Genomic DNA, 286694 nt, shown 5'->3' on the forward strand with positions numbered 1-286694 from the left:
ATTTCCTTGTCTGTAGAATGGCAGTGATGATAGCACCTGTCTCGTAGGTTTACAGCCTTCAACGGTCTGAGGCACCTGGTAACATGTGCTGAATACCTCCTGAGTGGCAGGCATAGCCTGAGGATGTCACCTGTATTGGCTAATGCCATCTTCCCAATAACCCTTAGAAGTGAGTGCTAGTATTAGACCCTGTTTACAGATGAGAAAACTGAGGTCTGAGGTCATATAGCCAGTAAATGTCAGAGCTAGGATTCAAAGCTCAGAGCCCACATTTTTTTTTTCCTTGAGACAGAGTCTTGCTCTGTTGCCTGGGCTAGAGTGCCTTGGCATCAGCCTAGCTCACAGCAACCTCAAACTCCTGGGCTCAAGTGATCCTCCTGCCTCAGCCTCCCGAGTAGCTGGAAGGGACTACAGGCGTGAGCCACCACACCCAGCTAATTTTTTGTTTCTATTTTTAGTTGCCTGGCTAATTTTTTCTATTTTTAGTAGAGACGGGGGTCTTGCTCTTGCTCAGGCTGGTCTCAAACTCCCAAGCTCAAGTGACCCCACAGCCTCGGCCTCCCAGAGTGCTAGGTTTACAAGCGTGAGCCACCATGCCTGGCCCAGAGCCCACATTCTTAACAAATAAACGTTAGCTTGTATTATTATTGCTGTTGTTGTTATCAAGATTTAACGAGATGCCTAGAGCTCCATAAATGCCGAGCTACTGTTACTGGAAAAGACAAGAGTGGCTGCGGTATTAGTGTCCCCAGGTCTTTGCTTCCCCCAGTTGCTAAGGAGAACTCTGATGTGGCTCAGTCCCTCCTGTTTCCTACCGACACAAGAGGGTTCTACTATTGCCAGGACGGTTCCCTGGGCCAAACCTGGGATTTGCAGAAGGATTAGTGGAGCTGGGAGAGGAGTGCCAGAGAATACAGTGTGTGAAACAAAACTTGGGCAAAGAAAAAACTGCACATAAAAAGTATTGCTCAGAGAGCATATGGATTGGTTCCTCTCATGCATCTTTTAAGAAATGTGAGTTTAAAAAATCTACTAAATTAATTGCTAATGGTCGAACTGCACTATTTGAATCCAATGTCACTTCAAGACTGAGCCTTGTGGGTCCTGACATGGGCAGGGTTGCACCCAACGTTGGATGTGAATATGCTCCCAGTCCTCAGGGAGCTTGTCGTCCCTAGGGAAGTTAAGGGACAGGGCTGACTTTTGGTGCCTCAAAATCACACTTGAGTCTTGACACATTTCACGTGTACCTTCCCCTTTGCTGAGACTAAACATTCCACTCTCCCTTGTTCTCTGGCCTTCTGAGGTCAAGCGAGGACTCGGGCTCCTCCCAGGGATGGTGCACATGAAGGAGTCTCCGTTGCATCCGGTGTATTCTGAAGCAAAGCCCCTCTCTAGGCAACCCTGCTGGGCAGTGAGAGTTGGGGGCCAGGGCTGCTGGGAGAGGGGACAACCCATCAATGTCTGGGCTAGAGGCCCAAAGAGCCATTGGTCTTAGCAGTTTGGTGCAGCCAAGCGGGGATTATTAAAGCTGAGAGCCACTGGGCAAGTGCGGAGTACGTGAGTGGTCTAGGGAGCAGACCGCAGAGCTGACCCACTAGGGCCACCGTACCTGCATCCCCAACAGAGGGCCAGGTCCTTGTAGGGTGGATGTGATGAAATGGGCCGAGTGATGGGACAGTGCTTTTAAAACGAATCTACTATATATTTCCATCAATTGTGCAGGAAACCATCGTCCTTATCCTAGCTCTTTGGAGGGTAAAAAAACAACACTGCCTTTTAGATGTGTGTATCAATCAGAAGCCCCATCCAGATATCCAGACTATTAAAATGTGAACAAATTGTACGTCTTGGAATCAAAGGACTCTGGCTGCCCACAGACAGGGCATCCTTGTCACTTTGAATGGACAAGTCACCATCTGCACCCCTCGGTCCTCTCCTCCCTCTGTCCTTCCTGGTCATAAAGGTCTTCTCTCTTATTAAGCGATGCTGAATGTGAGATCAGAACTGCCTGCTCTCAACAATTATTTGGTGATGGAAGAACTAGACTAAAAGGACTGATATATGTGTGAGAAATATAAAACATCCTCTTATTCATTCATGCAACAAATATTTACTGAACATCTACTATGTGCAGGCATTACTCTGGGTGCTGGAGATACAGTGATGAATGAATGTCCCTGAAATAAAATGGGCATATGGTCCACGTTCATTCAGGTTTTCAGAGGAGACTTATTATATGGCTGGCAAAATTTGAATTGATGCTTCTTTTGTCTAAATGAATAATATGAGATAATATGAGAAGAAAAACCTCCCTTCTCTCCTGAACTCTCCCTGCTCAGTATTTTTGCCACGTTCATGTGCACCCACCGATAGTGTCCTGACGTCACCAAGCCCAGGTATTCAAAACTCTGAAATGGAATTGTACGCAGTATGGTGCTGGGAGCTGGGAGCAACTGATTTATTTTGTTATCCAAACTCAAAACCCTTTTCTGGGCCTCCTGAGAAATTGTGTGGTCTGGAAAATGGCAAAAGAAAATTGAAAAATGGAAGAGGGAACAACAAGTACAGACAACCGAGTAGGGTTTTGCTTACATGAGAGCCGGGATTGAGGAGTTTGCACTATATTTTAACAAGAATTTGTAAACATATCCGTGTAAGTTACCTCTAACCTCAGTCAGTGAGGGTGACTCAAGTTAAGCAGATCGCGTGACGGAAAAGCTGGGACATAAAAGTCCAAATAAGTTAAAATATTGTGTTGCATTCAGGGCCTGTAACCTGGGGCTCTTCCAATATTTCCACCCTTTGGAAAAGATCTTACCTAGAGCCAAAACCCAAGAGTCCCCTACAGCTCTCTTTCCTTGTCTCGATGTGATCTTACTCCTAAGTATCTCTCAGATCTGTCCACATCTCCCACCTCCCCTGCTACCTTCCTTACCTGGACATCCGCTCACTGGCGCTTCCTCCCTGATTACCACCTCCCAACCCCCAGCCAATGAGAGCAGGTCCCCCCAAGGCCGGCGCTGGCACTTCTTCACAGCACTTGTCACCGTCCTAACGACGGATTTATTAGCCAGCTTGTTTAAGTAATGGCTGCCTCCCCCACTTCATTACAAAGTCCTTGAGTACAGGGAGACTACATCTGTTTTTGCTCATCATTCTGTCGCCTGCACTTAGCACAAAGCGAGGAAGAGGGAGTTTGAAACGTATTTTGACCCACGCTTTGTAAACATATCCATATAAGTCAGCTCTAGCCTTACACTTACCCTTTCTCTCTCCCTATCTCGATCCATGGGAAGTGCTCAATAAATATTTGTTCAATTAATGGATAAATGAATAAAGGAGTTATAAACGTCGAAAAGAGATAAAGAATTTTTGCACATATGAAATCGGTTTTTCTCCTCCCCCACCAAACGAATGCTGGAGAAGTCTTTCAAGACAATTCATTTGAAAGAACGTATTGGCCTGTTTGGTGCTCACATATGGGCGGTGGGAACCCTGACAAACCCCACGTGTGTGTGCATGTGTGTGTGCATGCGTGCACGTGTGTGATTGAGGAGTTAAAAAAGCATTCTCTGGTGAGAGTCAAAAGAGGAAGACAGTGAGGACTCTATCCGATTGCTTATGAAAATATAAACACATCCCACCTAGACCCCTGGAGCTTTAGACTAAGTATTTGTGCAGTGAGTGTTTGTTCAAATACTGCTAAATATTTGTATACTGAGTGCAGATGTGAGGGAACCATTGCCCGTGTGCCGATGCTATGACAGGATGCGGGAGAAAAGAGAAGAGCCTTCCTTCCAACCTTTCCTCCGTCCATCCCGCCGAGGTCTGGTCCCGGATGATCCTGTGGGCTCCTTGGAGGCGGTGACAGTCTGGCAAGTCCCACTGTGCTCAGTGGGGCTAGTGTTTGGCCTTTGACACAGGCTCTTGGTTATACCCACTTTGTGCTCAGTGTATCACCTTGTGCTGGCTAGATGTGGAGAAACAGACTCTCTTACATACTGTTTTTGGGAGTTTGATCAACTTTTGCAGGGTAATTTAGCAATTTCTATTAAAAATTTAAAGACATTTACCCTGGATGGTGGCAAATTCTCTTCTAGGAATCCATCTCGTGGATGCATTTGAAGCTGTGTGCAGAGATGGACATATAAAGATGTTCGTTGCAGTGTTATTTATGCTAGCGAAAGTTAGAACAATTAAATGTCTAACAATAAGGAAATGGCCTGCACTGTCTGGGGAATGGACACGCTTGAAGCTCTGACTCGGGGGACTGACTGGCTCTAGGCTGCCGGAGGGTCACTTCCCCCAGAGCAGCGAGCTGAGAGTGAGGGGGTGGGGGAGACACCACAGTCTTTTATCACCCAATCTCGGAAGTGACATATCTCCACTTCTGCGATGTTCTATTGGTCTCACAGACCAACCCTGATGGTGTGGGAGGGGCCTACCCAAGGGTGGGCTGGAACTACCAGGATGAGGGATCACTTGGGGTCATCTTGGAGGCTGGTGACCCCAGGGCAACTCCTGGCAGGGCCTTACTCTGAAAGCCTGGACTCCACCCTTTGGATGGCCCCTGGGGTGGCAGGGTGGGAGGACCCACCTGGATGAGTCGTGCAGTACGGTGGAGGCACGACGGAGAGATCCCTGCCAGGGAGGAAAAGATGTGGGCCTGGCCTCCAAAGCGCTTCCCCAGCTTGGGCTCCTGCTCCAACTGCCAGAATGATGCCAAGTCATCATACCTCCTGGGCCTCAGCACCCAGCACCAATGGCAGCCCGACTGCCTTCCCCCTTCCCTGCTCTCAGGGATGTGGCTACACAGGCAGGGGAAGCCCGGGAGTCACAGGCACGAGCCAACTGCTCTGGGCAAATGATCTCACCAAGCTGGCTGTGCAGTAGGTGCTCCACAAACACTTGGTGACAGGCTAATGACTCCTTTTCTGAGCACATGTATTGAATGCTGACTACATACTAAATCCTTTGCTAGGCACAATTCGTGCATTATATCATTGTTTTCCCCCAAAATATACTATAAGCTTATAACACAATACACACTAAATACTCTAGTAACATTAGCTCCAGCTGAGGCTGGGAGTGTTAAGCACATTGCCCAAAGCCACGCAGGACTTACACCCAGATCAGCCTGACTCCAAAGCCTCTGCTTTTCCTCCAACATTGCATTGCCTTCTACCCACTTTCATACAGTGGGAGACGGGGCCGTCTAACAGGGAGGATGTGGGCCTGGCACCTGGAAGGCATCTTGGAGACCTCCAGGTCCTTCCTTCCTAAGCGAAAAGGTGGAGAAGGTGCAGTCCCAAGACAAGAAGCAGTTTTACTCTTTGAGTGGGGAGCAGAACCCGGACCCAAAGGCTCTAAGAGCCAGACCAGTGGTCTTTTGTGTCTACGTGGAAGCCCGTCCTCATACCAGCTCATGCAAAAAGACTTCTGCAACAGGAATGAGGCTGGATTCATTTTTAAGGTTGGAGCTAATTTCTAGCAGGATGGTATACTCGAAAGAGCTGAGCTTTGGCATCTGGCAGATCTGCATTCAAATCCCACTCCTCTGACCTTGGGTAAGTATTTCATCTCTCTAAGCCTCAGTTTCCATAGCATAAAGTGGGACAATCACGCCAATTTCTTAATTGTGGGGAAAAAGTGAAACATAAGAGTGAAAATGCCTAGCCTATAGTAAGTACCAGACCATATTTGTTTCTTTGTTTTCTTTAGTCCTTTTTGATCATATGGCAGAAGCTCCAACTCTCCTGCCAATAAAAATGTTCTTTGGATGAAAATGGGACCCTTACTCTAGCCTGCTAGGTTTTTTTCTCTGTGTGGCCTTAACATCCCCAAACACTTCTACCATCCAATGAAGACCTCCACAGCATTTGTGGGGGCTTTATTTTCCTTGCCTTGGTAAAGCCAGACCTGAAGCCCCCAGGAAAATGGGAGTTTGGTACAGCTGGCTTAATGTCAGCCAGCTGCTACTCCGGTGGGCCAGTCAGGGGCAGATCCTGCAGTATTTCTGGAGTGGAAAAACCCCAGGTTGCTGGGTGGTGGCTGCTGGCCAGCTTAGTCACTGTGGGCAGGCCTGGGAGGCGGTTGGATTCCAGCAAGCAAGGTCCCTTGGGGTATAGCTGCTTCTGCCCTAGCTGAGCTGGGGGAGGGTATGGAGGAGCAGATATTCTAGAGACACTCAGCGAGCCTACAACAGGATTGGAGAGGGTCCCAAATCCTCTCCGAGCTGCTCTGACCCAAGGTTTGAGGGGGAGGGAAATCAAGCCCCTATAGTTGGATCATTCAAAAATAGTTGGTTTAATAGAACCAGAGAAGGATAGCATCTGTTCTGGTGGGGAGGCCAGCTCGGCGCAAAGGGTGGGTGGTCCTCAGGGACTGAAGGGTGGTTGGACCAGGCCTTGAAGGGACTTTTCTAGAGATCAAGTAGACAAGTGTGGGGACCCCACAGGCAAACCTGCTGCAGCATTTCTGGGGAAGAAGCAGGCTGAGAGGCAAAGCCCAGGAAATGGAAAGAGCACTGGACAAGGAGTCGGCACTCCAACTGACCTTGGGACTCTGGGCAAATCACTTCCCTCTCTGGGCCTCAGTTTCCCTACTTATAAAACAGGGAGGGCATGCTCTTTTAGAGACCACCTCCACTCCTCTGAAAATCTCGGATTCATTTCTGGGGTTTTGGCTTCATCTCTCAGAATCTGGAGATCTGCCAATGAGCAAATATTAATAGAGCTCTTGGAGTCTTGTCAGGTAAGGTAGAAACAAGTAATTTCCACACCAGCCTCTGCCCTCCTGGAGCTCATCAAGGACACTCGGATATACACAGGCACACGTGGGAGCAGCCACCCAATACCCGATGGAAGGTACTTATCTATAGGGTCCAGAGTTAGAGAGATCAAGATGACCTGAGCTGGTCCAGGAAGGCTTCCTTGCAGGAGGTAGAATTTGAGCCAGGCCTTGCAAGACGGGCAGAATCCGCTAGGTTAAGAGAAGGGAGTGGGGTGTCCCATGCAAAGCCTGGTGGCAAGTCAGGGCTCACAGAGACAGCTATGTGGGGTGTGCACTGTACAACTCTAGGGCACAACATTCACATCAAGGTCTGTGTGACTCTACTCCCTGTGTGCAACCTGTATGGCCTTACAGTAAAGCCCTGGAAAAAGTGCTGCATAGATGAATGATGTCTTCCAGGCCTGCAGGAGCAGAGAAGGGTAGCCCCTGGGCTGCCCATTTGCCTGTCTCCCCTGTGAGGGGGTACTCTTGTCCCGGCTTTGGGGTGTCAGCTCTGCTCATTCCCTGAGCAAGGCTCCAAGTGTTCCTGAAAAGAGTGCATCCAAAGAGATGAGGTGCAGATGTTTCCTCCAGTGCTTTGTGCTTTCCTTCCGGGCAGTTGACATAACTTCTCCAGGCCTTGGTTTCCTCCTTGAAAGTGGGCATCACCAGAGTTCCCGCCCCATGGGATTGGGGAGAAGAAGAAAGCAGACCATGTATGCAAAGCATCTAGCCCTGGGCTTGATAAATGATCCCTGTTATGGTGACTGACCTTGGGGGAGAGAGAGACAGGCTGGGTGGAGTGGTTCTTGGAAGCTACTGGGCGCTGGGGACGGAAAGGGTGGAGGTGAGCGGCTTGTGGTTGGGCTGGGAGGAGCCACTGTCAAATAGTGATGATTTTGCCATAAATCATAACTTTGGATGGCACCCAGGACACCAGCAGGGTCTCCAGAGAGAACTGTTTTAGGAAAAATGTTTTGCGAAGTACACTGGAGCCAGGGACCCAGGGGACTGGAGTTCTTTTCCTCGCCTATCATGAACCTTGGGCCACTCCCTGCATCTGAGCCTCTGTGGGTCCCCCACCCACACTGGGGGAAGGAACGTCACAGTGGCCGGGCCCCTTGGCCACCTGGGAACTAGTTAAGGAGACCAAAGAGTCAGGTACTTGGGAGAGATTGAACTTCCCAGGGAGCATCATGACTCCAGACAGATAGCTCAGCCAGGTGGTGATGTGAATCCACAGCAGTGAGGTCTATGTCAGCCACTGTCACCCCCTGCCTGCTCACACCAGCTGTGCAGACACGGGGCTGGGCAGCAGGAGACCCCGACTCACTCCAGCCCCGCTCAGGCTTGTCCTCCTGACCCAGGCGTCTACTGGCGGTAGCTGGTGCTCAGTCAGGGGAGAAGCTCAGCCCAGGCTCAACTTCCTCTCCCCGTGGCTCGTGCAGGAGAGGTCGAGGGGCTCTTGTCTTGGGCCTGTGACACCAGCACCCTTGACCCTTCAGGCCCCATTCTAGAAGGATTTCTAGGCTTGAGGCCAGATGGTGATAATAATAATAATACTAGTAATAATAACTACTCATTTTAACAATAAAATAGCTTTATTGAGATACAATTCACACATGAAATTCACCCTTTAAAGGTACACAATTCTTTGATTTTAAGTATATTCACAAAGTTATTCAATGATCTAATTCCAGAACATTTTCATCACTGCAAAAAGAAACTTGCTACTTATTAATAGTCACTCTCCATTCCCTCTCTGTCCCCAGCCTCTGCCAACCACTAATCTATAATTATGTTTTGTCTCTCTGAATTTGACTAGGCATTTCATATAAATGAAATTGTATACAATGTGGTCTTTGGTGACTGTTTTTTTTTTCGCTTAGCCTATGTTTTCAAAGTTCTTCAATGTTGTAGCTTGTGTCAGTACTTCATTGCTTTTTATCGTTGAATAATATTCCATTGTATGGAGATACCACATTTTGTTCATTCATTCGTCAGTTGATGGACTGGGTTGTTTCCACTTTGGGGGTATTATGAATAATACTGTTATGAACATTTGTGTACGAGTTTTTGTCTGCATATGTTTTCAATTCTCCTGGATCTATATCTAGGAGTGGAATTGGTGGGTCAAATGGTAACTCTATGTTTAACTTTTTAGAAGAACTTTCAGACTGTTTTCCAAAGTAGCTGCATCATTTTCTAATCCAACCAGCAATGTGCTAAGGTTCCAATTTTTCACATCATTGTCAACACTTGTTATTGTCTGTCATTTTTAGTAAGTGTGAAGTAATACCTCATTGTGGTTTTGAGAGTATTTTTGTATGGGCTTATTGGCACATTTGTGTGTGTTCATTGGAGAAATGTCTATTTAGATGATCTGCTGATTTAAAAAATTGGGTTGTCTTTTTATTATTGAGTTGTAAGTTCTTTATATATTATAAGTACTAGACCATTATCAGATCTATGCTTTGCATTGTTCTCCCTTTCTGAGGGTTGTCTTTTTACTTTCTTGATAGTGCCCTTTGAAGCACAGAAGTTTTTAGTTTTAGGAAGTCCAATTTAAGTGTTTTTTTCTTTTGTTACTTGTACTTTTGGTGCTGTTTCTAAGAAACCATTAGCTAACTCAAGCTCATGAAGATTTACTCCTATTTTTTTTCTAGGAGTTTTATAGGTTTAGCACTTACATTTAGGTCTCTAATCCCTGTTGAGTCAATTTTTGCATATGGCCACATGATGGGGTCTAATTCCACCCTTTTGCATGTGGATATCCAGTTTTCTCAGCCTTATTTGTTAAAAAGACTATTCTTGCTCCTACTGAATTATCTTGGCAATCTTGTTGAAAATTACTTGACTGTAAACATAAAGGTGTATTGAAGGACTCTCAAGTCCGTTCCATTGATCTATATGTCTACCTTTATTCTAGAACCACCCTGTCTTGATTACTGTGGCTTTGTAATAAATTTTGAAATTGGGATGTGGGAGTCCTCCATCTTTGTTAGAGTATAGAAATATACTCTAGATTTTTGTATAGAATATAGAAATGTACAATAGATTTTTGTATATTGATCTTGTATCCTGCAACATTATTGCATTTATTAGCTCTAATAGTTTGTATGTGTGTATATTACTCAGAATTTTATATATATAAGATCATATTATCTGCAAATAGAGATAGCTTTACTTCTCCCTAGCCCCCTACCCCTGATCTGGATGCCTTTTATTTTTTGTTCTTACTTAATTGTCCTAAATAGAACACCCAGTACAACGTTTAATAGAAGTGTTAAGAACAGACATCCTTTTATTGTACTTTATATTACAAGGAAAGCTTTCAGTTCTTTCACCGTTAATAATGATAACTGGGGTTTTCATAGATGTCTTTTATCAGATTGAGAAAGTCTTCTCCTATTCCTAGTTTTTTGAGTGTTTTTTTTTTTTATCATGAAAGGGTGTTGAATTCTGTCAAATGCTTTTTCCACATCTATTAAGATGATCATGTGGTTCTTGTTCTTTATTCTATTAATAGGGTGTATTACACTGATTTGTTTTTAGATGTTAACACAATCTTGCATTCCTGGGATAAATCCCACTTGGTCATGGTGTATAATCTTTTTTGTATGTTGCTTGGTTAAGTTTGCTAGTATTTTATTGAGGATTTATTCCCAAATTTTCTGTTGTTATTAATTGTGATGACTAATTCTATCTGTTGACTTAACTGGAGCAAGGGGTGTTCAGAATATATATTATTTCTGGGAGTGTCTGTGAGGGTATTTCTGGATGAGATTAGCATTTGAATCAGTGGACTCAGTAAAGTAGACTGCTTTCACTGGTGTGGGTGGGCATCAACCAATCTATTGAGGGCCTGAATAGAAAAAAAGTAGAGGAAGGAGGAATTCACCAGGAATTCACCCTTTTGCCTTCTGCCTGTCTGCTTGAGCTGGGACATCAGTTTTATCCTGCTCTTGGACTGGGATTTACACCATTGGCTACCTAGTTCTCCAGTTTTTAGATTCAGTCTGGAATTATACCCCCAGCTTTCCTGAGTCTCCAGCTTGCAGATGGCAGGTCATGGAACTTCTCAGCCTCCATAACTGCATACACCAGTTCCTCATAATAAATTTCTTCTCTCTTAAATATCTGCATCTATATCTAATCTATCATCTATCTCCTATTGGTTCTATTTCTCTGGATAACCCTAATATGTTGATTTCTAATTTCAATCCAGTGTGGTCAGAAAACATACTTCATATAATTTCAATCCTTTTAAATTTATTGAGACTTGTTTTATGGCCTACCATATGGTCTATACTGCAGAATGTTCCATGGGCACTTGAGAAAAATGTGCATTTTTCTGTATTCTCTCTTGTTGGGCAAAGAGTTCTATAGATGCCCTTTAGATCTAGTTGTTTTATGTATTGTTCAAGTGTTCTATTCCATTGCTGATGATCTGCCTCGTTGTTATATCCATTACTGAAAATGGGATATTGAGGTATCCAACTATTGTTGTTAAATAGTTCATTTCTCCCTTCAGTTCTGTCATCTTGTGCTTCATGTATTTTGGGGCTCTGTTGTTAGGTGCATATATGGGTATAATTGTTATGTCTTCATGATATATTTATCTTTTCATTGTTATAAAATTCCCTTCTCTGTCTCCAATAACAATTTTGTCTTAATGTCCATCTTGTTTTATATTAGTATATAGCCATTCCAGCTCTTTTCTAGGAACTATTTGTTTAGTACATCTCCTTCTGTCCTTTTACTTTCAATCTATTTGTGTTTGATTCTAAAGTGTGTCTCTTATACACCACATATAATTAGGACATATTTTTTATTCTTTTTATTGGAGTGTTTAATTCATTTACATTATTGTAATTACTGGTAAGGTAGGGTTTGTGCCTGCCATTTTGCTATTTGTTTTCTATGTGTCTTATGTCTTTTTCTTTCTGTAGTACACCATTGCTGCCTTCTTTTGTATTAAATAGATATTTTCTAATACACAATTTTAATTCACTTGTTTCTTTCACTATTTTTTTTTTTTTTTAGTTATTTTCTTAGCAGTTGCCCTGGGAATTACAATTAATTCCTTAACTTAAACACTCTAGTTTGGATTAACACCAACTTAATTTCAATAATATACAAAAATTCGCTCTAGTATAGCTTCATTAGCACTCCCCTCATGTATACTATTATCAGCATACAACTTACATGCTTATGCATTATAAGACCATCAATAGTTTTTAAATTATTGATTTAGGCCATTGTCTTTTAAATCAGATAGTTAAAGAAAAGGGTTATAAACAAGAAAATACCTTTATACTGTCTTTTATATTTACCTATGTAATTACTGATACTCTATTGGGCTCTCTCAGTTTAAAAAAAAAGGAATGTCTTAATTTCTCCTTTATTTCTGAAAGATAATTTTGCTGGATCTAGAATTCATGTTCAAAGGTCTTTTTCTTTCAGCGCTTTGAATATGTCATCCCCTTGCCTTCTGACCTCTATGGTGACTGATAAAAGGTCAGCTGTTAATCTTATTGAGAATTCCTCATATAAGCCACTTTTGTGGCTTTCAAGACTCTTTGCCTTTGACCATTTGACTATGATGTGCCTAGGTGTGGAACTCTTTGAGTTTATCCTACTTGGAGTTTGTTGAGCTTCTTGGATGTGCAAATTAATATCTTCATCAAATTTGTGCAGTTTTCAGCCATTATTTCTTCGTATATATTTTTTGCCTCTTTGTCTCTCCTCTTGGACACTCATTATGCATATATTGGTATACTTAATGATGTGTCACAGGTCTCTGGGTCTCTGTTTAGTTTTCTTCATTCTATCTTCTTTCTGCTAAACAGACTGGATAATCTCAATTGACCTGTTTTCAAGTTTTCTGATTATTTTTTCTATTCAAATCTACTATTGAGCCCCTCTAATAATTTTTTTATTTCAATTACTCTGTTTTCAACTTCAGAATTCCCATTTGGTCTCTTTTTAAAAAAATAATTTCTATCTCTTTATTGATGTTCTCTATTTGGTGAGACATTGTTTTCATACTTTCTTTTAATTCTTTATACTTGGCTTCTTTTAGTTCTTTGACCATATTTATAATAGCTGATTTAAAGTCTTTGTCTAGTAAATCCAATGTCTGCACATCTTCAGGGATAGTTTTTATTGAATAGTTTTTGTTTTTATGTATAGGCCATACTTTCCTATTTCTTAATGTGTCCTGTAATTTTTTTGTTGAAATGCGGACACATTAAATAATATAATATGGCAACTGTGGAAGTCAGATTTCGTCCCCTTACAAGGGTTTATTATTGTTGCAATTTGTTTAGTGGTTCACCTAGACTAATTCTCTAAAGTCTATGTTCTTTATCACATGTGGCCCCTGAAGTCTCTGCTTGTTAGCTTACTTGTCAGCTAATGATTGCACAGAGATATCCTTAAATGCCTTGATCCAATAAGAATCTCAGCCTTTGTCAAGAGGAGTTTTGTGTGTTTATACCTTTAATGCTCTGGCAGACAGTTTACAATTCTGCCTTAGCCTTTACTTCCTCCTTGTGCAGAAGCTCAGAGTCATCAAGAGGAGAGAGATGTGGGCCACCTTTGATCTTTCATGTGTGTATGTGCACACCCCTGCACATGCATGTGAACTTCTAGATTTCCAGAAAATTTACATAGCCTCCTTTGGGACATTCCATTTATGTTTTCATTTTTTAAGTCTTTGGCCTTAAGTTGAGCTGGGGGAAGGGAAAGAAGGAAAATGGGAAAGGAACCAACACTTGATAAGCACTTACTATGTGCCAGGCAAAGTGCTAGCTTTCACTATAAAGCTCTATACCCGATTCTCATAAGAATTTAGTTGGTCCTTTACTGAAAAATTTACTTTACAGATAAGAAAACAGGTTCAGAGAGGTGAAGAAATGTTTCCAGGGGCATACAGCTGGTTAAATGATGAAGTCCTTTTCTGATTTCAAAGTCCATTTCTCTCTACCATACCAGTATTTCCCAATCATGAGATAATTTGAGGTAATATGTATACAATTATTCAACAACTTTAATTGCATGTCTGTGTGTGTATAATTTGTATACCAAACCCATGACTTTATGCTTAGGACAAAGCATATATAAGTATTTAAGCTTAAAAAGTAAGTCAATCTAAAAAAAATTATTCAATAAGGTGTTATGCTTTCAGGGCAAAAGTTGAGAATGATGGAAGTTGGCATGACACTACATTCTACCCATAAGCCCTCAACTCTGACACTGGGAGTTAGGGTAGGGGAGAGAAAGAAAGGATGTCTGTAGCAGTACATCCACTAGAATTTTCTGTGATCTACTGTCTATGCTGTCCAGTATGGTAGCCACTAGCCACATGGAACACTTGACATGTGGCCAATATAACTGAAGACTATTTAATTCTATTTAATTTCAATTAATTTAAATGTGAATTTAAACAGCTACATATGACTAGTGGCTAGTGTACTGGACAGCTCAGCCATAGACCAAATTCATTACAGCTGCCTCTAGGGTCTGCTGGCATTCTGTGGTCACCCTTGAGTCTACGTTCATTGAGTGCTGTGTGTGGCACAAAAAGCCCTTACCCAGGGGTCAGAACCCTTGCAGAACAAGGGTTCTCCACCCAAATCCTGGATGTGTGACTGAGCAGCCTTGCCTCAGGGACTTAGTCTTTCTTTGCCTCAGTTTCCTCATCTGTAAGAATAATGCCTTCTCCACTTATCTTGTGGGCTTGTGATGAGGATCACGTGGAGTAACACAGGAAAGAGTGTTTTATAAACCATAAAGTATTAAATAGAGAAATGAAAGAGTTTGTTTAAACACTATTTTTGGAATGGATGAGTCTCTTGAAACAGCTGTGTTCAGGCTGGGCTGGGATAGGGTGTAAGTGAATTTGGGGTAATGGACTCTGACCTGTAATACGGCCTTGGCCTAGCCTGCTCCTGGCAGCCACGCAGCCTCGGGCTAAATTCAGGTGTGGGCTGTTGCAGACTAAATGCACCAGGTGACCTGCTGCAGGCCTCCACAGCACTGCTTCTGGCCTGAGGGTGGTTCTATACACCCAGTCGTCACCTTCCCCCACATTTACTCCACTTGAGGTTTCCCCACCTCAATCAATGGCAACTCAATCTTTCCAGTTGCTCAGGCCAAGTCTCCGCAGCCATTCTCAATGCCCCTCTCCCCCTCCTACCCCGTGTCTAATCAAGCAGAAGGTCCTGTGGGCTTGACCTCCACCCAGAATCCAGCCACGTCTCACTGCCCTCACAGGGCCACCTGGAGCCACACTGTCACCACACCACCATGGGTTTATTACAGTGTCCTCCTATCTGGTCCCACCCTTGACCCTCCACAACAGCATCTTTTTCCACACTATAATCAGAGGGATATTTTTTAAATGCTAAGTCAGATGTAGTTTTGTTCAAAACCCCACAAAGCCTTCCTGCCTCATCCAGGAAAAAGCCAAGACCCTTCTAGGGGCCTATGAGTCCCTCCTGTTCTGTCTCCAACCTCATCTCTAAACACTCCAGCCATCCAGCTTTTTGCTATTCTTTGAACAGGCTAAGCCTCAGGGCCTTTGCACTTGCTGTTCGCCCTACCTAGAATGTTCTGCTGGATATCCTCATGGCTCACCCTTTATTGTCTTCAGGTTTCTGCTCACATGTCACCTTATCAGAGAGGCTTTCTCTGTACACCTGACACAAAATGGCTGCCTCCCACCCTCGCACACCCACATACCTACAACAGTGCCTAGCACAGAGCAGGTGCTCGACCATGACTGTAGAACAAATGGAATCCCGGTCTGACCGAATGGCTGGCAGCTCATACAACAGAGCAGCACTGGACTGGGAGTTAGGACACTTGCTGTGTGACTTGAACAAGCTGCTCGCCCTCTCTGGACTTCAGAAGCCCTCTCTGGACATTGAGGCCTAAACAAGAGACTGAACATTCTTCAAGATTCCCTTTTGTTTCAAAGAGTCCGTGACCAAGTCCAAGTTCTTTAGTGCCCCTAATTCTGCTTGTGTGCTTGCCTGCTGGCTTGGGGAGGTGGCCCTCCAGAGGGGCTAGCCAAGGGATCGCTTAGGAAGGAGAAGGATGGAGTCTGGGGCAGGGACTGAAAGGGCAAGGGGACAATTTCTGCGGAACACGGGCCTCTTGGAAGTAACTGAGTTCTTCCATTGGCCTGGGTTCTTTTCAAACTGTCAAATCAGGGTTCCCTGGGCCTTGTTTTTGTTTGTTTGTTTCTTCGGTTAGTTTTTTAAAAAATATACTAATAGGGCTCCTCCTGGTCTTTCTTGCTGGTAACAGTGGTGACCTGCCTCTCTCCTCCTGGCCTATCACGGTCTACCCCTGCCCAGGGTCTCTCCCCTCTCCACAGTAAATCTGAGAACACACGTAGTATTTCTTCAGGATTCCCTGGCTGGAGGAATATGGGGAGACCTGACCCACTTTTTCTTCCCCTCCACCAGCGTCTCCCCGCCTCGCCCTGACCCCAGATTGCAGAGCCCCTGCCTCCCTCCCTCCCTCCAGTTTCTCGGACATGGGCATCCAGGAGCCAAGGCCCCCTCCCCCACCCCCCTCTTCTCCAAGCCCCAGAAGGGGCCGCCTGCTGCTTGGCTATTTTTATCCCAGGAGCTTTCTCAAGAAGAAAGCAGCCCAGTCCCTGAGCCAAGGCACGGGGCTGTGTCCCTGTGGAAAACCTCCCCTCATGGGGAAAGAATCCAGGGGATTTTTTTGGGTCTTGGCTTGGAGCCTTCCATTTTGTGCATCCCTCGCTAATGTATTGGGGGTTTAGTTGTTGATATGTTGTTTTTTTTTTAATAGGAACGCAGGCAACACCAGACTATGAATCAGGCCTGGACATCAACTCTTGTGCAATTTGTGATCAGCTGGAGTTTGGGTTTTTTAAAAAACAAAAACCCTTCTCTTGTTCATGTCAATAGCGTGATGGAAACAACTCAGTGTAATTAATGGAAAACTGGCCGGCCTGGAGACAGGGGTGGGAGTTGGGGTCAGACCTAATGTGGCTAATCTAATAAGTACTGAACGCACACTCACTCATGACTCCATTCTCTATGCTTCCAATGCTGCTAGGAGGGAGAGACCATGAGAGCCCAGTTGTATACACGGGGAAACTGAGACTCAGAGAGGCTAAGCAACTCGCTCAAGGTCCTTCAGGAACACATGAAGGGCAGGGATTTACACCCAGGATTTGGAAAGCACCTGACTGCTCAGTTTCCCTCCATCAGCGTTTAAGTCTCAGCCCTGACACAGTAGCTGTGTGACCCAAGGCAAGCCACTTCACCTCTCTGAGACTGGTATCCTCACTTGTAACATGGGAATTGTAATACTCGGCTTATGGGCATTTGGGAGGATTCAATAATGCAGGTAAAGGGCTTGAGGCAGAGAAGAAAAGAAATGTTAGCACGTCATCCCGCCTCCTGCCATTGCTTTTGTGGGGGCTCCGGGACTGTACCAGTTCCTGAAGACCCAGCTGTCTGTCTGGCTCCCCCAGGCATGTCTGCGGAGGTTCCTGCACCTTGTTTCCCTTGTCCGTGGAGTTTTCCTTTCATGTGGCCTTAGAACTTCTGGATGGTGGTGATTTTGAAGATGCCTGTTTTTCCTGGGAGGAAAGTGTCTCGAGGAATACAAAGGAAGGTGTTGGGCAGAGGTTCCATGTGTTTGAATCTCAGGTTTCCCACCGTGTGGGGTCAGAAATGCAACATATTTATTGCAGGAAACACCTGTGATGGATAAAAGGGAGGGAGCAGGAGGAGGTGGGGAGAGCCTTCAGCCTGTGCAACCCAGAAAGAGAAGAAAGAAGGAGGGGGATTGGGATAGGAAGTGTCTTGCACGGCAGCAGAATTCCGAGAAAGGTCAGCCAGGCTGATGGAGGAATTGCACATTTTCCAGGAACGGGCTTGCACTAGGGTCCCGCTGTGCTAACTCACGGGCTGGGGGCAGCTTGGGGGGCATGGCTCAGTGAGAATGCAGTGCTGGATCAAGGCAGATGGAAGCTGGGGCTGTCAGTCAGTTAGGCTCCCCCCAGCAGGACGTCCAAGGTTCACGGTCACAGCCAGCACATTGGCTTACTCACTGGGCAGCCTTGGGAAACTCGCTCAAGTTCTCTGAACCTCAGATTCAACATCTCTAAAATGGGGATGATAATAATAGCATCTGGGTCTGGGGGGTTATTTCAGTTTTCCTATTGCTGTGTGACAAACCATCCCCAAATTTAGTGGCTTAAGACAACAATGATGTATTAATTCTCACAATTCTGTGTGAATAGGGTTCAATGTGTGTGGGGTTCTTCTGTGTCACATGGTGTTGCCAGGGTTATTCGTGTGGCTGCAACCAGACAGGTGCTGCGGGAGCTGGAATATGCAAGATGCCTCATCCTCCAGGGTCTCCCCACGTGGCCTCTCGTCACTCCTCACTCCGTAGTCTAGTCTGAGCTTTGCAGCAGGGCGGCTGGTTTCTAAGGCAAGCGTTCCAAGAGGACCACCCCGCTGCCCCTATCAAGCTCTGTCTGCGTCGTGCTTGCTAATGTCCCACTGACGGAAGCAAGTCACAAGGCCAAGGCCAGAGGTGATGTGCAAGGGCACGAATACCAGAAGGCATTATTCACTGTGGGTCGGCCGTGTTACAGGCTGCCACAGGGTGTGGGGGGATGGAAGGAGAATGTTGCTCGTGTTCGGCAGTGTCTCATGTGCCTCAGTAAATGTGCCCAATCAACAGCGGCGGGGGAATGATGAAATTCTCTCTGGAAGGCAGCAGGGGTCAAAGGAGCTCTCCCTGGCTCTGGGAGGACATGGCAGAGTGGGATGGGTGGTGGGCACAAGGGGGATACATTGGCCTTGTCCTTGCCCAAGAATTCCTAGGAAGAAGGAAACAGAGGAGATCAAATTCACAGAGTCTGGTTTTGGAGGAAGACCCAGGTCAACAGAAGCCCAAAAGGCCAAAGTGGGCCTCTCAGGGGACAAGCAGAAGTCCTCCTGCCAAGAAGTTTTCCAGTGGGAAGGAAATCGCAAATGTGGCATGACTGGGAGAAAAAGTGTCATGGAAACTCTCAACTCATCATCTCCTAGAGGCTCCCCCAAGGGAGACGTGGGTGGAGGCTCCTCTGTGAGCTCAGGCCTCCCAGGGGAGAGTGAGAGGAGACAGCAAGAACTCCCTCTGGAATATTCCGGTAAGGGCTTCAGTCTCAGGACGCTGGTGAGCGTGCAGTTGAGTAGGGCTCGACAAAAGAATATCATTGAGAGAATGAAAGTTTAGACGATCAGGTGGAAGAATGGTTTGATGGATGGCAGGGCAGAATTTGGAAGGGAGGGCTGGGCACGGTGGCTCCTGCCTGTAATCCTAGCACTTTGGAAGGCCCAGGAGGGAGTATCATTTGAGCCCAGGAGTTCAAGACCAGCCTGAACAACATAGTGAGACCCTGTCTCTACAAAAAATGGAAAAATTGGTCAGGTGGGATGGCGAGAGTGCCAGCTACTCGGGAGGCTGAGGCAGAGGCAGGAGGATCACTTGAGCCCAGGAGTTTGAGTCTGCAGTGAGCTATGATGACCAACAGAGCAAAACCCTGCCTCAAAAACAAACAAACAGAAAAAGAAAAGAAAAAAGAATTTGGAAGGGGGAGGCCCAGATTTATATTCATTGTTTCACAAAATCATCTCAATCCCTCCTCCCTCACCCTCCCTGGCAGATGGGAAACTGATGCCCAGAGATGCTTAGTAACTCACCCGTGGCCACATAGTTTTCAAGTGGCTGAGCTGGGACTTGAACTTGTGGCTTGAACCCCAGACCCTTGACCACCACTCCATATCAGACACAGCACACCTTACCATACCCCACACAGAGAAAGGAACTTCTCAGGGAATCCCGGCAAACAGGCCCAGACAACAGGAGAGATGAGTTCAGTGCCTGCCAAAGCCAGGCAGCGCCCCCGGTCCCCCTACTCCCGGGGAGCCAGGCCACAGCTCGAGTCCCCTACTGCAGCTGCTCCCTACCTCCTCACCACCCCCCGCCCCCCGCATGCCCAGGGCATGGGTCTCCCTCCCAGCACCAAGGCTCTCCAAGGGGGCCCCTCGGCTTTGAAGTGTGGATGAAAGAGTAGACAGTGGCAACAGAAAATGAAACAAAACCCTTTTCTTTGTGCCCCAAGCTGTAAACCGAGTTGTGGGTGGGGGGAGAAATGGCTGGAACCAGCTCCTCTTTGATAATCGGAGCAGGAAGACCTTGGGGGGAAGCGAACATAAAGAGCCCGGAAAAGACTGACTTAAGCGAGCTGCAGCTCTGGCAGGGAAAACGGCCTGTTCACACGTGAAGAGGTGTTGGATGCCGGCGGCATCCTAAGCGCTGGAAGGAGGAGAGACGCTGCCTTCAAAATAAATCTAAGCAAAGTAATGAGACAGGGGAGCCCCAGACTGAAGGCATTGGCAGGAGGGGCGGCGAACACCCTGGGGCCGTGGGCTGAGACTGTGCATCAGCAGCGTTTGGTGTGCGCCGCAGTCTGACTCTCCATCTTTGGGGGTGTCTGATGAAAGCTGCAGTCCTTATCGTCCTTCTAACACCAAACGTACGTGCAGGTGAAACTTAGAGTGGGCCCGTCCTCACGCCCTCTAGGACAGTGCGTCTTAGCGAGTGACGTTTATCCCATGGCCCACCCCAGAGACAGTCAGTGAGGCAGACGTGGGACTTGGCATTTGATGTTGGAAAAAGCTTCCCGGTTGAGAATGTTGCCCTGAGGCTCCAGGAACCCCAGATGAAGACCTCAGCTTTCGAGGAGCGAAGGTGTTAGGTGCTCTATTCTAGCAATGAGAACAAGCGAATCCAAGCCAGAGAATATACCTTACACGGCCGGAGGCATCCTGACTGATTTGGGGCCCCCAGGCAACTCCAGACAGCAGTTAGTCACACACGTAACAGGTCTAGGAGACCCGTACTGGCTTCCCATCATGCAGAGTAAAAGCCAAAGTCCTTATCAAGGTTCAGGAAAACCTACAGGATGCGTTCCTCAGATACAGCACGTACACACTACTACCTCAGGGCCTTTGCACTTGCTGCTCCCTCTGCCTGGAATATTACTGCCCCAGAGATCCACGTGGGTTGCACCTTCACTTTCTGTGGGTCTCTGCCCAACTGCCCTATCTAAACAGCACCCCCTCTTTCTCTCACCTCCCTACCCAACTTGAGCTTTCTTCATAGCACTTACCTGATTATATTTATACATGTTCTTCGTTTTCTGTCACCTGCCCTAGAAGATAATTTGCAAGAGGGCCGTGTCTGCTTTGTTGCCGTCTGTCTCACCAGCACCTACAGCAGTGTCTAGCACGTGGCCGTGGTTCAGTAAATATTTGCTGAATGAATGAATAATGCTAATTTGCTCCTCTCTGTTGTCCAACAGGACACAGATGTCACTTTCAAATTTGGTTAAAAATTCCCTGGGAACAGAGAGAGGTTTTTTGGATCTCTTTTCCCATGTAAACACTAAATAAGTAAATACAAAGCAGCTGCTTGGCACCTACTGTATGTTCAGCCCCCTGTAGGTAAAGGGAAGAACCAGCAAAGTAAAGGATCCGTCCCTCTCCTCAAGGTCTTCCCAAGCTGGCTGAGCGAGTGCTAAGGCCGGAGGACGTCTCGGGAAGCAGCTGCCCAGAACTGAGAAGAGCAATAGTGGAAGTTCCAAGAGGGCTGGGAGGTTTTCTGGAGAAGGGGACACCTTCAGTGCCCTTTGAACAACAGGCCCTGCAGGGTAAGCAGTCTGAGGAAGACGGGTCCTCAAAGGACAACCAGCTAGCAAGCAACTGGGTAACCGGCCCTTGGTCCCTGCTGGAGGAAGGTGGGCCAGAGCCACATGGGGTCCCCGTGGCATGCCTCTTCCTCTGGCTCCCCACTGCAGGTCACCTCATGCAACCTAGAGACCAGGCCAGACCTGATGGGATTGTTAGGGCACTGTCACTGTGGCCCAGGAATCTGGGAAGAGAACATGCCAGGCCTGCGTTCCGACGGCCTTGTAGTCAGGCCAAAGCAAGTAACATGAACTTGGACAAGGTTGAGGAAACTTGCTGGGCCTCAGTGTTATTATCTGTAAAATGGGGGCAAGGACACTTTCCTCACTGAACTGTTGGGAGGCCCATTATTTGGAACTCTGTGCCCAAGCCAACAAAAAGAGAGCCCGTTATTATCGACTCCCGTGTTCTGCCCACAGGCGTGCACAGGCCAGCGTGGGTCCTCTCAGGGGGGGTCCCTCTGTCTCTCTGGGCCTCGGCTTCACTGATGGGTCAGGGGACCATTTCTAGTCTCTTTCCACCGGGCCTCACCTCTGTGCCTGCCAGGCTCCCCTCTCAGAAGGGATTTGTACGTGGCCAGTGGCTCCCTAAGAGCCCAGGGAACTGAAGTCAATGGAGCAAAAGTCGTGCAGTCTGGGGGGCAGTGGGAGCTGAGGGCAGCTGCATCAGTTTTCTTGGAGGAAAATTCTCCTGCCTTCCCCACCGCCCACTGCCTCCCTCCACTTTCCCTACCTTAGAACCTACAGGCCTCCTAACTTAGGCCGAGCCGGACGCTGCACTTGGAATCCTGTTTGCTTTTGGAGCAGAGATGCCAAGGGGGCAGGGGGAGTGGGAACAACAGTGTGAGTCAATTCTGAGTTCTAATCCTGTCACTGATGATTTCCAGTTCTGACACTGACCAAGGTACCCAACCTCTCTGAGCCCTATCAGTAACACCGAGATCCTAACAGCCAGCCACCAGGGGTTGCAGTGAGTAGAATGGAGAAGCAGTTGCTGGCCCCTAGGGTGTCCCTGGCACATTGGCATCCTGCGGTCCGCTGGGCGTCTCTACTGACTTCCAGCCCTCCCGCGGTCACGCACCGTGTAGACGCGGCGCTGACCGCTCTGCCAGAAGAGTGACCCGGCCCTGCCTTTATTCCTCTCTCACCCTCTGCTTCTCTGTCTGCAGACGTGGCTGCCCTCAGTTTTCTGCGCCAGGCAAGAAAATAAGTGTTTAGCGACCCCTCTTGGCAAATCCGTGTTACAGCCGCTGTGGTTGGAGGGGGTGCCCACAGGAGAGAGGCTCCCAGCTGTGTCAAGTTGTAGAAAACGCAGGAGGTTGTAGAAAATGAGTTTTTCACCCGGAAAATATTTATTCTACTGTCAACATCCACTAAGTGCCTACAATGAACTGATTCCTTCATTCTCATCTTCAGTCACTGATAGATTAGTTAGGAATGAATATTCAGCAATCATTAGCCAAGAACCCCCTCTGTGCCTTGGTACTAAGGCAGAACCTGAGAAGCCTACAGACCAGAGGGGGACGCAGATAGTTGCATTATGGTATCATCCATCCATCCACCCATCCACTCACTCACTCGTTTGTCCATTCGCAAACACTGTTGAGCTCCTCCATGGGCCAAGCACCCTTCTCTGCATTTGAAAAACATCAGTCAACAAAAAAATTGAAGACTCTTGCACTCGCAGAGTCTACTTTCTAGCGAGAATGCACATAATAAATGAGTAAATTATATAGTATGTCTGAAAGAGAAATGCGCTATAAAAAAATGAAAGGTAGGATGGTTGTAGGAGTAAGTTGGAGAATTCAGTAGGTGGTCACAGAGGCCTCTGGGAGAAGGTGAGATTGGAGCAAAGACCTGAAGGCGGTGAGGGAGTGAGCCAAGCAGGTGTGGGGTCAGAGGAGAGTAGTCCAAGCACTGGATCCAAGCCAGAGCCGAGGCCCTGAAGCACTGCCTACCTAGTGTTTTACACTGTGTGCATGAACAGAGTGCACGGGAGTGTAGGGCATGGGTCCCTAAATCTGCCTGAGGAGTTAGGGAGGAAGGCTCCTTGGAGGAGGTGACAAGTGAGCTTAGAGTTGAAGGATAAGCAGCAGTCCACAGAGTGGGCAAGGCTCTGAAAAGGCTTTCCGGTGGAGGGGACAGCACATGCAAAGGCCTGGGGAACAAGAAATCATGGTGTGCTGGGAGGGTTATGGGAGGTTCCATGATCTGGGTTGTTGGAGGATAGGGTGAGAGGGGACAGGCATGCAAAGAATGAGACTGGGGCTAGGCTGTGGTTGTTCTAAAGCTCTTATTTGCCATATTAAAGGGTCTGGACCCAGTGGTTGTAAATGATGGCTATAGGGCTGGAATCAACCCGTGAAACCATTTTGCGTGGCACGACTTACTTTAAAAAATAATTGAATGCATATAGGCTGGAGTCTGCAGGCTGCTATTAGCCTATGTCCTCCCCAACTTTCCCCTTTTCCTTAGGCCAGATTGGCACATTCGTGACCATTGCGTCCCTGAAGGTATTTGAATTTGCAACCTCTGTAAGGTGAAAGGGAACCATGGAAGGGTTTTGAGCAAAGGAAATATGTGGTCAGACTTTTCCATTGGAAAGTTTACTCTGGGGCTCCTTGAAGTTCGGGAGCTTTTCCCTAATTTTGATAGTTGGAGGGCTAAGACAGTGCTTGGTACCTAATACGTGCTGAGTGGATTATGTTTAGTTTTTTTTTTTATTTTTTAAATTTTTTGCTACTCCCACCACCCCCTAGGTTTGTTTTTAAGGAATGGGGAATGAACAAACAAACGACAGAAGAGATGCGCTGCCAGGGCAGGAGGATGGGTGAGGTCCTGCCCTCAGGGGGTAAGGTGCCTGCTCGCAGCTAACTCTTTCCCAAGGGCAGCCCAGAACCACCTGCCCTGCGTGTTTGAAAATGCAGCTTCCCAGGCCCAGTTCTACACCTACTGAATCAGCCTCCATTAGTGGATCCCAGGTGTCTGTATCTGAAACAAGCCTCCATCAAAGTTTGAGAAAAGTCACAGGCAGGGTATTCTGGGACCACAGGTACTCTTGACCTTGCGGGAGCTGCCGAGGGCAACATTAATATGCCCACAGCACATGGGGATTGGCAGTTCCACCTGCCCTTCCATCTCAGCATGTCTCCTCCCACCGAGTCCTCACACCCCCCTCTGAGAGCTAGGTCTCCCTACCTCCCTCTTTCACAGGGAGAAACTGAAAATCTGAAGGGCTGGGTAGGTTTGTCAGGGCCGCACAGACAGGTGGGCCCGAGGGGATGGGGACCCGGCCCTCCCGGGTATCCTTCCTTCCTGAGTTTCCTTGTCAAGTTGTCCTTCCTGCCCTGGGTTAACCCACCTCAACCTGCTCTCAAATCATGGCCTCCCCAGAAGCACGGGGGGAATTTGTAACTCATCATGCTTGAATTGGGATTCCCTTGCTCCAGTAGTTCTCAGTCGTTGGTAAGTATTAGAATCACCTGGCGATCCTGATCAAGCACATAGGCCCAGGCCCTTGTTAGCACCTTATTGGTGCTCCAGGTGATGCCAATATGCTCCAAAGTTGGAGAACCATGGCTCCAATGTGTGGTTCTCCCTGGGTGGGCGTTGTTAAGTCTTTTCACCTTCATGGTGCAGAGGAAGGCCATTTTAGGTAACAAGGAGCTCCTGGGGAAGAACCCACTGGAAGGGCAAAGGCGGATCCTATTATTACCTTGCACCTAAAAGCAGAGCGCACAGGCCAAAGCAGCAAGCACATTCAGCAAGGAGGGTTGTGGAGCAGGTTGCTGAGCCCCGACAGTCAAGGGTGGTTTCCTGGGGCGTACGGTTTTAGGCTGGAGAAGAGATGAGTGACGACAAAGACAAGGGTAAGTACGAGGTGGCCGGGCAGGGCGAGTCGTGGGATATGGATTGAGAGGTGCCTTGGACCGAGCATTGCTTAGGGCTCCTGAGCCCCTTGTGTGATGGGACTGTCATGGACTTAGGAGGCTTGCGGATCCCCAAAAGTGAATGCCAAGCTTTGAGGGCATGTGCAGCTTTACAGGAAGAGGTCTTGATGAAGGATGGTTAAAAGGGCGGTGGGGCCAGGGGCTAGCCAACTTGGGTTTAAAGCTCCCCTTTCCACATCCTACTTCCGTCATCTTGTGCGATTCATTCTGTTCCTCTGAGGCTGTTTTCTCATCCATGAAGGGAGGCTAGTGGTGGTACCTTCCTAATAGAACAGTTTTGAGGATTAAGTCAGGTGAGACGTACAAAGAACTTAGACCAGAGCCTGACTCGCCACAGTGTCAACCAATGCTCGCTGTCCTTGATGGTATTGTGATTCAGCAGGGTCTGTGTCCCCCACAAAAGTTTACACTGTCATGCTCATTCAGCATATATATGGGGACCTTGTTAAAGTCAATGGACTGTAATGAATTATGTCCTTAATTGCCTCATTTGAATGTTGGGGATAATTCTTACCTCACAGCAGTTGTTGGGATTAAATGGAAACGAAGCTGTTTGGATGGAACTATTGGGCAGTCACTAGGCCGGCTCATTAGCTAAGTGACCCAGGTTGAAAATGCTGGTCTAGTGTCTACCAAAGTCTGGCTACATCTATGTGCAACAGTTTAAATAGCACTGGAGTAATGCACTCATTTAAATATATGGTAGGCTCTCCCCATGAGACCATCTGGGCCAGGTACTTGTTTAGGGAGTTAGCTCTTTGACAATGTCTATGGAAACTGATCTGTTTAGATTTTATTTCTCATCTGGGATTAGGAAAAATTAAGCTTTTTTATACTAAATTGTTCATTTCATCCAGACTTCGGTGTATCCATAGAATGGTCCAAAATAGTCTTTATTTCATCTTATATGTCTATATATACTTTCTCCTGTTTTTTCTTTGTTACATTAGCTTGTGGTCATGTTTTTTTTAGAACTGGATCTTCATTTTTTTTTCCTACTGTAAAATAATTAAGCAAATATCCGTGTGTAAACCTGGGCCCTGCCCCCATCCTGGTCTTGCCACTTGAAGGTCTAGCATTAAAAACAAACTTTATTTAGTTATTTATATCCTAACAGAGCCTTCATTTAGCTATAGCTGTATTTTTAAAAACCTATTTAAGGCCAGGCCTGGTGGCTCATGCCTGTAATCCTAGCACTTTGGGAGGCCGAGGCAGGAGGATTGCTTGAGCTCAGGAGCTCAAGACCAGCCTAAGTGAGAGTGATACCCCGTCTCTACTAAAAATAGAAAACTTAGCTGAGCATTGAGGCACGTGCCTGTAGGCCCAGCTATTCGGGAGGCTGAGGCAGAAGAATCACATGACCCCAGGAGTTTGAGGTTGCTGTGAGCTAAGGCTGACACCATGGCACTCTGGCCCAGGCAACGGAGCAAAAATAAGAAACAAAAAGATAAAACCAAACCCTATTTAAGTCTAATAAATTCATAAATGTACAGTTGGAGCTTTGACAAATAGCTATAGCCATGTAACCCACCACCCCATCGAAATATAGATCACACCCATCTCCCTGGAAAGTTCCTTGGGCCCCACTGCAGTCAGTTTCCCACCCTCTTCCCCAGGCAACGACTCTTCTCATTTTTATGACTGCTAATTTCTTCTGCTCAATACATAAGCAGAGCTGTACAGTATGTGCTATGTCCAGTTTCCTTCACTCGGTTTGCCTTTGCTTTTAAAGGCAAATCTACTTGTTCCAGTTAGTAGAGTATTTGCAGTAAATCTAGCTTGCTTGCAGGAATTGGTGCTGCCTATTGAAATATTGATCCTGCGATGGTCACAGGATTCTACGTTGGCGTTATCTTCTTTCAGTGCATTGGAAATGACGTTTGACTGTCTTCAGGTTTCTGCTTTTATTGCTAAAGTTAGCTTCTGTTTATTATTCCTTTAAAGGTAACTTTTTCCCTGGACTGCTTTGAGGTATTATTTTTGTCTTTTTAATAGCTTCACTGTAAGTGTAGATTTCTTTGTCCTAGTTTGTCTTTGAGCTTCTTGAATCCATGCTGTGGTTTTTGATTATCTAGCATGTTAATATGTCTTATTCAAATTGTTTCTGCCCCATTTTTCTCTGTTGGGACTCTCAATGAGAGAGTGTGTATGTATTTTAGATCTTCTCATATTGCCTTTTACTTTCTCTTCATGCCTCATTCTAGAAAGTTTCTTCAGTTTCTATCAGGTTACTAACTTTCTCTTTAGCTGTATCTAATCTCCTGCTAAAAGTCTTCCATTGGAGTTTTTCATTTTTGGTCCCTGTATGTTAACCTATAAAATCTCTTGTTTTCTTTCAAATCTGTCATCTTAATACCTTCTAATTTTCTGTCAATTTTCAAACTTCGATTTTTATCTCCTTCAATAGAGAAGCAATTATTTTACGATCTACTTCTAGTAGCTGGAGTACGGTTGGTCTTTCTCTCGTCTGTGCTGGTTTCAGCTCATACAGTTTACTCACGTGCTTGAATTTTCTGTGTGTTGGACACAACATTTGAAAAGCGATTCTTTGAGAAACTCAAAGTCTCCAGTAACAGCTTCCAGAGTATCTGCTTGCTTCTACCAGGGACTTTGAGTAACCAACAATACAGGATGATTTTTAATTTGCTTTCAGAAATTGAGATTTTCTGGGCATTATGTGACAGGAAGCCAGACTGCAGTCCATGCAAAGACTTGCTTTCTGCTAGTTCACTCTTCTTCCCAGAGCTAAAATGGGAGGTCTTGGGTTCAAATCCTGACTCTACTATGGGACCCTAGGAGTTACTTATCTTCATTGGTCTTTAGTTTTATCACATCTACTTGAGGTAAGTATCTTCTCATCTTACACATGGAGAAACTGATGCCCAGAGAGGGTTGCAATTCTTCCAACATCCTACAATTAATGAGTAGCAACTGTAGAACAGAACCCAGGCCTCTCCAGGGTACTTCTACTTGAGCTTTCAGTTCTGCTCCTTATATTTAGGTATCTATATCCCCAAACACCTGGCTTTCCCCCGCATGCACATAAATATTCTATAATCCCTACCATGTTCGCCATATCAAGAAGGAAGAATCTGAACTTGGTTAGAGGACTGAGACACTGGAGGAAGCTGCTGTATGGCAAGAGGAAGGAAGGCTGAAGGGCAGAGTAGAGCTATAAGGGGCTTGCAGGGGACCAGAAAAAGTATCCTGGTATAAATGGTGCACCCGTGTGCTGGCATCACAAGTGAATAGGAGGCCAGCTGATTCCCGCTTCCCTTCCATGTTCACTTCCCCTTTCCCAGCTTCTACCGCTCAAGGTCTGTCTTTCAGCTCTTGTTAGAAGGCTGCTGGCACCAGCTGGGCTGATCCCGAGGGACTGTTTCTAGCTGCTATAGGAAGCACCTGAGTGTGGATTGAAAGGTAAATGGTGGGCGGCTGAGGAATATTAACACCCAGGGCATAGCCAGGAAGACTTGGGTAGGGTTGGTATACCTCAAGACCAGACAGCTAAGGGCTGAGGCTCAGAGGCATCGTTGCCTTTGCAGAACAGTGTCATTTACAGTAGACGTTTCCTATAGAAAAGGCAAGTCTTAGAAGTTGTCCGGCTTCTAGGGTTCCTCCTGGCCCTTGCCATGTATTCACTTCCTTATCAGAAAATACCTTTCTTTCAGTTACCTGCCTTGGCCCCCATTTTCTGCTCCATAAACCCCCCTAGAGAGGTTCGCATTCTAACTGCTTTAAACAACTTTCCTCCTCCGTGGCCTATTGGGCCACGATGCCCTCTAGCTTCTCTGCCCCATCCTGATCCCTGTTTCCTGAGTACCTGGAGTCCCTTGCTGAGGGCTAGGTAGATGGGACAGACTAGTGGGACCTTGTTAACAGCAAGAGCTTGGAGGGGGTAAGAAGTCCCAGAGAGCCCCCAATCCAGCTGAAATGGAATAATCCAGCAGAAATAGAATAACTGCTTAAATTCTGGGCCCATGGGCTGGTCTCTGATGCTACAGAGCCATCAAAAGAGCTGTCACATTGTTATTAAGGTGACACAGGTCAAAGACTCAATATGTGAGCCCAGTCCTGGGAGAAGGCAGAAGCCCCCAGTGATGGTAGTTTCTTGCCCATGGAAGGGAGGTGACCACCACCATCTTGGCCCTTCCCACCAGCAATCCTCATGACCAACAGGGATGATGGGTACCATCTTTTGGTAGGCAAAACCAAAGGATTCTCACCTGGCCCTTGAACTACTTCTCTCTGATATCCAAGTATTTGGTAGGACAGTGTGACCTACCTACCTCCAGAGTTGATAGCCCCATTGAAATGAACCCCTTCTAGGGAGGGAATTTGGGTCAGAGCAAAACTTTTGCTAGTGGGACAGGGGATTGGTCCAGGCATAAACACTCCTATGTGTTCAATTTGTTTCTTAATAGTATATTCCTAACACTGGTGAATAAAGTTCTTTGCATCACCGATAGGTTGGCATCCTAAGTTAGGACTTGGTACAGCTTTGTCTTGTGGCTTCATCTGGCCATTGCTCCATCTTCCATGGGCAAAGTCCCCATTCCTGGCTCATATCTTCACTGACTTGGCAACATCCTTGTGGTTGTCTCTGTCCTTCTCACTACCTGGTAGTAGCCTGTGTGCCAGGCATTGTATTAAGGATGTAGTGAAGGCTAACTTGGACAGATACCGAATAAGTAATGATATGAAATGTCAAGAAGGAGAACTATAGGTTGCTATGGGAACATCACAAGCAGACTGAAAAGAATTTGGAGAGGTTGGGTGATAGTGTGTGATACTCTGAAGTGCTGGTAAACCTGTAAAAGAAGCAACCAGATTTGGTATATGTAGGAGGATGTTACTTAGTAGAAAAAGAACCTGGAATTGTAGCATTTGATGGAAGGGGTATAAGTCTAGATTTTTAGAAAAAGGGATCTTGGTGTCTGGGGGTATGAGGATTATCTTTAAGAAGTAGAGGCAGCTGCTGACCTTAAGTTTTCTTATTCTTGCTGTCTTGTTGTATTGATTCTTTGAGGCTTTAAGAAGGTATTTCTTGGTATCATCCAGTATTTTGGCTGGTTCTCATAAGAAAGGTTGATCTGAAAAGTCGAAAGCTTGCCTGCTCTGGATTAGGCTTTGGCTAAAAATACAAAAACAAAGTATAATAAATTTTAAAAAAGCTTGCCAAGTACAGCCTAGGAGCTTGCTGAAAATGAAGATTCTCAGGTCTCATCCCAGACGTACTAGATCAAAGTCCAACAATGAGGTCTTGCGCTCTATGTCCTGTTGAGCCCTCAAGATGATGCTATGGACTCTAAGGTTTGAGAACCATGGACCTGGCCCCCATGGGTACTAGTGAGAAGCCTAAGGCAGTGTCACAGCGAGTAGGTTGAAGGCATTTATAGGAAGCCATGCAAAGTAAGATGATGGAGGAACTGAGGGGTCTGAGTATCTGGTACAGCCAACCTGGGGAAGAATAGGCAAAAAGAAGGGCTGATGTTCTAGAACAGAGGTTGGCAAACCTTGCCTGTAAAGGGCTACACAGTAAATAGGCTTTGTGGGCCATATGGTCTCTGTCACATGGTCCCTGTCACAACTATTCAACTCTGCTGTTATAGTACAAAAGCAGCCATAATCAATACATAAATGAATGAACATGGCTGTGTTCCAATATGGTTTTATCCTCAAACAGGTGGCAGGACAGATCTGGCCACTGGACAGTAGCTGACTGACCCCTATTCTAGCAGAATGACTTACTCAGTGGGTCGTTGTGTCAGCAGCAGACCCCACTTTTTCTTATCTAGAACTTGATGTGGCAGGAACTGCTCTGAAGAAGCATAGGGTAGAAAATCAGAGCCTACCTGCATTTCCGCCTTTTCTCAAAGTGGGCCGTAAGGCTCTTCCTCCGACTACATTCTAATGCCGTTTAAGTAGAACGCTCTAGTGTCTGGGCTTGGGGCCCCTTAGACTTTGCTCTTGAATGAGTAGGTAACTCTTCCTGAACCAATCTGGGTCTATGACTGAGGCATGGAAGTGGGGGGAGCCAGTCTGAGATCAGGCCTGTCCCCAGCCATGCTGGACCTGAGGGCAAGGGAGAGTATCCTTTGCTCCAGGGCATGGTCTCTTTCTCTCTAGGTTCCAGCCAGCCTGCCAAGGCCGGTATAAATATCTGGAGTATGAGTCTCCGGTCAGATGCCTTCCCCGTGCCCTGTGGCCAGAAGCCAGGCCAGGTCTCCAAGGACCAGAGCTTCTGCACTCAGGTACTGGAGATGGTGCTGCACTTGCAACGGCGCATAGATGAGCACTTCCTCCTGCTGACCACAACGAGGCAGAGCCTACAACTGGAAGAACAGAAGCACGCTCAGTCTATCCGTGTGCAGGAAGTTCTCCTGGACCACTTAATACACCAGATGGTCAGCTTCCTAGAGTCTGGGGCCACGAGTGGCCTGGAGCACCAAGTTTCTCTCCTTTCCCTGGAGTCTAGCAGTGATGTCAGAAGTGCACAGAGGGCCCAGTCATCCAGACATCCTGGCCAGCTAATTCCCAAGTGGACTGACTTTGAACCTGCCTTTGTCAGCCACGACCTGTCCAACCGTGGGTCTGATATCTCTGTCTTATACCACTCCAGCTTCCAGGACTACAATGCCTACCAAGGAGACAAGTACCATGAGGACAAGAACACCTTGGTGAGAATAAGGGGGACATCCTCAAAGGCCACAGTCACTTTAATTTACTCAGTCCTGTGCCAAGTACTATGTTCTTTACAGCCCCGTGAAATGGCCATTGCTGTCTTCTTATGGATAAGGGTATAGTCATGGGAAAAGGTAGCATGCCCCAGAAAGTTGAAGAACTCCTCCACCCTCAAGCTCTCCTAAACCTTAGCTCTTAACCACTAGGAGTCAGTCACTGTTGGTCACAGTGCTGAGCCTGCCTTGGTGGAATTTAGTGTAGCCAGGAGTGTGGTCAGCCATTGGAACAGTCTTTCCAAGAGCATGAAAAGGATGCCCATTGCAGGTAGTCTGGGAAGGTGCTTAAATGCTGAATCCGCCAGGCATGTGGTGGTCCCCCAGGAAGGTGGAAAGGGCTTGGAGTGACTGGAGAAGGAGGTCCATGTGGCAAGAGTTACAGACAGAGGTGGATGAGAGGTGTTAGGATGTTACCCTAAGGGTGATAGGGAATTGACAAAAGGCTTTTAGCAAGGGGGGTTCATAGCCATTCTCCAGCCACAGGACAGTGGACAACATTGACTTTACCTTTCCCCTGTGCTCCTATCCAAAACCTGTGTGGTCAATGGCTGTCAACTTTTCTGGGGGCTGAGTTGGGCATCTCCATAGGCCTCTGAGGACTGCATATCTTCCAGTAACTTGGAAGGTCTTATGTACAAGGGGAAGTAGCAGAGATGGGTACCAGTTGGGGCCTGTGGTGACTAAGTGTCCAGGCTCTGGGGTGAGGTAGGTAGAGTTCTACCCATCACCCAAGGTCACATGCCTAGCAGATCATTTGACTTTTTAAAACTTCACTCCTTAAGTCAGGGATCATATGGGACCTTTTGTCAGGAGTTAAAGCAACTCACAAAACACTTAGGCTAGTATCTGGCGCATAATAACTCAATGACTGGTAGATTGAACATAATATAACTATTACATATCTATGTGGCTCTAAAGGGGTGAATTTGTAAGCTTTTGTGGAAAGTTCCCTAACACCTAAAAGTGTCAAATGTGGATTGAATCACCTCATGGGGCAGTGAGATCTCCATTTGAACTAATCCCAGATGAGTACTTACTGGCATGTTTAAAAAGGGGTCCATGAAGGGTGGGGTAAGAGGACTGATCTCAGATTCCTTCCATCTCCAGGGCTTCATTAACCTTGGCACCAGTGAGAACAAGCTTTGCATTGATCTGATCATTGAAAGGGTAAGCCATGTTCTGGGCTGTGTTGGGACCTACCCCATCCAGGCCTAGTCCCCCTAGAATGTTCCTCAGCATGTGGTAGATACAGGAGTGAGGTATAGGAGTTTGGGAAAGGGACTAGAAAGGTAGCTTCTAGAATAGCATGTCTAACCTCTTGGCCTTGCTGACTGTGTCCAGAGGTGTTCTCTGGTTGGGTATATGGTAGGTAGGCTGCCAAGGGAGCCTCCAGGTTGGGGAGATTGTTTAACATTTCCTTGTGTAGTCTGTGACAAGAAGGTGGCCTCCATTTGTTAAAAAGCATGCGGTATGTTTACCCATTTCCCTTCTGGAAGGCCACATATATGGAGGGCAAAACTCATGCACAGAATAGGAGTAGGATGAGGCCTCTCGGTCTTCCCTGGTCTTCCTGCCTTCACGTTCTGTCTGTCAACAGTTGTGTCGGAGTGACATGAACCACATTGATGAAGTCCTGCTGCAGTACTCTGATTGGAGAGGGCAGCCGTTGTAAGTGACCCTCCAGATCTAGGGTCTCCTGGTCCATAGGCATCTGCCCACATCCAGGGGGAGGACCAAAGGGACCAGATCGTTGGTTTGCTATCTCTCTGTTTCTTGGGATAATAACTTCTAGAAAATTCCTCCAGCAAAAGCTCAGGAGGCAGCCTGGTATAGTAGAAGTTGCACTGTCCTATAATTCAAAGGCCTGAGTCCTTGTCCCAACTCTCACTTATTGTCTGCGTGACCTAGGGAGTTATAGCCTTAGTCAATAGCTCTATAAAATGAAGTTGGACTGGGTAGCAAAAACCCCTTGTAGTTTGGACAACTCTGCCCTTTGAAAAAGACTTAAGTCCTAAAGGAGGTCTGGGAACCACAAGGTCTCTGGGTCTGTTCACAGCCTGCGGGAAGAAGTGGCCCGGTTCCTGACCTACTACTGCAAGGCACCTGCCCGACTTGATCCAGAAAATGTGAGTCAGTTTCCCAGCCTTGCTGTCACTCTGGAGGACTGTACTCCCTAAAAACTTGTCTAGGGGGAACAGGGAGACCAGTGGAGACCCTCAGGGCTAGGACAGAGCACAGACCAATGGGTCCCAGCTGGGTAGGCTCCAGGTGCCTGTCCCTCCCAGGGAAAGGGAGACAGAGTGGCTACACCTTCTTACGTGGGTGTTGGTTTGAACTCTGCCTCTTGCGTGTTGTCTTTAGGTGGTGGTTCTAAATGGCTGCTGCTCTGTCTTCTCCGCGCTGGCCATGGTTCTGTGTGATCCTGGTGGTAAGTCGAGGGGACTCTGCTTTCCCTCTCAGTGAAATACTGGCACATGGGCAGCAACACTCAGGCACAGGGCTTTGAGGAAGAAGAATATCCTGACTCAAGGCCTTTTCCCCAAGGTGCTGGGACTTCTCCTACACTGACTTCTCCCTCTACCTCACTGGCATCTGCCCCTACACCCTCCTCTTTCTCCTCCTACAGTCAGTGGCTCCTGCCCCTACACCTTCCTGTGACAGCAAGGGATTTGGACTCCCCATTTAATATGGAAGAGAAACATGTGATGGTCCTCAAGGAGTTATGCCCCAGGAGTGATGACCATGGGAGCCAATCTATCACATTAGTAGCTGGGCTTTGGGGCTCAACCATAACATAGAGTCCTGGCAGCTGGCATAGACGACCTACTAAAAAAAGACTGAAAGGTTACCAAAAAGGCTAACTAGTTCTGGACCAAACCAGGCTGAAGAGACTGTCCTCAGTCTCCCTCTTAACAGTTCCCAAGCAAGAGGCTTAGATCTTAAAGACCTCTGGCTGCATGGCCAAGATTGGCCCCTTTTACTCAAAGGAGTGGTTCCTTGGTTAGCTCATGGATGAGGCCCAATGGATGGGAAGACAAGAACATATGAGATCACCAGGTCCATGTACCTGGCGCTCTCCTTGTGCGTGGACCCTGACCTCTCATATTTGGCCTGGAGCAGATAAGACTTTCCTAATGACCAGTGCTCCATCTGCCAGTGAGCCTAGCTTGATTTTTGTCCTGGATTTTGAGCAATATTCCTTCTTCTTTAGCACACCCCTAAAGAAACTAAAGTTTTGTTCTGAAAACAATGTCTATAAGAATAGACAACTTTTATAGAGCCTGAGCCCAAGAACATTAATCTCCAGGTAGGCGGGATTGCCAAAACTGACCTTCTCTGCGGGTAGCTTTGCTGCGAGTCTGGGGGGCCTGGCAGGTTCTGTTGGAGACCCTGGACTGACAACGTTGTCTCCCTGTCCTTCCAGAGGCCTTTCTGGTCCCTACTCCCTTCTATGGTGGCTTTGCCTTTAGCTCCCGCCTGTATGCGAAAGTCGAGCTGGTTCCCGTTTACCTGGAGAGTGAGGTGAGAAGGGGGTCCCCATCCCTGCTCAGTTCACCTAGGTGATGGAATGTTCTAGGGGGCACTTAAAAGATATAAGGAGCCTTGCTTTCTACCCATACAAAGGATGGTGGGATAAAGGTAAAAATCAGAGTTAAAAGGCATATGGGACTGGTACCCTGGTGTGAAGGCAAAGAATTGTCTGGGGTTCAAGGGAATAAGAAATCAAGGCTTAAAAGTTTTCCAGATGGGCAGTTCTCAGATATCGTTTCTCTTGCAGATCACTGGGACAAACACCTGTCCTTTCCAGCTCACTGTGGACAAACTGGAGGACACCCTACTTCAAGCTAGACTTATGGTTAGGAGGGAACCCTATTTTCAGGGTAACCATTCCTGGCCCAAAAAGGGGTTGAATATTGAGATTCCAGCGCAACTTGCTCATCAAGGCCTAGCGGGCTCTCTTTAGCCAGAAGAGAGAGTGATCCAGGGGCATGTCTTTCCAGGAGTTCTAGGCCCTATGGGGACACCATGATAGCCCCAGACTCTCTTCCTGCCCCCCGCTTCCCCATGGGCAGTATGGTACTTGCTGCTTCAAGATCCCATCTAGGCCTTATTAGGTGCCAAATGTTGGGTGTCCTGACTTATAAAGTATCCTTGGATGATTCTGAGGTAGATGTGTTCACTCAGTACATTTGGGTTCTTCTTAGGAGAAAAAGGTCAGAGGCCTTGTGCTGACCAACCCTCAGAATCCTCTGGGTGACGTCTACTCCCAAGACTCACTGAAGGAATACCTGGAATTTGCCAAGAGGTATGAGTTCCACCCCTTGAGGCTAGATGATGTTTTTAAAAAGGGTTCCCATCACTTAGAGTCAAGAAGTCAGAACTAGAAATAATTTACCCTAAATATTCTTAGAGTTATATACAACTAACTGAAATTAAAAGAAAACGTATCCATTGTAGCCTTTGCCCATGAACAGACATTTATATAAGTCAAAATATAGTTTTGTTGCTTTTCTACTTAAGACATAAGCACTTTCTCCCAGCATCCATTTTCCAAACTACTTGGGCTGAAGATAGTCTGACTCCATGGGATAAAGATGTGTTCCTGTAGAACTTTCTTGTCCCATTCCTAAGAATGTTAATCAGTTACCTCTGGAATCCTGAAATGGCCTATTAGTTAAGGCAGATAAACTTCCATTTTCCAGAAGAAACAGACTTATTCAAATTTCATGACTAATTGATGGCAGAGCACGGGGATGAGAGGAAGCATGCTGGAGGTTGTGGGCTACAATTGGTTAGAACTAGGTTTGGACCCCAGCTCTAGCACCTGTTAACTGGGGGAATTGAGTTCTCATCTCAGAGCCTTCCTTAGTTTCTTCATCTGTGAAATGGAGATGACAGTACTGTCTCAGAGGGTTGTTGGGAAAAATGAGATGATGCATGTAAGCACTTGGCCCACTTGGTGGCTTGATTCAGACCCTGGGTGGGAGCTTCTGATTGTACCAGACAAGCCCTCTGGGACACCAGCCTCTTCCCATTGCTTTCTGCTGGATAGTTGAAACGTTAGATATATGCTCATTTGTGTCTCTTGGGTGCTATTCCTTTTCAATCCAGGTCTAGATGTACTGGTGTACTACCTCCTACCTTACTGTGCCCCTTAGACAGTAGCAGTATCTGATCTATGTCCAGATCAGACCATAAAAGAGTGAGTTAAAATTAGAGATGTGAGATGATTTCCTTCTTTCACCCAACCTACAGAAATGACCTACATGTGATCATAGATGAGATTTACATGCTGTCTGTGTTTGATGAATCTATCACATTCCACAGTGTTCTGAGCATGGAAAGGTGAGTTGGTCTCAGCTGGAGTAGGGAATGAGAACCACGAGCTTCTTGCTTTGCACGGTGAGTTCATGTGACATAAATATAACTGACTAGGTGCTAGGAACTGAGTTCAGTGCCAACAGGGGTTATAAATATGAGCGAAGCATCATCTTTCCTCCCAAGTGTCTCCTGGTCTAAATGCCATTCTATATACAAGATAACATGAGGACAAGGTAGAAAGCATATTGTCAAAGGTCAAGATAAAGCCCCACAGAAGGTCAGGGTGGGAACTTCCATGATGAATAGAACACAGGGAAAGAATAGAAACAAGGAAGCACTCCATTTGGCCATGGAGGTAGGATGCCAGCACTCAGAGCAAGGGAAAGAACAGCTTCACCAAATGTGGGACAGTAAGAAATAGGCAAGCATGTTCTAGAAATGGTGGGTAGCCCATATCTAAAGAGCCAACTGCCAAGAAGGTAGCTTTGGGCCAGCTTTAGGAGAGCCACACGTCAGGCTGAAGTTTCCAGACTTCAGTGGGCACTTAGAAACTGTTCCATCTAGCTCTTCAGGGACACCTCATGTTGACTTCCTGGCTTAACTAGGATAACTTTCTTGACCATTGGGCCCTGTAGGCCCTGCTGTCTAGGAAGAAACTCTACTTTTCCCTCATAGGTCCCAAGTCTTCATCCTTCAAATATTCCTCCGTAACCTTGGGTCTCCCTCCCCCATTTCTTCTCCAGTCTGCCTGATCCCAACAGGACCCATGTGATCTGGGGTACCAGTAAGGTGAGCCCCAACTTCCTGTCCTTGGGTGGAAAAGGAAGGGGAGCTAACAATAAAAGGCAGACCAACCAGATGTTCCCTAACCTACTTCTCTTCTTGTAGGATTTTGGCATCTCTGGCTTCCGCTTTGGTGCTCTCTACACCCACAACAAGGAGGTGGCCTCTGCTGTGGGCTCCTTTGGCTACCTCCATGGTATCTCTGGCATCACCCAGCACAAATTGTGTCAGCTGCTCCAGGACAGAGGTACTGAGCTTCATCCTAGGCTAGCATTTTGACCAGACCTCATGATCATAGGGAACTTCTGGATTTGCTGGGGCCTCTGGAATACCCTCAATACACTGAGACCCTATTCACTGTCTCAGGTTTAACCATGGCAGGATGTGAAATTTGAAGGAGGGCAGGATATGGCTTAAATAGTACAGCAGGGTGTAGATAGAAGATGGAGGTGCTATTTGAAAACACAAAATGGGCTTTAATTTCTGGATGTTGGGTAGCTTGTGCCCTGCCTGGAAAGGGGATAGTCAATCTTACTCCAAGACCTGGAGGTAAGAACCTCAGAAATCAGTCTTTATGTGAATGTGTATTTTCCCTCCCCAATGCCTCACTTGCTTCAGGCAAAGGTTACAAAGAAACACCATGATTATTCTAATATGCCTTAACATCATCCTCCAAGGTGTCCAAAGGAGAGCTGCCATATTGGTGAGTTGGTGTGGCTAGACCTGTGGCACCTCGGTTCATCTTCCCCCTTGGATCAAGTGAATGCTGGCCTCAGGGGACTTCCCCTTTAATGTTTTGGCCTATGCTTAGAAGAGGCCCCCTTTCTTTAACTTCCTGTGATAGAACAGATACCAGGCTGGCAGGTTTAGATTAATAACTACGATATAGCAAAACCAACTGTCATTAGATTAACTGGCTTAGAAAACAATTTGTGTTTAGCTCTGAGTAGGAAAGGAGGTTAAATAAGAGAAATCCAACAGAATGCTTCCCTACATGGTGCCAGGCCCTTTGATATTGAGCAGAAACCAAATTTCAGCCCCATCAACACTGGTTCTCAACCTTGGATGCACACAAGGATTCCCCGGGGAGCTTAAATACTGATTTGTGAGTTCCAGAACCAAAGATTCTGGTTTAGATAATCTAGGGGTTATCAGGGCTTTCAGAAGCTCCCCACGTAACTCTAAATTGTGCTGCCAATGCTGAGAACAATTGGGCTAAGTGCACCACCATGGATATATCTAGATTCCTCCAAGTCCACTGTGTGAGACTCAAAGGCAGATGTAAGAGGAGCTGTGGGTATCTGCTACTTGCCTAGTTGAGAACAGCAGCATCAATCCTTTTTGTGATATATCATGACTTCCTGCTTCAATTTTAGTATATGAACTCAAAGGAAGTGTTCTTACTGGACTGTTCAAAAAACCCTATGTCTCCACCAGAGACTTGGATAAGAGGGTATGTTGGGTGTGGATGACATCAGTTCAAATATAATACAGCATTAGACTTCGATAGAAATAGCTTACATGAATCCCAGATGGGGAACATTGGGGAAGGAACCCTCTGGCAGGTCTCTGCCACAAGATCTGTGACAGCTCTCTTCCTCTACCCATCCAGAATGGATTGACACAGTATACCTGCCCACAAACCACTTCCGGCTCCGGAAGGCTCACGCGTACATCACTAACAAGCTGCAGAGCTTAGAGATCCCCTTTCTCTGTCGTGGATCTGGCCTCTATGTCTGGATCAACTTGAAAAAGGTGTGCTCTGGGAAGAAGGAGAGGTATGCTTGGGCAGACCTGCCAAATGGGTCTTGGACTCAGCTCTGTTTCTTTGGCCTATTTAGTACCTGGAGCCATGTACGTTTGAGGAAGAATGGCTTCTCCATCGCCGCTTCCTGGACAACAAGCTGATGCTGTCCTGTGGCAAAAACTATATGTGTAAGGAGCCTGGCTGGTTCTGCCTCATCTTTGCAGAGAGGCCCCTCCGGCTAAAACTAGGTGAGTGGGGCTGACCTCCCAATCCTGGCGTCCTTTAAAAACACCCAGTCATCTTGTCTATAACTCAATACCAGAATCTTTGTTTGCCTTTAGCAGCGCCAGACCTTCTATACCACCTGTTTCCATTTTCATCTTTAAGCTCCTTTGTATACTGACACATATCTCAAGCACCCACCCATTCATTGAACCCTCTGAGTATCTGTTCTGTGACTGCCATTGAGTGAGGCATTGGGACCATGAGCTAATAAGAAATGGTACTCTGTCCTTGTGGAGCTGGCAGTCTGGTAGGTGAGATGGATGGGTAGATGACCATGGAAGTCCCTGTATGTCATGCTATAGAGTTTAGATTCTCCTCCTGAAAGTTATGGAAAACACAACATTCATTTTAACAACTATCTATCCATCTCACTACATGCCAGACACTGTTCTATCTGCTGGCAATATAGCAGTGAATCATTTCTCATGTTGCAGAAATATCTTTTGGGCTAGTGCGAAGAATAGACTGAGTGAAGAAGACATTCGAGGCAAATAGAAATCTTAGAGGCCAAGGCCATAAGCCAGGGTACAGGATTTGACATGAGACATTGAGGTATCTGGCAAGCTGATGACATGGCAATGAAATTCAAAAAAGAACCATCAGGGATGTAACAGACTTGGAAATCCATCCCAAAGATGGAAGGCTGAAGTTAAGGATCCCTGAACGAGAGGCTCTGGTGGTTGACCATACTCCTGGGTATGTCTGGTGCCTACCTGCAAACCCACTAAGTCTCTCTTTCTCTCTGTCCCTATCTGGTCCCTGTAGCCATGCTTCGTTTCTGTCGGGTGCTAGAGGAGCAGAAGCAGGAGTGGATAGAGAAGCAACTGGCAGATGCAATGAAGGAGTAGGCCATCTGCCATCCCAACCAGCGGCTCCAGCCTATTGCTTGCTCAGGAAGCCACTGATGTCTGGGTCTCTGGTCCAGAGGCTGGGTGTTGAACTGGTGCTGCAACTGGGCAAACTGTGGGCTCCTTCAGGGACGGTCTCATCTCATCTCGTCATCAACCTCCTTTAGCTGAGCATCTGCTATCTTTGCAAGCTTTTTACCTTTTCAGTCTTTGCTAGTCATTGTGTATGCAAAATGTTTTTATTGGGGTTGGGGTGGGAAGGCGGGCACCTGGAGGGATACAGGAAGCTCGCAGGCCCATATTTAAATGGGTTTATTTTAGATTCAATATCTAAATAAATTCTATATTCTCTTAAATTCCAGGTCTGTTTTATTTCTTCAGATTCTTCGTAATCACTTTTGGAAGCATCGATTTTCTGTCCTTACTTTTAAATTCTAAGGCAGGTTGTATGTGAAAAATAGTCTAGGGTAGGCCAGGAAAGGGAAGAAGTGACTCTCTAACTGATGGAGCACTTTCCAGGCATTGGATGCAGTGTTCCATGGTGTCCTTATGAAGTCACAGCCACCTTCGTGGTCAGCTAAGTGGCAGGGTAGGGATGTAATTGTGGGTATTCCTCCTTCCAAATACCAGAGTTCTTCCCACTTTTGCCTTTCCAAAAGGGATTGAAACTGAATCTGACAAGCTTTGGTATCTTAGTCTGGTCAAGCTGCTATTATAAAATCCCACGGACAGGGTGGCCTATAAACAACAAAATTATTTCTCACACTTCTGGAGGCTGGAAAGTCCACGATCAAGGCCTTGGCAGACTTGGTGCCTGAGGGGTTGTTGCCTTGCTGTAACCTCACATGGAAAAGGGATGAGAGGTCTTCCTCTGTCTTCATGACCTAATCGCCTCCCAAAAGCCCTACCTCCTACTACCATCACCTTGGGGGTTAGAATTTCAACATTTGGGGACACAAACATTCAGTTCATAGCATCTGGAGTATTCCATTTCCACCGCTAGTGTTTTCAGCCATTCAGATCACACCCACCCGCAAGTTTCCCTGCACAGCCCTTGTGTATCTGAGCACTGCTGCTATGACATGGGCAGAGCAGGGACCACCACCATTTTATAGATGATGGAAGAGCTTTGGGTACCAACTGACTTTGGCTAGTCACCTTGGCTAGTTACTTCCCCTCCTGGGACCGGGTTTGGTTCTTATTCTCCAATGACAATTCTTTTTTTTTTAAATTAACAAATTTTGATTAAAGGTAGTGTTTTTTTTTTTTTTTTTTTTTTTTGGCACCAGACAAGGTTCTTTAGGACCAGAAGAGAAGGTGAAGAAGAGAACCAGAGATGCTCTTGGGATCTCTGTAATGGGAGCTAACCCACAGTCTCGTTGGCATTGTTCCCAGGATGGAAGGAATCCTGCCTTCTGCAGAAGGGACAGGCTATTTCTGTTTTCTTCTCCACTCAAGATTTGGAAGGTAGAATGTCAAGCCTAGTGCAGGCCACAGACTGAGTAAACAAATCTGAAACACATGACCCCAGAGGGGAAGGAGGAGTTCACCTAAGATTTCAATGTTTGTATAGTATATGTGAGGTTTTTTTTTTTTAACCAGGAGAGAATAACAAATGTATGCATCTCAGGCTTATGGGTGGTATCTCGGGATTTATTTAAGAGGGTGAGATAATCCTGAAGTACTCTAATGTAGGGGTATTTGTGCATGCTTTGTAAGCTGGAGAAAGTATCAGAAGATCTGATATACATGTATGTGTTTAGCAGGGTCAAAAGCTTTGAGACACATTTTCAGATAGTGTGTCAGACATTCTGGCTCTGACTCAGACTGGCCAAGTTGGTATGATCCAAATGGTGGCAAAGCATCCTTGAAGGTGGCTATATGTGTGTGTGACACCAGCTCTTTTAAAAGGAAAATCGAGGTACAATTTATATGTAATAACATACACAGACCTTAAGTGTACCATTTAAGTTTTAAATTTATATTTTAGTAACCCACACCATAATAAAAGTACACAGCATTTCCATCACTCCAGAAAATTCTTTCATGCCCATTCCCAGCCGATCTCTGCCCTATGCTCCCCCATGGAGTTTTAGAACTCCATGTAAATGGAATCGTACAGAAAAGTCTTCTGTGTCCAGCTTCTTTCATTTAGCATAAACATTCATCATGTTGTCATATGTATTAGTTTAGCCTCTTTATTGCTGAGGAGTATTCCATTGCATGAATATGTCACAACTTGTCTATCCATTTACCTGTTGGGATATTTGTGTTTCCAGTTTTTGGCCATTAGGAATAAAAGTTATAAACATTTGTGCACAAGTATTTTTGATCACATTTCCATTTCCTTCAGGTATATATCTAGGAGTAGATTTTTTGGATCATAGGTAGATATGTACTTAATTTACAAATAGTTTTCTAAAGTGGTTATATCATTTCACTTTCCCACCAGCAACGTATGAAAGTTCAGGGCACCTCACATTCTTGTCAATGTGTAGCGATGTCAATCTCTTTTAAATTTAAGTCCTTCTGGTAAGTGTATAGATTTCATTCTACTTTTAATTTACAAATTAAGCCATATCTAATGACTCATGATAGACATCCTTTCATGTGTTTATTGGCCATTCATATCTCGTGTGTGTGATGTGTCTGATACTTTTTGCCCATTTAAAAACTTGAGTGTTTTTTTTTGCCTTATAAGTTTTTTATGTTCTTGATACAAGCCTTTTGTTAGATGTATTACAGATATTTTCTCCCAATCCATGACTTATTTCATTTTCTTAATAGCAGAAATTTTGGTTTGAGGAAAAGGAAAGAGAAGTTTATTCATTTGCTGGCAACTGAGGAGGGCAGTGGACTAGGTTCTCAAAGACTGCCACCCTGGCTTTAAGCAGAGATACAGAGCTTTTTAAAAGGGGGGTTTTCAGCAGTTGGGCTCAGGTCTGTGTGACCACTGTCAATGTCGTGGCTTCGGGCTATTGTTATTTAACTATAATTGATGGTTTTGGTTGACCTTATCTCCAGTGATAGCAGTTTTGTCACCCTTGTCCAGGCAATTCTGTTGAGCCATCTCCTGTGATTTAAGATGCTAGAAAACAAACAGCAAAGAACATTTTCCTGCCCCTTTGGGGGCAAGGAATGCAGGTTTTAATTCCCCAAAAGGGTGGGGGTTTTAGAGAGACAACTCGTAAAACATTTTCTTGCCCTTTTTCCCCACCTTTAACTCTGTTACACAATGGCTAGTTATATATATATATTGAATATTTCCCCTACCACAGTTCCCACCTTGTGGCTCTTTATTAATATTATTAATTTCAATAGCAGTAATCAGAGTATCAGCTTTTACACCAGTTCCCCAAGCTCTGTCCTATAGAGCAAAGTGGAGAGGACCAAGTGATGCCTGCACCTGCAGTGGAGGTGCAGAAGAGGAAACCCAAGCTTAAGGAACCTGATTCTTTTATGATGTGCAGTAAGCCTGCCTGAGCTTCCTAGCCCTGGAGGAGACATTATCTTTATGCCAAACAAACTTACCATTTGCTCTGAAGGGAGACACCATTGTTATCATCCAAGGCTGTTTACTCTATATATTAATATATATCCTTGGAAAGATAGCCTAGAACAAAGGCAGTCAATGCCTCTGCCTGCAGGACACACAGAAGTGTGAAAGACTTATAAAGAATCATCTCCCAACAATATCCAATCTCCCTACTAAATTCACTTTTTAACTCTAGTATCAATAGTTTTGGGGGGATTTCTTTGAATTGTCAACATACACAGTCACATTGTGAAAAAGGCTATTTTCCTTCTTTTCAATATCTTTGTCTTTTCTAATTGCATTGTCTACAACCTCTAGTATAACATTGAATAAAGGTGATGAGAAAGGACATTCTTGCCTTGCTACCAATCTTAACAGGATTGGGTTCAGTCTTTCACTCTTAAGTATAACGTTACTGTTATTTTTATACTACTCTTAGTCTGACAGAAGAGTTTCCTTCTATAACTAGTTTGCTGGGAGTTTTACTATGAATGGGGGTTGAATTTTGTCAGATGCTTTTATCTGCATCTATAGAGATGATACAGTTTTTAAATTATTCATATGGTAAATCACTTTGATTTTTATCAAAATGATTAAACCAACTTCACATTCCTGCAGTAAACCCCCTTTGGTCATGATGTATCCTCCTTTTATATATCATTGAATTTGGTTTGATATTTTAACAATTTTGTATTCATGAGGGACATTGTTGTGTAATTTTCTTTTTTTGGAATGGATTGTTGGTTGTGGTATCATGGTTAATCTTGGCTTCGTAAATGTTTGGGGAAGTGTTCCTTTCTCAATTTTCTGGAAGTTTGTGTCAAAAATATTTTTTTTAATCTTTAAATATTTGGTAGAATTCTGCCATAAAGCCATCTGGGACTGGAGGGTTTTTTGTGGAAAGGTTGTTACTTATAAATTCAATTTCCATAACAGATATAGAGCTATTCAAGTTTTCTATTTCTTGTGTCAGTTTTGGTAATTTGTGTCTTTCAATAAAATTTGTCTATTTCATCTAAGTTTAATTATTGACATAAATTTTTTTTATTCCCTTGTGCTTTTAATATCCTTTTTCTTCTATAACAGTGAAATGAAGTTTTTTTGACCAATCTAAATGTTTATCAATTATATTGACCTTTTCAAAGAATCAACTTTTGGTTTCCTATATTTTCTCTACTGTTTCTCTCTTCTCTATTTCCACTATTACCTTTATTTCCTTCTATTTAGTTCGAGTTTAATTTGTTCTTTTTTCTAGATTCTTATTATAGAAGCTTAAATCATTCATTTTAAGCTGTTCTTTTCAAATATAAGCATTTAAAGCTATTCATTTCTCTCTGAGCATCCCTTTAGCTATTAATACATTCCATAAATTTTGATGCTGGTTTTTTATGATCATTCAATTCAAAATACTTTCTGATTTCCCTTGTAAGTTCTTTTTAAAAATATCTATGGGTTATTTAGCATTTGTTACTTAGTTTCTAAAAATCTGGGGATTGTTCAACTTTCTTTTTTCATGTTTTCTACTTTAATTTCTTTGTGATTGGAAAACATACTCTAATTTCAATCCTTTTGAAATTTATTGAGACTTGTTTATGGCTAGATTTGTTTACAGCCTATGGTGTATCTTAGTCAATGTTTCATGTGCACTTGACAAAAAGTGTATTCTGCAGTATTGGGCATAGTGTTCTATAAACATCAATTATGTTAAATTGTTTTATAATGTTCAAATCTTCTGATCCTTAGCATCTTTTTGTTTTTGTTCTTTTTTTTTTTTTTGATCCTCAGTGTCTTTTGATCGTCTATTTTATCTACTACTGAGAGAGGGGTGTTAAATTTTCCAACTATAATTGTGGATTTGTCTATTTCTCTTTGTAGTTCTGCCAGTTTCTGCTTAATGTATTTTAAAGACTTGCTATCACCCGCATAAACTATTAAGATTGTCATCTTAATAATCCTTTTATCATTATAAAGGCCTGTTTTTATTTTTGGTAATTCTTTTTATCTTGAAGCCTATTATGTCAGATATTAACATGAATACTTCAGCTTATGATTATTTGCATGGTATATTTTTTCCCCATTTTTTACTTTTATCGTAACCATTTGTCTTTATGTTAATATTTAAAGTGTGTCTCTTATAAACACCATATACTTGATTCTTGCTGTTTTATCCAGTCTGGTGATCTTTTAACTGATCTTTAGTCAATTTACATTTAATGAAATTGTTAATACAGTTGGCTTTATATCAACGCTCTTATTATTTGTTTTCTATTTGTGCCATATGCTTTCTTCATTTTTTCCTTCTTTCAGATTCATCAAGTATTATCTAGTATTTCATATTATTGCCTTCTTTGGGTTTAGTTATACCTTTTGATTTTTGTAAAAAAATTGTTTGCCCTTGGGATTATAATATATATTCCAAAGGGCTAGGCCGAGCTGACCTGTCCACACCAAGTCCAACCCAGCTGAGGGGCCCTGAGTGTGTGTGAACATGCCAGCTTTGTGTTAAATAAAAAAAAGAAAGAGGTTAAAATTTTTTTCTTATATTATTGTTTACTCTTCTGTGATAAAAAGGGCTTCAGTCCTCAAAATAAATATCTCCTTTTGTCCTCAGTGAGAAGTCCACAGTCATGGTTTATTTTCAAAGATTTATGACTTATCTCCTGCTCCCATTGCCCCAGGAGCCCATTGCCAGAATATAGAGGGGCCATGGCAAAGGTCAATGAATGTCGTGTAGAACATGTGGGAGACCAGACTACGCCTCCCCCAAATATGAAGGATGGTTGAGCTGAAGACAATTAAGAAGAAGCAGATTCAGAAAAGCTCTCTGCCCTGGCCCTATTTGCCTAAAAGTAGGACATAGATCTACAAACACAAAGGTATCCTGCCCCCTCTCTACCAGGGAGAACAAAAGTTAACCACTGAAGGCAAGTTTAGACTCTCATGGCCTGGAGATGGTACCAAGGAAGGGACATGAATAAGCTTTACTAACTGGCCTTTGTCACCCATTTATCTGCCTTCCCACAAGTTGCCACCTGTAGAGAATCAAAGTCCTATTCTTTTGTCTTGTCATTTTAAAAATTTACCGTTCTTTGTTGAAGATGCTGTATAAGCTGGAATTCAAAGTCAACTCTTTGAGAACGACTCAATCCCTCACATCCCACGGTGTCTCCCATGTATATGTGAAATATACATGACAGTAAACTTGTTTTTCTCTCGTTAATTTGTCATTTGTAATAGGATTCCCTTCCAACAAAGAAACCTATGAGGGTTGAAGAAAATCCCCTACAAATCACAAGCTCTGGTGAAAGACCTACGGATGCTCTCACCCTAATTTGGAAAGTCTTTTCCGTAAACCGCAGCCAAGCACCATCTGCCAAGAAACGTCTGTGGCTCCAGTTGCCTCTGAAAATCTGGGGCCCTAAGGCCGGGAGGCGCAGGGAGGCCCCCCACGTGCCAGCTGGGGTGACCCGGCCCCGAGGCGGCCCCGCACTCTCAGGCCACCAGAGCCGAGGAGAGAGCGGGCGCTCCGCCCCGGCCTCGCGCGGGTCTCCGCCCCTCGGCCCCTTCCCGTTCTCCGGTTACCCTCCCCAGTCCCGCGGTGCAGCCGCGTGTGCGCCCCGGCAGGCGCAGGCCCCATCCAGGCGTTCTCCGGCTTGGGTGGCGAGGGGGCGAGCTGCGCCCGGAACAGCTCCAGAAGCCCGGCCCGGACGCGGACGGCCCTCGGTTCCCGAGCCCGGCGCGCTGGGCCGCGGCTGTCCTCACCCGCGCGTAAAGCGCCGGAGGGCGTTTCCGGGCACAGGAAACGACACTTAAAGCGCGTCTGCCGAGTGCCAGCGCCTGCCTCCCCCGGCTCTGCCAGGTAGGTGTGATCCCCCACTTTGCAGAGAGGGAAGCCGTCCGGGCCTCCCTCCGTGCGCTCTGCAAAAGCCTCGGCACTTCCGTGTCCAGGTCCTTGGCACCCTGCACGCTTCCTCCGCCTGGAACCCTGGAGCCGTCTCTCGCGAGGCGTCCTGCGCCCCGCAGAGGGCCCTTTCGGTTCATAACGCGCGACAGCCGCCCGGCTTGCGGGACTCTGAGGCCTGGTCGGGGCACGGGTGTCCGGCTATGGACTGCCACCGCCCCGCTGGACACCCGGAGCCTGGAACCCCACCACCCCCGGGTCCCAAGCTGTGTGGCCCATCCCGGCCTCCAGTCTATGGAGCTCCCCTTCCTTAGACCTGGGTTGTTGGGAGAGCCCAGCCAATTGGGGGAGGACCCCTGAGAAGACTTCAGGGAACAAAATTTAACCGCGCCCCTCCCCCCACCGGGTTTCTGGGCCACCCGCTGATCACCACCTGTCATTTGGTGTGTCAGCGCTTGTGCATCGGGATTGGGAAATTGGCGAGGAGTTATGACATGATGACTCCTGTTGAACGTTGGCCATGAGCCAGGATTTGTTCTAAGTACCTTATTTTCATTATCTCCTATGTTTACATCCTCGCTGCTACCCCGTGAGGTGGTTACAGTTATACCCACTGTACAGATGAGGTTATACACGGCTCAGAGAGGGGAAGGAGCTCACATTGGCAGGTTGAAACCGCTCTCTCCTGGCGCGCCCGCACCTCCCTCCATCCAGAGTGAAGACGGCCCCGCCCCGGGTAACCTGCACTTGTGGAAACCCTCACTCCTCCCTCCGCCCAGTTCTCACCCACCATCCGTTCCAGACCACTAAACAATCTCATCCTACCCTCTATGCCACAAGACCCCCAGGACGCCTTGGCAATGATCTGCTTTGACTCACAACATTTTAACTTGGCTTTTTGTAATTGAGGTCAGCAAGGATGGAAAAAAGAATGTTGGTCACCTCTTAGGCTGCAGAGTGAAAAACTTCTGCAGAAGTGTAACAAGCTAAAGTAGCAATATGAAAGTCAAATCAATGTAGCGAGTACAGTCCCTGGCACATACTAGGTCCTCATCAGATTTTACTTATTGAAGTAATTGCACACATGGTTACAACTAGGAAGGGACACAGGAAGTGATGGTTGCATGAACTTAAAGGGGCAGATAAGAGAAAGGGGCCCACATGACTCCAACTGATTTTTGATGCTTGGTGCTAGGGAGAGCCTTGAGGACTGTGTACTGAGTGCTTCTGTCTTTTTGCAGATGTTCACACTTCCTGGGAAAGAATCTGGTACACCTACCACCTGTGCGGGCCCAGCCTCCACACAGGACCTGGGCAGTAGCTATGGGGATTGTCTGGAAGGAGAATGCTCCAGAAAACCAGACCAGAAGCTGCCAGAACTCCATGGAGTGGGTGATCCCGTCATGTTCTCTGACAGCTCCTATCTGTCCTCGAGAGGACGAATGATTAAATGGTTCTGGGACTCAGCTGAGGAAGGCTACAGGACCTACCACATGGATGAGTATGATGAGGTCAAGAACCCCAGTGTGAGTGAGGCTCTCCTCCCTCTGGGACCCAAAAGGGGGTTGCAGGATGGGGTACCCTACCTTCCCCAATAGGACAGGACCCAGTTCACCCAGCTTGCTCTTGCCAAGTTGGAGTTATGGTCCTCTGACCTCCAAGAGGGCTTCTGATGTAGCTCAGAGAGTTCCCCATTTATTGCCTGGATCAGAAAATGGCCATTATAATAAAGGGGACCCCGATTTGTGAGGGAGGAATTCAAGAACCATAGAATGCTTTTTTTTTTTTTTTTCTGAGACAGGGTCTCCACTCTGTTGCCCGGGCTGGAGTATAGTGGTGTCATCATAGCTCACAGCAACCTCAAACTCCTGGGGTTAAGCAATCCTCCTGCCTCGGCCTCCTGAGTAGCTGGGACACAGCTATGTGCCCCCACGCCTGGCTAATTTTTAAAATTTTTTGTAGAGATTGGGTCTTGTTGTATTGCTCAGGCTGGTCTTAAACTCCTGGGCTCAAACAATCCTCCATCTTTGGCCTCCCAAAGTGCTAGGATTATAGGTGTGAGCCACCTCAACTGGCCCATAGAATGCTATTCTATGGATTCTGACCCACAACCTGTCAACTATCCAACTTTGGAGCTGGGGCAGAACTAGGGTTCCGGTCACAACTTTTTCACATATAGGTTCTGTATTGTTGAGCTAGTTACTTAGCCTCTTTGAATCTCAGTTCATCTCTAAAATGGGATGATAATACCTGCCCTGTAGAAGAGTAAAGATTAAACAGGAGCAGGTATATGAAGTTACTAGCATAATGCTTGCCACCTAGTACACTCAATAATGGTACCTGCTATTATTATTAATATGTCCCAATTATTAAAAGTTATTTCTGGTAATACCTTCAGAAGTCAGAGAGCTATCACAAATAACCCTTTAATAATCTTTATTTGATGAGTGTCTACCAGGTGCCAGGCACTGTTTTAGGTGCTAGAGTTACAGCAGTGAACAGAGACAAATTTCCTGTCCTCACAGAGTTTGTATTCTAGATGAGGAGACAGAGAGTGAACAGAGAAAAAAATAGATAGTATATGGTGATAAGTACTGCAGAGAGAAATAAATCAGGGTAAAGAGGACGGTGAATGAAGAGTAGGGGTATTGCTATTTAATAGGAGGTCACAAAAGGGTACTTTAATAGGGTGACATTTGAGCAGAGACTTGGAAAACATGAGGGATTGTATTAGTTTTCTATTACTGTGAGATAAGTTACCCCCAATCTCTGCTGCTTAAAACAGCAAACATTTCACAATTTCTGGGGCTCGGAAATCCTGGTGGGTGCTTCAGGCTCAAGATCTTCTGTGAAGCTGCCGTGAAGCTGGGGCTGCGGTCTCATCCGAAAGCTTGACTTTTCTATTTCCAAACTCACTCATGTGGTGCTTGGCAGGCTTCAGTTTCTCTCCACCATGGGCTGCTCCATGGGACTGCCTGATGACATGGCAGCTGGCTTCTCCAGGGCACGTGATCCAAGGGAGAATGAGAGATCATGATGGAAGCCACAGACTCTTTATAACCTCACCTTGGAAGGGACGTCACTTCTGCGTGTTCTGTTCATTAGCAGCAAGTCACTCAGTCCAGCTCACACTCAAGGGGTTTGGATATCAGGAGGGGGGATATTAGAGGCTGCCCGCCCCAGGAAGCAAGCCATGCAGATATCTGGGGGAAGAGCATTCCAGGTAGAGGGAATGGGCAGTGCAAAGACCCTGGGGTGGACCTGTGCTTGGTAAATTCAAGGGACAGCAAAGGGGCCACTGGGGCTGGAGTAAAGCTAGGCGGCCAGGCAATGAGATCAGAAAGGTAATGAGAAGGCCCTCACTAGTTGCCAGTGCCTTGATCTTGGATTTCTAGCCTCTAGAACCATGAGAAACAAATTTCTATCATCTATCAATTACTCAGTCTGTGGTATTTGTTATAGCAGCACAAAACAGACTAAAACAGTGGGGAATAGAGTATATGGGAAAGTATGTGTGGGGGCAAAGGGTATACGGGAACTCTGTCCTTTCTACTCAATTTTGCTGTGCACCTAAAGCTTCTCTGAGAAATAAATTCTATTAGAAAATAAAGCAAATATGAGATTTTCCAAAAAAAAGATAATGGGCGGCAGTGGTAATAGGTCCTGTAGGGTACCACAAGGCATGGCGAGCCGTCTGGTTTCAGACAAAGTGGGATAGTAGACAGTCAAAAGAGGAGGAATTTGATCTGAGTTCAGTTTTTAAAAGATGACTTGGACTGCTGTGTAGAGACAGGGCAGTATGCAGACAGGAAGTAGGGAGGCTATTGCAATGACATGGATAAGAAATTACGGTGGCCGGTACTGGGCTCAGCAACGGAGGGTGAAAGCGGTTGGACCGTGCATGCATTTTGAAGGGAGAGCCGCCAGGATGTGCGGATGGATTAGCTGTGGGTGGAGGAGCCTCCCATTTGCTTCCCAGAGGAGGAAGCAGCACTGCCTTTTATCTTGTCATACTCTGAACTCATTCAAATTCATCTTCCCTCATTGCTTCACTTCTCTGCATTAGCTCAGGGGTCAGGAGTTAGCTGTGGGGGGGTCTGCACCAGCCTCTCTGGGATCTCTGTGAGGGAGAGCTTGATCCGTGCTTTCCAGCCTCCCTCTCCTGCTGGCTGAGGATTGTGTGGTGTTGCACGGATCTCCTGGGGAGTGTTTACACCGACACAGAGGCTTCTTTATCTACACCTACCCTGTTCCTGTTCCTGCCAGGGTGCCAATTTACTGTGAACATTCTTTCATCCTGCAAACACGTATTGAGTTCTGCTAAGCCCCTTGAGAGATACAGTGGTGTCTTTGGCATGCCTCTGGCCTCCAGGGAGCTTACCCTCATAGGGAGATACAGCATATACGTCAGTCCCCGTGACCTGGGGCAGAATCTGACCCGTGCTCTGAAGAGGACAGATCAAGACCTGTAGGATCCAGAAGAAGAAAAGATCCTTCCCGGTGGGATTTTGGGGAGGCTCCCTGGAGGAGATGGCATTTGGACAGAGCTTTAGAAATGGGAGCCCAGTGGAGGGCACAGCTTGGGCAGAGGCAGGGACAGGGTTGGAAGGGCAGGATTGCAGAGAGCTCCCACGTTGCTTTGCAGCCTCTGTGGGCTCCTTGGGCCTTTTTTTTTGAGACTCATTCTGCTGCCGGAGCTAGAGTGCAGAAGCGTCATCATAGCTCACTGCAACCTCCAATTCCTGGGCTCAAGTGATCCTTCTGCCTCAGCCTCCCAAGTAGCTGAGAGTATAGGCAGGCACCATCACACCCAGCTAAATTTTTCTGTTTTTAGTAGAGATGGGATCTCGCTCTTGCTCAGGTTGGTCTCGAACTCCTGACCTCAAGCGATCCTCCCACCTTGGCGTCCCAGAGTGCTAGGATTACAGGTGTGAGCCACTCTTCCCAGGCCCCTTGGACCTTTCATTGGCACTCCACTGCCATGCTCACCCTGCCTCTGTACCTCTCTTCTCCAGGGCATCATTAACTTGGGCACCAGTGAGAATAAACTCTGTTTTGATCTGCTGTCCAGGAGGGTAAGTCCTGGGGTACTCTGGGTAGCATCACCAGCTTTGAGGGGCTGTCTTCCCTGGAATGCTTCCCCCACAAGAGCTTACTGCTTGCCTTAGTGGCCCTGGCCTGGGAGTCAGGAGACCCAGCTTCCAGACCTGCCTCGGGGACAACTTTCTGTGTGATCTTGAGTGAGTCACTTCCCCACTGTGGTCCTCTTCAGACTCTTTCCCTTACTCGGTGCTTCCTGCCGTGTTGGGTCCCTGATCTGGGGGGGGTGGAGATCAGGGGCAGAACAGTGCTATGTGGTCAGTATTTAGCAACTGGCTCTTCTGGGGAAAACAACAACAACAAAAGCCCTAATTTGTATCTTTGCCAATTTCCATAGTGTCAATTGGCACCGTGGCCGATTTCAAGCTACTGATGTGACATCACTGCATGCAGAGTTGGAAGAAGGGCGCAGTGGTGCACTTAATGTCATTTTCCCACCATACAGACACATGGAAATGACTGCAAGAGCATAGACAGCGATATGTAGTAACAAATCAGGAAGCGATGATGTTAAGAATGCTTATTTCCTTTGTTTTTAAGATAATTTACTTAATTTTAAGTTTATATTAATTTAATTTTTAAAAATGCTGTTTTTAACATAGCTTGCAAAATTCCTAAAAATTTCACAATCAGATTTCTTGAACTGGTGTGAACCATCTCTAGCAAACCACTGGAAATACCTAATAAATATGTCTCCCAAGGCTGCAGTGGCAGAGTTCGGGTATGTAGAGACAGCAAGGCTTAATCCAAAGGAATATATTTCCAAAGGTGAAAAATCCAAGCCCCAAGGGGCAGGGGCTGCAGGGAGTAGGTTTGAAAGACCTGTGTAACCTAAAGCTCACGCCTCCTCCTCTGGCAGCTCAGTGCCAAAAATAAATAAAAAGTGAGCCACAGATATAATTATAAATATTCTGTTAAAAATGTTAAAAAAAACCTGGTAAAATTAATCTTAATCATGTATTTTATCTAGCCCAATATATTTAAAATATGACCATTTCAACATGTAATCAGTAAAAAAATTATTAATGGTATGTTTTACATACTTTTTTATACCAAGTCTTCCAAAGCTAGTGTTTCTCAATTCAGACTAGCCGCGTTTCCAGTGCTCAGTAGCCACACGTGGTCAGTGGCTGCCATATTGGACAGTGCAGCTCTGCGGGAGGGAGAGAGAGAAAGAAAGGCTGGACCCAGTTACACAGAAGTGGCTGATTCCTTTTCTTGCTTCTGGTGCCACTGCCAAGGTCCCTGCATTGGTTCTTTTTTGACATTGTGCCTGTGATGCCCAAGGACTTACTAACCCAGCATCTGGTCACGGAGTGGGTGGTCTAGAAACTGCCGCATTTTCCCAAGTGTGAGGTTGAGCTCAGCCTGCAGGAAGACAGTGGCCTGAGTCCCTCCAGAAGTTGGAGGTGGGACTGAGGTGACAGGCCCCACGGCTGGGGCCTTTTCCATCACCCCATGGAGACGCTGAGCAGTGTGGTCTCCCATTGCTGCCTCTGCGCTGTGTCTTTGGTGAGCAGAACAAGTGGTTGGCTTTACAGGCCTCGGTGCTGTGGATGCAAGTGACAATGCCAGCTCTCAGCCCTGCTCTTCCCTCTCTGTCCCCAGCTGACTCAGTCCGACATGCAGTGGGTGGAGCCGTCCCTGCTGCAGTACGCTGACTGGAGGGGACACCTGTTGTAAGTAGTTGCCATAGGCCAGTGGGTCTCAACACTCAGCAAGTTTGCCCCCTGGGAATGTGTGGCAACATCTGGAGACATTTTTGGTCATCATAACTAGAAGGGGGTGCTACTGGCATTTGGTGGGTAGAGGCGAGGATGCTACAGCTCGTATGGTGCACAGTGTAGCCCCCACAGTAAAGAATTATCTGGCTCCAAATGTCAATAGTGGCAGGTTGAGCAAGCCTGCTATGGGCCGAGGGTCTAGTCCTGCAGACCGGGCGATTGCGGGGTCTCCTGCAGCATCTGCACGGAACTGGTGCCTCCTGCTGGTCCCCCCGCCCCCGCTCAGGAGCTCCCCAGCCTGGTGTCTGTGACCCTGGGTGTTAGGCGTGGAGAGGGCTGTCAGGTGAGGCGTCTTCGTTCTTGCTGTCTCAGTAGCTCAGAGGAGCCAGCACTGGTGTTGGGGGAGCTTGCTGGGGCCTTTTTCTAATGGTGAGAGGGCAGGTGGTAAATAGTACTATGAATGGTTTGTACTCATTGAGCGCTTACTAGGGGATACCGTTTTCAGAGCTTGGTGGCCAAATAGGGCTTGATCCCAAGACTGATTGCAGAGTACTGTGTTCTTTTAGCGTAGTAATTAGGAGGGTAGGCTCCGGCGTCAGACCACTGGGCTTCAGTGTGGACTCTGCCTCTTGCCAGCAGGTGACTTCCTTCCTTTAGTCCTCAGTTTCTTTGTCTATACAATGGGAATAATAATGATAATAATAGTAGTAGTCTCATCATAGGATTATTATGAAGATTAAATGAGTAAAATTTTCTAAACAACATTTGTATAAGGTAAATGCTTTAAAAATATTAGCAATAATGGCTATGATAATAATAATATTTATTATGACGATTAGTTAGATCTACATATGGAGTGTTAACTTTTGGTATCCCTGAGGTCTCCTGACTAGGTGGGGTTTGGGGTCCTAGAACTACTGCAATGCACGTGGTGGGGGGTGGTGGTGGGGGAGGTGGGTGCCAAGGAGTGGACAGGTGCGATGACCACACCTCCCCAGTGGGAAACTGGGGAAGAGTAATGGCAGCTGCCTGCAGAGTCGCCAGAGGAGCTCTGGGCTGCATCATGGGCTCAGGGCCCTCTGGCAAGCACTGCCCGCCTGTCTTATCTCCAGCCTCCGAGAGGAAGTGGCCAAGTTCCTGTCTTTCTACTGCAAGAGCCCGGCACCCCTCAAACCAGAGAACGTGAGTAGCCCCCTCCTCTGCTCCCTCCTGCTCTTCCACCTCCCCTCCCAACTTTTGGCTGGTCAGGGGCAAGGTGGGATTGGGATCTGCCTATCACTTGGTTTTGATTTGTTTCCAGGTAGAATTAGGAACGCCTCCTCCCTTCTTGCCCCCAATCCTGGATGTTTAGAGTTTTGGGTGTAATTTCTGCGCCACTTTGTTCTGTGGCCCCTCTGCTGCCACGCCTCCAGGCAAGACCCTCTGCGTGACCAGCCCCCTCTACCTTGCTCGGATGATCTGGAGCAGGGTCCACACGGATCAGTGTGGCTGTTGGCCCGGAGGGGCCTTTGGGGACCTCTGGGCTTTGTTGTGACAGAGCCCTGGAGGGCATGAGGAGGGCCCTGGCTTGCCCTCTGTGCTGTCCTGGGACAGAGGCTGTGGGTCCTGGCTCCCTCACGGAATGATTCATCTCCGTCCCATGGATGTGTCACCCTCAGGTGGTGGTTCTGAATGGCTGTGCCTCCCTCTTCTCTGCTCTGGCCACCGTGCTGTGTGAGGTTGGGGGTAAGTGAGCTCTGGGCCCCGCTCTGCACGGGGAGCCGTGTTGTGCCCACGGCATCCGCAGGTGCTGGCCCCAAGGGCCGCAGCAGTATGCTTAGGGCCATGATGGAACATACTAGACTGCAGGTGTAACAAGACACCCAGGGGCTGGCAGTTCTAGGGCAGGTGAGTGTGGTGTCAGGTTCCTGGGCTTTCTCTTTGTCTTTGCTTCATGGTTGCAAGGTGTTTGGTGCATCCTCGTGTGACAGTGTGTCTTAGCGCAGGAAGAAAGGGACGAAATTGTGCCTGTCTCTTGTTTATCAGGAGAGGGGCTGGGGATGCTCTTCCCCAGAGGAGTCCCAGCAGAGGCCCCTGGTATATTACTGACCAGAACCGACCTGTAAACCCGTTCCCAAAGTGGTCCCTGGGGAAGGGAACCAGGGTTGCCTTAAACCAGATGTGGCTCATCCCCTCAGGCTGCTGGTCATGTTGGGGGTCATATCTGGAAAAACCGGTGCTCTCTTAGCAAGGAAGGAAATCAGAATGTCTGTTGAGCAGGCGGCCAGCAGTGCCGGTACAAGAGCCATTGTTGTATTAACAACTGGTCACGGCCAGGCACCGAGGCCCATCATGATGGCTTAACTAATAGTGATAATATTAGTAACATTTACTGGCCAGGTACTGGCTTGAGGCTTTACACATGTGTACCATTTAGTTCTCGCAGCACCCTACAAAGTAGGTTCTAGGGTCATCCCCATTTTGCAGATAAGGAGACGAAGGCACAGGAGGTTAAGCAACTTGTCAAAGTGACACAAAGAGGTGGTAACCAGGACTGGAACCATAAAAGGAAGATTCATTGTGAGGACATAATAGGCAATTTCTTTCCCATTCTAGAACAATCAATAACAGAGACCCTGTAAGCTTCAGTTTCCTGTCTATAAAGTTAGGATGACAATAGTACCTACTTGGGAGACTGATTGTGAGGAGCAAATGAGATAAAATGCAAATAAATGTTCAGCACAGTTCCTAGCATATAGTAAGTGCTCAGTAAATGGTAGCTGTTAATTATTAGAAAAGGAACTGATCTCAGTGGATCATAGCTTTAAAAAGAATTTGGGGAGTTGAGAGTGCAAGCATGCCCCAAATGTTCCCTAAGGACATTGAAGGCTTGGAGAGGCGGTGGGGCCAATGGACGGGGGGGCATGGCGTGTTCCAGCCAGAGGATGACAAGCACTGGTCTCCTGTGACCCCCAGAGGCTTTCCTGATCCCTACCCCGTACTACGGAGCCATCACACAGCATGTCTATCTCTATGGCAACGTCCGGCTGGCCTATGTCTATCTGGACAGTGAGGTAAGAGCTCCTGGAAACCCAGGTGGGACCTGGGCCTGCCTGTAGTCCAGGAGTTTCCTGAGTCTGAATTTGAGGGTGGACATCGCAGGAAGTCTGTGGTGGGGGCCCTGGGGTTGTGGGGAATGGGGAATAGGGCCTTCTGTTGCCACATGGCTGTTGTGCTTGGCAGAGGCTCTGAGATCCTAGGGTCGATGTAGAAGCCAAGAGCCAGCCCCAGCAGCAGTGGGTGGGAAAAGGGCAGAGAAGACCTCAACATGGAAGTCCCTGGACCTCAATCAACGGGCTCCTGGGGCCTCTGCCAGCAACTTAAGAGTGATGAGGGTGTCCCTGATGTGGTGGGGTGGGGTGGATGGCAGTAAGAGGGACTGACACCCACCCCTTGTTTTTCTAGTGACTGTTCCAAAGAGGCTGGAAATTACAGGGGAGGAGAGGCCTGAGAGTTCAGGTTTGGGGGAGGGTGTCACTGAATTTGGTTGGTGGCTTTGGTGGGTCTTTTTCCAGGTCACTGGGACAGACACACGCCCCTTCCAGCTCACAGTGAAGAAGCTGGAGATGGCCCTGCAAGAAGCTAATTCTAAGGTCTGGGGATCGAATCCAACCCAAGGTTGGGAGTGGGTGGGTCCAAGCAGGGCATGGACCCCTCTTCCTGTGGCTGATCTCCATGTTGGAGTAGGGTTGGCATGGAACAGGCGGGTAGGGTGGTGGCATGGAACCTGTCTGGGAGTCAGGCACGACTTTCCCTTTGGAGAAAGATTTTCAAACCCCAGTGTACAGACCTTCACCAAAGTACCCCCTCTCCCCACCCCATCTGATTCCGATTCAGTGGGTCAAGTGTGGAGTGCAGGAGTCTGTGGTTTAACAAGTCTCCTCGGGGATTTGAGGGGTGACCCTCCCACTCTGGGGGTATCGGAGGCCTCCTGGGGAGAGGCAGAGACCAGGACTCCAGTGGTTCCTTCCAGTCCACTCTTCAAAAATCTGTCTACTTCGTGTTCTTTACCTTGGTCATTAAAGCTGTCCATGCCCACTGTAGGAATTTTGAAAGTGCAAAGGGCCCACCCATAATTCCACCAACAAAGGTGACCTCATGGCGTTTGGGCACATTTCCGTCTGGGCAGTGTTCTCTGTATTTGTTTTATTTTCATCGTTGGCACAATGCCGCAGGTGGAATTCCGTGTCCTACTCACTTGCTTCCAGTTGGGGCATGAACATGTTCCCCTCACATTCCCCTGCGGGCCGCACAGTGATTAGCCCCTTTGACGGTGCAGCTCTGACCTTGGGGAAGAGCTGAGGGTCTCTTGCCCCGTGGATGGTTTCAGGGTGTAAAGGTCAAAGGCCTCATCCTGATCAACCCCCAGAACCCTCTGGGTGACGTCTACTCCCTGGGAGAGCTGCAGGAGTACCTGGTGTTTGCCAAGAGGTGAGGTACCCCGCACTCCCCCTCCCAGGGTGTCTGGACAGACCCTCGCACCCTCTTCATCCCACTGAGGGCTTCTTTGCCTCCTTCCTGCAGTGGGGTGGGGAAGCAGGGATTTGTGGGATGCCATCTCTCTCTCTCTCTCTCTAACAACAGCTATCATTTATTGCACGCTCCAGGGGCCCGGCACCAAGTTAAGCACTTCATGTATCTCATACAGTCCTCACAACCACCCTGCCAAGTACTGACACTGTTATTCTGCCCAGTTCACCGGGCCTCAGAGTAATCACGTGGGGCGTGGAGCCACACTCGACTCCAGGTCTTTTTCATTCGAACCCTGGCACTTAAGTGCACCCCTCCATGGGGGTACCTGGGGGTCCGCCTCTCCCCTATAGCGCTTTGGAAGCTCCACTGTCATCTGCTTTGTATGTGTGGCTTCCTGATTGTTTGAAAAAATAGACAAAAGAAGAGTGTTCTTGGAGAAAACAAGTTGGGTAGCCCTGGGCTAGACCCAGGTCCCTCTGGGTTTCTGGGGCACTGTCACCCCTGCCAGGGAGCACATTTGTCCTGCAGACCAAGCTCTCTCCTCCCACCACCTGCCTCACTGCAGGCACCAGCTGCACGTGGTTGTGGACGAGGTCTACATGCTGTCCGTGTTTGAGGAGTCAGTTGGGTACCGCAGCATCCTGAGCCTGGAAAGGTGAGGCTCCCCCGACATGGCTAACTCCTCCAGCCCCCCATTCTCCCGAGGTGCTCTGGCCTCTTTCTGGCGCAGACCACAGGGCAGGGCTTGGCCAGGGCAAGGTGTCTTGCATCCAGCTTATCCCACTGGTCCTCAGATCCCCTAATGAGACAGTGGAAGGCTTGGGCTAGATCAGTGGTTTTCAAGTTATTCTGTGGTTTCTGAGCACTCCTAGGAGAGGCCTTAAGATTCCTTGAGGGAGGCCCATGTGGGTGGGAAACTGGCCTCCTTTGCTGATTCCTTCGTCCCCAGAGTAACTAGTTTTATTCATTCATTCACTCACTCACTCATTCTTTCAGCAAATACTTCTGGAGCCATTTGCATGTGCCAAACACTTCTGGATATTTAAATATGGGACTTTTAAAAAAATTAGATTTAATGTAAGGCAGAATTTGTGACCAAAACACCTCTGGAAACACTTGGACCAGATCATCTGTCAGGTCTGACCTTCAGGAACTCAAACGGTTCCTGCTGTTTGTTCAGAACCTTCAGTCCCGCAGGTCCTTGCCATTGGTCCTCTTGCCCTAGTCCTCACAAAGCTCTGCGGAGTAGACGGAGCGTGGATCGTTACTCCCATTCATTTTATGGACTAGGAAAGTGGGACACAGAGAAAGCAGTGACTTGTCCATGACCCTTGATTAGTCAGGGAAACAGTGTGTATTGAGCATCTCTCCTGTGCCAGGCACTGTGCTTCATGCTGGGGTTACGACATTGAACAAGAAAGACATAGGCCCTTCCCATATGGAACTGTAATTTGTAGCCAGAAAAAACATTTTAGCTGCTAAATACACAACTAGCTGTTGGGTTATGGCCATGATCAACGCTAAAACGGAGAAGTCCGGGGAGCTGTGAGAGGATTTGCTTGGGGTACCTGATTGGCCTGGTCCCTGGGGGCAGTTAGGGAAGGTCCCTTTGAGGAATTGATCAGGGGTTGGCAAAATCTTTCTGTAAAAGGCCAGATGGTAAATATTTTAAGCTTTACAGGCCATGTGGTCTCTCACTCAACCCTGCTGTAGAAACTATGTCAATGAGTGAGGGTAGCTGTGTCCCAATAAAACTTTATTTATAAAAACAGGCAGCAGGCTGGGTTTGCCCTGGGGACTGTTATTTGCTGAATCCTGCTCTAGAGGATGAATGGGAATTGGTGGTTCTAAGAGATGAAACCAGGGCTTGACCCAGAACCAGAACCTGATTCATCCGTCCATCTCCTCACTTGTTCAACCAAACGTGTGAACTCCCATGTGTCTGCACTGCCCCTGTTCCCACGCTGTGTCCTCTGCAGGCTGCCTGACCCCCAGAGGACCCATGTGATGTGGGCGACCAGCAAGGTGAGCTCCAGCCTGGCCTCAGGGTCAGGGAGGTGGGAGGGCAGGGAGGTGGATGGAACCAGCTTCCTCTGGGGAGGGCTGGCTGCTGCCTAGGGTGCTTCTTTCTGCAGGACTTTGGGATGTCTGGGCTCCGCTTTGGCACGCTGTACACAGAAAACCAGGATGTGGCCACTGCTGTGGCTTCCCTCTGCCGCTATCATGGCCTCAGTGGCTTGGTCCAGTATCAGATGGCACAGCTGCTCCGGGACCGTGGTGACTGTCTGGGCCTGGTGACCTGAAAATGGGGGGAGGTTTGGAGTCATCCTGGGACTGGCCAGGGATCATGGATGCTTCTACCATGAGAAGAATTTAGGGTGGCATTTGAGAGAGCCAGCTCTGGGCTCAGACCGGGTTCATACCCTGCTTGGTCACTTTCTGGCTGTGTAGCACATTAATTCACTTCCCTGAGCCTCAGTTTCCTCCTCTGTAAAACAGGATCATAGTGTTACCTGTCTTGTAAGGTTAGTGTGATTTGTAATTCAATTAGAATAATGCCTGGCATATAATAGGCACTTGATCAATGTGAACTCATTATTATTAGCTGTGAGCACTTAAACAATAGAGCAGAAGCGACTAAGATACAGTTGTTATAACAGAAGTGTCTCTCTCTCCCTGTGCCAATCTGTTCTGTTCCTAGGTTCAGACAGCGCATGTACATAGCAAAGGTCACCTGTAGTTGCCACTGTGTACTGAGCCCTGCAACTGCTTTTGCTGTAGCATCTTATTCGTGCCTGTCCAGAATCCTAGGAGCAAGAATTCTTGTATTTTCCACATTATTTTACAGTTGAGGAAAACAAAGACCAGATACTACACACCCACTATAATAGCTAAGAGTTTTAAAAAATAGTGACAACATCAGGTGTTGACAAGGATGGGGAGCAGCTGGAACTTTCAAGTTGGTGGGAATGGAAGATTTTTCAGCCACTTTGGAAAATAATTCTGCGGTTTCTCATAAAATTAAACACACACTTACCAAATGACCCAGCAATTCCACTCCTAGATATTGACCCTGCTGGTCACACAAAAACCTCTACATGAATGTTTATAGCTGCTTTATTCATAATCACCCATAACTGGAAACAACCCCAATATCCTTCCCCGGATGAGTGGGTACACAAACTGCGGCCCGTCCACATGATGGAGTACCTCTCTGCGGGAAAGTCTGTGACAGCCTGGATTAATCTCAGAGGCGTTCTGCTGTGTGGAAGAAGCTAGTCTCAAAAGATCACATACTGTATAATTCCACTTCTGTGACATTCTGGAAAAGGCAAAACTGTAACGATGGGTAACAGATCAGTGGTTGCCAGGAAGGGGCCGACATGCCTGTAAATAGCATGAGGGAGTCCTTTCGGGTGATGGAACTGCTCAGAATCCTGGCTAGGGTGGTGGTGACACAAATCTATACATGTGTTAACATTCATAGAACTGTACAGCAACAACCAAAAAGGATCAAAGAGGTGAAGTTGCCTGAGGCCCCACCCCTGGTCAGTGGCCTCGCTGGGATCTGAACCTGAATCCGTGTGACTCTTAGCATCACTTTACAACTGGGTAGACCTTTGGTTCAATTCTGTAACCTAAGGGACTTTGTACTCAGGGCTCCTGAACAGGGTGTGGGATCTGGAGCAGTCAGGGCTGCGTATCTGGATTCAAGCTGCTTTACACCAAACATGGAATTCCCACCCCCTTCCCACCTCCCTCTGTAACCCTCCCCTGCCCGCCCATCAAGCAGCTGGAGGAGGGACTCACACAGTCCTGGCAGCTTGTGGCCTTTTTCTTTTCAGCATTTAGACTAGTGGGTCCGAGTAGAGGGCTGATGGGAGGTTTATCTTTTGGCTTCCCTTTTGCCCGAACAGACTGGATCAACCAGGTGTACCTGCCGGAAAACCACGCCCGGCTCAAGGCTGCGCACGCCTATGTCTCCAAAGAGCTCAGGGCCCTGGGGATCCCCTTCCTGAGTGGTGGGGCCGGCTTCTTCATCTGGGTTGACCTGAGAAAGGTAATGCAGGTGGAGGTGAGGGTTGGGAGAGAGCCTCAGGCCTCCCCTCAGCATGGGAGGAGCGAGAGGGAGTCTCATTTATATCCCAAACCCCTTCCACCCTCCCAGTACCTGCCCGAGGCCACCTTTGAGGAGGAAATGCTGCTCTGGCGTCGCTTTTTGGACAAGAAGGTGCTGCTGTCCTTTGGCAAGGCCTTCGAGTGTAAGGAGCCTGGCTGGTTCCGCTTCGTCTTCTCAGACAAGGCCCACCGGCTTCGCCTGGGTGAGCAGCCTCCTTTCAGCCCAGTCCCCAGCTGCGTCCTTCACTCTGCCCTCCCTCCTTTGGCCCCAGCAGCCTCAGCTGGTTCGTCCCCAGCCACCAGCCATCAATGCTGACTGGCTCCTCACTGGCCCTTCCCAGGGATGCAGAGGGTCCGGCAGGTGCTCGAGGGCGAAGCCCAGGTGGCAGAAGACCCCGCTCCCTGTAAGACCCAGGAGCTGAGTGACCAGCGCAGGTGAGCTGGCCGTTGCCTCACGGACACAGGGCCTGGCAGCCACTGCCCACCTGGGGCGTTCCGGGGCTGCAGAAGACTATGGATGTGCCATTTGCCAGGAAGATACCGAACGTGGCTTTGCCCCTGAACAAGAACTGGTTCTTGCCTTTCTCTGTGGCAGCTGGAGACTCCTTAAGTTGTGGTTCAACTTGGGCCATCCCTGTCCTCTATTAAACAAAACTGGGAGAAGCCAGATGCCTCTGTTGTGAGTGATTTACAGAATGGAGGAGTCGTGACTGCTCCTAGCCGCCGCCCTCCGCCCCGCTGAGCACGTGAAGAGAAAACAAACAACCTGTACCTTCTTTTTGATGGTGCCTTCATACCTCTTTGTTGCCAGGGAAACAAGTCAAGGGAACAGCACAAATAAGAGAGTTTGCTGAAAACATTTTTTAAAAAATTAATAACTTCCAAACTACAAGGAGAATGGTACTGATTCTCTTTGTTCCTCTTGTTCTCCCCACACTTAGGACAGGTGGGCTCACAGCACACCAGGAACCTGGGACAGGCCTCTGCTCGGGACCAGGTGAACAGGATTCCATGGTGGAGCCAGGAGTGGCTTCTCTGTGGGAATTAAAGTAGCCTCTCAGTTTCCAGTAAGCTCCTTCTTCTGCCTGGGAAGGAGCCACCTTCACTGATGTCTTCAAAGCCAAGTGACCTAGCGATAGTTGTGGGGGGAAGATTTGGGGCTGGAACCTTGAACCGAGGCACAGCTGACCTAGGCTGGCTTTTCCACCCTAAGCGTACAGACAAAGGGCCGCCTACCGCATCTCCAGGGTGCTTTGGTTCACAGCCTAAATGAGCTTTCTGATCTGTCCATAAACTGTGTGCCAGGTGCTGGCTCTCCTGCTTAGAAAAGCTGACTCTTCCTTTTCTCCTCTTTTAAGACAATGTCAGTAAAATCAGTGTTTCCATTCTCCAAACCATGTCATTTGGTTTACAATTTTTTTCTCTTTCTTTCTGTCTGCCTGTCATTCATTCTTCCTGCCTGTCTTTTACTGAGTACCTTCTATGTGCCAGACACTGTGGGTCATTTACATGCATTATTTCTGACTCAAACATCCTGGCAAGCTGAGTCAGAAATAAGGAAACAGCCTGACAACGATTGAAAGATGTTCCTATTATCACGTAGCTAAAAAGTATCAGAGCCAGGATTCAAAGTCAGGTTAGTTTGGTTGTTGTCATCATACTCATTTTTAATTATTTTTTAATCCCATTGGCTAGGTACCACTCCTTTCTACTCCCACTTCCAAGAAACACTGGTTTTCTGGATTTATTCTACTGGGATGATTTCAGCTTTTACAGAGGGTCAGAATAAGAAATGGCCACATTTAAGAACCTCGTGCATCCTCTCCAGAAACCTCCATTGTCACTCTGCCACTGTTGTTCAGGGTCCCCCATGTGACAAATCCCTTTAGATTTTTCCAAAGAATGACTCCTGGTTCTTCTTTAGAGGGAATCCAAGTAGGTTCCCCAGCACAGGCTGACTAAACCAAGAATCTGGGTGGGAATTGAGCTCATCTCTGAGAGGACAGAAGGGAGGCCTGCAACCGCAGCTGACTTGTGCTCTGCTGAGTGGGTGAGCACCTTGCGTATCTTTCTGTGAAGTGTGGGTTGGACATATTTTGCATTCATCTTAAGTCCTCTCCACTTGCTTTTTTGCTTTGCCTGTTACCGCAGCCAGGCAGCTATGTGTGCTTGTAGCCTGACAGTATCTCAGCTACACCCTAGAGCTTTTATTTTCTGTCCTGGGCATCTCTTGCACAACCCCATGGGACCCCTGGGGCACATGCAAACCGGAGAGGAGGAGGAAGTCAACATGTCTGGGCCAATCTTGGAGCAGTGGAGGCCAGGGGCCAGTGGATAAGTATTTCTTTCCTCCACGCAGGTGGACAATTCTGCAATGCATGGGTCCTTAGACAGTCTCTAATGGGATTGAGCTCCAGGTGCCCACAGCAATAGCCGGCTCTATAGCGCACTCTTGGACTGGCTTTCTCTTTTCTCTTGGTGAACTCATTTCAGTCTTCTCATTCCTTTCCCTAAGATTGCTTCCCAGAATAACAGCCTGCACTTAAGCCTCTCTAGGGCTTAAGTGAGGCAGAGTATATGCTAGGTGAACAACAAAGTAGCTTGAGTTACCTTCCCCGATAGCCTTGAGATGCAGGTTCAGCGTAGTACCATTCTTGCCGGTCCCCTAGGTTTGTGCTCCAATGTGTCAATTCTATACACCTACCTAGTGGTTTCTGTGAATCCTTGCAAGAATCCTCTTATTGACAAAAAAGTTACAAGGAAAAAGGTTTCTCCTAGGGAAATAGTATATTTCTGTTTTCAGTCAATGAGAATTTTTAAAGCCATTATTTTACCTAAGACTCTTTTGTTTACAAAGGATCCCAAATGGTCAAATTTAAAAAGGGGAGGGGGATTTTATTGGATTAACATAACTGGAAGAGGAAGGACAGACAGATGTTTCAGGCATGGCTCTAGCCAGGAGTTCAAATGATGTCATCAGGTTTTGTGCTTTTTCTTATCTCCTCTATGTGACTTCATTTTCAGCCATGCTCTATTGAGGTGGTGGCAAGGCCGCTCCAAGCTACACAGTCCCTTTAGTAGACACCTATAGAGTATTAAAAGGATAGCTGCCCTTTCTTCCTCAGAACCCATTTGTCCCCTCTCACAGGAGGCCTATCAGCATTACTTCAATCATCTGTCCATCCAGGGGAATGTGGTACTTGGAATCCAGGTTCTGTTCATCCGTCCACTTTGCCATCCCTAGTGTGTTGGTTTTTCCCCTTCTGTCTGATTTCCTCATGGTCTCTAAATGGCTGCAGAATCTCCAGGCATCACCTCACCAACCACTTCTAGAGCCAGAAAAGAGAATATGGTGTTTTGATGCTTCCTTTTTGTTTTATTTCATTCACTTATGCACTTACTCATTCAACAAATACTTAAGTCCCTACTATGTGTCGGGGACTATTTTAGGTGCTGGGACTGTAGCAGTGGGCAAAATAAACAAAAACCCTGCCCTCACAGGGCATTCCGTGGAAGAGCCACATATAGCACTCAAAAGCAGAGACTCTGAGAGTCAAAGGGACTCTCCTGTCACCAACTTTGACTCTGTGTCTTTGTCCCTTTGGGCTGCTATAACAAAATATAGATCATTAAATATGAAATGTTTGATTTCAAATCAAAAGTGTAGTTTATAATATCTCAAACAAGAAGCAGTACAAGTAATCAAAGTATGCACCCAAACTATCAACACAGTTTTGCCATCTTAACAGTAGCTTGTTTACACCAGCAGCGTAGAAGCCTGCAGAGCAAGTGGCAATGAAATCGGAAAAGGCGTTTTCCACAGCTTGTTGAGAATTGAATGTTTTTCCTCGAAAGAAGTGGTCTAAAGTGTAGAAGAAGTGGTAGTCAGTTGGTGCAAGATCTGGTGAATATGGTGCATGACAGAGAGTTTCCAAGTCCAGCCTCTGTAGTTTGAACAGCATTGTTTGTGCGACATGTGGTCAAGCATCATCTTGCAAGAGGATTGGCCTGTATCTATGGACCAATCTTGGCTGCTTAATCCAAGCATCCTCATCATCTTGTCCGATTGGTTGCAGTAGACATCCACTGTAATGGATTGACCAGGTTTCATGAAGCTGTAGTGGATAATACCAGTGCTGGACCACCAAACAGACACCATTAGTTTTTTAAAATGAATATTCAGTTTTGGACTGTATTTTGACACTTTGCCTTTAGCCAACTATTGTGCCAAAAGCTTGCGATTGTGAAAAAGAATCCACTTTTCATCACACATAACAATACAGTGTAGAAATGGATCGCCTTATGTCATAGCAGCAAAGAAAGGCAAGCTTTGAGATGATTTCTCTTCTGACACTCTCAGATGGGCAGAACCATCTATCCAGCTTCTTTACCTTGCCGATTTGTTTCAAATGGCCCAATATTGTTAATTCACACATAAGTAGACATGGATTCGCTTCCACTACAGCTTTCAGCTCATCATCATCCTCCTTGGTCTCAGGTCTCCCATGTGGCTCATTTCAAGGTTAACATCACTAGGATGGAATTTCTCAAACCATCGACATACTGTGTGTTCATTACCCACATCCTTCCCAAACACTTTGTTGATATTTTGAGCTCTCCACACTGCATTGGTTCCACAATGGAACTCATATTCGAAAATAACACGAATTTTTGACTTATCCTTATGTATCCATTCTTCTGTTGATATGTCTTTACTTTCAATTTTTTTAAATGATTGTCATATTTTTAAATATACCACCTTAGGCCAATATGGGCATTTCTCAAAGATGTACATTTAGGACTGGTCACACTGGCTTATAGGGTATGTGCATCCTCATTGTCTTTGCTTTGAGTAGGCTGAGGAGGAAGAAGAGGAGGGGTTGATCTTGCTGTCTCAGGGTGGCAGAGGTGGAAGAGGTAGAGAAGGTGGAAAGGGAGGCAGGAGAGGCAGGCCACTCGGTGTAACTTTTATTGAAAAAAAAAAATCCCTGTATAAGTAGACCCATGTAGTTCAAACCTGCATCGTTCAAGAGTCATCTGTATTTAGAGTTGTAAACTCACTTTCCCCCAAGGAGGCCACTCTCCTTGAAACCATTCCCTTTCTGACTCCAACTTTCACATTTCCTGACTCACTGGGTATGGAGGTATCTGAGCAATCTTCACAATAGCTTCGAAGTGAGTAGTGTAACCACTTTCTACAGCCTCTTCTCTTTAAACCATCAACTATTAAGACACTTTTCTACTTCTCAGAAACTTCAGGTCCTTGCTCCTAATTACTTCTTTCCTACTCCTTTCTGAAATCATTCTTGGCTACTTTAGCATCAGTATCTTCCAATATCACAGCTTCTAATTCCAATTACTCATTTGGTTTCTACTCCTAGAAATGTAGCCACACCATTTTAACCACACTGGATTGAAAAATGCTTGCTACTTGCTTTTTTTTTTCTTTTAGATATAGGGTCTCACCCTGTGGCGTGGGCTGGAGTGCAGTGGCCCTATCATAGTTCACTGTAACCTCGAACTCCTGGGCTCAAGTGATCCTCTCTGAGTGGCTGGGACTATAGGCATGCACCGCCATGCCCTGCTATCTTTTTTTTTTTTTATTAGTAGGGACATGTCTATGTTGTCCAGGCTTGTCTTGAATGCTTGGCCTCAGGCAATCCTCCATCCTCCGCCTCCCAGAGTGCTGGGATTCTAAGCATGAGCCACCATGCCTGGCTGCTTTTCCTTCTTTAATACATGCTTTGCTCATGATTTTTTTTTCTTTGCCTGGAATGCCCTTTTCACCTCCCTACTTGCCCAAATCCTAAATGTCCTCCAGGACAAACAGAGATATCAACTCTTCATTGAAATCTTCCTAGATCTTCCCAACTGGATGTGACTTCTTCCTTTTTTGAACTCTATAGCATTTTGTTGATATTCTCCTACGCCCTGTTTCACCCTCTGCTTTGAGTAATCTTACTTATGTATTTGTGTTATTTCTAGTTAGCTCCTCTCAGTGTCTGGGCACCCTTTATTCACTTAACAGTAGTTACTGAGCACTTAATAAGTGCCAGGCATTGTGCAAGTTTAAGGTTATAAAAGGTGGCACTGCCCTCCACCCATCCAGTTGTTAAATGGGGCGTATGTGCTCTAAATTTTCTATCATTTTGCATGGGATTTGGATTTGGAGAGCACAGCAGTGCTCTCTTGGATATGGGAAAGTAAAATGTGGGTTTCCCAGACTCAGTGCTCTCATCCTAATCTCCTGAGATCTGTGACAAGCAAGCATTAACTCAAAAATATTCCTGGAGTCGCTGTTGCTGCTCGAAGTCTCAGCAAGTTCCTGGTCTCGGGGGCTTACTCCATGAGTATCTCCATGAATATTTAAGCTGTACCTGACAACTTCCACCAGATGGCGATAAAGTATATCTGGGACCACAAAGGATTTGGATCCTGCAGCCAGACCAGAACTCTACCAGCCACAGCACAGGACAGGTGGGGCCATTTCATTAACCTGTCAATAACGTCAGTCTGTTATTTTTATTTTTTATTTTTTATTTTATTTTATTTTTTACTTTTTGGTGCCGTGACTCGGATACTAATCGAGGTTGCTGTGGGCACTCGGCGTTTTAATTTAATTTTCTAGACTCCAACTTACTGCCTTATGACAGGGGTTTTACTGTGCATGTATAAGGCTGAATCATGTAATAACACAGAAAGAAACAAACGAAAATGCCTCCATTTCTGCCTCCGCAATTACACCACCCAAAACTGTTAATTGCTTCTTGCATTCCTGCCAGAAAAAATATATCTGCCTGAATATAAGCATATACTTATATATTTTCTCTCTCCTGTTTTTGCATATACTCATTTTACCTAAGAATGATCGTGCACGCCTGCCCACTGTTTCGGACTATGAGTTCCTATTTACGTGTCTTTGAGATATTCCTTTATCTGCATATATTGCATTCTCACATTATTCCCTTCTAATCATGTTCCATAATTAATTTTGGTTGTGTGCAGCGTTTTGCTATTATTAGAAACAATGCTGTCGTAAATATTTTTGAAAAACGTTGTTGAAAATACCCACAGGGTAAAACTCCATAGAGGGATTGTTGGAACGAAGGATATGGACATTTTACATTTGATGAATAGTACCCAATTACCCTCCTGGAATCTTGCACGCTCGCCAGCACTGATTATAATACAACGCTTACATTTTTGTCCGTTTTATAAGTGAAGCGTGGTGTGTCGTTTGGGTTGGCATCCTCTTTGACTATGAACTGGGCTGACACTTTGAGCGTTTCTCAGCAGAGCCGGAGCTTCGCGCACCTGCCAGGGAGAAACCCTGCAGCGGTGCCCTGACTCCTCCTGTCCAGCAGGGGGCGAGGGCCGGCCACTCACGCATGCGCAGTGCGCTCGGTGTCAGCCGGCCCGGAGCCCAGGAGCCGCGGATCCTCGGAGCCCTCTCGCCCGCGCCGCGCTCGCCGCCCACTCGCGCAGACCTGGCCCTGACGGTGGCGGCCGCCGACTCGGCGCTATCCGACCCGGGCGGCCGTGGCCGACTCCCCGCGGCATGAGCCGGTGAGCGAGCGCGGGGCCGAGCAGGAGGCAGCCGTGGCCGAGGTAAGCGCGGCGCGCAAGGGCGGCGGCGCCGAGGGGAGGGTTCTGGCTCCCCGGGCCGCGGCGGGGTCGGGCCCGGCCGCCGGGGAAGTGCGGGCCGCGCCAGGTCGCCGTGGGGGCCCGTGGGCTGCGAGAGGCCACCCCGACCCCGCCCGGGGCCGCTCACAGTGATTTCCTGCTTTCGGGGCGCTTTGATTTCCGCAGCCGCTTCTCCTTCACCTGGCCCGTGCCCACCCCTGCAGCACTCTGGTTCCCACCTGTCGCTCTCGCCACTCCTGGCCCCACTCCGCTCCTTTCTTTTCTCCCGGACCCAGCAGCTGCCTTTTCCCGCAGGACCCACCCTCCGCCGCGACCTCTCCCTTCCTGCTGCCACCTTCCCGAGCTACCGGGATCCGTTTCCTCCACAGGGATGTCTGGCGCCTCTGGGCTCCGCAGTGGCCTGTGGCATCCGATGCCGTGGGCAGGACTCGGCACTAGGTAGGGAAGGTGGCCAAGGGCATGTTGGCTTAGGACATCGACGTGAAGCTCAGAGGCTTTTGGAGCTTTGTTACTGGCCATGGGAACCAGATCTAGGGATATTGTTTTGAGAGTCAAAGAATTGCCTGTTGTAACTTACTGGGAAGTGCTCAACTAGAAGGCCCCATGATTTATTTGTCTGAAGATGTTGTTTTGAAATAGAAATAAGTACATTTTCATTCTTATTGTAAGTCAGTTAAGTGCTCTCAGTACTTTGACTGGACTTGGTTTGTAAAGTTCAGAGCTCAAAGATTATTCATGATACTAAAATGTATGATTCAGTTTCCATCATTCCTCACTTTCCCTGACTTAAGCCTCCTGGTTGCATGTGAAGGTATCAATGGATAGTGAACTCTGGAGCCATTCTGCCATGCTCTGAATCCTAGCTTTGACATTCTCCAGTTGTGTAATACTGGGCCAGGTACTTACTTTCTGTTGTATTTTCCACATCTGTAAAATGAGGGTAATAATAGCTTGTCACATAGCACTGTTATGAGGATTAAATAAGATAGCACTTGAAACAGACCGTGGCATGTAGTAAGTGCTCAGTGAAGTTTAGTTATTTAATGAGATTCATTGCATTAATTATAGTGTAATTCCCATAATTAAAAAGGCACCATTTTTTATTTAAAACCATTTTTGGGAGTGTTTAGCCACAATGTAACTTTAATTATAAAGAATCCTATCAAGTAAGGCAAAGAATTGTGGATTTTCCTGCTTTTGCTAATATTTAGTTCTTTTGTTTTCAGGCACAGTTAAGATCCAGTGTAGGAGTGGCCCCAGGAGTTCAGTTGTGGGGGCTCCTCTGAAAAGGTTAAGAAATTGTGACTTGAAACGTTGGACTAAGTGGATCTGATATAACCTGAAGGACCAAGGAAAGGTTATTTGGGCAAATTTTAGGAATAAATAATTCCGGGAACAGAAAATGCATCTCATCCTCATAATAGATTGGGATTAAAAGACTTTTCCAGTGACTCAGTGCTTGACAGCTAGCCAGATGATTCCAGTGTTTTGCAGGGACAGGTTTGATGTGTTTCAAGAGGATAAAGCTGAAATTCTTGTTTTGATCCAGGTTATGGTGTTATATGAAATAAACATTTATTCCTTTCAGTTTGGCCTCTTCCAGGGCTTTTAACTTTTTGCTGGCAGGGAGTGTCCTCTTTGGATGGAAAGATTATTACTTGTTTCCTTGGATGATGGTGTTGGGAGGTATCTATCTTTCTCTGCTTCACTGTGCGAAAACTGTTCAGGGAGGATTGGTTCTGTGTGGTACCGAGGTGAGGTTACAGTGTCCAGAGTGAGGAGCACTGTCAGTTCAGCCTAGGCTGGAATTTTTACAACAGGGGTACAGTTTTGTATAAAGGCAAGGGTGGGTAGAGTAAAGGTGCTCTTTGGATGTGTCATGTGTGATGGGTGGTGGGAAAGGAGGGTGTTCAGGGGTGGGTACAGAAAATTCAGAGTCTAAGGAAGTAGCTAGCCATTTTTCCTCCTTTGGAAACTCCTTCCAGTTCAGGAAAAACAATCAGATGTCATCGCCATATAATATTAATAATTCAAAACTTGGATGCTGAAAAATGTGTGCACTGATGTAACTGGGAAGGATGGTGATATTCATTTATTCAGTAAACATGTATGTTTATATTAAGTGTGTTCTAGACTTGGTATTAGATGCCTGGAATACTGCAAAGACGAAAAACTTGGATTACAAGAAAATCACAACCAGCTGAAGAGACAGACTTGCAAATATTAGATTAGTTAATGTAATGTGGCAAGGGCTGCAGTGAATTGTATAAAAGGTGATGTGGATGTTCACAGAGAAGATTCTCTATTTCTAAAACACTGCTTAGTAAGGAGCTTTTTTCCTTTCATTTCTCATCCTTTTCTTTGCCTCTCATTTCTTATATTAAGAGTGTTTATTCTACCTCAAGTGCTTGCCATGTTTCTTAGCTTTTATTTCTCAGAGTTTGACACAGACTAGTGGGAGCTTGCTTTAGGCTGTGTAGGCATACCTCAGAAATGTGGAGGAGTTTACATGTCTGGGGGTGTCCCTCAACCGGCGGGGGATGAGCATTGGTGGATGAATGCCATGGCTTCCTATCTTTCAAAGGGACAGTTTTGAGATGTGTTCTACGTGGTTCTTAAGAGGGATCCTAGCAGGACTGAACCCTGCTTGCCCAGCTCAGTCTGGTAACCAGCTCAGTTACGCCCCCTAATGGCTTTGCATTCTTCCCTGACTCCTCTCTGTACTCCCTCTGGTTTTCTGGATTCACCTTCTGCAAACTACCTTATCCCAAACTGTTTTTTCTTATTTGGCAGAGCACAGACTAAGACAGTTGTGCTAGAAGGTGCTCTGGAACAGGCCCCGAGAATGATATTGTGAAACTGACATCACTCACTCTCAGTTGGCCATAAGGACCCCTTTGCTAGTGTTAAGTGAGGTGTTGATACCTCCTGGTACTTTCTAGCATCACAATTGGTAGGTTGGGATGAGATTCAGGTAGAAGGAAAAGCACTGGTTAGTATAGAAGTTCTGGCAGTTGAGCAGTGTATGGATGATTGTGATGATAAAGACAGTGGAGTTGGCTGGCTCTTGTTATCTCCCTTAGAAGCCTTTAGGCAAGAGAATGCCAGGCTCAGATCAGGCAGCCCATCAATTCAGGGCACACTGTGAAAGACCGAATGCTTCATGGGAGCATCTCTTGCAGCTGAGGGCAGATTGTGTTGAAGATCAGGCCCAGAATTTAATCATAATTGTGGCAGAATTGCAAAGTAAGGTAAATGCACAGCCTTGACAGGTTGCCTAAAGTCAGTGCAATGATAGGGAGAGGTGAGACCCTGAGGCCTGGGGGGAACATATTTGGATGGAGGCACTGAGAACTTTGAGCTCTCAGGTTTCCTTAGATCCTCTGGGCTGCAGAGGTATCCACTTGTCTGTTGTAGAGGAGAGCAGCCTCTCTTTGCAGGACACTATGCAAAGCCCTCAGTTGAGGCAGATGCCTTGCAAGATGATGCTTATCCTCCTCAAGATATGCCTCCACCTCGCCTTAGGTCTCAGCATTGCCTGAGAGGGGAAGCGCAGTCCCTGGAAGAGTTGTAGGACCTGGCTAACGTGGACCAGCAGGAATGGGGGCAACTCATGAGGGAGTGAATCTTGAGGGTGTTACACCCAACGTGGGGGGAGTGGTGGAATATAAAGGTGAATAGGAGAGAATCTATTGCCATAGGAGCATTTGCTCATGGTTCAGGATTCAATGACGTGGCAAGGACAACTGGACCTGGTCCCGATATGCTGCTGAGTAGGCTCCTGAAGCTTGGATGTGACAATGGTTTATACCAGTGGTTTTCAGCCAGGGGTGGGGAGGGGTGATGTTGCCTCCTCATGGGATATTTGGCAATGTCTAGATTTATTTTTGTTTGTTACAACTGGGGGTTGCTTTTGGCTTCTACTGAGTAGAGGCTAGGGATGCTACTCAACTGCTTACGTTGTACTCAATAGCTTCCCACAAAAAAAAAATTATCTGGCCCTAAATGTCAGTGGTGCTGAGATCAGGAAACCCTGGCCTGCAATAAATTAGGTGGAGGTATCAGAGCTGTTTTGGCAGAGTACTGAGGAAGGAATCAAAAGATTCAGGGAGGTGGAGATTTTAAATAGATTTATTAGGGAGGTGGAGATTTTAAATAGCTTTATTACTAAAGCTAGAGATGCACCACTTGCCTGTGTTCCTGGGAGGGGCCGTTCCCTTCACTCTGGTGATACGGAATGCCCAGTGAGAGGACCAGTATCTTTGAGAAGCTCAGTGTTAGCTGTCCTTTGTAGGCCAGGATTGACTTTAGGAGATGTTACCATGGAACTGGGTTCCCATGTATCATTGAGGATGACAAGATTCTACACTACCAGAGGACAGGTGGCGGCAATTAATTATCAGAGACAAGGTAGACATAGTACCCATAATGGGCAGCAGGGCCGGGCTCACAAGTAGGAAATCGTGACCCACCATAGGGTGGGCCTGGAGGTATTAGGGGGTGGGAGCAGGAGAGAGCATTCTGCTGGCTGTTAGAATACAGACAGGGTAAAGTAACTTGCATGCCCACATTTCCGTCATAGATCAGTTAGCATATATTGAGTGACTGATGCGTGTACCCCAAAAGTGATAATCTTTAAGGTGAAAATGTATGAACTTTCATATGTGAGTCAGTGACAAGCAAATTCCTTGAGATGTTCCTGTTCATGGTCTCAGAGAGATACAACTTGAAATTATTGATGGCTGTTCAGCACATTTTACCCAAAAAGCTGACAATGATAGCAACATCCAAGGCTTGGTGGTACTTAGCTAGCTGGACGAGAAGCAGTTGTACCTGGTGGGGAGTGATGGGGAGAGCTCCATTTATCTGCAGTGAAGATAGCTGATAAACCATACAATGATCTATGAGCTTCAGTTATTTCCCTTTGTATTAATAGCTTTCCTGAAAGATCAGCAAGTAGAATGTGAGCATTTTTTAGACTGGGACTTTGACAGGTGGAATGCCAGAGAAACTGGTTGCAGTGACTTGGTAAGTCTGTGACAGATGAGAGTCTTGAGCAACCACACTCAAGGCGCTCTGCCCTCCCCACACAGTATCTAGGCATCAGATGGGGGAAATTTGTTTGAAAAGGATCTTAAATTGTGGTCTACAGGGGAACTCTACATTTTCAGAGGAGGACTAAAAATTTTTTTTAATTTCTCAGTTAGTGATGCTTATTGGCCTTTTCATTTATCTGTTGTTGTGTAACAAACCACCCCAAAACACAGTGGCTTAAAAAGTCGACAATGTATCATTTATTTGCTCATGATTCTGCAATCTGTTTGGAGCTTCTTGGGGATGGCTCATCTCTGCACCAGTGGTTTTGACTGGAGTCTCCCTGAGGTTCCCCTCCGCTGGGAGCACAGCGTCCTTACAGCATTGCAGCTGGGTTCCAGGAGGACCAAGGCAGAAGCTATAGGGTCTCTCAAGGCCTGGGTGCAAAAGTCCCAGAATGTCACTTCAACCACATTTTCCTGGTCAGAGCAAATCACAAAGCTAGGCCAGGTTCAGAGGGAAGAGATGTATATCCTTTTAATTGGAAAAGTATCATGCAGCTTCATGGATGGGGAGAATTGTTGCTGTTCATCTTTGGAAATGGATCTACCACGTTGGCCTTTTCCTCCTTCCCACCTTCCCTCCTCCTCTTCTCTTTTCCCTCTTTCCCTCTCTTTCCCGTCCTACCTCCCTTTGTCTCTCCTGCCCCATTCCTTTCTTCCTTCCATCTCAATTTGCTATCACCTTCATTATAAAACATCTATCTATATATATATATATATATTTTTTTTTTTGAGACAGATTCTCACTGTGTTGCCTGGGCTAGAGTGAGTGCTGTGGCATCAGCCTAGCTCACAGCAGCCTCAAACTCCTGGGCTTAAGCGATCCTACTGCCTCAGCCTCCCCAGTAGCTGGGACTACAGGCATGCGCCACCATGCCCAGCTAATTTTTTCCTATATATATATTTTAGTTGCCCAGATAATTTCTTTCTATTTTTAGTAGAGACGGGGTCTTGCTCTTGCTCAGGCTGGTCTTGAACTCCTGACCTCGAGCGATCCACCCGCCTCGGCCTCCCAGAGTGCTAGGATTACAGGCATGAGCCACCGCGCCAGGCCTAAAACATCAATATATATTTTATTTAAAGATTAAAGATATATCTTTTCTTATTGATACCTATTTGCACTTTATTATACTTTCCTAGTGGTGTTTTTTACATTCTGCATTTTGGTATGGTTTTGTCTGTCTTCTCTCCCTCATTAGAACGTAAGTTCTTCTGAGTAGGGTCTTTGCTTTCGTCTTTGTTTCCTTCACAGTGCATGGTAGGTGCTCAGTAATGGTTTGAATGAATAAATGAATGAAAACAGATTTTAGAATAACCAAGCATCAGTTTGTCCAGATAAATCATCATTCTGTTAGGTAAATGTTTCAAAATAAAAACAAAATAACTATCTTTAGCTTTTCCACTTTGATTTTTCTTCCTTGGTTGGTGCCCATCTTCCTAGACCCCCACATTTGCCAGCTCATGCTTTAAACGAATATATATTTATAGGGTACAGTTATATTTTATATAGTATATCAATATTTACATAACTATATTTAGTATTAAATACTAAATAAATTAATTATATACCATATATTCATGTGTACAAATACATTATTAATATATATTTGTATATATTTATAAGAAATGTCAAAAATTGCTTTTTGTTATTCCATCAAACCACTTAGGGGAAAGAAATAGGTAGGTTAAAAGTCGAACAGGCCTCTCTCGTGTCATTTGCCACCCTAAATACTTGATTTTTCTTGTTTCTCTCCCTCATGACCAGGAGTGTGAGGAAGAGGCTGTCTGTGTCATTATGTGCGCGTCGGTCAAGTATAATATCCGGGGTCCTGCCCTCATCCCAAGAATGAAGACCAAGCACCGAATCTACTACATCACCCTCTTTTCCATTGTCCTCCTGGGCCTCATTGCCACTGGCGTGTTTCAGTTCTGGCCCCATTCCATCGAGTCCTCGAGTGACTGGAATGCAGAGAAACGCAGTGTCCGCGATGTGCCCGTGGTCAGGCTGCCGGCTGATAGTCCCATCCCAGAGCGGGGGGATCTCAGTTGCAGAATGCACACGTGTTTTGATGTCTACCGCTGTGGCTTCAACCCAAAGAACAAAATAAAGGTGTATATCTATTCTCTGAAAAAGTATGTGGATGACTTTGGTGTCCCGGTCAGCAACACCATCTCCCGGGAGTATAATGAACTGCTCACGGCCATCTCAGACAGTGACTACTACACTGATGACATCAACCGGGCCTGTCTGTTTGTTCCCTCCATCGATGTGCTTAACCAGAACACACTGCGCATCAAGGAGACAGCGCAAGCATTGGCCCAGCTCTCTAGGTAACTCACACTTATACAGAGCCCCAGAGGTATTTGAATGGCCCTTCAGGGAACAAAAGGGAAGGAGAAAGATAGGAATGTTTCCGCTCTTGAGTTGGCTTCGCAATAGGAGCGGGTATGTGTGAGCGACTGACTTGTAGCACGAGGCCTGTGTGAGAGCATGTGGCCTCTGTACCCATGAAATCTGCTGTCTCTGGTGCTTCTGCTCTGGCTTCTCGACTTCATAGAGTTTACAGAATAAGGGTGGCCCCTCTTCCCATACTTTTCCTTTTAAATTTGAATATACTCCCCCTCTTCTTATTACTTACGTAATACATGTTCACTATAAAAAGTCTGAAAATACAGGTAGGCAAAAAGAAGAATGTAAGATTTATTCTGAAATCCTGCCTTATGAGAGATAAACATTATTGATATTTTATGTTGGTTTTCAGTCATTTTTGTATAAGAAAATATATATATATACTTGCATGTGTATGAACTTTTTTGGCAAGAACGGGATCACATGGTACATGCTCTGGCTGCTTTTTCCCCTTAATATAGCATGAATATATTTCTGAATAATTTCATGTTCTTTGGCTATATAATTTTAAGGATTGTATAGTATTCCATTTTGTGGATGTTTCATAATATATTTAGCCAGCCTTTTATATTTTATTTATTTTTTTGTTTCTTTAACCAAATGGTGAACATTTAGGTAGTTTTCAGTTTGTTATTATTAGGAACAGTTCTGTAGCGGACAAGCTTGAAGTATATATTCATTCACTTTTTTCTTTCAAGGAGCCAGACTAGTATTTAGTATCTGATGTACTGTTGGTATTTCCAGGAATTTACTTTGCATACCTGAGAAGTGGCCCTTTCTGGGGTTAGGGATACTTGCTACTTGTTGTCCAGTAACTGACTCTTGTTTTTTCTTAGCTGACACATGAATTCTCCTACATGTTTAATTTCTTGATAGGTGGGATCGAGGTACAAATCACCTGCTGTTCAACATGTTGCCTGGAGGTCCCCCAGATTATAACACGGCCCTGGATGTCCCCAGAGACAGGTAGGCATATTTGGGGCTGTCCCTGAGGCTTAAGTAAATGCAAGATCCTTTCGTTCATGTGAAATTATATTCCTAAGCCTACTGGGACATACTTTGTGATAGGAATTGCTTATTAAACTAGAAAATTGTCCTAGGTGTTTCCCTCCTTAAGACATAGAATTGTTCAGATCTGTTTAAATCTGTTTTGGAAAACCTGATAAAAGCTTATGTCCTAGCATAGCCTCTAAAAAACTGTTTTCTTAGTCTGGGCTCTGTGCTTCTGAGTATAACATTCCAAGTCCCCAAGGTGTGGTTCATGACTGGCTTGTGTCAGCTCTCTCTGAATTTAGGAGTGTTTGCTGAAAGTTGACCCACAGCTTACTGAGGGAAGAGGGAATGGATGTGTCAAAACGATACCTAAAGCCTGTAATGTAGGGGGAAATGAGGGCACACTGCTGATCATTTACTCTCTGTTGTTTCAGTCAGTAGGGTGCTTCCCTTCTGTCCCTCCCTCCCTCCTTCCTTCATAACTTTTTTCCTCCCTGCCCTCCAATCCCCTTCCTGCTGCCTTCTTTCCTTTTAGTAAAACCTACCAAATAGGCAGATGTGGTATGGGATGGCCATGATTGCATGATTGTGACTTTGAGTTCACTTACTATATTTATCTGCCCTTTCATACACTGACTGAACCACTTTGGCCAGAGGCTTCTTGGAAAGCTCTGGAATGAGGTACTATTTAAGGGACCTTGGTTCAAGGCTTTGAGGAAAGCAGAAAGTCTGGGCTCAAGATAAGGGTCCTGGGCAATACTCAAGGTATAGGATTGTTAAAAGAGTATGAACTCATTTATCGCTAGTCTTATTACAGCTGATGTTAAACTGAAATCATTGTCACTGAAAAAGGTAACAGCCTAAGGTATCAGCGGGAGAATAGCCTGAGAACAGCTGTGTTCTCAACTAGTTAGAGGCTGACATTGCCATTTATGAAAATCCACACTTAGTAGTTTTCCCCACAGAAGATTAAACCTAAACCCTCTTTGCTTTAAGTGATTATCTGGAGTCAGTTTTGAGTTTCTGTCTGGAAATACAATTATCACTAGAATAGACAACCACTCCAGGACCACCTCTCAATGTTGGTGTAGAAACCATTGTGGACAATAGAGGGCAGTCTAGCTGCACAAATGCTATAGGATAAACGCAGGGTGATCCTGGATTTGGTGGCTCTCAGGCCCAGCGAAGGTGTGTTTGTTTCTGAGGAGGCTACTTTTTATGAATTTGGTTGTTCTGGGGAAGTTAAATACTTCCGAGAACACAGAAGGGAAGGAAAAGAGCTGTTAGGAATGCAATATCTTCACCTCCTGTTCTGGGTTTCTTTTCAGAAGGGCTTCTTTCTGATTGGAGCATTTTTTGTTGACATTTTGGCATAAGTATCTGCATGGGAGATGGATTTCATTTTTATTGAGTGCACATGTTGAATGGGGTTTCATTTCTCTGTAGGAAGGTGTCAAGTAGATGGGAGAAGGTTTGATTCTTGCTAGTGTTTAGGTGTTAAGGATCAGGGAGGTTAAATTGTTTTTCCTATTGACGTATTTTTGGAAGTGATTATAGGCGATCCGATAGCACGTAATGAATCACAAAAAGTCCTCCTTTATCTTTGCATGTGGAAAATTTCATTTTGAAACCTAGGTGGCCTTCTGGTTGGGGTAAGGAATAGTAGATTTGTTTGTTAATTTTTCTTATCCTTTGTCCTTGCTCCTGGGTTCAGGAGGCAAGAACTATGAATGTAGAATGATTTTAGCAGGAACTGCAAGTGAGATTGTTTAGAAATCAGAAAACAGGTGGGCTAGATTAGACTGCTTTAAGATCTCCTAAGTCTAAACTCATAGTTGTGATTACTTAAAAATAATTTTACTCAAGGAAATGAAAGGACCCAGACTGAAGGAAAATGTCTGCTTAGTGAATCTGTTTTTCATGCTGCTTAAATCTGTTTTTATTTCTCTTTTAATTTTTAAAAATCATACACGTGACATGCATATCTATTCTTTGTACAAGAGTTGAATAGTAGGCAAGTGTATAAAGTGTAAAATGTAACAATATGCTCTCATATCCTCCTCTATCTTTACTCCCTTACCAAGAGATACTTACTGTTAAAATACTGTATATTTTTCTGGTCTTTTTTCTGTGGAGTTAGACACAAACACGCACATATACATACACATCTTAATTTTAATTTAAGTGGGAGCATGTTATACCTCTTTAATGCCTTAACTGATGTCATTTTCCTGTGTTCTGTGATATTGTCACTACCTTGAATTTTTATCCTTTCTTTGCACATATCTCTCACAAATTTCTACTTTTTTGGGTACAATGAACACTGTCCTGGTGGTGGACACACTGAAAGCTCCGACTTCAGCATTATAGAGCATATCCATGTAACAAAAACTTTTGTACCCCATTAATATTTTGAAATAAAAAAAAATTCTACTTTTGTGTAGGTGTATATTTATTTATTTAAACTTGCTACAGAAAATTTCAAACCTGTACAAAGAAGGGAGACTAGTACAGTGAACCCTGTGTACCCACGGTCCAGCTTCAGTAATCATCACTTGAAGCCAGTCTTGTTTCATCTGTATCATGATCGGCTCCCCACCCCAACTAAATTATCTAAAAACAAATCACAGACGTTATATCATTACATCTGTAAATATTACCACGTGACTCTCTGCATGATATGGTTTTTTAAAAAACATAACTAACTACAATACTATTATCATACCCAAGAAAATTAATCATAGTTCTTTAATGTCACCAAGTATTCACCAGATATCTAGCCATTGCTCAAATTTACCTGTCTCATAAATATCATTTTGCAGTTTGCCTCAGTGAACAAATGAGGATGGCCAATAGAATTGGCCAGCTCTTTTTTAGTTTTGTTTTTTGCAAAAGCTGAAGCTTTATATTTGAGGAATTTGCAGGCCTGATAACATGCATGGTAAAGGAAAGCAAAGGACAAAGTTGCAGCATTACTGTGTTTAGGCTCTGTGAATGCTCAGATAGCAGAAGGGGGAGAACTGTGAGAAAATATGAGAAGAATGGAGTAGGATGGTGGAGAGGCCACGGGGAGGAAGCTGAGTGACCGAGGTGTCCTGGAGTCAGAAAGTCCTGCAAAGTGCTAAAAATGCTGGCAATCACTTCCAGTGACATAATACTTGGCCTGGCATGATCTGATCATCATATTAATACTTTCTTAGCTGCAAGTTTTCTATTCAGTCTCTTGCAACTTTGGAACTGGTCTCTGATTTTGGGATACATAATGGGAAAACAGAATGTGCTGTTCAGAAATTCACTTTTCAGTCAATGCAAAACACGTGTTCTGTAAAGCAAGGGATGCTTACAATATTTTCTACATCATAATGTAATGGAAACCTCAGCAGAAGAACATGAAGTGACTTAAAGTTGAAGTCTTGTCAGTAGCAGGGCGAGTGTGAGGCCAGTTTGCAGTTCGACTAATTGCAGTCGTGGTTCTTTCTGAGATCGCCAATGGAGATCGCACGTGTATGATTTTCTGTACGCTTCAGATTGCTGCTTTCCTGCTGCCACTGCAGAACATCCACTTTACACCCCACCCCCTTCCAGAACAGAATAACAAGCTTGGGGCCCCAGGGACAGAATAACAGTAAAAGCTGGTGTGATATACACCTGCTTCCTTTCTCTTTACATACGCACACCTTTGTCCTCTGGGGCTGTGGGTGTAATAGCCTAATCACCTGTGACCCTGGCTTACCTGGCCTGCCTGGTGCCTGTATATGAGATCCGTGTCTGCCGCTCTGCACATAGGCCATGGGGCCCGTACGGAGTCTGCTTGCCATCATGGTCATGGAACCCACCCAAATCCATGTTGGATGGATTCCGTGCTGCATGCTAATCAGGGAAAATAAGACCGTATGGTGGTGCTAAGGATAATCATTACATTTTACAGAGTACACTGGCAGCTGGAGAGGTTTTTAGCCTGCATATTACCTCACTCACCAGTTCTCGGTTTCATAAAGCTTAAACAAACAGAGTGGGATTTCCAGCGGTGGTTTGAAAATCTTTGAACTTAAACTGGTCATGTTAGAAGGGAATGTAGGTTGTCATCAGGGCAGGGAGGGGATTGGTAGCAATCAATACTGCAAAAAATGTGGTTTCTCAGTTCAGACATTTTGGCTCAGACTGTACAGTGTGTGCAACTGGCAAAACTCTGCCCCAGAAAGTGATTTCGATGGGTTTGGGGCCCCAGGGACAGAATAACAGTAAAAGTCGGTATGATATACACCTGCTTCTTTTCTCTGATGAAGTGTTGTACTACTTGCTGGATCCAATTAAACCAGTGTGGTCACTGTTTTCTAATTAAGGAGAATAAAATCTAGCACAAACAAACTGCAAGGAAGCACAAAAGGTCCAATTCTGGATTCTGCTTCCTGTATAGGGAATTAGGTTAATAAGACTGTGTAGCTGGATTGGACAGTGAGAGCTGGTAGGGGCTGGGATTGACGTGTAGCTCTGGGAGGACAGTGGAAAGAACTGCTTGGGGCAGGGATTGGAGAGAGGCTGTGGTATGAGATGTGAGATGTGATACTTCCCAGCCCATCGTCTCCTGGGATTTCAGTCACTGGGCTGCTAAATGACTGCCTCAGGCTAGTCTTCCTATGCAAACCTATTATTATTATTCCTGTTACTGTAAATGTGTTTAAGGATGAGGTATGACTGGGGAGAGGTGATTGGGATCTGAATGAGGTAGCAGAGGGGCTGTCTGTAGGGTGTCTTCTGGGCTATGATGTGTTTTAAAAAATGGGAAGTAAGGAAAGACTATTTAGGACCTGGGGGAAGGCTGGTAATTCAGGGATAGAATGCAGCTAGGATGTCTGGGAGATGTGAATGTAAAACATTTAGCACCATGTCTTTATAGAAAAGTGACTCAGTAACATAAGCTGTTGTTGATATTATGATTAAGATTCAATCATTCACTTTGCACAGAACCTATCAGAATGAGGGCCTTGTTTCTTTCTCGTTGTTTGACAAAATCCTTTGCTTCCAGGGCCCTGTTGGCTGGTGGCGGCTTTTCTACATGGACTTACCGGCAAGGCTACGATGTCAGCATTCCTGTCTATAGTCCACTGTCAGCTGAGGTGGATCTTCCAGAGAAGGGACCAGGGTAAGGTGCATTCAGCACAGCCAGCTGTGCCTTTACAGAATCTGTTAGGTGCTGTGAGGTTTAGTGTGGTCGGTATCACAGCAATTGAAGCTTCAGTTTTAGGCCAGGGTGCTTGAGGCTCCCGTCTTTCCCACCCCCAATCCAGTCTCGTTTATCCTACAGCGTTCTCTGTCTCAGTAAGTTCACAGTGCTATCTGCCAAGTTTTCCAAACCAGAAATCTATGTGGCGTTCTTAACTCCTTCCTCTTCTTTACTTCCTATATCAAAATTATAAGTCCTATTGATTCTATATTCTAAATATTTCTTACATGTGTCTGCTGTCTCCTCTACCTCTGCCCTAGACCAGGTGACTGTCATCTCTCCGTTGGATTGTAGAAATGGCATACTATTTGGTTCTCTGCCTCTAGCTTTGCTACTTTCTGGTCTGCTCCTTGGTTTCACGTTGCCCTTAGGATAAAGCCCAAACTCCCTAAAATGTCTTTTTTTTTTTTTTGAGACAAAGTCTCACTCTGTTGCCCAGCCTAGAGTGCCGTGGTGTCAGCCTAGCTCACAGCAACCTCCAACTCCTGGGCTCAAGCGATCCTCCTGCCTCAGCCTCCCGAGTAGCTGGGACTACAGGCATGCGCCACCACTCCCAGCTGATTTTTCTATTTTTAGTAGAGATGGGGTCTCACTCATGCTCAGGCAGGTCTCGAACTCCTGAGCTCAAGCTATCCTCCTGCCTCGGCCTCCCAGAGTGCTAGGATTACAGGTGTGAGTCACCGTGCTCGGCCACCTAAGTTATCTTTCAAGCCTGTCATCAGACCACCGTCTCCAACTCTAGCCTTTTCTGTGAGAATTTTTTATTTCTTTCAGTTTTTAGAACAAGATTTGCTCTTTCAATTTTTCTAGGTTGCAAACACACCTTCCATTGCCTGCAGATCGTTTTCCTCATCTCTGTCAGTCTAACATCCTGCTTGTCCCTTAGGTCTTCACTTGAAACCACCTACTCAGGGCCGGGTGGGGTTACTGTCTTGACCCCTGGACCAGCTCTTCTGCTTTATGCTCCCAAGCAGGCTGCCCGTCTCCTTGGGCGACACCAATATGGCCTGTTGTAATGATTTGCTCAAATTGTGTCTTCTTTGGATTTTGGATTTTGTTAAGTGCAGTGATGCTGAGGCCAAGTGGTTTTGTTTGTTTGTTTGTTTGTTTGAGTGACGTGGTCTCACTATGTTGCCTAGGATGGCCTTGAACTCCTGGGCTCAAGCAATCTTCCTGCCTCACCGCCCGAGTACCTGGGACTACAGGCATGTGCCACTGTACCTGGCTGTTTTTTAACTGCCATACCCTTAGTGTCTGGCACATAGTTGGCTCATATTTTAGTATGTGAGGGAGTAAATAAACAGGGCTGATAGGATGGAAATGGAAGACCTTTCACCTAACCTTTTTTTGCTGTAGTCTGTTTTAAAATGGTGCTATTTTATGGTGAGAATCTCAGTGAGCTTTGAATGAACATAATGATAATAAAAGCCTTCTTTACTTGTCTGAGAAGTACTCAGATACAAAGGTGACTGATTTGTAAATTGCAAATCAAAATGTCATATCAGGTGAGATTTAAAAGCCCACACATACTGTTTGGTCTCAGAAATGAGTCTCATAGAAATAGTTGGCCTCGAGAACATGCAGACCATTCTCTAAGCATCCCAAACTTCCGCTTAGAAACCTTTATGGAAATTTTCCTAGGAGAAGACGTTTCTGTGTTATGTGTGTGTTCTACCATGTGGCCTGGAACCAAATTCTGAAACTTAGATTAGCCATTTGTTAGCAAATTTTGTTATTTAGACAATGTATAAAATCCAGGTGAATTTGAGACTTTTTTTCCTCTATCCTTAGGCAAGTGCAAAGAAAAACTGAATGATTCATGAACTTGTTACTTAGATCATCTTCTTGGATTTTTCTCATTTAGTAAACTCCCAGAGTTGACTTAATTTATTTTATTTTTTAATTGACATTAATTTATATATCATAAAATTCACTCTTGTAGTGTGTACAATTTAGTGGTTTTTAGTATATTCACAAAGTTGTGCAGCTGTCATCAGCACTACTGCCTAATTCCAGAACATTGTATTGGTCCACAAATAAACCTAGTACCCCATTAGCAGTCACTCTTTATCTCTGCCCCTAGCAACAATTATTAATCTACTTCCTGTCTGTACAGATTTACCTATTCTGGACATTACCTATAAATATAATCGTACAGTAAATGGCCTTTTATATCTGTCTTCTTTAAGTTAACATAACGTTTTCAAGGTTTATGTTGTAGCACGGAATCAGTACTTCAGTTCTTTCTTGGCTGAATAATATTTCATCATATGGATGTACCACATTGTGTTCATCTCTTCGTTGGTTGATGGAAATTTGGGTTGTTTCCACTTTTTAGCTATTATGCATAATGCTGCTATGAACATTCTTGTACAAGTTTTTGTGTAAACCTGTGTTTTCAGTTCTCCTAGTATATACCTAGGAGTAGAATTGCTGGGTCATATGATAATTCTATGTTTAACATTTTGAGGAACTGCTAGACTTTTCCAAAGTGGCAGCACCATTCCCACCGGCAATGTATGAGGGTTCGAATTTCTGTACTTCCTCGCCAACACTTGTTACTGTCTATGTCTTTGATTCTAGCCATCCTAGAACATGTGAAGTATCAATAGTATCTCATTTACCTAATGACTAATGTTGAGTATCTTTTTATGTGCTTATTGGCCATTAGTACAACTTCTTTGGAGAAATGTCTATTCGGATCATTTGACTATTTTTAAACTGGGTTGTCTTTTTATTGTAGAGCTATAAAAATTCTCTATATATCCCAGATGTTAGACCTTCATCAGATATATGACTTGCAAATATTTTTTCCTAGTCTATAAATTGCTTTTCATTTTCTTAATAGTGTTCTCTGGTGCACAAAAGTTCCCCAATTTTGACGAAGTCAAATTTATCTATTTTTTCTTTGGTTGCTTGCACTTTTGGTGTCATATTTAAGAAAACATTTCCTAATCCAAGGACATGAAGATTTATACTTATGTTTTCTTCTAAGAGTTTTATAGTTTTAGCTCTTACATTTAGATTTATGGTTCTTTTTGAGTTAATTTTTGTATACAGTATAAAGTAGGGTCCAAATTCACTCTTTTGCTTGTGACTGTCCAGTTGTCTCAGCACTACTTATTGAAAAGACTATTCTTCTTCTATTGTGTTGGCACCCTAGTTGAAAATCAACTGACCATAAATAAATGGGTTTACTTTGGGATTTTCAATCATAATTTATTGGTCTATATATCCATTCTGTGCCAGTACCACACTGTCTTGATTACTGTAGCTTTGTGTTACGTTTTGAAATAGGTAAATGTGAGTCCTCCAACTTTATTCTTCTTTTTCAAGGTTTTTCTGACTATTCAAGGCCCCTTGTGGTTTAATTATTTTTGTTATAATGTAACTTCAGTAAGTATAAATAAAAAAACTCAACTCCTTGTGCTTATACAATCACAAAACTGAAACAAATTTACAAATTAAATGCAAACATCTACAAAACTAGTAACATTCAGATTAGCGTAATTAAATTTGATAGCTGAGGCTGTTTCTTTGAAATGGAATTGCATCTTTAAGGTGAATATGGAGTTAATTACAGATTCATTAGGATTGGTGTGCTTATACTGTTGCATGCTGGGTGATAAGTACTTTTCCTTACCACGTTTTCAACTTGAACCACTAGGAAGCTTCCTTTTATATAGCATTTATGACATCATTTATCTTCATATGGTACAGATGCATCATTCATATTGTTTCCAACATTTTATTATGAAAATTTCTAAGCAGACAGCAAAGTTTAAAAAATTTTATAGTGAACATTATGTATACCCACCACCTAGATTTTATCTGCATTTTATTACACTTGCTTTATATGATTTACATTTTGTCTTCCTTTCATCTCGTTAGCCCACTAAATGCAAACTTGGACACTGAATTTTTTTAGCAGCATTCATTAAATGCAAGCAAAAATATGCCTATACTAATTTTTTTGATTACCATCAAATGAAAATATAAAAGTAATTCTTACAGAAAATTCATAGACTAGAGAAACTGATATAGTTCAATGCCCTGTTTTGAAGTTAGGTTTTTATAAATTGAGAAGGGGTGATCTATGTGAGCCCAGCTGGTATCTTTTGGGGCAGTACAAGTTTCTGTCATGTGCATAGGATCTTAATTTGGCTTATTTATGTATCATGAGATGTAAATAACTGTAGTAAGTGAGGAAAGAATTATTTCTCTGCTTGCTGCTTCTGTGAGTATTTACTAAGATTTAACACATTGACTGCCACACCAGAAAAAAATTTTTTCCTTGGGGCCATGGTGTTTTATTACAAAAATAGAATAAAAACTTCGAAAACAAAATAATCCTTTCTAATTTAATGAAACATTTGTTATTTTTTATTGTTTTCTGTGCATGGGTTATATGCAACTTGAAAAATAGTTCTCACAGCTCCCAAGGCAAAGAGATGTGAGTTACATATGCTTCACGAGGCCCCAGGCTTAAAACTAGTGTGAGTTAAATACAACTCACATGGCAGTTAATATGTTAAGACAGTTGTGTGATTAAAATTTTTCTTTACTCTTTTCTTTTTTTTTCTGAAGTTGTTCTGGAAGTTACTTAGTTCAGTTCACTTCAAGTTGAGCCTTTATTGAAGGCCTATTTGGACCAGGTATTGGGCTAGGTCGGTGATTCTCAATGGGAGAATGATTTTGTCCTCTAGGGGACATTTGGCAATATATAGACATTTTTGACTGTCATGATTGTAGGGGTGTGTGTCAGAGTCTCCCCAAGATTACCTCCAGTATTATGGTTTGCCAGGAGGACCCACAGGACTTGGCATATAATTGTACTCATGGCTGTGATTTATTGCAGAGGAAGGATGCAAAACACAGTCAGGAGAGGTCAAAGGTGCATGGGAGAAAGTCCAGGGAACCAGGGACAAGCTTCCAAGTGCCCTCTTCCAGTGGGGTCACACAGGACCTGCTTAATTCCCCCAGCAGCAAGTTGTGACACTTGTGAGATGTTGTCAGCCAGGGAAGCCTGTTGGAGACTCAGTGTCCAGCACTTTTCTTGGGAGCTGATTGTATAGGCTGTCTTTGTCTGGCACATGCCAAATTTCCATACTCCCAGAAGGAAAGCACGTGTTTAGCATAAACCACATTGTGCAAACAGTTTGGGCACAGTGAGCTACTCTTACCAGTTCTGGGGATGATGGAAGCCCTCCCCAAATCCAGGTTTCCAGACGCCAGCCAAGGGCCAAACTTTCAAGCAAGGCTTTCAAAGGACAGCAGTCAGGCCTGCCATGTTAACTGTTTTCTGCACAGTGCAGTCCCCTGCAACCACGAATTCCTGGGTGCAAATGTCAGCAGTGCTGTGGCCGAGAAACCCGGGGTGAGGCAGAGAGTGAGCATGTGAGGAGCAGCCAGTCTGTTGGGAAAGCTCGCTGCCTCCAGGCCCCCGTCCTTCTCAACGCATCTTTGTTGAGACCATCAGACTAAACTCTATTATCTATTCTCGCTGGTATAATCTAGCTCTGTTATGTTGGTTTATGAGTCTTAATTCCCTTCAGATTTAATCCAGGGAAGAAAACACTGAAAAGAACAGATTTAGTGAAAGTGAAACAAATGAGAACAAACTACTCTGAACAGTAAAAATCATTTTCAAATAATTTAGTTTCAAAGGTTTAAACTGTTATATTGGTGGTATTTTCTTGGCAATTTAATCTTTCTTATTTTTATATATAATTTGAAATTGAGATCTTTAACTAGATCCTTTAAGGTTTCTGTTAGTTTATAAAGTTCTGTGATTCAATAACCCCATAAATAGCCAGTTTATCTTCTGGGTAGCGCAGAAAGGTAAAGGCTGCATTGGGCGTGATCCTACCTCTGCTGGCCAGTGGATGCATCTCTACTACTTGGCTTGGGCCCACACCCTCCATTTTCCTGCCAGCTTGCAATCTGGCCCTGCACTTGTGTGACTTTTAGAGAGAATCCCCAACCCCATCCTCCCCTCTAAAACAACAACAAAAAAAAGATAAAGACAAGTTTCAGAATCGTTACCCTTCTAGGAACTTGGGAGAAGGCAGGGTGGGCCACCTCATGGCAGCATTTTGGGTTTGTTGCTCTTTGTGGGAGTTGCTGTTTAAGGGAATTCCCACATCTCTTGAGGGCTACACAGAATAGCGAGAGCTTTTTTTTAATTTTTATTTTAAATCTCTCTCAGTATTTTTTCAATGGGAAGCTGAGGATTGTTGCTATTGATAGCTTCTTCTCACAGCTGTGTTGGCCTCAGCTGGAATTCTTGTCATTTTCCTTCTAAAAGGAACTAAATTGGGAGTTTACAACTGTTACTATTGAGGGAGGCTTCAAGTTCTCAGCGTGGTTTTGCTTAAACTTAGTTAGATGTCAGCGCTGCTGGGAGGAAACATGAAAGTCAGAGCTAGTAATTTTAGTCTTTAGAAGAAAAACAAATCGACCTTAAAATTTTGTTTGCTTAAAACTAAAATGGCCATGCTCCATCACCCGTGTGTCAGGTCAGGGAGAGCCAGCGTGCAGCAGGGGGAACAGTTTTAGACTCATTTACATCTGCACACTTACGATGAAATGGAGCAGCGGAAGTGTGGGGATCCAGTGATCCTGGTAACTAAATGCCTGAAATAGAACTTTATTTAACAGTGAAATCTAACCCAGAGTCTTTCTTTACTCAAGAGTTTCTTTGAGCACCACACATTAACATCTGTATTTATTTCTACATCTATAAGATAGATATCTATCTATTTATGTATATTGAAAACCATGCCTTCATATCCGTATCTCTAATTCCATCCAACACTGCAGGAGCATCCTGGTTTTCTCTCTTCCCATATTTGTAACTGCCTTCTCTGACCGTGAGAAATCTGGCTCCCGTTATCCTCAGTATCTTATTTGATCAACCCTCTTCTTATATGTAACCAGACGTCTATTGCCGCTACTGCCCCGCCCCCACTGTACAGATGCCCTTCTTGTCCCCATTCAGACTCTGCCCCCTACACTGTGCCGCTGTCTCACCCCACCCCCAGCACAGACGCCCTCCTCACAGTTCTTGGGTGTTAGCACTGGGGTAATGCTGTCATTGCCGTCATCCTCCCCACAACTTGGGCACCCTGCTCAGCCTGCCCAGGCTCTAACCCTCTGTTCTGGGCTGCCCAGATGCCCTCCTAACCTCGCCTGATCTCCAGCATCCCATGCTGGGTTGCCACAGCTACCCCATACACTTGCCCCCGATGCAGAAGCATTCTCCCTTGTAGGGCTCTGAAACCGTGCACCAGTCCATCTCCTTGCTCTTCCCCCAAGCAGAAGCTCCCACCCCACCAGGGCTTTGACATTCCGTGTGTTCCGTCTTCTCCCCCATCCCCACCAGGCAGAAATGCCCTCTTCCATCCGGGGCTCCAACACTCAACGCCCTCCTGCACGGACACCCTCTTCACCCTTCTTGGAGTCTCACATGTCTGTTATTCTGGACAATGGAGAGCTCTAGCTTTGTGCTATCAGCTCTACTTAAATATTCACAGAAAGGCTCCAGAAACATCCATGAGCTCCATCATACAAGCCAGGGTCTTATGCATTGGAAAGACCTTTTGAGACCGTTTATCTCTAACTCGATGTATGACCTTTCACTGTAACTTTTTAATGAAGTTTTCTGATGTGTGTTGAAAAACTCACCACCTCACAAGACAGTCCATTTCATTTTCAAATAGCCTTAATTGTTAAGGTGGTTTCCCTGCTTGTACTGTGGGTTTGACTATAAATCTTCCTCTTGTTTAAACAGACAAGTTTGATTCAGAAATAATTTGAATGGTGATAGTGTTCATGTTGAGGTGAGTTGAGAGTGCTCCCTGTGTGTGATCTTCCCATCACTAAGTCATAACTTCTGAAAATTAATACTTTTACAAAAGAAAAATTATTGAGGTCCAGGGCTGGGAATAGAATCTAAAAGCCTGTTTCAATGTCTAGAAGGAGTACTTTTGGCTGTAAATACTCAACATATTGTGTAATAGATTGTAATTTAGGAGGAAATTAACCAGGAAGGAGAAACCAAGTCTGCACAGCTGATCCAAACTGTTTCCCTGATGGACTGGGGCTGCTGTTCTGTATCTTTCTTATCTGCACTTACCCGTACCCTGGCTCTGGATCTCAGCCACCTCCTGGGGCAGCTCCATCAAATAGAACTTTCTGGTGAGGACGTGGGCTCCATTTGTGCTGTCTGGTAGCCACTAGCACATGTGGCTATTGAGCATTGGAAATGGGGCTAGAGTGATGGAGGAACTGAACTTTTCATTTTATTTCATATTTAGTTTAAATCCAAATGGCCTCATGTGGCTAATTGCTATTAGACAGTGAAGTTCTAGGGAATCTGCTGGTCCCTTTTATTCTGAACTGTGATGTGGCAAATACCCTTAATTCAGTTGAATAAAGAAATCTCCAGAAGAAATGGTCCTGAGGGTTTCAAAGCAATCTGGCTGTGGCACCTGTTGCTCTGTTCTCTGGAGTTTATTTTGCTATCTGGCTGGCTGGGTGGGTGTTCACCTTCTTCACTCATTGCTTTATGTGTTTTAGACCTGAAGCTTAATGCTCTGGAGATGACCTTCTCAGTTAGCGAATAATTATTCTTTGGCCATGGGTATATGGCTGTCAAATGGCGAGATCAGGAAGGTGCTCCCCAGCTAGAACCTCCAGATAAGTCTAAGTAACTAAGGAAGAATAACAATTACCCTTCTTTTCTCTTCAAAGCCAAGAAAGAGAGAGATGGGTTCACAAACTCGAGGTTTTTGGTCCTTTCTTATGCACAGCCCGATACTGGCTTGCCTGGTGGCACTGCCTGTGAGATAAATTGCCAGTGTTTTCCCTGGCCCGCACCAGTCTGAGCTAGATTTAAGTGACTACAGCTGCTGGGTCTGACGAGCATTTCATTTCTTCCTGGAACCTGCTTTATATGATTCTTCTCTTTGACAGTGATTTCTAGTGGTCTCAAGTTGGGTCTCCCTTATCCAAAATGCTTGGGTCTAGAAATGTTTCAGAGTTTGGATTTTTTTGGAGTTTGGAGTATTTGCATTATACTCTTGGTTGGGCATCCCAAATCCGGGAATCAGAAATCTGAAATGCTCCAATGAGCATTTCCTTTGAGCATAAGTTGGTGCTCAAAAGTTTTGGATTTTTGAGCTTTTTGGATTTTAAGTTTTTGGATCTGGGATGCTCAACCTATGTAGCCTTTATGCTCTGTACCCTCTCTGCTTGTGGGAGCCTTGCCTTCAAGGAGGGACTTGGTTACCATCTGATCTCCCCAAAATCTTCTTCTTGACTTCAGGCTTATTAACTGTGTTGTTCATATTTTGTCTCCTGTGGAGATCCGCATGGCACTAGACCCTTGGAAATCCTTTCTTCCTCCCATTTTCCTTTATGCATCCTTACTGTCCAGATGTTAAGATGTTTCATGCTTTGGTGAAGACAGTTTTTTCTCCTTCTCAGCTACCAATTCAGTCTTCCTCCTGTTGATGTGGGTTCGATGATGGGGACTCTTTCCCTGGAGCCTCTCCCTAGCACAGGGATGCCATTTGACAGCCAGAAGCAGACTTGCACAAAACTCTTTGGATTGGACAGCCAGTGCTTCCCGTCAAACTTCCTTCTCTCCCTATTTGAGGAATGCAGCCAGCTCTCAGCTCCTTTTCAGATCAGAGACTGAGATACAACTAAAGACAACATTTTGATGTTCTTTGCAAATTACCAGTCAACTCGTCAGTTTCTCTCTTTCTCTATATACACACGTATTTATAGCATACTTTTAAATTTGGCATATTGTGAGCATTTCCTCACAATATTAGGAACTCTTCCTAAATACAATTTTTTTATGATTGCACAATATTTCAACATGAGTCAATCATACGTTACTTTCTTATAGTATATAATATGTTAAATATTTACTAGTGCTACAGAGTATAATTTCAAAAAAATAATCAGCGGATGTCAAGACTGGTAAGGAAACACTTAACTGCCCTAAGTTTAATATGAAAGTTTATCTTACCTTGACTAACATAGCAGCTGCAATTTTCCAGTCACCTGTTTCTTTCCCTTGTAGTCCTCGGCGACACTTCCTCCTGTCATCTCAGATGGGTCTCCATCCTGAGTACAGAGAGGACCTAGAAGCCCTCCAGGCCAAGCATGGAGAGTCAGTGTTGGTGCTCGATAAGTGCACCAACCTCTCAGAGGGCGTCCTGTCTGTGCGTAAGCGCTGCTGCAAGCACCAGGTCTTCGATTACCCCCAGGTGCTGCAGGTAAGTGTCATTCATTATCTCTCAAGGCTCAGTAGAGGTCGTTTCTACAGGGTAAAATTGACCCCAACAAACTGGAGTTGTTTTCTACATGCAACTAGAATTACCAAAGGGGGAAGGAAATGTAGTACTGCTCTTTGCTGGATATATAGACCTTCAGAGGCTTGGATATGTGGTGTATTGTGTTCTGCAAAGCTGCTTGGTCTATGAGAGTTCATACTCCATTCAAATATGCATCATACTTCAAAAATGCACTTCGGGTAGATTTACAAAGAACCCACACAGACAAATGCATTAATATCTTGCTTTTACCCCTGTATTCATAAGCTAGTGCAGAGAAATTCCCTTCTTTTAGGTGACAACTTTCGTCTCCTGGCCATGCTGGCCCACAAGGCCACAGTCAGCTTTCCTTGGGAGTGGAGGGGTGTTTTGGTCGTTTATATCATTTTGATTTTGGGTGTTCTTTACCGCCCTTAGTGTGTCCTACCAGTCCTTCACTTCCATCTTGGGAATGGCTGTACTTCCATAACCATAGGTAAAGCAGTCCCTTTGGGGATATTTTATAAGCAGGATATTTGACATTTCAAGGGTATGGGGGCTAGGAAAGGAGAAATTGAGCTTTGTTCATTTAAATACACAGGTTAGTTCGAGGAGAAATATCAAGGAGCTGGTGTGATTTTTTTTTTTTTTTTTTTGGATCTCCAGAGAGCTAGTCCATACTGAGATTGTTAAAATACTTTCTCTCAAAAAGTTCTGCATCTCCTGTGGAATGTCTGACTGATAACAGTGGTGATATGAGCAGGAGTATTTATAGTAACTTTTGTCTAGACAGGAAAAATGGTTATCAGAATGTGCATCCACATCTGGATGCCAACTCTTGAGGCCGGGCAGAGCTTTCCACCTGCGCCTCCCAGCACCGTGGCGGAGTCTCTTCTCCCACTCTTGCTGCTTTTCTCACTTATCCCCAGAGGAGTTTGGAAAATTCAGTTTCTTTATAGTTTTTTCTGAACTTGCCTTTTCTCTAGCTTTACAGATTACATAGTGATTTTTTTTAAAACCTTTTTAAAAATTCTTCTGAAGAGGCAAAAACTGGGAGAACCTGAGTGCTAGAGAATTAGAGTCTCTCCTCATTTTGGTTTACCTATTGCAACTATTTTGTCCTGGACACCTTTCCTTGTTGTAGGTATTCTCCACATTGAGGGGGTTTGAGGGAGTTAGTGAACAAAGAAGAAATTTTTTGAGATTTTGCTTTTGTTAGATTTGTTTCTAAATAGAATATTTCAGTTTTAATATCTTTTCAAATGCATTGCATTCATGAAATGAATATATTCTCTATACAAAGCACACCGCTAGCTGCTATGGGGAGTAGAAGGATGAAAAGAGATTTGATGCCTTCCCTTTAGCGGGTCCCCTAGAGAGCCCGAAATTCCCAGACAAAATCATTCCATTCCAAGGTAGGCTGAGGTGAGAACTGTAAGCGATGTTCAGACACTGCACCATGGTGTGTTTACTTCATACACTAGGGCTAAGAGAAACCCATCCCACGTCACATTGCTGAATGTCCTGGGGGAGACTTTGGCATTGGTATTGAACATTTTCAGAATGCCAATAGTGGTGGCATTGACGTAACACTGAAGAGTGGAAATACAAAACATTGCAACCAGTTGAGCTTTTCAAATTCTACAGGTGTGAGGTGTTGTTATCTTTGGCATTTCTGTGTCAAGATGCCCCAGTATTGCTTGGCTTCAACCCTTGAGGGAAGTTGAAGGTCTGCCAGATCAAAGCAAGTGGATCAATAACACTGTTTTGTAATCCCCTCCCTCTCTTCATATTCCTGCAGGAGGCTACTTTCTGTGTGGTCCTTCGTGGGGCTCGGCTGGGCCAGGTGGTACTGAGTGATGTGTTACAGGCTGGCTGTGTCCCAGTTGTCATTGCAGACTCCTATGTTTTGCCTTTCTCTGAAGTTCTTGACTGGAAGAGGTGGGTATTTCCTTCTAGTAAACTCTAGACTAGTGGTTCTATGTGTATTAGAAATAAAAAGCCCCTCAGGTAATTGTAATGTATACCAAGATTTGAGAGCTACTACTTTAGACTATTTTGCTTTATTTTCCATCAGGAGAGTTGGTATATTGGCCTAGAGCAGTTCACAAACTGAGACCTGTGGGCCAAATTTGCAGGCTGGCTGTTTTTGTAAGTAAAGTGTTATTGAAACACAGCCATGCCCCTTCATTTGCATATTGGCTGGCTGTTGTCCTGCCACATTAGTGGAGTTGAGTAATTATAGTACAACAGAGATTGTATGGCCTACAAAGCCTAAAGTATCACTGTCTGCCCCTTAACAGAAATGGATTACATCCCTAGCCTAAAACAGTGGTTTCCAACTATGACTGCAGAGTAGATGCACCTGGTGAGCTTTTAATAATAAAAAAAAAAAAAAAGCCTGGCCTTATCCCTGGGAATTCTGAATGTGAAAGCTCCCAGGTAATTCTGATCTTTAGCCACAGTTGAGAACCACTGTTCTAGAATCTCTGTCAAATTTGCATAATATACTAGCTGGAAGTGGAGAGCCTGTTTGTGGATGAAAGCTTAGAAATATTCCCAGTGTACAGGTAGACCAAAATAGATCCTGCTTGGTGTTGCCTGTTAACACCGTAATTAATGGGATAGCACTCTATTCTCGTGTTTCATTTTTCCAAGACTTTGGAGGTTGAAGATTACTGAAAATTAATTCCATTTGTATATCTCTCGGTCTTGTCCTTGCCTCAAATGCTCAATTGCTTTCTCCTCTCCCAACTTTTTTGATATTTTAAGTCCAATCACATTTGTACAATTTAAATAGTACTAATTAATTCATTAGTCTCACGTTGACTGGAAAGCCTGTTGTGAATAACATAGAGCGTATTTCTGAGGAGGCTAGAATGTACTGAGGGAAAACAGACCAACGATTCTAATATCTGTGGTAAATGCCATAGTAGATGCATGCAGGGGGCTGTGGCATCCCAGAAGAGAGGAGGAAGCCAAACTCCACTTGAAAGAGGAGAGTATGTGGTGCTTCCTTATACCTTAGAGGAGTGATGAGCCACGTTTAGCATTTACCCACCTTTGAAAGCATTTGTGATGAGGCACTTCCAGCATTTACCCACTTATGAAGGCATTTATTGAGTACCTTTTATTTGCTAGGCACTGTGTCCGGTATAGGGAGACAAAGATGATCGAGGCCAAACCGTTCTTCTAGAAGGCTGATGGTTTAGTGGTGGAAGACAGACAAGTAAACCAGCAATTACCAGATCCTGTGATGAGATGCAGCCATGACTGTCTGGGATGGTAGGAGGAGAGGCAGAGGGAGACACATGCTGTTGTTGGCATGGGATTGGTGAGGGCTTCTCAGAGGTGGTGACTCCCAGCTGAGTCTGAAAGGACATTTCTATGAGAACCTAGATCTGTTTGATTAGTGGCAGCTGTGGATGAGTGGTGGAAGGGCTTTGGGTTTGAAGTCAGAAGGCCTAGGTTTAGGTAACCAGCTCTGTAACTGGCCAGCTTTGTGTTCTTGGCTCATCATTTAACCTTATTTTGGGCCTCAGCCTTCCCATCTATATAGCAGAAATCATTTACTTATGTAACAAATGTTTGTCAAGTGCTAACAGTGTGCTAGACAGTAATACACCAGGTGCCGAGGAATCACTAGTAGTAGAGCCAGGCACGCTTTCTGTCCTAATGGATTAGCCCAGTTGGCAGACATGGGGTTTAGATTTTAATAAGTTAACTTATACAAATGTAATTACAAATTCTCCTAAATGTGATGAGGGAAAAGTGATTGTCGAGTCCTCTTTTTCTCTTGCCCACCGTACCTCATCTGTTAGCAAATCCTGTGGGCTCTGCCCTCTCATCCCTTTCATCAGTTTCTCTCTCATCAGCGTCTCTGGCCTGCATTTGCGATGGTCTCCATCTGTTCTCCCTGCTCCTGTTCTTGCTTTCTTGTCATTTGTTCTAACACTGCGGACAGAATGATCCTGTTGGAACATAATCAGATCATAGCATGCCTTTGATCAAAACTTTCTTAAGGGTTTCCATCTCAGAGTAAAGGCACATGTCCTTGTGCGGCCTACAAGATGACCCTCATGGGGCTCTGTGACCCTGCCCTGTTTCTTCTTACCTCTTGTTAATTTACTCTGTTCCAGCCACAGTAGCCTCCTTGCTGTTCCTGGAACATGCCTGCCATGCTGCTGCTTCAGGGCTATTCACTTGTTAATCCTTTTGCCTGGAATGCTCTTTCCTCAGGCATTCCCCCGGCTGGCTCACTCCCTCACCTTCCTTGTCTGATTTGTTCACTGTAGTGTTACCAGGGCCGAGCACATGTTTTAATAATAGGGATTCCATAAGTATATGCTGAATAAATGATTAGATCTGAGTAGATAGCTAAAGGAGAAAAGTATTTGTTAATTTAGAAAGGCAGTGAAGAAGAGTATGCCATGTCAATGGAATTTCACATACAAAGGCCCTGTGGTTGGGCAGAGCATATTATGTTCAGGCGACTGAAAGAAACCAGTGTGGTTAGGGTACACCAGTGGAGCAGAGGCAGGATGAAAGATAAATGGAGTAGTGAGTGGGTGGTGAAAAGATGGTGCTGGTAAGACAGCTCCTTTGAGAAGGTTGACTATGAGAAAAGGGGGGAGAGAGAATGCTCAGTGCAAGGGATGTGGGGCTGAAGGAGGTTCAGGGTATTGTTTCTGCTTATGAGAATGAAACAAGACTGCATGTAGAAGGACTTTCTGTAAAGGGCTGTATGTATGTAAATTGTTTTGCTATTGTCTGCAGAGCTTCTGTGGTTGTACCAGAAGAAAAGATGTCAGATGTGTACAGTATTTTGCAGAGCATCCCCCAGAGACAGATCGAGGAAATGCAGAGACAGGTAAGAGGCCAAGTCCAAGCAGCCCTGTTGGGGAGGTGAGGTGGGTGCTGCAATGGTAGCCTTGACTGTGTGGATACAGGGACAGCAGCTGATTGTCTTCCTCCACCAGATCAACTAATCAGACTGAAACGATAGGAAAGCAGTATTTGAGTGAGTTGCATCTTATTTGGTTTGCCATATTAACCATCAGAGATTTTAGAACTCTGCTGAGATAAGCCTGCTGCGATTTTAGGGGCTTACTGTGATGGTGTCCTCAGGATGCAAAGCTGAAACTCTTTGGAGGGTTTGTAGTCACAGCAGGTGATAGTCTTAGTGACTAAGACAGCCATGGAGGCTGGACCATTTTAGGGCAATGCTTCTGTGTGACTGTCGACCACGAGAATGTTGCTGGACAAGCTGGCCGAGGTTCCCAGTTCAGATGGCCTTTGTAATTAAGGGGTCTTCTTTTCTCCCCTTGAGCATTTGCCATTTTCTTGCCTCCCTTTCCAAATCTCTGTTCCATATTCTGATGCACCCTTTCCCTGGGCTGCTCCCCAACTCTCTGAAGTACTCCCCTGGATGTCCCATTTAATCCTTGTTCCTGTTCTTTCCCCTGAAATTTAATTGGGCTTAAATGTCAAGCAAGGTGAAAAAATTATCTGTGTAGGAGAGGAGCAGGGGAGGAGGCTTGGTGGATTCTCAGCATTAAGTGGGTGATCAAGTGGGTGCATCCGTGTTTGTACCCTGGCACCCCCACCCGCAGGCAGAGACGGGGAAGGAGCCAGGAGCCGTAGGCTTCTGCCTACATGAAAGCAGGGCTGTCGCCTGGCTACATGGAATGGGGAAGGGGTCAGGGGTTCCGGCTGCTTGTTAAACACATTTTCAGTCTTCCTCCTGCTTTAACCCCACCTTCCCCCAACTTGCGGTTCTACGGGTGTGACTCGGGTTTTTCTCAGCTGATTTAAGATGCAGCTTTCTTGGGCCTCTAGCGTCAGTTACCACTTCTCCCTCTGCTTTTCAGCTTCCACATTGTGTTGCTGTTATCTTTTCTCCCATTCTTTTATCTGAGGGTGTTTATACCTTATTTTTAGAAAGTCCCCTTAATTGCCATTTTAGGGTTATAGGAGAGGGTAAAAATTAGTGGATGCGTTCAGTCTACTCTTTTTTATTATAATACTGAACTTCTTACCGTGCAGTGATTAAGTCTATAGGTTCTTACCTCAGATTACCTGGGTTGAATGTCAGCCCTGCAGGTTACAAAGTCTGTGCCTTCTCTGGGCCTCAGTAACCTCAGCTCTGCAGCATGTTGGCATTCTGATTGGAACACAAAGCACAGGTTGAATGTAGCCTCCCTACAGTTTCTTCATGGCATCTTCACGATGATTGTAAGTTTCTGGATTTCCCAATTATTACTTCACTGCTGATCTCATCTTTTTAGTGAATCAGAAAATCAGTCTAGAGATCTCTAGATTTTCAATCTAAACCTATGTTTTTTTAAATCTTGTGTAGAAGAAAATGCTCCATGAAGAGTCATAGTGTTTGTGCTCTTTGTGTTGCTTTTTTACGGCATCTTGATATATTAATATAACTAAATGTAGAATCATATGCTAAATCAGATACTATTTTATACTAGATTCTAGTCAGAAAGGTTAAGAAAAAACTGGGGTGGTAAAAATGAGCAAATTCTCCTTCTCCACCCCTTCACCCTGAAGTTGGGCAAGGGAAAATTTGGTTTTCAGAGTAGGGCACCTACTGCCGGCTCACAGAATGCTGTTGTCCCACGGGAGCATCGTGTGGGAACCACAGCTCTGAGACAAGCGTGGCAGGTCATTTTCAGTGGTAGACTCAGAATCATAGAACAGCAGAGATGTAATGAATGTGGGTCATTTTAAAACAGCATACTTTTAGGTTGTTTGGGTGCAGAGAAACACATTTGGAGTCAGAAGACTTGGGTTTGAGCCCTGGCTCTGTCCTTATGAATTGTATGGCCATGAAAAGTCACCAAAGCTCCCCCAGCTTTCATTTTCTCATTTATGAAATGAAGGGGTTGGCTAAATCATCTCTCATGTTCCATGCAGCTGTTAAAAAACTCTATGAATCTTATTCCCAGCAAGAATATTATTCTTCTTGACAACATTAACTGGCTGTCTCTTCTTCCCTTGAACGGCTCTAGACACAAGGGCCACTTACCTCCTCTGGTGGTGAATGCTCTCCACTACGCCAGCTTGCAAGAGAGAGGCAGTCTTGGCACCTCCCTGCCCCCCTTTCTAACTCCCTCTTCTGCTGTCTGATGCCCTCTTTCCCTGGGCTGCTCTCTGTCTAAGGCTCTCTGCAGTGCCTCATTGTCCTGTTCCCCTTTCTCTGAGTATTCTGTGTTCCCAAAATGACTTCTTCTCTCAATCCCACATTTCTAGACTGGACTGATCTCAACTAGATGCGAGATTATCTGGTTGAAGTAATTCCCAGTTAGATATAAAGGATGACCACGTTCAACTAATAGGCACCAGTAGCACCTCCTCCCCCAATTGTGATGACCATGAATGTCTCTAGACATTGCCAAATATCTCCCTTGGGGGAGAGGTGGGGAGGGAAAAATTGTTTTGATTGAGAACCACTGTTCTTTTGATGTCTCATCTCTCTAAGATTAAAGAGTTCTTTTGTTTTATAACAAAATATGCTTTTCATTTTGCCTTCTGTTTACCTTCCATTGATTTAACCTGACCTTGGTAGGAGTAACTAAAAAAAATAGCATACACCTGATTCTGAAAAGTTCTTACACCGTAATGAATTCTCTTTAGGGAGGTCAGATGTGGGTCCTTTTGTAAGACAAGCATAAACTTTTAGGGGAAAGCCTGCTGCATCAGTAGTTGATACCTTAGAGCCTGTAGATAATATGTCAGAATGAAGAGAGGGTCTGATTTGTGTGCTGAGAAACTCTGAACTAGCTTAAGGGAGTTGCTTGGACAGTTGTAGCCAGCAGAGGTCTCCATACACTTTTAAGTGACTCATTTTCCTTCTGAGTATTTAAATCTTTCCAAGAAATCCTAAATGCTCTGAGCCACTCTTATGCTTCACACTGACATTGTCCTCATAGCTGCTCTCTAGAGACCAGTTCTTTCAGATGAAGAAGAAATCGTGCTTAGCACAGGATTGTGTTTTCCCTAGATGAGATAGAGGTAATGTTTCTGAATTGACCTCAGAAATATGGGGTAGGGTTTTGGTGAGGAAGGTATTGCAGCTTAGAGTTTAGGATCAGAAAGGCTAGAATCTGATGTCTGTGGTGGAGACAGTCCATGTCGTGACTTGGGAATGTGAATGTACTAAGGGAGAAAGACCTTCTGCCGAACAAGGAAAGGAAATAAAATTCTTCTCTTGACCTTAGTTGTGACAGTGGAGCAGCTGTAAAGTTCAATACAAAGCTAGAGCCTAAAGTAAGTAAGAGCTGTAGTTAAGCTAAGATTTTTGAAGAACAGTACAACCTGTGTCTCTGGTATCTACTCCGGAAGACTACCAGTGAGCAGTGCTGGCTCATGTGGCATTGGGCAGGTTAGTGGGGGCCTATAGGGTTTTTTGTGGGCAAGTTAAAAAACAGTGTAAAGCTAACTTATCAGTTGGCCTTTTATTGTCCTGTGAGCTAATTAACTAGTTAATTAATTTATTGAAGCCCTAATTGGTGCTTTTCAGGGAGAGATTATGAGAGATAATGAGACATCTGTGATCCTCACCCACAAAGGGCTAATAGTTGTCTTGGGGATATATAGGTAGAAGCATAATGAAAGTTGAGAAGATGATGCCAGTTTTCCAAAGGACATAAGGGGTCTGAAGCAGAAGGGAGAAAGTTTGGGGTAAATTTGTCAGGCTGGATTTATTGAAGAGGTAGCATTTGATGTAGGCCTTAAAGATGGGAACTCCATCAACCATCTTTCTTACATTGGAAGGCAGGCAGATATACGCAACTAAATACTTTTTTGTAGTCAAATGGAACAGTCATATCCCCAGTCTCCCTTGAATCACAAAGAAAAAGTACACAATCTAGGGTCTCGGACGACTGGATAGAAACTAGACTGTATCATTAGAAATGTTTGTGTGGATAGGGAGGAAGGTGTAAATGGATCCCCAGTTTATCTGTTGAGTAGAATTTCCAAACATTCTTTTATTGGTCAGTGGCTCCATCAGCAGTGACCTCTAACCTCAGCCACACTAGGAGGTGGAAGTCAGGAGCCTGCCTTGCCTTTGAACTCTTCTTTGTACTCAATTGACTAGGAGCCTTTGAGGTGGCAGAAACATTCAGCATCTTCTTTTCTCTCTAGCCTTAACCACGGGTACATGAAAATATCTTTTCAGTCTATTACACTGATCAATATGCCTTCGTATTTTCCTATTAAGCATACTAAATACTTGTGCTGCTGAGAAATACTTGAAGATATAGTGGGCTGATTAGAAAAAGCCAAAACATGTCTAAGAAAATAAAACCCCAGGCATGTGGTGTCCTTACCTACTAGGATCAAGAAGATAGCAGAAGAGGCCACAAAACAGCAAAATGTATGTGCATACGCTGAGGTTCGTGGGCTTTATAGTAGAGCCCCTACAAGGGGGCTCTTGTCTTATTTGTACACAACTTAAAACACATTGAATTATTGGGTTTTCATAGCCACAGTAGCTTAGAAGTCACAAATTTGAAGGGGAGAAAGACAAGTGAAGGTCTCTAAGATAGGTCATCTGCCAATCTGATATGAATAGAGAAGAAGGAAAAGTTATTTTTTAAAAAAATCTCTCAGTATATCAACTATAAGGACAGCTTTGCAAGGCTTTACTGTATCCTGGGTGTATCACTGTGAGATGACAGAATTCCTCAATTCAAAGAAGTACATGTTTGTTTGTTTTTCATATTTTGCATTTCTGGTGTCCAAATGAGTTGAACACTGAATGTAGTTTCTGTTCTTCCCACCAAATTGTTATTGATGGGGCATCTTAAAATTGTGGAAATACTGAAATTGCTATTCCTGGTGATGCTCCTGAATCTTTAAGCTAAGATTTAATTTTGCTTACCATATATATTTTTAAAGTATTGGATCTTGTGTAATATGGTTCATAAAGTTTTCTGTTTAAAATGTTTACATTTTTATTTTAAAAAAATGTTTTGTGATTTGCTTAAAGGAAACCCTCAGATGTCTAGAACGCTCAGCAGCTCACACTGATGTATTATCTGAGGGTTCCCGTCCGCTGGCTTGACTGTTACGTCCGTGACAGTTATATAGCAGTCTGTGTCCATTTCTCCCTCATTCCCCCACCCCCAACATACACCAGTTTACAAAGCAGACTCTTTCAACAGAGTAGTGAGATAGGCCATTAGAAGAGTGATCTGAATTTTTTTTATGTGAAGACACGAAGGATAAAGAGATGTGAAGTAATCCTCCCAAGACCACACAGCATGGGAGGGACAGGCAGGGAGCTCACTCTGTTCCGCTGCCTACAACTTTGTTCAAACCACAGAGCTGTGTGGCCTGGATTAAGGGTAAAAATCAGGACGAACTTCCCAACAGTTCAAGCTAACTGCTTATTGAATAGTCTTCTTAAAAGTGGTTGCCTGAGACATTTAGGACTGGACACATTTCTGGAAATATTAGGAATGTGGAAGAGGTTTCACTTTTAATTTTCAGGATTGGTATCGTAAGGTCTGTCATTCTTATCCACGTGCCACCCCCACCTGCCCCCCAAACCTGCAACTGTGAAATTGAGAATTTTTTATATGCATAAACCGGACTCTCAGGGTTTTTAAAAAAAAATACCAATATTCCCTGCCTCCCCTCTCCCCTACTCTCCAGTTGTGATGTGCCACTCCGGGTTGTGTTTCCGTCTCTGCTCTCCTACTTGCCCTTAAAAAGCTACTGGGTCACTTTCCCTTAAACAGAATACACTGGCCTGATCCCTGGAGTTCTTCCTGTGAAACAAACGAGCGTGTTTCTGATACAAAGTGAGGCTCTTTGGCCAATGGCAGAGCCTTGGTGAAGGGTATAATCATTTTGTGGAATATTTTAAATTTCATAATTTTGGGGGATAGCCCTGTATACTCTGTGTTTGATTTTTCCTGTGTGTATAAATCCATGTTGTGAAGGAGAGTGATCAATGTGTGTTGTTTAAAGCAGGATAAAATAAGAACTCATTTAATTGGAACCCTTAAGGAAGAGCACTTTTATGTGTTTAACTTTTTTTTTCAGCTTTGGTATTAAGAACCTTGTTGGAAAAAGACTTACCAAGTATCTGATGGGAAGCCAAGAAAAGCATTTTAATAGAACTGTCTCAAATTTATAGTGCACTAGGGCCTGTAAGTAAATTTTCCTGTCTTTAAGGTTTGGACTGATTTGCAGTTGTTTTGTATAGCTTCTGAGATTTAAATCCACACAGTCCAGATGGAGAGGCCATAAAGCTACTCTCCCTGGCAGACTTGGTCTGTCTTGTCCATGGGCAAATATGACTAAGTAGTTATTTAGTCTGATAGGGCACTTATCTTTTTGTGGTACCAGTTTTCATTAGTTTGTTGACTTTTTCTAGAGCAGCCCACCTAAAGCTTCCTCCAAATTTACGAAAATTAGGATCCTTAACTTCATAATGCAAACCAATTAAATAAATATGTGTTAAGCACCTGCTTTGTTCCTAGTATTATATAGGCATGTTGAGGGAGAGTTTTTAAAAGGGGGACACAGATCCTGTCTTTAAGAAAGGCCCTGAGGTTGCTGGGAAGAGTACTTCAGTAACATATAAATTACAAGGCCAGGAGTGCTGTGTACTCAGCTGTGCTAAGGGGAGTCGGGAATGACCCCAAGATCAGAGTGGATGAGGAGGTGAAAGGAATTTTCACAGCTGGGTGATCTCGGCTAGGGAGAGAGGGTGAGCTGTCAGGGCACTGACTTCCACCGGAAGGTTTGCACCTGTGGAAAAAGACCAGTAGGTAAGACGGGGCAGATGGAGCAGGCCCAGGGAGGACTTTGAAGACCAGCAGCAGAGAACTTGGTAGAGAACTGGATGGAAGCAGGGTAAGTCACAGGTGGAGCAGAATGAAAAGATGTGTGAGGCAAGGGGGAAAGCCTTGAAGAGATTTGGGGAAAAATATTAAACAGCTGGAAGGAAACTTAGAAATTATTCAACCCATTCCTGATATTTTACAAATGACAAGTGAGCCCTAGAGTTGGAGTGATCTTGAGAATGAATTGTTAGGGACAGAGTGGAGCTGGAATCTTGGTCTCCTGACTACCAGTCTGGTGATTTTTTTTTTCACAGTGTACTGCAGTATTTTCCAGACTGAGGGTAATGATTCATTAGTAGATCATGAAGTCAATTCATTGGGTCACAACTGGCATTTTATTTTCTTTAAAAAATGAAATATAATAGGAAATTATCAGAGCATAATACATAGTAAGGGTAAATATTTCCTGAAACCTTTGTTTCAGTAGTGAGTTGTCACATAAAATGTATTTATGTGTTTTTTACTGTGGGTCCCAGTCCAAAAAGTTTGGAAAATGTTAGTAGTGGAAAACCCATGCACCCTTGAGTTGGAGACACCCGAATTCGAATTCTGAGATCTGCCATCTGTCTACCAGCTTTGTGACTATGGGCAAGTTACTTAACGTCCCAAGCTTCCGTTTCTTATCTAAGACTTGGGGCTAATAATACTGTAGAGTAGTGGTATGGATTAAATGAGATCATTTACTCAGCATGTAGGTTCTGGTCCCCTTGCTCCAGGCTGGCAATCATTTAGGAGAGTGCCGGTTGGGTCTGCATTTGAATATTGGAAGGAGCCTCCTGATAGGGAGAACAGTCTTAAGGAACCACAGGAAGTTACCACCATGATGTATTATGCATTTGCTTCTGGGCTTCGAAACTTGAAGCAGAATTTATTCCTGTGGGTTTGGGTATACTTTTTACATCTTGGCATGGAACGAGGTTCACCTCTGTGTTTTTTTGTTCGGATCAGAATGGCTTATATGGAGATAAAAACCAGTGATTCTCCAGCTTTTTTTTTTTTTTTAATTCAATGGCACATCTACACAAAGTATTATTATTCTTTTTCCCCTTTCCAGTGGAGAAAAATTTTATACTGAACCTTTTTCCCCCCGCATTTAATCTGTTCTCTGCTAAATCATGATTTTATTCATTTTTTTGAACTAAAAACTTTAAAAAAATAAGTAAACTTAAAGAGGGAAGTTAGAATCAGAATAGACGTTTCGGTGGTGAACAGCTGAAGAACTAGAGTCTACTGGACATAACTAAAAATAAAGGAAATTTTTATGTGAATTTAAGAGGACTGGTCACATACCTTTTAGAAATAGCTGTTGTTCACATCCTACTTACAGGAGAGTGATTTCTAATATATAATTTTCATGGTGCTCTCTGCTTCTTCCCTTTTCCTCTTTCTGCTACCTCTGCCTCCCTTCCCCCATTCCTTTCTAGCCAGCTCCATCCCATATTTGAAATCCCCCTGGAGCTCAGAGACAAGCTTCATCCCCCACATGATTTGGGCCAGGGGCTAAAACACTCCCATAAATCTGCAGCTCATTTTAATGCCACGTTAAAACAGTGTGAGCGGCTGGTTTCCGTGGCCCCTGCCCTCTTTCTTTATGGGCTTCTTTGGCTCTTCTTTATAAAGAGGCCCTGTGGAGTCATTTTAAAGTTCTTATCAGTTTGCTGACAGCTATATGGGCCTTTCTGCTGAGTCCAGGAGCTCAGGCAGGCGTGTGAAACTTCTGATATTAAAATCGAAGAAAAATGCCAGGCAGAAGGGACCGGGTCGTGGAGCAGTGATGTGGAGGTGAAAGACTAGCAAGGTAATTAACCTCTGTAGGTCTGGAACCTCACCATTGGCCATTGGTAGGGGCAGGGCAGGGAAGATTAGGCAAGAGAGGGTTTCTAGAATTTTTTTTTTTTTGTTCCCATGATTAGAAATCCCATGCCACATCAGTTTGTGCTTTCATTCTTCAGCAAGTGAGTTGGCAACCCTGAAGGGTTAAGGTGGCCAGGTTTGCAATGTATCTTTTTCCTAAAGGCAGGCTGTCTGGCTAGATCCGGGCTCACACGTCTTTGCCAGCTCTAGACTGCTGTCTTTGGGTCCACAGAATCACTGTTATCAAATTTAAAGGGACTTTCATCAGTCTGCTTTGCTGCCCTTTTTAGACCAGATTGTTAACCCTCAATAATCCTCCCAAAGTGCTTCATGGGAACACCAGGCCCTCCATAAATGTCAGCCTGCAATCTTTGCCCCTTTTTACCCTCTGAGTTACAGAGAAATGGACTGAAAGCTGTTTCTCCCTCTCCCCTACCACTTTTCCTTTCTTTGCTGGAAAACTCCTGCAGCAGACATCTGAGGGGAAGGAAAAACCATTACCTGGATCAAGGCCAGTGGCTTGATGGGCGCTTCAAAATCTTTGGCATCTCCTGCCCAGAATGTTTTTCCAGGCATTTCATTATAAAAAGAGCATCCTTACTGTGCTTCTCCTTTCTGCTTTCCAGCCTTGGCTTCCAAAGGGGTAGGGGTAGGCAAAATATGTCCTCAGAATGTGCCTTATATCTTCCTGCTCTTCTAACTAAAGCTCGTAGGAAGAGGTGAGTAGTGATAAACCCAATCCAATGGATACATATATATTTTTTACTATTCTACATCTCTTTTTGGCACAAACATTATTTTTCCTTTTTCAAGTAGTTTTGGACATAAGCAATTTTGCAAGTGTGTTCAATTTACAATAGTCATTTAACTTGAGGTTGGGGCAAAAGCAAGGAATTTTTGTAGTGAGTTAGTCAAACATATATACTTGTTGATCCAGGATTGTCATTGAGCAAACAATAAAAATTACTGATTCAGTTTAAATATTACTTGTGTAGCTCCTGAGGAGAAAGTAGTCGTCCCTTGGTATCTGAGAGGGATTAGTTCCAGGACCTCCCAGGAATACCAAAATCCATGGGTGCTTAAGTACCTTATGTAAAATGGCGTGGTATTTGCACATAACCTACACATATCCTCCTGTATACTTCAGATCTGTGGCCCCCAACCTTTTTGGCACCATGGACTGGTTTCATGGAAGAAAATTTTTCTGGGGAGGTGGGGAATTGTGGGGGAGGGGAGAGAGGCGGAACTCAGGTCTTGATGGGAGCCACTGCGGCCTGCTTGGTAATAGGCCAGAGACTAATACCAGTCCGTGGCTGGACCAGGGGGTTGGGGACTGCAGCTTTAAATCATCTCTAGATTGCCCATAACACCTAATACAATGCAAATGCTGTATAAATAGTTGTTATATTGTTTAGAGAGTGACAAGAAAAAAAAGTCTATACATGTTCAGTACAGATGCAGTTTTTTTTCCTGAATATTTTCAATCCTCAATTGGTTGAATCCAACTATAATTAGGTAAAAAAACTAAACAAGCAACAAAACAAAACAAAATGCCCCAAACTCCAAAATGGTAAAATTATTTTTCCTACTCTTCTGATGACTAAATTGATATCCTCTAATTAATTAGTTAAGAAGTTTAATTTAGGACGATGAACTGGATATTAGTGTTTATTGTATAATTTTGACAAACTAAGTATATTGGAAGTTGTCAGTGGATATATGGTGTTGAACATTCTTCACACAGTCTTTTCAAGGGGGTCAGAGTGGGGGACATGGTCAGTTTCCTCGAGTATTGGTTGGAGAACTGTCTCTGAAGTTAATCATCAGTTAATCCCTTGTTATAAGTCCTCAATATGGGGCATTGCTTCAGGAAATGGCCTTCCTAATAAAAGTGTTAAATATTCATTTATAGCCTGTACAAGAATTGTCTGACTCTTTGGAGCTGATTTCCCACAGCAAGGGACTATTTGCCAAGCATTTCTGAGAAACAATTGCTCATTACAGGAAATGCAGCACAAGTTTTGAGAGTTTATTATATGCCCACTAAGAAAAATATCTAGGTTTACAAAACAATAACTTGTAAATTCTCAAGTGTTGATATGTTTGGTAGAGAACACACTGTTTACAAGTCTTGAATAAGAGTTGAACTGATTCATAAAATAAGCCATTTTGTTTATTTATACAACTTAGTATGGTGATGCCATAATGTGCTACAAACATTGGCAAAAATATATAGGATTTCTGTTTATATTTATAAATAGTAAGATAACTTATTATTTATATATTCTGTCTCAGCATTGCAGAGGCTGAGAGAATTTGGAGTTGCCTGATTATTTTTGGTGTGGCATAATTTGTAGTTGAACAATAGCACAATTAATCTTATAATTGTGTACTACTGTTCTTGGGAATGTAAGACAACAGTCACATATATTTATTTCATTTTCTTAAAGTTCGTTAATACTGAATCAGACTGGGAATAGTACAAAAGTAGCTCCATGTAAACCTTTTCTGGCAATATAGTTACCTCTCTCCTGGTAATTTAAAGGCTAAATTGTTATACTTAAATGTGTACATACCGCCCATTTTGATAAGGACTTTAATAGTACGAAAACAGTTCACTTGTTCTTTCTGATGCCAGTATATTTTTATTAAAAGGAACAAGTGGTTTCTTTTTAAGTGTTTGAAGTCCATGTATGTATTGAAATGTTTTTAAGTTTCAGATTAATTTGATCAGGACTTGATGATCTTGTATAGGTATTATTTATATTTTAGAAAGATCTTTCAGTTTTCCTTTTGGTTTTTAAGCTGCAGATCGAGGCTTGAGTGCAGCAGTGGGACCTTTTGGCATTTCATGGGAATTAGAAGACCTGGAAGCTGGTGACACGGGGAGGGGTCTGAGTAGCACACCGAAGGGCCACCATGGTGCACAGGGAGCAGCAGACCCGACCCGCTCCCCTTAGCTTAGAATAGCTAAAGATCGTTATTCCCTGAGTCTCTTTGCCTGGAAGCAATAGGTAACTTTACGGATGACATATCAGGAAGTATAATCTTTGGAATTCTTTTTAGGTTGGAAACTATAGAAGAGAAGGGTTTCAACTGTCTAATCGGCTATCGCAGTGATTTTTAACTATGAGATGAAGGAAGGATCAGAATTCCCTGGGGGGATTTTCAAACTTCACATACCACTCCCACTTCCCCTCTGATAGGCTTTCTGGGCTGGGATGTGGGGACATGGATCTCTCTTGACAGTCCCTGCCATAGTGAGCCACAGTTACTCTTACTCATAGGTGCATGTCATCCTTCAGGTAAGAAAGGGCAGGGGAAAAAAGTGAGAACCACTGACATAGCAAGTGTAGCTGTTTCAAACTTCTCCCTCCTTCCCGAGTCCTGATTTGGGGAGCACCCACTGGGGTTTCCCCTCAGGTTCGCAAGCAGAGCTTGTCTCAGTAATCCGAATCAGAAGGTGGGGCTTTCCGACAGCAAGCTGTTTATAGAGGACTCATGGCCTCTGGTCAGGTGGAACAGTGATACATGGCATTGCACCCACACGATTCTCAATTTCTTTTTTTTTCCGGGAATGTGTAGTAACAGTGGAACGAGCTGCCATGCCATCTGACTGCCGAGTTGGTATTCACAGCCAAAAAATAAAAAAAAAAAACAGGAGCCAAAGAGTAGCTCCTTGGTATTCTCTGGAATTGTTACTACATGGAAAAGAGAACAGAGAAGAGAATATCACCTGAACGTGGCTGTCACGATAGCCTTTTGGGATGAAGTAAGCTTTCGAGTTCTGCCCTCTTAGTCCCTTTACATGTTGTGTTTGTGTGTGTGTTTTAATTAAAAAGGGCAGGCCTTTCAAGTGTGCCTGGTTGGAGTGAGGCTTGTTTTGTATTTTCCTCATCTAATCAAATAAACTTATGCTTTCTTTCTCCTGGTTTTTAGCATAGCAAACATGGGAAATCTCACCCCAGGCAGATTCCTTTATAGCTAGTTGACCCAAGTTGTGCTCTTATTTATTTATTTTTCATGACACATCTTGATTAAGGGTTTCCAGTCCACCTTTCAGCTCTTCCATGGAACCAGCCAGGAGAGAGAGCTGGTCAGCTGCTAATCACTCAAGAAGCCCCCGATCCAGCCTAGGGAACAGTGGGATTCAGAGGGTGGGTGACTCAGAAACCTGGGCATAGCAGAAGTGAACTTTTGCTGAGAAGGCTTGGCCAAACACAGTTTTATTGGTCAGTGGCTCCTGCTTTAGTAACCTTTCACCCCTGTGGCTCTTGGAGGTGCAGGCCCCTGGCCGGCCTTGCCTTTGAACTCCTCATGGCTCCTGCCACCTCAAAGGCTCCCAGTCAGAGGCTTGTGTTTTGCTGGGGACCTCACCTCACAGCAGGATTTCAGCAGTTGGGAAAACCGATCTACCCTTAGAACATTGACATATTTGAAGGTGATACCCCTGAGACCTGAAACCTGTGGCTTTCTATTTCAAGAGCTGTCTGTCACATGTCAAGAAACATGACTTGGGCTTCCCCGTTTTCCTTCTCGACTCCTTCTTGTTTTCCCAGAGGACAGGAGGTCATAGCAGGTCGTAGCATGGGAGCGTTTCCTAAGAGTATTCACTGAGTCCTCTCTTACCTTTAAGCTCTTACCCCTCATTCTTCTAACTGTCCCTAAGTGCCATCTATTTTGAAAGATTTTTTTTTTTTTTTGAATAGGGCAAACACATATAAATCACAAGCCATCTTTGGTGTCTGGGAGCACAGTTAGTGGTGAAGATGGCTTAGTAAAAGTATCCCAGGCCTTATGTGTTTAGTCCTAATGCTTTCAGATCACACAAGCCCTGGGTGTGAGAGAGCCCAGCTGTGCTCTTCACTGCCTTGATTTCATTCCACTTTCAGGAAAAACTAGATCTTGCAGGAATACCTGGAAATAACATGGCTTGCCCTCCCACATCTTCTTGAGTTCTTGCCTGAGGAGCCAGAGTTGAAAGTTTTGGTATTTGGAGGAAAATCCAGGGACCCATGGATATTAGATGACTTCAATATAGCTTCTTTGGCAAGAAATCAAACTTCTCATTCTAAAAATATTCAGTAGAAAATGCCTCTTCCAATCGTTATGCCTTTAGTGCAGGAAAGGAACAAATGACCTCTTTTGAGGTCCTTTGCTTTTCTAGACTTTCAATAAAATATTATTGATGATAACATTATCTTTAGCAGAAAGAATAGTCTGACAAAGTCTCTTTCTGCCTTAGAGCAAAGGTTAAGTTTTTAGCAGGGACCCAGGTATCAGAAAGGTAGGCCTGACATAACCACTGTCTTGTTCCGTGGTCATGAGTATGGTCCTGAGCTCACATTTCCCGGTTTGCAAGGGGAAGGGGAGAATTAACATTTATGTTAACTATTTAATACTATGTCTGGTACTGTATTAGGAGCTTCCATGAAAACCTGATGAGGTAACTGTCATTTTCATTTTTGTAAAAGAGGAAAGCGAACCTTAGAGGCTGAGTAGATAGCCTGAGGTTACAAAGCTTAAGTGGCAGACTTGGGTTTGGGAAGAATTTGTGGCATGTGATTAAAAAGTATGAAGTTTATTTATAGAGCTCTAATTTTATTCAGAGCACCTTTTGTGAACTATTATAATCATCAAAAATATTTATAAAATGCCTACTCTGGGTAGGATACTGTACACGATTCGGAGTTGTGCAAGTTATAGTTCTTGTTCTCAAGCAGCCAACATTCTTGAAGGGAGAGGTATATAGTGTCCACTAATGTCTGTATTGGTTTGCTAGGGCCGCCATAACAAAATACCACAGACCGAGTGGCTTAAACAACAGAAATTCATTTCTCACAGTTCTGGAGGCTGGAAGTCCAAGAGCAAGGTGTTAGCAGGTTTGGATTCTCCGAGGCCTGTCTGTTTGGCGTGTAGATGGCCGCCCTCTGCAGCGTCTTCACGCATGGTCCCTCTGTGCTCACGCACCCTTGGTGTCTCTCTGTGTCCAGATTTCCTCCTCTTGTGACACCAGATTGGATCAGGGCCCACCCTAACAGCCTCATTTTAGCTCAATCACTTCTTTAAAGGCTCTTTCTCCAAGTAACAGTTACATTCAGAGGGAGTGAGGGTTAGTGGCTCAGTTGAGAAAGAATTTTTTGCTCCTCTCTGTGGAGTCCACCTCTGAGGTGTTTTCTCCTAACCCCATACTCAGCTCTTTACCAGGTAGAAGCTGTAGCAATAATGTAAGGCTGAAAAAGAGATAGGAGTGGATAAAGAGGAGCGCTGTAAGTACCACCTCATTCCAGTGCACATTTATACACGGAGAAGTGTTCAGTTGGGCTAAATTCAGAATTTGCAAGGAGTCTCTTTCCTGGATACCTCATCCAGGGAGGTAGGACTCATAGCATGGTGCCTGTTCACGACAGGATGACAAGTATATTATTAAAAGAGTTTATTAAGCCTAAGAAAAACTCATTTTTTATTTTGTTTTGTTGTATCAGTGGATAGAGTCTTAGAGGTGAGAGGTTTTTTTTTCATTGAAATATTAAATATCACAGTTCATGTTTTAATGCAAGAAAGATTGAGAGCTGCAGGCCTTTAACAAATGCTTGAGAATTTAAAAAAGAAGTAACACAGAAAACCTCTTGTGATCAAAGCAATTCTTCATTCTTAAGCTTATATCACTCAGTGGTTGATTTGGGAGATGGGTTGGACAGGGAGGGTAGTGGAGGAAATAGACACATGAAAATAATATATGCCTATCCCTAGAGAGAGAGAGAGAGAGAGAAAGAGAGAGAGAATTAATTTATCCTTGTAACCATGTGTGACTTCTGTTTGTTAGATGGATCAACTGGATCAACCCTCCCCAAAACATTCTTGTACATCGTAGCCTTCTGGATCAGTCAGGTTGGCTGTCTGTAATTTAGTAGTGAATTTTAATAAAGAAGAAATTTTTGAGCAGTTTTTAAAAAGCTTTTTTTTTAAATGACAGAAATCTGATCTCCTTTGCCAAGATAAGTTCATGGCCTTACCTTCTTCATTTGTATGTTTTTCAGAGCATTGGATTCTCCTTGGCTAATGGCAATAGCTCGAGCATAAGTTATTTAGAAAATTAAGGAGATGCAGAGTTTATCTTCTTTAAAACATGTAAATAATCTATTCTAAAGTTTTTTTTTCTATTGATCCATGGATCCATTAATGAAGCAGAGTTTACTAATACCACACTCTTTTAATAGCAAGCCATTATATATGCATTAATTATTAATGGACCAGGCCCGGGCAGGGGGATATCTGTGTTTTTATTGACTGTTTTTTTCCTGGTACTCTGCATTGGCTTTTTGTAGCAAATTTGTTGACATCATTGAGACATTAAATGTTGTATATTTTTGAACCTGAGAGATGAGGTTTATCTTAAGTAGTTTCTTTTATCTGCACAGCTAAGCTACTATTATCAGGTGATGTGGGATCTCTCCCCACCCCACAAGGAAATAATGGTCAAGGGAATTGTGAGCTGAGCATCAGGCTTGGAGCAGGGCATGTCTGAGTACTAACAGTGGCCTCAGAGGCAGTGGATGCCATGTCGTGTGTGTCTGTTTTCTTCTTGTCCTCTTCCAAATTCTTAGTGCATGACCTTGAACAAGTCATTTGCCTTCACGTGTCTGCATTTCATCATCAGTTTGTTTTTATATTCTCTAGTAAGGACTGGTTCCCAGCTGTGTTATAATAACCATAGAAGAAAGAGATCAAGGGTGAGGTGGGTATTACGTTCCTAGACAACTACTCCCTGAATGTTGAGGAAGCTTCTTGGTTATCGTTATTCTCAGAAGGGTGTTCCAATATCACTCAAGGTAGACGAATAACAGTCCTTGCCACTGTGTCGGGCCAGAGTTGTTAAATGCTTCTTTTAAATTAGCTGAGAGCACACAGGACTATGGCTGGGAAAGCAAAGCTTCTCAGAAAGTTGAACTTCCTAGAGCTAACGTTAGGAGACTTGAAGTTGTTAATTGATTTCTTTAGTAGGCTGTGTAGGACCACAGCTCAACACATGCTCCAGTGAGCCTGAGTAAAATTGGGAAGGCTAGAGAAAGGCAGGACCAGTAAACCTGTCAGTGGCTCAATTTTCTCATCATAAAATAGGGATAATTTCCTTGGGTTGGGAGGATTAAATCAGTACAGGTAAAGCACTTAAAACAGTGCCTGGTACATAGTAAGTGCTTAGTTTAATCAACAGGTGCTTACTGAACTCCTGCTCTGTGATGGGTTCAGGCCTGGGTGCTGGGGATGCACCAGGAACAAAACAGACAAAACTTGCTGCCTCTGTGGAGCTTACATTCCTCTGTAGGAATGTGTTAGGGGATGATGACGGTGGTGATGAGGAGCATCCTCATTGTCTGAGGTCACAGATGTTGGAAACAGAATTAACTGTGAATATTAAGTTCACTGTTTCACTCTCTCTCTGGGGTCATTTGCCTTTTACACTGAGGTAAATAATGTCTTTTGGGACATTCCTGTGTTGAAGGTGGTTTCTAGGTTGCTTGTCTTTGCCTTCATTTTGTTTTCCCCCTAATGGCAAATTTACTTCTCCCATTCCAAACTCTGTTGCATGGCTCAGAGAAAGAAAGGTGTTTGGAACCCCATTCTTCACTTGTCTCTCTTTGTCCCATGTTCTAGTTCTTTCTCTGTATCCTTTCTCTGATGATAGCTGTGTTTTCTGAACTCTTTATAGGAATCAACCATGTAATCCAATGCCATGTAAGCTTGTAAAGAGCTTGTAAATATGTATTGGTCTTTGAGAAAACACCTTGCCTAATTAAAAACTTGTGAACTTAAGTAAGTTCACTATTTTGCTATCAGAAAGTATTGCTCAGACTTCATCATTCAGACCTTTTCCCTATGTTTTTGTGATTATTAAGTAATAGATGCTATAGCCATTTTCTCTGGTGGAGCAAACTACATGTTAATTCTTTAATCACCCCCCATAAATATAAATACTGAGACTGGAGATGAAAGGAGGGAGTACTTTGCTGCAAGATGGATGACACGTGCTTATATATGGGCCTTTGGGAATTTTCCGGGCAGCTCTGTTTGAGAATAGGATTTGAGTACTGGTCCATGTATTTTCTTGTTTTCCTAACCTTTGAATGACTTATAGTTTTAGATGTAAGAATAAGATCTAGAACTAGAAATTAAGCTACACAAAGGGGAAATTGTTGTATATTCAACTTTTCATGTGTGAATGGGGCTGCTGCTGCTGCTGCTTGAGACTTCTTCAGAAATTCTTTGGAGCATGCTAGGGAAACACGGCCTGCAAGACTGTGTAAAGCCTTTTTCATCTCTGGACCAGGAAAATGGGATGCAACCCGGGGAGGTTAAGAGATGTTTTAACAAAAGTGCTAGGAGTAGAGAAAGTTAGAGTTAAAGGATCAAGTTTGCTGCAGCCAGCCAAGGAGTAAGGTTATGAGCAAGTTCTCAAAGTCCTCAGAAGGATGAAAGACAAAAAAAGGTGCTTTTAGGATGCCATGGAGTTTCACAGCTGTATTTTAAAATATTAAGGTGGTTTTTTTTTTTTCCATTGCCTATGTGCCAACTGGGTAGAGACTTTTTTTTTTTTTTTTTTGAGACAGGGTCTTGCTTTGTTGCCCAGGCTAGAGTGCAGTGGTGTCATCATAGCTCACTGCAACCTCAAACTCCTGCACTCAAGCGATCCTCCTGCCTTAACCTCCCCAGTAGCTTGAACTATAGGCATGTGCCACCACGCCTGGCTAATTTTCTATTTTTTGTAGAGACGGCATCTCACTCTTGCTCAAGCTGGTCTCCAACTCCTGGCCTCAAGCAATCTGTGCTTGGATTGTGCCTACGAATACCCACTGCACTCCAGCCTGGGCAACATGGCGAGACTATGTCTCTTAAAAAAAAATTGTAACATTCAGTGAATACAGTTTCATAGTTTTTAATCCTTTCAAATTATACTAAAAATAGTATGCTAAATTCTTCAATACTCCTTCCTCCAGAGGGTGGAGCTTAATTAGTATCTCCTGCAGTGTGGACTGAACATAGTCACTTACTTCTAAGGAATAGAAAATGGAATGGGAACAGTAGCAACTATAGAGTAGAGAAACCTGGCTGACCTCACCTTAACCATGTGAGCAAGGTTAACATTACCTGTGATGTCCATATTGATACCATGTGTCCCCGGACACAATGTAAAGAAAAGGGTATATTACCTCTGTAGTAGTCTCCAAAATCTATCACCTTAATCTAATAATTAGAAAACATCAAACAAACCCAAATTGAGGGACATTATATGAGTTTCCTTACCAGTACTATTCAAAAGTGTCAAAGTCATGAAAGATAAGGAAAGACTGAGAAACTGTCACCAATTGGAGGAGACTAACCAGACATGACAAGTAAATGCAATGTAGTGTCCTGGATTAGATCTTGGAATAGAAAAAGGACCTTACAAGAAAACTGGGGAAATCTGGAGAAGAGAAAAAAAAGTCTGTAGTTCAGATAATAGAACTGTACTGATGTTAATCTCTTAGTTTTGATAATTGTACCGTGGTGATATACGATATTAACATTAGGGGAAGCTCTGTGAGGAGTATTTGGAATACTCAGGAACTCCAATTGTAAAAGTATTTCAAAATAAAAAATTGAAAAGAAAGCAATTAGCACCGTGCATGGTGAAGAAATAAAAAAAATTTACACTACCAAAAAGTTATAAAACGAACTTTGCTACTGTTAGGTGAACCGATGGCTGCGGCTTTGTGTGAATGCCATTGAGGTGGGTTCCTGAAGTACCGTGTTCACACAGTTGAGAGGTGAAGATGGTGGGGCTGGGAAAACTGTACTGGATAATAGAACAGTGCTTCTAAGGGCATCAGAGACTTTTACAAAGGTACAAGTGGAGAAGGCGAATAAAATAGCTTCATGAATAAAAAGTGAAAAAAAGTACTCTCATATTTTATGTGGTAAGGTATTTTAAATGTAACTAAATTAACGAAATAAATATTTTATAAATAAAAATGATGGTTTGCTGATAAATCCTAGGTATATTAACATTTTTTGCTTCAGAAATCCCTTTTTATTTTAAAGAAAGTAAATTCTATTTATTGTTATTTATTGGATCCCTGAGTTAATGCTGTATCAGATGTTTGTGAACTTCCTCTACTTCTCTAGAAAAGCTGGTAATGTGGGCAAAGTACATGGTTACAAAACCTGCAGTCCACGAGAAGTGCTGCTGAGGGATATTTTGATATTTTTACCCTCTGTAATTTTAAGTAAGTTGTCATGTAACACTCATGTTAATAAAAATGGAGTAAGCAAAAGAATAAACAAAAAATCTTGTTTACAGTAATTCTCAACCAGAAATAAGGATACTTGGGTTATAATTTGACCTCATCCTTGAGGATTTTTGGCTGCTAGATAAAGATTATTAGAGCCTATCTCTGAGACCTCCGGACTGTCCTGAGTTTATCCAGGAAAGGGCAAACAAACGAAGAGGAGATAATGACTATGTGTGTTTGGAAAGACTTAGAATACCTTTGGAAGTTTTCAGGTTCATCTTCAAATACAACTTTGAAAAATAAATGCATGAAGTGTGGAAATATTTTCTAGCTCTTGACCTGAGAGGAATGGTCTATCAGTGTTAGAATCGTAAGAGAGTTTCCTGTAACTCGGATCTCTTGAATCTCCCAGTTTGCTCAGAGAGAAGGGACTTTTGCATTTTAGCAATGCAACTGTTTCTTAAACTTCTTGAGGAAGAAGGTGAATGCTTTATTTAATCTGTCTCAATTCTCTGAGGTTCTTGGAGCTGTGTTTTGTTATTTTTCATTAATTTTGGGAAATTCTTAGCTGTTATTCCTGTAAACATATCTGCTGCCTTAGTCTCTGTCCGCCTTCTTGCCTCTTCCGAGACTCTAATTACAGATATGTTATGGTGTTTAATATCGTCCTACAGTTCGTGAATGCTCTGTTCTGTTTGTTTTGTTTTTCTTCCACACTCTTTTTTCTCTTTGCATTGCAGTTTGGATAATTTCTACTGTTCTATCTTCAAGTTCACTCTTTCTTTCCTCAGCTGTGTCCAGTGCGCTGATAAGCCTGTCTAAAGAATTCTTCATCTGTGATACGGTGTTTTTCATTTCTAGCATTTTCACTTGACAATTTTTTATATTTTCCATCTCTCTACTAAAAATTCCCATATGTTCATGCAAGTTGTCCACCTTTTTCATTAGCTCCTGTAGTTAAAGTTCCTTCTAATAGTTCCAACATCTTGGTCATCTTTGGGTCTGGTTTTATTGACAGTTTTATTTTATGACAATGGATTGTTTTCTTTTGTTTTTTGTTTCTGGTAAACTTTGATTGAATGATGGACATTGTATATACAAAAACAGAAGAGACCAAGGTAAACATCTGTTCAGAAATGGGCAAACCTTTTCTTCTGTCAGGCCATTAGTGTGGGAGGCTGACTCAGTCCACTTAGTAATGGGGGTGGGTTTGGGTTGCTCTGTGGCTAGAGTTACCGTTGGTGGGCCACAGACCTCAAATGCTCCCAATGATTGGCTGTTGCTGCCTCATCCTTAGTGTGGGGCCCCGCCCACTAGAGTTCTCAGAGTTTCTGTCTGGACTTGAGCTTTCAGTAGTTCCTGCCTGCCACCCTTCTCCACACCCCTGACCATCCCTCAGTGGTAGACTGCTGGTGCTCATGCTTGGTGTTAGGCTCACAGTGGGGGCTGTGGGACTGTCCATTCCTCTGCTCTAGCCTCAGTCTCAGGTGCTTTTGCTGGGGGGTTGAGGGTAAGTCTTTCTCAGCATTCCTGCTCCTTCTTCCAGAATTAGCTTATTCTGCCCCTTGTCTGCAGAGAGTTTGGACTAGAGAGAGTTTCCTGCCTTTCCCTTAGTGGTAGTAGACCTCACCTCTGCTTTGTGTCAGTGTAGGACCCTGATCTGAGCCAGTGTTCCCACTTGTCCTTTTGGGCAGATGGCTTTTGCTTCGACTCCTTCCACTACACAAGTGTACCTTTGCCTGGGATTGGTGGTGGGAGAGTGCCCTGTCTCTCATAGAAGTAGACGTCTTGCATGGCTTACCGTGGGGTCAGGGGAGTTTCTTGCCCTCCCTTGGGAGCAGAGGGCTTTTGCTTCGACCTCTCTCTCATGGTTAGGTACTGGAGGCTGGAAGGCTTCGTACTCCTTCCCTAGTGACAGACTGCCTTTCTGCTCCTTTCCCAGAGGCAGTGGATTTTTGCCTGGATCTTGGGAGTGGTAAAGTTTCCTTCTCCTCCTCCAGCACTTGAGGCTTTTGCTTTGAATGACAAAAAGTCCAATACATGGGCACAGTTTTATACAAATCCTTCTCAAGAACATCCGCCAGCAAAGAACTTGTGAGTGTGGATCCTTTGTGCCTAAAGCTTCTCAACTGTCCTGATGACCTGCACTCAGTTTTAAGAATTTGTTAACATTTTAGCTGTTTTCTTTGGCTGCTTTTATGTCAGGCACCTCTTCCTCCTGTGCCTTTCAAAGCTGAAATAATTTGCATGTACCATCTCTCCTTGGAGGGCCTTGCTGCCTGTTGAAATTTGGTTCCTTTGCCTGCCTTATGACTACAGCTCTCTGATGGGCCCAAGAAAAGCCATGATGTTTGTGGGATATTGGTGTTTTTTTTCTCATTGTTATTGTGGATTCCCCATTCTCTTTTGGCTTTCTCATTCCTAAGCAGAAGTGTATCCTTTATGTTGTGACCAACCAGTGGGTTGGAAGAGGGGAAATAGAGCAGTATTTAAGCAAGTACTTTATCCATAGTTACATGCCATTGTCAGTTACTTGGACAGAATTAGCACTTGGAAATTGGGACAAAGGCTAGGTGCCTGGTTTATTGTTTTAATTTTTGGGTTTCATTAGAAAAATCCTTTAATATACCTAAATGAAGCCCATTGACCTGGGTACATTCAGGAGGTTCTGATTAAAAGGGCAGTCCAAAGTTGACTGGTTCATTAACGGGCATTGAAAGCCATCATTGGATGCAGATGCTCTTGGGCTACTTTAGGGCAGGTGGGGTTGTTATAGACTCTTTGTACTGTTAGACAGATATCCTGACCACTTTTAGGCAGCACACTTAACATGGCATAGTTTTAATAACAACCGTTTATCTCTTTTGTAGTCTATATGGGATGTACTATAAGGGACATTCTTAGTTCCATTTCTGTCTTGCTGTTCCATTCAGGAACAGATTTTCCTCGCTGTCTCTCAGATCCACTCCCCCAATCTTCCACCTTTTAAAATTTGGTATACAAGATACGATTTCCTTATTAAATGATGGTTCCCCTGTTAAACTTCATGGATTGGTACTTAGAGGATTTGGTTAAGTTTTATGGGATGCTGGTGGTACCTATGCCACCTCGTGCCTGTGAGGGATTTTTGTTAGATGGATTTGTTCTTTCAACAAATGTTTCACTGTCTGCTCTTTAACAGGTACTGGGCTAGGTGCTGGGAGTTCAGTGGTAAGCAAAACCAGACATATTCCCCCTCTCGTGGAGTTTCTGGAGGTCTTCTTTTCTTGGGTGCTTCATGATTAATCTCGAAGGAACATGTTATTGATTGCTGTACTTTTCAATATAAAGTGCTGTCACACTCCCACTTGATGTATTTTTATTATTTCTGGCTCTCAGGTTGGAATTATTCACTGTCTTCAGGAATTGGGATGAATGGAGTATAAAGTTGGGATCCCATTCCATCTCTTTTCTCCCCTTTGCCCAAAACAGTGTTACCAAGTGTTGAATATATTCTAATGACAGTGACAAAGACGCTGAGGGGACAGGATGGATGTAAATGCTGGGGAGAGAGCTACCATTTGCTGATTGTCTATTCTGCACTGGCACTGAGTGAGGAGCTCTGCAAACCTCATCTCACTGAATCTTCACAACTCCATGAGATAGGTGGTATGATCTTCATCTTAAAGATTTAAAAAACAGATGTTAAGTAACTTAAAATTGCACAAGGTGCTCCATCACTGCCGTTCTTTCCACCATGTCACACTGGCTTCCCTTAAACACTTGTTATTGTCGATCCTGTTGGTTTTACCTTACTGAAAATTAAGGAATTAATCACATTTAATTGATGTGTAAACTGAAATTGCAGATTCAATGTGAGGTTCCTATTTGCTTATGGTAGTTTTAATTGGCCCAGTCCCTGTCCTCTAGGAGCTTTATAATTCTCATGTTTGAAAGCATCATAGGAATTTTTATAGTTCTTATGCTGTAAAATCTGCATGTTTTATAAAGTCACAGTGGTATCTGTTTAATCAAGAAAGGTTAAATTCTTTGTTTAAGGTTATATTGGTATGACCTATTCATATATGACTTACCTTTTCAACTGTGTAGCTTCCACAGTTTAAAGTAACTGGAGAATGTGCATAGTTGCTGAAGAATCCCTCATTCACACTTTTCAGATAGACATAAATGTGGCCCATGTTTTAGGGGAGAAAAAAAACGTAAGCATTTATGCACATTTGCTCTCTGGATGAGAACAGTGGTGCTTTCGTACATTGTCAGCATAGCTGAAAACTCCTTCCTCTCTGTGGACAAATGGCTGACACTAAGTCCTGGAGGGGTTGTAAATTCTAATGCCTTCTGAACATTTCAAGGTATTACAGAGTTCCTGCAGAAACAATTAAGCCTGAGAAGTTCACTTATCCTCAGAGTGAGACACTTGAGCTATGATTATTGGCAAAACTTGCTTCCTTTTTGAGTGAATTGCAATTTGGTGGACAGGGTGAGATGATTTGAGACATCTTAAATTAGAAGCTCTCTTGCACAGTTGTGCTTTTGGCTGGTGTTCTAGGTGGATTTCTTGCCAATCATTGTTTTCTATAAATCCCAAAGGCTGCTGTTTCCACTGTGATCACACGTGAGCATAAAGCTTTGGAATGTTTACATTGGAATGTGGTTTAATTTGAATATGATTTCAAATGAAAGAATATATGATGATAGACCCATTTGGCAGAAAAGGAGATAAATATTCAGGAATATATGTGTTTGTGTGTGGGTTTATGCTTCTTAGTATGTTTTTATACCCTTCAGTTTCTTGGAAAAAGACCATTTTCTAAAACTTACTGTGTGCTGGTACTCTTAATACTCTAGAATGAGGTGGGAAAAGGTCTGAATTTCAAGTTAGGAGTCATGGATTTGAATTGTAATTCTACTAGTTAACATCTTTGTATTTCAGTTTCCTCACATATAAAATGAAACTTTTATCTGTCCCAAGTAAGTGACAAGCTGGTTATGAAGAGCAGATGAGATCATGAATATAAAAGTGCTTTGTTGCAGGTAAAACATTCTAACATTTGCAAGGATGCTAATTTCAAAAATGCCAATCCCTATGCCAAAGGAACTCACAATCTAGCTGTACAGAAAAAAGCGATTATCTGAAGCAACAGAAAACCAATTAGAGAACAGTATATAACAGAACTAACCTGTATAATGAAGGCTCTAAGTGCTGAGGGATTTCATAGTAAGGGGAGACTGCTGATACTAGGAGTATTAGGTAAAAGTTTCTCAGGGAAGGTAGTTTTTTTCAGGTCTCATAAAATGTAAATATTTTGGCTGGTTAATGGGAGAGAAAGCAGCAAATGAATTTCAGCAGGAACGAGACTGGAGTGAGTAGGGCATATCCAAGAAGCAGTAGCGGGCAGCCAGCCAGCTGTACCCAGAGGGCCAACTACTGGACAGCTTGAGTAAGCTAGATGCCCTTGAAAACTAAATGTGTATTTCTGCTTTTCTTTGAGTAGGAGAAATTCTAATTGTGATACTTTGCCTTCTTTTTATAGTTAGTGGAGAGAATAGTAGTTAAATAACTCAAGTTACCCTAGGCTTTTAACTCATGGGTAGAACATTTGCCCAGGAAACAGAACGAAAGTTGGCAAAGCTAGACTAGAAAGTATCTTTTCCCTTCACCTTTTTTGGTTATCTTTCCAATTTTTCCATGTTAAAATTTCACATGGTCACCCACTTGAATAAATCCTGATAGCCTCTGATTTTGACTGGAAATCATAGATCTGATGAAGCTAGAGAGATCATCTAGACCAGCATCCTGCTTTTGTGAGGAACTGGGTTTGACCTCCACTTGGATAAGAAATGGCTTCTTTCAAAAGACTATATTGGACCATGGCAGAGTAACTGATATTGGAGTAACCCTCCTGCCAAAAAAAAAAAAAAAAGGATAAAAGCTTATTAGAATAGATAAAATAACTGTTTAGAGGCACTGTAGAGCAACCAATGCAGTCAGTGCTTGAGGGAACATGTTTCCCGAGAGAAAGGAAGCACGTGGAATAGGCTACATATTTACTCGGGCTTTTTCCCTGAGGATGCTTTCCAATTCACAGTCCAATGGTTTGGAACCCTAGCAGAGAGCAGCAGTCCGACAGGGCTTAGAGTTTAGAGTTAGGAGCTACCAAAGTCTCTGGGATTTGACAGACAAAATCTCAAGAAAAAGAAAACCGCAGGGAGGAAAGCAAAAAATATGTCCACAGTCTTCCCTTGAGGTGTTAGCCAAGTCTTAAGGTGCACATGATCAGAGCAAGATTCCAAGAATCCCCGTGGAAAGCAACGGTTGGGAGTTTAATGAGCAGTGCAAATACTTCAGCCATATGTATAGTGCTGGTGAGGTAAAGGTTGGTGTTCAAGGCCTGCCAAGGTAGAGGGGTCCTGGCAGATACCTCAGGATTTTCTTGGAGGCCACAGAAACACCAAACCTTAAGAATAAGGGGAAGCTGAAATAAGCCAGCCCCAACACAACTTAAAACCAACCTCTGACGGTATTAAAGTGGTCTGACTGCACTCAGTGTGCCTGCCACAAGAATATGTTACATTCTTAGGAGGAAGAAAATCTGGATCATTTAGAACCTCTATGGTGTTTAAACAGAATATCTGCCATCCAATAAAAAATTAAGAAGCATGCTAGAAATTGAAATCAAATAACTCAAATGAAGAGAAAAAACACAGTAGGAAGATATCCACAGGTGATTCAGATATTAGAGTTATCAGTCAGGAACTATGTTCAAGCAAATAGAAGAAAAGGAGAATTTCAACAAAGATAAGAAATCTACTTTTTAAAAGATCAAATGGGAATTCTGAAAAATGTAGGAAATGAAATTAAATTCAGTTAGAACAAAAAGAAATTAAGACTTCAATACATGGGATTAATAGCAATTTAGTCACCAAAGAAAAAGGGATAGAAGATTATTGAGCCAGGAGAAAAGTTAGTAGAAAACACCCAGATTGAAGCACAGAGAGAAAAAAGAGAAAAAAGACATATCAGACATAGTGAAAACATTGTGAAATATATTTCACATATATGTATATTTGGAGTCCCAGGAGAGGACAGTGTTTCAGAATTAATATTTAAAGGAAATACTGGCAGAGTTTTCTAAAATCAGTGAATGACATCAAACCACAGATTGAAGAAGCTCTGCAATCCTCAGCAGGATAAATACAAAGAGCCACACCGAGGTACTTCATAGTTAAATTTTACCGTAAAACAAAGACAGAGAAAAGCTTAAATGCAATTAGAGATAAAAGGCATATTATTTTCAAAGGTATATCAGTAAGACTGACAGATGATTTATCAGTAAAGATAGAAAACAATGGAATTACATCTTGAATATTCTCAAAGAAAATAATTAGTAACTTAGAATTCTGTACCCAGCAAAAATATCTCCTTCCAGAATTAATTGGGTAAAACGAAGCTTTCAGACAAATAAAAAGCATTTGTTATCAGCTGACCTACAGTGAAAGAAATAATAAGTTCTTCAAGCAGCAGGAAGATAATTTGAGATGGAAGCTCAGATATGTATAAAAGAAAGAAAGGGTAAATATATGTGAATATATTTAGTGAATATATAAGTGAAATTTTACTTTTAAAAACAATAATAATGTCTTGTGGGATTTATAATATGTAGGTAAAAATATTTGACAATAATAATACAGCAGATGGGAGATGGTAAATGGAGGTTCTTTCATCGTATGATAAGTTATAATAGAATTGCTAATTTGAGCTATAATAAATCAATAATGCTTACTTTAATTGTTAGGATAGCTACTAAAAGAATAACAAAAGACTAAATAATCAGCATCCTAATGAAGAAGAAAAACCCGGAATAAAAATAAAAAAATTTTTGATCAGTTCTAAAGGTGAGAAAGGAAAACTAAAAGATGAAACAAATAGAAAACAAATAGAAGGATCATACATTTAACTTAGCCATATCAGTAATTACATTAAGTATAAATGGATTCTATTTGTAATTAAGAGACAAAGATTTTGGGATGAAATAAAATATTAAAACCTAATTACATGTTGAGTATCCCTTATCCAAAATGCTTGGGTCCACAAATGTTTCAGATTTGGGTTTTTTTTTTTCAGATTTTGGAATATTTGCATTATACTTTACTGGTGGAGTATCTCAAATTTGAACATCTGAAATGCTCAAAAGGTTTTGAATTTTGGAGCATTTTTGATTTTGGATTTTTGAATTTGGGTTGCTTAACATGTGTATGCTTTTTATAAGAGACAAGCTTGGAACAAGCTTTGAGGGAGGGCACAAATTTGAAAGTAAAAGTTTGGGAAATACACACACACACATAGACACATACGGATATATAAAGTACACACACCCCTGTACATATATACATACATGCACATACACAAGTAGACAAAAGTCAATAAGGATATAGAAGATTTAAACAACATTACACTCATGAACTACAGAATACACATTTTTAGTTATACATAGATCATTTATAAAAGTAAACAATTCTGGGCCATAAATCAAGTTTAAATAGATTGCAGAATATGGAAATCAGATATCTGTTCTCTGACCACAGTGCAATCAAACTGTGACCAAAGTAGAAATCAGTAACAGAAAGATAAATAGAAAAACCCAAAATATTTAGAAATTAAACAGTATACTTCTAAAAAAAAAAACAGCATACTTCTAAATAACCCATAAGTTAAGGAAAACATCACAATGGAAATCAAAATTTTTTTTACTTAAATGATAATGAAAATGATATAATGATATATAAATGTGTGGGCTGCATTTAAAATAGTGCATAGAATGAAACTTAGAGCTCTAAATGCATATATTAGAAATGAAGAAAAGCTGAAATCAGTGATCTGATTGGCAATCTTAAGAAGCTAAAAGCAAGATTAAACTCCTCCAAAACAGAAGGAAGGAAATAATAAAAAGTGAGAACAGAAATGAACAATACAAAAAAAATGTGTGATGTAGAAAACCAAAAGTTGGTTTTTTGAAAAAGATTAATAAAACTGATGAAGCTCTAGTAAGACTGATCAAGTACAAAGAGAAAATACAGATTAACAATATGAGGAATGAAAAGAGGTGTAATACCACAGATTCTATAGATATTAAGCAGATGTTAATGCACAATTTTATTCCAATATATTTAACAATTTAGATGCAATAGCATATTCCTAAAAAAAGACTACTTATGAAACTGATACACAGAGAAAAATATGTATAATCTTATATCTGTGAAAGAATATTAATCCAGAATTTAAAACTTTGACACATTAAAAAAAAAAACACCTAGCCCAGATGGCTTCTTTGATGAATTCCTCTAAAACCTTTCATGGAAGAAATAATACTTATCTTGCATAAAATTTCTCAAAGAATAGAAAAAGAGGGAATACTTTCTAACTCATTTTATAAAGCCAGTATAACCTTGATACCAAAACCTGATTTAGCTATTACAAGTGTTGAGCCAAAGAAGTCAGACACAAAGGAGTAAATACTGTTTGATTCCATTTATGTGAAATTCAAGGGTGGGCACAATAGAAATCAGAATAATGGTTATTCTTAAGAGAGGGGAGATACTGACTGGGAAGTAGCATGAGGTGCTGGAATGTTCCATAATATATACTTCATCTGGGTAGTAGTTGTAAGAATATGTGCATATGTAAAAATTCATTGAGCCAGGCCGGGTGCAGTGGCTCACACCTGTAATCCTAGCCCTCTGGGAGGCCGAGACGGGTGGATCGATCGAGGTCAGGAGTTCGAGACCAGCCTGAGCGAGACCCCGTCTCTACTAAAAATAGAAATAAAAATTATCTGGACAACTAAAAATATGTATAGAAAAAATTAGCCGGGCATGGTGGTGCATGCCTGTAGTCCCAGCTACTCGGGAGGCTGAGGCAGTAGGATCGCTTATGCCCAGGAGTTTGAGATTGCTGTGAGCCAGGCTGACGCCACGGCACTCACTCTAGCCTGGGCAACAAAGTGAGACTCTGTCTCAAAAAAAAAAAAAAAAAATTCATTGAGCCACACGTTTGAGATTTGTACACTTTAATGTGTACACTTTGTCTTGTATATTACATCTAAGGAAAAATACCATAAACTTGCTTTGGTATAATACATTGGTAGTGTCATCATCACGGATTTTCTCTTATATCTAAACTGAATCCAATGTGCATTGCACTTGCTAACATTCTATTTTGACTGCATTTGATATATGCACACTTCAGATGGAACTGGCTTGGACAGCAGGGGGCATTTGCCCTAGGCACTCCCTTTTTGGGAATGAAGAAATTACCTAGGCCTAGAGTTGACAATGATAGAGCATCTAGGTCTTCCACTCTGTCTCACTTGTTCACTTAAAAGAATGTTGTTTTCTTTATAGGCACGGTGGTTCTGGGAAGCATACTTCCAGTCAATTAAAGCCATTGCTCTGGCTACCCTGCAGATTATCAATGACCGGATCTATCCATACGCTGCCATCTCCTATGAAGAATGGAATGACCCTCCTGCTGTGGTAAGTGAATTCAAGTGCTAGCCATGTGAGGCATGGTCCAGCTGTCAGGATGGCAGGAAGGAAAATGTACTACAACTGTAAAGGTTATTTAAATTCTAGCTTTCTAAGACAAAGGTGGGCTTTTTATACTTGAGGCTGATAAAGGCAGTTTAATTTTGAAATGCTGACAAAAGTAAGAACCACCGAAGCAGCAGCTTCCAGTTTGTTTGAAATGTGCTTAGGAAGACAGTCTGTTTATTTATTGCAGAGATAAATGGGGAGGCATGGGTCTTGTTGGAAATCAAAGACTTCCTGATAACTTTTGCAGTTGTCGTGCTTAGAACTATTGAAAAAGTTCTGTAAGCAACTTAATAATAGCTTATATTTTGTGTGCTTACTTTCTGCCAGGGACTGTGCTAAGTGCTTTGCATTTATTCCAATTAATATTTCCAGCACTCTGAGGGAAATAATAAACAAAAGTGATCTGGAGGCATGTGGATTGCTACAGTCACTTGCTCGAGACAGTGGCGGCTCGAGACAGTGGCGGAGGCCTTTAGGTCTTATGGAGTGGTCTGAAGCTGGTCTCAGGACTTCCTCCTTGCCTGAAGAAGCCACAAGGCACTTGTGTCATTGTAGGGATTGTGGCAGTGGCTTCCAGCCACACCTTCTTTCTCGTTGAAAATGCCTAAAGCTCTGGCACTGGCAGTTATTCCTTCCTAGCTGCAAGTGTACTTGGCTGTCCAGCTCGCGGACCTCAAGGCTTTTATGTACGAGAACTAGACTCTTCTCCATTCTTCATTCTGATTATCGTTCTCTTTCTGGCCAGCCCTTCTTGTCTCCCGATTCTGCCTTCTCTAAATGTCAGTATGTGCTTATGGTAAAAACAACAATCATCTTTCTATTTTGCTTGAAGTGAGGTTTTCTTCTATCTCCTTGATCCATTGCTAAGAGTAACCTTCCAGAATGTTTCTGGTCATATATAGCATAATATAATTTTAAAACACAAATAGGATCATACTATACATATTTTTCTGCACCTTGCCTTTTTTACTCTAATAATAGATTGTGGACCTATTTCCATGTCTTTCTATATAGGTCCACTTTGGTATTTTAGGATGGCTGTATAGTATTCCATTATTTGGGTATAGTTTATGTAATAGGTCTATTATTGATAGATGTTTAGACTTTCTTTTTTTTATTTTCTAACAGTAATACAAAGGACATATTTTCATATATGCTTGCGCATAAATGTGTGACTATAGAATTAATTCCCGCTGAGAAATTGCCTAAAAAAATATGCATTTTAATATTGATAGATGTTAACAAATTGTCCTTTCAAAACACCATACCAATATATAGTTTCACAAATAACATTTTGTGTGTTCTTGTTCCTCATGCCTTCATTAACCCTGAATACTTGAATTTTTGCTCATCTACTAGGTGGGAAATGATCTTTCGTATATATTTTTCAAGTGGAAGGTTGATATCTTTGTCAGGCTTTCCCATATAATCCTGTTTGTATTTTTATTGGTATTATATTGAATTTTTACATTGTTTTAGGCATTTATTTGTCCAGTAGGCATTTATTGACAGTAGGCATTTATTGACTGCCCGGTATGTTCTAAGCACTGTTCTTGGTACTTTCAGTGTATCCGTGAACAAAGCGGAAAAGGATCCATACCTTTGGGGAGCTTGCATTGCAATGGGTCTTGCTGTCTGGAAGAAAGATTTGTCTTTCTGGTAGAATTTAAAAGTTTTCTTTACATTGGTCCTTTATAAGTCCCGATAAATTTTTTTCTTAGATTTTTAAATTTTTCTTATGCCCTAATACAGGAATACTTTCTGACCTTATAGTTTCCAACTGGTTACCATTTGTGTAAAGATACAATTTTACTTTTGTATATTAATTTTGTAACTACTCTGTTACTGAATTATACAGTTTCCCTTTTTTAGTTGATTTTCTTGTGTTTTCTAGATATACAGTCATATCTACAAATGCTAATTTTGCTCCCCTTTTCCAATATTTGAACTTTTTTTCTTTTATATAATTGCATTGGCTAGTACTTCCAGAACAATGTTAAATGATGACTTGAGTGTTAAAAGAGAAGTGTAGGTATTATCTAGTCAGAGAAAGGGAAACAGTTAGGTTCCATCCAGAAGGAACCACCAATTCAAAGATACAGAGGGACAAGGGAGTGTGGTGGTTTAAGGAACATCAAGGAGTTCAATGTGGCAGCAATGAAGGAGGCTTGAGAGGGAGAGGCAGAGAATGAAGCCTGGAGAAACACCTTGTATCTTACATAAGGTATTGGAATGTTATCTGTAGGTAATAGGTAATCACTGAAGCATTTTAAACCGGGGAGCAATATGTTGAGATTGCACTTTGGGTCAGTCTGACATCAGTGTGGAGAATGGATTATGCACTGCAGTGGGACAAGACTGGGGGCAATAGACTATTTCAGAAATCAGGAGAGAATTAATAGAGGATAAAGTTAAGTGATATTTGAGAGAATTGACTGTCATAACTGGCAAATGAGGGAGAAGTTTAGGAAGACTAAGATACATAATGTAGTTTATCCAGATAGGGAATTTATTTGCATGTAGGTCATGGGTGAGGATGGTATTGGAGTCCAAACTCAGTCTAAACTGCAGGGTCTTCCACACTCTACCTTTCTGGCTTTCTTTCCTTCTGTTCCCTTTTGGGGAGTTCTAGATTTCTGGCAGCACAACTCAATCCTTTCTGTGTGTGCTCCATGCTTTTCCTTCTCTGTGCATTTGTGAGTCTTGGTCCTTCCCTTGGCATGCCTTTCTTCCCCATCAACTCTGAATGTCTACATTTTATCCAGGCTTCAGTGGCCTGCTCAGATCCCCTTTCTCCTGGAGGTTTTCCTGACCCCCTTTTCCTCCTCATAACTATTAGAGCATGTTATCTTTATTCCTTTTCTAGCACTTAACAAGTATAAGTATAAAAGTATAATTTCCTGTGAAGTTTTAAGCACCTTAAGGGCATTTCTGACTTGTCTTGGTATTCCCCTAGGAATTCCTAGAACAATTTAGACAGGAGGTCCTTTACATATATATATATATATATATATATATATATATATATATATATATATATATATATATATATATAAAGGAAGGAGGGAGGGATGAAGAGGAGAAAGGGAGGGAAAAAGATTGGGACCCCAGGACTCGAGCCATCCAAGCAAGACTCACTCACATGCTGATGGGACAGCCATTGTTTTATTTGACCCTCACCCTGCTGGGAAGGTAGGGAAAGTTATAGATTCGTTCTCATCTGTAAAGCAGTCATAATGAGACTCATAGTGCCTAATGACTTGTCTAAAGTCATGTTTGGCAAGTTAGGTAAACAAGCGAACCCAGGTCTTCTACCTGCAAGTTATCTCAGGTTGCCTATGGAATTATGTGAGAGCCCTTGAGCCTCCTCTGAACATTACTACTGTTCCAAGCAAATGGTACAAGTTTGAGATGAAGAATATTGCATCTGTTCCAGTGCAGGAGAATTCATATAGGTGGGATGGTTATGACCCACACTGAAAGTGTGGAAATAGTGGGACCTTATCCTGTACTTATATCTAAAGCTCTAAGAGATGTTTAGTATGAATAAAGGGTTGGGATTTTAGTTCTCTCTTATAAGAATATAAGACTAGGAGAAAATAGAATATGAAATTTTGCAGTTTTGAAATAGGTATGTTTTAGTTTAGAACAAAATGGTCAAAGTACTGAATTCTTATCAATTTGGTAAAGAACTTAAGCATAACAGCATAAATCTAGACATACAACTAGAAAATGTATTCTATATTTTTTCTTTAACTCTTTCTCAAATAGTCCTTTTTAGGATACTTTGGTGTTTGCCACATTTCTAGGAGCTTAGGCGGTGAGAGCCCTGATTTAAAGCAGTAGGTTATACATTCTGCATCTTCAGTGAAAGCAACTGACAGGGGGCCTGAGGAGCCATGATTTATTTATAGTTTAGTTCTCCCCTCCCCTTCAGAAATATTTAACCTACTCTAGATGAGATTACTATGAGCCCAACCTGCAGGGGAGTCTCTTCTCTAGATTCCATCAAATTTACAATGTCAGACACCCCGAGGCAAAAGTAAGTATGGATCTTGGTCAGTAAATCAAGGAATGGTCTGTGTTTTTCAAAGATACACCGCTGTCAGGGCCTCTAGCCATGCACTGAGCTTGCTCAGACTGAAGAGCAAGAGGTGAGGGTTGAGAGTCATATTTTGGCCAGATGCAACTGCCTTAATTTAATGTAGAAAAGGTTTATGTGTGGGAATGATGAAGACAGTGAGGGCCTTGCAGAATATTCATGTCACTAGGTGCTTTGCCATTCTTATCTGTAAAAATGAGGCTGATTATGTTATCCACATTGTGCCACACCCTCAAAACTTGAAAAAGTTTTTGGACACAGTAATTCTTGAATATAACTTACAGTAGCAGATTTGTCTGGATGGGGGAGATTGGCACTTTGTTTTGAATCTCTGTGAAAGGAATTTCTCACCAAGTTAAGGCTCTATATAAGGAAAGACTGTATGTTTTCATCATTAATTTTCATAGCTCCTCATGTCAAGGCTGTCTAAATATTTTACCTAGTCTGTCTCTCCATGCTTTTATTTTTCTCTCCTTTTTGCAAATATCAGCAAATCTTTGTCATCTCCCTACATACTGTATCCTGTATCACTTCTAACTGTAGTGCCATTTCTGGCCTTGCTTCTTGGCAGACCTTCATCCCTACCTCTGGGACTAGCCTCTGTAGCTGGGGACCTCCTCAGACACTCTCTCCCTTGTCTTACCTTTGGTTCTCTGACAGATATGAACATATGCAGGAGGACGGAGACCGAGACAAGTGAGCTTTAAACTGTGAACTTTGGATTTCTGGCATGTGCCCTCAAAACCATATCCTCTCAGTGACAATTTTTTAAAAACTGAACACAATACAGTCTTAAAATTATGTAGAGTGTAATATTTTCCCATGTTATTTTTCTACAGTGTGATTTGAAAGATTATACCCCATTTTATCAATATGTTATAATTATATTTACTCTTTTGATAGACACTTTTTTCCAAGTTTGCTATCATAGATAACACTAATAAAGATACTCCAGATTTTTTTTCTTCTCTGCATTTACCATACTAGACCTAAAACAGAGAGGGGAGAGAGTAGGGGTCCCCTTGGCCATTGATAAAAATTAATGAAAAAAAAAAAAAAACCAGGGAAGTGACTTAAAATGGATTATTGTACCTAGAATAAGAATGAGGTTGAAAAACAAGAGCTTGTTTCTGTGAAATCTAGCCAGAGTGGTGACTTTGCTGTAATCTAAGCCTCAGATGCGGATTATATACTTACCTGGACTTCCTATAAGCCTCAGTCTAAGCCTAGTTTTTGGAGATTTAGAAAGGGAAGGGATCAGCCAGATGAGAATATTGCATAAGAGCACTTGATGTGTAAGCATCACCCCTGAGGATCAGGAATCAGAGTTGTGGGCAGGACGTGGTAGAGCTTGCTGTGGAGCAGTGGCTTTCAAACTGTCATATGTATGCATCAGAATCTCCAGAAAGGCTTGTTAAAATACAGAGTGCTGCCACTGCACCCCAAGATTCAGATTGGGTAGGTCTGAGGTAGGAGCCTAGAATGTGCCTTTCTACCAAGTTCCCAAGTCTTGGTATTGATGCTGCTAGTCTGGGACCATATTTTGATGTGGGATTTGATTCACTGTGTGTGTCCTATCTCACTGACTGCAGGAGGCTCTCCCTGCTCCCCATCCAGTTACTCTTCTTGACACCCAAGGCTTGGATTAGAAGCATCCAGTGGCTGGGTTCAGACTACATCTGTCCGAGATACATGAAGAACTCAGGGCTGCCTGTACTTAGATGTCCAGACGGCGGCCCTCGCTCACAAAGGTTGTGGTTGTACAAGCAGCTGAAAATATCACTCAGCTGTAAATACTAACAAGCAATAAATCATTCTGCAAGCTGAAGAAGTGCCAGCTCAGATGTATGAAGCAGAACTCTAAGTTGAAAAGATACCAGGTTAACAGTCTGTTTCACTCAACTCAGCGCCCTTTAACTTGTGGAATGTTTCTCTGGAATTTGAAAGCCTACCCTTCCCCCCAGGAGGCCTTCTTGGCTTATTCTCTCCTTCTTCCTCCTACTGCCTAGATATGATAAAAAATATGTATGGAATTCAGAAATATTAGCTTGCATTTTAGATAAGTTTAAGCTTTTTGAAGTCTACTGTTTTTATAGGTATTGCATTTATAGGACCACATTTGCACAAGTGATCCTGTATACTACCCTAAATTCCAAACTTTTCCTTGAATACCCTTTACTTCTTTGGAAACAAGCTATTAATAGAAAGTCTCAGGACATCAGCATTCAGGGGGTAAGGAAAGCGGAGGAGCTGGGTCTCTGGATGGAGAGATGCAAGAAGATCCAGAGAGCGTAATCTGGGGCCCCAAGCAAAGAACTTGGCTGATTCTGATGGTCAGATAGAAAATGGAAAAGACCAGGTCACAGCCAGATCCAGACAGGGAGGATGGATAAGGAATATGAAAAGACAAACTCGGAGATGTTGCTGTAATGGTCACGTCAGTCAGATCTTTTGCATGACCCTTCGTAGTAGAGAGAGACTGTAACACGTCTGCCTGGCAGCCTGAGTGGTGGTGCTGGATGGGTCCATACACACTGTTTCCCTGGATGCAGTCCTGCCTCCATTGCCTTCTGACAGTCTACTTTTATGGCTCTGGCTTTCTTACATCACACAGCTTGTGCGAGGGCCGTGAATAACATTGTTTTTCAGAGTCTGGGGGAGCTTGATCTGGCAGTAGATTAATTAAGAACATATTGAATGTTTGGGCAAAGTCATCTTTCATGCAGCAGCTATCACTTAGCACATCAAGTTCCCTTTCCTCTAGTTTCAGGGGCCATTGTAATTCTCCCTCAAGGTCCGCGTAAATGATTCAATAACAGAAGTTACCAGGAAAATGTGGTGGTTGAGTATTATAACCTTAGGATGATGAATTTTGTTTCCATTTCTAATATTCTGTCCTTTTTGTGTATCTCCCAATTCATTTATATTTGAGTGTAATTTTTTAATAAATAGGACATTACAGCTGTACATTAGAAAAATGTATACATTGCTTCAACTAGAGATTGATTCTTGATTTTTAGCTCCTTTTTTTCTCAGCTACATTTCTTTATGTTTTACAAAATAGTATGACTTAACATGTGTATGGCTTAAAAATTCAAATAGTAAAATAAAACATATAATGAAAATTAGGGCCTATTGCCAAAGGGCAGCTGCTTTCAACTCTTGTAACTTTCCTCTGATATTTTCTTCCTTTTTCCTCATAACATGCTGTTTTTTATTTCTTACTTAGAGAACTCTTTTTATTTCCTTTGAGTTAGTCCTTTTTCTCCTGTTCTCTCCCCTTCCCCTACACATTTCTGCTTTCCGATCTTACCAGTAGGGCTGGGTCATCATTTCTCATTAAAGCAGTGTTTATTGTACACATTATTAGGACTATATAAGTGCTGTTTTCAGTTGAACCAAAGTTGTAAACAAGGATTATGTTTCCTTTCTTGCACAACTTTTTATTTTCCAGAGAGTTAATAACTGACTCTTTTTTTCCTTAGTTTTCCATGTTCCTATCACTGATTAGTTTTTACTAGATTCTCCAACAAAATAATAAAGTGGCCAAATACAAGTAAAGTACAGGATTTTTCTTTCTCTTTCTCTTTGGAGTCATGGCTTTTGCAGCCCCCATCTTCTGTTTCAGTGTGGGGTGCTCACTGTCTCGGTCTCCTGTACAGTGGCCGTCCTGCATCTCAGTTCACCGTGAGGCTAGGAATTCCCTTTTCCTCTCTGCTTTGTTGGATTCCTCATTTCCACATTCTAACATCCTCTTTTTTGGTTTATTTTTTCCAGTAGTTTCATGAGAAATGGACTATGGGAGATAAACTTTCTGTTACCTTGTGTTCCTGAAAGTGTATTTATTCTGTTTCACATTTCATTAATAGCTGGGATACTGTAGAATTCTGGTTGAGGTGGGTTTTCTTCAGAATTTTGAAAGTATTGCTCCATTATCTTCTGAGCTTCCCATTTTAATCTCAAAAGGTGAGATGTCAATCTAATTCCTGATTCTTTTATGTGACTTTTTTTTTCTCCTGGCAAATTCTATGTTCCAAAAAGTTTTATGATGAAATGCCCTGGGATGGGTACTTTTTGCTAACTAGGTACTGATTTGGGCCTTCTTAAAAGTGAAAATCCATGTTCTTCAGTTCTAAGAAATTTTTTTCTTTTATTTCTTTGGTTATTTTCTTCCTCTGTTTTCTCTTTTCTCTCTTTATAGAACTTCTGTTACCTAGATGATGAATGTGCTAGATTGATCCTTAGTTTTCTTATCTTAACATCTCTTGGTCTTTTTGTTCTAATTTTTCAGATATTTCCTCAATTTTGTGTTCTTTTCAGAGCCCCTCCTTTTGATTTTTAAATTTTTATTACCTTATAATATTTAAGAGCCTTTTTTCTTGACTTCTAATTAATTTCTTTTTATAGTTTCTTATTTTAAGGATGCAGTATTTTTTGCTCTGTGTAGGCATTACATTTGTTTTTATTTTTCTTTAGCTCTGTTTATTGTTTAGGTACTTTGAATTCGTTTTTCAGTTTTGTATTTGCTGTCTTTCATATCAGAAGCTTTCTTCAGATGCCTGATGATTCCTGGCAATCTGCTCTTATTTGAGAATGAGGCACTGAAAGCCAATTGGAAGCTCTGTGTACGTGGATAAGGTTTTGTCAAATTACGGGCTTTACTTAGAAGAGGATGGTGACCCAATTGTTTGTCCAAATGTTGGTATCCATGGGTTATTTCTCTTGGACTGGTTCATTGATCCAGAGAATAGTCTTTCTTCCCTTTGAGGTTGGGGAGAGGGTAGATATTAAGTCTGGGCTGCAAGTATTTTGGGAGCTGAATGGAGGGAGGAGACAGGTTCTCATCCATTATTTTACAGATTATTACTCAATCTTTCATTTGTTCTTTTTTTATTTGAGACTATTAAGGGGGTACAAGTGTTTTAGGTTACATGGGTCATTTTTGTAATGCTTGAGTTCCTGCTATGTAGGTGTGCCCGTCACCCAAATAGTGTTGTTCATAGTACCCGTTAGGTTGTTTTATTCCCCTCCCGTTCTCCACCACCCCTGGTTGATTTCCCTCTGTGCACATGTGTGCTCATTGGTTAGTTCCAATTTAATAGTGAGTATATTGTTTGTTTTTTTATTCTTGAGATACTTCACTTAGGAGAAGTTCCATCCAGATTGTTGCAAAAGGTATTATTAATTCCTCAAGTTATGGCTCAGTAGTACTCCATGTTATACATATACCACATTTTATTAATCCACTCATGAATTGATGGGCACTTGGATTGATTCCACATCTTTGCAATTGTGAATTGTGCTGCAATAAACATTCAAGTGTGGGTATCTTTTTGATGAAAGGTCTTCTTTTCCTTTGGGGTAAATAACCAGTAAGGACGTTGCTGGATCAAATGATAGATTTACTTGTAGTTCTCTGAGGACTCTCCGTGCTGTTTTCCATGGAGATTGTACTACCCTGCAGTCCCACCAACAGCATATAAGTGTTCCTTTCTCTCTGCATCCATGCCGGCATCTGTTGTTTTTGGACTTTTTAATAAAAGCTATTCTAACTGGAGCAAAGTGATATCTCATTGTGGTTTTAATTTGCATTTCCCTGATGATTAGTGATGTTGAGCATTTTTTCATATGTTTATTGGCCATTTGTCTTTCTTCTTTTAAGAAGCTGCTGTTCATGCCTTTGTGTACTTTTTAATAAGGTTGTTTGTTTTTTTCTTGCTGATTTGCTTGAGTTCTTTGTAAATTCTGGTTATTAGCCCTTTCTTGGATGTGTAGCTTGCGAATATTTTCTCCCATTCCTTAGGTTGTCTATTTGCCCTGTTGATTGTTTTCTTAGCTGTGCAGAAGCTTTTTAGTTTAATCAAATCCCATTTATTAATCTTTGTTGATGCCAATGAAAGATACTGGGGTCTTAGTCATAAATTCTTTGCCTAGGCCAATAGCTAAAAGAGTTTTTCCTACATTTTCCTCTAGAATTCTTGTGGTTTCATGCCTTCAATCTAAGTCTTTTATCAATCTTAAGTTAATTTTTGTGAGTGGTGAGAAGTGGGGGTCCTGTTTCATTCTTCTACATGTGGCTATCCAGTTTTCCCAGCACCATTTATTGAATAGGGGTTCTTGTCCCCAGTGTACATTGTTGTCTGCTTTGTCAAAAGTCAGTTGGCTGTGGGTAGATGGTTTTATATCTGGGTTCCCTGTTCTGTTCCATTGGTCTATGTCTCTATTTTTGTGCAACACCATGTTGTTTTGTTTAATATAGCCTTGTAGTATAGTTTGAAGTCTGATAATGTGGTGCCTCCAGATTTGTGCTTTTTGCTTAATATTACTTTGGCTATTTAGGCTCTTTTTGGCTTCCAAACAAAGTGTAGAATTATTTTTTCTAGATCTGTGAAGTATGGCTTTGGTAACTTGATGGGGATTGCATTGAATTTGTAAATCACTTTGGGTAGTATGGCCATTTTAACAGTGTTGATTCTACTAATCCATGAGCATGATATGTTTTTCCATTTGTTTGTAGCCTCTACGACAATCTGTATTTGTTATGGTGCCTCATCCTGCCTTCTGTGCCTGGTATCTCTGAATCTGGACTCTCTCATTCATTTTCTCCAGAGTATAAATCTCCCTTCTCCTGCAAAGGCTGAGGGGTGGGGTGGCAGGGAGAGGGCTGTCTGTAGGTGTTGGGTTTAAGGGGGCGTGGGACCAACTGTCCCTCATTCCTTTTCTCAGAGCCCCTTCTTCCAGGATACCATGTACTTCAATTTCTGAGTCTTACTATTATTATCCTTGGAAGGTTTAGCTTTTTTTGCTTTGTTCCTCTATCTACATTTTGTTTACTTAACCAGACCTAAAGATCTCTATTTTTTATTTTAACTTTTTATCTTGATGCAGTTCAAAATTAAAATTCTAAAACTAGTGTTGAGTTTCTGTACACCCTTCACCCAGATTCCTCAAATGTTAATATTTCATCACAGTTGCTTTATTCCTTTTTCTCTGTGTATGTGTGTGTGTGTTTTTCTTGAACCTTTTGGAAGTTGCAGATATGATGAAGTTTTATCCCTAAATACCTCTCATACAGAATTATAATAGTTAGCAAAATCATCAGGAAATAAACATTGATATAATATTATCTAGTCTACAGACCTTATTTAGATTTTGTCAGTTATCTTAATGTCCATCATAGCAAAAGCATTCAATCATCATGTCTCTTTAGCCTCCTTTAGTCTAGAGAAATTTCTTGGTCATTCTCTATCTCACATGAAATGGGCATTTTTGAAGAGAACATGTTAGTTATTTTGTAAGATGTCCCTTGATTTGGGTTTGTCTGGTGCTTTTGCAATTTAGGTTCAAATTATGCATTTTTGACAGGAATATCATAAAAGTGATATGTTCTTGGTGTGTCATATTGGAGGACAGTGATGTCTATTTGTCCCATTACTGGTGATAACTTGGATCACAGGTTTCTGCTGGGTTTCTCCAATGCCAAGTTACTATTTTGCCTTTTATTATGTTTCCTGTGGGGAATTACTTTGAAACTGTGTGAATATCCTTTTACTCCATTGTTGTCTCCAGAAAAAGGTTCTTTTTACCCTTGTGGGTTCATGCCTTTTTTCAAGAAGAAGCAGAGATAAAACATAGTAGACAAAACATATGTCTTATTGGAATTCCAGAGAAATTAAGAGTTAAGAAATGACTACATTGTAGGAATTGTTCTTTCTACTCTGGATCAACTTTAATGGTGGTGTTCGGCTCCTATTAGCTCAAAACTGTACAAAAACTTTGATTTTCTTGGTCATAACTATTGGTGTTTTGAGCTTGGATGCCATATGCTGTAATTTAATCATTCCCAAGCGTTCCTGTTTACCAAGCCAGTGAAGTCTTCCCCATACCATAGCTGACCTCTCTAATATACTCATGGGCCAGAGAATGAGCTGCTCTTTCAAACTGTCAGAGTATTTCAACTATGGGAGAGGCAGATGAAGTTGTAAATTTGTTTTATTTTTTACAAGAGGTAGTAGTTTAAGCCATCATTAACAGTCTTCGATACTTTATCTTTGGTTTATAGATCAGCCTTGTTTGTTTAAATCAAATAAGTTACTAGTTTTTCACTGAAACCTATCTTTTAAATGTTTTTAGTAAACTTATAAAGTAATAGATCCAGGGATGATGATTGCATGTTTGAAGACCATATTCTCACAATAATCCAAATATTTTGTGCTGTTAAACAGCCGAACTGTTATTTTTGGTATATCAAATTATAAACCAATAAAATCAGTGGTATGTTATCTTTGCCAGTATCTTAAGCAATCATACCATATATATATATATATATATATATATATATATATATATATATATATAGTGAAATTTATTACTTGCAGACTGATATAACTCATGAATTATTAAAAGTATCAGCATATGGAGCCCTCTCTTTCCTCGTTCCAAATTCTTTTAATATGGCTTACGTTGAACCATTTAACTGGCTTCTGTCCATCCCACTGATGGAAGCCACAGCCAGATGAGGGTTCTTATAAATGATTGGCTTTCTTTCCAAGCAAGAGGAATATGAAATGTCAACTTTTTCCTCTACTACCTGAAAAGCAATCAGTGGCAAGCCTTCCTGCTTTTCTTGACAGTAGTTTGGCTTTAGAGAAGAAGGTTGGGCATTTAGCCAAATATAAATTTCAGTGCTATGTAAAGAAAAAATTGAAGTAGCTAAAATTCGGATAATAACAGGAATTTTCAAGAGGCATTCAGATGGGTTTAACCTGTGAGCCTTCAGTAAGCTTAACTGTAGCCTAGAAATTCTTAAACTGAGTGTTTTAATCCCTTCGTCCTGGTGATATGAGTGGCTCGAGGTTACTTACCAAATCTTTCTTTGCAATAATTTACTCATCTGTAGGACTGGGTTTAGTAATAATAATAGATTCGGAAGAATAGTGTAACAATTAGCAACTGATTTGCTAATCAAGGCCGTTGGAATCAAACCTGAGTTCAGGATCATTCATTAGCTTGACCATGTGCAAGTTTCTTATCTCTTTATCCTTATCTGTAGGATGGAACTAATGCTTATTTCCCAGAATTATTCTGAGACATCAATGATGTGGTATTTGTGGAAGCGTTTTGTAAGTGGTGTAGTGCTATGAAAATGATAATGTTAATGATAAAGCTGCTAGCATCATGCTTTATCACACGGAAACATAAATTTTAGAATTCGATGGGACTCTGGAGAGGAAAATTGAAATTTACAGGAGGACATTCTTTGTACCCATAAAGGTCCTATTATGTATTTTCTGTTGTTTAATCCTTATAACCCCAAGAGTAGCATTCTGTTAGCTCCATTCTCACAGATGAAAGAAGTGAGGCATTTGTTTCAAGACTCACCTCCTTATTACCTCATTTTTTAAATGAGGAAGTGGCAGTTTGAAGAAATATGGTAACTTGTCTAATGTAGAGACTCTGTGCCCTTGTTCCATCTGTTATTCTGCCATATTTTCATATAATTGTTCGCATCTCACACCCAAACTTGGCCCCCAAATTATATAGGGAACACAGTGGCACATAAGTAGATTGACAGTGTAAATATAAAAGACTTCTACCCCTGGCTTTATTATAGATTATATATGCTAAGTGACCTTCCTAACTGAACAACTAAAATACTGAATGAAGTATTATAAAGCCATTTTCACCTGTTGCTGAGCTGGCATGAAAGTAAGGTATGTGCTGACCCCCAAAGCACAGTGAAATTATGTATCCTAGGAGGAGTGGGAGCCAGAGGCAGTGTGTGCTGTGGAGATTTTTGCTGAGCTTAATGATCTTGAGCTTTGACCTGATACCTCTCGGAAGTAGGGCACAGGGAGCAGGATGTAAAGCCTGTGACCTGTCCAAGTTGGGAAATCTCACAAGAACTTCCTTGATGAAGCCAGGAAAATAAAAGATTATATCTTCAGTGAAAGGATAAAGAAGAAATAAACCTGTCTATAGTGACCCTAGTGCTGGGAACTGCAATCCCAAGCCAGCCCCCCATGGGACCTGATCCAAATTCATACTACAATTATGATCCAAATAAATCTTAAGAAGGGAATTTAATTGAAAGTGGCCCTGAGTTGAAAGGATCCAGCAGAAGCAGACCCAAACCCTGTGTTGAGGAACTTATTTTCAATCCAACTGTCAAATAATTCATACAAATTAAGTGTCTAAGGAAAATTTTAGCAGCTTATAGTCAAAACCTATAAAGATAATAGGCAATATCATGAGTGAGAACCAGTGGAAACAAACCTGTAAGGATTTCCAGCTATTAAATTAGATTAGATTATTAGATTCAAAGAAATTGTTCAAAGTGCAGCCCAAAGAGACAAAGAGATAGAAAACACGGAGGAGAAGTGAAGTGATGTGGGGAATAGCAGGAGAAGATCCAACATGTGTCTAAACTGAGTTCCAGAAGGAGAAAATGAGAGGAATGGAAATGGGCCCTTTTGAAAGAATCAGAGCTGAGAATTTTCCAGAATTGTCGAGTGACAGTAGTCCTCAGATCCAGGAAGACCAATGAACCACAAGCAGGATAAGTAAAAACAAATCCATAGGTAGGTGGGTAATCAATGAAACTACAGAAAACCAAGGGGAAAGAGAAGATCTTAAAAGCATCTAGAGGAAAGAGAGGATAATGGTGCAAATCTTTGTCTTGCTGTTGTGGCCGAGTTCGTGTATATGGCCTGGTTTTTCCGGATAGCAGAGAGTCACAGTACCTTTACTTCAGTGCACCCAAAGGTGGAGTGCCACCATAGAGAAAACTCATTTATGAACAAATTACTGTAAATAGGTTACAGGAATTCTAAGGTGATAACTTATTGTCTTACTTAGTTGAGTCGGAAGCCCTAAGAGGATTTCTAGCCTTTGATTTGCTTCATCTTTCCTGCGTCTCTTTAATGGGGAGTCAGTGAGATTTGGCCTTCAGTGTTGTTCTTGTTTTTCAGAACAATCAGTTATTTACTGAGAGTGGAAATGAATTAAAGACATGTTGCAGCAGGTAGACTGCAGACTTATCCCCACATCTTTTCTCTCCTGAGCTAAGAGATTCTGCTTGAAGACGTTGTTAGGTCTCTGTAATTCTCCGGTCTCCCATGTTAGCGCATGCCTGGTAGAGTGCCGTGCTGTGGGTAGTTGGGGCTGTAGAGATTTAATGGTTAAGACAACATGGGCCACATTACTGATGGCCCTTTCAAATCTCCCAGTAACCATTAACATAAATATCATCTCACCATTTTGGACAAGGGACACCACCCTTATGCACGTTAGTAATATGATGCTAATGCTTAACCCATTCATTGCTTTGTTTCAAAGGCCTTGACCTATATCCATTGATAGGGAGTCTGTTTGAACCTGGAAGAGAAATGAAGGGTTAACTCTTTTTGGTTTTGCCCTTTGACCACTTCAGGATGAGAGGCATGATGAAATACTTTCCAAAGTCTTCAGTGGAAACACATCATGCATAATTGGAGCAAAAAAGAATAAATCAAAGCTTTTTTCCCCCTTTTAGTCTGGTAATTCATAATTGAAACCACATTGAGGTAAGAGTTGATAACTTCAAAACAACCAGGAAAACTGCCCCTTCTATCAAGGTATGAATAGGTGAGGCTACTCGTTACTGCGGGCTCAAAGCTCCGGTATAACAGGCCCATCCTTCTCTCTTCCTTTATTCTCTGACCTCCTACTTCTCTGCTCAGGCAAATCAAATATGAGTTTACTCAAATACCTGCTGAAGTCTCTTATTTTCACATGAAGTTATACACAATAAAAAAATCTTTGATATGGTGAGTAATGGTAACTAAATTTTGGACCATTCTCTTTTGCATCTTGATTTCTCCTGTGCTGCAGTTGCTTTGGTTTAGTTGGAAAGAATCCATTAGTTTGGTAATGAAATATAGTTTTTCTCACTCTTGATTTTACAATCCCCAAGTAACTTCAAAAAGATCATCTCAGATAAAGGCCACTCTTTCTCTATTTTCTGTATGGTAAACTTGACTAGGATGGTTTTGGTTAGACTTATATAGGGCTACCATGACCTTTCAACTACAAGGAAGCAAAACAGGGTTGCAGGAAGGGCCCAGGCAACTTCCTTTGTCTGGGATTGCCAAAGGCAGAACTAGTTGCTAGAGTTTGAGTCTCTTTTCTGAAGGAGAAACCCCTTTGAACTGGTAGATGACTTTAAGCTTAGTCTCTCATGGCCCTTCCTTCAAGGCATCCTGAAACCTGAGCCCACAGCTCCCTCTCACTACTGGCAGTTTGTCTGCTCACTACCAGCTCTTATACCAGGGCTTTCCAGAATAAGTAATGCGAAAGAATTTGTCTACAGCTGGCATTGTGACCTGAGAGTTACCGTCGCTATTAGGGATTACTTTTATGTGATTGCAGTTCAACAATGTAAGATTTCTTGTTGGGGCTTCTAGAGTGGATGTTATGGGAGTGAGAAACGAAGGGTGGGCAGATGGGCGAGAGCTGAACAAGGCATTACTTTGTTAGAATAATGCACACTTCTTCTTTTGGTATCGCCTTCCATCTTTGAGTGAACAGTTTATTGAATATATTTGAAAATTGCATCGATAGCCGAGATTGCAAAGGTACAGCAGCCATAGGTCCCTTTTTCACCTCGCTATTGCTGGATGCCTAATTTCATGGCCTATCTTGCCATTATGGAGATTGAGTCGGGCAACAGAGTTAATTGCCAGCATTGTGTGCCTTTTCCCTGGCAGAAGCCAGAGTCTTGAGTAAATTATGGAGGTTTAAATTCGCTTGATTTCCTGCAGAAAGTGGGGTCAAGAGGTCCCAGACTGTAGACACTCTCTTTGGTTAGTCAGCAGGGGGTCAGTTCTTAAAGGTATTTCAGAGGTGACTAAATGCCATTTTTTAAATATCCCTCTCCAGTGAGCTTTTTTTGTCTGGGGGTTAGTTTGTTGACCTTACCCTAGTGGAGTGGCGTGTCTGTGTGAAGGTGTACACACCTCAATTAAAGCTGCCTTTCTCCACGCTGCCACTGAGCTCCCCAAGCAAACGGGACTGTGTTTGAGGAGGGAAGAAGCAGTTGACACGGAAGCCTAGTTGCAGATCAGAGTTTCCTTTTTATGACTGTTGGAAATAGAACATAAACGTAGCTATGTTAATTTGTCAGTGAAACAATACTCAGGAAAATAAAGTTTCATGAGCCCAGGAGTTTGAGGTTGCAGTGAGCTACGATGAGGCCACTGCACTCTAGCCTGGGCAATAGAGTGAGAACCTGTGTCAAAAAAACAAAAACAAAACTTTTAATGATTTTGAGTGTACATTTATTTGAGTGTACATCAACTATTCATATCTATACATAAAGAGGACAGAAAGAACATGGCCTGGATTGTTTGTGTTTAACTTACTCATTTTTTTAAACAAGTTTTTACAGAGTGGCAGTAGGCACTGTACTAGGTACTAGGTGTTAAGGCTGCTGCTTCCATGGAGCTGTCAGGATAGCTGAAACAAAGAATAGGAAGGAAAAGAGAAAATTATGGAAATAAAAACAATATATTTGGAGAGGAAGAAGTAGAGGTAGAGAATCCAAGTAAACCATGGCCTTAAAACATGATAAGGGAAAGAGAGAGAGGAAGAAGGATTCCATTTAGAATTTCTGTGCTGAAAGAGACCCATGATTGCTTAGGCTACCCCCCACCTCACTTTTGAGACATGCAGAAAGTAAAGCCCAGAGAAGCTGTTACTCAATGCAGATCAATCATTTGCTACCATTTATTGAATGCTTTTATATGCCAGGTACTTCTCATTTATATTCAGTAATACTACCATCACGATTTCATCGGTGGAGAAGCTCTGAGGTACAAGAGAGGTTAAGTACTTTGCCCAGGTTACACAGCTGGAAGTGAAAGAACCTGCATTCAGATTAAGGAGTCGAGTCCGAAACTGACTCTAACCATGCTGACTCACTTTTGAAGTCATTTGCATCAATACTGGTGGTGTGTCCTTATCAGAGTAAATATGTGCTTAGGAGCTTGTGTGTTGCCTCCTGTGTTCATCTCAGTGCCTGTACTTTGTGGGAAAGTTTCAAGGTTTCAGCACTCCTCATGCTCCCTTCCGTGCTCTGTCTCCCCGTGTGCTGCCTTCTCCACTTGTAGTTCTCAAGCCTGATTTGGGATGTAAGTGAGCTGTGTGGAAAAATTGAACACCAGAAAAACCACTGTCCCCTTCCCAGCCAGCCATTCCTTACTACCCTCTCCCCTTCCCTACCCATCCGCTTCCCCAGTGGAGCTGGCATACGGATGAGACCAGATCTGTTGTCTTACCAGAGACTCCAGTTCCTTCTCCCTGGCAGAGCCTTGAAATCAGAGCTGTGATTCATTTCGGGGGTGCCTCAGTTTAAATGCCAAGGCATTCGTTTTCTGAATCCAAGCCTTGCATCTCTCAGGGAATTTTTTTCCTGTCCTCTTAATGTTGTTAAGGCATTTAAGTGTGTTGGCATTCTCCTCCCTTCTCCCAAAGAACAGACCTCATTTTGTTGGAGTTTCTAATAGTTTTTCCTTCTGTGTTTGTGGTGTATTTTACCTTTTTTAATTTATGTGCTCACTTTGTGTGTTATATGTTTGGTGTGTTTTCATTCCATGTACTCTCTGAAATTATAGTGTTTGGGTAGGTTCTTGCTTATTGGCCCAAATGTGCTTAACAAGGATCAAGAACTTTTATTTTTGTCTTAGAGAAGAGCTAGAAGTAGTAAACCCTGCAGTTCCCCACACTTCTGGTTTGCAAAGTCAATAAAGTGGTGATGCTTGCCCCAGACTCGGTCTGAGTATGTTTTTAGGGAGACATGGGGAAGGGCTGTGAACCATCACTATCTGGTGTTCTGGAATCAGACTGCCTGGGCTATATCTCAGTTCCATCACTTTCAGGTCATATATCCTTGAACATCATCAGCTATTTCTAATCCCACAGTTTCATCATCTGTAAATGAGAACGGTAAACATATATATCTTGAGGGTTGTTGTGAGTTTCAAATGAGAAAAATACATGTAAAGCACAGTGTCTAGCACTTACTAAGTGTTCAGTAAAACTTGACTGTTTCAATATCACACATTAAATTATTTTATACATTTTCTAAAAGAATCTTTTTCATTTAAAATCATGTTTTCAAGTGGGCATTAGTGAATATTGTGTCAAGAGGAATAGGTGAGTGGGTTGGGGATAGTGATGGCAGATAGACCAGAACTATCCCTTGGGGATTAATTGTCGCTTAAGTATAGGGCTGCGTACTGACTTCAGTTTCCATAAAAGTCAGGAAGAGATGAAGAATAGGATTTGGGGTAGAAAACTCAGGAGTTTCTAGAAATGTAATCAGGTAGTAGGATACAAATACTAAAATCCGGGCACCTCCCTAAGACTACAGTTTAATGTGAAAGTGTGGTTCATGGAAAGAGAAGGTCAACATGAGAAGATGGCCTTTCCTATTGTGCCTTGTGATTGTGAAATCTAATTATGGCATGTTGTGGGCATTTTGGCTTTAATATTTTGATTACATTAGGACTTCAGGAATCCCATTCAGTCTCCTTGAGTTCCCATCCCATGTGTATTCCATGTGTTTGTGTACGTTTCCTATCCCCACTGTTACATCTGGCACACAGCTGTTGTCATATATGTGGTGATGGGTGTCCATCAGTGATATGGATGAGATTGATAGGGGACCTTGGGAATCCCAAAGTATAAAAGACTTTAGGGAAATGTAAGGCAGCCAGAATAATAGGACACTTCATATTCAGCCCCTTTCTAGTGGAAATGGAGTTCAGTCCTGGCCTTTTCACATGACAACATGTAAATGTGAATGTAATTAATGCCACTGAATTGTACAGTTAAAAATGATTAAAATGGTAAATTTCATATTATATATATTTTACCACAATTTTAAAAAATTAACAGTGTTATATATCAAAACCATTGTATATTTTAAGTGAGTGCATTGTATGGTATGTGAATTATATCCCAATAAAGCTGGTAAAAAAAAATGTAAGAACATTTTCATAATCTTTGCTTATTATCAGTACAAAAATATTTTTGCTTACATTGCTGCATTAAAGTTACTTTTTAAACTTTATTTCAAAAAATATCTCAGAGAAGTTTTAAGAATTATACAGTGAATTCACATGCTCATCCCCTACACTCACACGTCGCTGTGTTCAGAAATGATTTCTTTGATATGGCAGTGGTTTTTGTTTCATTGTTTTGTTTCTTTTTTTTGTCTTTTTTTTTTTAATTCACTGTGCTGGCTACTTATTGTTCCCTTGCAATCTGAAAGTTCATGCCTCTCATATCTTCTGTTCTGAGAACTTGTTTAATTTCTTTGATAAATTCATTTCTTCCATATTCTGTTTTCTTTTTCTGAAACCTCCTATTTAATGGATGTTGGACCTCCTGGATTTTCTCCGTCCTATTTTTCCTCTCTGTCTTTTTGTTCACTATTTTATCATCTTTCTCTTTTAATCCTGCCCTTTTAAAAAGTGTCAAAACTTGTGTTCTTAATGTTCATGAGTTATTTCTGTTCTCTGATAGATCTTTTCAAATAATAATAGCAATTCTTATTTCATGGATGGGAAATCTTATTTCCTTAAAGATACAATTTATTGTTGATGCTGTTTTAATTTCTTTCTGCTGCCTCTATCATCTCTGTAACCTCTGAGTTCCTTTTTTTCTTTGTTTGATTTCCGTCTTCATGCTGAAGATGCTCTTGAAATGTCTATGATTCTGGAATCTGTTCATGATTAACAAAGAAGCAGTAGAAAGCTGATCAGCAGTTCTTTGTGTGAGAGTCAGCTTACTGCCTGGAGGCGTCACTGTGCAATGACAGGGTGCCGAGCTAGCCACATGGCTGCCTGTGCTCTGGGAACTGAAGGGGGAAGAAGGCTGCAGGGCCCATCATTCAGAACGTAGACTTTTAACCTGTATTTTCCTCTCCTCTGTGCCTGTGTTTCCACATCTAGAGCTTCAGTTTCCTTGGAGAATAAACCTGCCTTCACCAACTGGGGAGAGGGAAGAAGAGTAGTTTTCTAGCTGCGTGGGGTAAAGGGAGGGTTCGTGAATCTAGGTCTCTAACTGCTCCTTAGGTAGATTTTTAACCAGTGTTCCTGTTTTCAACCCTGCCCCTCCTCTTACCTCACAAAGTCCCAGGTGAGTTTAACTCTGGAGCCTTGGTGGGTTCCCAGGAGCACGCCCTTGTTGGCCCCCCTCCTGGTAGGTGCCCAGGTCTCCACTCTCGCTTCTGCTCTGCCGCTCCTTCCCTAGCCTGGTCCGTCTTTCAGACATAAGTTACTATGGCTCATCAGCTGGTGTTTCTTCTTCCATCTCTTTGTCCTTGTGGATTTATATCCTTTTATATTAATCAACTGCCATTTTAGTAGGTTTGGGGAAGGAATGGAGATAAGCACATACTTTTAATTGTCATGTTTAACTAGAAATCTCTTCTTAGCTGCAAAAGTTCTTTTTTCAATGGTATCAGTGTCAAACTTAAGTTTTGAGGAGGGGAAGACTTTGAACAATTGCTTAGCTCTGGATTTGGTCATGGTAAAAGCCACCAAACCTGCCATGGTCAGGTTTACTGCTGATGCTGGGTCAGCCCCATTGTTACAGCTCCCTCTCTGACCCATGTTAATCTGACGTTTTGCAGAAGTGGAGCAGTGTGAGCAACCCACTGTTCCTCCCGCTGATCCCACCACAGTCTCAAGGGTTCACCGCCATCGTCCTCACCTATGACCGAGTGGAGAGCCTCTTCCGGGTCATCACTGAAGTGTCCAAGGTGCCCAGTCTATCCAAGCTGCTAGTCGTCTGGAATAATCAGAATAAAAACCCTCCAGAAGGTAAGAAGAGTGAGAAAGTTGTGTGTTCAGGAGAGGCCCAGTTTGGGCTTTAGTGCAACTCTCAGCTGGATTGATTTTGGATGGCGAAATTATTCACATCCTTTGTTTTAAATGACTTTTCCTGCTTTTTCAACAGCAATGCCGTTTCTAAGGCAGCATGCCCCAATTTCTCAGTCGTCTCATTCTTGTTCTAGGGTGGCCCATTTAATTCCGAGCCCTGGCATGCTCTGTAGCCACAAGTGTTTGAGGGCTTAGGAATCAGTAGGATCAAAGGCTATCAGCCTTGGGAAAACAGATCTCAGCTTCCCTCAGCCCTCTCAGCTGATTGTTTACATGAAAACTCAGTTTAAAAGACATTAGTTTCCTCCTTTCTTATCTCTATTCTGATACTGTGCTCTCCTTCAAAAAAGAAAAAAAGGATGGCCTCACCTCTGATTGGGGCAGTCATCAGCAAAGCATACGCTGTCCAGACTTCAAATCAAATCCTTAAAGTGAGCAATCAGTAGACTCTCCCATTGGTTCATCCTGAGTCACTTTGTTCCTTGCCTTGGCCACCCCTGTAATCTGCTGGCTGGCAGCTAGGGTTGAGGACTATTTGATTAATTGGATTTGTTTTTAATTCGGGATGCATAGAGTATGTTCCACCTGCATTTAGTTTCTCATTCAGTCTGTCTATTACTGATCCTAATCCCAGGGACTTCAAAGCTCCTGCCATTTATAGCCTATTAAAGCCAGGAAGTTTCTGATGGATTAGAGCAAGGAATGAGTTTGAAGTTTGTAATGTGCACCACTGTCACCGATAAGGTCTACTAGTTTATTGCCTGACAGTAGTATCTGCACTTTTTATGGCTGGTCCCTTTTAATTGGCTATACTGAAGTCGGGATAGTCGACCCTGGAAGCTACCAGTAGTAGATCTATAGTCTAGGCTAGAAGACGACTATATTTCTGTCTCTTAAAGGCAAGTAAGAATTTGCCTCGAGAAAATTCTTTAGTTCCTCCTGAGACATTTAAAAATTTACTTCATGGGATTTTTTGTTTTCTGAAAGAGTCGTATACTTTCGTTTTAGATTTAGGAAGCCACAGTTTGAGTAAATATAGTAGCTATTTTAAAGTAAGTTCCTATATTATACCCTGAAGCAAAAGTGCTTTTTTTTTTTATTTACTAGCTTTTTATGCCAAGTCTTTTCTCTCTCTCTCTCTCTCTCTCTCTCTCTCTCTCAACACTATAACATGACCAGTTTTCTGGATTTTTGTTTTGTTTGCTTAACTCTTAATAAAGGAGAAGGAAAAGGGTAAAAGAAAAATGAGGGATGAGAACACAGAAAGGAAGGAGAAGGTAGAGAAAATTTTGGGGAGCTCTGTAGGGAGGGACCTTGGGGAGCTCTCTGCCCGTTGACTTGGACTCATCCATGCGAGTTGGCTTTCTCCAGAGTGGAGTGAACTGGATGGTCCCACATTGCTAACTAGTCCCTTAAAACACGTGTCCTATTTTAGGAAGGAGGGCCGTGTGCCCCTCACCAGGTCTGGAACGGCTGCTGCGTCATGCTGTACTCACAGGCATGTATCTGCCCCTGCGTACAAGGCCACCAGCCTTCAAAGAGAGCCTCTGAGCCACCCTCTGCAGTCCTGCCCAGAAGGGCAGAGTTGCATATTCTAGCACTAAATTCAAGAGGCTTGTGTTTATAAACCCTGGTTAGCCACTTGGGCATAGTTATTTATCATGAATTTGAATCACTTCTTTTGGGCAGGTATCATTGCAAACTATGAGAAAGAAAAATTTTTTTTTTGTTCTTGGTCTAAGCCTCTACACTGACGTAACTAAAGGCAGTATCATGAGCCCAGGTTTTGGAGTTGGGTGTTCAGTTTTAATTTTTGGTAGACCCTACTAAAATGTAGTGGTTAATTTTATGACCAAGAGTTTAGTTTATTTTTAAAATATTTTGACTCTAGGGAGGAAAGAGAGCCCTTAACTGACAAGGCCCTAATTTTGACACATGTAGCAACTGGACTGCTACTTTCTAACAGTGGTTTTTAGGTCAGGGCTTTGGTTCTGGCCATGTGGTTGTTTGGGGAGAACATGAACCATGTTTAATCTTCTGTGGGGTGTTTGTTCAGTTGGTAAATGGAGCTGTCAGTTCTGGTCCTCATGCCAGCAAATGCATCTGATTTTTCACGTACAGCATTAGTAACATATATACTTAAAAAAAAAAAAAAAAGTCCAAGGCTTTGAAATATTAGAGGCAAAAGTGATGTTTTTTACTTTCTCTACGTTTACTAAAATAAATATTGTGGTTAACATGTCTGCTGCTGGGAGGATTCGTGTAGGCAGAAATCTACCCCCTTTCCATTTTTCTTATTTTTTTTTTTTATTCTCCAACCAAATCCTTTTTTCTTTTGGTTACATTGAAGTCTAAATTGCTGGGTTTGAAGTTTAAATAAATACTTAGACTAGGCAATAGAAATTTCCAGTGAGCTTTCATCACGTTGGTTTTGAGCTCTGTTCAAAGAAAAGGCAGGTCACTGCCTTCCCCCTCCCCAGTTCTTTAACTTCCAAACTTGATGGATACAGAGGTTATTTGGCTTGGCCTCTGGCCTCAGTCTGGAGCAGGTTGTTGCACTGTACATTTCAGGTAGGGGTAACTCAGCCTCCAGTTTTAACAGATTTCAGTCTTAAATATGAATTGATATTAGGAGCTCCCCAGCTTCAGACTGTGACTTGCATGGTCCTTAATAGTTAATAGGCAAGGTGAGGTTGGCTGGGTGTGTCAGGATGGCCAACCCACAAGATTGGGTTGGTCCAACCTGGGAGGGTCAACAGGGGGTAGACGCAGCAGCCACCTTCCTTTGGAGCTTCTGGGGCTGTGGGGAATTAGGATCGTGGGGACCAGCTATACTCCAAGCAACTCGAACGCTGCAGAAGTGGGCTCAAGGTTTGTATGGGGATAATCTGCTGATTTATTTTGTGGATCTGTGGTTGTATTTATGATAGTGATTGGCAGGATGGGCTTGGGGTCATCTAGAGTCAACCTGAACATTTTGCAGTACCTTTGCCAAGTTGGAGAAAAAATCTCTTTGCTCACTTCTCTCTTGGCATCCAACATGGAGAAAACCGTTAATCAGTGTATTTTTTTAAAAAAAGAAATCTTAACAACAAGGAATTCTTTTTCTCCTTTGAGCTGGACTAAGGCTCATACTGTGAAGTTATCAGGTCACCTGGCTCAGCTGTTTGTTTTTCATAAATTCAGTAATGTGTTTGAAAAATCATATTCTTCAGGTTACTTTGTGTGAATAGAAGTGACATTTCTATTTTGTCTGCTACAGATTTACAGGATGAGACACAAGATACAAGAGCCTGCTGTTTCACTTAGAATTTAAAGTTGTAAGGAAAAGAGACTCCATTCCAGCTCAGCAATAGAATTTGGGCCTGAAGATTTCTAGCTATGACACTGTTTCCATCTGCATCCTTATGGGTCATCCCCATATCCTTTGGTAGACCTCTTCCGGTTATCAGTGGAGAAGTGAAGTTCATAGGACCCTACAAGAATCCATTTGTGAAAATGATAATGACATGATGTTGTTATAGCCATTTATTATATGCCTCTTTAATCCTAGAAATAGGAACTGTGCCAAGTGCTTTACATATATTATCCCAAGTCCTTGTGACAAGCTTGCAAGGAAGCTGTTATCCACATTTTACAAAAACAAGAAAAATGAAACTCAGATTAGCAGAGTAACTTGCCTATAAAGCTGCAAGTAGCAGAGTAAGAAATAAACACAGGTCTCTCTGGATCCAGAGCTCATGCCCTTTGCGCTAAGGCCCACTGTGTCTATTTAGATTACCATTTAGTTGTAGAAAAATCATCATGCTTTGTCAGTTTTCTGATTTGGGATTATGTAGAAGAACTAGATCCTTGTCAGGGACTCAGAGAAGAAAAGTAAATCTATTCTTTTGAAAATCCTAATGTGAAGGAACAATCTTTTCTTTCTCACATATATTCTTCTTCACCAGCTCGTGCTCCCTTCTCCCTCTACTGCTCCAGTCCTAATTTTTTTAAAGGTAACCTTTCCAGAATCCAAATTCCATATTAGGATTATCTATTTTAAGGGGAAGGTATAATTATAATGCTTATTCTTTGCTTGCTGCCCTCTCATCCCTGCCCTCCACAGAAGGGGTGCTGTCAGAAGCCTGCAGAAATGGTACTTCCCTTTGGTGGAGGCCTATTTCATTTGACAAAGTGAAAACAAGCAACTGGGAATTCTTTATAGGGTTCCGTTTGGTGGTACTGATGGTCCATAGACAGTGAAATAGAGACTCTTTTTGCTAAAGTTAACTTTTGGCTACCCACAGCTAACTGAGAATAGGGAAAAGTAATCATATTTCTAAAAAAGTCGTGATTCATTCTACATTTCCATCTGCATCCCATATCATCCTCCTTGGCCTTCATCACTCTCTAAAATTTTCCCATCAAAGAATTTACAGGGGCAAGTTAGTTCTTCATGGACATCGTCTCAAGTAATTTTTTGGATATATGTAGGTGAAGAGTGTGGAAAGCTGTGCATGGGTCGAACATGCTGTATATACTCCCCAAGCAAAAGTCCAGATTCCATTCAGTGTCAAGGCATGTTTATGCTTAACCAAAGCAGCTAGCCTGTTTTCTATACATAGTGGAAAGAGAGCAGCTATTTGTTGCCTTGTGGAGTTAACATGGCCAAAGTTCGACGTTCTTTTGTTTTGTTAGTGTGTGCGATGTTCTCAGTTGAGAGGATTAATGGCAGGGATCCTGCTTCTCTAAAAGTGGACCTGGAAGGCATGAGTTGCCACTGGGTTGTCAGGGAGATGTCCCAGATCTCAGATGCACCATTTGCCACCACTACCTAAGGTTTAAAAAAAATTCTCTGGTTCTGTAATTAGGCACAGACTTTCCAGGGAAAGCACAGCTAACATTTAATGATTGTCTGCCATGTGCCAGGCACTGCGTTGCTAAATGGATTCACATTCATCCTCACAGTCAATCAAGTCAATATGGTGGTGGTATTTCTTCTTCTAAGTCAAAAAAGCAGGTTCAAAGTGATTGGCTCGTTCAAGGTCACTTGGCTAGTAAGTGGTAGACCTGGGATCTCAAGCTATTTCCAAAGACTGCGTTCTTTCTGTGATATCTTACTGCCTCATGGAATCCTAAGACCTCAGAGGCATCTTGTTTAGTCTCACCTGATGTCCAGTAGAAATGTGACTTAAGTTAGAGCATTTCAAGGAAAAGGGCATAATGTTTTGCTGAAGGCATTTCCTTTTTTTTTTTTTTTTTTTTGAGACAAGGTCTTGCTCTGTCTCCCTGGGTAGAGTACAGTGGCATCATCATAGTTCACTGCAACCTCAAACGCCTGGGCTCAAGTGATCCTCCTGCATCAGCCTCCTGCGTAGCTGAAACTACAGGTGTGTGCCACCACACCCAGCTAATTTTTCCTATTTTTGGTAGAGACGAGCTCTTGCTCTTGCTCAAGCTGGTCTCGAACCCTTGAGCTCAAGCAATCCTCCCACCTCAGCCTCCCAGAGTGCTAGGATTACAGGTATGAGCCACCGCGCCCAGTGCTGAAGGCATTTCATTCCATCTTAAAACAGTTTACACCACCAGGAAGCTTTTACCTATTTTGATTCTAAATCAATTTCTCTGTAACTTTCACCCATGCATTGGTCATGGTTCTAACTGTAGAGGCCATAGGGAACGATTCCTTTTTCATCTGACAACCTTTCTGGTATCCCAAGCATATTAGTCAAGGTTCACTTAGGAGACAGAAACCACACAGTAATTTGAATAGGAAAAATTAAATATAAAAAATTATTAGCTAGTCAGGATTTATCTACTAAAAGCTAAAGAGAACTCTAAAGATTACAGGAAATAAACTTGGAAGAGCCCCTTCCCCAGCTAGGTCTGCATCTCAGACCTTGCTTGGGAGAGTAGGGTTGTAGCCCACTGGATGGTGAAGTTTGCCGAAGTGCCACAGGCTAAGGCTGACGAGCAGGAAACCAACCACCCACTTGGATACCCACAGAATTCGGCAGGAAGCTGCCCAGGGGGTCTTACTGAACTTGCTGGGAAACTGGCCAGGGCTTCCGTGGAGCTCACCTGGAACCACCCATGGGGATAACCTTGGCTAAGTTGCTGGTGGAGCTTCCACAGAACTTGCTGGGAAGCTGCCTGCAGGGTGTTAAATGCACTGGGAAACTGCCCCCAGGGGTGCCTCTTATGCTTGCTGGAGATAAATGCTACTGCCTGCCTACCGGCCAAACACCGCAGGAGCAGGAAATTAAAAAGGCACATCAGAACCAGGAAGAAAAGCCCCATCCTCCTGCAGTGACCCTTCAGTGCCCTCTACTGGCAAAGCTTAACATCATGCCGGCTGGCAAAGGAGACATGTTTACAGGGTCCAGTTCCAGTATTGCCAACAGGACAATGAAAACTAAGTTTGAAACTGAGAGGCAATAAGTTGATAACTGGTGCACTTAGTTTCTTTAAGCATTCTATAGAAATTCTGGATTCAAATGCTTGCACTCGAAGTCCTTACTCCTTCTGGTACTTCTTATGTTGAGGTACCTAAATCTGAACACAGAGTCTAGCACAGCAGTTCTCAAAGAGTGATTCAGGTACCCTGGGGATCCCTGAGATCCTTTAGTATTATTCTTTTCATCGTAATACTAAGTTGTTATTTCCCTTTCTTACTGTTTTATTCTCTCACAAATGTATGGTAGAGTTTTCCAGAGTCTATGACATGAGTTACATCATCACTCTCACAGCTAATAGAACTTGTGTTGTATATTATCATGTTTTAACATTTGTCAGTTTTAATTTCTAATACAATAAAGGATGTGTGTGTGTGTATATTTCCATCCTATATAAACAAAACCTCTTTGGGATTCTCAATAATTTTTATGAGCATAAAGGGATTCTGAGACCAAAAAGTTTGGGCACCACTGGTCTGGTAGGTAAGGCTATAACTGCCTTCATTTTAGATGTTACAGTCCATTCATGTTTTATAAGGATTTAGGAAGAGTAGATGTATGACAGAGATTTTATTTGTCTGCATTAGGGAGAGAGAAGCAAGCAAGAATAAGGATGATTGCTAGAGAAAGTTATTGAAATGTCTTAGTTTTCTTCCAGGTCTAGAGAAACACAGGATTCTGAAGCTGCAGTGGATATGGTACAGCTCCCATTTGGTCTTTGATGCCACACAGACTTAAGTTCAAATACTACCCTTATCATTTATTAACTGTGTATCACTGGGCAAGTTATTTAACCTGTCTGAACCATGTAAATACTACTTTGTAAGTAATTTCTGCCCCATAAAGTTGTCAGGAGGGTTGAATGACAAAGTATCTATAGAGCATCTGGCATATACTAGTTGCCTAATAAAGGTCTTCTCTCTTTCTCTCTCTGTCTCTCTCTCTGTCTCTCTCTCTCTCTCTCTCTCTCTCTCTCTCTCTCTCTCTCTCTCTCTCCCCCTCTCTCCTTGTTCTTATCCTGAGAAAATGGTACTTGCTTAAAAGATCCAATAGCTAATGCAGAACTCAGATTTCCAATCTCTCGGTCATGTGTCCACACATTTATTCCAAAGATATTTATTGATTATGGACCAAGAGTAGAACTATAATTAACTGTTGTTTTTGATGAAAAGACAATGGCCAGTGGGATCATTTCTTTGGTCTCTGGTTCAGCCCTTTTCCAGTGCTCCTTTTGGAGTTGACCACTCTTCTTTAGGCTCTGTGTCACTGGCTTATTTTAAAACTACCTTCTTTACCGACAGGGACTCTCATTTGCACAGGACGCTTCCAAGACTCTGGGAGTGGCCCAACAATTTGTTATATGTTTATATTATGAAATGTGCAGAAGTAAGACATTTTATTTGCAGTTAGGTAAGACAGCCTTTTTCTCTTCTAATTTTCCCCCTGTCATACTTCTTCTTCAGTATAATGACTTCGGAGTGGCCATGGGATTTTTGGGGCTTCCGGACTCACAAAAACAAGATCTTCCCACAATTACATGATGGACTTTTTGAGAGCAGTATGATACCTTGGTTTGCTATTCTCATTTGACAGATGTGTCAAGAACAAACTGCCCTCTGAGGTCTATGGATATGCGTACTGCATCGAAGAAGTATTAATTTCATGCTATGCTAAATGCAGCATTTTAAAATAAAGAAACTATGGTTGAATTACTCCAATCATTTCAAAGTAGAATGGGAAAAAATGTAAGGCAAATCATGGGTCAGTGTTTCTTCAGTATACTAGAAAATCCCACATAATTGAACCTAGAAATTTGATATTTACTCTCTAAATTGGTCATGATGAGAAATCAAACCTAGTGAGTCAGGCAGGGGGTGTGGGAGTGCTGAGTTAAGAAAGCCGCACTCCTGCAGTGAAGCATACTTTGGTGAGGGTGGACTTTAGCAGAACTGATAGCTGTCTGTGATTGCATCGTGGAGGTGGGCACATCGGGACAGTCATCTTCACACATGCACTGTATTTCGTAGTGTAGCTGCAGGTAACTTTTGAGCTGGGGTGAACCTACCTGAAAGTATTTTGCAGAGTATTTACTAGAGGTGGTAGAGTTCTGATATTAAAGCCGTAGTCCTGAGAATAAGGCAATCCAGACTCTGTTTCTCTTGCTGTTGTTGTGATCTTGGTCAAGTCATTTTGCTTCTCTGCCCCTCAGTTGTGAGTTGAAGCCATTTGTTCATTCTAATTAACACAGTATTGAGAGTTAGTAGTGTCATAAGGATTTAGAGAGGATATATACGTGTATGTGTGTGTATGTGCTGTATATGTGTATTGTGTGGTATATGTATATATGCATTTTTATTATAATAAAAATATGTCTGTAAGAATCTCCCCTTGCACAGCTGTACCTTTGGATTTGAAGAGAGCCATGGATATAAGTTGATTCTTCAGTCTCATTTGTGATAAGATGCTGTCACCACTTTATCTCTTCACAAGGGTTAGGAGAGTAGTAAATACCCTGTTTTATCTTTTTCCAGATTCTCTTTGGCCCAAAATCCGGGTTCCACTAAAAGTTGTGAGGACTGCTGAAAACAAGTTGAGTAACCGTTTCTTCCCGTATGATGAAATTGAGACAGAGGCTGTGCTGGCCATTGACGATGACATCATTATGCTGACCTCTGATGAGCTGCAGTTTGGTTATGAGGTAAGGAGGTTTTAAACAATATATTTATATGTTTGATATTTACTGCCTATTATTGCTTATCTTTCCTAAAAAGTATTATATTTCATTCTCTAAAGTCATAACTTCTAAATATCTCCCGGTGGAGTCCAGAAGCTATGCGTAAGAGTGTGTGTTATAAAGCTGTTCTTTAAAACCTTGGGGAACTTCTATTGCACAATGACAACTGTGCCCTCCACTGGTTTGGGGAACTCCCAAGGAGAGTCCCATGGGATATTTTCAAAAGAGCATCTATAGCATTTAACAAGCCCTTAATTGATGTCTCCCTGAGTAGCACTTCTCTTGACTCAAGCAGCTGGGCACCGCAACAATAAAAACATCAGTAAGTGAAGAAGCTGGCGACACTGACAAACAGAGCCGACCCTGTTGATGGCTTTCTTTCTGAGTTTTAAGTGCAGAGGCTGGCTGCCTGTCTTTAGGGAGAAACATTCCCTCTCACCGTTCATTCAGTGTGGCTGATGGATTAGGCTGGGTTCAGGGGTTAAGTATGGAGACCAGTAAAGGTCTTCCCAGGGGAAAGTGGCAGAGCCCAGGCCTGGTGAAAAGCAATAGGAATTGATGGGCCCTGTCAGGGTGTACGTGAGATGCATGATGACCACAGGCAGGGGCCCGTGGCTGCGGGGTAAATGTGGCATCAGAACTAAGCACGCAGAGTGTCCAAGTCAGTTAGCTACAGCTGGCACAGGGGAAAGGGGCAAAATTTATCCCTGTGGTCACCCTGCCTTTAGGAGAGAAGTAACCGTTTTCTTTAGTTAACTCAAGATTTGTTGATTTAGGGGTTTTTAAGAAAGCATAAAATTTTATTAAATGAAGCCCTATTTGGTACATATATTTATTACAGAAATTTATTTCCAAATCCTTAAATTAAAGCCAGATTTTAAGGGAAAGAAATAGGAATCCCCCCTCCTACTACCATCACAACTAACAACAATTAAAGGCTCAAGTTTTCCCAGCATTTTAAAAATATATAGCTTCATTTGAATGTAAAAGAAATTGTTGTGAAATAGATTGATGTGTGATGCCCTGGTTGATACAGTTATAGGTCAATGAAAGGCATAAGAATAGCTAATAAAACATACATTCATCTCTTTTGGATTTTTTTCATTCATAGGAGATGACTTTTACATCATAGCATCTAGGGCGTTGGATGATATTTAATATACTATCCTTTCCAGTTTTAAAAAAAGCAAATTGCCTGCTTGTTTCTCTAGCCAAGTCATGGCAAAAAGACTAATTTTTTCTAGCAGTGTTTTCTCTCGTCATTACATATAATGACTTCAGACTCTACCTGTGTGTTTATCTTTGTGGCAAAAGTAAGGTGGGGAAAGGGAATGTTCAAAATGATCTGGCCAAGATGGGCAGAATGCTGTTGCTTCTGTATTTTCAGGTGGTCTAAAAGAAGTCTAATAAAAGAAAGGTGGACTAAATGTATCCCTGGGATTTCTTCCAACCTTGAGTTTGTTTCAAGCAGCAAAGCATGTTAATGAGAGGAAGTTTTTCAAAGCTTAGAGGGACCGAGCTTGAAGCTTTACCTCTTTCCTCTGATGACTTGTGTTTGGTTCCATATTATCTCTAAAGAAGTAATTGTTTATTAGAGGAGTGAAATCAGAAAGCTGCCTCATGTTCATTAATCAGAATCTCCAGATGCTGTGCAACGAACAACTTTCTTAACTACCTTCTGCATACAACTTGTTATGTCCCTGTCAGTGTCCTCAGTGTTTACGTACATTGCTTGTGATCTTTCCCCAAACCTACAAGGGGAGATTGTTTTTCTCATTCTATACCGAGACGAAGCAAAGGTAAATAAAGAACTTGCCTAAAGTCACGAAGCTAATAAATGGAAGAGTTGGGATTTAAATCTAAGTTTGTCTGACACGGTGCTGTCTTCCCTGAGATTTTACCAGAAATGATGTTTGTCAGAGACCACTGGTCCTTAAAAGTATTACTTAAACAGCTATCAGCATATCATTTGTCCAGTGCTAAATTATTTTGATGCTAAGGCAAACCATTTCTTCAGGTACCCCTATTATTGGTGCTTTAGGGTCTTTGTAAAGTTATTTCTTGCATAATAATTACTATTATGGATAAGTTAAGATAACTCTGGGCCCAGATTTCTGCACTGTCACAAGTTATTTAATCTCTCTGGATCTTAGTTTATTTCTTTCTAAAATGGCAACAGTAATATCTACTTCATGAAGTTATCAAGTGCATTGGATAAAATTACCTAGTACCTACCACATGGAAAACACACAGTAAGTACACATTCTGTGAGATGGACGGTAGATTATGCACTTTACAGATGCCATGTTAGCTGCTGCTGCTGTTATTATCATGGCTAGTACTGCTATTTTCATTATTCCATTCATGATTCTACTATAATTTGTGAGAGAGCTTGCTTGTTGTTTTCATTATTCAGAAGGGATGTTTCTCTCCTGGAGAGGGTACTCAAATTGAGTATTGATTCAGAAGACAAAGATGGTGGTGCTTCTAAAATCCTGTTTTTTATTCCAAAGATGAGGATTAATTTTCATGCAGAAATTGGGACAGGCTTGACTGATTAAGTGAATAAATAGATAAATCAGTTAATAAAACTTTGCATCCTAGGGGAGTTATACTAGAACCCAGAACTACTGCTTTGTGGCACTTACCGCAGTCTCTTGGGATTGTATCTGTTTCGTTAATTCCTGCTTATCCTTCAGCACTCAGCTCAGCTGTTGCTATCTCAAAGAAGTTTTCAGAAAGTCCCCAGTCTAGGATGGATTCAGAGCACTTAGTACCTGTTTGTAAAAAAATAATTCATTGTGAACTTTGTTGTTTAGCGTCTGCGTTTTCAAAGAATGTAAGCACCGTAGGGCAGGAACCATGGCTGTACTGTTCATTGCCATATCCTCTGTGCCTAACCCAGTTCATTGAGTAACAGCATTCGGCAGTTACTCAGTAATATTTGATGAATGAATAAATCTCCATTACCAACATGCATATGAAAGATACGGAACAGACTATTCTGACCTGCATGCCCTTCAACTTTACTGTGATCCTTAATCTGGATACAACCATGTTGGAAAAGTTTGGAGTTTGAAATGTTAAACATACATCTACTATATGACCCAGCCATTCTTCCCATGGGAATTCACCCTAGAGAAATAAGAACATGTTTACACAAATACTTGTACATTAATATTAATATTTATGGCATCCATAAATATTGTAGATATTGTAATAGCCAAAAACTGGAGGGGAAAAAAAACTCCAGTGTCTATCAGCAATTGAGTGGGTAGACAAACTGTGGTACATCCATACAGTAGAACACGACTCAGCAATAAATAAGAATAAGCTATTGATATATGCAGCAACATGGACATTTTTTCAAATAGTTATGGTGGGTTAATGAAGCAAGATGAAAAAGAGAATATTCTTTATGATTCCATATGTGTGTGTGTATATATATATAAGATTCTAGAAAATGCAAACTACTCCTAGTGATGAAAAGTCAGTGGTTGCCTGGATTAGGGGTGAGGGGAGGGTAAGGCCGTGAAGGGTAGGAGGGAAGAATAACAAAGGGCCACAAGAAAAAAACTTTCAGTGGAAATGGATATGTTCTTTTTCTTGACTGGGGTATACAGATGTCAAAACATACCAAGTTATGCACTTTAAATAAGTTCAGTTTTTTATATATCAACTATATTTGTAAAAAGCTGTAAAAAAAAGTCATATTCTGGCAATAGTATAAAATATGAAATACTTGAAAAATGTAACAAAATATGTACCAGATATGTTCATTGAAACCTACAAAATGTTGTTGAGAAAAGTTGAAGTATTAGCAAGAACTAGAATTATAAAACTTCTTGAAGAAAACACAGGAAAATCTTAGTGTGGTTGGGTTAGGCAATAATTCTTAAATGGGAAACAAATTATATGACTTAGAAAAAAATGGGTAAGTTGGACTTCATCAAGATTAACACCACTTGGGGGAAAAAACATTTCTAGGAAAATAAAAAGATAAGTCATAGACTGGGGAAAGTATTTTCAAAACATCTATAAATAAAGGACTCGTATCCAAAATATATAAAGAACTCTCACAACTCAATAAAAAGAAAACAAGCTGATTAAAATTGGACAAAAGATTTGAGCATTTACTTCAGAAAAGATGATACAGAGCAGCAAAAGCAAAAATAGACAAATGGGATTGCATCAAACTAAAAACTTTCTGCACAGTAAACAATGAAGAGTGAAGAGACAATACACACATTGGGAGAAAATATTTACAAATCATACATCAGATAAGGGGCTTGTATCCAAAATATGTAAGGAACTCAAACCAGTCCATAACAAATAACCCTATTAAAAAATGAACAAAGGACTTGAATAGATAGATACTTCTCAAAAGGAGACTTACAAAAGGCCAACAGATGTGTGAAAAATTCTCAACATCACTAACCATAAGGGAAATGCAAATTAAAACCACAATGAGGTATCACCTCATATCTTTTACGATGGCTGCTGTCAAAAAGATGAAAAATAAGTGTTGGCAAGGATGTGGAGAAAAGGGAACCCTTGTACACTGTTGGTAGAAATGTATTAGGTTGGTACAAAAGTAATTGCGGATTTAGCATTGTTGAAATTTGCCGTTTGATATTGGAATACATTCTTAAATAAATGTGGTTATGTTATACATCATTTTAATGTGCATTTCCCACTTTGTTTTTTTGCTAATGACTTATTACTTGCTGTTTATTTGATACTTGTTTTAGACTATGGAAATGATGTTAGACAAAAAGCAAATTCAAGCGATTTTCTTATTCAAGTTCAAAATGGGTCGTAAAGCAGCAGAGACAGCTCACAACATCAACAACACATTTGGCCCAGGAACTGGTAATGAACGTACCATGCAAGAAGTGGTTCAAGAAGTTTTGCAAAGGAGAAAAGAACCTTGAAGATGAGGAGCACAGTGGCCAGATATCGGAAGTTGACAACAACCAATTGAGAGCAATCATTGAAGCTGATCCTCTTACAACTACATGAGAAGATGCCAAAGAACTCAACGTGGACCATTCTATGGTCGTTCAGCATTTGAAGCAAATTGGAAAGGTGAAAAAGCTTGATAAGTGGGTGCCTCATGAGCTGACTGAAAATCAAAAAAATTGTCGTTTTGAAGTCATTGTTTTCTTGTACACAACAACAAACCATTTTTCAATTGGATTGTGACATGTGACGAAAAGTGGACTTTATACGATGACCAGCAGTGACCAGCTCAGTCACTGGACTGAGAAGAAGTTCCAAAGCACTTCCCAAAGCTAAACCTGCACCAAAAAAAGGTCATGGTGACTGTTTGGTGGTCTGCTGCCAGTCTGATCCATTACAGCTTTGTGAATCCTGGTGAAACCATTACATCTGAGAAGTGTGTTCAGCAAAATCGATGAGATGCACTGAAAAGTGCCACACCTGCAGCCGGCATTGGTCAACAGAAAGGGCCCAATTCTTCTCCAAGACAACACCTGACCACACGTCGCACAACCAACACTTCAAAAGTTGAATGAATTGGGCTACAAAGTTTTGCCTCATTTGCCATATTCACCTGACCTCTTGACAACTGACTACCACTTCTTCAAGCATCTTGACAATTTTTTGCGGGGAAAATGCTTCCACAACCAGCAGGATGCAGAAAATGCTTTTTAAGAGTTCATGGAATCCCGAAGCATGGATTTTTATGCTATAGGAATAAACAAACTTATTTCACTTTGGCACAAATGTGTTGATTGTAGTGGTTCCCATTTTGGTTAATAAAAATGTGTTTGAGCTTAGTTATAATAATTTATTAATAAAATTCAAGGTCCAAAGCTGCAAGTACTTTTGCACCAATCTAATAATATAGCTGTGTTGGAAAACAGTATGGAGGTTCTTCAAAAAACTAAAAATAGGTCTACCATATGATCCAGCAATCCCACATCTGGTTATGGGTTTGAAATCAGTATGTCCAAAAGAAATCTGCACCCACCTGCTCATTGCAGCACTGTTCACAATAGCCAAGACATGGAATCAAACAGATGAATTGATAAAGAAAATGTGATACATATGGTGGTACACAATGAAATACTATTCAGCCGTAAAAAAGAAAGAAATTCTGTCATTTGTGACAATGTGGATGAATCTAGAGGACATTATGATGAGTGAAATAAGACAGGCAGAGAAAGACAAATATCTTATGATCTCACTTATATGTGGCATCTAAAAGTTTGAATTCACAGAAGCAGAGAGTAGAATGGTGGTTACCAGAGGCTGGGGGAGTGGGCAGGGAAAGGGGAAATGTTGGTCAAAAGGCACAAGGTTTCAGTTAGGAGGAATAAATTCTGGTGATCTATTGCACAGTGAGGGGAACATAGCTAATAATAATGTATATCTTAAAATTGCTAAAAGAGTGAATTTTAAATGTTCTCACAATGAAGAAATGATAAGTACGTGGGGTGATGGAAATGTTAATTAGCCTGATTTGCTCTTCCACAATGTATACATGTATTGAAGTATCACATTGTACCCCATAGATATATACAATTATTATTAGTCAATAACAAATCTTTTACAAAGCTGAAAGAAAGTAGGATTTCCATTGTAATATCCTCTTTGACCCATAGTTATATAAAAGTTACATAGCTTACTTTTGTCAAATTTTTAAATTAATCTTTTTCTTATTGATTTTTGGTTTGAGTCTACTGTGTGTTCAGAAAATATGCTCTGTATGATTTTTATTATTTTGAAATTTGTTAAAACTGTATGGCCCCATAAAAAGTCTATTTTGGTAAATGTTCTGTGTATACCTAAAAAGAGGGCACGTTTTGAAGTTGTGGATTTGATGTTTTCACTAGGTCAAGTAGGTAAGGTTAGCTACCTCAGCACTTTTAACTTAATACAAATATCTCCCTGCTTGCTTTTCTCTGAAATAAGCATCTCCGTTTCTTCTATTTTTTCTATAGCCTTTATCATTTTTGTAATAGATTCATTATCCTAGTTAAAATAAAAAAATTGTTTAAACAAAGTATTACGTGAGAATCAAAGAGAAACCATGCAACAGATCTTTTTAACTGTTGCTGCAAAGAATTTTTAGAGAAATCTAGAGGAACAGAGGAGTCTCCCATTTGGGAAATTTTTAGAAAAGGAAAGGCAGCCACCCTGTGGTATCTAGAGTGGTTTTGCTAGTCCTACTTGGAGACAGGAGAATAGCCCAAAGAACTTCCTTGAGAGCCCTTCAGGTGTGATGACTCTAAGGGATCAGAAGTACAGGCAAACCCATGAGATGTGATTCCTTGTGGAAAAAGTACCAAACTTGTGTGCATAAAAAGTGTCCAATTCCTTCACTTTCTTGTGAAACACAGATTGCATGTGCAAGGATCCGGGGACGTTGGTAGGCAAGAGCCAACGGCACGTTAGAGATTGAAAGGAGATTACAGAAGTTATTTTAATGGAAGAGCCGGAGCAGAATATGGTGAACCAGGGTCTATTGTGTTCGTGATTCTGATGACTCTTCTACTGAGGCGAAACATGTAGATTTAGGCCACAGGGTTCCAGTATAGTTTTCGCCAGTGTGAAGGCATTCTGAGGCAGTGCTTGTGTTAAAGTGCTGGAAGAATTGATTTACAGAGACCATTTTAAAGAAACAGCCCCCAGGGCTTGCTTAAGGGACATAGAGCAGAGACTAAAGGCCAGCTCACAGATTACACACTTCCCGAAGTTATGAGGAAGAAATTTAAGCCTAATCTAAGAGGTAAGAGATATAAGATAAATGATGAGGGAAGATCTACCTGGAATATTAGCTTGAAAATTGATGGTAAACTCTAGAATCCCTTTCTAGGAGGAAATTATTAGAGCTGCAATAGTGCTTTATCCAGCCTTTGTCAAACCATAGCACAAATAGGTGATGTTGATACTCTGCACTGGGATACACAGACAAGGCTGCTCCCACACTAGATGTGACCCACCCCTAGGCCTCACTTCTGATCCAGTAAGAGGATCAGATCGCCGCATGCTTGTAACCCACTCCCAGCACCCCAGTTGGAAAGCCCTTTTAAAAAGAAACACAGTGTTGGAATGTGAAGGGACCTTAGAGGTCATCCTGTTACTTCAGGCTTTATGGCTGAGGTAACTGCAGAGAGGCTAAGTTACTTCTTTAAAGTGTTAAATGTGCATTAAATATAACCCTTAAAGGTGCACCATAGCAAGCTCTTGGGAGTGAAAGGCTAGATCATGTAGGAAAGGCCTTTTTCTTCCAATGTCTGTGGCTTGAGCACGCAGAGACCTTGGACCTAATACTGGATGTCATTATTTATTTAATTGGAAGAAAACAGAGAGGTTATTTGTCTATCTAGATGGGTCGTATTCCCTGTTGGAAGGCAAAGGGCTTTGGGAAATGTTCCATTCCCTCTCCAGCCCTGAAATCAAGAGCTAGGAATGATCTTCTCTGGCCCTGCATGTTTCTGACTTGTTTGACAAGCTCTAGTGAGCTACCAGATGTGGAAATTCTTTGCAGCCTGGGATAATTTATTTATCTGTTTATGTATTTTACCAGGAAAGTATCTATTGAGTTCTTGATACTCATTTGCGGGGAACTCCTAGGGGAACAGTAGCAATGTATAGTGTTACTCGAATGTTTGATTTTTTTTTTCCCCCAAGTCTGTCTGCTTTTATTTCAGACCTAAGGAGCTGGAAAATAAAAAGCAACTTATTCTTCCTCCCCTCCCCCACCTTCGAGAGAGACAGTTTAAAACATGTGGCAGAAAATGAGCCATGGAGACTTGGCTGAATGTATAAACCCGTGAATTTATTTTTCCTTTCATACTTTGATCCTCATTTCCAACCATAAAAATTATTAGTAGCACTTAAGCGTTGGAACATTTTTCACCTGAGAGATGTGAAGTGCTCTTGGCTAGCAATCTTCTTTATAAAGTCAATACTTCATGTGAGAGTGGGAATTTGCTCACAGCTTACCTGTGTGTTGTTAGGCACACAAAATGCTGGTGCTCTTCCTTTTACAACCTGGGTATCCTATAGGTCAGTGGTCCCCAACCTTTTTGGCATCCAGGACCATTTTCATGGAAGATAATTTTTCCACGGACTGGAGAGCAGGGGAAGGATGGTTTTGGGATGATTCAAGTGCATTACATTCATTGTGCACTTTATTTCTGTATTGTTATTATATTGTAATATATAATAATTATACAACTCACCTTAGGTTGGGGACCCCTGCCGTAGGCGGCAGCATTGGTCAAACCTCTTGGGTGCTAACAAATTGTGACAATTTACTTGTATTATTTTGTTCACAGCTCCCCAAGGTAGTAGCAATATATACTCTCAGAGAGCCACGGGAAGACAGCAAAATAGCATGGAATGCCCCAATTTTTCATGAGAACAGAAAATCATCTTTGATGGGTTTTCCTGATGGAAGCACCAAGAGGAAAGGCACCAGCGGGAGGATGAGCTTGGTGCGCGTGGTTGCACAGGGAAGTCGCCAGCTAGTTGGTGTGACTAGGGGGGCTGTGGTTTTGGTGAGCAGTGGCAGCTAGGTTGGTTAGGCAAGCAGAGGGCCAGCCGGTGGACAGGCTGAGAGGCCAACTGAAAAGTTTAAAGTGATTGGCAGAAAAGAAATGTAAATTTGTAGAGAGGGGGCTTGGCTAATTAGAGAATTCCAGAGCTGAAATTCTATATAGCATTTACATTTTAAACATAATTAGTAAAATTTATAGCTGTCTATATGTGCATCCAGGGAGAGTAGGAGAGATGATATAATCTGCAATTCTAAATAAACTGTCTCCTTTTTTTTCTTTTCCCTATGGTGTCTGTAAGAAATGACCTATCCTAGAATTTGACTTCTTAATAACCTCCTTTAAAAACTAGCAGAGAACTTAAAAAAAAAGAATAGGCTATCTCTGTCCTTCTGTTCAACCATCCCCAAGCCTTCTGCCAATGCAGGTGCCATAAATACTGGGTCTGGGGAACAAATAAATGTCAACCAAGCCTTGTATTTGCTTCTCACAGCCTTGTGGTTATGATCTTTCTAATAGGAAATTAACTGCTTACCTCTCTAAATTTAAGCCCCAGAGTCCTAAGTATGAAAATGTGCCCAGGTTTGTTAGGAATCCAGGAGGTTTCTCTGCAGAAAGATTTTTCTTTAGAGGACATGAAACCACCTATCTCGTCCTGTATGGGCCCCAGGGCAGGCCCACCCTTTGAATTCATCCAGGGCACTGAGAGACTCGAGTCTTACATAACCGAGACTAATAAAAAGGGAGCATCCGTAATGGCGGAGCTGAAACGCAAGGCACATATCTGCAGTGGATGCATAATATCATTATTGGAAGTATCTCAGCCTTAAGTGAGAACCAGCACCTTAGATTTATATTCCTTGACCTCTTGGGTGACTCAGGTCCCTGAGCATTCACAGGGTCTGACCTGGTAGTGACTGGGAAGACTGGGAAGTAGAGTCTTTCTGTCTCTTATCTGGATGATGGCTACCGTGGATGAGCACACTGTGGATCCACTCTGGGAGTCAGTTCACGTGGCTACTGGTGTGTTGCAGGCGCTGGGACCACAGTGAGCCAGGCCCATTTTGGGCATGTGCAAAGTGAGGCCTTGCCAGAGGTATTTGGGATCAGCTTTTGTGCTGGGTCTGACACTGAAGCTTTACGGTGTAACTCAAACTGTTTTGCTGAAGCTGAACTTTTTGAAAACTATAAATTTCTTAGGCCTTCTGGTGTGCCCTCTTCTTTAAGTGTCTAAAGAAGTTGATGGCTGTACGCTTCTTTGAGCCATGTGTGTATATCTGAGTGAGGGACAGTTCACCCTGAGTACCTTTCCTGAGCCTGGCAGTAAGGTCAGTACAGTTTTGAAAAGAATGTCTGTCTGTCTGTCTCCTCTGTTTTTCACTTTTTTGAAGTACTGAAGAGTTGCCATTGTAGAGACTATTGTCTTTAGAAGAGAGAATGGGCCAAACAGCTCACTTCTGAGTGTTGCCACCTGTAAGGTGCAGTCAGGGCTTCCCAGAGGAGACCCGAGGAAGACTGTGGTCAGAGGTGAGTCATTCTTTCTTAGAGGATCATCTCCCTGGGTTATTTTCTACAGTGCTTCAGCCTCTCTGTTCTCAGCCCGTAGGAGAACTGAGTAATCTGTTAGGTCTGTCCTATCTCCAGCTTGCATTGATTTACACCCCGAAGACTCACGGGACCTGGAGGGAAAATAGTTCATGTGTGCCGTGGCTGCGGCAAGTGCTGCTGAAAGAAGATCCCAAGTAGCCTGCCAGAAGCCAGGGAGGTGCTGAGGGAAGCCGCAGCGAAGTCTGACCTCTCGGAGCTTTTCTAAAGCACCCAGTCCCCACTGGAGAATAAGTCAAACAAATATTAAGGGAAGGAAATCGAATATGTATGCTGAACATTGAAATAACATCTGATCGTTGAAAAAAGCACCCAGTTGGGAATTACAATAGAGTGGCACGTTTTTCTTCCCCACTGAGCAAATTAAAACAGCAAGTCCAGAATTTGTTTGCACAGCCATCAATGAAACATACAACGTGGGACTAGCGGCTCCCTGCCCCACAGAGGAGGGCGTGTGCTGCCCGCTGGCACATCTGCCCATCGGAGGGTCCCTCTTCACAGACTTCATCCCAAATAAGGCCAGTCAGTTGGTTTCAGTATGTTTTCCATGGGAGCTCATTTTGTGCCCTCCTGACCGTCCTACGGCCAGCCCTGTGTGCCCCACCCCTGCCTCTCCTCACCATGCCTCAGCATCTTTCCTGTCTGCCGCTCCATCCAGGCCACCTGGCTTTGTCCCTCTGTGCCTCGAGAACCAATGCTCATAGTATGAGGTAGTTATTTTAAGGAGGTGTTGGTACATTTGATAGTTTAAAGAATGTGTACTTTCCTCTCCCTCCCCCCCAACTCAAAAGGAGATATCTGCAATGATATTCCAAACCTGAAAGGATCCATATGTTTGAGGGTTATTGTTCCAAAAGCTGCCTGTTGTCTCGTTGGGATTGATTACAGGGGAACTTTGGCTGCTTCAGGAATTCAGAACTTCAGAATTTGGCTTATGGTCTGGGGATATGGGGAATTTCCCTTCATGGGCTGCTTGTCTGCCTTGATTGTGACAGAGGTGCTCAGAGGAGGTGTGTGGGCAGGGCTTGGCACGGGGCCAGGGGAAACGGAAGGCAGAGCAGCGCCCAGGCTGGACTCCCCAGCTCCTGCAGGAGGGCAGCTCCTTTAGGTTTCGGAGGAAAGCTCTGTGTCTCTGTGTCGTTGCTCCTGAACACGCATTGCAAAATTGTACAACTGCCTGCAAAATCGAGCATTTGGTGATTGCTATTGCATTAGACATAGAGATTCCACATTTGGAGAGAAAAAAAAAAAGAAAACTTAAAGGGTCAGAGTAGTCCCTGACCATAGAAATGTCACAACTGTGAAGCGAGTCTCTAGTAAGCAAGATGAACTAATCAGTGTGGATTTATAGCTCATCTCTCAGATCACATTTATTCCTTGGTGTTTGAAAATCGGTGCCTAGTGTTCACATTAATCATGATTGCAGTATATTTGCTACTGTCTGTTGGCTGGTTTAGATCAAGAGTTGGCAAACTTTACAAGTAATATTTCTAGATTCCCAGACAGCCTTTGGGTTGGGCTGAAGATTTGAGGGGTTGGGCAGAGGTCATGACCACATGTTGACACTCTGCTCTTGGAGAGGGAAGGGAAGAGGCTAACTTCTCATAACCAGGGCTACTAATTACATCTATGGCAGAAATCTGGGTTTGATTGAAAAAATCCCTTCCAGTGAGGTCTGTTCAGGCAGGGATTGTATCTGCCTTGTTTACTACTGTATGCCTAAGTACTTTACACATAGTAGATGCTCAATAAATATTTATTCACTGAATGAATTTGATATGTTTGGACACTGAACTTATTTTTATAAATGTATATTTCCTATGAGTAGAATTATAAGGAGTTCAAAGTAAAATGATTCTGTATTCCTAACACAGTCCTACCCTTCTCCTTGCTGTCCTCTTCAGCAGACGGTGCCAAAAGATTGCACATTCACAGGCAAAAATTTAATCTTGACCTGAACCTCACACCCTATATAAAAATTAACTGGGAGTGAATCACAGACTTAAATCTAAAACATAAAACCATAAAACTTATAGGAAAAGACTTAAGGAGAAAATCTTCAGGGTGTAGGGTTAGGCAAAGAGTTAGTTCTCAGACTTGACACAAAAAGCACTATTCATGAAAGGAAAAATTGGCAAATTGAACGTCAACAAAATTAAAAACGTTTGCTCCGAGAACGACCTTGTAAAGAGGATGAAAAGATAATATACAGACTGAGAAATCATGTTTGCAAATGACACATCCAACAAAGGACTAAATATCTAGAATATATTTTTTAAAACCCTCAAAACTCAACAGTAAAAACTGAATAATCTAGTTAGAAAATGGGCAAAGGACATGAGTAGACTTTACACTGACGAGGATATACAGATGGCAAATAAGCACATGAAAACATGTTCGACATCATTAACCATTAGGGAAATGCAAAACAAAACCACAATGAAATATCATTACACACCTGTAAGAATGGCTAAAAAAAAAATAGTGACAATAGCAAATGCTGGTGAGGATACAGAGAAACTGGATCACTTATACATTGCTGTAGGGAATGTAAAATGGTACAGCCACTCTAGAAAACAGTTTTGGTGGTTTCTTATAAAATTAAACATGCAGCTACCATATGACCCAGCAATTGCACACTTGGGCATTTATCCCAGGGGAATGAAATTTTATGCTCACACGAAAACCTGTATGTGAATGTTTGTAGCAGCTTTATTTGTAATTGACAAAAACTGAAATCAGCCCAAGTGTCCTTCAGTGGGTGAATGGTTAAACAAACTATGATACATGTGTAGCATGGAATACTACTCAGCAATAAAAAGGAACAAACTATTGATACACAATGGCCTGGAAGAATCTCCAGGGAATTATGACAAGTGAAAAAAGTCAATCTCAAAAGGTTATATAATATATGATTCCATTTCTATAACCTCCTTGAAGTGACAAAATTATTGAAATGGGAGAACAGATAGGTGGTTGCCAGGAGTCAGGAATAGGGAGCCAGGGCAGCTGGGTCTTAAAACATCAACAGGAAGGACCACCATGGTTACGGAAATGCTTTGTACCTTGATTGCATCAATGTCAATATCATGTTATGGTATCATAGCATGGTTTTGCAAGATGTTGCCCTTGGGGGAAACCGGGTGAAGGGTACACAGGATTTCTGCATTCTTTCTCACAACTGCATATGAATCTAAAATTATTTCAAAATAAATTATTTAATTTAAAAAATATTGGGAGCTCAGTAAGTGTGAGTCAAATACATAAATGAGTTAAAGTAAGAATGCTCAAATCTCTCCATCCCTAAACTTTTATGACTTCAGCTTGCTATTGGATTGCCTTTCTAGAACTCGATATCAGGATTAAGGTTTTAAAGATAGATGGAATATCTCTTGGATATATATTTTTAATGCTGTTGAGGACATCATCTGTTAGGACAGTCTGGACCTCATTCTAGGTTTGCCTTTTATTGTAAGCCAACCCCAGTCACGTTTTGCAAATAGATGGGATATATTAATAAATAAGTGATTTGAAAGTCTCTGTGCTGCTTGATTCTCCATGAAGATATCATGGGTTTTAAACTCACATATAGGGCACTAGCACAAATTCACTCCTTAGATAATTGTTTGGAACCAGATTTGTGCTTTGACGTTAGCCAGGATTACAGAGTTTGTGGTTAAGGCCATTTCCTACCTTTGCACAGTAAGAAGAAAATAAAGGGGATTGGCCAGTTTTGCAGTAGCATCCCTGACTACAAGTCATGGAAGTCACTAGGGCTGCTACTTGAAGGAGAGTTTATTTCCCCCTTGCTGGACAGAGCTAATCTCTTTGATCCTTAGTCATTTAAACTGAGCCTTACCAAAATCAACTTGAAATTTTGAAGGCTCAATAATGGTTATTTATAAAAATCTAGAGTCTCTGTTTCCACTTGTTGTGCAGGATTTAAAGCGAATAGCTATTTGGCTTATGATCACTATTCTTTTAACTTCATTAAACAATCTCCTGAGATCAGACTTAAAAATAGGACAACCCACACTGGAGTTGAGGTCATGGAAATAAAAATGATTTCATGTTTGGTGGGTCTTAAGGAGCACAAAATTAGAAAACCCATGACCTGATCCTGGCCCATCTCTTCCTCCTCTCACCCCCTCAGACTCACAGCTCTCCTTCCCTTCCTTATTATTTCCCAAGAGATTCATTGTCTCATGAAAAATAGTAGTTGGGTTTAATCTTTCACTTAGCTGCCTTTTCCTTGTGTTTCCTTCTCTGCCCCAGAGCCTCACAGATTACGAGGTTCCAGTAGGCCCTCAGATGTCAGATGTGGAATCTCACTAGCTTGCCGTACAGCTGATGGGAGTTCCTTCTTTTAATGATGTGAGCATGTGGCTTTGTTTGCTAAATGGAAACCGCATTCGCAGAGAGCCTCTAGCTTTTAGAAGAAGAGGACTAATGGGAGCAAAGGGCTATGTCATGTTCCCCACTTCCTCTCCCAGCCCTGTCCTAGTCCAAGCCTGGTCTTTCAGTGGGCACCTGTGGCTCTTACTGTATCCACCACAGACCACAGAGCCAACAACACTGCCTCTGAATGTGATTTTAGACACCAGGATGCGACTTCTTTGTTTTACAGGTGAGGGACTGAGCTTGGCCAGATGAGGTGCTTTTTCACAATTAGAATAGTGAGAAATCATATGATTTCTCACATGACAGAGGACTGAACTAGGAATTCAGTCTCGACCTAGCAGTGTAACCCTGGGAGAGCCACTTCCTCTCCAGGTCTCAGTTTTCTCATCTGTACAGTGAGGGAATTGGATAGAATGATCTCTGAGGTAGCTTAGGCACCGGTAATCAGCTCCCACTGCCGAAGTGCGAGTCTTCTCCTTACCACCTGCAGAAGGCACTGGGCTGTGCCATCTGACGAGCTGGTACAGACATAAGGGTGAGACACGTGTCTCAAAGCCGCCTTCTTCAGTAGTGTCTTCAATAGTGGTAACCATTGAAAGATTTAATAGCACACATTCCTCTATCACTGTGGCCAGCCCCAGTCTGTCTCTTTGCCTCATCACTGCCCCTGGCCTGAGGAAAGAACTTGACAGGAATGGAGATCAGGTGCCCAGCACCAGGGCACCAACCTCAAGCCAGACTGGAGCAAACAGGAATGCTGCCCAAACCCCAAAAGCCTCCCCACATTACTGATCTTCCCACTTGGCTTATTTTAAGCAGAACCCTGTCGTGGGTAGGAAAGGTCCCTCTGGCAGACCGAAGTGATCTAACAGGTACATCTAAACACATAACACAGCTTGTCCATGTATCTGTCAAAGCCAGTCAGCATTAGGGAACTCTAGGTGATGATTTCTGACCTCCTCTGCTCTAGACATTTAGCATCAGCGTTTAATTGTGTCCCAGGGGTGAATAAAGGCTCTTTGACTTTTTGCAAAGGACCCCCTTGGCAAAAACTGCCAACTACCAGTGCAGCTAAAATCACAAGCTGAAAATGAAGCCACTCTCTCCATTCCACTTCATTTCAGGAAATTCTAAATATAAAAAGTGAGCTGTGTTCCCAGAGGGCTAAGAGCGAATCCTATAACTTGCTGTCTGTGGAAACCGGTCCAGAATTGGAAGCCAGCCAGCTGCCCCTTTCCCATCTGGGCAGCATGCAAGACAGAGCCTCAGGGGGAAAAGACCACTGTTTCAAAGATGTCTGCATGTTGGGTTCCTTGCAGCTCTGTCTTGACTGGCCCAGGCATACAACCACAGGGTTTGAGCTGGTTCAGAGTTCTGCCCTGCTCTGATGGTTAGGGACTGACCAAACTCAGGGGACGGCATGTGCAAGGAAAGAAATGAAACCGTTGCCCAGTTTCATGCACCTTGGATCCATGTACTGCCTGTTTCCCTCACCACTTCTTAGTCCATCTCTTGGCTCACAGGTCCTGATAGGTTGCTCACCCAGTGGCTGTATCCCTGTGGAACTCTGCCTTTGAAAGTGCGACAACTGTAGCAGCCACTTCAGAGAGTGACTTTTCTCCTAGTGCTGATGCGTGATTTCATAATTGTGCATCCCAGATGGGCACCACCTGTTGTTACACCTTCCCCTACTCCCCCCAGTCTGCTTCCTGAAGCTGACTGCGGTTAGCACACACCTTGAGTTTAAAATGCACTCTCTAAGCTGGCTTAGCATGTAGTGCATTATCCTCTTTTTAGGAGCATTTATTGGGTACCCATATGTGTATGGCATTTTAAACAAAGTTAAATAATGCAGGCCATGCTGTTTAGAAAGTTACAACTTGAAACAGATCACAGTGGATGGGTTAGTTCTTTGGGAACAGGTCAGTGAGAAAGAATATATAAGATTTTTAACTCTAAAAGAACTTCCGAGGTCACTTAATCCAACTCCTCATTTTGTAGATGGAAAAATAAAAGCAGGACACCTTGAATAGGTCATTGCACAATTCATCAGGGACAGTCCTGGATGTCCTTTAGCCAGGTGTCCCCCTATGTACTTTCTGTGGGGTATAAGAGTCAGTCTAGGCTGCCTCCTGTGGGCTTTCAAACAAAGGCAGGAGCTCTTAGTTTGATCCTATAGTAATGAGAAGCCACAAAAGACCTCCAGAAGTTTAAAAAGAAAAAAATAACTTTGAAAATGGTCAAGTAGGCACAGCTGGGAGTCCAGAAGAGAGAAAATTTCCATAATCAGGTAAGAAGGGTTTAGGACCAAGATTATAAAAATTAGAATGCAAAGAGGAAAGAAACAGTTACAGGATAGTGTTACATTGTTACACTAGTGGTATGGAGTAGCCTCAAATGGAAGGACTGTCCAAGTTGTTGCTAGGTCCCTAACCAAGGCATAGAGTTTGTTATAACAGAGACAGGCTTCTGTCCTCAAAGATGTGTGTGATTAAAAATAGATGAGGACACTATACATGAAGGACTTCGATAGTGTAGACAAACAATTTAATAATGACTTTGTGGTCCGAACATAACTATGGCAGCACTAGTGCTAGAACTCCAGGGATATAATGTGAAATTTCAAATGCCCACACCACATTGTATAAAAGCATCTGGTAATAATGACAAAAGGCTGACCCCAGAGCATTTCCCTGAGGTAAAAAGAAAAAAAGTTGAATTAGAGTGAGGGGTGGAGAGCCGTGAGGAGAGGGGGTGAAGTTTGAGTTCTTGCTCTGCTGGCTGGGAAAATGCTTTACTATATACATAATCGACTTCATACTACACTAGGGCTCGATTAGAGAGGGCCCATCCCATTCTCTTTCACTCCGTTTTGATCCCATAGTCAGCTGCAGAGTTATAGATGAAGTGACAAGGATGGTGTCTTGATTGTATCCAGCTGCTTGGAATCAGTCAAGGGCAGAGAGGCCCCACGTAGGGAACAGTGCTCACTAAAGGCTCCAAAGAATCTGAAATTCAGGACACCTCTGATGCTTTTTAAAGCAGCATAGTTTAGCATTCTGTGACCCAATGTCACCAAATTAAGTCCCTCAGAGAAGTTCGGTAAGTGACTTCAGCTAATAGTAAGGGGACTGAAAACAGCATTTGACCCTAAAATTGAGCCAATAATAAAAATAATGATATGGCTGCAAACAGGGGGCTTATAAAGAAGAGTCCCTTGGGAAAGTGACTTGAACTTCCTTCGCGTGGAGTAGAGAGCTGTATTGACTCAAAGTAAATGAGGAAAAATGCAACTTCTATCTTCAGCGGCAGTGCCAGCTTAATTGGAAGCCCCCTCCCTGTGCCCCGTCCCTTTCCCTCCACCTTGCCTATCCCTGCCATTTGGTTCTGTGTGCTTGGGGCCCTCCAGAAATCTCTTTACCCCACTGAGGTGCCTCAGTGATCGTGGCATCTGTGTGACTTGAACAGGCAGGTGCTTGGTGCTGAGAAGAGGAAGCTGGCCATGCACTGAATGGCATCTGCCCAGGCCCACAAACCAAACAGAAGTTACGTCTCACATACCCGTGTTGCTGCTCTGGGCTCTATAAAACTGTAATAGTATCATATTATTTTAATCTGCTGAAATACAAACCTCAGCGCAGAGAGACTGCAGCGGCAGCGTTACACGTCTGAGCAAATGTTTGACATGGATTCGTTTGTCTGCAGCTATTATGATGATGCCTGTGGCCAATTAACTCTGTTGGTTACAACATGGTGTTAATGAGGCCAAGGTTGTGGGTTTGAGAGTCCTGTTAGGTGAGCTGGTTTTACACAAATGAAAGCTCTTTTATGCCGGACCACACCAAAGACCTAGAGAGCATGGTCAGACATCCCATAAGAGCATGGAGATGATCACAAGGAGGACTGGGTGATACAGTGTGATGAGTCAGCAAACACCCCCTTACCCACTTCTGGAAAAGCAATTTAAAACAAGTGCTCTAGTGGTGGCGAATCAATGAAGCCCTTCACACACAAAGGATATGACATTATTATTAATGGTAATGGTTGATCAATACTGTTACACAGGCTTCCTTCTTGAATTAGAGAGAATCCTGGCTCAGGCTGTGAAGAAAAGAGAAGGATCTTTGGTCCCATTTCATTCCCAGCTTTGTACGTGCTGAGAGGCTGCCCACTTGTGCTGAGTTCAGCAAGTGTGTGTGGAATGCTGTCATGTGCCAGGCACTGTTCTGTGTGCTTGGGATACCACGTGAACGAGACGATCTCTGTCCTCTTCATGTTTAAATTCTGTAGGAGGAAAATAGATAATATATAAATAAATAATAACCGAAATATTAATAATTGCAAAAAGCGAACATTCGGTAAAGAAAAGCATGGGGTTAAAGGATGTGACGAGTGGCTGGTTGGGGATAGTGTTTGCCTCAGCTAGGAAGGTCTGAGAGGGCCTCTCAAAGCAGTCGATATTTAAGCAGAGACCTGACTGATGAGATGACCCAGACTTTGGAAGAACTGGGAGAACATTTTAGCCAGAAGAAATAGCAAGTGCAGAGGTCTTGAGATCTAGTAGTGGTTGAAGAACAGAAAGGCCGCTGGAGTGTGGGGAGCATGGTAAGAGAAGAGGTGAAGAGTGGGCAGGCTCTTTAGGAAATGCAAGGAAGTTTGGATTTTAAGAAGCCATTTTCTAAGGGTGGGACATGACCTAAAGATTTTTGTGGGGTTATTATGGGTTGAATTGTGACCCCCCCCAAAAAAATATGTTGAAGTTCTAATCCTCAGTATCTCAGAATGTAACTTTATCTGGAAATAAAGTCTTTTCAGAGGTTATCAAGTTAAAATGAGGTCATCAGGGTAGGTCCTAAGTCAATATAACTGACTTATGAAAAGGGGAAATTTGGACACAGACCCGCACTGGGGGACGATGGCCATGTGAAGATGGAGGATTGGAGTGATGCATCTACAAGCCAAGCAATGCCAGAGGCTGATGGCCAACCAAGCGCCAGGAGCTAGGAAGGGCAAGGGAAGATTCTCCCCCTGCAGGTTTCAGAGGGAGCGCAGCTCTAGCAATACCTTCATTTCAGACTTCTAGCCTCCAGAACTTGAGGCGAGTTTCTGATGTTCTCAGCTCCCCAGTTTGTGGTTCTTTGTTAATAGCAGCCCTAGGAAACTTAAAAGGGTGGAGGAGGATCCCTGGGGAATGACAATGAAGTGTCCTCTCTGGACATAGCGACACTTGTTGGTTGGGGAAACCACAGGTTGTTCTGGCATATGACCACAAGACATATATATGTGTGTGTGTGTGTGTAGATAAATATATGATGAAAATAATTGTAATAAAAAATATATAAAATAGGATAGAGCCCACTGATTGAAATACCCTGTGCAGAATATCCTAATGTTCTTTCAGGAGTGGTCCTTTTAGGGATGCTATGCAAATAGTGGTTTGGAAGGGCAAGAGTGGCAGGAGGAGACAAGATAGAAGGCCAGCACCATGACCTTGGTGAGAAGTGATGGTGTGGCGCTGGAGGGAGTGGCATTAGAGGTGGGAAGAGATAGTCAGAAATAGAGCCAGCAGGACTCACTCATGGATTGGGTGGAGGGAAAGGAAGGAATAAAGGCTGACTCCTAGCCTTTGGGTTTGAGCAATTGGCTGGATGATTTATTGAGATGGAAAGGACTGGGAGAATGATTTCTGCAGGGATATAGAATCAAGAGTTGTGTTTTAGACATGTTAGGTTTAGGTGCCTATAGTTTATCCAGGTGGAGATATTAAGTAAGTGGTTGGTTATCTCAGGAATGTTCAAGGCTAAGCATAAATTTACAGATCAACAGATTATAGGTATTATTTAAAGTGACTGAAACTAGATGAGATTACTTAAAGAGTTTGATGGGGGGAATAGGGCCTAGGCATGAACCCTCAGGAACTCCATTAATTAGAAGTCTGGTAAGGTGAGGAACCAGCAAGGGAGATGGAGAAGAGGCACCATGAACACCAGCAGATTGTCAATACTTCTTAGTATTATATGGACCTGCTCACTTCTGAGGTTAAACTAAATTATACAGAAATACATGGGAAAAGGTATTGGAGGTGCCTCATCCATAGTATACCCAGTTCTTCTGTTGAATTCAATAAAACTATATCTAAGAACCTTTCCAAATATGGAATCAAGTATTTGTTTTCAGTATGTTGCAGGTAGAATCAGAGAAGTCCTCTAAACTTTAGGCTTCCAGTAGATCATAAGAATGGGTGTGTGCTTAGGAGAAATGATGCTGTTTTAAAGAAACGGAGATTATAAATTTCCATAACCGCTAATTTAATACAAATTAGGGCAGTTGTCATGGGATTCATTTATTCTTCATTTGTTCATTCTTTAAGAATCGAACCCATTTCATTAATCATATGTTAAGAGATTACCCACTTCGGCCCAACTCAATAAGCTAGTACTCCACACTACTTGAAATCTCCAAGCATGCACAGGAAGATTTTGAGGAAATCAGAATCAACATCTGTCTTTGAATATTGGCAGAATAACTAGCACCTGTTCAATTGAACATCTTCAGAAGCCCATTATGACCCTCCTAAGTTATAAAGATTTGAACCTAGGGAGTTGATATTTATTTGGGTAACTCAGCACTGTGATTGGTTGTTGTCTGATTTGGAAATTGATTATCAATGTGCTTCTGTCCTTAGGTCTGGCGGGAATTTCCTGACCGGTTGGTGGGTTACCCAGGTCGTCTGCATCTCTGGGACCACGAGATGAGTAAGTGGAAGTATGAGTCTGAGTGGACGAATGAGGTGTCCATGGTGCTCACAGGAGCAGCTTTTTATCACAAGGTAAGGGGGCGGGGCAGGCTTGGGGCAAGTGGGTCGGGGCTGACAAGACTGAGAGTATGACACACATTTAATTTTGACCCAATTTAATTTTCCATACCTGCTACTGGGTTTAGGAATAATGTTCTAATCAGAGGGCTCAGAAAAGTCATGTGGTGTGATATTCCTGTAAAAATAAAGCTTTTGTTTTTCTAATTATTAAAGTCATACATTCTTATAGTAGAAAATATGAAAATTTCTAACAATAAAATTAAGAAGAAAAGTTACTTGTAATCCTGTCACAGAGACAGCCATTATTATCATTTAGATGCTTTTTCAGCTTGCCTTTTATTTATTTACTTATTCATACCTATCCCCAGTTATAAATATTCTCATTAGCCTCCTTTTTTCATGTGTTAGATTGTAAATATTTTCTCATGTCATTAACATTTCTTCATAAACCATTATTTCTTAGCATAATTACTAAAATACCATTATATTAATGTTCCATAAATCATGTATAACTATTTCTCTATCATTGGATATTTAAGTTTCTAATGTTTTGCTATTTTAGACAATGCTTAATATCTAATGCTTAAATAGTGATTAATGTTCATTGTTATAACTGTTTGTACTCATGACCGTTGCGTTATAGAGTCATCGAGGTAGAATTATTATATCAAAGAGAATGAACGTTTTGGTTTGTTGAGATATATATGTTGGTTTCAGTATTCTTTGTGCCAATTTACACTCTCACCATCAAAATAAAAAAGTGACTCTTTTACCATGCCCTTTCTTGCATGAAATATATATATATATATTTAAGAACATTAAACTTTACTATTCTGAAAAGTAAAAATGAATCTTATTGTTTAAACTTTCGTTTGATTATGGGTAAGGTTGAAATTCTTTTGTATATTTATCAGGCTTTTGTACTTCCTCTCTTCTACGAATCATTCCTTCATGTTTTTGATTCTTTTTTTAATTAGGGAGAGAGTGGATAATATGCATTTGATTTTAGAATATTCAGTTTGATGATGGAGTGCTCCCTGGGAGTGCATGGTTTAATTAAACAATAACTTGTTTGTCGTCAGCAGTAGCATAAGGAACTGATGTCAGGAGAAAGGTCTGTGCAGCTCAGCACGGTTAATTTAGTTTATCTATATTTATATTGATTGCTTGTTGTTAGCTCAGCACTGCTGCCCTCATGTTTTTTGATGATCTAGATCCAGAAATGGGTTTTTGTTCTTAGCAAAAAAAAAACCTCCCAAAAGTTAAGGTTTATAATTCTTGGAAGTTATAGTAGATTGTATACACTTTATTTTTTTGACCCATTAATTCCTATACTATTTCATACATGTAGGTTATGGTAGTTTCAGAATCGCCTCATTTTTGTTCTACTTTAAAAAGCACATACCCTTGAAAAAGAAGGACCTGATCAGAGATGCTTAGTCAGTTGACCAACAGCATTCTAATGCTTCCTTTTGCCCTTTCTATTGATACAGCCTTGTGATTAATCTTAAGGAAAGCTTGTCCCCATGCCATGGCTATGTTGCCTCTTATATATTAGCCAAAGGGAACTGCTATTTAAATGTTTCTTCTTTTGGTCTCACCTGACAGTATTTTAATTACCTGTATACCTACAAAATGCCTGGGGATATCAAGAACTGGGTGGATGCTCATATGAATTGTGAAGACATTGCCATGAATTTCCTGGTGGCCAACGTCACAGGGAAAGCAGTCATCAAGGTAGGGGGCTCTGCCACTCACTTGCCTTGTGATTTGGGGCAAGTCTCTACTCTGTGATCCTGAGACGCTCTTGTAACTATAAATGAAGTATTGGACTAGATGAACTTTAAGCTGTCTTTTAGTTTAGTATTCTGTGATTGATGCTGTCATATTGGAAAATTGAAGCTAGGCTTTGACAATTGAAACAGTTTTCTTTTTTTATACAATTTCTTTAGTTACAGTTTTTAACCTGCAGCGTCAGAGATCAAGGCCACAATGATCAATCTATAAATCATGTTTTAAGAAAAAATTTAATTTTATTCTCAAAGCTGATTTGGAATCTAGTTCTGTTAGCTAAAGGATGCGGTTTACGTCTTTCTTAAGGCAGCAGCAGTTTTTTTTTTTTTTTTAGTATATGTTGAGAAGGTTGTATACCGTTTATAATTATGTAACCATAGTTGTCCTAAACATTATTTTTAAATATCAATTACCAGTTTTCAAAAGTACATTTTAAAAGCTGAGAATATGTAAAAATCCTATGGGAGTTATTTATATCTGTAACAGATCTCAATAAGATCCCTAGATATGTAAGGAAAGTATGCTGCTTTATATGGGTAGAATCATCTTGACCTTTTTTTCTTGTAGATTAGAATTCCATGTGTAAAAACGGGCAATGCCAGATTCCTGTATGAATCTTCCTAGAAAGGCTGGATTCCTAGGGGAGTTTATGCTGGAAGCATGACACGGCATTCCCCACTGATTACTCATGCTGTTAATTGATGGGAGAAGCCAGATTGACTAAGGGAAGAGGAAAAACCACTATCTGTGTTCACCAAACTTGCCCCAATCTCCACCCTATCCCCCAGCTCTCTAAATAACTCAGTGAACAGCCGACTGCGAGGAAAATTAAAGGATATAAATTGTGAGGGTTGTTTTTAAGGGATCCTCCTCCCCCAAATCCCAAATTTGTTTTTCAGTGTGCTTCAACATGTGTTTAGCTGTCGCTATGTACCGTGGACAGTAACTCCCAGCATCTCTTTGCTTCTTAGCCTGGCCTTAGTTTTCTAGCTTTCTTTCCCTCTCCTTCCTTCACTGTTGGGATAGCAGCCTCCTCTGAGTTTGCTAGAAAGATCACTAGACATTGAGGGCTTGGGAGGGTGGTGAGGAGTCAGGGAAAAGGATTCAGAAGAACCGCTGGATTTTTTTCCTAACTCAAGGGAATTGCAGAATAAGCTGGCATCTTCAAGAGCGTGGTGCTGCACATAGCATTTGCCATAAGCTGGAAGGAGGAGAAAGAGTGCCTGTTGGAACTAAGGTTACGGTGAAAGTTATGGGAAGCTGTATTTCATCGCCCTTATGGCTGCAAGAACAAATGGTGTTTATACAAGGACCTTGGCAGTGAGAAAACAGTCATTAAGCAGGAATTAAGGAGCTTGTCATCACCACTTCTTTCCAGTTACAGAAGGCAAAACCCCTCCAAGCCTTTTTTATTGGGCCCTTGTGAGTTCTGTCATTGGCTGAGCCAGACTGAATTGAATGGAGGAATGGCGAGGGGTGTGTGTGTGTGTGTGTGTGTGTGCAACATCTCAGCTTACAGCACAAGCATCTAGGGTGGTGTCACAGCATGATTTTATTGTCCTTGGCACTGACATCCAGGTATATTTTTGTCTTCCTCTGGCAGGTAACTCCACGAAAGAAATTCAAGTGTCCTGAGTGTACAGCCATTGATGGACTTTCACTAGACCAGACACACATGGTGGAGAGGTGGGTGAGCCTCCAACTAAAAGTTCGCCCTAGCCTCTGATCTCCATTTCCTGCCATGGGCCTGTTTATGGGACTTTGTTGGAGATATAAGGACAGCAGCTGGCAGCCATAGTCACCTCCATTTGCACTGTGGGAATTGGGTTAGTTCAAGCCCAGGTCACCCAAAGAATTAATTTGGAATGCTACTCACTCAATTTGTAATGGCTGGAAGGGTCTTAAAAATATAGCTGGCCTTAAGCTCCAGAAGCCAGATCTCTGTGTGGACTAAGCAGTTAACCATCTACAGTCATTTGAGTGGAAGCTAGTTAATTCCAAGGAAATACTGGATTGGTTTTCAGGGTAATATCTCCATGTTATAGTAAAAGCTTGATTAGAAAGAATTAAACCAAACCCACCAGAGACAAATTACCTTTGCTGACACTACTGAAACGCCTGCCAAGAACAGGATCGAAAGCAAAACTCTTTCTGTTACAGAGAGAGGGGCAGGGCAGCTCTGAAATACTACCTTTATTTCGATTCAGTCAGTTACTCAACAAACACACCTTTGTGGAATGTAATCCTAGGCCTCGTAGGTGAGTATAAAAACGGCTGGGAGATGTGTGTCTTCCCTTAAGGCTCTCATAACCTTGCACTAGACCTAATAGCTCTCACCTGTACCCCAGAAGACCCCAAGGTTCCAAGTGCCTGAATCAAATCTAATTCTTTCAAATGGCAGCTCATTACACAGGCAGCAAGCTCTGACATCCCAGCAGCACTGTTGTCAAGAAACCAAAATGCACTAAGAGAATGTTACAGCAGCCCTTTAGAATGAGATACCTAGTTCAAGTTCCACAAATCTCATATGCATCTACTTGCAGGATTTATTTCTGAAATGTATCTGCTATATTAAAACCCTTCAAGCCTGGAGGATTTTTTGTACAGAAAGTTGTTTCGATTGGCATGGATTCTTCTATAATGTTTTATTCCTTCTTACTCCCTAAATAATCTTTTTATCTCTTTCATATATAAAAATCTTACCCAAATGACATGACTTTTACGAACTGTCAATGTGAAATAATATGCTGTAGTGATTTTGGAAATATCTGCCACTGGTATCATATGTTTCACATAGTTAAGGGCAGTGACATTAACTGTCATGGCTCATTTGGGAGAGACCCCACTTGTACCTCTGTTGGAGTACATGAAATTTTTATTTAAACCTCCCCTATTCTCTGTGTTTGGGGAGAATTCATAACAGTAAGCTAAGTAGTTATTGTTTGGGCTGAGTTAAAATGCTAGGGGTCCAGGAAAGGAAGTGTAGGGAGGAAAGTTGATCTGATAATGGCCTTCAAGTTCATGGTGATGCTAAACAACTCTTCTCTGGCACCACTGAGATCATAATAAATGTAAAGAGGTTTAAAACGCAGTGAGGGAGATTTAACTTAGATATAATTATTATTAAACACTGAAGAAAATAACTAAGGGAGATAGGGAGGCTTCCTCTTTGGAAGAGACTTTTGAAAATAGAATAGACAACTGCCTAGATATTGTTAGGCTTGAATCAGATTATGTCAGTTTATAATTAATAACAACATATGCACATATGTACATACACAAACATACATTTATATACATGTAAGTCATAATCCAAAACTATTCGTGATAAGTGTCCTGAGGCAGGCTCAAAGGGTTATAATCGATCAGGTGAAAGAGAAGTAACTGCTTGCTAAATTGATTATTGGGAATAATTTTGCAAAGGTAACACTTGAAGTGAACCTTTAAAAACGACTAGATCCCCGCCAGTAAAACTCTGGGCAAGAAGAAGAGATTCTAGGCAGGGAGAACTAGATGATTGGTCAAAGGTGCCTAATAAATAAGTTCAAAGTTCATTTGGCAAGCAATAAGAAGTCCATTTTGGCTAGAGCATAGAATGCTGGCCTGTTAGTTTCAGACTGCAAAGGGCTTTGAGTCCCCAATTAAGGAGCTTGAACTTTTTACTTCAGCCTCTGGTAAACCATAGAGGGTTTGTGAACAGGAGACCAGCTTGATCAAAGTGTCTCTTTCAGATTAATTTGGAAATAGTGCAAAGGATGGAATGAAGGATGAAGAGATTGGAGAAAGGAAACCACTGAACTAAGCTCAGTGTGGAGAGGAAGGAAGAAATTAAATTATAAGAGATTTATTTTCCAAAGGAAGATATGTCAGAACTTGGTTTCCAACAAAATAGATGTGGGGAGGTTATGGAAGAGTTGGCAGAGTTGGCAGAGATAACTTTTAGATTTTGAGTTAAGAGGAATGATAGTACCTTTAACAGCATAAATGGTATAGTTAGGAGGAGATGCTAATTAGAGGAAGGTTTGTTAAGACAGTGTAATTAACGAGAACAGGGGGAGATTTTAACTATGGTGAAATTGGAGAACAATAAGGTAGGTGATTTGGGGGTCTTGACTTTTGTGTATGAGATGAGTATATCGAGATGTGGAGCTAGAACTTTAGAAAGAAGTTTTGTATCTACAGGGGATTGGTTGCAGGACTTCTCAAGGATACCAAAGTTCACAGATGCTCAAGTCCCTTATATAAAATGCCATAGGATTTGCACATAAACTTTGCTCATTCTTCTAAATACTTTAAATCATCTCTAGCTTACTTACAATACCTAATACAATGTAAATAGTTGTTATACTGTATTGTTTAGGCAATAATGACAAGAAGAAAAAGTCTGTAGATGTTCAGTGCAGATGCACTTTTTGTCCCCCAAATATTCTTGATCCACAGTAGGTTGAATCCACAGATGCGGAACCCACAGATATGGAGGGCCAACTGTATTTCGAAGTCATCTGCCCAGAGATAGCAGTTGACTAAAGAAAAGCAAAGGGCAGAATCTTGAGAAATTCTGATATTTAGAAGGCAGAAAGAGAGAAGCAACCACTGGAGAGGCCAAGAGAAAAACGGGCAGATACAGCGTTCAGAAGCAAGGGAGGAGTGAGGAACATGCAAACTGGGAGCAGGTCTTTGAATTAAATGGTTATTAGTGACCTTTAAAAGTAATAATAGCCAGATACGGTGACACACACCTATAGTCCCGGCTACTCAGAAGGCTGAGGCAGGAGGATGGCTTGAGCCCAGGAGTTTGAAGTTGCAACGAGCTGTGATCTCACCACTGTACTCCAGCATGGGCAACAGAGGGAGACCCATCTCTAAAATAATAATAATAAAAATAACAACAGCAGCATAGAGTGATGAAGCCAAGGGTCCTAGAGCATGAGTCAGTGATGAAGAAGTAGAGTTAGTGAGTTAAACTACCCTTGTGAGAAATTTAATAGGGAATAAACAGAAATAAATTAGCAACTGGCAGCAAAACTATTGGATTAAAGATTGAGTCACTGAATTGTTAAATGAGGTATTCATAATGGGAGGGAGGAAGACATGATTTAAGCTATCTTGGGTAGACAAAGAGATAGAGTTACAACTGTAGAATTTTGTTTGTTTTGGCTTTTAATAGTTTCCTTTACAGAAGACAGATTTACACAAAGCAGTGAAAGCATTTAACCACTTTACAAGTATGACCTTGCGTTGGGTTTTGTAGTTCAATAAGATTATTTAGTCCTATATTTGGGGATTGGGATCAGAAATGTCAGTCCTGTAGGAGAGTAGCTTTTACTCCCCAGCATCCACTTCCAGGACTGGCAGGTAGTTCTTGAAGAGCCGGAAGAATCTGTAGCTGTTCATTTTGAGCAGTATCTTCACCAAGGTCAGGGCAGTCAGGTAGACAGCCCTGATTTCAGAAAAGGAACATGGCATCGATTTAGGCCAATCTTTGTTCAATTTATGAGTTTGCCACTTATTGGCTGTCTTTCCTAAGGAAGTTGACTTACCTTATCTGAACTTCAATCTTTTTATCTCCTAAAATAAGGATATTAATATCTGTCAAATTGCAATGTCCATGCACAGGTTCAACAAGTATTTATTGAGCATCTTTGTACCAAACTGTCATGTGCTGAGGATGAATGAAGCAATAAAGTGCCTGGCCGTGTTAGTTTCCCTTCCGAGTTCCCTGGCATTAGTCTTAAAGGCTCCTGATTCCTTTAAGTAATGGTATATTTTTGAAAGGAAAATAGGAAATTTATAATCCTTTCCTCCCCAGACACTTTCATTACTCCAGAGAAAGACATTGGCAGTTCTTAAGAGTGTTTGTGCTTGACTGGAAAACAACCTTTGAGAACCGTTACTGAAAGGGTAGCTGGACCCCTGACAGAACCACTCAGGTGGGCCACCAGCAGCCAGACAAACTCATTATCTGCCTTAACCTGTTCCCCACCCCAGATCCCCTGTGTGAAAAGAAAGTAGGAAACATCATCATTACCTGGCAGGAGAGTTAAGGACCTGTACCACTGAAAGGGGCCGGCCACTTCTCCAGTGCAGGGCGGTGTAAGGAGAAAGAAGTACTCACTAGACCTGGGTTAGCCGGGGGCAGCTGTCAACAGATCAAGCTGGCCTGAGCCTGAGCCCACGTGGCTTCCTGCCTGTGGCCCATGCCTTGTCTGCAGATCTAGTTACAAGGGATGGCGCATGCGTAGGTGGCTGCTCTCCGTGAGTGTCTTTGAACCCAGGTTTCTCTCCAGTGGAGCTGGCTGCAGTGGGAACCCAGCTGCTCCTTTAGGTTGTCTTGCACGACCCTCGACTCAGCTGACCCTTTCCTAGCTTGGGAGGCCCCAGTACTTGCTTTTCATGAATGAACAGAGCCAGGACTGACTGTATATGGGAAGTGGGCTGAGAAAGATGTACCCCTCCTTCAGCCTGGAGCAAAAATTGACCTGTACCTCTTCCCTCAGGGCAGGACTGGGTTGTCCTTTGGGGTTAAAGCCCAGTAGATTCAGTAAATATTGCTTTAGGGAAGGGCTGAATACAATAAAACAGCCTTGACTTCCAAGGGCAAAAGCTATGTTTTTAAAGAACAATTTATGGCTGGTCAGGTAATGTTAACTTGGATTATATCTAATCGAGAAACTATTTTTATACCCATTGGACAAGTGGGGAAACTGAGGTTCTAGGGTGGCAGACAGTTATTCACCTCCTTATCAGCAGGGCAGGGAGGGGAACCTGGGATGTTCTGGGGTTTCCAGCTCTTTCCCACCCACTCTGCTCTCAGAAGAAGGAAAAACAGTGCCTACTGCCTTTAGACCACGCAAGGATCAGAAGATTTCTTTCTTCATGACCTTGCCTTGCCTAAATTTCCTGGGCTGTTCCACCTCATTCAGCTTAAGATAGGGAAAGGGATTAGGCCTGCTCCAAAGTTTATTTTATTCATTTTATTTTATTTAAAATTTTATATCCTTGTGGTTTTTTTCATCTCTTTGTAAAAATTGTCAAACAGTACTGGAAAGTAACACAAAATGTGGGAGAGGCTTCTGTAGGAACCCCCCCAAAAAACAAAAACAAAGGAGACATTGTCCTCAATACTCTTGTGAGGCTGTGGAGCCACTATCCTCTGCCAAGAACCAGATTCTTCTCTTGTACATGCTCGCTAGTACCTGCACCGGGCACAGTTGAGCTTTGCTGGCCAGAGTCTGTGTGCATAATAACCGAAACTAGAATAATCTGCCCATGTTTACAGGCAGAACAACTGTTAAAAGTAAAACCTTGTAGAGATTTGACTTTGTCTGCCACTTCTTTGACCCCATCATTTGAAGAGAGGGAAGCTATTGTCCATGGCTTGGTCTATATCGTTTTGTTAAAACCAGTCATCAGGCTTTTCCCCAGTCTCCCCTCAATTTGGAATGTAGGAGCACCACCCTGAGTCCTAAGACCACCAGCAGGAGGGAGACTCAGGAACTGGCGAGTTACGGTAGAGTGTCCTACAAAGAGCAAAGTCCCTATCGCCAGTCCAAGCCTGGGTTTGAAACCCAGTTCCACCACTTTCTAGCTCAGAGTCCTTGGGCAAGGTACTTTACTGCTTGAACCTTAATTTCTTAATCCATAATGTGAAGCTACCATAAACCCAACCTTTGGGCAAGGAGGGTGGGGATGGGAGAGGAGTGCTTTAAGGAATCCGTGAGACATGGATGTAAATTATCTGGCCCTAGTAGATGTCCAACAGCTGTTAATTTCCAGCCACTCCCATTGCACCCTACAATTATGTTAATAAATAAATTTGAATCATCTCATAATTAAGACTTTAGCCTCAGGAATTCAAATGCCTGCGCTTGGCTCTGGCTCTTCCTAGTTGTTGGGCCTTTGGACGTGTTGTTTGGCCTCTCTGTGTCTCAGTTTTCCCACGGTAAAATGGGAGTAATAGTAGGACCCGCCCCATAGGGTTGTTTTGAGGGTTAAGTGAGTTATTGATATATAATATGTTGAAATATATAATAAGTAGTAGCTGTTGTTGATTTGTGGTGTTGGTGGGTACAGTGATGTTATTAGCTAAAAGCTCAAAATGAAATGGTAGCAGACTTTTTTAGAAACATAATGACCAAGAGAAAAGAATTGATAACAGTCTTCCCTGTTAATTTAGGAGCTTTGGGCTTCCTAAAGCCCAAAGCACTTGAATAAAAACCTGTTGATTAAAATAATTGGAAACAAGGCTTGCAGTATCTCTGAGGACAGAGAGACTTCTCATCTGTGTCTCGAAATTCAGCTCCGGCTTGGTAAATGGTTCAGCCTCTGACTAGTTGGTTCTCACTGTAGCTCTCTCAGGTGCCCTGGGCCTGGCTGAGGACAGGGAGAGTATTGACCTTTCTGAAATCCATCCCTGAGGTCCCCTTGACTTCAAAAGTAGTTTTTCCAGGCTCGTTTTTCCCCTCTGGTTTGGTGCTGAAGTGTCCTCGTTACCCAGCTGTCATGCTCAGTTGGCCTAATGGACCAGTACGATTCCGCAAAGGTGCCTGACCGGCTCACCTCTGAGGAGCTGGCTCACTGGGCTTTGGGGGTGGAGAGGAGGTAAGGAGACGGGCCCTCCCCTCCTCCAGCGCTCTGTGCTCTTCTGCCAGTAAGTTGTATGCGATTGATGAAAATTATGAAGGCAGTCCTATGTGAACTTTAGCTCTCACAGAAGAGCTTGTGCAAGTTGACTGATAAATCACAGAGATTGTCACTCACAGACCCTCCATAAATGTTAGTTGAATGAAGTGTTTACTGTGTAAAATTTGGGTTCACTGCTACATCATCTTCCTTTGCCTTCCATTACTGCGTGGGTAAGGTCTCCCTCCTACCATTTAAACTTCAGTAAGCTGAAGCTGAGATCCAAATAGCTTTTTCCTTTCCATCCTTTGCCTTCTCTGTAGCTGGCAGAGATGGGGTTAAGAATCCTTGGCAGCTAATCCACCTTGGTTTGAGGCCTGCTCATACTGAGAGGGAAGAATGACTGGAATTTGAGGGGGAGGGGAAAAGATATTCTGACCTCTGCAGGCCCATGGCCTGCAAACTGCATCTCCTGTTCACTTTCTCCCACTGAACTAATAGTTGAAGTTCCCCTAGATCACGTCTTTTATTCGCACCTCTCCACCTTTTTCAGAACCCGGGAGCAGACTGGGGCTTTGAGGTTTTTTGTTGATGTTGAACATTATGTATTTTGCTGTCTTCTCTCAGCCTCTTGAACATTTTCTCTTTTCTCTCTGCCCCATCCCTCTCATTCTGCCCAACTCTTCTCCCTCCTCCCGAAACCCTACAGGTCTGAGTGCATCAACAAGTTTGCTTCAGTCTTTGGGACCATGCCTCTCAAGGTGGTGGAGCACCGAGCCGATCCTGTCCTGTACAAAGACGACTTTCCTGAGAAACTGAAGAGCTTCCCCAACATTGGCAGCTTATGAAACGTGCTGTTGTTGGAGGTCTGAACGTGAGGCTTAGACAGAGGGAGGGAACGAGACCTCCCAACACTCTGATACCAGGGTAGGGGTTTAAGGTGGAAGGTGGCCTCCTGGGCCTTGGCATGTACCCACCTAACCTACTTTCTCAAGAGCAGGAACCTAGAAAGAATATCTAAGCCCCTTGAGCTGTGCAGCCTCTGTTCTTGTGTTTCTTAGAATCTCCGATAATGGAAGCCCTTGTGGCATCCTCCAGATGTAAATCCAGCTCAGGCTCCCTTTGTTTTCAGTTCCAGTATAACAATCGGAAAGGAAACGTCACCGACTGTAAGACTGCTGGAGAAGAGAAACCTCTTGACTCCTTTTAGAGTCAGAGACTCATGTAAAAGGTACCATACCTCACTTTTATTTCACATCACTAAGTTTTTTAGAGAAACAACCAAGCCCAGAATTTGGTGCAAAATCCAAACATCTTGGTGGGATTTGATAGAAGCCTTAGAACACAGGGTGCTGAGCTCGTGCAGAGGAAGAGCACCGACTGCTGACTCAGGATCTGTCAGTTCCGTGAACTAGTCCTCATTGGCTTGGCCTTTTGATATGATTAAAATTATTTTTTATTCCTTTTTCTATTGTGTCTTAAGTACTGATTCTTAATAGTCCAGGGAACCATCTTTCTTCTTTAGTGTAATTTAACTGGTCTTCTGCCCGTATCTGGGAAAACCCATAGCCAGGAGGAATATCTGGTACCATGTACATCGAGCATAAAGAATGTCCCAAATCATAAACATTCTAAGAGCAGATGACTCCAAAAACCTCCAGAGAACTCCATTTGCTTCCTGATTAGATCCAGTCAATGTTTTATAGATATTCTTGGGGAAAGACAGAGGGTTTCTAATAGCCATACACTGAGTCATTTTAGCTGGTACCTGTTGTAAAAGTTGAGGGAGTTGTGACCCCTACCCCAAGGGGATGCCAAAATTTCCCTCATTCTTTTGGTATAAACTTTAACATTAGCCAGGAAGGTTCTGGCTAACGTTAAATACTGCTATAACAACGGCTTTGCAACAGTTGCCGGTATATTTAAATCATTAAGTTTCAGCATTTACTAATACTGCACATGTGTGAATTGTACCTCTTTAAGCCCAGTTGATGAACAAATCTACTCTGGCAAATGTTAAATGTTATGGATTCGAAACAGATTTATCTGGCTCTAATATTAAGATTAGCCACAGTTTGGGCTTTAGCCGTAACATATGTCCCCAGAACACAAAATACATAACAATTTGCTTAGAATATGGATGTCATTACTGAAACCTAGCTGTGTGCCAGTCGAAGGCACTCACACACCAGCCATTGTTTTACCGCGTGCCACGACGGTGAGTGAGTAGTGTGCTGTGGTCTCCTCCAGAGCCGCTTCAGATGCGTTCCACAGACTTGGAGGGGTCCGAGAAAAATTTCAGAAGTAGCAAAATTGAAAGTGGAAATCATGAGAGTTTCATCTTTTTTCATATTTAAGGAGTGATAGAATCATGGACTGTCATTGCCTGAAGGGATAAGCTATCATCTCGTCCAGTTCTTTTTGCAGATGCAACACGGAAGCTGTGATTTGTCCAGTGTCTGACAGCTGCAAACACAGGTGCTCAATAAATACTTTTCACTGGAATAATATGCACTGGTCAGTAGGCGATACCGGAAGGTATTTTCGTCTCATAATACTGGGGATGGTATGATTGAAAGCAAGAGAAAGGGATCTCTCTGCTGCCTTCTAGATACCAGAAGCTGACAAGAACAACGAGTACCTCTGACCTGTCCAGGGGTTCTCTAGTTTATTTTCCAAGATGTGGGGCAGGTTTAGGGGAAGCCCTCACGTTTAACTCCCTGCTAAAAGCCACGAACTGTGCTAGCATTATATGTGTCCTGTCACTGTAGCTGCTTCAGATATTTCTGTTTTTTGGCTCATCACTGGATGTACCAGGCACCAAACTGCCTTATGACTGGTTTCTAATCCAGTTTCCCTCCCAAAGGGTACATTTCTTCACTTTAAAAAAAAAAAAAACCTTATTAGCCCTTTGACTTTGGAAAAAGAACTCTTTCATTCAAGATCACTGGGAGGTCCAGAGAACTGTGTGACTTTATTGTCTTCTTAGGATTCACTGGAATTGAAAGGCATTAAAATGCCACTTAAAGTATCTCACTTCTCCCAGAAATATTTGGGGTTAGATCTTGCAACATAGCATAAAACGATTTATATTATCGAAGGAGTTTTATATCCTAGGTACTTGAAACAAACCTCAAAGGTTCTACCTTATGAACAGCTAAGTGGTATAGTCACTAGAAATTCAGGCCAGGAATATAGCAGGTGACCATGATTCATGGATTCAGAGGGGTCTAAGGACTCCACTCCCTTGCTAGTGTGTTTCTGAGCTGCTAACCAGCAAGCCTCACCCATAAGCCTTGGGATGCCATGGGGCCTAGTTTCAGAAGCAGAACAATAATGCTAATTAAAATGTCATGTTCTGGCCTACAGCAGACAACAGCTGGTTTTAGATTAAGAAATCTTTTTAAAGAAATTGCACACTACTGGCCTATAGAGAAGATGACCTTTTACTGGCCCTGGCCCAAGTGTGTGCCCTGAGTCACTCACTGCCTTTGCCCCCAGGGACCTAACTGGGATGGGCCCACTTGGAATGCCAAGGTTGGAAATACTTTTTTGACTGATTAACATTAGACAGTTAATATTTTTATCTCGTGTATTTTACCAAGCCTCACACATGTTAGGTAAAAACTTCCTTTTCTAGGAGAACTAAAGAGGAAAATAGCAATTTCAGTTTTCAGAATCTCTGGTTCTTTCCTGCCAGTGATACTCTGCCGTCTCCTCTGCTTACTCAGTGTCTTCAAGTTCAAAACTGACTACTCTGGCTTCTCTGCCAAGCCTCATATACTTCCAACTGTGCTTTGAATGCGCGGTTTTAAAGTGCTGGTTTCTCTGCTGTTTTTGGAAAAAAGTGACCATCATACTGGCTTTGCTGACCAGGACTGGGAGCTGGAAGGGGCAGGCTCCCTGTGTGCTCACATTGGCTGAAGGAGTTGCTCAGGACTCTGGGATCCTGGCTTCTTCAGGATAATAGTCTCTGACAGGCACCAAACCCGCAAGGAGACTGGGTATCCTTATTACTGAAAGACAGCAGGTTTCTAGCCACAGGTTCTGAAGTTGTGAGTTTGGGTTAAGATCCAAGAACCCTTGATGGTTTTCAGCCAAGGTAGTAATCAAGAAGCAGAAGAAGCAGAGATGGGGTTTGGGAGGTGATTGGGTTCTGGGAAGGCTCTTCCTGGCTCTGCAGTCAGAAGACCCCGTGAGGACCCAGCTGACAGAGCAAAGGCTCTGGGTGTTGGAGGTTTCCCATCAGCCACCCGTCCTCAGTTTGGTGGTGGGTTTCCTTTGCTTTGTCGCTTCTCTTGGGTCAGGCTGCTTTTTCCATTTCTCTTGGCCCAGGTAGTCTTCTGTTGCAGCGAGAGAAGCCACAGCAGGCAGTTTCCCAAGCAGCGCTGGCATGGAGAGGCAGAAACAGAGAATACTTAACTGGCCCCGAACCTCCTCTCGCCTCTTCCTGAGAAGCAGTTCTGGCAGGAGTGCTGACCATATTGGAAGGCAGCTTCCATCCAGGAAGACTTTGGAAGCAACTGGAGCTTTCCACTGCAGGGCCTGGAAGCATATGAGACCTGTGGGGCCTGTCCCTACCCACCTCGCCCCGGAGCTCTGACTGAGCCCTGTGTCTGGTACTCACTCATTCCTACTTCTGAGTGAAACCAGGACAGCGTTTGGCCCCGTTATATCAACCATGCATGGTCTGACCAGGCTGCACTGAGCTTCTCTTGGTAGAGGAAAGTCAGACAGGCAGGACCCACTCTAAATTTTAAGGTGTTCCGTCTCTTTAGGGTGAGAGCTGTCAGTTCATCTGAAGACCGGGTGAGAGCATTCTAAACTCAACTCACAGCCTCTCTCCCACCTCCATTAAATGGACTCTCGGGGAGCCCCAGGCTTGTGTGGATCCCAGTTCCCAGGAAGGGTGTGGGGGGCTGTACAGGCAACCTGGGCCATGGCTTTTCAATTGCTGGCTCACCATTGCCGGCAACAGGGGGAAGATGACTAGGGAAAGCTTGCCCCCCTCTCCCAGCTTTCCAGGCCTCTTTCTTTTTCAAGAAATAGTTAAGTCACTAGGATCTGTCTGGCATTTTGTTTCCTCAAATTTGCAGCCTTGTCAGGGTAGAGCTTTTGCCTTTGTTCTGCTCTCAGGGGTTGGACCCCTGTTTATGTCTCTTCCCACTCCCTCTAAAGGCACAGAGCTATCAGGCGGAAGATACCGTGGCTCTCGGTGACTCTCAGGAGGTCCCAGGCAGCTGTGTCTGCTAGAGGGTTCCTTAGCAAAGCCCTGTCTTGTCCACACCCTCTCAGGAACCGCATTGGGAGTGGGAGCTGCCAACAGACCAGGGATCCATATGTCTGAGACCAAAACCACCACTCAAGCCTTGCCACCATAGGGAGCCTTCCCTTTAGAATATACTTATTTTGGTTTTTATTTATAGCTACAAACTTATTGGCTGCTACACACAAGCATAAACTCAAGGAACATTTGGTTTTCTGGTGAGCACAGCTGAGGAACAACCAACTAGTTACTGATCCAGGTAAGGAAAGAGAGCATTTGTTCATTCATTCATTCATTCATTCATTCATTCATCAGAATGTACTCTTGGCCAGGCAGTGTGCCAGGCCCAGGCGATACAGAGTTGACTAAGATGCTGTCCTGTTCTTGAGGAGCTCCAGTTCCAGCAGGAGTTCTTGAGCTCTGTAAGATGGAGTGAGTCCATCAGTCACCTAGGACTCTAAATATACGTTTTAGTCTCAACTGTAAATGAGGATTCCATTAACCCCGTCTTCTCCAGTGTAGAGAGTGCAAGGAGTTTTTCGATTTCCTTTTCTCCTAGCAACTTCCCTTGAGTTGTACTCTGGCCCTTTCTGGACCTTGAGGGAGTCCACTCCCACGCCTTAGCTTCCTCAACCAGGAATTAGAGGCGGCAAGAGCACTGAGACCTGGGATGATGAGATGGAATGATGTATCAGATCTCTTCCCCTTCTCTTAACCAGGACTTTTACCAGATTGTACCTGGTGATGCTGGCAGCCAGCCCTCTTCCGGCCCCTATTTCTACTTACCCTGTTACCAGGGAGCCTGGGGGTCTGGATCCTATCTGGCCCCGTCAGGGTGGATTACCAAATGAGCAGTTCTTTTGCCCCAGTCCCTTTCCTGTGCTATAAATAAGCCCCATGTTTATTTTCTTATGTTATTGAAATGAGCAGTTGTGATTTGGGCCTCTTTTGACGAGTCCGGAGAGCGTCTATTCGGTGCCTGGTGAGGGCCCTGGCTGGCTGGCTGCTGTCTGAAGCTATTTGGAGTCCTCTCCCTGTGTTTTGGATGTGGCTTAATTTCAATAGAAAGGGCTGTATGCAACCCTGTATCTGCTGATTTTCAGGTTTCAGCTTTCTGCCAGCCTCACTGCCTGCTTAGAAGTAAAGTTGTGTTTCTCATTAAGGGGATAACAGCCACAATTGAGATAATTAACAAAAATTGTGCATTGGTGGCAGCAGCTCCTATAGGATTTCCAATAGTCAGTCTTTCTCTAGTAGATCCTGAGGAGCTCACCTTCATCTCCTCCCTTCTGCCTACCTTGTGCCAAATACCCTGTCCTGGTTTTCTGAATATAGCCCCAATAATTTCTCTTCTAACAGCCGTGTTCTCGTTACCAATTTAGTTTGGTATCTTGACAACTTGGGCAAATGAGGATTCCATTAACTCCATCTTCTGTAATGCATGGAAGATGTGAAGTTTTGTTTTTTTTTTTTTTCTCTCTCTCTTCTCATAGCACCTTCCACTTGCCAGTTGTACCCTGGCCCATCCTTGGAATTTATAGAGATGAATATCCATGAATAACAGATTGAGCCTCCTTTTAGTCTCATGTCATCTGTACCATCCCAATGGAGAAGGTGATCTGGGGCATTGTCGGGATTGAAAGGAAACATCCGGCAGCCAGTGCAGTATATTGTATGCTGGGTGGAAGTCTTGGAAGTCAGAGATCTCTGAGTGAGGACTTCCTAAAGAGTGATTTTTGGCTCCTTCAGGCTTTCACAACACACCAAAAGTGTCCCATGAAACTATGAGTGGGACACAGCATTGTCTGTCAGAACTTGGGCTAACGACCATTATCTACTTCTCAGGATGGATTAGTCTGGTAAGTCACTCAGTAAAGAAATCTTTTTTATGGACACAACCTGAACATGAAGGCTGAAGAGAATTGCATCTAACAAGATTTAATTCACTTTCAGAGAAAGGACCAGGAGAAGTAAAATTTCACCTGTGTTTTTTGTCTATTGATTGATTCCAAAAGATTCTTTTCCCTTAAAAAATAAAAAGCCTGATGTGATGGATTCGTTTGATCAACAAATACTTATTGAGCACTTACTATGTGCTAGATACTGTCCTTGGTGTGAGGATGCTGCATTGTACAAAACAACGTGCCTACTTTCATCAAGTTCACATTATAAGAAGGAAGACAATGAAAACAAGTAAATGAATAGTGATTTCAAAAGTCAATAAATCCTATGAAGAAAATAAAGCAGAGTATTATAGATAATGACTGGAGTGTGAGAAGGTATTTTGGATAAGTTGGTCAGTGGTGACATTTAAGCACAGATGTTAATGTTGAGGAGTGAGCTGTGAGGATACCAGGCAGACAGAAGGGTATAAAGGCCCTGAGGCAGGAACAAAATCAGCTTATTTTAAGAACATTAAGAACAGTGACTGCCGTGTGTTGAGTGTAGAGAGCATGATAGAAGATGAAGCCAGAAAGGTAGGGCAGGGCCAAATTCTATTAGGACCATGTAGGCCAAAAGTATTCTAGATTCTTATTGGAATGTGGTGGAAAGACACTGGGAGGTTTTAAGCAGGGGAGTGACACATCTGAATGGCATTTTTTGAAAGATCATTCTCCACTATGTGGAGAATAGGCTGTAGGAAGCAAGAGTGAAAGAAAGGACATCAGGACACTGTTTTAGAGAGCCCAAGTAAGAGATGGTGGTGACTTAAACTCTGATGGTAGCAGCAGAGGTGGCGAGTAGTTATGTTGAGAGCAGAGTGTATTGGATTTACTGATAAATTGGATATCAGAAATGAAAACAATAGAGGATTCACAGCTAACTCCCAGGTTTTTGTCCTGAATAACTCTGAGTGATACCATTAACTAAAATATGGCAGACTGAGCAGGGAGGGCAGGGAAGTGTTGAGAGAGAAAATCAAGAGCTCTACTTCAGACATGTTAAGTTTAGGATGTCTACTGGACATCTAAGGGATAGTGTCATTTAAACAGTTGGATAGCTAGAGCTTAGGGTAAAAGTTAGGACTAAAAATAAAGATGGGGCTTAAAACCACAGGACTAGATGAGATTACCCAGAGAGTCAATGTAGGTAAAGAAGAGATAAGAATGGGATGGAGAAGACAAGGAAGAACCAGCAAAGGAGACTAAGGACTTACCAGGGAATTAGGAAGAAACTCAGGAAGGTATCTGTAAGATAGGCTGTGATAAATTAAAAATGCATATTATAAACTCTAGAGCAACCATTAAAATATTTTTAAAAGAGACATAGCCAATAAGGCAATAGATGGAATACTAAAAACATGATCAAAAAGAAGGCAGGAAAAGAATAGTCAACAAAAAGCAAGTGGGACAAATAGAAACAAGTAGGAAGAAAGTAAATATAAACCCAAACATATTACTAATTACATTAAATGTAAATGGCCTAAACACTGTAATTAAAGGGCAGAGATTATCAGACTGAATTAAACAGCAAAAGCAATTATATGTTACCTGCCCCCAAAATACTATAAGATAGTTAATTTTAAAAAGTAAAAAGGTAGAAAAGATGTACTGTGCAAATATCAGTCATAAGAAAGTGAAAGTGATTATATTGCCAGGGAGAAAGAGGAATATTTCATGGTGATAAAGGGGTCAATTCATCAAGAAGACAGAACAGGGGAATCCTAAATGTGAGTGTGTTGAATAATGGTGATTCAAGATACATGTAGCAAAAACTAATAACCAAAAGACAAATAGAAAACCCACAATTACATATGTTTCAACACTCCTGTCAGTAATTGATGTAACAAGTTGATAGAAAAACATAGATGACCTGAATAACACTATCAACCACCTTGGCTTAATTGACAGTTATAGAACATTTCATCCACCTAGCTGAATACACATTCTTTTTAAGTACACATAATGATGTTCACCACAAATATGTTGCACCAAAAATCTCAATAATTATAGAATTGAAAACGAAAAATATGTTCTCTTACCACAATGAAATTAGAAGTCAAAAACAGATATCTGAGAAAATCCCCAATAGAGTTGGAAATTAAATTACATATTTCTAAGTAATACATGGACTAATAAAGATGCAAAGAAAATTAGAAAATGAAGTGAGTGAAAATTAAAACAGTATATCAAAATGTGTGGGGTAGAGTACTTAGAGGGAGATCTATAGCTTGAAATGCTTAAATTAGAAAAGAAGACAGGTCTACAATGATCCAAGCTTCCACCTTAAGAAACTAGAAAAACGAGCAAAATAAACCCAAAGCAAGTAGGAGAAAACAAAGAATAAAGAGCAGAAATGAATCAAATAGAAAATTGAAAAGAGTGGACAAAAATCAATCAAAAACTGGTTTTTTGAAAAAAAAAAACTAACTGCTCAAGACTGTTCAAGGTGAAACAAAAGAGATAAGATACAAATAAATTACCTGTAGCAGGAATCGAAGAGGGGACATTGATACAGACTCTAAACATATTAAAAGGGAATGCATTGCTATGGTCTGAATGCTTGTGTTCCCCAAAAGTTCATAAATTGGAACTTAATCCCCACTGCAGCGGAGTTGGCAGGTGGTGCATCTGGATTAGTGCCCTTATAAAAGGCCTGAGAGGGCTCATTTGTGCTTCCACCATATGAGGGCGTATAGAAGGTGCCATCTATGAGAAATGGGCCCTCACCAGACATGGAATCTGCTCACGTCCTGATCCCGGATTTCCAAGCCTCTAGAACTGTGAGCAGTACATTTCTATGATTTATAAATTACCGAGTCTAAGATATTTTGTTACAGCAGCCCGGACAGATTGAGACAGAAAGGTGAACCAATAAAGTCTGCAACTTAGATGAAATGGACACAATCCAAACTGACAAAACTGCCTGAAGAAGAAATAGAAAATCTGAATAGTATTATATCTGTTAAAGAGTCTGTCATTTAAAATGTCCAGCAAAGAAATATCTACGTCCACATAGTTTTACCCATGAATTATCAAACAGTTAAGGAAGAAATAATACAAAGCTTATTCAAACTCTTTTCAGAAAATAGAAAGGAAGTATGTCCCAACTCATTTTAAGCAGCCATTATTATGCTGATACCAAAGCCAGTCAAAAACATTACAAGAAAAGAAAACTGCAGACCTATATAGCCTTCCTGAACATAGATGCAAAGTTCTTAAAAAAATATTAGCAGATTGAATCCAGCAATATATGAAAAGGATGCAACATGACTGAAGAATACAAAGTTGGCCTAATGTCTGAAAATCAATATAATCCACAGTAGAATAGAAGATTACCTGTATGATTATCTCACTAGATATAGAAAAAGCACTTGACAAAATTCCACACCCATTCATCATTTTAAAAAATATATAGAAAACATATACCCACACAAAGACTTGCACACAAATGTTCATAGCAGCTTTATTCATAACAGCCAAAAACCAGAAATAAATGTTCAGCAACAGATGAATGAATTGACAAATTCTGGTGTGTCCATACCGTGGAATATAACTCAGCAATAAAAATACCAATCTATCTACACAATGTGGATAAGTTTCCAAACTAAGTGAGCCAAAAAAGTCAGACACGAAAGAGTACATGTATAAGGTGTTGATTTAAAAAAAGGAAACTCATAGCTAAAAACTGTCATCCTTCACTGTTCCTTAGTTTTGTCATGGCCGGTATCCCATTCTCTCCTTAACCTGGATGTTTGCTTAGGGCTTCAGGATCTAGGATGCCTCTAGTCTCATCGTCTCAAGTGTTTTCTGTCATGTTCTTGGTGTGGATTGCAGACTTGCCAGCTACCCAGCTGGCATTACTAAACGCTTTGAGAGGTGCTATGCCAGATGCTTAACATAAACAGGTGAAGGAGCCCCCATTTCTGCCTTCCTGGAGCTTATCATTGAGTTACTACAGAGATTAATCACTTGTGTTCCTATCTGCTATATAAGGCAGTGCATGACAAAGGGTGAATTGCACACATGCCCTCCCCTGGAAGGACAGGATTGCTTCCGACTTGGTGGAGGAGGTGGCATTTGGAATGGGCTGTGGAGAGTTAATGAGTGGAGATGAGCATTGGGTGGGCAGGGGAGTGTTGGGAGGTTGAGGTAGGCATTTTAGCCTGAGTGGAGTGAAAGGAAAGGAGAAGATGGGAAAGTATAATGGATGTCCTTGATTTGCAGGAGCGCCAAGTCCAGGTTGAGGAATTAGAAACGAGGAGGCTGGACAGGAGTTTAGGGCTAAACAAAAGAGCTGGAGTTCCCATCTGTAGACAGTGTGAATGTTTTTAGCTTCTGCTTAATGATGTGATCAGAACTGTCTTGGCATCCAAATTGTTGATGGAGTGGAGCAGGGAGAGGCCAGGAATGGGATGTGACCACTTAGCTGAAGCCTTTGTAGAAAGTGACAAGGCACTGAGCCACCATGGTTGCTGGGCCCATTTGGGAACTTGCCAGGAACCACTGAGACCCTTTGGGATATGGGGATGAGAAGAGCCACCATCTGTTTCTGTGCTTCCCCGCCCCCCGTACAACACATACCAGCCACACTGCTTGTTATGGATTGGATTGTGCCCCCCAAATTCTCATATGAAAGCCCTAACCCCCTGTGTAACTATATTTGGAGATAGGGCCTATAAAGAGGAATACAGTTAAGTGAGGTCATAAGAGTTGGTTGTTAATTCCATAGGATGAGTGTCCTTATAAGAAGAGGCAGAGACATGAGAGCTGTCTCTCTGTGCATGCACAAAGGAAGGGACATGTGAGGACCCAGAGAGAAAGTGGTCATCTGCTAACCAGAGAGAGAGGCCTCACCAGAAACTAGATTTGCCAGGTCTTGACCATAGACTTCTGGCCTCCAGAACTGTGAGCTGTTTAAGCTACCCAGCGTGTGTTTTTGTTATGGCAGCCTGAACAGGCTAATACACTGCTCACCGCCGCCCAGCCCACGCCAGTCCCAGAAATATAACACCGGGGGTTCCCAGTGCTCCACAGTGTGGTGTCACGCTTGTGTATAGGACCCCAGCCCTTAGCACCCTCCTGCCCTTGGCCACTTGGATGGAAGTCAGCCCCTTTGGCCCTTCCCAAACTCTGCTGTGCACAATTCCTCCTTTGTACAACTCTCTTCACTACTTTCAAATATTTTAACTCTTTTGGACTTATAACTGCCTTGTGAAATAAGCAGGAAACAGCTGGTTATCCCCATTTTACAGATGAAAAAAATTGAAAATGAAAGCATTTTCATAGCTTGCCTAAAGTAACAGAGCTTACTTAGTAAGTTGCAAAGTCAGTTCTTAAACCCAGGTCTCCTGTCTCTCACTTCACCACATGGATTCCTGGCCACTGCTTTTCCATTTTTTCGTTCTTATCCCCTTCCTTCGTCCTCTCAACACACACGCGTTTATTTTCATTCTCTCCCCATGGTATAGCTTGGCCCTACTGTCATAGCCACAAGGAGCCCCTCCCTTTCCCAAAGACCCTGGAAATGACAGAGATGCATTGTGGGTAGAGGACAGAGAAGGCATGGGGAGAGGGCTTGAGATGCAACCAAAAGAGAAATCCCAGAAGGCACGGCAAGAAAACTGTCTGCACATCTAAGAACTACATCCTGACCGACACTCTGGGGAGATCTCATGCAGGCATCACAGTGGGTTTTCTCCCAACTAGTTAAGGCAACACCTTAACACATGGTGTGCACATGCTTGTAAACTGAAGCTCCTTGTGGAAGTTTGCCCTTACTCAAGCCTGTTGGTCTGTGTTGAGCTCAAAAAAAAAAAAAAAAAAAAAAAAATCTGTTTGGAATCACATAGAATTCCTGTGAAGATTTCAACTCTCACACCCCATTGTCTTCTGGCACTAGCTTGCATCTTCTCGCTTGTGAACACATAGACAGTTTGCAGTCAGCTCTGTTTTGGGGAACCAGCTATTTGTGGAGGGCCTATTGTTCCTCAGCTGCTGAGTGTGCACATCTGGAGCTGTGGAGGGGGAAGTACCACCACCACTCCACTCCCACTGGTCAAGTTGAGGACTCTGCTGTCACAGGCCAACCAGCTCATGGTGCCCTGAGGTTGGCAATGTTGCCTGTATCAAGACCTGGGACAGTGGGATCAGTGACAAGCTGAAGGCAAGAGCAGTTTATGCTGGAATTGGCACCAAGGCAAGAAAGGAGCCATCTGCAGACTGCCCCTGAAGCAGGGGTGGAGTGGAGGGTTTAGGGGCACAAGGATTTTCTAGGGATGACTGGGAGAAAGTGGGATTTGAGCCCAAGGCAAGGTGGAGAAGCTCCAACATGAGGACTGTTGGACACAGGACCTCTTGCACCATCGTGGGGAGCTGGCTTTGTGCTGGCCCAACCCAAGCAACACTAAAGCAGCCAGCCTCCCTGTCATGGCCACGACTCATCACAAATGCACATGAGCCCTGGAGGAACAGGGTGGGCAGGGGCCATGGTCAAGCAGAGGCTCCAAGTTCACTCCAGCCTGATCTCCAGTGACCCAAGTCAGCTTCCAGCTCTCTTTAAAATGAGTCTCTGAGTCTCCTCTGACCTTCCTCCTCCCACCCTGCATCAGAACAGAGCATCTCAGCATTCCCACCTTGCCATTCGCTCAGTCGATTGCTTGGCGTCCTTATTCTCTGAGGCATTTGAATGTCAACAAACCCAGTCTCCTCTTAGAGCTTTTTAGGCTTGTGGGGAAGTCACACAGACAAATAGATAACCGTATCCAGCATCCCATGCTGTGTGTGTCACGGTGTTATGAACAGTTCTGTGCAAGCACAGCGGGCAGCGGGTTACAGAGGTGGAAGTTGGGGTGGGAGCATGGGATTAAGAAAGCTTCACAGAGGCTGTTACCATCTGGAGGAAGCCTTACAGAATGACTAGGAGCCCACCCGGTGGAGGGAAGCTGGGGAGGAGATACAAGCTCTTTAAGCAGAAGGGACAGCAAGTCCAGTGTTGGGGACAAGTGGAAGGTCCCAGATGGTTTGGGGGACAATGAGCTGTTCTGGGCAACCACACAGTGAAGGGCTGAGGCATAGTCAACAGTCGGAGGAAGTGCTGTTGGCCTTGTCCTCCCCAGAGACTCCTCGGAGGCACAGGCCCCAGGGATGGGCTTCCTGAGTCACCAGTGGCAGCCCCATCGGGCCAGTCTTCCCCTTTAGCAGCGCACTCACCTGGACTTGGGGATTTGGGGCTTTCCCAGCTCCCACAGGAAAAAGCCGGGGCACGGGGTAGGGCTAGCATCCCGTGTGGTTTGCACGTGCTTTTCCCTCTCTCTGCTTCACTCCTGCCCTGGGACTCCGCAGTGATCTGGCATGGAGGGTCCAAGTGCTACCATGATCCTGAGCCCTAACAGATGACAAGTGCTGTTTTTAAAGGAACAAGTTCCCCGCCTAGGCCAGCCTAAAACCCAGCTGGGTCTATGCTGAATGTGACTTTCCTCCCCACAGCTATCATCTGAGATGTGGCTCCAAAAAAGAATGTTCAGATAGCTGGAAAAAGAGGAGAAAGAAAAGGAGTTTCCTACCAGACTCACAGCTGGGAGCCAGAGGGAGAGGCCTTTCCCTCGGGAATAATCGTCGTCCTTTATGTCCCTGGGCCACATCGGCTTGCAAAGCCCATGCACGTACGTTGTCCATTTAATCCTTCCCCCACGTTGGTAAGCTAAGCAGGGACAGGGTTTATTTCTATCCTTCTGGTGTGAGAACTGAGAGTCAGCTGGTTTGGTCAACAGAAACGACTCCCCTCTCCACTGGGGTCCCTCGGACGCTAGCTGCCTCTCCCTGAGCCGCCTTCACGCTGCAAAGCAGAGAAGCACCTATTCTGCAGCAGAACCTGGGCCCCTCCTGCTTCCTATTTTGTCTTCAGAGCTTGGCTTTAAAACTCATCTGGCCATACCTCCTGCAGGGCAAGTTCCCCCAGCCACTAAGTGGCAGAGCCAGGACTGGGACCTGCCTCTCCTGGAGGCCTGCCCTGCGCTCTCGGTGCCAAGCGGCCTGGGCCTCCATGCTCTGGCTCTCCTCCTGCTGTCAGAACAGACGCTGGAAAGAGAAGCGTACGCAGTGACATCGAGGGCTGGCAATGCCGGCTGTGAAGGCACAGCCTGTACCGAGCACACCCCAGATGCAGGGAGGCAAGGGGCTGCTGTGACCCCTCGTGCTGCCCGAGAAGTGGGCCCTGGCACCCCCTTGACCCCCTCGAGCTTGTCTGCTGTGCGGGCAGGTCCTCTGGGACAAAGCGGGGGTATGTCCCAGACCCTCGAAGGCCACGCACCCGCTCTTGGTGCAGGAGCATCAGCCGGCCACCTGTTGTTAATCTAGCCCTGGTAATCCATTCTGTACTGTGTCAGCAGTTCAAAAGGGCACTGTTAGTATTTTTTGCCGACTTCAATTAACGTGAGATTTCAGAGGCCCCTCTGATCACGTTTCATCTGTCACAAGTCAGGAACAAAACAGACAGATTCCAGTTGAGAGGAGGAAGGAGAAGGAGTTTATTGCAAACAACAACCAAACAGACAGTTCGGGCTGTGCCCAGCAAAGGGTGTCCGGGGAGCGTCCGGCTGGCTCCACTCTCCATTCTGCCCCATGCCTGGGCCCCTAAGTCTCCTTGTCACCAATATTCCTCCCCTCCCAGAACAGATGTAAGTGCAATAACTTACTTTAAAAGGCAAGAACATTTCTTTTAATATTTTGCTATAATGTAGTTACATGGTGGTATAGGCAGTAAAACTTTATGGAACTGACCTCATTTTTTTTTTAACATTTTTCTGGATTTTTAATGTATTTTTAATATATATTTTTAATATTCCACCCCAGGCCATTAAGCTAAAGGAAAAGTTGCATTTATACAGGGTTAAAATATCTTACAATGAGAACAGTAAGTATTGGTTGAGGTCCATGTTCCTTCTAGCACTCAGCTCTTATTTCAACCACTGCACACCCAAACAGATTATTAGACACTGAAAACTGTCCTTCAAAATCAGTAGTATAAAGGCCTAGCTCTATGTACGTAAGTGAAGGGGGAAGAAAGGAGAGGGCAGGGTTAGGTCACGTGGGTTCAATGCCGTCGATAGTGTCCAGCGGAAGCGCCTCTTCTCCCTACGGCATCCTGAAAGAAGTGAAGTGGGGTTGATGGGTCTTTGTCGTCTTCTCATTTTTATGGGGATGGTCACAGATTATTATCCTGGGGGCCAGTTTGCCAACCATCCTCCCCCAGCTAGGCCTGTCTGTCTTTGCACCTGACACCAGGGCCGTCAAACAGACCCGGAGCCCCCAAGTGTCTCTCGAGTCCTCGGAGATGGTCTCCCCACCGTGTAGCCCAGAGAGCGACGGACTGCGTAAGCAGGTACGTGGGAGTTTTCATGGAAACGTTCCTCTCGTCTACCCAGCCGAAATGACGGGGGAGGGAGCACAGGGCTGGGTCCAGTGTGGTCACAGCAGCATGTGCTGGGGACCCAGCTCACCCTTGCGGCCCCGGCCCCCTGGCAGTGTCGTTGAACTAACCTGGCCACCATGCTTCCCGGAGCTGGAGGCTCGGTGGTGAGAGCTGAGAATCAAGTATAGTTAAAAGAATTCAAGGAAAGTGGTAAAAGCCTGTGTCCTCCAAGTGCCGTTTTAGACTTGGAGACAAGCCTCTCTGTGTGCCCCCCAGATCCCTCTGCTCCCACACCCTGGGAGCAGTGGTGGCACCTGGAGGGTGGTAGCAGCACCTTAGTGTTGAGCCTTGGTGTGCTGAGACCCGTTCCCAGCGGGGACTCGAGGCTGTCAATGTTGGGAGGCTGCCCATTCATCTGCCAGCTGCCCGTTCCTCCATGTTTAAGTTGCCATTTCTGTTGAGACCTTAGGCAAATAGCCAAAGGAAATCCTCACCTCTCTTAGCTTATTTGCTTAGCAGTGAACCACACAGCAGGTGGATTCTCCTCTCCTGCCCTCGTGAGAAATAGCTCCCGAGGAAGCCAGGCGGCGTGGAGAGCTGCCCGAACCTGCTTAGTCGTCCTAGGAGCCCCACAGTGCGGAAGGCCGGGCCTGGCCCCCCAACCGGGAAGGAACCAGGGCCCCCGAGGTTCTCTTGTGGAGAACCGAGTGGCTGGGTAGGTGCAGGTGAGGCGCTGGGGCAGCTCCACACAGCACCGGCCACGCGGTGCCAGGCCAGGCCATGACCCTCGCACCTGGGTATCATGTCCTGGTCTCCTCTCTCAGCTTTGCCTCAGGGCGAAGGACAGGGCAGTCACTCCTCTCGGGGCCGGGTCTTCTCTGTTGTGAAGGGGCTGGACTAGCTAGGGGGTTTCTAAGCTCCCTTCCAACTCGGGGGCTCTGCGATCCTTAGCACGGTTAGGCAGCCCTAGAGGGCTGGGACAGGCCCCAGAAGACAGCGCTGGGGTAGGTGGCCAGCTTTGGAGAGGGGGACAGGGATGTTCACACTGGCATGCTCAATCACAGACACTTCTTGGCTGTGCTGGTGGGACAGGCCTTCTTCTAATAGAAGGTTTCTCTTCTCAAGCTCTTGGGTTGAAATTTGCCTGATTTGGGTCTAGCCCAGCCAGAATGCAGACACATGGAGGCAGTGCCGCCAGGGGTCCCCTTCAGAAGAATCCACTTAAAGGCCTCTCTCTCCCTCCCTCCTCTCTGGACCTATCCTGGTTTCCCCGCTTTGCACGGATTCTCTCACGGGGGAGGGGACACCTGTGGTGAAGGGTCCGCTCTGTCCTTCCTCAGCCATGAGAGCATTTCTGCGGGAAATGGGGGACTGTTCCCAGCTTTCAGTTCTTCCTTTCCTCTGCTACATTTTGGGGAGTCTGAGTTATTTCAGTGAGCCTCAGAACTGGAAAAAAGTTTCCCAAGAGTCACTCCAAGATCCTTAAATATTTGATACACTTAAAGCCAAGGCTTCAAGAACATTTAATTCAATTTCTGAGACCCTTTTCACCTCTGGAAGATCAATCATAGAGCTACGGTTCACAAAGAGGCCTGACTCTTACTAAGGGAGGCTGAAGCCAGAGCCTGCCCCAGTCCTGCTTCCAGCGCAGACAAGAACGCCAGGCTGTGCCTCCCACCCAGCCCCGGGGCAGAGGCTTTTGCTCCTCAGCGCCAAGGTGTCCCTCAGCCCCACCCAAGAGGCCATTTTGTGTCCAGGCCCCTGAGCCTGGGGGGCCTGGCCCTCCTCACTGACAGGCTTGGAAGTAGAAGGTGGAAAAGGCAAGTGCTTCTCCCGGGGGCTCCTGCTGGAGGGGCCTCCCGGGGTCTGCCCTGCCTGCCTCGAGGACAGGTCATGGTGTGCTTCCAGCTTAGGTGAGGGCTGGGCCCTGGCGTCAAACCCAAGCTGCAGGCGTTAGGTCTGGCGGGCAGGGACTCCCCTTCCCACAGGTGGGAAGCCTGCCCTCTGGAGGGCACTCTGGCACCCCATATGCCCAAGGAGCTCAGCCCCACGAACTCTTCCCGAGGCCAGAGAGAGGGGCTGGGAGTCCCGAAGCCCTCGGGGACAGGCGTGGGACAGGCTCTCTGAGAGCCGGAAAGCTGCCAGGAGAAGAGCAAACTCTCCCTGTGCCCGCAGGAACGCGGGGCCCCCACCTGCTGTGGACGGCTCTGGGCAGCGATGACTGTGCCAGGGATGGCAGGTGGGGACAGCCAGTCTGAGACCGTGGCAGGACCCGGAGGCCGAGCACGGCCACACATCTCCTAGCAAAGCCTGCCTGCTGCTCCCGACCCTCCGCCGCCACGGCCCCAAGCCTGAGCTTATGTGTTCCCAGCTGTAAGTCCTTCCCCTCCAGCCCCATGAGTGACCGGGGTGGGATGGGAAGGGACAAGCACCCGCAGATCCTCCCGGAGGGGCCCTGACTGGACGCCAGCGCTGCCTGGATAGAGAACGAAGCTGCCCAGACCTCCCCACTGGCCCGCGGCCAGGAGAGCAGAAGGGCTGCCCAAGCCCCCACCCCCACGTGGACCCCTCCCGGCAGCCCTCCCATTTCCCAGAAGCTTTTCTTCCAGCACCGCGGTGGCCCTCCGGGGAACCTGTGTTCTCAGCTTCCCTCGATCTGGCCCCTCCCCTGCAGTGTCCAGCCAGAACCGGGGTCTCTGGGGTGCAGGGGCTGGCATGTCTCCCCTGGGGACTGGCCTCCTCCTCTGCCCACTCCCTCTAGCTGTGTCCAGCACGGGGGACAGCCAGGATGCCGTGGGCAAGGCCCTGTCGACCTGCCACCATTCAGGGTGAGGGCGAGGCAAGTGCTTGGCCCAGGAGGTCGGATTCCATGTGCTCTCCGGGAGAGGAAGACGGAAGGGCGGGAGATGGGCTCTGCAGGGCAGCCTGTTCTGCAGACACAGCCATCAGCCTGGCGACAGGGGACCCCCCAGGAAGGGGAGGATGGACAAGACTGGACTGTTGGTGTGGTGGGGTCTAGACAGGACTCTAACTTTGACTCGAGGTCAAACTAGGCAGGGTGGAGGAGCAGGCGGAGGGGAGAAAGGGCCTTCAGCTCATAATGGACATGAAGCCGCAAAGCTTGCCACCTGGCTTTTTCCATGGCCTGTGGCCAGGAGCAGGGGTCACGGCCTCAGGGCCTGCCGCCCTCCCTCCCCGCAGTCCACGGGGCCTCAGACTTGGGGCGGCTGAAAGTGCTGCGGGTCAGGCCCCCGGCCCAGGCCAGGTTCCCAAGAGGAAAGTCGAGTGGGGACTGGGGGCCTGGAGGGCACGAGCGTGGCCAGGGCCCCGGGCAGGGAGGGCGCAGGGACGGGGCGGGAGGAGCCCTGTCATGTGGCCCAGGAGATGGCCGCACTGTGCTCCTTGGCCTTCATGCGGAGGGCCGCGATGCTCGAGGTCTTGCGGTCCGGCTCGCCGTTGAGCTCGTAGCCGTTGAGGCCCGGGCTGAGGCCGGCTGCTCCGAACAGGCTGCCCATGTGTGTCTGGCCCACGTGGCTGCCAGCCCCAGAGACGCTCAGGAAGTCGGTGCCGGCCCCAGAGCCGGGGGGGTGGGCGTGAGGGGACATGCAGGCAGGCACTGGGTCACAGGGGACCACGCAGGCGGGCACTGGCGAGGCAGCCCCATTGTTGCCGATCCAGGACGGGTTCTGAATCTGGGGAGAGGGAAGGGAGGAGAGTCACAGGCTGGTGGAGGGGGTGGCGTGGGAGGGGTCTCCCCCTCAGACGACCTCTGCCCCTCCCGAGTCCACGATTAGAGCGAAACCTTCCTGAGTGTCTACCGTGATGGATGTCCTGACAGCCCGGGGGGCTGGGTTTCATGCATTGGCGCCTCTGTTCGCAGGGCCAGGCTGGCAGCGGATAGACATTCGGAGGTCAGGACTGACTTCCAGCTCCATCAAGGCGCCAGGAAAAGGGCGCCCCTGGGGACACAGCACCCCCTCAGCCAGGCTGGCTTCCTAATTTTAGACACAGTTGTGGGCTTTGTCGCTCCATCTGTGGATGGCAACTGTGTCTTATTCACCTCTGACTCCTCCACGGGCCTGGTGCATCTGCAGGTACCTCGGCCTCAGCTGCGAGAGCTTTGGCGTTGGGCACACAGGTCCTGGGCTTGCAGCTTGCAGGGATGGAGGGGTCAGGGCAGGAAGCAAAGGCCTGAATCCTCCCAGAAGCCAAGGTCAGTGGCTGAGGGTCCAGAGACCAAACTCCTGGGGCTTCAGAACTAACTTGGGGTGGAAGGGGCTGCCTCAGAAGTGGACAGCGAGAGCCGAGGCTGGGTGGCCACGTTCCACGGGCTGCAGAGGGTGCTCAGGCACGGGGGTGGGGGTGCACTGGACGTCTCGTCTTCCATCTGTGCAACTGCACTTCCTTTTCCTCCCCAGCTTCCACCGCGGGGCCTCCATCTGCCTCTGCCCCCTAAGCATGTATGGGGTGTGGAGGAGCAACTGGGAGGAGGAGACCCGTGCTCCCCTCAGCTTTTGTGCACGGGATTGTCAGTATTCGCAAGCCGGCTTCTGCTGGCCCGCCCTGCCCTCCTGGGTGTTTGGAGCCCACCAGGGGAGGCGTTTAAAAACAGAGTGTAGAGGGAGCTTGGCCCCGGATCCCACGGGGCTTCCTAATGGCAGCAAGAACTGCGTGCAGACTGGCCGTGGCACGTTCCTCCCTGCTGGCTGGGTGATGGGGAACTGGCTGGCATCTCAGCGCCCGCTCTTGGAAGAGGCCTGGGCGTGCGCTAGGTGGTGCTGCAGGGAGAGGGGTGACAGGGCCTGGGTTGGCTTTGTCCCCCGAGCTGGGGGCTCTGGCAGCAGAGATCAAAGCCAAGCAGTGGAGCTAGAGTTCCATCCTGTGACACAGCGGGAGCTGATGCAGATGGCGCGTGTGAGACCCCCACGTTCCTGTTCCTCAGCGTCACCTCCAGGCCTGCCCCGCCCATGAGCCCATGAGTCCTGAGGGGCGGGCACAGAGCTGGTTTGGGTGGGGAGCCCCGAGACCGCCGGCACCCGCACCAGGGCAGGGAGGAGGAAAGGAGACTTAGGAATGCCATGCCACGGGCTTGGAGCTGAGGCAGCGGCTGTGCCAGGATGAGCAGGGAGGGAGCGGCTGCCTCTGCGGGACAGGAGAAGGGTGTCAGGAGGGGACTTGGCCAGGAACACGCCTCTCCCTGTGTCCTGGGTGCCTGACACTACTCACAATGCCTCCCGTAACCTTTGCATCTCACTGAGGACTGGAATGACACTAGAACAGGAGACTGGCTGCCAGACATCCAGGAAGATGCTTGGGGGTAAGGCAGGAGAAGAGGGGACAGAAGCCTGGGAGCGCCAAGCGCAGGCGCACAAACTTTTTTAAACTGTACAATTCAACAAGTACTTTTGCATGATCTAAGTTGGACCTTACAGCAGCCTTATAAGAGCCTTGGGCAGACACTTTTATCGTGTCCAATTTCCTCACCTGAAGTGAGAAAGACCCGGAGCTGGGAAGACATCCTGGGTCTTGGGACTCAGAATTTCCTGCTCAATCCAACCTGGCCCCGAGTCCTCCAGGCCCCAGAACGCCCTTGCGGAGGCGACATTGTCAGTGAGCTCTGGTGGCCTGGAGACTCCTGGCTCCTCCTGCCTCGGTTCCCATGCCACAGCACAAGTGGCCGAAGCAGCAAGAGCTGCTCTCGCTGCTCCAGGCTTCCTTTCCCAAAGTCCAGCCGAGCCTGGATCAATGGCTGCTTGGCCCGAAATAGCCCTGGGCCTCCCACATTCTGGTATAAACAGGCACACCCCTGGAGTGGGACTGACAGGCAGCCTGGAGCCATGAGTGTTGTCTCAGGGGGCCTGGGCTGTCCTCCAAGGGGCCCATTCGCAGAGCGCCAGGGGCTCGGCGTCGCAGGGGGCAGCTTGGGGTGGGACGTACCTGGGCGTAGTTCTCAGCTCGGGCAAGGAGGGGCAGCTCGTAGGCAGTGGAGAAGTGGGTTCGAACCTGCTGCATCTGCCCAAAACGCTCCCTCTTCCTCCACTTGGCCCTCCGGTTCTGGAACCAGACCTGCAGGACAGAGCAGTTGTCACAAGGGTCAGACGCCAACCTGGAGGCCTCACGGGCAGGCGGTGCAAACTGTTCCCTTGAGACCCACCGGTCACGGAGCACGTGGGAGCCATGAGGCCGCAGGTTAAGTGTCAGCCTCGGTCTTTGTCCTCAAGAGTTTACTATCTAGAATCATCGACTGCATGGGGAGGTAGCTCACCCCCAACTAGCCAGGACTGTGATCTTGGGTCGATAGCTTCATTTTTCTAAGCTTCAGAATCTAGAGAAGGCAAGTGTAGCCCACCCATGAAACAAGTCACAGGTCATCTTAGTAGTCATCTAACCCTCTTGGGTCACAGACTCCCATGGAGAATCTGGCAAAAGGTACTAATGCTCCTCCAGAAATTCCTTCTCCTAGACAATCACACACAGTTTCGCCAGTTCTCCAAAAGGCTCGTGGCTCAGAAGTCCCCCCTCCCTGCATCCTCTCCCTCTGCAGCCTTCTTGTAGGAAACAAAATCTCCCAGCTCAGAACACCCACATGTTAAAGTGGGTGAGGCCCTGTGGGGTAGGGAGTGCTCTGCAGGGCAACAGAGGCAGTCAGGGAAGGCTCCCTGGAAGAGAGGACTGGAGCTGGGCCTTGGGTGGTTGGCTGGAAGGAGGGAAGCCCAGGCCTGAGTTTAGAAACAGCAAGGCACATTGAGAAGACCTGAGGAGGCCAGTTTGAGGCACGTGGTGGGAAAGACAGAAGCGTGGAAGCTGGGGTCAGATGGTGGAGGGTCTCGAATGCCGAGACAATGGCATTGCCTCGGTGCTGTCCATAGAGGTGGCCACTACAAAATCTGTACAGAACAGTGGCCTGGTGCTGGGAAGGAGTGGAGGGCCACCTGTCACTGAGCATGGATGGATGGGACGTTGGCTCGACTGGTGACTGAGTCAGAGGTGCGCGTCAGGGTCTTTGGTGGGGGCAGTGTTGGGTCCTTTTCTTTTGCAAGAGCATTTCTGGAAGACTGAGAACTCTCCCAAGGCTCCCAGGCAAGGGCTCACCTTGGGGCCTGCTACCCCTGGCCCTGACTTGGGGCTTGGGGAAGGGTGAGGGGGCGGGGAGAGTAAGGAGGGGTCAGCTTCCAGGCCAGCAATGGCTTCTGGCTGAGTCAAAGGCAGACCTCAGTGCTCCTCTCGGACGGGGATTCCTGCGGCTCGATGTGCACCTGCCGGCGGGCGTCGCAGACTCAGATGCAGGGGGCACTCCCCAGACAGCGTCCCCAGCAGCCCTGCAGAGCCGCAGGGGGTCTTGCCAGGCTCTCCTGGGCCCAGACACTGAGAAAGTCGTCCCTCAAGAGGAACGGCCCCTTCCGTCTGGCTGGAAACACTTCTCTAGCTCACGGCTGTCGAGCCACAGAGGAGTCGTCATCGCTCAAAATCCCTCTGCCTGAGAGCACCTGAGCTTCCTCGGCAGCCGCCGTGAGGAGGGGAGAAGAAACCGGCCTGGGGTGTGGGCAGGCGCCCGCAGAGCTGCCAACAGAAGGGCCCACGGGCGCGCTGGCATGGCCAAGCCTCAGTTTCTGCACCTGTGAGATGGGGCCCACGTCTGTCCCCACATCTTCTCAGGAATGGTGCCTCGTAGGAGCAGCAGGCGACACAGACGGGAGACGCATCAGGAGGTGTTTAGAGCGCCCACCTCTGCTTATTTATAGCCCCAACATTCCTGGCTGCCTTTCGCTAGGGGAAGAGGTCAACAGAGATGGGCTGCGCCTCAGGTTGGCGCGGGAGGGAGGGGTGGGCTGGGGTGTGGGCTGCACATGGCTGTGTTTCTCCACTCACTCCTGCTCCAACCCGCTCTCCCCTTCCTCGCCCCAAGTGTACATGTGTGTGCACGAGTGTACCCACGCATGTGTGCACGTGTGCACGCGCACACACACTGCCTGTGGTGTAGGAGAAGCGCTCTTCCTGTGTCTTCCCTACAGCCTGGGGTCTCGGCCCCTGCCCCGGGGCCTCCCAGGGCCCCTTCTCCTCCAGGGCTCCTGGGGTCCAGGCCTCCCACTGGGAGCCGAGGGCAGATGGGGTCTCCGCTCTGCGCTGCTGAAACGGGATCCCCCTTTATCAGTGGCCTGGGATGGGAGACGGGGCCAGGATGAGAGAATGAATCAGAGGAGCTTGTTTTCATTTCATGTTTAATTTCCTGCAGGCTTAGCTCCGTCTTTCCGCTCCTGCCTCAGCCTCCCAGGGTTTTCTGCGGGAGAAGCCGGGGGGAGGGGAGAAGCCCACTAGAGGCATAGAGATAAACGGCTTCCCTCGCTCTCGTCATGTTGCTGCCACTGCTGGGGGTCCCCTGTGCCTCTGTGGGTTCCAGGTCCCCGTCGTGGGACGGAGGGGCGGGAGGTGTCCCTGCAGGCTCTGGAACAGGGGATCCAGGGGTGGGCTGGGAGGGACCCTGAGGGGAGAGGGAGGTGGCCTATGTCTGGCAGAGGGGGCTGGAGCGCAGGGGGAGCCGGGGGGGATAGAATGCGGGGCGGGGGCCGGGTGTGAGGGAGGAGGAGACGGTTGTCTGGGGAAGATGAATGACCAGGCGGGGGAGCGGCAGCAGAGAGAGCCCTGTCTTTGGCACGGGAGTGGAAGAGGGTCAGGCTAGGGGTTTATGCGAGGGCTGAAGGTGGAGATAGGGGAGGTGGGAGAGCGGCTGATGGAGTGGGAGTCCGCCTCCTCCTCCTGCACGGGTTCCTTTGTCCCGGGCCTTACCCTGTGCACAAGGCCGCAGCTCTGGCTCTGGCTTTTCTGCCCAAATCAAGACTTAAGCTCAGTTACCCTGGCTGGTCTTCAGTATCCTCCCCCATAAATGTGGCAGGCGTATCCTTCCATTTCTGACCCCCGGAGCCCCGGGGCCCTGAGCTCTCCCCTCCAGATGCCACGCCAGCCCCACAGCCCGCCTCTGTGCCTCGGGCTCTGCAGCCGCAGCCGGCTCCACCGCGCAACCGCAGGGAGGACAGCCAACCAGGAGGTCCCAGCCGCTCTCCCATCCTGAATGTCGCACCCCAGGACCACCCCGCTCCTGGGCCCACCCTGGCCTGGGCCTACTCAGCACAGGCCTCTCCCGAGGACGGGGCTGTGCAAGGAACCAACTGTCTTGGCGGAGGCCTCGCTAACCGCAGCCCATCTGGGGCCAGGGCGGGGTGGCCCAGGGCGGGGAGGCCTCTGTCTTATTGTCTTCAGACACCAGCTGCAGAGGTTGGAATCCCAGACAGCAGAGAGAGGCCCCTGCAGCCCCTGGAGCAGGGCCAGACCCCAGGCTCCTTCCCAGGAAAGGTCCATCTTGGGGCTCCCCTCGCCCCCCACCCTGTCCCCACTGCCACTCTACGCCAGGCACCTGGCTGGCCACCAGCTGAGTGTGGGCCCTGAACAGACGCAGCAGAGACAGGCAGGGGGTTCCATTACAGTCCCCTCACCCCCCGAGGGCACTGCCAGGCTCAGGGCTCAACCCAGAGGTCTGACGCACATGAAGATCCCACCCACCCTGCTGCCTGTATACAAAGAAAAGCCTCTGAACAATCTGGCATGTGTCCTGGGACAGCAAGCTAAAGTCACAGAAGCTCTCCTAGACTCTAGTCTCAGCACTGCTACTGAGTCACTGCTGTTAACTTTAGGTGATCATTTCCCATCTGCGGGCCTCTTCTTCCTCATCTATCAAGCACTACCATTCTATAAGTCTATGATCCTCCCAATTCATGATAAGATATGCAACATCTCAGGGTTTCCCTTTCTGCCTTGGCTGCCAGGAAGCTCAGGGTTGAAGTTTGTGCTCAATGGCAACTATGATCCTTAGCCTAGATTTTTGCCAAGTTACCTCCCCATTTCATGCCATGATTCTTTTTCTTAGATTGAAATAGTACATCTCTAATTGTGAGCTGCCCAACTCTATTTGGGTGGTAGGCATAAGTGTCTGTGTGTGTGTGTGTGTGTGTGTGTGTGTGTGTGCAGAGAGAACACTCCGTTTTAGCTGCATGGTGATTGAAAAATGCTCTATGTGCCTCAGTGTCATGTCCATGTTTTGTACTGAAAGGGCCACCTTTCTTTCCATACTCGGGGAATTCCACTCCTGGGCTCTCCCATATGTTTGTTAGGAAGCACGTGTGCAACACACGCACACACCCATGTACACACGTACTGAACAGAAAACAGTGGTTTATCCTATAGCAACACAGCACCTACAGGGCGTGCCCCAGCCTGCTGTGCCCCTTTCCCCTGTAGATCCTCCCAGACCCACCACTGGAGCTGAGGCTGGGCTCTGGGTTCCTGTCCACATTCTGGCATGTGAGGTCACGTGGGTGGCTGGTTATCCCAACTCAGATGACAGCATGAGTGTGCATGGGCTTCTGGAGTCACAGGAAAGCCCCAGCTTCCCTGCCTGCCTTCCTCAGCCACCCGCCAGGCGCTCTTCACCCCCACTCCGGGTAGCGGCTGTTCCCAGACAGCTACGTATTTACCGGTAACCGCCAGTCCTTTCTCAGTATTGCCAATGCCTCTGCCTTATAAACAGAACGTGGTTGAAACTGAAGAACCTTTTATTGACACCTTAGAACCACGCTGCTTAGACTCCTTCGTGAACTAACGCAGCTGCGCCCGTGGGGACTGCCAAGGAGAGCAAGGGCCCCTCTGTCCTCACACTGAGTGGCCCAGACTGCTGTGCTGTGCTGATTTTTTTTAAAAAAATCCCTCTTTGCTCTCAATCTGTTGACTTCCTTGCCCACTGGAGGGGAGAAAACTGCTACATGACAGCGCTGCCTTTGCTGTTTCTAACATGATTCAGTTGGAAAAGCAGGCTGAGCATATTTATTTTGTGGTAAATTGAAATCTGAACTTTAGTGCATGTATTTTGGCTACTCCGAGGTCTTTGTTTTCATTCTGGTTCTTTCTTTGTTATGATTTAAGGGGGCGGGGTGGGGGTCACATCTCTCTGGACAAAGGAGGTTGACACAAATCTTTATTTTTTGCCCTTGTTGCTCTGAGTTTGGCCTTCTCTGATTGGTGGGAATACAGCGACAAACAATCAGGCTTCCCCTGACCTTAAGAAGCTCACATTCTAGTAGGAAGAGAAAACTAAAGTAACTTAAGCAAGTCATAGGTTGTATAAAGAAGACAAAATGGGACAATGGGTAGAAGGTGACCTGGTTTGGTTGTGTTGTGTTGGTGTAAATTATGTTGGGTTGGGCTGGGTTGCGTTGAGTTGTGTTGTGTTGGGTTGAGTTGAGTTGGGTTGCGTTGGGTTCTATCGGGCTGTGTTGTGTTGTGTGGGGATTGGGTTGAGTTGGGTTGGGTTGGGTTGGGTTGAGTTGAGTTGTGTTGGGTTGAGTTGGGTTCTGTTGGACTGTGTTGTGTTGTGTTGTGTTGTGTAGGGATTGGGTTGAGTTGGGTTGAGTATGTTGGGTTCCATTATGTTGTGTTGTGTTGGGTGTTTTGGTGGCCGGGTGGCAGTAGGGAGCTACTGCTTTAGCCATGGTGGTCAGGAAGACTTCTCGGAGGAGGAATGCTGAGTTGGGACCTGAAAGACGGAGAAGGGGCAGCCATCCCAGGCAGAAGGAAGAGCTGTATTGTTCTCTGTTTCTGCCCACTGGATTACTGTGGACGTCTTTGTGTTTGTTCTGTTTCCTGCCTAAGACACATGCCTTCCAGAGCAGGGACCTGTTGTCCTTCCCCGTTGTGAAAGGGTCTGGACTCTCATACCGTGTCAAGCCCAGAAGCAGCCAGCAGCAGCCGTCCTGCCCCTGCACTGGGGGCCTCCTCCCTTTTCCCCCACCCATGGCACAGAAGCCTGATATTGTCACGGATAAAAGCAGAGCTGGTCTGGTCAGGGCAGGGCATGAGGGGCAGGCTAGGAGCCCCACCTATCTCAGCTCCCAGTGGACCGAGGCAGAGAAAGTCCTGGCGTGGCTGCTGGACGGTCAGGAGACCTCAGTTGCAGCCGAGACCCCAAACTCTACCACGCCCATGCCCGGACGGCCCTCACCCACCTGCACGCGGGCCTCGGTAAGGTCCGTCCTCATGGCTAGCTGCTCCCGCGCGTACACGTCCGGGTAGTGGGTCTTCTGAAAGACCTTCTCCAGCTCCTCCAGCTGGTAGCTGGTGAACGTGGTCCGGTTCCTCCGCTTCTTGCCCTTGTTGCTCTCTGAGTCGGCCTTCTCCAGTGGGCTGGGGAGGTCGGAGCTGGCCCGGTCCTGGGGCCCCTTCACCCCAGCCTCCTTGACACTGAGGTAGCTGCTGTCCATCCCCACAGTGTCAGAGTCGGGTGGCAACTCTGGCTCACCCAGGGAGCTCTCTTTGGCTGAAGGAGGAGGAAACAAAGTCAGAAACCAATAGCTGAACCAAGCAAGAGAGGAGGGGGCAGTCGGGGTCCATCCCCTGCCCTTCCCCACTCAGAGGCTCATTGGATGTGAGGTCAGGAGACTTGGGTTCTAATCCTGGCTTGCCATTAACATACTGAATGACCCTGGGCAAGTCCCTTCCCCTCTCTGAGCCTCTTTGTCTTAGAATAGGCCCCTTCCAGCACCAATGTTATGGGCCCTGGGTCAGCCAATCTAACCTCTATGACCTTTAATCCTCACCTCTCTGACCCTGAGCACCTCTCTCTAGAGAGATTCCCTTTGTCAAGACTTTTGGGCATCAAGAACGCTGATTCTGGGTGAGAGGAAAAACCATTCAGCGGCCACGTCTGGCCCAAACGGGCTTGGGGGCAGGGTGGAGAGGCCAGCACTGTGGCAGTCAGGAATGCCCCTTCTTTCAGCAGAAGCCATGGAGACTCTGCCCCAAGAATCCAGTGCAGAGGGGTCAGTTCCCCGTGCCTGCCTCCCCACCCTCCATAGCAGTCTCACCTAACGTCCAACACAGGGGTCTTTCTTCCTTGGGGGTGGGCAAGCCTGAGGCAGGGGCCACAGTTCCTTTTACACGCAGTGTCCTGCCGACTGCTTGCTGAAGCTGTCACTGTCAGCTTGCTGACATCTGGGTGTGGGGGATCTACATGAGTACAGCTCACAGCCTGGGCCCACACCTCTGCTGTCTGCCAGAACGGGGCTCACGGGCCAACTCCTAGGAGCTCAGAACTGGCAAGGATCGAGGAGGAGGAGGGGGAGGCCAGGATGGGAGGGTGGGGTGGAAAGTAGCTTGTCCAAGTCTAAAGAGCCCAGTTAGCACCCCTGGCAGACACACTTGCTTCCTGGTAGAGGGTTTAGAGCGTGGACTCTCTAGCCAGGCACCAAGCTCTGAACCTGCATCTGTGACGCCGCAGCTCTGTGCTTTGGACAGTTGACTTAACCTCTTTGTGCCTCAGTTTCCTCCTCTATAAAATGGGTGTGAAGATACTTGTAGATCTTCCTTGTGGGGTTGTTGTGAGAAATAAAGAGGCTCATGTGGAAAGCACTCGGCACAGCGCTGGCTACATAGGGTTTACCCGTTATCATTATTCACGTTTCTGGTCCGGACTTGCAAGCCCGCAGGCCCTGTTAGGATTAGAGGACTCCAACCCTGGAAAAGTCCTCCAAGTGTGAAGGCCATGAGTACACCAGCTGGTGCAGGAGCATGCACAGACGCTTTGGGAAGGGCACCCAACGAGCGTCTGGAGATATGGGTGTGAACCTCTTTAGGCACATTCCCTTGTCTGTGACTTGGAGAACAGGAACCTTGTTGAGTGAAAGAATGTACATGATTAATAAGACATGTGGGGGGAGCATCTGACAAGACCTTTTACATGCACAAGCTTTGATCACCACAACAAGCATGTGTGGTAGGTATGAGCATCAACCACTCTGACCCTTGGTTTCTTCTTCTGGAAATAGGTCCAAGCAACAGGCATTGCTCTAGCCCAGGTCTTCTGACTCCATCCAGATGCTGGGGGCTGAGGCTTCAAATTCGAGCCCATCCTTGCTTTCTGCACATACTGGGGAAGCTGAGAGGGACATTTTTCCTCTGTCATTCTCACCTTCCTCTCTAAGGCACCAAGGAAAGGGAACAGAGGTGAGTGCCCAGAGTAGGCCTGGAAGCAGCTTCCAGAGGCTGTTCCTGGGGGCACTGACAATGCAGATGCCATGGGGCATCACACATGACACCCATGTGAGCCCAGGCACAGGCAGACAGCCACGGCTTCAGTGACAGCATTGTGCAAACTGCAGCTGGCAGCCGGGCCAAGAGCTTTCAGCAAAGATATTTATCTTCCTGGCAGACAAATTTTATGTTTTGGGTTTTTTTGGTTTCGTTTTGTTTTTTGTTTTTTGTTTTTTTTTTAGGAAAGACATCCCCCACCCAGCCTCACCAAAAATAAACATCCCAGTTAAGCAACTTCCTGGAGGCCAGGCCAGGGGGAGGCAGCCCCTGCCCCCTCCTGCCCCAGCACAAATACCCAGGCCCCATCTCATCGCCCATAGACCCTGACAGCATCCTCCTGCATCCGGGTCAGGATTGGGCCTGGGGCTGGCAAGGGGTGCGCCACGCTATAGGAGCAGAGGGTTGGTAGGGACCCGCCCCAACTCCTAGTTTTAACTGGGGGGAAACTGAGGCCAGAGAGAGACGGGAACCCGCTCTAATTATGGACAGAGGGCCTGTCCTCTGCTCCCTGCCCTCCATGGCCTTGGGGCCTATTCCCAGGGAGAGGTAGTGGCAGAAGGAGTCCAGGGGCTTCACGTGACCAAGGAGTCCTGTTCATCCTGTGGGGAGAAGGACCAGCCCCTGAGTCCGCGGGAGCAAGGATGCTGCCCTGAGAGGCCCCTCAGCACTGAGCTGGCTCGCCTTGGCAGGGCAGGGGGCAGAACGTCCAGGCGTCCACGGTGACCAGTGAGAATCCGGTTTTGTCCACCTGCAGCCACCCACTGGGACCAAGCGACTGGGGAGAAGTGGAGACAGCACAGGGTGTACCAAGGCCACCAGCCCAAGAGCCGGGAGCCCTGCTGTCAGCGCCTGTGCTGCCCACTCCACCTGTGACTTCAGATGACCCTTTCACCTCTGGGGATAGCCAGCAGGGGTGGTTGTCGTGGCCTCGGCCCGGTGTGTCCCCTCCCCTTGCTCACCTGCATGGCCTCCCCGTAGGACCTGGGATGGGGACGGGGAGGCGTGTCTGTGCTGCAGATGGAGGGAACCCCGGGGAAGGGTGCTTCTGGGTCCTGCAGGCAGAGCCTGCTAGCCTCAGTCTGGGCCATCAGTCATGGTGCTTGGAATTCTGAGGCTGGGTCCCTAATTGAGACCACACAGGGAAACTCCACAAAGTTCTGTGGCCCCACTTAACCAGTCAGGATCCTCAGGCCTAAGATCCCGGCCTCAGGTCGGCTATTTCCACTCCTTCCACCCTGCATGTGGCATCTCCGCCAAGTGCTGCCATCAGTCTTGGGTGACAGGGAGCTTACTGCCCCCAGGACAGCTGGACTATTCGCCCTTAGGTCGAACCCGTGTCGGTCTCCCGTGGGTCTGGCCCATTGGTGCCCCTTCCCCAGATGGCCCTGTGCATACCGGAGGCCGCCGCCTCTCTGAGTCTTCCAGTTCCGAGGAGCTGCTGTTCCTCAGGCGGCCCTGAGTCCACCGAGCCTGTTTGAGACAGGCGGGGCCGGGCCTGGGCCAGGCCAGCAGGGTGCTCTGCAACGAGGTGGCCCGAGGCCTGGGCGCAGGTCAGAATCCCGCTCACCCTCCAGTGTCCTCAACAGGACGGCTGCTGACCACGGAGGTCCCACAGCTCAGGCTGGGTTACTCCTGACCAAAGGAAACCACTGACCTCCTTGGTCCCCTTCAGCCCCTGCCTCCTGCCACCTGCCTGGAATGTCCCTCCTTTCCAGCTGACCTCCAAGATCCAGTAAGGCACCAGCTCCTCCAGGGAGCCCTCCCAGACTGCAGCAGTCCTCTGTCTTCTGCTCACTCTCTCCACTTAGTGCCTGTTTGCTGCCTGGTATCTAATCAAGCTCTAAAGGGCCGGCTCCTCTTACAGAATGTCAGTTCCCCAGGGGTTGGAACCTCATGCCATTTGTCCTTTCTCAGCCCGGGGCTTAGCTGAGGACGGGGCAGGCAGCAGAAATGCGGTAAGAGGTTGCTGAAGAATAAATGAACAATTTCGAAGAAACAAACATTACTGGGCTCGTGCCCTGTCCAGCTATCCGTGCATCTGCGGTGCGCCAGTGCCCTGCAGAGCACGCGTAGAACGTGTCTGCGGACCAAATGCCTGAACCAGCTGATCCTGCCACACGACAAGGCAGGGTCCGGTGGATGCACTTGAAGGAGGCGCACAGCAGCAGTGCCACCGTGGAGGCTGACGTCACAAGTGGCGGAGATCGCTGAAGGAGAGAGCGGAGAGGAAAGACCAAGACAGACTTTGAGGGACGTCTCCATGCAGGGAGCAGGACAGGAACGAGGGGGGCCAGGGAGACAGAAGGAGAAGCAGAGGGACAAGATTCATGGGGGAGGCTCAAGGATTGAAACCAATGTCCAGGAAAGCCAGTCCAGGGTCTGGCAGGAACCGGCTCCATGCCCCCCTGTCCCCCCGCCCTGATGCCACACTGGGGAGAGAAAAGGCCACCGGGGAACTCTCAGCTCGCCCGGCTGCTGGGCAAACCTTCTTCAGAGCCCTGTGGCACCGGCACCAGCGGGAGCTGAGCAGCAGGGGGGCCCGGCCTGGGTCCTTCAGGTCGGCCTTCTCCCCGCCCTCCCGGGAGTGGCTCCGTGTGGATCCAGAAAGGCTCCATGCTGATGGCCCTGCCCTGGCGGGGAGGGGAGCCCTTGGAGGGGTTTGTCCCAGGGCCCAGGCTATGGGGGCCAAAACAAGGTCATCCCAGCGTGCAGCTTCCCCAATCTTAACCTGGGAATAAACCCCAGACTACTCAGAAGAGTCAAGTAATGCACACACTTGGCCAAGGCAACGCCTGCCCTGCGGGAGGCACACGCTGGACGGTGGCCACTATGGTGCTGAATGGTCTTCAAGCAGCCCTAGGCCAATATTACTTCCATAAATGACTTCTGATGAAGTGGGAGGCATTTGGTTCAAGGTTATATTCTTATTCAGGAGCCACAGAGTGCCCTTCGACCTCCGCCAGGACTCCCCCAGGACAGCCCCCCAACCCTGAGAGCCACCTGCTCCAGTGCTGGGCAGGCCTGGCTGTTGCTCTGCAGCTGAAGAAACGCAAGAAATGGAAAACCTGTCCTCATTCCCTCAACCTCTCCCCACTGGTCCCAGTTCAGCCCAGTGTCATCGCTCTAATCTAGTCTCCCCTTTTTTAAACATGAAAGCCGTGAGAGATTCCAAAAGTGACGATTTAAAGAGAATGAACTTCTGAAGCCATTTAGGGAAAGGGCACCGGAGGCCTCTGTGTGCACGGATGTGCCCCTGCGGGCGTGTGGCACGGCCTGCAGTTGCAGGTGGGCACGCGGAGCACGCGTGTGGCTGCTCGTGGGTAGGTTTGCGGAGTGTCACATGCAGGCGTGCAGTGGGATGCGTGTGCCTGAGGGCGTGTCCACGGTTGTGCGTGGGTGAGCGTCCCCTGCGGACGCTCCTGGCGGCGTGTGTGTGTGCGGAGCTGTACGCCGGCCCGTGCGTGTGGCGCGTAGGGCTCAGGGTCTCGGTAACTTTATCCCCCGTGGTTTTGATTACATCTATTTTTCCTGCAAACATCTGCTTTGTGGGGGACATGCCGCTCGCTCTGTTCTCGGGTGAGCTGGCCCCCACGCCCTGTGGCGCAGTGCACGGCACCGATGTAATCTCCTTAAACAAAACAGGCCGGCCCGGGGCCCTTTCAAGCTATTTAAGGGGCACTGACTAAACCCACTGCTGTCCAAACAGTCGTGTGGGGGTGGGGGCGGGGGTTAAAGGTGAGTCATTGATCACATCCCCACCCCACCTCATCTGCCGCTGGGCTCTGTCTAGAGCTCAACTTGGATGTCCCTAATTTAGCTCCGGGCCTAATAAATAATGCTGAAGGGTCAGCCGTGACCGGGGGACATTTCAGCACACGTGCGTGGAGCATAGCCGTGTGCACCGGACAGAGATGGACCGTGTTCCTGCCCTCGAGGGGCTGCCAATCCGCAGAGCATGGGGTAGAGGGGGCAGCGCCGGTCCTCAGGCCAGCCACCGGGAAGGGACACAGGGGCTGCCGCCCACCCAGACCCACTGACCAAGGCCCTAAAATGCTCTCAAAACAAGGAGAGTGTGAGAAGCTGCCACAGACCAGAGAAGGCCAAGGAGACCGTGTGGACTGTCCCATCCTGGAGGTGATGCTGGGACAGTAGGGACATCAGGGGAAACTAGTGAAATCCGAATAAAGTGTGGAGTTTAGTTAATAGTAATGTTAAAAAGAAAAGTGGGCAAAATGTTTGAAGAGACACTTCACCAAAGAAGATACACAGGCAGCAAATCGGCGTGAACACGTGCTCAGCATCATGACCCGCCGTGGAAACGCAAATGAAAACTATAGCGACATAGCTACGCACCTGTCACAGCGGACATGAGACACCTGCCGATGCCCAGTCAGTCAGTGTGGGCGTGTGCGGCAGCTGAGACCCTCACGCATCTCGGGTGACAGCTGGGCAGTGTCTTACGTGATTAAACCACATGCACCTCATACCCGGCAATCCCACTCCTAGGCATTTGCCCTAAAGAAATAAAGACTTATTTTCAGGAGGGGGGAACCCAAACTTGTATGCAAATGTTTACAGCAGCTTTGTTTATGATCACCCCAAACTGGAAACAACCCGAGTGTCCTTTGACAGGTGTGTGGCAGAGCAAGACGGGGACAGCCACGCCCTAGAATTGGCTCAGCAGTGAAAGGGGTGAACTAGTGACACGGTGACGCAAGTGAGTCTCCATGGCGGCACTGTGATCTGTAAAACAAGCCAATCTCAACATTTACATAAAGTATGACCCCACTTAGTTATCATAGAACATTCTGGGAAAGGCAAAACTATGGGGATAGAGAACAGATCAGTGGTTGCCAGGGGTTAGGGAGGCGGAAGGTTCGTTGGCGAAGGGTTTGCACGGGTATGATGGAAACATTGTGTCCTGATGAAAGTGAGACCACGTCTTAGTTTACATTTCTCTGTTTCTAATACAGTGAAACCTTTTATTGTTTGTATTTCTTCTGCTGTGAATGGTGTCTCCTGGGCTTCCAAGACTCAGCCCAGGGTCACCCTTCTTCCTCCTCGACCCCAGGCTGGGCTCACCTCTAAGACACTGAATGCCCCGCTTTAAAGCACTGGCTTCCCGGCCTGTCCCCTCCGGAGCAGGTCAGGGTGGGCCTGGGCCTCAGGGCAGCAGGTGCTCAGGATGTGCCCTGGAGTTGGTGCAAATGCACATGTGCACCCGGGTGGCAGGAGCCTTCCCGGGGCTCCTCTGCCTTTGGTGCAGCTGGGACAGGCAGGAGAATGCACCTTGCAGGATGAGGGGGCTCCAGGAAACCAGCCACAGGGCAGGGCATGAAGGACTAAAGGTGACCCTGCAGCTCTGTGGCCCTGGACAAACCTCTTGGCTTCTGTTTCCTCAGTTCAGCAACATTAAGTGAATTCCTGCCAGGGAAAGGGTGAGCAGAGGTTATGGAGGGGCAGAGCCCTGTGGGAAGCCAAGGCTAAGGAGAAGGCACCAGCCCTGGCTGCTGGCTCGGAGGGCTGGCTCCTGGGCCCCTGCGTTTAGGTTCTAGGGCCCGACTCCCAGCGGGCCAAGACCAGGGCTGCAGTTGCTCACACTGGCCACCAGGAGGCACTGCAGTTCCAATAAAGTCTGGGCTCAAGGTGGCGCCCTGGGGGGAGCCCAGTGCCCAGTGAGGTTTCCAGAAGTTTGGTTGAAGACCCAGGCCCCACCTGGAAGGATCTGCCAACCAGGGTTATTCAGCCCTACTGTGTGTCCATCACTGTCCCAGCACTACAAGGGACACAGATGAATGAGGCAGGTCCCTGCTCTTCCTTGCAGAGCTCTTTCCTCCCCTCAGTGGGAGTATTTTCCCATTCTTGGCTCATTCCAGTCCCCTCTGAATTCTCACCAGGTGGCCCTTATTGGCATCCTCAGTTTACAGATGTGCAAAACAAACTGAGGCTCCGAGAGGAGGGACCCTTCCCATGTTGCCAGCAACTGAGTGACAGGCCTGAGACGGGAGCCCATTTGCGTTCCCCAGAGTTGCCTCTCTTGGTGGAGACCCCTAGGGATTCCTTGGCCCTCCAGCTACGCTGGCGCACAGTAGGTGTTCGGGAAACGTGACTAACGTGCAAAGGACTGGGCCTGGCAAAACTCCCAAGACAGCCCTGCTGTCCCGCCCAGTGGCTCTCTCTGTGCCTGGCAGACGTGGTACCGGCTCCCGGGGGGTTGTGGGGGAGGCCCCGGCAGAGACAGGGGCTGACACCCCCTTCTCCACAGCTCCACCCTCAGACAAGTTCTCTCAGTTCTTCCCACAGTGGAGGGGAGGGGAGGGTCTTCCTCTGGGTCCAGAGATGGAGTGGGCTTCCCAGAACAAGGAAGGAAAAGGGATTGACGCTGATCTTTCACGAAAAACTGGGAATTGTGCTTTGTACTTTACAAAGGTCTAGGGCACATATTATGCCACCACTAGCGTTATTGCCTCTTTACAACCACCGTGTAAAATATCCCCATTTTACAGCCCCTAAAACTGAGGCCCGAGGGGTAAATGTCTTGTCTAAGAATAAACAGTGGATTAAGAGGTAGAGCTAAGATTTGAACCCCAGGCCTGGGGCACTTCCACTGGGCCCTCCTGGCGTGGGAGCCTTGGATGGGACAGGGACAGGCAGACAGGAGACAAGGTCAAGGAGGAAGGGAAGAAGAGGCAGTCACCGGAGAATGGCTCCTCTCAGCTGCCTCTAAGATCAGCCCCATTGTACCCACCTGCAGTGCTGGCCCTGATAAAACCGCTCGACCTAAGACAACATTCATTGAACATCTGGGACCACAAATGCCTTGTTTGAGGACCTACACGTTGAAGTACTTAGAGGTAAAGAGGCATATGTCTGCAGCTTACTCTTAAGCAGTTCAGGAAAAACTATGTGTCTGTATGCAGCGTAGCAATAGCTACATGCAGTGGGTACCCGTGGAGAGAGACAGAGAGAGACTGAGAATGGCAATGCAAATACAGTCAAACGTCACCATTTGGGGAGTCGTCATAAACAGGATCTGGGAATTACTTGTTTTAGAAACTTTTCTCTCAATCTGATATTACATCAAAATAAAAAGTTTTTGAAGAGAAAAAGTATGTGGACTCGTGGGAAGTAACCACCTTCTCCAGGAACCCCTCTTGCGAAGCTGGCGTTTGCAACCATGTGCAGGGGACCCTGGCTGGAGTTTCGGTGGCAACCTCCCTGCCTTCCCCCTCAGCGCCACCCGCCACGGCCTCTGCAAGTGGCCTGCACGCTGGAGTCAGCGTCCCCAGGCCAGCGCCAGCTCCGGGAGCAGCCCTGCCTCCCAGCCCTCCGGAAGCCCTCACTTCTGTGGAAGCAGTCGTGCCCCAATCAGAACATGTGGTTGCTTTAAACAGCTCTTCTGAGACCTGCAGGAGGCCAAGGTCAAGCTACTGTTGGAACTTAAAGGTTTAAAAAGTACTTAAGTTTTTTTTTTGAATCTACTATAATTTCAAACGTCCAACAATTAGTCCAACTGAGTACACTTTCCTTGTATCTGAAAACATGGTTGAAAGGAAGGACCATCTTCAGGGCCTGTGTCCTGCCTTCAGCCCCACGGCCCCTCTGTGCAGCCCTGGGTCCCCCTCCGGCCCCCAGCTCGTGCCTGTCTTGCTTGCTCTCCCCCCCACCCTGGGTCTCGTCTCATTTATTCATTCACTGGGCACCTCCTCAGAGCTTCCCCGCCGGAGTCTTGGCCCGTGCAAGGGAAGGACAAGGAACAAGCACGGTCAAGTGGCACAGGATGGACGGGGCAAGAGCGCTGTGTCCCAGACATGGCGGGGCCTGCAGGAAGGGGCAGTGGCTTCAGCTGAAAAGGTTAGAGAAGGCTCCCGAACTGAGCATCGAAGGCCAAGGAGGGTCTTGGCGAGGCACGTTCCATTCTATGGTCAACAAGACACCACCCCCTCCTCACCCCCACCCCAAATTGTGCAAGTCCTAAATTACCAAGTGAGAAGCCTGAGACAGGGGGTCTCCAACCAGGGCTGGTGACAACAAGGACAATGACAGTAATGTGATCCCATCCACTATTTCATTTGATCCTCTCCAGATCCCATAAGGTCAGTATTACTATGCCCATTTTACAGATGAGAAAACTGAGGTCCAGAGAAGCTTAATAACTTGCTCGAGATCTGTAGCTAGGAGGGCAAAGCTGGGGGTTGAACCCGGATGGTCCTGCTCCAGGCCCATTGCCTCTCAAGGCGGTGACCAAGTTATAGACGAGCTCTAGGAGGAGCACGGGCAGGCTTCCTCTTCTCCTCTTATGGAAGCACCGTTGGGTCACAGGAGTCATTTCTATCTCAGAGGACTAATGTAAACCGAGTCCCCAAGAGCAGCTCCGTTGACGATCTAGCACCTGGAGCTCACCCCCGATGCTTCCTGAGGTGGGATGGGATTTTGACTCAGTCAGGACTCGAAGCACCGCTGTTCGCTGCTCTCTTCAAAGAGACTGGAAGTTTCCAGCTCCCCAGCTGCAGGGCCCAGCCCAGGTCTTGTCCCCATGCCCCGTCTCATGGCTTGGGTGGCTGCCCATGATAGTGGCCCCGGCTGGGTCCACCACCAGAGAAGCAGAAAGAGCCTCCGACACTCTCCCCTCATCCAACAAGGAGCCTCTGGGGCGCAAGACCACACCGGGCCAGCACCTCCCCTTGCAGGTGGGATACGAGACCCAGAGAGAGGTCACACGGCCTGATAGTGGAGGGATGGGACTTGAACCTGGCACTTCCCATGTCCAACTCTCTGATCTGTCTGCCCCTCTCGACTCCACCACACCGTGTGACCCTTGATGTGCTCCCAAACATCTCTCACTTAATTCCCCGAGCCCCCACCTTTCCCCTGCAACAGGAGGAAACCCTGCACCCCCCACCACCCCCATGGAGACACTGTGGTATCCTTTCCCGCCCAAGCCAGGGGAGACAGAGAAGCTTAAATCCCGCAGGAGGTGAAATGCAATGAATGAGAAGTCTTTGGAGGAGGACAGGCCTGGGCTTGACCCCTGATTTTGCCACTTATTTGCATCATTCATTCATTCATTCAGCAACATTTCTGGAGCACCAGCTATGTGCTGGGCAGAGCTCCAGGTGGTGAAAACACGAAGCCCAATAAAACACGGCCCCTCCCCTCCAAAGGTTCCCCTTGGCGAGGGAGGCAGCGATTATGGTGCAGGGTGGTGGGCAGAGCAGGGGCATGTGTGTCCAGGGGCAACTCCAGCCCTCCTCTAGGAGGAGCTTGGAGGCAGTGATGGGGTTGGAGAGGTCTGTTGAAGCCGTGTTTAGCCAGCACTTTACCCAAGACTAGGAAATGCCGGTTTTCCCCATCAAAGATACAGGGGGAGACTAAAGGAGATTGTGAAGGAGGCTCCCAAGCCACTCTGTGGCTCTGCTCCAGAAGGGTGTCCTTGGGAAAGTGACGTGGCCTTTGTATGCCTCAGTTTCCTCATCTGTAAAGGGAGACTGAGAATATCCACTGCCCAGAATGGCTGCGAGGTCCGAATGAAGCAGAGTGCCTGGATGCACATGCCCTGCCCGCCACGCACACAGCTGTCCACAGCACGGCTCCGTGATACGTTAATGCAGTCATTATTTGGGGATAAGTTTGGCCAGGGCGGCGGCAAAGCAAAGGCAAAGTCTCTCAGCCTGCAAATGTGTCATCCCCTCTTCCTTCCCCGGGTGCATCCAAGCTGCCCAGCTCCAGCTGCCCAGAATGGCATTTACGAACCATAAACCTCTGTCCAAAGTAGCTCCCAGGGTCCCTTTCAATTAAGGGCCCATTCCACATATATATAACCAAGGCTGTAAACGGGGGGAGAGATGTGAGACCACTGTAAAAATCAGATGTGACGTGTAAATTTATTCTGTTACATATACTTTTAAAACTTTTAAAGAGTGAGTTTGTGACAGCCTCTGCCCTCAGTACCCGCACCAAGGGCAGGGAAGATGCGTTACCAGGCAACGCAACCCTCACCCCACCCAGGGTCTGCTGACACCCCCAGACACCTGCCGCATCGAACTCATCTTGAGCAACTGAAGTAGCACATCAGCCTGGCAAGAATCTGCTTCTCCACCGACATCGAGTGTTTTCTCTCTCAGATGTGTTTTTTCTAACCTAAAGGATCATTTACATACTGAAGAAGCAAGAAGACTTTTTTCCCCTAGAACAAGGAGGGAAAAGTCATGGTTGGATTAATTATAAGGCGGCTACTTAATAGTTGAAGTTTTGCGAGATTGATTAGGATGGAAAAGATCATTCAGTATTTGCTTTTTAAAAATCTCACATTTATAACTATGAAATGGTTTAAAATTCAAAATTTCTAAAGGATAGTTTATGTAAGGTTCTGTTAGAGTTTCTGTGTGAATGGCTGGGATTTGGTTTCCAAGCATTTTGCCCACCACATACAGTCAGTCTATGTACATAAGCAATATTCAGTATTTCAATGTTTTCAATGTGTTGGTTGAAAATGGTTCTTTCATTGATTTCTGTTCATCTGACTGAAAAAAAAATTCAAATAAGTCTCTGCTTTAAAACGCATGGTGTACCTTCTACCAAGAAAACTTTAATCCACAGTGATGTGAAACAAATGCATCTCTTTTCAACCTGTTACTACTTCTCTGGGCGGGAATCTCCTGAAACTGAGACAATGTACTTTGTGTAGCACAAGGCCGGGTTCTGTGGAATCTTCTCTCGAGGGGCTGAATCCTGCAGACTCATAGGTAAACAAGGGTCAGGCACGTGTGCTGGCGAAGGATGCAGGACCCTCACTGTCCCCCTGCCGCATGGCTTAGAGAAGGGGTTTGTCAGGGCCTCCTTCCTCACCCATGGGAGCTGCCCCCACAGTGGGGGTCCTGGGCCGGCTCTGGAGGGAGGAGAGAGTCGGGTGGTCGGGGCACGTGTTCACTATTTCCGGGTGGGGGCAAGACATGCGGTTCGTGCATGGCCTGCTGTGTACTGAGAATCCCTCCCAGGTGCACCCGCCCCTACGATTTACAGAGCGCATGCACGTGCAGGCGCTGTCTGGAGGGCGCACAGGCTTGGGCAGTAGCCCCAGGGACAGAGCAGTGGAGAGGAAAAAGGCCCTTTGGCTTCAGGAGCTCTAGGTTCCATTCTCAGCGAGACACTCAGGCAAGTCCCTGCCCCTCTCTGAGCCTCACCTTCCTCACCTTAGTTGAGGATACTAATATCTCCCAGCAGGTTTGAGTGAAAGATCCCAGTCCAGGGCTGGCCCAGGGTGACACTCACCAGGTGCTTCCTCAATTACAGACAAGCCACCTGGGGCCTGGAGGGGGTACAAAGCCTCCCTGACACTCCCTGGGTCTGATTCTCTGCGCCCAGCCCTGTGCCCATCAGACATGCACACAGCACAAGCCCCGCCCTTGGGGACCTCCTGGCCTGAAGCTTTGGGTCAGGTAAATGCAGAGAACAGACATTCAGCAGGGGAGGGGGGCAAGTTATGCCCCAGCTCCTGATGCCTAGGTGTAAGGTGCAGCAGCCTGGGGTGACATGGGCTGCAGGGTGTGAGGGGCGTGACTGCCCTTCCTCCCTCCGCGGTCCCTCCTGCCATGCAGACGGCCAGCCCCCACCCCCCCCATCCCTTCCATCACTAATCCATATTTTAAAAGACATTGTCAGCCACAGGGTAATAGCAGACTTAGTAATAATTTGTTCATTTTCCAATTTTATTTTATTTTATCTATTTATTTTTTGAGATAGAGTCTCACTCTGTCGCCTAGGCTAGAATACAGTGGTGTCATCATAGCTCACTGCAACCTCAAACTCCTGGGCTGAAGCGATCCTCCTGCTTCAGCCTCCCAAGTAGCTGAGACTATAGGCACATGCCACCACACCTGGCTGATTTTTTCTATTTTTTTTATTAGAGATGGGGTCTCACTCTTGCTCAGGCTGGTCTCGAACTCCTGAGCTCAAGCGATCCTCCTGCCTCAGCCTCCCAGAGTGCTAGGATTACAGGTGTGAGCATACCTCACCTGGCTGATTTTCCGATTTTATGCATCCAAGTCAACTGTAACTGCCTCTCAAGGTTTCTGGCTAGTCCAACGTAGGGTTCTAGTAAAACATTACCAACAACAACAGCTAACATTCCCTGAGCATTTACTCTGCTCCAGGGAAGTTCTAGGCTCTTTACCTATTTTACCATATCAAAGCCTCACCGTATTCCTAAAAGGTAAATATTATTCTTATCCCCACTTTACAGAGAAGGAAACTGAGGCAAAGAGGTCAAGTAGTTCGCCCAAGGTCACTCAGCTGTTCAGGCTGCAATCCGTTTGCAGGTCCTGAGCTACACTGGTTTCCCCAGACCACGGGCATCTGTCGCTTCAGGCAGCCTGTGCAGCCCAACTGTGGGGTGAGCACAGTTTCTGTGACTTTCCAGGAACTCTAGAAATTGTTCCTGTTACTTGCCTTGGGGCACCCAGCTGGGAGGCCAGGCTCAAGCAGGCCTCTGTTTAGGCACCTAGGCTGGGGGGCCCCAAGGCTGGGAGCAAGGGACAGCTGCTTCTCTGCAGCTGTCCTCCCCTTTGAGCCCTAGCCCCTAGGTGGGAACAGGGAGCTGCAAGTGCCTCTTGTGGGAACCAAACAGAAATGGACAGCAGGTTTCCCTCCTGGAGCTCCTCCTAGCTCCACTGACAGAGGATTCTGGAATCATCCTAATGAAGGGAGTGGTCCCAGATTTAGGCATCTTGGGGGATGGGTGTGTGGACCCTAAGAGCACATGAGAATCTCCCCAAAGGCCGTGTCCTCATAGGATGGTCAGCTGCAGGGACAGAGGGGCCCGCAAACAGCCAGAGGCCAAGGCTGTGGCTCTGTCTTCTACCAGTTCTCGCCAGCTCCCGTGAAAGAAAAATGTGTCCCTGAACTGAATCTCTGTGGTGGGTCAGTCACCTGCATCCTACACGTGGTACAGGGAAAAGTAGATATCCACGTGCAGAAGAATAAAGTTAGAGCCTTCTCTTATGCCATATCCAAAAATTGACTCAAAATGGATCAAAGACCTAAACTTAAGAGCTAAAACTATAAAGCTCTTAGAAGAAAACATAGGGGGGAAATCTTCATGGCATTGGAGTTAGCAATTTCTTGGCTATGACACCAAAAGCACATGCAATAAAAGAAAAAAATTGATAAATTGGATGTCATCAAAATTAAAAACTTTTGTGTATCAAAGGACACTGTCCAGACAGCAGAAAGACAATGCACAGGATGAGAGAAAATATTTGCAAATTATTAATATGCATATATACATTTGATATGTGATTTTTTTTTTTTTTTTTTTTTTTTTGAGACAGAGTCTCGCTTTGTTGCCCAGGCTAGAGTGAGTGCCGTGGCGTCAGCCTAGCTCACAGCAACCTCAAACTCCTGGGCTTCAGCGATCCTACTGCCTCAGCCTCCCCAGTAGCTGGGACTACAGGCATGTGCCACCATGCCCGGCTAATTTTTTCTATATATATTTTAGTTGGCCAGATTATTTCTTTCTATTTTTAGTAGAGACGGGGTCTCGCTCTTGGTCAGGCTGGTCTCGAACTCCTGACCTTGAGCAATCCACCTGCCTCGGCCTCCCAGAGTGCTAGGATTACAGGCGTGAGCCACCGCGCCCGGCCTGATATGTGATTAATATCCAGAAGATATAAAATTCCTACAACTCAACAACAAAAAATAAACAACCAATAGACATTTCTTCAAAGATATATACAAATGGCCAGAGCCCAAAGGACAAATACTGTGCTATTCCTCCTACATGAGGCACGTAGAGTAAGAAAATTCATAGGGACAGAGGGTAGCACAGAGGTTCCCAGGGGCCGTGGGGAGCAGGGGACGGGGAGTTATTGCTTTATGGGGACAGAAGTTCTGTTTGGGATGATGAACAAGTTCTGGAAATCATGGTGACGGTTACACAACATTGTGGATGTATTTAATGACACTAAATTGTACATGCATAAATGTGGAAATGATAAATTTTATGTTATATACATTTTACCACAATATAAATTTCATTCCTACTTAAAGATTTTGACTTAAAAAAAAAAAAGGCCATGCTGAGCAGAGCAAAGAACACTCAACTCGGGGTCTTGCCTCCCCCCTCATTGCTCAGAATCCTGCATCAGCTTCCCCAAAGTCTGAACCCCTTGGCAGAAAATGAATGGCCCTCCCATTCCTCAGCCCACCTCCCCAGCGTCCACCATGTTCCTGAAGCCACACGTTTGCCCCACGTTCTTCCCGGGCCTGAAGCCTCAGCTTGTGCTGCTACCTGAGTCCAGAGAGCCGTGCTCAACTCCCTCAGCTGACGAGCTCCTATTCAACCTCCAAGGTCCACTTCAAATATCCGTACTCAGGAAGCCCCAGTCCATTTGCACTTCCCTAGGGATTCCCACCACATGCAGCACATTCTAACAAGGCTGTTGGCTAAGGGCACGAGCAGCTCATTCACTGCCAAACGCTCGGCCCCTGCTTGATGCAGGGGTGCAACGCTGAAGGGTATCTCCGGTGGGAGGAGAAACTCTTGCCAGGGCGTTTCTTACCTCTTCATCTGTGCCTAGTTTCCTATCTAAAGAGGGAGGAGGCAGTCCTTCCAGAAGGGTCTCTTCTGCCTGTCTGTCCATGTGTCCCCCAAAGTGCCTGGTTCACTGTAATAGTGGCCATCACCCCCTGAGCGCCGACTACACCCCAGGCTCAGCTCCAAATGCTTCACGTCAATCATCTAGCTTGATTCCCACAACAGCGCTGTGGGCACAGGGGTGTCATCATCCTCCACGTGCAGATGAGGGGACTGAAGCACTGAGAGGGCACGAAATGTGGCCAACATCACGCAGTTCCTGAGTGCGGGGCAGGGACACACACCCAGGCGGCTGTGTGGCACGACGCCAGTGTGCACTCCACGTGTGTGTGTTTGTTAAGAGCTACTCCACCTCTCCGAGCCTTGGTTTGGCTCTGAAAATGGGGGTACAGTTCCTCCTGCACAGGCCTTTGGTGAGACTCAAGTGCCCAGAGCCTGAGAGTGCTGAGTGGGAGGCACCGCTGGGAGCCCTGGGGAGGCTAGTGAGGGTGTCCTGGCCAGACCAGAGGGCTGCATCCCTTGCAAGCAAATCTCAGAACCCCGGGGTGGTGGCAGAGTAGATGGGGTGCCCGGAGAAGCATCAGTAGCTCTCAGGCAGCCCCATTGGCCAGATAGCAGGAAGGAGCAAGGGGTCCCCCCGAATGGCGCTGCACGGAATGGGGGAGGCCTGAGGAGGTAGTCGGGGATGGCGGGAGAATGCCACTTGACTGGAGCCAGCCCTGGGTGTGCGGCCGGCTGCCAGACCCCAGGCCTGTGGCCTCTGGGATGGGATTTGAACAGGGAGCAGTAGGGAAAAGGGACGCTCCTCCAATTGGCAGAGTCTGAGAGGACCAAGGCGTATGCAAAACAGGGCTGCCCAAGACCTGGCCTGCCCCACACCCCACAGGGATCCCCCCGCAGGAAGGAAATCATTTTCCACCAGGGTGCAAGAGAACGAGTCAGGTCCTCACCCCAGGCCTCCATTCAAGGGAAGGATGAAGGAAGAGAGGATGGAAAGATACAGAGTTCCTAGCATGTTCACTTCCCATACCGTCCATTCATGCATTTACTCCTTAGCAAACATCTATTGAGCACCTACTACATACACAAGGCCCTGCTCCAGGCCCTGGAGAACCAGTTTGAAGCAAAACAGACAAAGCTTCATGCAGTCCTCTTCTTCCCTGGGAGGAAGGCATGGTCTCCCCATTGTCATGTCCCACAGGTGTTCCTCAGTGCCAGTCTACCTTGATCAGAGGTGCTGCCATGTTCCCGGGGCCTCTGGAAACTGACGCAGTAATCCCTCACACCAGTTATGAGCCCCCTGTGCCGTGCCTGGCACCCTGTTCTCAGCTGGCACAGGTGAAGAAGCTGTGCCCAAGGTCACAGATTCAAGTCTAGAATGTCAACCTGCCAGGTGGCAAAGCGGCCCTCAGCACGCCTTCACCCCCACCGCATGCCCAGATGTGAAGTTGAGAAGAGCTCTGTGGGGCCCTGTTTGTAAGACCCCATCTTTCATCTCCCTGTCATCTAGGATAAGATTGGGGTGACCTCAAGTCTAATTAGCATCATCCTAAAAAAGGATGCCTTTGAGGTTTGTGGAGCCTTCAGCCATCAAATATTTGCCTTTTTCCTTCCTAGCTGCCCACCTTTGGACAAGCTACGTATCTTCTGTGAGTCTATTTTCACCCACTAAATAGGGCTGCTCTCAGTATCCATCTCATAGGGCTGTGATGGGGATTACATGAAATGATACACAACAAGTCCTTGGTGCACTGCCTGGTGCCCAGGCAGGAGTGCCCAGGACATCCAGGTGACCTCAGGGATCAGCAGCAGCAGAGGTCTGGCCCGGCCAGCTCCAATCCTCCTTTGCCTCACACCCCATTGTCATCTCTGTCCTGCAGACGGGAAAGCCGAGGCAAGGAGCCAGGCGAGGCCCAAGGGATTCTTACCCTTTGGCAGGTCCGACCAACCTTCTCCCTCCCTCGGTACAATGAATCAGGCAGAAGGGTGGGGCCCCAAGGCCTCCGGAAGGACCCCGAGGACCCATCCACCTCTCTGGGTGCCTCGATCCCAGGCGGGGAATATCACAAGACCCCCAGGCCTCTGAAACCATCCCATGCAGGGGTTTCACGGATAGGGAGACTGAGGCCCCAAAGAGGACCTGTGCAGCTAAGCCACATACATGTTGTCTTCCCTGTGTCCCACCCTACATGACGGTGAGCTCCTTCCTTGAAAGCAGAGGCCACGGAGTTGGAGTTGTCCCAGCTCAGTGCTGGGATGTGAACCAGATGTGAATGAACCCACGTGTCCAGGCAGACCCCTGGACATCGAGGAGGCTCACATACCCTGGAGGACCCCAAAGTCTCCATCCCCACTCCGACACCTGATCCAAACCCCACCACGACCATCTGCAATGTCCCAGCACCCTCGCAGGGTAGAGTGAGAGTGGCGGGGCAGAGGACTTGGCAGTGCAGAGGCACCTGAGGGCAAACACACTGCCTCTCTCCATCCTCACACCCTCCTTGCACTCCACTCACCAGCAGGACACGCCCAAATGTCTCTGTTATGCAAATGAAGAAACTGAGTGGCACTGAGTGAGGGGACTGTTGTGCCAAAGACACATGGCTGTTTCCATGGAACAGTCAAGACTTGAACCCAGATCCCCTGACCTGCAGAGAAAGTATAGAAGGACAAACGGAGAAAGCTAAGAAGAGAAGATTTCCACGAGATTTCCAGTCACCAGAGAAGAGTCATCAGTCTGGGCAACTCCTGACTTCCCTGAGACCTCCCCTGGCAGCTTCCAGTGAGCTACAAAACCCTGGGGGTGTCCTTCTGTCACTTGCACACCCCAGGGCAAGCCACCACGACCTTCCCTTCAGGGCCTGAGTCAGGGCTTTCCCCATCCAGGCACTGGTCCCACTGAACTAGGATTTCAAGGTCACTCTTCTGTCACTGCCTCTGGACCTAAAGGCAGGGGCTGTGTCCAGAGCTTCTCAGAATCCCCCACAAGGCTTGGCACAGCGACAGGCAGAGTTTGGTGGGTGATGAGTAAGTGGAATCAGGCATCTCGGTCCCCTCATCTGTGAAGTAGGACATTTGGGCCAGCAGACAATGTCATCTCTTCCAGCACTGGGCGGGACCCCCACTGTCATACCACTACCCGTCGTGCGTGTTGCGGAGCAGGGGGTGGGTACCAGGTTCCTGGATGCAACCAGAGGCCCTCGGGGCCTGGCAGAGAGTCATGTGCAATGGAGTAAGTTGGTCATCTGGCCTCAGCTAACCTTGGCGTGTGGTTTTCATGAACTTAGAAAAGAAAAGCCAGCTTGGCAGAGAGCAGGAATCCCAGACCAGCAGGGCTACGTGCAAGCCAGGTCCCTGCAATCCCACCGGGAACTCGACGGGTGCTCTCCTGTTGTCCCTCTAACCCCCAGGAACTCACGGTGGAGTCTGCTTTACTTCTAAGGAGACAGAGGTGGACTACAAGCATCTGTCCTATTGGATGCACAGAGTGTGTGACTTGGATGAAAGCTGGAGTAGGTGAGCCTGGTCAGATCTTCCTCAACCGCTTCTGCCTCCCACCCCCAGCAGTGGAAGGGGGAGAACCTCAATGGGTTCCATCCTCCCACTAACCCAGCTATAGGGCTCCATTTCTCCTTGGGCCTCAGTTTGCCCATGTGATAAATGGGTTCTGCAACGTGCATAAAGGTGTTGCTGAGGATGGCCTCTCTTCCACAGTGAGCCATGCAGGACTAAGGGTACATTCCAGAGCGGGTGGGTTGGGGGAAGGCCTCCCTGTGCTGTGGGTGGGCTGGATGGTCCCTGTCTGATGGCCCCAGGATGATGCTGGGGACCGAGGACTGGCCACAGGCAGATTCTGCCTGCCATTCAATGAGTCAGCCTCCCCTGGGAGTTGAGACCAGAAGCACGAAGGCCACAGGCTGTGATGCAAGGGTGCTTAGTCACTGTTTCCCTGGGGACGCAACTCTGGAGGCAGAGGCTATGCCACATGCAGGCCTGGAGGGGCCTCTGGGGCTGTGTGCAGGTGCTCGCCCTTGCACGTGTGTGACACACACTAAGGTACACAGGCACAAGTGCTGGGGGACTTGTACGTCTTTCACACAAGCGTGCACACAAATCAGTACTCTCGGCCACACCCTGGCACGCACTCAGACAGCAGGATGTGGACCCAGTGAGTATGAGTGGGGCACACAGCTGTCCACATCCACGCCATGCACACACTCACACAAATCCCCAGGTCTACACTCACACAGCCCAGGGTGCTGGGATAGGCTCCCGGATGCACTTAAACATGCGGGGAGCAACACTGACACCAGCTCTTCATGAATCTTTCCAGCTGGTGAACGTTCATTCATTAAGCCCAACTGTCTAAGATGCTTGGAAGGATGAAAGCTCTAGCACATGAGGTAGGTGCTGGGTTTGTTCTAGGAGAAGGTCTGGCCCATACTAGGTGCTCCAACAACGCAGAGATGGAGAGGTGAGTGGAGACAAGGACATGAGCAGCCCAGAGGAGCCAGGGATCCCCGGGCCTCAGCTTGAGCCTGGTTACATGTGGGCACGAGGACGTGGGTGGCTCATTTCTCTTCACATTTACACACCAGACATAAGCCTAGAACCTGCATTCAGTGTACCCTCCAGACCCAGCCCACTTTGTGTCCTGGGACTGCTGCCCGCTCAGGACCGTTTGGGCTTTTAGGGAAGCCATTTCCACTCACGCTATCCTGATTTCTCCCAGACAAAAATGAACGTGGAGGGGAGGGAAAGACGGCAGAGGTGGGCCCAGACTGGCACAAACGCAGAAACCCTGAGAAGGTCTTTGGAAACTGTCCAAACTCCCCCATTTCACAGAGCTAAAATACAGACCCACAAACAGAGAGGACTTCTCCAAGGCTGTGCAGGGAGTAGAGAACACATGGCGGAGACCTGTCGCGATTTACACCCGGGCTGTGCGCCAAGCCAGACGTTAGCGCCGCGGCCCAAACCTTCCCCAGCCTCCCCAGCTTCCCGGTTTCGGCCTTCGGAGCGCACGCAGAGCCAGCTGCTCCGTTCCAACCGGGGTCGCCGGGTCCTGTCCGTCTAAGTGGTGCGCAGGGCCAACGCCCACGCTCTGCAGCCCCCAGTTCAGAATGAGAAATCACCCTAAAAGAATCCGCTTTAAGAATCTTGAGGAAGAGCGCACCGGCTCCGTCTCGCTCTTGAACTTCTCAGGGGCGGCCGCGCCGGGCAGCGACGACCCTGGGGTCCCAAGTACCTGCGGCGAGGTCACCAGGAAAGACAGGTACTTGGCAGGCGGTGGCCCCTCGCGCTCCTGCCGGTATCCCTAGTTACCCCCTCCTCTCCCAAAGGGCACTCTGGGAGCCACGGAGCGCAGCGGTGACCCTTCCAGCTGCCTCTGGAGCCCGAATCCGAGTCTGCCCACAGCTCCACGTCGCCCTGCCGCACTCCGCGGAACCGTCCCTTTGCACGTGTCTTCTCTCTGCCCAGCGTCGTCGGCTCCTTTCCACTCCTCCGTCTCCCCTTTGGTGCTGGCGGGTGCGAGGTGAGATGGTGGAGAAGAGAGTCTTTGTTAAGGTGACAGGATGCGCTGGTTGATGGAGAGAATGGCTCTGGTGCGACTGGGGACCGCACAGTACTGTCCTGGAAACGCTGAAGGTTTCTGTCGCACCAATGAATTTTTGTCAGCCTTCCTGATGGGACCGGCTTCCGGGCAGCACTCCTGTACTGGGTGAGGAAGGAGCGTCTTTAACGGAGATGGGGGTGTCTCCCATTTATACGTTTGTAGACCAGAGGTGTGCAGGGCTGCACCTCTGGAGGGGCGGTCCCCGGAGGCCACCGGGAACTCTGGTCTCTGAGGGGAAAAAAAGCTGATATCGATACCCGCTGCGGCTGGGAGGGCTTGCTGGGTGGAGAGAGGTGTCTCCTCCTTCCCCCTAAGGGCCCGGTTTGGAAGAAGGGCCTCGTTTCACTTGCCTAGTGACACGGCGGAACCGTTGACCTCTACTCTGGATACGCTGTAGGATATCACGTAGCCAGGTCCTCTCAGTTTTGGTTTTCAGGTCCAATGACCTTCCTTGTTACCTCAGTGAGGACGTGTGGCTGCGACTGGAGAAGCCCGCAGCTGCGGGAGCCTGTGGCCAGGTGGTGCGCAGCAGGCGACGGCCGCTCTCACCGCCCCACCCAAAACACTGCCAGGGCTTGGGTCCTTCGGCTTCTTGACCAGGGGTCTTCCGGGCTGAGGACGCTGAGGCTCCGGGTCCAGCGTTCTCTCCTCCCCGGAGCACACACTCCCCTACCCACCCACCTCGCCTACCCTAGCGCCGGAGCGCAGCGCCGGAGCGCGGCTCCCCACTCCCCGCTCCAAATCCGCGGAGCCGCGGGGGCTCTGGGCGACTGTCCCCTTCTCCCCCGGCCTACTGCCTCGGGCACCTGGGTCCAGGGGGTCAGCGGAGAAGCCGGAACGCCGGACGAACCCGCCGGAACGCCAACCTCCCCTCGCCCCCCGCAGCTGCGAAGGCCGATATGTTTCCATTTCGTATTTCAATTTGCCACCGAAACGAAGCCGCGCGCAGCTGCGGGAAGAAAGAAAGGGGCTGAGGCCGAGATAAAGGAACGTCCCGTCCTGGGGAAAGTGAGCCCAGCTGCTCTTCGAAACGGAAGTCCTCGAGGACCTCAGCGAAATTTCATGTACGGTGTTTTAACTTGTTTTCCTACCGCGACCGGGCATCGCAGCGCGCACGGCTCGGGGCGTCGGTGACCCGTGGGTAGCCGGGCGGCCCCGGCGAAGTTCCCGGCGCAGCGGGTTCTAACCTCGCATTACAAGAGGGACCGCGCAAATGCCAGGAAGTACAAGGTCAACCTACTCAAGAAACACCACCGTCCGGAACTAGACAGGGTCCCCGGCGCTCTGAAGTCTCTTTTGAAATTTTCTTAAACAACTTACAAAGAGTTTTTTCCCTCAAAAGTTTTCGTGCGTATATACAACACGTAAATGGTCTGTTTCTTGACCCAGACGGTGGTTCTACCAGGGTACACATACAGAACAATTCTCAATTTCCACGTAAGAGCTGTGTCCTTCAATGTACGTAAATTATAATAAAGGATAATTCGTGCAAGTCTATGATTTAAAAATAATACTAGACCTTAATCTAGACCTTCTGTTTTCCTATTTAAGAACAGGCTGGAGGCTATGGAAATTAACAAAGTGAAAAATTAAAAGCATCTTCCTTCCCCATTTCTCCAAAACTGACCGGGGATCGCCTCCCTTCTGGACTAGGCGTCAGCTCCCAGGCTCCAGTTTTCCCTTGATCACCTGGCAATCACCCACGGGCTCTCGCCGCTCCTGCCCGTCTCTCTGTTTCTCCCTGTCTTTTTGAGGTCTTCTCTCAAATACGAAAACACACCCCAGTTCTTCTTCAAATAGGACCCCAGCGGAATTTACACGGTGTGTGCATGGTGTCAGCGCAGGGGAAATAGCATTTAGACGCTGCATCCAATTCGAAAAATCGGGATGGGCCCTTCGGAGGCATCCCGGGGACTGCATCCAGGCCCCCATCTCCCAGCCCTCGGCGCAGAGAGCGCTGTCTTTGGGAGCGGGTCCGTGGGGAGGATAGCGGTCTGCTCTCCACAGAAACCTGCGTGCACCGAATCGAAAGCGAAAGGGAGGAGATAGCAGGGCAGTTCCCGCAGCAGCCCCGCGTCCCGGCTTCCCGCCGACTGCGGCTCTAGGAGTCCGGCTGGAGGTCTGCGGCGGCGGCGGCGGCGAGGCGGCGCCGGACCCCCTGTCCTGGCGACGAAGGGGCTCTTCGCGTCGCTGAGAAATGTCGTGTCTCCAACCTGAAGCCTCTCCTGGGGCCCATGCGGCCTGCCCTGGGCTCCGGCAGGGACTAAGGGAGGCCGAAGTGTGGACCAGGAGTCTGACCAGGTCGGGATTGCAGAAGGAGGACTCGGCGGGGCTCTTTTATAAAAATGCGGATGTCTCTGCACTCCGAGGAGACTTCCGAGTCACCGTAATCATCGTCCTTTTAGTACTGAATGGAGAAACGAAGGGCCAAAATGGGGAAGGGACGCTTGCAGCCAGCCAGGGAGGACTTCTCTCACCTCCTCTTTGGGCAACTCGGACAAGACCGAGCCCGCAGAGACTTCCCTCCTGTTCCATGTGGTTTCTGCCAGGGACCCCCAGAGCCAGAAAAGGTCTCAGGGTCTAGGATCAGCCAAGGCCAGGCCTGGCACCAAGGCCCTCTCTGCCTCTGACTTTCCCCAAGTTCCTGGAAACCTCAGAGGATTTTTCCTTGAACCCCATTTCTCCGCTCTTGAGTATACACTCTCACAGCCATGGGAAAAAACAATTGTCAATGTGTGCCTCAGTTTCTCTGCTTGCTGGCAGTTTAGAGAGCTCAATCCACAGGCCCTGCTCCTGGCTACCTCTGTAAAAGGCAGAGCCTTGCCTCTGGGGTCTTCAGTTTTCCCATCTTAGACCTACTGTGCCTAATCTCTTTCTTACAAGGACCAGAAATCTCCTGACCAAGGAAACTCAGCTGCTGAGAGAGAGCCAAGTACAAACAGTGACCTGCTGTTGGTTGTTGGTGGCTTTGCCCTGAGCATTGCCTCCATCTTAGGCTGCATGGGAGTGGGGTTCTGTCCATGAATAGAGGGCCGTCTGGTCCCAACCTGCAGCCTATGACTTTGCCCGAGCAGTGGCAAAGGCTTGCCCTGTCCTCAGAATTGAGTGCTCTTAGGTTCCAAACAGCACAGAGATTGGAGTCGAAATGAGAAGGAGGGAGGCTATTGCTCTCTTGCCCATGATGCATATGAGGCAACTGGGGCTTAGAGAAGGTACTTGCTCTCAGGTCACACAGTGGGTTAGGGGCAGTCCCAGGTCAAGTGGCTGGCCCCTTCCCTATGTAGAGGAAGGGCCAAGCTGGCTGCGGGGGCCCAGCAGGACACAAAGAGGGTGCTCAGAGGGGGCCAGCCCTGTCCCCTTCCCTCTGGATCTGACTGCATCTTCTACCCAAGAGGTTGGGAGCTGCGTGGGCTCTCCTCTTGCCTAATATCTTGGCTTCCTCAGAGGCCTCGTTGGTGAATTTCCATAAAATACGAAAACCAGAGCAGTGGGAGAGAAAACATGTGAGTCCCATGGCTGTGCACAATGAACCTCCATGGGTCCCCCAGGCTGTGACCTGCTCTCATCTAACAGTCCTGAATGACAGGGATGAGGAGGGGCCTGAGCCAGGGCTGGGAAGGCCGGTGTGTGCGGAAAGGGCTGAGTCCCCATCGGCCTGAGCCCGGAAGGAGCACCTGTGTGGTGTCTGTGATCTGAGTGCCTGACCTCATTCCAACTGGAGGTGGAGAAGAAAGGTGGAGGAAGTGGGAAAAGGCCACTGGATCTTTCTAAACCTGCTCATGGTCCTGTCCTGCGGGTTTAGGAGTGTGTGCCTTATTCGGGGCCACATGAGTGTGTTTTTCGGGTGTGACCACGTTTGCTCATAAAGAAAAGGTTGTGTGTATGTAAAATGCAAGTGTAGGCAAGTGTATGAATGTGTACATGTATGTACTTCTATGAACTAGTTCTGGTCCGAGCCCATGAAAGAGTGAGTTTGAATATGAGAAAGCATTTGCCATGGGATGTTTTCCTAACGTTATTTAGCCACCAAGGCCTCCACCGTGTCCCTCCTCTGCCCCCAGGCCTAGTGCCTCTCCATCCTGCCTGTATTGGGGCCATGGAATTCATTGTCCTGTCACCACCGTCATCTCACCAGGGCCCTGCCTGAAGGCCAAGGCCTCAGGGGAAGAGTGTGGACCAAGGGCTCCTGGCCCAGAAAGGGCTTTTCCCTCCCTCCTCAGTTGCTCTTCCTTCTAGTTTGGGGATCGCCAACCCCGATTTTGTGGAGGAAAAGAAGGCCTAGGCTCCTAAACTGTTCTGGCTTCAGAATGTCCTTGAGGATCTCTCCCCGCGCGGCGACTGCGGCGTTCGGGAGACCCAGGCCTGCGTTCTGCAGCCGCGTTCAAGAGGGCTTGGAGGTCATTTAGGCCGTCTCCCTCGGGTTACCAGTGGGCCCCAATCAGGACCTAGACCCCTCTCTCTTCCCACAGCCCTGGGCCACCTGGGGCTCTGCGGCTCCCTACCTCTCCTCCCGGTCGGCCCTAAAGTATTGTTCCCAGGCCGGCCGCCTCCAAGGATCGCGGAGGGAGACGCGCCCGGGAAAGTCAGGCCTGCCGGAATCGCCGCCGCAAGCAGCGCCCTGGGTCCCGGGATCTTCTGGAACTCCAGGGTCTCCAGAGCCACACTTGTGTCACGCCGCTGTGCCTTGGATTCCCACACGCGCTCCACCAACTGTGCTCGGGCTCCCAGCCCGGCTCCGCACCTGCGCCGCTCTCACCTGCGGCGCCGCCCGAGGAGCCTCCAGGCCGGCGAGGAGCGAGGCCTCCGCAGCCCCGGGCCGGGCGCCGGGGCGCTGCGCCGCGACTCCTTCCCGCCGCACGCCCGGAGCTGGTACGAAGGATCCGCTTCAAATCCGGCCCCGCGGGCAGAGCAAAGCGAGCGGTTTGGGGAAACGCCGAAGAGACCATGAGAAACAAACTCCAGATTTAATTTAATAGCCAAAACGCTCCGCGCCTGGGCCGGAAGGAGGCAGAACGGATCCCTTGGCCCCTGGGCGCAGTCGATCTTCATTTTCCAACCTGGAGTCAATCACCGTTTGTCCCGCGCCTCCCCTGCCCGCTAACGCCTACCTCCCGCGAGCTGAGTAGGTTTCTGGGGGCTTCGAAGCCACGGATCCTGAGGTCCCCAGCCCTCGGTGACCCGCACGTGCACTCACCGTAGCAGGGAACCTGCAAGGCCGCGTTGTGGCCGCTGCTGCCTTCCTGGAGTTTGAGGCTGCCGTCCGGGGGCGTCTTGCAGGCGCCTCGCTGCAAATAAAGATGCGGTTGTTGCGCTGGCGGCTGCGGCTGCGGCGGCTGCGGCGGTGGCGGGGGCTGCGGGGTCGGCGGCTGCGGCTGGAACTTGTTAAAGGAGCCCCGCGCCCCGGCGCCACTCTCCAGGGGTGCCGCCAGGTCCTGCTGCCCCGCGCCGTAGCGGGCCCGGCTTTTGGCGTCCCCGAATCCCTGTCCTTTGGCGGCGGCGGACAGGAAAGTTGTGCCGAACTTGTCGCCGCTGGGGAATGCCCTAAAAGGCGACGAGCCCTCCCGGCTCTGCGACACCGGGCTGTAGTAGGCGTCCATGGCAGTGGCCGGCGACTCGCAGTAAGAGACGCAAGTCTCAACATTCATGCCTGGCTCGCGCGGCGACGGGCGGGGGCGCGAGCGAGGGCGCGAGGACGCCACCGCGCGCCTTGGCTGGGAGTTTGGAGCGGCGAGGAGGCGGTGGCAGTGCACTCCGCGCCCGGCCCGCTCGCTCTCCTCCTCCCCCTCCGCACCCGCTTCTCCCTCTCCCTCTCCTCTCTCCCCCCCTCCCCCGTCTTCTCCCCACAGCTGGCCCAGGGAAAGAACGGAGGGCTGTAAAAAGATTCAGATGTTTCGGAAAGTTGACCAGATCTCCCAAACCCTCTTAAGGTTTTGAAGCGGAAAAAAAAAGATTGATTTTTTTTTCCTTGACTTGCTCCTTCCTTCTCCCCTCCTTCTTCCCCTCCTCCTCGCTCCCTATTCTCCTTCCACCAGTCCCTCCCCTCCCTTCCTCCTTTCCTCTCTTCAGGAGATGCTACTAACTCGCTAGCCGGGGATTCAACCCGGAGGCGCCCGAGGGCCTTTCGGATTCGAGGTGGGGCTGGAGAGGTGCCAGGACCCCCAGGGTTCCCGAGGCTAGGCTGCGAATTGGGGGGTAGTCCGAGCCTGGGATGGGGGAATGCAAATTTTAATGACAGGTTTTAAAAAAAAAGACACCAAAAAACAAACTTAACAGGTTTTGACGTTCGGAGTCAGAGGGACCGCTGGTCTGTGAGTGCAGGCAAGTGGTTTGGACGTGTGCGCTTGAACTTGGAGGTGCTGCTGCGGGCCTTCCCGCTGGTACCTTTTCTTCGGTTTCTGACCCCTCCTTCCCACTCCGGGAGATTAACACACACAAGCCTTAGTCATCCTGTGCACGGTCACTTTCACGTCTTGTTAACTATTTGCCTTCCCTGGAAGGGCGCTGGGCTGGGATCCGGTGGGGTCTGTGTTCACTCAACCCCTGGAGAAGCCATCGGCTGGCTCGGGAGTCAGAAGCCGTGAGCGCTGCCCGCTCCGCTCCGTTCCCGAGGCCGAGACGCTCGCGCCCCACGTCTGCGCCCAGCAGAGGGGACTTTCTGGCAGGCAAGGTCTACAGTGAGGAGTCCGGGGACCCGCTGGCCTCGCCAGACTGTCGCGCTGTTACTTGCTCATTGTTTGTGCGAGGAGGGTGGTGAGGCAGTCTCTTCCCTCTCTGGCCTCACTGCCCCGACCAAAACGAAGGGCTTAGATTTGATGCGTTATGCTCTCCCCACCGACGTGCGCCTCAGCCCCGCCCCCCAACCTGCCATAGCAAGGGAAAAGAACTTTGTGCGTTCAGCCCCTTCCACATGGCTAATCGTACATTTCGCTTCACAACAACCGTGAGTGATAGCGATCGGGGTCCCCAATTTTCCGATGAGCAAACCGAGGCTCGGAGAGGTGTGGTCACCTGGCCGAGGTCACACAGCTGGGAAGTAGCAGCGTCGGCCTCCTAACTTATGCTTAGGCTAGTCCCTCCACCGACCTGGCAAAGTGATGCCGACAGGGAAGGCGCAAAGAGAAAACGGGCCTCGGGCTGCAGAACGGCTCATTTCGAAGGAGCCCAGTTGGAGCAGCCCTCCTGGAACCGCATGGAAAATCCATGGATCCAGCACGGACGTCCAGGGAGTCTGGGAGTGGGGTGAGAGGTGAAAGGGCAAAGTAAAACGAACGGGGCCTGAGCACCCTGCACCCAGGAATGTGGATCAGATGTCAACTTTCTGCACCTAAGGTGCCCCAAAGAAAAAATATCTGAGGGGGGTAGTGCTTCTACCCCCAATCTCATCTGAGCTAATCCTTGCCCCCACCCCACTCCTTGGTATCTGTGGTCTTTGCTCCGCGGCGGACTGCGCGATCCCACATATGGTTTCCATCGCGGGCTTACCTTGAAGTGCTCCTTAATAAAGATATTCCGCAAACCCAGCCAGGAGCCTGCCGCCCGAACCCCTCCCCCACCGCCCCTTGGGAACTGCACCTCTCTGGCCCGCAGACCTGAGCCACATGAAGGTCCTGTATTTACTGAGTGCCTGTTGTGCCAACAATCTGGCCACTCATGCCTTATCATACCCATTTTCCATATGGGTAGAGTGAGACTCAAAGCAGTAAAATAATTTTTCAACGTCAGACAGCAAAAAGGTGGGTGAGCCTGCCATCAATCTAAATGTTCCCATCCAGTAGAAGTTTCTTTCAGTTCCTAGAGCCCTGCCAAGTTCTCTGGCTTGTGCACCATAACTTCATAACTTTGGTCCCCAACCAAGCTGGTCTGTGGCCTGATAGGGACCGGGCAGCAGAGCTCTGCTGCACCCACACCCCTCTCCGTGGAAAAATCATCTTCCATGAAACTTAGGAAAGGGGAGTGCGAACAGCAGCAGGTAAATGGCTGAGCCAGGGACACTTCATCTGTATTTACAGCCGCTCCCCATCCTCACATCACCACCTGAGCTCTGCCTGCCCCTGTCTGTGGAAAAATTGTCTTCCATGAAACCAGTCCCTGGTGCCAAAGAGGTTGGGGATCTCTGGACCGTAGCATAGGTGGCTCCCTCTACCTGGAAGTCCCCAACCTCACCCCATGCTTGTGTGTGGCCAATGATTCAGAACTCAGTCTAGAGAACCTTCCTCTTGGGAGCCTTCCTATCTCTCTCAGTCCAGGCTGATGCTTCCATTTGCCTGGTCTCTATCCCAGGCTTCCTGGTTGTCTGGTTGCCTGGCTACTTGTGCATTGGAACCCCACTAGTCAGTGGCTCCCCCAGGTCCTACATGTCTGGTGCCCCACAAATATTTATGAATTTTAAAATAAAAGATTAAAGCCAGGGCTGTAAGACTCTAGCCCATGGTTTCTTCCAACTGCCCAGCAAAGCACCAAGTTTTGAGAGTCTTTGGTTTCCCCTAGCTGGGGACAAAAGGTCGTCCACCCACTCCCTCTTTGAGACTAAAGTGACAAAATTAACAGTGTGTTGGCCCCTTCTGGGCCAGTGACTGGAGAATAGTCAGTCCTCTCAGAGCAGGGGCCAGGTCTCTCTTGTTCCTACTGGACTTGGTGCTCATAAAATGTGTGTTGAAGGAATGAATGAAAACGTGGTATCACGGAGCTTAGAGATCCCTGTTTGTCATGGAGTTCGAAATGAGCAGGTTGCTCCAGTGCCCTTTGCCCACCAGCTGCCTGCAGGCACCCAGATGGTGGCAGTAACCCTCCCCTTCTTCCCCCACCTCCATTCCTGGCCTAGAAACAGGGGGGTGGTATGAGAGGTGAGTTGTGGTGGAGTGGATGTGGTAGGGTGGGGGAATGACCCCAGGCCAAGCACAATTGCAATTTCACAATATTCCTAGTAACCTCCAAGCCACACACACGCAACACAAAAATCTGCCATATTCTAGGAAGCTTTCTTGAGCACCACCTCTCACCACCTGCTCACCCTGAGCTTTTTTCTTTTACCTGTTTAATTACTGCTTCATTATTCAATCTCTTCCCGGCCACCCAGGGATTCAAACCTGAGCACTCAGGGCTGACACAGCATTTAATGCTCTCAGCCAGCACCTCTCCTGTCTCCTCAGACCCTGCATGCTTGGAAGAGACCCTGCATCCTTAGAACGAGGGCCCTGTAGCCTCTAGAGGGACCAAGGAAGAATGAGTGTGTGCACTGGAGTCAGAAAGTGCCTGGGGATTTGGCCAAGTCTGTGTGATAACATTCTGGATGAGCGTGTGACCTGAAGCCCTCACACAAACCTCCATCAATCCCCTCTCCTGGTTCCCTTCCAAAACAGCACACTAATAAGTGTAGCTGGTCATTCCGTGTGTTCAGCCATTTGTTCATCTGTTGGTCCATCCAGTCCAGCCATCCCTCTATCCATAGCTGAAAGCTGAGCCGCTCCTACCGGCAGGGCCCCCTTCCAGCCTTGTGGCCACAGGGAGAGTGCGGAAGTGCGGTTCTGGCCTGGCCTCTGCTCTGCAGGTGTGCTATCTCTCCCGAAGCTAAGGTTCGCCCTGGCTTGCTGTCTGCCTCCCACCAGGTCCCTAACACTCCAGGCAGTGTCTCTGCACACCTGGTTACTTACCTGTGTCCTGGGAGCCCTGGGGATCTGTCGGGCCCTCTGCTTCAGGTCCTGCACCCCCACCACCCCCTGGCAGGAGCAGCCCCGGCTACCCTCTCCTCCATCCCTTTTCCTTCTCCCAGGCAGCCCTCCAGGAAGCAGCTTCCCCCTTCTGGGGGCTCTGCACAGGACAGTGGGGGTGGAGAAGTGGTGAAGAAATGTCTTTCTTCCTCAACCTTAGTGCTAGATGTCACCTGGGGGGAGAGGGGCGCTTCCTTCACCACCCTAGCTACCCCCTGTCACATCTGCCCGTTCCTCCATAACAGCTATTGTGCTCTGGCTTTATCTCCCACATTTGTGAATTTAGTTGGTTTATTGTCTGTCTTCGTGCTAGAATGGGAGTCCATGGCCACTGTCTCCCCGGTGCTGAGTACTGTAGTTGGCACACAGCACTGCTCAGAAAATATCTGTCAAATGGATGATTGAATGATCGAATGAATGAACAGCACAGAACATTGCCCCAGGCTGGAGGGTAACTGCCCAGTCCCTGTGGCTGAAGGCTGAGCCGTTGAGGTAGAGCCCAGGAATGGAGGACTGAGTTGGTTAGAGGGTCCCTGATGGGGGGAAGGCACAGCAGACACTTTCTTTCAAAGGGCAGGGCAGATTTGGAGCCACCTCCTTTAGTCCGAGCTGTCCCCACTCCCCAGTCCTCCAGGGCTCTCCCACCCTGACTGGGCGGACAGTGGAGCTAAGGAGACGGGTACCCCAGCTTCAGAGCCTGACTGGCACTTACCTTCTATGAAACCTTGCCCGACTGCCTCAAGCCTCAACTTCCATGTGAGTAAAATGGGACCATATCCACCTCAGTCGTGTACACTACTTGGCTTGAAGTTGCCTCTCTGCAAATGGCAGGAGGGTATGAAGACTGCTCAGAAGTTTGGGGCAGCTAAAAGGACATCTTGGACACTAGCAGAAGAGACGGGAAGAGTCAAGACATGAAGCCCAGAAGCCTGAAAATCTCGCGTCCCCTCTTGTCCTGGGGACCCCTGTGCACAAATCTCACACTCTAGAAATAACATAATCGCAACCGTGTGTTGGACAACTGCTACATTACATGTGAGCTCCTGCACATTGAGATCTTTGCAATCCTCACCATAGCCTTAGGGTGGTACTATTATTCTCATTTTACAATGATTACAAAATCGAAGCACAGAGGAGAGAAGTCATTGCTCAAGGTCTCACACGGCAAAGCAGAGGACGTGGGGTTCGAACTTAAGGGATCTGATGTGAGAACTCAAGCTCTTAACCACTGCGCGTTCTCAGAGATCCCTGGAGCCAAACCCGGCTGGGGACCAGCAGATGGAAAGGTCTCTAACCCTTCCGGGCCTGCAGGGCGCCCAGAAAAGCTCCCACTTCCCCAGTGCTGCTGGGGCGGGCGCAAGAGCAGCGAGTCCGCGCGGGTACTCGGCGCGCTCGCCAGCCCCCACAGTCCGCGCGACCCACTGTGCCCTCCGTAGGGCGTCCGCCACCCGCGCCCCAGCCGCCCCAGCCCCGGCCCGATCTCCCCGGAATCGCCGCACCGTCCTGCGCCCCCCAGTCGGATGGGGAGGGAAGCACTACGCCCCACCGGTGTGCTCCCTGCGCCCCGAGGCCGCGGCTAGTGCGCGCCCGCTCCCCCGCCTAAGAGGTGCGGGTGGCCTGGGCGCTTGGAGCCCGACCTCTGGGGAGGAGGCGAGGGATCAGGAGCCCCGCAATGCCCACCCTTCCTCCTCATCCACCTCACCCTGGGCCCTGCACCCGGGGGGCCCAGGTGCTTAGCCATTTCCGGAACTCGCGCTAGCGAACATTCAGGAACTAGGTGCTGGGAGAGGCCTTAGCATCCTCCGCTTCCCGGGCTCCCCAAGTATTGTGTGGGACAAGGCAGGGGAGGGCGGGGGGTCGTAACGGAAGCCTGCACTCAGGGGCACGTCTTCATTCATCTGCGAATAGCGCGAATTCCCGAGGTGCCGGATTAGCAAGGCGTTCCAGAGAGTTCCAGCGCTCACACGCCGTTCGATCTCCAGCGTTTGAGAAGTACAAAGCGGAAGCTACCGAGATTTAAAAAACAAAAATGACCAACCCCGCCGTCCCCGCGCGCTGGAGGCGCACACCTTTCCCACCCGTATTGGCTTCGGGGCTCTGCGTCCCTGCTCTCGGGGCACCAGTGCTTTTCCGCGACGGAGGCTGGGGCAGGGCAAAGAGCGCAGGGAGCGGGAGAGGGCCCCCAGGCCCCCGCGGAAAACCTGGCTCCCAAGCGCGAGAGACAAAGTCTCCGCCCTGCCCCGGCGACCACCTTAATTCTTCTTGACCCAGAGAAGTTGTTGTTGGAACCGGAAGTCCGCCCCTGAGGTCTGAGGCTGTCCACCCTTTGCATATCATTTACAGCAAAGGAGAACGCGGATAATTGAAATCCACAAATAATTCCCAAATGTCGTCAGCCAAATCCCCGGCCAGGTGTTTGGCCTGAAGTCTCTTGTGTTTTCTGGTCTTCTCCTCTGTCCTCTTCTTCTGGAAGCTGGTCCTCTAAGTTTTCAAAAAGTGGCTTCAAAAGATTGGGGGTGGGAGATGCAGGCCAGACTCATCACCTCATACTACAGGGGTCCCCAGGCACCTCCTGGGCCGAAGGGAGGTCTCAGTTTCTTGAGGTGCTTGGCAGGAGGGGTGGATCTACCTTTCTTGGGCCTTAGTTCCAGGGAAGCAGGTAGGAACTTTCTACCCATTTCCCAGCTGGGGAGGTGGAGGCGTCAGTAATGGAAGGAAAAGAGTGTCCACAGCCAGAGGGATCCGAAGACCCCCTCACACTGTGCCTACATGTGCCTGGGGGGGTGTTCAAATCATTCGATAGAGTCTCCAAGGAGCCCATGACCCCCAGAAGGTTAAGCTCCACTGGTCTGGGCAGAGCTGACTCCTCGGAACAAAGCAGCCTCTCCCCAGAGTCCTCTCTGTTCCCTCAGACTAGGACCCCACCCCCAGCCCCCTCCTCCATGTCACCCAGCAATAGAGGCCTACGTGCCAGCCTGGGACTGCGCATCTGACAGCCTAGGGGATCTCTTCCAAGTTCTCTGGCACTTCTGTCTGGTAAGAGGTGGTCTTTCCAACTCACCACCCAGAAAACCGAGCTGAAGCTGGGGAGGGGCGAAGGGGCAGGCCTCCGCTTCCCAGGTATAAGGAGAGGGCTGGCTTCCTGCCTGTCTCTGGCATCCTTGAGCTCCGGGCTGGGTCCACCCTCCTTCCTCTCCTCCCCCCACTCCTCCTCTCCTCCAATCCTCAGAACCCACTGTGCAAACTTAGCACCCCTGCCTCACTTAGAGGAAGGACCATGGCCCTTAACTCCCTCTTCTCCTGCCCCACAACCCTGGCCCCCAAAAGTCCCTCTCCTACAAGGTTCCATTATGTGTCCACTTGCTCCTGCCCCCTGCCCTAGGAGTTGGTGGGCAGCCAGCTGCAGCTGTGTTGACTCCAGTTCCAACCCTCCCTCCACCCCCAGTGTGGTCCTCATGGATGGTGGGGAGACTTCTCTCTGGGACAGAGCTGGGCTGAGCACAATGTGACAGTGGAAGGCCTCTGGGACTGCTGAAGGTGGGAAGGAAGGAGGCAGCTCAGCAGCCTGAATGGCAACTACATTCGTGGTCCAGAGCCCAGCTTTATATTCAGGTTGGAATGCCAGTCGTGCTGTTTACTGGCTGTGTCACGTCTGCTAAGTGACTGCCTTCATGAGCCTCCATTTCCTCTCTTGCAAAGTAGGGCTAACAGTACGGTACTTACTGCATAGGATAGCTGAAAGGATTACGTGGAATCACGTTCACTTCAGATACTTTCTAGTAACAGCATCAGGCAAATCCTTTACATACTGGAGACTCTGCTGTTTTGGACCCGTAGCCCAACCTTAAAGCCCCTGAAGTGATCATTAGGGGTTCCTGCACTACACCAGCTGGGAAAATGGGTCATATGCGTCCTCCTCTTCTGCCCCCGGCTCCGCCCTGGGTCAGGGTTCTTTCAAAGCACCAGAAGTGAAAAGGCCAAAGGAATTCCTAGCTCCCATGGTCCTGCCCTTCCTGTCAGTTGGTGCACACCGGAAGTGGAGGGTGTGTGTTGGAGGGGAGGAGGGTCGCTGCTGTCCCCCTGCTCTGGCCCCACCCCACCCTTGCACTTTAAGTAGCGCCTTCACCTCCATTGTTGATTCGCTATGTAAGCTCACCACTGCCTTGTCCCTGTTTTACAGCCGGGGAAACCGAAGCCCGGAGAGGCAGTGCCCCTTGCGGGAAGTACCCTACCAGCAGGAGGTCAGGTTGACCCTGCAGCTCAGGGCTCTCGGCTCCCAGGCCTGGTATCTTTGTCCCGGCAGCCACTGTGCCCTGGGGCCTCACAGACGGGGACGGGCATCTGGCGTTAGCACCCCCTCCCTGCAACCTCCCCGCCTGGCCTGCCCTCCCCTGGCTGCTGCCTGCCTCCGGAGGGAGGGGTCCTGGCCCTAGCACCTGTCGCAGGAGGCAGCCAGAGCACATTCTGATCGCATAATCCTGAGGCTTGAGACTGGCAGGGAGGAGGGCTGGAGGGAGAAAGAGGGCCGAGCCCAGGGGAGTGCTCAGGAGTACTTGGGTAACTTTAGCCACTGAAGGAAACAGACAGAAGGAGAGAGACTACCACAAACAGCGCTTGGCACAGTGCCTGGCACATAGTAGGTGCTTAGTAAATGGTGGCAGTTATTATATTTCTATTGCCTTCTGCTCTCATTAGCTGTCCCCCAGCCTCTCCAACTCCAGTGGTCGACCTCAACCTTCTCTCCCATCCTACCTGAAGTCCTTCCTTGCCCAGGACCTGTGGGTGCACAGCTGGCCTCTCCAGGCTCCCCCAGCATGCCGGGAGGGGGCCCAGAGCACACAGCTGCGGGAAGACGGAGGACAACTCTTCTCGTGTTGACTGCTCCTTCCAGAGGGGTGGTCCAGGGGCCCTGATTGCCGATCTAAGGGTGGAAGCCAGTGCACAGTGGGGTTCCCACCCCTAGCCCTTGGGGGAACCTATGGGGCACTCTCCTGGGTCTTCGGGGACCAGAGCAAATCGACTTGCGAAACCAAAACAGGCAGCCGGTGGGATAAAAAGAAATTGCCAAATCCATGGCCTTGAGTCCTGCCCGGGCCACTCCCAGGGGACCGAGGCGAGGCCTGGAAGAGCACAGCTGCAGAGGTCGCTGTGAGGTGGCATCTTCGCTGTTTCTTGGGTGCTAGTTCGGAGCCCCGAGGACCCCAGCTGATCTGTGTAACACACTCTCCCTCCATCCTCACTCAGGGTCCTGGAGCCTGGAAGAGGCAGGGCCAGTCCACGAGGAGGAGCCGCTGGCTGAAACACCCAAGAAAACGCAACCCCTCCGGAGCTGGCGGTGGAACCGGCTCTGGCTGCAGCGCCAACCTCTGGTATCCTGGCTACATCTGCGTAGTGAGTGACATGCTGCGGGGCCTGGGGCACCGAACTTCCTCTCTCTCAACCTATTTTCTGCAGCTGCCCCCATGCTCGGGAGCGCAGAAACTCCTGGCTGCTTTCTGTCAATTGCATTTGTTTGTAGGTCCAGGTCGGGTTTTTCAAGGGACAGTTGAAAACCCTGCAGACTCTAGAGCCAGGCAGAGCTGGTTGCTTATCTGTGTTCTGCCGTTGTGTGATCTTGGGCAAGTCACGTCTCTCTGTGCCTCAGTTTCCTCACCTGTGAAGTGGAGGTGATTATTTCTCTCTCCCAGGAAAGCTGTTAGGATTAGCCACCATGTGGGTAGGCGCTCCCTGAACTCCAGTTCTTATTCTTATTAGTGATGGTTGTCGGTTTTGCGGGGCTTGGAGGAAGTCGCAATTCTTGAAGCCACCCTGACATCCTGTCCAGTCAAGTTCAGCTTTCCCCAGTTCCTCCCCCCACCTTGTCCCCGGGACCACTGACCTGCTCTTTGATGGCCCCTCTGCTCCCAGCTGAGTCCTTTCAGGATTGGTCTCCTTTAAAATAAGTCACTGGCCTGCCCTTTTGTTTGCCAAGCTAACCTGGCCGGTTTCAATCTCTTGAGGGGAGGAGATTTGCTGTTATAATTTTTGCACCTAGAAAAGCAATTGAAGCCTATTCCCCTCACTCCTCTGTTTTAGGTGAAATTCACATCACATGAAATTAGCCATTTTAAAGTGAACAATTCAGTGGCATTTAGTACATTTGTAATGGGGTGCAACCACCACCTCTGTCTAAGAGAGGTTCCAAAACATTTGCATCCCCCTCAAAGGATCTATTTTCCTTTTTAAGGGCTGCTGACCCTCAGAGCTGGGTTGCTGGGCAGGCAGACAAGACAGACACCAGGGCTCCGCCCCACCCCCAGTCAACTGGCCTTTCAATGCCTTTAGAAAGGGCTGTTTCCCAGATGACCTGCAGAGTGGGTCTCAGAGGACTTGGGAGCTGAGCAAGTGGGGTGGGATGCTTGTTCGGAACCCACAGAATTGCTGGGAGAGAGACAGTAGGGAGGGGCATGGGAAGGGACTACAGGACAGAGACTTCCAACACCAGGACCAGGTTAAAGGTCTTTGGTGTCCCTGCCCTCCAAATTATAGGTACAGTTCTGATCCAGCAGAAGTGACGACTCTACAAATACTGTATGTATAATTTCATGCAAACATTTTACATCAGATGCAGATATTAATTGTTGCTGTATTAGTTTCCTAGAGCTTCCTTAGCAGAGTACCACAATCTTGGTGGTTTACAAGGACCGAAATGGGTTCTCTCACAGCTCTGGAGGCAAGAAGGGTAGAGTGGAAGTGTCAGCAGGGCTGCGCTCCCTCCAGGGGCTCTAGGGGAGCATCTCTCCCTGCCTTGTCCAGCCTTTGGTGGCTCCAGGCTTTCCTTGTGGCTTCGTCACTCCAGTGTTTGCCTTCATCTTCACATAGCCTTCCTCTGTTTCCTCCTCTTCTGGCTCCTATGAGGATACTTGTCACTGAATTCAGAGCCCACCTCGATAATCTTGCATCATCTCATCTCGAGACCCTTAAATTTAATTAAACTGTAAATACTCTTTTTCCAAATAAGGTCACATTTGAAGGTACTGGGGGTTAGGGCTTGGAAATATCTTTTTGGGGATAGCATTCGACTCACTACAGGTGTATACTCCCAACTTCACATGCAACATGAGGGGGCTCTCAGGCTCCTGTCCGATCTAGTAGTCTCTGTTTTAATGTCACTAAGGGATCCTTTGATACCACTGTTCGTAAGGTGGAGAGAAAAACAACTGCCCCTGTATATCAATCCAAATTCCCGTAGTTCTCTTCTTTTAAAGAAGGACACCCCTACGTGTGGTTAAGAGGAGAAAAACGATCCTGTCCTCCTACCCCATGATATCATCCACCATTTTGAGGAAGGACATTTCAGAACAGAAGACTAGAGACAGAAACTGGTTGCCTTTTTATAAAGAAGCCCTTGAAAAATGCAGCATCAGCCAGAATCTAAATTTGTGAAAATGGACCAACAGGAAATTTCACCCCACTTCAGACAAACTTCATAAGGGCTCTGTGGGGGCTCCACCACTCAGAGAGGCTTTTTAAGAAAATTGCAACTTTCAGCCAGACCCTGAGGGTATAGGGAAGTCGCACAGAGATCGTCACACCCTTTCCTGGCTTGTCCTCCCATGGTGGGGAGGCGGGAGCAAGCTCTTTTCCAGGGAAGGGGAGCTGGTGTGGAGGAGGAGAGAGACTGGGGCTGGGAAGAGGCGACTTCCAGAGCCAAGGAACAGGACGGCTCCAAAGATAGAAGTGACAGCTTCCTCAGCTGCGTCCCTGGGTCACCACCTGTGTCCTTCCTGCAGATCGGATTTATAGAGTGTAACATTTTAATAAAAAACACACACACCTTCCCATTTTGGTGCATTAAGAGATTTTTAACAAAACACTGTAATGTTGCTATAAATTTTTCTCCCAGCACCCTCACAAGTAATAACTCAGCTCTGGCATTTTGCATTTAATGTTTATTTTGATGGCTACATTCCAGCTGGAGTGGGGGCTAGGGTAGGGAGGGGTAGGGAGAGAGAAGGCAAAAATGACTCCTCTTTCCTAACCATTAACTGTATGTTTTTAATAAAGTCCCACAAATTAGGGAGCCAACACTTGGAAAGGAAGGAGGGAAATCATGACACCTTATCAGGAAGGGGTAGTGGCCTCAGCTCTAGGAAGTAGCTGGGGTGAGGCTCTGGCTGGCTATGGGTCCCCAGAGCGTTTCTGGAATTTCTCCTTCACCCATGCTGTGTGTTCTTTCTGCAATGTCCTTCTTCCTTCTCCCCAGCAGCTTCTGAGGCACTGCTCAAGCCTCATCTTCTGGAAGTTTTCCCATACCCTTCTCTGCTGCAGCTATGTGCCCCTCCCCAGAACAGTATTCATGCTAGCCACTCATCACCCACCGTTCCTTGGCTGGAACAGGCTTAGGCAGGAAATGTTGAATGAATGAATGAATGAATGAATGAATGAATGAATGAACAAGTGAACTAAATAGAACTGGTTGGAGAATTCCCTTCCACTAAATCAGAGTTACTGCCATGAAAGCAGCTTTTTGGGAATGGTTAATTATTTCCCCTTTTACAAAAGGATCTGGAGAGTTTAAAATTGGATGGAAACCAGTTCACAAGCCACTTCTCACTCTCAGGCGCCATATTCCAGTCTTCTTACACCAAGGACACAAGCCAGAAGAGAGGTCATTTAGGTCATCTAGCGGATTCCTTTGCCTCCAGGTAGAAAGGAAGGGTGGGGAGGCCACTCCAAACTGTCACAGGTGTGAGGGCTGCTTCCTGGAGAGTTGAGGGTAAGGGCTTCGATGACTGATGGCTGGCTGGGGCTCAGTCTCCCTGTCCCCTGGCTGTGGGACACACCCTTCTGCCACCAGCCTCTCCTGTTTAGGGACTCACAGTCCCTTCTGCTTGTCTTTCCATGGAGCCACTGCTAAAAGCCTGAGTTCTGGGGGACGACACCAAAGCTTGCTCAAATCTGGAGAAAATGACTGGAAAAAAGACTTGAAAACTGCCAAGTGCCTTGGATGTGGAGGGTGGCACTTAACACAATGACTGTGCGTCACATGGGTAGTGAGTAGCTCAGACACTGGAGTCAGAATGATTTGGGCTCTGCCACTGATTGGACGGGACCTCAGTTTTCTCATCTGTACACTGGGAATAACTTTAGTAATTGGGTGGAGGGGTAGAAGGGTCGGGGGAGGAAGGGTTATTTGAGAAAGTTCATGGGAAGTGCTTCGCAAAGGTAAATGATGCACTCTCACTACCCAGGATGGGCGGGGACCTGGCTGTACACCTGTCACCCCCTGATCCCTGGGCAAGGGGATGGGCAAACCCCATGCCCTTCCTTAGAAGGGAGGAATAACTTCTTTCAAGCTGCTTTACTCCACCTTCTCTGCAGAGGAAAACAGTTCTTCTATCAAGGCTTTGAATTTTGCCACTGCCACTTACTAGCTGTGAAACCCCAGGAGAGTTACTTAACCTCTCTGGGCCTCTGTTTTCTTATTTGATAAACGGAGATGGTAATACTGGCCCTGATGCATTGCTGTGAGGACTGAAGGAAATGAGGGAAAGCCTGGTACATAGTAGGCACCTATAAATGTTTTTCCTTTACCCCCTTTTCCCAAGTATCTAACAAGCAGGTACTATGTCTGATCCGATGCTCTAGTGTTTCTTTTAGGGCCTACACTCAGATGGTGCCTAATAGCTGCTCTGGATGGATGGACTGTGAGAAGCTGCATTGTCTGTACTGGGGAGCTCTCAGAGGGAGACCACTTCACTCACCCCAGCTCCGTGAGGACAATATGCATTTTTCCCTTTTACAAGCTCTCAGCCAGGCCCATGACATTTTAAAGCCGAGATAAACAGTTCCAGGGCAAAGCCGGGGATCAGGGCTGATCTTGGCTCTTTCTAAGTGTTTCTGAGCCTTTTAGGCAGGATCCCGGCCCCCACCCTGCAACCCCACTAGCTTTAATGGGTGCTGAGCACTTTACACCCCGTGAAACCCGCGGCAAATGGTCCTGGTCTCTGATGTGCGGTCCAGGCCAGCAGCAGGGGCTGGCACTCAGCCTCCGCCCTAGGAAATGAAAGCCGGATGGAGGCTGGAGGAGGCGGCGCAGGAGCTTCCAGAAACAGCATGGCAGCTGCAGCAAGCCAGGCCTTCACCCGGGCAGTGCCACCCCTCGCACATCTCTCTCTCCTCAGACGGAGGGCAGCAAGGCCTGCTCCGTAAGGCAAACTTGAACTTCTTGTTCAAGCTGTGTGTCTGATCCTTAGTAATAACCGTCAACACTTTGTACCATTTACTGAGCACCTATTATGAGACGGACCCGATTCTGGGCTTGTTCTATAGATCCCCTCTCCTGGGCCACCCAGTCCGAGTTAGCTCCCTCCACGGGGACTGGCTGTCACACATCTTGCTTTAATTCTTCAGAGCACTTAGCGCCAGCTGCAGTTATCTGGTTTGCTTATTTCTTTCCTTGTCTGCTGTCTGTCTCCCTCATTACAATTCGAGGAACCTTGTGTGTCTGTTCGTGCTCTGTTTCCAAGGCCTGGAGAAGTGCTTGGCACAGAGCAGGTGCTCAGTGAATATGTTATTTTTTGCCTGAATAAATGGAAATCTTCAGAGCGATCTTATAGGTGTACTACAATCATCCCCATTTTACAGATAAGGCAACTGAGGCAGAGAAGGGGCCAGGAGCCTTGACGAAGGGCAGAGCTGGAATTGTAACTCTGAACACTTGACTGACGTCTGTGATGTTCTCCTACCCCACACCACCTCATCTCACCTACCTGGCTTCCCTTAAGGTGAATACTCTGCTGGAAACAGAAGGTCTCTTCAAAAATGGAAACTTCCAGCCTTTCTTGTGTTTGAAGAAACATTTCCCAAATATGTATATTCACAATCCTACAATATTGTATTTTCTTTAATTCTTACAGCAAACAGTCTGGTTGCTGTCATTATATATCATTTTATTAAATATAATAAAGAAATTAAAGCTCAGAGAGGTTGAGCACTTGCCTAAAGATGCACAGCCAGGAAGTCAATGGCAGAGCCCGCGTTCCAGTCTGGATCTGGCTGGAAAGGCTGTGCACATCTGGCCTCACAGGCATGAGGAAGCCTGGTGGGCAGGAGGAAGGCATGAGGGCCCTGACTGAAGAGGGGGTGGGTTGCCCTGAAGGCCAGGAATGGGCAAGCTGGGAGGGGTCCTCTAAGACCCTGGGTGTGTGCTCGTGCACCCACGTGTGTGTAAAATAGTCAGGCCCGAGCATTCATATCCTCTCAAGCTATGGCCACCCCACCCCACTGTGGGTTAGAGTAATTGTGGAGCAGGGTGAGGGCAGAGAAGCCGGAAAAACTGCCCGCACCTATGGGGCAGGGGCTGCAGAGTTCATGGGAAGTAGGAAAACAAGGGAGAGTGGGGTTCTGAGGGTCTGGAGTCAGACAGAGAGAGCGAAGCTCAGGAGGGGCTGCCACCCTAGGGGCTGGGGGCAGAGGGGAGTGTCTCTAAGGCGTTTCTCCGTGTTATTTACATATGAATATGTGAATTGCAGTATGTAATGAACTCATGAATATAATCTCCCTTTTCTTGTGAGTCTGCAGTGAACATTTTAACGGAATTTCAAGTGACTTCTGGATGCTGTTTCTTGGACTGTGGCTTGTGTCTGGAGGGGCTACACACTGCGTGGCTTTTAGGGATTAAGTTGTGGGCGTGTGTGTCTTTTACCTGTGTGCACCTGTCTGCGCATGCGTGTGTTCACGTGCATGTAGGAGGTTGCTCTCACTGAAGGGGTGTGTGTGTGTGTGTGTGTGTGTGTGTGTGTGTGTGTGTGTTTGCGGGGCGCGGGGGCACCAACAGCCCAGCCCAACACTGGAGCCTGGCCCCTCCCTCAGGAGTTGAGTGGGATGATCTCAGGGGATCTGGAAGGTTTGAATCAGGAAAAGCTCCCCCACCTCCACCTTTGGGGAATTGTTGTTTGTATGGGATGGGACAGGATGTGGGGAAGACATTGGCAGGGGTAGAAAACACAAACTGGCCCCTAGTGGCCATTTAGGACAGGCAGAGAGAGCAGGGAGGGACGCAGCCAGGCAAGGGGGTGATAATTCCTGGGGTGAGAGTGGAAGACTCTGGAGGTGTGTCCAGTGAGTCTGTCCTCGTCTTCCTCCTCCCTCTGACCTCCCAGGACTCGTGGAGGCAGTGCGAGGCCTTCTGGGAAAACACAGCGAAGCACATGGGGCTATGCAGCTAAGGCGCTGGGCACGAGGAGAAAGCCCCGAGCCCGGAGCGGAGAAACCTCCGTCTCCTCCTGGCTCTGCACACAGTCACTGGCTGTGCAACCTTGGACAATTCACTTGGCCCCTCTGAGCCCAGCTTCCTCATAGTTTCACTCAGGCAGAGGGAAGCTGGGGGGACTGGGAGGGCTGGCGGGTGGGAAAGTGCCCTGTGAGTTTCTTCCGGTAATCACCGTCCTTATGACCCTGTCCTGGGCTCTCAGGGAAGTCTGGGTCTGGTGTGCAGGACAGGGGGTACCAGTTATCTGTAAGATCATCTAAGCAATCCTCCCAACGTGAATTTCCTTGTACTTAATCTTTCTGAATTTGACAAAGTCAGCCTAACTCTTAATTTAGGAGGCCAGCCTGGTTGCCCATCCACACACCCTGGGACCACTTCTCCCGTGCCAGGGAGTGACGAGTGGCTATGCCAGCTGCTCGTTGCTCTTTTCAGTGTCAACTTAAAAAGGCTGCCCTTGGTATCCCCTCAGACCCGACTCTAGCGTCTTGCCCTCTCCGGGACTGACACCATGGCAGGTGTCCTCACCCATGAGGCCTCTTGGAACACATGGAAGCGCTGGTGGCGGCAGGCATCACATCGCCATTTATAGGTGAGGAAACTGACATTCAAAACACTCAGCTAGTAAGTGGCAGCACCAGGACACTGGTCCCAACGCCTTCTATCTCCTTTCCAGTCTCAGCCACAGACCGTACTATGTTGATGATGAAATTATTTGTCTCTTGCCTCACTCTTTGCGAGCATAAATCAGCCCCCATTTACATCACTGAATGCACTTGTTAAACTTTGTTTTTCTGGGCGTGCTGATGGATGCAGACCCTTTGGAAACCCACCAAATGTCACAGACAAGACAAGCCTTTGGGGTCTCCAAGTGGGCAGTTCCCATCACCACCGCCTTGCAGGGGAGTGGACGACATTACTGTCACTGAGTTCCTTGCTCCTTCCTGTCTTTTTGCTATGCTGTTCCCTGGACCCTGCCTCCCGCCCCTCCAGCCTGGCCTGCCCTAGAGCCAGAGCCCTGGCCGGGATGAAAGTGGCTGGCCAGGCCCATAAATCAGCTGGCCTGTGCTCCTTAACCTTCCCTATTAACCTCTCGCACTGGCAGGCATTAGGTGTTATACTCGCCTGCCATAAATTACTTGCCAATGAATTTATGAGCACTCACCCTTAGCGGCCTGCTTCCTCGCCTCCTCCCACTTCCTTCAGGGCCCTGGTGCCTGGTCCTGGTCCCACTCTGGCACCACCCTGTTAGAGACACTGACAGAAGTCCTTGGGGCAGGGGCAGGGGCAGGGCGTGAGTGACACTCTGGCCTCCCCTTAACTCTGAGAGCCAGAATTCCCTGCCCCAGAGGCCATTCCCTGGAGCTCCCATGGGTTGACCTCAGAAGGTGAGCGGGTCCTGAACAACATGCACTGTCATTTCCTGTATTCCCACCGCGTGCCGAACACTCAGAGGCTCCCGTCTCTGACTCTGCTGGCAACCCTGTGGCATAGAAGGAGATGGAGGGCCAGGCGAGTGACACGACTTGGCTGAAGCCCCCAAGCTGACACTGACAGAGGGCAACAATAGCTACAGTCTCCTTTCTTCCAGACCACAGCCCACGAAGGTGGGGACCCACTGTACAGATAGGAAAACTGAGGCTCTGGGGGCTCCTCTGACTCGCCCAAGCCACACAGCTCACTGGGGGCAGAGCTGGGAACCGCAGATGATGAGCATTAGTGGCTCAGTTGTACCCTAACTATAACAATCTAACTCTGCAAAAACGAATCTGCATTGGAAACTGTGATAACTGTGGGAACCAGAATATGTGTCTCATCACCCAGTCCGGCTGCTGGTCAGGTCACTGTAATGAGCCCTGTCGCGTGACAGTGACGGCGATGATGGTGACGGCTCACACATACATGTAAGGGCTGTTACCACAAACCTGTTACCGTGCCCGGTATTGTATGTGCAGAAACTTGCCTGACCCTCACCACCCTGTGAGGTAGATACTGTTGGTAAGACCATTTTATAGAAGAGGAAACTGAGGCTGAGAGGTCAAAGGTCACCCAGCCAAAAAGTGCCAGTCTCAGACTCCAGCAGTCAGCTCCAGAGCACCCGCCCGTCATTGCTAGAGCAGTGACACTAACAGCAAATGTGATGAGGCCACAGATAATTACAGGAATAGAACAGGCACCTCCAGGGACCAATGGCTGTCATCTAAGGAACCTGTGGGGGACCCCCGGGAAAGTCCTCTGTGGGCTACCCAGGGATGGGGCCTGACTAGTTTTCACTCTTCTGTTCTTAGGTGCCAGCCATGGCCGAGGTCATGAGCTTTCCCTAGAGGAGCCAGGCCCACTTGGAGTGTCTGTCCAGCTGTTGCTCCAACTCCTGAAGCTATGGGGCCTCCACTGCAGCTTCCTGGGTATGATCTTGGGGACAGGTGGCCGAGTGTCTGAGATGGCAGGGAGCAGCTAGAAGGAGGAGAGGGAGCTGGCTTCCTGGGACGTGCAGGGACAGCAGACTGAGGCTGGCACAGTGGCAGAAGTTGGAGAGGATGCCTCCAGGTCAACTGCCACCAAGGGTCCTATGCCTCCTCCCTGTTCCCCCGCCAGAGTTTGGCACATGTAAATGTCCTCCTATGCACTTGGACACAACACCAAGGAAGAGTAGTCTGTGCTTGCGTATAACCCTGCCCAGAGGCAGGGACAGCTAGAGGGCGCAGCTGCTGCTACCACCTTGCAAATGGAGGACTTGGGCCCGGGCTATACTGGAAGAGCAGGAGCACTGGAATCATACAGACCTGTTCAAATCCCAGCTGCTCTGGGTTGAATAGTATTCCCCCAAACCCATGTCTACCTGGAACTTGCAAATGTGACCTTATTTGGATGTAGTCTTTGCAGATGTAATCAGTTAAGATGAGGTCACACAGGATGAGAGTGTGCTCTCATCCAACTATTGGCATCCTTATTAGAAGGGGGACATTTGGGCTGAGCGTGGTGGCTCACGCCTGTAATCCTAGCACTCTGGGAGGCTGAGGCAGGAGCATCGCTTGAGTTCAGGAGTTCAAGACAAGCCTGAGCAAGAGGGAAGCCCCGTTTCTACTGAAAAAAAAAAAAAAAAAGGAAAAATTAGCCGGGCGTGGTGGTGCGCACCTGTAGTCCCAGCTACTCAGGAGGCTGAGGCAGGAGGATCCCCTTGAGCCCAGGAGTTTGAGGTTACTGTGAGCTATGGTGATGCTGCTGCACTCTACTTGGGGCAAAAGAGCATCTCAAAAAAAAGAGGGACATTGGGACACAGACACACAAAGAAGAATGCCATGTGAAGATGGAGGCAGAGCCTGGAGTGATGCAGCTTCATGCCAAGGCATGCCAAGGATGGCCCGCAAACACCAGGAGCTAGGAGGATTCTTTCCCTAGAGACAGAGAATGCTGACACCTTGATGTTTGACTCCTGGCCTCCAGAACTGTGAGAGAGTAAGTTTCTGTTGGTTTAAGCCATCTCGTTTGTGGGGCTCTGTGATGGCATCACTTATGGGAGGGATTCCCTTGGGAGGGTCACTGGCTTCTCCAAGTCTCTGTTTGCTTGTCTTATAGGGAGGAGAGTAATACCCCGTTCACAGGGTGTTGTGAGGATTAAATGAAATGATGTATACAAACTAGAAGCGACTCAGTGAATGGCAGCAGAATTTGACTCCACTATGTTTAAATACATAATTCTTCAGAGTTGGGCTCCCCAATTGTTTACGGAGAGAAAGACAGCCCCATGTTATTTTTTTATGGTTAATTTTAGAAATTCAAGTTAACAATTAGGTTAAAAGTTGATCGCATTTATGTCATCTTTATTAAAAATATCACAAGTCGTATATTCAACATTTTGAAGACAAAGAAAAGACCAGTCATATTTTTCACGCTGGGCACACACAGATTACATGCCGCACCAACCGAACGAACAGTTAGTTCATACCAGATGCCAGCTCACTGCCTGATGCCAACTGGAAATACAGTTATGCATGTATACACTCTCACATAAACTGATCTCTGTCCTTGTATATAAAACCATATGTGTCTCTCTACGCACAGTGGATACCTATAGATTCGTAACAGATGCACACATATACCTCTCTTCAACAGTTCCATACAGCAAATATTTATTCAGTGTTCTCTCTGTCTGGGCATGTGTGCATATATGTGTGTGTACAGATACGGAGGATAATGTGTTTGTCCGTAAATAAATATATACACATAGCTGATTACACCAGAAGCTGACCAGGTTGTAGATGACCAGAGTGTAAACATTGCTGTGGAGGGAGCATGCTCCAAGTCCCCTGGCTGGGAGGCAGGCCAAAGCCTGGAAGTAAACCCCAGCACCCAAGTGAGAGAGGTGGGAAACGGGGGAGGGGCACAGGGCAGACTTTGGGGTGTGGGAGGAAGGCCTTGAGTCCTCTCCAATGCAAATGGGGTCAAGCTTGGGGCTACCAGCCCTTCAGGTCAGTTGCACCCAGACCATCACTGTCCCTGTCTTGGTGGAGACATTGAATGAAACAGTGTCTGAGAACAGGAGCATCTGGGCTCCTCTGCCACCTGTCCCTGCCTCCCACCCTCCTCCTGGAAACAGGTGGACCGGATGCCTGCAGGCTCCCGCTGTCCTGTGAGCTCCCACTTCCTCCTCAATGGCGCTTCTGTCCCCGATGGGGCCAGGCCGGTGAGAGAGTCAGGGCACCCTGGGGGGCTGGCCCTGTGAGGGGGAGGACAGATTCCTCTCCTTACAACCTCCCTGACTTCCCTGCCAGGCTCCAGGAGGGGCTGCTGGGTCTTGCTGGCTGCCCTAGGCTAGACTCCAGCACAGAGCCTGCCCCGTGGGAGGCCCTTCATAGAATATTGGAACACGGAGGCTTAGCGAGGTAAAGGGGCTTGTCTGCGGTCAGCAGGCAGTGGGGTGGGGTTTGTGCGCGCACATCCCCTATTCAGAGTGGATTACTTGCTGAAGAAATAAGGCAGCTCCTCCCCCACCCTGCCTTGCACCACATGTGCACGTTTGCCGGGTCTTTGTCTGCCCTGAGCTCTTGTGGGCTCACACCTGAAGTCCCAGTAGTCAGTGCAGTGACTTGAATACAGTAGGCACTCAGCAAGTGTTTGCTGCCAGAATGGATGACTTAGGGGCCTGAAGACAGAGCTCTGAGCGTTAGTGATTGGGAAGGCACAGAGTGACAGTGTTTTCTGCCCTGTAGACAGAGAATTCTCCCGATAAGTCAATCAAAGCCAAAGCAGGGTCTTGGGGAAGAAGGGAGAGTCCCAGATCAGCAAGGAGCAGGAGTTAGCTATGGGGTAAACTAAAAATGAGTGGGATTTGGCTGTGACAAAGGGGCTCCACTCAAGGACACCTTCTATAATAATCAAACAATTTTAAAAGGGTGAAAGCTTAAACACAGAAACTGGTTTTAAATACAGGAAAGCAGTTAAGGGCTGGGGATGGGGAGGGAAGGGAACGATCTCTTTTTAAGCCTCCATGAAGACTGACTGCTGGGAACTGGACACACTTTACTTCATTAGAGATAGCTGGGATTATCTCTGTTTAACAGATAAGGAAATCTGAGGTTCAGAGAGGTAAAGCAACTTGCTCAAGGTCACACAGCCAGGATGTGCAACACTGGTCTGACTCAACTCCCTTACATGATCTTAGGGAAAATCCCTCTGGCTTTGCTACCGAATCTAGTGTAATAGCTCTTGCCTGTCCTCTCCCTCTACTTTTTTTAATGTAAGGATTTAATTATTTTCCAAAGCAAAAAGGATAAATTTGGGGCATTCAAAAATTTGGATTTCTTTTTTCCTCTCTGGCATGCCATCTAGGAAGAATGGAGTTGGTTCTAGCCTTTTCTGAGGGCTACATCAGAGATGACATGGGCTTCGGGTGATGCTCCCCAATGGGGAGCATCCCTAGGTGCCCACCCTTCCTTGTCCTCTCAGAGAGAGCTCCCTGGATGCTGTTGTGAGCGAGAGGGCTGGTTTGTAGGGGCGACCGCTAGTCCCAGCAAGTCGACATGAAAGCAGATTATTTGCAAACTGAGGTGCTGGGTAATGAATAAATAAACAAAGTGGCTGTCTTATCACTAATAGCATAATTGACACACAGCTGAGGACTGACCCAGACAGGCCTATAGGGGAACTGAGCCTGTGCCAATGGGGTAGGGTGAGGCTGCCCCCAGGAACCTCACGCTGGTGTGGCCCCTGCCCCCCATCCCAGCTTAGTGGCCAAGAGTCTGGGCAGGTAGCCTGGTTCTTAGTAGCTTAGTAGCTTAGTGACTTTGAGTGTAAGTGCCTAGCTGTCCTTGGGCACATTGCTTCAGCTTTCTTGCCTCGGTTTCTTCTTTGGTTAGACGAAGGTCACAGCAGTACCTGATGTATTTGCTGGAAGGTTTTAGATAAAGCAGGTACAGCACTGAGCCTGGCACCTGGGAAGCATCGACTCGATGCGAGCCGTTACAGCAATCACTGTCATCAACAGAGCAGCCTTCCGGGGTGAGGGGCTGCCCACGAGCAGCGTGTGTCTGGGTGGTGTGTGTGCCCTGTGCCTCTGGTCTGGGGACGCCAGGCCAAGGGAAGGTACAGACACAGTGTGCTGCCTTGTCGAGCCGTCCAGTGAAGCCTTTCCCTCCCACACACGCTGCCTCCTCCAATCTCTGTCCTTTGGGCTGGCCGCCCACTCCACCCTGGCAAGGGCAAAGAAGAGGCCCAGCCAGGGGGCCCCTGACCCCAGGCGGCTCGCCCAAAACAGGCCCGGGGACTCACTGTCCTGGGAGGGGACCAACCCTGGGCTGCAGCTGCTGCTCCTGGGAAGGGGCAGGCAGGAGCTTCTCACAGCCTCTTAACACAGCCCTGGCCGCCCAGGGGTCCGCACCCAGAGGGGGCACAACCCCAGAGACCTTCAGAGCTGCTTCTCCCTCCCGTTCCTTCATTCATCCCAGAAACCTGAGAAAACGAGCCCTGTCCTGGGGAGAGGGGGTTCCAGCCGGGGCCTGGTCCCTCGACCCCAATCGCTTCTGGCTGGGGGTGGGGCAGCGGTCGTCTGTCCCCTTGAAGATTCTCTCCCCCCTGCCACCCTCCCAGGGCCCGTTTTCCAAATTTTTCCCTTTCCCACACTCTTTCCCAAATGCTCCTTCACAAACCCAGTTCTTCTTAAAGGGGCTCTAAGAAGAACGCATTTTCTATGAGCAGAACAATGCCCTATTAATCTTAGGAGGGATTTGAACTTGGCAACATTTCAGCCTTTGATTTAAATATCATTTTGGTAATGGGGTAGAAGAAAGAAGGCTGACTCGGGGAAGAGTTTCCAATACCTTCTGAGCATGCGATGATGTCGAATATAAAATTAAACCCAACTCCTTTCCTCCCTCCCTCCCGCTTTCACTCACACAAAAGCTTACTTCCCACATACTTCATGGGGCTATTTCAAGTTAAAGTTTTGTTTACCTTATAGAAAAGTTAATTAGTTCCTTTTGATCTCACAGGGAAAACCACACAGGAAATTTTTCTTCAGAAAGTGTACACACGAAGGCATGCTTTCCCCTCATAACCAGAGATATTCATTAAAACAATTCGTTTCGATTTTTAATTTAAAGAAAACATTTTACGTTTTCCCTATTTGTTATTAAGCAAGTAGTTGTCCCCAGGGCAGGGCATAACGGGGGTCGGAGGCAGTGTTTTTGCTGCGCTAGCAGCCAGCGTTGGGCAGTTTATAATCTGCCCCTAGTTTGTTTTTCTACTTTGGATAACAAGAGACTTCTGCGGGGAGGAGAGCCTTCCAACATGCCAGGTTTCAGTCGCCAAAATATTAAAAATCCAGGGTTTTGCAGATCCAGACTGTATGGTTTAAATAAAGATATTTAAGTTCTGAAATATAAATATTCGAGATCCTGAAAAAACGTATCATTGCATTAAAATCTGAAACAGGCAGTGGGTGAATCGAGGGGAAAAAATGTTTACTTTTTTGAGGTTTATCTAATGAAATATAATAAATAGTACATCATGCTTTATTTTATTTTATTTTATTTTTACCCCTAGAGATATTTAAGCAATACCTGGATTTGCACAATAAGCTGCTTAGCAAAAAATCCAGAAAGAGAAACTCTTGGATTTTCAAAATGCGACTTTCAATCTTAAGCACATTTTCCACATCTTGTATTGTTATGGGATCAGGGATGCCTGGGACTGCAGATTGTGGAATTCATTTCCAGCACAGATCAGCCGAAAAAGAAATAGCATGGCTTCACCGAGGTTGAAAGAACAAATTAAAAGATATCGGTATTGGAGCAGCCTAAAGCCGTGGTCCCCATTACTGCAAGAAAAAAAAAAATCATATAGATACGGTATGGACAAAAAGCCCATGGAAAAGATGTTTTTACAAAAGAAAAACCACAAAAACATAACAGCTCTAGAGAGCAGTGTTGACATCAGTATATAATTTTGAGGGTATTTTTGGGTGTGTATCCCTTTCCTGCCCCTGACACAAATATTTGGAGATTGGGACTGTCATTGTTGATAAAAATTAAATTGATGCCACATCCAAAAGATATATAAAAAGCATGTTAACATATGGGGCAACTTTGATGGTGTTCTGTACAGCAAAAGCATAAGAATCTGATGACATTTTATTGTCACCAATTTGTGTTTTAATCTGCCCCAACCACTGCCTTTAAAAACAGAACTCTTAATATAGATTTCTTTCCTAAAAGTTTTCACCTGAAGATAAATTTTCTGGCTTAAATATACTCCATTATCCTATTTTTTTTTTTGGTAAGTGGTGAAGGCATGTGACAATCCACTTGTGAAGCTGGAAAAGAATGCAGATATTTCGAAGAGGGGTTTAAAAACGCTGAGTAGGAGTCCGTCCCTGCAAATGAACAGCCCCAGGGAAGCCGGTTATTAATACAAGTTTCCAAAGTCTTTCTGTTCAAATGCAGAGCCCAAAACCCTTCTAAAAACTATCCTTCTATAACATAATTATTTTCATTTCCTCCCTAAGATACCTTTGATATTTTCTTCTAAAGAAGTATTTATGCTTTTAGAGTTGAAAATATTCTCTTCTTCTTTCTTTTTTTTTTTTTTTTACCTTAAAGAAAATCGTTTAATGTAGAATTTAAGGGGAAGAGAAACTCATTTAACAACATGGATGGAAAACAGAAGCTTTGAATGGGTACCCAATTCTCTGTTTGGATTTGCCAAATAACAACTAAAAATCGAATACTTCCCATCAGACGATTGACGTGATTCCTCCCCCAAAACATGCATCTAGGTCCATTTTCATCAAAACAAATAATTTTCTCTGTGGCTGCAAGTTTGGGAGGCCCCCACTTCTTAAGTGCTCTCCATTGGGAATCTTGCAATCACATTAGGTCCACGTATGTATAAAATTGTCCTGTCCAATGAAGGAGAAAACAGGACGATGCCTGCCAAGCTGGCGTTCCTTCTCTAGGGAGCGCTGGGCTGGGAGAGAGAAAGTCAGGGCCCTGGGTCAACACTTTATTGGCCTGAAGGCAAGAGGGAAGAGGGAGAAAGAAGCTTCGAGAAAGACACAATCCCAAAGGAGGAAACGTTGGCAGAGTGATAAAATAGAACAAGACAAGTAAACATTTTTCTAGCGCTCTTCCAAGCGAAAATCCAGGAAGCTACCCAGTTAGAGAAAGGAAAAACAAAATCCGTCCCTACCTTTGTCAGTTGAAAAGTAATGGGGAACTTGTTTCCAAAGTGGTTATGACCTGCACAGCCTACACAGCACTTCTTACCTTAAATCTATACATTTGGAACAAAAACAGCTTGGAGCAATTCTCTGCAAACAACCCCAAATGTTAACCATTCCATCTTAAGATCAGGTTTCTCCTTCAGCCTAGACGGTCATATCAGTTGGGTTTTCTTTTCTTTACTTTCTTTCTTTTTCTTTTTTTTTTTTTTAAATATGTATTCTTATGTTTTCAATCCTCAAACATGCTTTTTTCATCTCTGTTAATGCTCCTTCTGGCCGGTGGATGGGATGGGAGTCGTCAGGAGCCCTTGTCTTCAGGACAATTAGCCTCCTACTTGATCATTTTAAGACGGAATGATTTGTCGTGGTCACTGAGTGAGGGCTTTCACCCCCTCTCCTTTAATATTGTCGCAGATACGTAAAGTTTACTGCGTGCTGTAAATATGTCAGCTTTTGCCAGTGACTTTGCTAATAAAGAACTTCGAGGTATTATTGATGGAAAAGATAATGTTTTCAATAAGACTCTCTGAGGCTGAAGTTCGAGACATTCCACACCCGGCAAAGTGCAGGCGTTTGAAAGCAGCGCCGACCCCCTGGCCGCGGTGCTGTGCTGTCCGGCTGTGACAGCCACAGGCCCGGCAGCTGCCCGTGGCTCTGTGCTCACGGTGGCTCCATTTTCCAGCACTGTTTTAATCGCCAAACTGGTTTGAAGAGCGCTGGTCTTTTTTTCACAGAGCTTCCTGACCATCAGTCAGAGCTGAGCTTATCAGAGAACCGCAAGAGACTATTTTCCGAGTATGATCGCTCTGCATTTTATGAGCTGAACTGTTGATAGCAGAGAAAAAGAAATCAACCTTTGACATTGGAATCTCACTTCTCCGTTTTGAAAGGCAAAGTTGGATTCATTTTTTCCTTTACGTTCATTTGTGGATGACTCTTCTGCCTTCCCCTCTTACAAAGAAAAAAAAAAAAACAAAAGAAATTGTAGAAAATTTGGTCTTCACCTCCCGTGCAGCCAGGGTCCTGCAATTACAGTCACTTGCTGTTGGTTTTTTTTGTCACGTCACCCTACATGACAGTTTCATCTGGTGTTAATGTGGCCGTCACATGGGGTTGGCCCTCAGAATTCCATGCTCATTTACCATTAATCAAATGCATCATTATGAATTGTGTATGCATTTTAGAGTAGACCCAAGCCCCGGCTCCACAGTTGCATTTGTGTTCAGCAACAAAACTCACGTCTGCTGTGTAGACTGATGGCAAGGCTGAAGCGACATTCTTTGTATTTGCCCAGCCCAGAAATCGACAGCCCTAAACTGCAGGTTGGTGAGCAAGGTCCAGGTAGCACTCATTTCTCTGGATAATTATTATATTATTGGTACTCACGGGCCCCCACAACACCCTCAGCCAAATGAAGCTGGTGAGAGAGACGCTAAACAAAGCTGGCAGACAGCTCAGTCCTGGCTTCCCAGAGGCCTGGGCTGGGGGTGGGTGCCTCTTTTTGACTGGGGGGATTTTAGTCTTAAATTGCATCTTGGTGGAAATAGGGACTGGCCATTCTAATTTGGAAGAATGCGAAGTATTTGCAGCCTGAGCTGGGATAGAGTGGGTGGGGGCTGTGACGGTGTTGGTGTTACCGTTGCTTCTGCTTCGACAACTGTGGCCTGCACTTCCCTGGGACTCATTTGCCAGTTGGGACTCTGGGGGAGCATTCTGAGTTCCGGAACCTTCTTTGGAGGGCCTGTCTCCTGTCAGTTGATGGGGACATGGAGTCTCCTGCTTTTCACTGGGTGTTGCCAGTGATCAAAGTCTTTCCTGAGGACTGGGACCGTGTTTCAGGTAAAAGCCCTTTCCTGAGCTGTCACAACAGTTCCAGGTGATGAGGCCTGGTGCCTGGGACAGGGGGGGCCCGGCCCTGACCCCTCTCTCCCAGCCAAGCTGTGGAGACAGGTCTGACTCGGGGTCAGCTCTCATTCCGATGTTTAACTGTCAGCAACACCGAAAGAGGCTGGCTCTGGGGAGTGAGGAGAGGCTGCCGGGCTGGTTTGTTCGGGGGAACTATTTTTTCGCTCCACGCAGACAGCTGGGCCTGGATTACGACTGCTCCACCCCTCCCAAGGGTGACCCATGCTATCAGGAAGCCTGGTAAAAATAAACACCTTTTTAGAAGATGCTGCTCAAGGTCCCCCTTGTCCCGTGGCGGGGAGAGCCGTGGGCTGCTGGGTGAGCTCGTTGCTGGGGTGCTGGGGGCTCTTGGGTGGGCTCCAGGGCACGTTTTGGGAGCTCTCCACCCTTGGGAGTCTCTGTTCCCTCTAGAAGGGTCTGGGCCGCTTCCCCTTGGCAGGGTTCAGGGGCACCAGAGCACAGACTTTCAGCCCCTCTTCCCGTGGCTCTGCTAAGCCTTCTGGTGTGGGAGGAGGGTGGTGCACACAGTCGGTGCAGAAGCAGCGACCTGCAGGCTGTCCGAGAGCTGAGCCTGGCGGCAGCTGCCAACACAGGATTTAACGTGCGTGGACGGGGCAGTGTGTGAGTGCGCATGTGTGGGTGTCTGGGGCTGCCTGTACCCCCTAGGCCAAGCCTCAGGCTCTGTTTCTGCTCCATGAGGTCCTCTCTCCCAGTGGGCAAGTGACCCTGGTGCTGTTGTCAACTAGACTGAGCCTGGAATTTGGAATGGGCAGCTTGAGGCAGGTGTGGCCTCAGAGGGCAGGGCGGCTGGGGGCATTGCCACTGTCCCCGCACCCTATGCCCTTCAGGACCCGGAACAAGGCAGCAGCACCCAGGCTCCAAGCCGAGGCTTCTGAGTGGCTTGGAGGAGGCCCTGTGGGACAGGGCTTTGGGATGCTCTGTCTGAGGCCTTCAGCGACTCCAGCAGGTCTGTGGCTTAGCCCCAGAATGCCCTGGGACTTCGCCAAAGGGCTGGAGTCCACTCCATGGCCTCAGCTTCCTGAACCCGATTCCTAGGGCTGTTTAATTCCATGGCAGCCCTAGGCAGCAGGACTCGGGCACTCAGAGCAGTTTATAACTCCTTCAAGGTCACCAAGAACCCAGGCCTTTTGGATCCTCAACTTTGAGCCCCACCTCTATGAAAGATGCTCTAGGGTGTCCTTAAGCTGATTAAAACGCAGGGCCCTGAGAGGCTGAAATAGATCTTCCCAGACAAAGACTTGAGGAGTGGTCTAATTAAACTGCTTAACAAAAGACGGGACTGGTCCCACTTTGAGCCAGCCCACCAGGGCTTTTAGGGAAATAGCGCTGGTTCCATTGACATTTTGGTTTTTAAAAAAGAATTACGATTAGGGTTATTTTGGTTTGAGGTTTAACAAGTCGACGTGGCTTGTCTGGCCTTTTGTCTGCCACCTGGTTTGGTTCAAGGGCAGAGAAGACTTTCTGCTTGTGGAACGTGTACAGCCCCAGCTGCCCGCAGGTGGCGTGCCGTCTCTCTCTGCCCCTGCTCCTCTTCAAGGCAGCGGGTGCCTCTGGCCTTATCCTCCTGGTTTTGTCCTTTAAATAGGCCTGGCCCCATGACCCCGGGGAATGGAAAACTCCAGGCAGCTTGTAAAAGTGATACATAAGTAGACATTATTTGACATGGAGAGACGTTCATTATATGTGTGAATTTAAATTCATTTTCATCTTTTTTTGGACTTTATTTTTTTCTGTTCTTCAATGGGTGCAGATAAACTCACTTCTAAGCACAAAATTAGTACATACACCTGGTAAGAAACTAAAACTCCATAGAAGTATTTTTAAAATAAATGAAATGAGTTAATATTTGTACAATGCTTAGAAGAACACTGCCCGGCACATAACACCCTCAAAATGCTCCTTAAGTAAGAATATAAGAAATGAGAAGAAAGTTTTTCCCCTATGTTAGAGCTGCATCCTCCCTCCCAAGAACTGGTTGCCCCTTCAGCTTCAGGGAGGGGGAGCATGAAGTTCACCCCAAGAGAACTTCCCCAGGAGACCCCACTTTTCCACTGCTAGGGGCCCTGCAGCTGAAAAGAACACGATCTTTGAAAAGACAGGCTTCCAACCCTGCCTCTGCCACATGCATGCTGGTGATCTTGGGCAAGCCTCAGTTTCTCTGTCAGCAAAATGGGTATCACGGCAATGCCCACCTTGCCGAGCTGCTATGAGGATTCCAGATGGTGCAAAGTGCCCGCTTAATGCCTAGCACATGCCAGGATGTCTGAGGCAGGGCTGGGTCCTCTGCCAGCGGGGCCCAGTGTCTGGACTCAAGACATCATTCTCCTTATTCCAAGCCACACAGCCAGGTTCTGGCCCATGTGGGGCCCACGTGAACCCTGGGGCTGCGGAGGATTTCATCCCTGAGCTTGGCTTTTGTCCTCCCACCCCTGGATGAATGCCCCCTGCCCCCACCTGCCACCCCCGCAGACCCCAACAGGCAGAGGAATTGGTGAGTTGGGGTGAAGGGAATGTGGCGGAGGCGGGGAGGAGAGATGTGTTTGCAGATGAGCATGGCGGGAGAGAGGGGGCCCCCAAGTGTTGTTTCTGGGTGACAAGGCCAACCACAAAACCTGCTCCAGTGCTAGCCTTCCCCCAGTACTTCCCATGTCAAGAAGGCAGAGAAGGGCTTGGCTTCTTTCCCCTCCCTCCTCTCATCTGTAAAATTGAGACATTACAGTTCCAAAATGGGCTTTGAGCCTGTAGAAATTAATCCGGTCTGGCAGGAGGTCTGAAAATAAACATATTGTTTTGATTGGTGTTGACATTTGGATTGTGAGAAGGTTTGAAAATGTAACTGCAGTTGGGATTTTCCAGCCCCTCCAAGTTTTTCCGTGGAGGGGCTCCACGATCAGAAACTGGCGACTGGGTGAATGTCCTCCTTAAGCCAGCACTGGGCACCCGGCGGGGCTGCGGCCTGCCCCAGCGGGGGCCGGCTGTGCTCTTTGAGAGGCTGGGGGTTTCAGGACACCAAGCCCCTCCGGGCAGCGTGGGGCAACCAAGCCCCCTAGACCTAAACTGTTTAGAGCACCTACTATGTGCCTGGCGCCTTGTCCGGGCTATAGTCCTCACACCAGTGCTACAAACCATGTGTACTTGTCCCCATTTTACAGACTGGGACACTGAGGAACTGAGAGGTTAAATAATGGGCCAACCCAGGATCAAAGTGAGGACTTAAGCTTAGCTCTTTCTGCATCCCCATGGCTTGCCCCACACTACCTACTTTTTGTCAGGAACTTTCTGGAAGGTTTTCTCACCCAGAGAATGGCTCATTGTCTCAGGGAAAGGGCTGAGCCTGGACTGAGGTGACCTAAGTTGGCAGAGCGCTTGATAGCAGAGACTGCCAGCTCCATCGGTTTCTGGGATCCTTGTGGATTTAACCCCCCACCACTACCCTCTTGCCACCGTGAGAATGTATGAAGTGGGTTTGTCCCCCACTCCCCGTCCATGGCCCACTGAGCTCCCAGTGTCTGCCCACACCCCCAGCTCCAGCCTCCCACCAGGCCCCAGCAGGGACGCAGCCTGGCTCCCTGTGGGGGGGACAGCCCCAGGAAAGCCCCCACTCAGGGCAGAGTTTCACAGCTTTCAGCCACGAACCCAGGGTCTGGCTGAGTGGGGCAGGCACCTCATTTTTGGGAAGGGCTTGGTGACTTCTGCACCTGGCAACTTCTGCATGCCCCAGGCCCCATCCCTCCACCCCAGCCTCTGGGCTGTAAGGGCCCACCCAGCTCCAGTGACTTCAGTTGCTGGTCTCCCTGCTCCTGTCCCCTCTGCACCTGTCCTGCTTGGCTAACATGGCTGGAAAGCACACCATGCCACCACGCCACCATGCTGACCGGTCTCAAATTCACCCTCAGGAGACTCCACAGGCTGCAGTGCTGGCCTCCCCCTTTCCCGAGTCATGGCCACTCCTGGTTCTGTTTCACCAGGTGTCAAAGCTGGACCAGACCCGGCCAGAGTCCTCGAGGCTGGGGCCTCAGTGCTACCTGGGGCAAAGGCCTCCTGCCCCTGCACCTCTGCCCCCAGTCCCAGGGCAGGGCCCTTTGCTGCCTGGGGGGACAGAGAAGAGGGGTTGCAAGATGGCGGCCCGGGCCCTGCCCCACACCATACACCAAGCCTCGTGGGGAGGGCAGCCCACCTCGCTGCGTCTCTCTCCCCTCCCAGGGGCTCCTGCGGTAACCGGCAGCCTCCTTGGGGGAGGAGCCACCCTTACCTGTTCCCACCTGGGGAATCTCCCTCACAGGCCCCCGGAGGCTGAGGAAGGCCTTGTCCTGGTTCCTTCATGCACCTGGTGCCTTTCCACGTCAGGGCTCCCCACCGCCCGCCAAGCCCTCAGCCCCGGTCCTCGTGTGGTCTGACTCCCCAGCACCCTCCTCCCCACGTTCAAAGGCTCAAAACCATGACCAGAAGTTTGGGGGCATTGGGTTTGGCCTGACACTGTTCTGGGAGCAACTGTTTGGGCTTGGATCCGTCGGCATGTTTTTCGTTTGTTGGCTGGCTTTGCCTTCAGGAGGTGTGAACCTCGGACTGGATTTGAGGTTCTGTATCGCAGGAAGGTTTGTGTTCATTTCAAGGTTCAGAAAATCACTGTGGTTTTGGGTCACAGTTGGGTTTGATTTGCATGCTTGATGGCAGTGGCGGCTGGGTGGCTCCGAGTGAGGCCGGGGGGGTCTGAGTGAGAGACACCAGGTTTGTCCCACTGTCAGGGCTAGTCCTGGGCCAAGGCACAAGGGAGGGGCCTGAGGCTGTTTTGGGGACTTGGAGGTGGGAAATTCGCCCTCCTCTCAAACTTCTTATCACAGCGAGTGTCTGGATGCAATTTTCATGGACAGCATGAGAGGTGTTTTGGGGGGAATGCACGGTGACAGAGCCGGGCCTGGAAGACACTGCGGGGTGAGTGAGCCTGCTTGGAGGCTGCGTCCACCACGCACCTGCTGGGTGACGTGGGGCAGCTCCTTAACCTCTCTGAGCTCTAGTATCCTCATGCCTCGTCCTAAGGCGGTTCTGAGGATTAAAGGGGATAATGTTTGTAGAAACTCACAGAGGAGGTCAGAATATATTAGTTTTCTTGAGCTCTACAAAGACAGGGCTATGCCTTGTTACTCGTGTTCCTCCCAAGTTAGCACAATGCTTGGCTCTTGTCCAATGAGGCCTTTGCAGATGCCACATGGGACTTGGCTTCACGGTTACTCCTGCCAGTTTTAATGTCAAGTCTCTGTCCTCCCATCAGACCTCTGAGCTGGAGTCCTGAACTGCCCCAGCTTGCTCTGGAAGGAGCCCTTCTGTCTGGGCACAGAGGTCTTCCTGCAATGGACACTAGCATCTGGTCACCTCCCAAGGGTGTTCCCTGTGCCTGCCAAGGCCGGTCGCCTCCCGCCTCTGAACTGACTAGACCCATTTCCATCTTCCCGGGGCTGGTGAGGCCTGACCTTCCCAGTCACAGGGAGTTCCCACAGTCTTTGGGTTTTCAATTTTTGCATCAGTGTGCTAGAACTTGGGACCCCTTGGTAGAGTGTCCACATGTCCTGGATTTTAAACCCTCAGTGCCATTGTCCCTCTGTGTGTGTCAGCCTAGTAGCCTTAAATTTTGGTCTGCAAATAATAATACTGGGCCTCAACTGACTGAGCACTTTCCTGTTCTGGGCACTACCTAATCCTCACAGCTGCCCTGGGAGGTGGCATTATTAGTACCATGCCCATTTTACAGGTGAGGTAACTGAGGCTCAGAGCAGTTAAGTACCATGCCTAAGTTCACAACAGCTAATAGTTGCAGAGCTGGGACACAGAGCCAGGTGAACCATCCATTCTGCTTCCAAATAGGTACAGAGATTAGGACAAGGGAGAACTGGTGTCCCCTTGGCCTCTAACTTGCTTGGTGACCCCAAAATCTCTCTGGAGCTGCTCCCCACCTGGAACAGGGAGGGTGAGGAACTCCCCAGCCAACAACCCATCCCAGCCTTGGAAGACATGAATGGCTGGCGGCTCCGCCAGGCTGGTCATCACAGCCGCTCAGGAGTGCCGTGAAGGGTGAACTGTTAGGAGCAGAACGGCCTGGGGCTGTGTTGGAGGCACCTGTCCAACCCTCGCTGCTCAATCCCCAGGTCTGTTCTGACACCCAAACCGCAGGAGCCTCAGGACGACAGCCACACGCTCCCCTCCTGGCCACCCCCCGCCTTCCTCCCCCCCCCCCCCCCCCCCCCCCCGCCTTCCTCCTTCCCTGGCAGAGGAGAAATGCAGGCCCCAGGTCGGTCAATGCCCCAGTGTTCCCTGGTGTCGCCAGCGTCAGGCTTACTTTGCTCTCTTCAAAAAGGATCTGCTGCGGCCTCCCCTCTGCTGCCTGCTTGGGGGCTTTACAGGCCTGGGGGCTCTCGGGGTGGGGACACAGATGGGCTCTTTGTGGCCGCTGCCCAAAGGCCCTGCCATCTTCAAAGATGATAAACAACCTTTGCAGAGAGAGTCACACTTGCATAGAGATCACAATTTAACGTGTCAAAAAGCATTTTTGTTTCCTTTCACGATTTGTTTGTTTTCCTTTGGGTAGGAGTAAAATAATGCAGGAAGGTTTCTGTCCCCTCCTCCATGCACTAATAGATTTCTGCTCCTACTTCTCTCCTCCCTGTTTTCCAGCCTCCAGCCAGCCACCCCTTAGCTGTGCCAATGTGTCTCACTCAATCAACCCTCCAATGGCTCTTTTTT

General features: G+C 46.0%; 4 protein-coding genes across 7 annotated transcripts; 3 read left to right on the forward strand and 1 right to left on the reverse strand.

Annotated features, from left to right (window-relative positions):
- The first annotated feature begins 31694 nt into the window (after nucleotides 1-31694).
- ACCSL (1-aminocyclopropane-1-carboxylate synthase homolog (inactive) like) lies at nucleotides 31695-41266 on the forward strand. The gene is made up of 14 exons (XM_045556683.1): nucleotides 31695-32204; nucleotides 33372-33431; nucleotides 33862-33932; nucleotides 34321-34390; nucleotides 34626-34692; nucleotides 35689-35786; nucleotides 36043-36120; nucleotides 36470-36570; nucleotides 37521-37610; nucleotides 38330-38375; nucleotides 38475-38616; nucleotides 39982-40124; nucleotides 40211-40364; nucleotides 41167-41266. Exons 1-14 carry the CDS (start codon nucleotides 31695-31697, stop codon nucleotides 41247-41249), a joined length of 1713 nt encoding a protein of 570 aa, XP_045412639.1. The 3' UTR covers nucleotides 41250-41266.
- Nucleotides 41267-48317: 7051 nt separating this feature from the next.
- Nucleotides 48318-64805, forward strand: ACCS (1-aminocyclopropane-1-carboxylate synthase homolog (inactive)). 3 transcript variants are annotated; one of them, XM_045557863.1, is made up of 15 exons: nucleotides 48318-48643; nucleotides 49927-50196; nucleotides 53701-53760; nucleotides 55394-55464; nucleotides 56622-56691; nucleotides 57168-57234; nucleotides 58465-58562; nucleotides 59064-59141; nucleotides 59879-59979; nucleotides 60587-60676; nucleotides 62001-62046; nucleotides 62157-62298; nucleotides 63939-64081; nucleotides 64190-64343; nucleotides 64482-64805. In XM_045557863.1, the coding sequence occupies exons 2-15, from the start codon at nucleotides 49927-49929 to the stop codon at nucleotides 64577-64579; spliced, it is 1488 nt and encodes a 495-aa protein (XP_045413819.1). In that variant the 5' UTR covers nucleotides 48318-48643; the 3' UTR covers nucleotides 64580-64805. The 3 variants fall into 3 exon arrangements, with proteins under 3 accessions (XP_045413819.1, XP_045413818.1, XP_045413820.1); XM_045557862.1 differs by having other exon boundaries at nucleotides 48319-48643; nucleotides 49927-50211; XM_045557864.1 differs by lacking the exon at nucleotides 53701-53760 and having other exon boundaries at nucleotides 48319-48643; nucleotides 49927-50211.
- Nucleotides 64806-71638: 6833 nt separating this feature from the next.
- Nucleotides 71639-196861, forward strand: EXT2 (exostosin glycosyltransferase 2). 2 transcript variants are annotated; one of them, XM_045557866.1, is made up of 14 exons: nucleotides 71639-71748; nucleotides 78646-79211; nucleotides 80167-80256; nucleotides 85310-85426; nucleotides 95604-95799; nucleotides 97637-97776; nucleotides 100612-100705; nucleotides 131234-131365; nucleotides 153205-153394; nucleotides 162423-162589; nucleotides 184847-184990; nucleotides 186587-186715; nucleotides 188376-188458; nucleotides 196104-196861. In XM_045557866.1, exons 2-14 carry the CDS (start codon nucleotides 78676-78678, stop codon nucleotides 196240-196242), a joined length of 2157 nt encoding a protein of 718 aa, XP_045413822.1. In that variant the 5' UTR covers nucleotides 71639-71748; nucleotides 78646-78675; the 3' UTR covers nucleotides 196243-196861. The 2 variants fall into 2 exon arrangements, with proteins under 2 accessions (XP_045413822.1, XP_045413821.1); XM_045557865.1 differs by lacking the exon at nucleotides 71639-71748 and having other exon boundaries at nucleotides 196104-196260; nucleotides 196527-196861.
- Nucleotides 196862-215187: 18326 nt separating this feature from the next.
- On the reverse strand, nucleotides 215188-252045 carry ALX4 (ALX homeobox 4). Its single transcript, XM_045557867.1, has 4 exons — nucleotides 251550-252045; nucleotides 224063-224373; nucleotides 217950-218078; nucleotides 215188-215704 (listed from the first exon to the last, which is right to left on the reverse strand). Exons 1-4 carry the CDS (start codon nucleotides 251998-252000, stop codon nucleotides 215381-215383), a joined length of 1215 nt encoding a protein of 404 aa, XP_045413823.1. The 5' UTR covers nucleotides 252001-252045; the 3' UTR covers nucleotides 215188-215380.
- Nucleotides 252046-286694: the final 34649 nt, after the last annotated feature.

This window comes from Lemur catta, chromosome 7 (genome assembly GCF_020740605.2).
Source record: "Lemur catta isolate mLemCat1 chromosome 7, mLemCat1.pri, whole genome shotgun sequence".
In the NCBI taxonomy this organism is placed as follows: Eukaryota; Metazoa; Chordata; class Mammalia; order Primates; family Lemuridae; genus Lemur; species Lemur catta.

Coding starts and splice junctions, on each gene's coding strand:
- ACCSL (XM_045556683.1), top strand. CDS start 31,695: ATGAGTCTCCGGTCAGATGCCTTCCCCGTGCCCTGTGGCCAGAAGCCA. Junction 33,432..33,861: donor TTGATCTGATCATTGAAAGG/GTAAGCCATGTT, acceptor GTCTGTCAACAG/TTGTGTCGGAGTGACATGAA. Junction 40,365..41,166: donor GCCCCTCCGGCTAAAACTAG/GTGAGTGGGGCT, acceptor TGGTCCCTGTAG/CCATGCTTCGTTTCTGTCGG.
- ACCS (XM_045557862.1), top strand. CDS start 49,927: ATGTTCACACTTCCTGGGAAAGAATCTGGTACACCTACCACCTGTGCG. Junction 57,235..58,464: donor CGTGCTGTGTGAGGTTGGGG/GTAAGTGAGCTC, acceptor TGTGACCCCCAG/AGGCTTTCCTGATCCCTACC. Junction 59,142..59,878: donor TGCAAGAAGCTAATTCTAAG/GTCTGGGGATCG, acceptor GGATGGTTTCAG/GGTGTAAAGGTCAAAGGCCT.
- EXT2 (XM_045557866.1), top strand. CDS start 78,676: ATGTGCGCGTCGGTCAAGTATAATATCCGGGGTCCTGCCCTCATCCCA. Junction 79,212..80,166: donor GCATTGGCCCAGCTCTCTAG/GTAACTCACACT, acceptor ATTTCTTGATAG/GTGGGATCGAGGTACAAATC. Junction 97,777..100,611: donor GAAGTTCTTGACTGGAAGAG/GTGGGTATTTCC, acceptor TATTGTCTGCAG/AGCTTCTGTGGTTGTACCAG.
- ALX4 (XM_045557867.1), bottom strand. CDS start 252,000: ATGAATGTTGAGACTTGCGTCTCTTACTGCGAGTCGCCGGCCACTGCC. Junction 218,079..224,062: donor TTACCGAGGCCCGCGTGCAG/GTGGGTGAGGGC, acceptor TCTGTCCTGCAG/GTCTGGTTCCAGAACCGGAG. Junction 215,705..217,949: donor GAGCTGAGAACTACGCCCAG/GTACGTCCCACC, acceptor CCCTCTCCCCAG/ATTCAGAACCCGTCCTGGAT.